General features: G+C 45.3%; 1 protein-coding gene across 1 annotated transcript; it reads left to right on the plus strand.

The window, feature by feature from the left end:
- The first annotated feature begins 40,167 nt into the window (after positions 1 to 40,167).
- sec63 (SEC63 homolog, protein translocation regulator) lies at positions 40,168 to 146,690 on the plus strand. The gene is made up of 21 exons (XM_055634979.1): positions 40,168 to 40,436; positions 70,628 to 70,727; positions 89,515 to 89,629; positions 94,825 to 94,937; positions 97,862 to 97,923; positions 100,766 to 100,824; positions 101,785 to 101,835; positions 101,978 to 102,086; positions 105,475 to 105,569; positions 107,976 to 108,108; positions 115,028 to 115,120; positions 115,268 to 115,413; positions 122,152 to 122,299; positions 125,605 to 125,687; positions 128,668 to 128,733; positions 129,720 to 129,914; positions 133,905 to 134,051; positions 137,592 to 137,693; positions 138,943 to 139,041; positions 141,817 to 141,921; positions 145,780 to 146,690. The coding sequence occupies exons 1-21, from the start codon at positions 40,313 to 40,315 to the stop codon at positions 145,915 to 145,917; spliced, it is 2,283 nt and encodes a 760-aa protein (XP_055490954.1). The 5' UTR covers positions 40,168 to 40,312; the 3' UTR covers positions 145,918 to 146,690.
- The last annotated feature ends 59,886 nt before the right edge of the window (positions 146,691 to 206,576 follow it).

A 206,576-nucleotide genomic window follows, 5' to 3' on the forward strand; every position in this document is an offset into this window, starting at 1 on the left:
ATAGATTGGGTGAATCAAATTGGCAGGGGTGCTGAGGAAGAGGATTTCTTGGAATGTATGCGGGATAGTTATCTAAATCAACATGTAGAGGAACCAACGAGAGAGCTGGCTATTTTAGACTGGGTATTGAGTAATGAGGAAGGGTTAGTTAGCAATCTTGTTGTACGTGCCCCCTTGGGCAAGAGTGACCATAATATGGTTGAGTTCTTCATTAGGATGGAGAGTGACATTGTTAATTCAGAAACAATGGTTCTGAACTTAAAGAAAGGTAACTTTGAGGGTATGAGATGTGAATTGGCCAAGATTGACTGGCAATTAATTCTAAAAGGGTTGACGGTGGATATGCAATGGAAGACATTTAAAGACTGCATGGATGAACTACAAAAATTGTTCATCCCAGTTTGGCAAAAGAATAAATCAGGGAAGGTAGTACATCCATGGATAACAAGGGAAATCAGGGATAGTATCAAATCGAAGGATGATGCGTACAAATTAGCCAGAAAAAGCAGCATACCGGAGGACTGGGAGAAATTCAAAGACCAGCAGAGGAGGACAAAGGGCTTAATTAGGAAAGGAAAAAACAGATTATGAAAGAAAACTGGCAGGGAACATAAAAACTGACTGCAAAAGTTTTTATAGATATGTGAAAAGAAAGAGATTAGTTAAAACAAATGTAGGTCCCTTGCAGTCAGAAACAGGGGAGTTGATCATGGGGAACAAGGATATGGCGGACCAATTGAATAACTACTTTGGTTCCGTCTTCACTAAGGAAGACATAAATAATTTGCTGGAAATAGCAGGGGACCGCGGGTCAAAGGAGTTGGAGGAATTGAGTGAAATCCAGGTTAGCCGGGAAGTGGTGTTGGGTAAATTGAATGGATTAAAGGCCGATAAATCCCCAGGGCCAGATAGGCTGCATCCCAGAGTACTTAAGGAAGTAGCTCCAGAAATAGTGGATGCATTAGTAATAATCTTTCAAAACTCTTTAGATTCTGGAGTAGTTCCTGAAGATTGGCGGGTAGCAAACGTAACCCCACTTTTTAAGAAGAGAGGGAGAGAGAAAATGGGGAATTACAGACCAGTTAGTCTAACATCGGTAGTGGGGAAACTGCTAGAGTCAGTTATTAAAGATGGGATAGCAGCACATTTGGAAAGTGGTGAAATCATTGGACAAAGTCAGCATGGATTTACGAAAGGTAAATCATGTCTGACGAATCTTATAGAATTTTTCGAGGATGTAACTAGTAGCGTGGATAGGGAGAGAACCAGTGGATGTGGTGTATCTGGACTTCCAGAAGGCTTTCGACAAGGTCCCACATAAAAAATTAGTATACAAACTTAAAGCACAAGGCATTGGGGGTTCAGTATTGATGTGGATAGAGAACTGGCTGGCAAACAGGAAGCAAAGAGTAGGAGTAAACGGGTCCTTTTCACAATGGCAGGCAGTGACTAGTGGGGTACCCCAAGGCTCAGTACTGGGACCCCAGCTATTTACAATATATATTAATGATCTGGATGAGGGAATTGAAGGCAATATCTCCAAGTTTGCGGATGACACTAAGCGGGGGGGCAGTGTTAGCTGTGAGGAGGATGCTAGGAGACTGCAGGGTGACTTGGATAGGCTGGGTGAGTGGGCAAATGTTTGGCAGATGCAGTATAATGTGGATAAATGTGAGGTTATCCATTTTGGTGGCAAAAACAGGAAAGCAGACTATTATCTAAATGGTGGCCGATTGGGAAAGGCGGAGATGCAGCGAGACCTGGGTGTCATGGTACACCAGTCATTGAAGGTAGGCATGCAGGTGCAGCAGGCAGTAAAGAAAGCGAATGGTATGTTAGCTTTCATTGCAAAAGGATTTGAGTATAGGAGCAGAGAGGTTCTACTGCAGTTGTACAGGGTCTTCGTGAGACCACACCTGGAATATTGCGTACAGTTTTGGACTCCAAATCTGAGGAAGGACATTATTGCCATAGAGGGAGTGCAGAGACGGTTCACCAGACTGATTCCTGGGATGTCAGGACAGTGTTATGAAGAAAGACTGGATAGACTTGGTTTATACTCTCTAGAATTTAGAAGATTGAGAGGAGATCTTATAGAAACTTACAAAATTCTTAAGGGGTTGGACAGGCTAGATGCAGGAAGATTGTTCCTGATGTTGGGGAAGTCCAGGACAAGGGGTCACAGCTTAAGGATAAAGGGGAAATCCTTTAAAACCGAGATGAGAAGAACTTTTTTCACGCAGAGAGTGGTGAATCTCTGGAACTCTCTGCCACAGAGGGTAGTTGAGGCCACTTCATTGGCTATATTTAAGAGGGAGTTAGATGTGGCCCTTGTGGCTAAGGGGATCAGGGGATATGGAGAGAAGGCAGGTACGGGATACTGAGTTGGATGATCAGCCATGATCATATTGAATGGCGGTGCAGGCTCGAAGGGCCGAATGGCCTACTCCTGCACCTAATTTCTATGTTTCTATGTTTCTATTGGTGCCAGGGACCGGTAGGGTGGGGTCTGACACCAGATGTTTATTTGGGACGCCCTTGGACTCCCATTCCTTTTTCCAAGCTGATTGGATGGTGAAATCAGCTGGTGGTGGGTTCCAAATTGGTCGTCTAGATGGAAGCGAGCAGTGGGTGGGTTGAAGATGTCCATGTGAATTGGCAGGTGAGGGGAGTTTTTGGTCTTTTGGAGCAGACTAACTACCCCTATTCAGTTAAACCCTATCCAGTGAAATCCTGACCAGCCTCAGATCAATACTGATCCCCAATCACCAGTTAGAGTGAACCAAATTATCAAACAATGTAAAGAAACGTATTTGGACTATTGGGATAAAGAAACCAAAAGCCAAAGCAGATTAGAATGTTACTGTTCCCTAAAAAGAGATTATAAATTGGCAAACTATCTCTCAACTGTTAGAGACATAAAGCAGAGACAGACCCTCACCAAATACAGGTTAAGTGACCACTGTTTGGCAGTTGAAAAAGGAAGACAGAAGAGATTCTGGCAACCAAGAGAAAACAGAATATGCGGCCACTGTTGACAGATGAGGTTGAAACAGGAGGTGCACTTCCTCCTAAAATGCAAAACATTTGACCAAACAAGGAAAGCATACTTTGACAAACTCAGTGTGGGAGAATCTAGAGCCAGAGCACATGGGTTTAAGGTTGTTAAGGGTTTGGACACGCTAGAGGCAGGAAACGTGGTCCCGATGTTGGGGGTCCAGAACCGGGGGCCACAGTTGAAGAATAAGGAGTAAGCCATTTGGAACAGAGACGAGGAAACACTTTTTCTCACAGAGAGTGGTGAATCTGTGGAATTCTCTGCCTCAGAGGGCGGTGGAGGCCGGTTCTCTGGATGCTTTCAAGAGAGAGCTAGATAGGGCTCTTAAAGATAGCGGAGTCAGGGGATATTGGGAGAAGGCAGGAACGGGGTACTGATTGTGGATGATCAGCCATGATCACATCGAATGGCGGTGCTGGCTCGAAGGGCCAAATGGCCTACTCCTGCACCCATTGTCTATTGAGGTGAGAAAGATTTAATAGGAACCTGAGGGTCAACTGTTTACACAAAGGGTGGTGGGTGTATGGAATGACAGCCAGGGGAGGTAGTTGAGGCAGGGACTATCGCAATGTTTAAGAAACATTTAGACAGGTATAGTGATAGGACGGGTTTAGAGGGATATTGGCCAAAGGCAGGTGGGATTAGTGTAGATGGGACATGTTGGCCGGTATGGGCAAGTTGGGCTGAAGGGCCCGTTTCCACGCCTTATGTCACTATTCACACCGTAAAGGCCCGATGACGCATCTCCATGCCAGCACGGACTGCAGGATTCACTCAGTGAAAAGAACTGCGTGCATTTTTGATTCAGCGCCTTTGGCAGCTCCTAGCAGATCACACGTCCTCCACTTCATCAGGCCTCGCCAGGCAACAGCAAGGCCTGGGTAACATTCACACCTGCGTTGTCAAACAGCAGGTAACGATCACACCATCCAAGCTGTGGCCACCTTGAGCATTTATAGCTGAGGAACCACACTGTGGAATGTAACATTAGTTGGGAACACTCTCCTCAGCCCAGCCCACTGCGCTTGTTTCTATTCCAAGACATGACATGTGGGTGTGAAGGGGGGGGGGGGGGGGGGGGTAATTGTTGCTCCTACGCTGTTAGTGTGTCAGATGCAGAATGTGAAGGCCAGCTGCAGTTTACCTGATCATTATCCTTGGCCCTTTTATAGAGTGGTACATCATGGAAACAGGCCCTTTGGCCCAACTTGCCCACACCAGCCAACATGTCCCATCTACACTAGTCCCGTATTTGTGTCATGTGTCTCTTAAACCTTTCTTATCCATGTACCTGTCCAAATGTAGTTGGAATACCTGCCTCAACTACCTCCTCTGGCAGCTTGGTCCACACACCCACCACCCTCTGTGCAAAAAGTTGCCCCCACAGTTTCAAAAGAAGGGGGAAGCCATTCGATGACGTTGAGCTTAGCGGTGGTAAGGCAATAGACAATAGGTAATAGACAATAGACAATAGGTGCAGGAGTAGGCCATTCGGCCCTTCGAGCCAGCACCGCCATTCAATGTGATCATGGCTGATCATCCCCAATCAGTACCCCGTTCCTGCCTTCTCCCCACATCCCCTGACTCCGCTAATTATAAGAGCCCTATCTAGCTCTCTCTTGAAAGTATCCAGAGAACCGGCCTCCACCGCCCACTGAGGCAGAGAATTCCACAGACTCACAACTCCCTGTGAGAAAAAGTGTTTCCTCATCTCCGCTCTAAATGGTTTACCCCTTATTCTTAAACTGTGGCCCCTGGTTCTGGTCTCCCCCAAGGCCTTCAGCGTTGAGCTGCAGCAGCCCCAAACCTCGACAGTTGGCGGCATTTAATGGTGTCGCCTGGTCCGTGGCTTAGAAACATAGAAAATAGGTGCAGGAGTAGGCCATTCGGCCCTTCGAGCCTGCACCGCCATTCAATATGATCATGGCTGATCATCCAACTCAGTATCCTGTACCTGCCTTCTCTCCATACCCCCTGATCCCTTTAGCCACAAGGGCCACATCTAACTCCCTCATAAATATAGCCAATGAACTGGGTGGCCTCAACTACCTTCTGTGGAAGAGGATGCCCCAGATTCACCACTCTCTGTGTGTGAAAAATGTTTTTCTCATCTCGGTCCTAAAAGATTTCCCCCTTATCCTTAAACTGTGACCCCTTGTTCTGGACTTCCCCAACATCGGGAACAATCTTCCTGCATCTAGCCTGTCCAACCCCTTAAGAATTTTATAAGTTTCTATAAGATCCCCCCTCAATCTTCTAAATTATAGCGAGTACAAGCTGAGTCTATCCAGTCTTTCTTCATATGAAAGTCCTGCCATGCCAGGAATCAGTCTGGTGAACCTTCACTGTACTCCCTCTATGGCAAGAATGTCATTTCTCAGATTAGGACCGCTTTTTGCCGTCTGCAGGCGCGGTTAAGACATTGGTTTCGCTTTGTGGGCTCATGAGCCTGTAAGCTACTCGTGGAGGAGGCCGCATAGAGGCTGTCTTTGTCTCCCCCAAACGAGGTCTGGTTGACACGTTGGCCTGGCTCGCCTCAACAGAGCCGCAGGTCCAAAAGACATACGGCAGAACAAGAATAAGGAGTAAGCCATTTAAAACGGAGGCGAGGAAACACTTTTTCACACAGAGAGTTGTGAGTCTGTGGAATTCTCTGCCTCAGAGGGCGGTGGAGGCAGGTTCTCTGGATGCTTTCAAGAGAGAGCTAGATAGGGCTCTTAAAGATAGTGGAGTCAGGGGATATGGGGAGAAGGCAGGAACGGGGTACTGATTGGGGATGATCAACCGTGATCACATTGAATGGCGGTGCTGGCTCGAAGGGCCGAATGGCCTACTCCTGCACCTATTGTCTATTGTCTATTGTTCCTATTACATAGTTTTCCCTCACACATCAAACCTATATCCTCTGGTTCTTCAGATTCAGATTCAATTTTAATTGTCATTGTCAGTGTACAGTACAGATTCCCCATCTCATGATTTTATACACCTCTATAAGATTACCTCAGCCTGCGGCACTCCAAGGAACAGAGTCCGAGCTTGCTCAACATCTTGCTATAGCTCAAACCCTCTAATCCCGTCAGCTGCAGTTTACCTGATCATGTTCCCTCAATTTTGCTTTGGAATATTCATCTCCGCGCATCTGCCATCCAAAAATTAAAAAAAACACTTTATATGGACAGGCAGCATCTCTGGATAGAAGGAATAGGTGACGTTTTGGTTTGAGATCCTCAGATAGGGTCTCAACCAGAAATATCACCCATTTTGTTGGTTCACATGCTTGGTCAATGGTGTTTTGTCATTAATGTTTTATTATTATTCATGTTTAGTGTTTTCTGAGTCATTCGTAACTGTCCCTGTATGTCATGTTGTTACTTGTGGGCGGAGCACCAAGGCAAATTCCTTGTATGTGAATACTTGGCCAATAAACTTACTTACTTACTTATGCCCCTGTCCCACTTAGGAAACCTGAACGGAAACCTCTGGAGACTTTGCGCCCCACCCAAGGTTTCCGTGCGGTTCCCGGAGGTTGCAGGTGGTTGCCGGAGGTTGCAGGTAGTGGAAGCAGGTAGGGAGACTGACAAACAGAGGTTTCCGTTCAGGTTTCCTAAGTGGAACAGGGGCATTACTTATTCCTTTCATCCAGAAGACTGAAGAAGAGTCTCGACCCGAAACGTCACCCATTCCTTCTATCAAGAGATGCTGCCTGTCCCGCTGAGTTACTCCAGCTTTTTGTGTCTATCTTCAGTGTAAACCAGCATCTGCAGTTCATAGAAACATAGAAAATAGGTGCAGGAGTAGGCCATTCGGCCCTTCGAGCCAGCCCCACCATTCAATATAGCAAAAGGATTTGAGTATAGGAGCAGGGAGGTTCTACTGCAGTTGTACAGGGTCTTGGTGAGACCACACCTGGAGTATTGCGTACAGTTTTGGTCTCCAAATCTGAGGAAGGACATTATTGCCATAGAGGGAGTGCAGAGAAGGTTCACCAGACTGATTCCTGGGATGTCAGGACTGTCTTATGAAGAAAGACTGGATAGACTTGGTTTATACTCTCTAGAATTTAGGAGATTGAGAGGGGATCTTATAGAAACTTACAAAATTCTTAAGGGGTTGGACAGGCTAGATGCAGGAAGATTGCTCCCGATGTTGGGGAAGTCCAGGACAAGGGGTCACAGCTTAAGGATAAGGGGGAAATCCTTTAAAACCGAGATGAGATGAGAAGAACTTTTTTCACACAGAGAGTGGTGAATCTCTGAAACTCTCTGCCGCAGAGGGTAGTCGAGGCCAGTTCATTGGCTATATTTAAGAGGGAGTTAGATGTGGCCCTTGTGGCTAAGGGGCTCAGGGGGTATGGAGAGAAGGCAGGTACGGGATACTGAGTTGGATGATCAGCCATGATCATATTGAATAGTGGTGCAGGCTCGAAGGGCCGAATGGCCTACTCCTGCACCTAATTTCTATGTTTCTATGTTAATATGATCATGGCTGATCATCCGGAACGAGTAAAACGTTCCTGCTTTTTCCCCGTATCCCTTGATTCCGTTCGCCCTCAGAGCTAAATCTAACTCTCTCTTGAAGTTCTTTCATTATTCCACCATTGGGAAATTTGAAGTAATACGAGTACACATTTGAAGTAATCAGAGCACGTCGAGATGGCTGCCTCGCCAGCAGCCTGTGTGTTATTTCGACTTGTTTTGTTATTTTTCGTGTGTCTAAACAGTTTTCCGTCACTTACCTTCGACGGAGATGTGATTTTTTTCCCCATGTCATAGCTCCATCCCCACCTGCGGCCTAACAACGTGGATTGGTGCGGCCTTTCCTGGAGGCGGGGAGTGGACTTAATGTCGGGGAGCCTGGGATCCTTTGCTGAGGATCGCTGTGGAAGAGCTCCGACCGCGGGGCCTGTGGACTTTAGTTCAAAGTTCAAAGTTCAAAGTTCAAAGTAAACTTTATTGTCAACTCAAATAAATTGGATTGAAATTGCGTTTCCCCATACTCCAAATGTGCAAATAATATTTATAACACAGACAGACAATATACTAATAAGATATACAATATACATTGTTTAAAATATTCACAGTGTGCCAGACTGTAGTAAAATGTTGAGGTATGTTATTAAAGTGCAATAATAAAGGTGCAATATAGAAAAGTGCAAATAGCATACTGCAGACATTGAGTTAAAGTTAAATGTTCATGGAATTTTCTTGAGTGTGTTGAGTAATCTGATGGCCTGAGGAAAAAAGCTGTTTTTGAATCTGGTGGTTTTGCTCCGCATGCTGCGGTAGCGCTTGCCAGATGGTAGGAGAGTGAACAGTTTGTGTGCTGGGTGGGTGGTGTCTTTGATGTTATTGGTTGCTCTCTTGCGACAGCGAGATGGGTATAAGTCCTGGATTGCAGGTTGGGGTGATCTGGTGATCTTCTCCACCATGAAGCACACGGACTCCGGTAAGTAGCGGCAGACTCGGGAGCTCCATGCCGCGGAGTGTTCAGTTCCGTCCCGACGCCGGAGTTTCCATCATCCCGACAAGAGGGCTCGAACAGCGGACCGTCAACAGCGGCCCCGTTCAAAGGCCCCGACCACGGGGAACAAAGAGGAAGATGAATGAACATTATTGCCTTCCATCACAGTGAGGAATGTGGATTCCACTGTGGTGGATGTTTATGTTAAATTTATTGTGTATTGCGTTCTTTTTACTTGTATGGCTGTATGGTAACTCAAATATCCCTGTACCATAATTGGTGCATGTGATAATAAATGTGATCTTATATAGAAACATAGAAAATAAGTGCAGGAGGAGGCCATTCGGCCCTTCAAGCCAGCATCGCCATTCATTGTGATCATGGCTGATCGTCCCCTTTCAATAACCCGTGCCTGCCTTCTCCCCCATATCCCTTGATTCCACCGGCCCCTAGTGCTCTATCTATCTAACTCTCTCTTAAATCCATCCAGTGATTTGGCCTCCGCTGCCCTCTGTGGCAGGGAATTCCATTAAGTCACAACTCTCTGGGTGAAAACGTTTTTTTCTCACCTCAGTCTTAAATGACCTCCCCTTTATTGTTAGATAAAGATACTTTGAAGTTGAACTACAAGACAAGGTGGTCACGGTGGCGCAGCGGTAGTGTTGCTGCCTTACAGCGAATGCAGCGCCGGAGACCCGGGTGTGATCCTGACTGCGGGTGCTGTCTGTACGGAGTTTGTACGTTCTCTCCGTGACATGCGTGGGTTTTCTCCAAGATCTTCGGTTTCCTCCCACATTCCAAAGTCGTACAATTATGTAGGTTAATTGGCTCGGTTAAATGTAAAAATTGTCCCTAGTGTGTGTAGGATGGTGTTAATGTGCGGGGATCGCTGGTCGGCGCGGACCCGGTGGGCCGAAAGAGCTTGTTTCCACGTTGTATCTCTAAACTAAGAGTACACCTTAACAACCATTGATAGAAGGCTCACATTTCATCAGAGTTGGGAGACATTTCTCACAGTTTTTACGTGGGATAAGATAAATTAAAATGAGTTTTGAAAATTATAATGGATGAAGCAACATCAGAACAGTGACAAATAATTTAAAACATTGATTTAGTTTAGTTGTGTTTAGAGGTACAGCATGGAACCAGGCCCTTTGCTCGATCTGCGTAGGAAGTCTGAAGAAGGGTCTCGACCAGAAACGTCACCCATTCCTTCACTCCGGAGATGCTGCCTGTCCCGCCCGCTGAGTTACTCCACCACTTTGTATCTACCTTTGATCGATCAGCTGTTCACACTAGTTCTATGTTTCCCCACTTTCATTTGCAGCGATTTACAGAGTCTAATTAACCTACAAACGCACAAATCTTTGGTGTGTGGGAGGAAACCGGAGCACCCGGAGGAAACCCCTGCGGACACAGGGGGAACATGCAAACTCCACACAGACAGCACCCGAGGTCAGAAACGAACCTGCGACTCAGGTGTTGTGTAGCTAGGATTTCCAACTGTCCCGTATTAGCAGGGACATCCCATAAAGTGGGATAAATTGGTTTGTCCCGTACGGGACCGCCCTTGTCCCGTATTTGACCGTTACTACTCGGGTCGAGGGGACTGTCGGGTTGGAGCGCCGCGTCCGGCCCCCGCCTCACCCGTCCCGACGTAGTGCAGCCCGTGGAGCGCAGCAGCAGCAGCGCCTCGCCCGTGGCCCCATCGGTCGGCAGCCCGGTGAGCTGTCCGACCTTCGGACCTTCGCTTACCGCCGACACCACCACCACCACCCCTCCTTCTCATGGCCGATCATCGGTTCATAAGTTGGATGGGGTGGCCCGGGCCAAAACTCCTCAGCTGGCCCCGCCGGCTGGGCCTTGTATGCAGTCCAGCACCCGGGGCCAACTCATCATTCACCCAGCCACGGCCGAGTCGGTCAACGAATTGCCGTCGGGGATTTGTCCCTTATTTTGACCCTTTGTCCCTTATTTGGGGGTTAGAAAGTTGGCAACCCTATGGCCAGTAGCAGTTCGAACACAATGCTGTTTCTTATGACTTTCAGTCGAATTTATTTTTCAAAAGTAATTTAAATTTTGATTTATCACATTTCAAAACTGTTAGAAATATCTCTCAGCTTTGACATCATGTGAGCTTCCCGTCGATGGTTGCCATGGTATTTTGAGGATGGGATGGTTGGCGTATGCTGGTTGGAGCCACAAGAGACTGCAGACGCTGGAATCTAGAGAAACTACCAATCTACTGGAGAATGTCAGCGGGTCAGGCAGTGACCCACGGCTATTGAGGGAGTGCAGCGTAGGTTTACAAGGTTAATTCCCGGGACGGCGGGACTGTCACATGCTGAGAGAATGGAGCGGCTCGGCTTGTACACTCTGGAGTTTAGAAGGATGAGAGGATATCTCATTGAAACATATAAGATTATTAAGGGTTTGGACACGATAAGAGGCAGGAAACATGTTCCCGATGTTGGGGGAGTCCAGGATCAGGGGCCACAGTTTAAGAATAAGGGGTAAGCCATTTAGAACAGAGACGAGGAAACACTTTTTCACACAGAGTTGTGAGTCTGTGGAATTCGGTGGTGGAGGCAGGTTCTCTGGATGCTTTCAAGAGAGAGCTTGATAGGGCTCTTAAAGATAGCGGAGTCAGGGGATATGTGGAGAAGGCAGGAATGGGGTACTGATTGGGGATGATCAACCAGGATCGCATTGAATGGCGGTGCTGGCTCGAAGGGCCAAATGGCCTACTCCTGCACCTATTGTCTATTGTCTATTGTTTATTGTCTATTGTCTTAATGGCCACATCACAAAACTATTTTTCATTGTTTTGTGATGTTTTTCTGTGAGGTACATCTTAATAATGGGTTGTGTCATTAAAATGTCATTATATACCTACATTAGGGCCATGTGTGCTGGCAATGCCAAAAACACACCTTCCAGCTAAAGACTACACAAAATATTATAGCAAACGTATACATTTCCAAAAGTCAGGAAAAGCCTCTGGGAATGACAACTGTTTGTTATGAAAAATGCACTCATTGATTTATTGTCGTTCAACAACCTGCTTTCTTCGAACCGACCAAAGTTTGTTATTTCTGCTTTTGGTTTTAGTTTAGAGATACAGTACGGAAACAGGCCATTCAGCCCACCCAGCCAGCGCCCCACCAACGATCCACGCACACAAACACGATCCACGACGCACACTGGCGAGAATTTTACATTGATACCAATCCAATGAACCTACACACCTGTACGTCTTTGGAGTGTGGGAGGAAATCGAAAGGCCTCAGCGAAAACCCACGCAGGTCACGGGGAGAACGTACAAACTCTGCACCGCCCGTGGTTGTGATCGAACCTGGGTTTCTGGCGCTGTAAGCGCTGTAAGGCACCAACGCTATCGCTGCCCAACTCTATACTTTAATCTTAAATAAGTACAAACATAGAAACATAGAAACATAGAAATTAGGTGCAGGAGTAGGCCATTCGGCCCTTCGAGCCTGCACCGCCATTCAATATGATCATGGCTGATCATCCAACTCAGTATCCCGTACCTGCCTTCTCTCCATACCCCCTGATCCCCTTAGCCACAAGGGCCACATCTAACTCCCTCTTAAATATAGCCAATGAACTGGCCTGAACTACCCTCTGTGGCAGAGAGTTCCAGAGATTCACCACTCTCTGTGTGAAAAAAGTTCTTCTCATCTCGGTTTTAAAGGATTTCCCCCTTATCCTTAAGCTGTGACCCCTTGTCCTGGACTTCCCCAACATCGGGAACAATCTTCCTGCATCTAGCCTGTCCAACCCCTTAAGAATTTTGTAAGTTTCTATAAGATCCCCTCTCAATCTTCTAAATTCTAGAGAGTATAAACCAAGTCTATCCAGTCTTTCTTCATAAGACAGTCCTGACTTCCCAGGAATCAGTCTGGTGAACCATCTCTGCACTCCCTCTATGGCAATAATGTCCTTCCTCAGGTTTGGAGACCAAAACTGTAAGCAATACTCCAGGTGTGGTCTCACCAAGACCCTGTGCAACTGCAGTAGAACCTCCCTGCTCCTACAAGGTGCATTTGAAATCATTAACGATGGAAAAGTATAGGGCAGCATTCTGAAGAAGGGTCTCGACCCGAAACGTCGCCCATCCCTTCCCTCCAGAAATGCTACCAGTCCCGCTGAGTTACTCCAGTATTTTGTGTCTAGTAATAGTTATTCCTGATGCAGAAGCCCCCTAAGTGCCATGCTTAACAATCACTGCTAAGGGAGAAGGCAGGAGAATGGGGCGGGATGGCGGGACTGTCACATGCTGAGAGAATGGAGCAGCTGGGCTTGTACACTCTGGAGTTTAGAAGGATGAGAGGGAATCTCATTGAAACATATAACATTGATAAGATTAAAGTATGCAAGACAATAGACAAGAGACAATAGGTGCAGGAGTAGGCCATTCGGCCCTTCGAGACAGCACCGCCATTCAATGTGATCTTGGCTGATCATCCCCAATCAGTACCCCGTTCCTGCCTTCTCCCCATATCCCCATGACTCTGCTATCTTTAAGAGCCCTATCTAGCTCCCTCTTGAAAGTATCCAGAGAACCTGCCTCCACCGCCCTCTGGGGCAGAGAATTCCATAGACTCAACACTCTCTGTGAGAAAAAGTTCCTCGTCTCCGTTCTAAATGGCTTACTCCTTATTCTTAAACTGTGGCCCCTGGTTCTGGACTCCCCCAACATCGGGAACATGTTTCCTGCCTCCAAACCCTTAACAATCATATGTTTCAATAAGATATCTTCTCATCCTTCTAAACTCCAGAGTATACAAGCCCAGCTGCTTCATTCTCTCGGCTTATGACAGTCCCACCATCCCGGGGCAGGGACTTAGATTCTTAGATCACTGGGATCTGTTTTGGGGTAAGGGGGAACTGTACAAAAGGGACGGATTGCATCTTAACAGGTGTGGGACCAGCATTCTGGCAGGCAGGTTTGCCACTGCTACACGGGTGGCTTTAAACTGAATAAGGGGGGTGGGGTGTTGAATGGGATAGTGGAGGATGGAGTTAAAGGGAAAGGGTTTCTTAAATGTGTGAGCGTAGAGACCGAGGGGTGTAAAATGAGGGTAGAAGCAATAGGTAGCAAGGTGAAAAGTAAAAGTGGCAGGCAGACAAAACCAGGGCAAAAATCAAAAAGGGCCACTTTTCAACATAATTGTATAAGGGATAAGAGTGTTGTAAAAACAAGCCTGAAGGCTTTGTGTCTCAATGCAAGGAGCATTCGTAATAAGGTGGATGAGTTGAATGTGCAGATAGCTATTAATGACTATGATATAGTTGGGATCACGGAGACATGGCTCCAGGGTGACCAAGGCTGGGAGCTGAACATCCAGGGATATTCAATATTCAGGAGGGATAGACAGAAAGGAAAAGGAGGTGGGGTAGCGTTACTGATTAGAGAGGGGATTAATGCAATGGAAAGGAAGGACATTAGTTTGGAGGATGTGGAATCGGTATGGGTAGAGCTGCGAAACACTAAGGGGCAGAAAACGCTGGTGGGTGTTGTGTACAGGCCACCTAACAGTAGTAGTGAAGTTGGAGATGGTATCAAACAGGAAATTAGAAATGCGTGCGACAAAGGCAAAACAGTTATAATGGGTGACTTCAATCTACATATAGATTGGGTGAATCAAATTGGCAGGGGTGCTGAGGAAGAGGATTTCTTGGAATGTATGCGGGATAGTTATCTAAATCAACATGTAGAGGAACCAACGAGAGAGCAGGCTATTTTAGACTGGGTATTGAGTAATGAGGAAGGGTTAGTTAGCAACTTGTTGTAAGTGCCCCCTTGGGCAAGAGTGACCATAATATGGTTGAGTTCTTCATTAGGATGGAGAGTGACATTGTTAATTCAGAAACAATGGTTCTGAACTTAAAGAAAGGTAACTTTGAGGGTATGAGACGTGAATTGGCCAAGATTGACTGGCAATTAATTCTAAAAGAGTTGACGGTGGATATGCAATGGAAGACATTTAAAGGCTGCAAGGATGAACTAGAAAAAATGTTCATACCAGTTTGGCAAAAGAATAAATCAGGGAAGGTAGTACATCCATGGATAACAAGGGAAATCAGAGATATTATCAAAGCGAAGGATGATGCGTACAAATTAGCCAGAAAAAGCAGCATACCGGAGGACTGGGAGAAATTCAAAGACCAGCAGAGGAGGACAAAGGGCTTAATTAGGAAAGGGAAAATAGATTATGAAAGAAAACTGGCAGGGAACATAAAAACTGACTGCAAAAGTTTTTATAGATATGTGAAAAGAAAGAGATTAGTTAAAACAAATGTAGGTCCCTTGCAGTCAGAAACAGGTGAGTTGATCATGGGGAACAAGGATATGGCGGACCAATTGAATAACTACTTTGGTTCCGTCTTCACTAAGGAAGACATAAATAATTTGCCGGAAATAGCAGGGGACCGCGGGTCAAAGGAGTTGGAGGAATTGAGTGAAATCCAGGTTAGCCGGGAAGTGGTGTTGGGTAAATTGAATGGATTAAAGGCCGATAAATCCCCAGGGCCAGATAGGCTGCATCCCAGAGTACTTAAGGAAGTAGCACCAGAAATAGTGGATGCATTAGTAATAATCTTTCAAAACTCTTTACATTCTGGAGTAGTTCCTGAAGATTGGCGGGTAGCAAACATAACCCCACTTTTTAAGAAAGGAGGGAGAGAGAAAATGGGGAATTACAGACCAGTTAGTCTAACATCGGTAGTGGGGAAACTGCTAGAGTCAGTTATTAAAGATGGGATAGCAGCACATTTGGAAAGTGGTGAAATCATTGGACAAAGTCAGCATGGATTTACGAAAGGTAAATCATGTCTGACGAATCTTATAGAATTTTTCGAGGATGTAACTAGTAGCGTGGATAGGGGAGAACCAGTGGATGTGGTGTATCTGGACTTCCAGAAGGCTTTCGACAAGGTCCCACATAAGAGATTAGTATACAAACTTAAAGCACACGGCATTGGGGGTTCAGTATTGATGTGGATAGAGAACTGGCTGGCAAACAGGAAGCAAAGAGTAGGAGTAAACGGGTCCTTTTCACAATGGCAGGCAGTGACTAGTGGGGTACCGCAAGGCTCAGTGCTGGGAGTGAAGAACAGCTATTTACAATATATATTAATGATCTGGATGAGGGAATTGAAGTCAATATCTCCAAGTTTGCGGATGACACTAAGCTGGGGGGCAGTGTTAGCTGTGAGGAGGATGCTAGGAGACTGCAAGGTGACTTGGATAGGCTGGGTGAGTGGGCAAATGTTTGGCAGATGCAGTATAATGTGGATAAATATGAGGTTATCCATTTTGGTGGCAAAAACAGGAAAGCAGACTATTATCTAAATGGTGACCGATTGGGAAAGGGGGAGATGCAGCGAGATCTGGGTGTCATGGTACACCAGTCATTGAAGGTAGGCATGCAGGTGCAGCAGGCAGTAAAGAAAGCGAATGGTATGTTAGCTTTCATTGCAAAAGGATTTGAGTATAGGAGCAGGGAGGTTCTACTGCAGTTGTACAGGGTCTTGGTGAGACCACACCTGGAGTATTGCATACAGTTTTGGTCTCCAAATCTGAGGAAGGACATTATTGCCATAGAGGGAGTGCAGAGGCGGTTCACCAGACTGATTCCTGGGATGTCAGGACTGTCTTATGAAGAAAGACTGGATAGACTTGGTTTATTTCTCTCTAGAATTTAGGAGATTGAGAGGGGATCTTATAGAAACTTACAAAATTCTTAAGGGGTTGGACAGGCTAGATGCAGGAAGATTGTTCCCGATGTTAGGGAAGTCCAGGACAAGGGGTCACAGCTTAAGGATAAGGGGGAAATCCTTTAAAACCGAGATGAGAGAAACTTTTTTTCACACAGAGAGTGGTGAATCTCTGGAACTCTCTGCCACAGAGGGTAGTTGAGGCCAGTTCATTGGCTATATTTAAGAGGGAGTTAGCTGTGGCCCTTGTGGCTAAGGGGATCAGGGGGTATGGAGAGAAGGCAGGTATGGGATACTGAGTTAGATGATCAGCCATGATCATATTGAATGGCAGTGCGGGCTCGAAGGGCCGAATGGCCTACTCCTGCACCTAATTTCTATGTTTCTATGTTTCTATGAATTAACCTTATAAACCTACGCTGCACTCCCTCAATAGCAAGAATGTCCTTCCTCAAATTAGGGGACCAAAACTGCACACAATACTCCAGGTGTGGTCTCACTAGGCCTCTGTACAACTGCAGAAGGACCGCTTTGCTGCTATACTCGACTCCTCTTGTTTTAAAGCCTAACATGCCATTTGCTTTCTTCACTGCATGCTGTACCTGCATGCTTACTTTCATAGACTGATGAACAAGGACCCCCAGATCCCGTTGTTCTTCACCTTTTCCCAACTTGACGCCATTTAGATAGTAATCTGCGTTCCTATTTTTGCTACCAAAGTGGATTACCTCACATTTCTCCACATTAAACGTCATCTGCCATACATCTGCCCACTCACCCAATCTGTCCAAGTCACCCTGCATTCTCATAGTATCCTCCTCACAGTTCACACTGCCCTTGCGGTTGAAGTTATCAGGATAGGCAAATACATCACCAAAGTAAGATTTGGGCATTTCATTAGAAATGTGCCCAACTGAAACCTTCAGGGCAGCTTGGCACCTGATCCCAGGCATAAGTGGGTTAACATATGATGAATGTTAAACAGTACTGGGCCTGTACTCACTGGAGTTTAGAAGGATGAGTGGGGACCTCATTGAAACATACAGAATAGTGAAAGGGTTGGATAGGGTGGATGTGAAGCGGATGTTTCTACCAGTGGGAGAGTCTAGGACCAGAGGTCACAGCCTTAGAATTAAAGGACATTCCTTTAGGAAGGAGATGAGGAGGAGTTTCTTTAGTCAGAGGGTGGTGATTCTGTGGAATTCTCTGCCACGGAAGGTTGTGGAGACCAAGTGAATGAATATTTTTAAGGCAGAGATAGATTGATTCTTGGTCAGTACAGGTGTCAGTGGTTATAGTAGCAATGTTACAAAATTTTGAGATTTAAAAAATCAAGTCTGCAATTTATCCCATCAGATAAAGCATAACAATAAGTTTAATTTGACACCTAATTCACTTTCATATCTCAAGTAATAAAAAAAAACGTTAAGGCCATTTTCATACTCGTAAATTAGCATCTTGTTCCCTATTGATTTTCTATGGACATAACAAAAAAGCTGTGATCGTGGACAGTCAAAGCCCATAACCTTCTTAAAAATTAAGAGAACTGAATGAAATTTTCAGTTATCATAGATTGAAGCATTCTGAAACAAATATAAAATAATCTTACTTGGATGACCTGAAATTAAAGCATATAATTAGTTAGTTACCCAATTGTAGCTAATTTCAAACTTCAATTACTAGATCTAAACATCTATCCATTTCTTAATAAATAATTAACATTTTTAAATAGCCCAAGTGTCCAAATAATATTCACAAATAATTCACAATAAAACACGATTTTAAAATCTCATTTACATCAATTTATGGGCCAAATGGAAGGAATTTAGTGTTCAATTGCTGTAAATTAAAGTCAATTTAAATCAGCTTTCTAGTGGGTTCCTGTGAACGCGCTGGTTTAGAACGTTCACATTGCGCTGGATTTGTGCCCTCAAATGCCCAGAAAAATACTGCGGGATATAAAGAGCCCAAAATGAACTGTTCGCTATAGAAAACTTTATATACAGGGTTATATACATGCCCCATTTAATGTAAAAATAAGGTACATACCTTTAATTGTTTGTTTTTATAAAACCCTGGGGCTGCGAGAGGTTGCGAGTTTAGAGAGTGATTTTTAAACTACTATAACTATTATACAAGGCCATAAAAACTAATAATACCTTTTGCGACGGGGTCTTTCAGCGATTTTCCGTTAATGATTTACTAGGCTGAACATTTTCGATTGCAACAGCCTAGTAAAATTCGCGTTTTAAACCCGCCCCCTCTATAAACAGCGCCAAAATCGCACACACGGGGTAGGGCAGTTGCTCAGCCACGATTCAGGTAGGTTTTGTAACATACCTAGTTATAGGGAGAAAGCAGGAGAATGGGGTTAGGAGGTCTGAAGAAGGGTCTCGACCCGAAACGTCGCCCATTCCTTCCCTCCAGAAATGCTGCCAGTCCCGCTGAGTTACTCCAGTATTTTGTGTCTAGTAATAGTTATTCCTGATGCAGAAGCCCCCTAAGTGCCATGCTTAGCAATCACTAGCAATGGCGGAGATAGACCGATTCTTGATTAGTACGGGTTGTCAGGGGTTATGGGGAGAACGCGGGAGAGTGGGGTGAGGAGGAAGAGATAGATCAGCCATGATTGAATGGTGGAGTAGACTTGATGGGCTGAATGGCCTAATTCTGCTCCTATCACTGATGACCATAAGACCATATTCCAAAATCCATGAACCCCTTCGCAGCTCAGGGCAAAGGGAATAACGTTTAGTGCAAGACAAAGTCCAATTAATGATACAAATACATGAATATAATGAAGCCATCCACAGTGCAAAGATAAGTGATAAAGGGTAGAACATTTAGTGTTAGATATAACATTGAACTTAGATCAAAGATAGTTCAAAGGGCTCTAATGAGGTAGATTGTGGGTCAGGACAGCACACTAAATGATTCTTCTTGCGTATGGAGTGCACAGCCTAAAGTTTTAGGTTGTTCGTGCACGTCGGGTCAATTGCATTAGTCGAAACAGGGTGGACCACGTGAAGGTTGCAATCTCCCAACCCACCATCCAACTGGTGAGAGGACGGTTCAGTTGCCTGATAACAGCTGGGAAGAAACTCCCTGAAGCTGGAGGTGTGTGTTTTCACACTTCTGTACCTCTTGCCTGATCGATGAGGGGAGAAGAGGGAGTGACGGGGTACTGGAGTGCAAGTGGAGCACATTGATATTTAATCACCTAGTGTAAAACAGTGAGAGCAATAAAGCCTTAGCAACTCAACATTCTCAAGGGGGAATCATAGAAACATAGAAAATAGGTGCAGTAGGCCCTTTGAGCCTGCACCGCCATTCAATATGATCATGGCTGATCATCCAACTCAGTATCCCGTACCTGCCTTCTCTCCACACCCCCTGATCCCTTTAGCCACAAGGGCCACATCTAACTCCCTCTTAAACACAGCCAATGAACTGTGGCCTCAACTATCTTCTGTGGCAGAGAATTCCAGAGATTCACCACTCTCTGTGTGAAAAATGTTTTTCTCATCTCGGTCCTAAAAGATTTCCCCCTTATCCTTAAACTGTGACCCCTTGTTCTGGACTTCCCCAACATCGGGAACAATCTTCCTGCATCTAGCCGGTCCAACCCCGTAAGAATTTTGTACGTTTCTATAAGATCCCCTCTCAATCTTCTAAATTCTAGCGCGAGTGAGCGAGTGAGGGAAGGTGAGCAGACGGAGGTCAATAGACAATAGGTGCAGGAGTAGGCCATTCGGCCCTTCAAGCCGGCACCGCCATTCAATGCGATCAAGTCGTCCTACACACTGGCACAAATGACCTAAGTATGAAAAACGACGAGGTCCGATCGGATAAAATAGGGAGTTCGGCAAAAGAATCAGGACTTTAAGGGTATTAATGTCCAGATTACTCCCGTTGTCACTTGCTAATGGGGGTAGGAATAGGAAGATGGGACTGATGAATGTGTGGTTCAGGAGTTGGTGCAGACTACCATTACACTCAGCAAAATCAATAACCCCACTCTCACCATCGACGGCACCACTGTCTCCCCATCTCCCCAGGCCCACAACCTTGGCGTGATCTTTGATTCCACCCTCCCCCTTGAGCCTCACATCCGCCATGTCATTAAAACCTCCTTCTTTCATCTCCGCAACATCGCCAAACTCAGACCCTCTCTCACACCTCCCGCTGCTGAAAGACTCATCCATGCCTTCATCTCCTCCCGACTGGACTACTGCAACTCACTTGTCCTTGGCATCAGCTCCACCTACATCAACCGACTCCAACTTGTCCAGAACGTAGCCGCCCGACTCATCACCCACACCAAATCCTGGCATCACATCACTCCAGTCCTCAAACAACTTCACTGGCTTCCCATCTCCCACCGGATCACCTACAAAATCCTGATCCTCCCCTACAAAGCCGCCCCACCCCTCTGGCCCCCCCCATATCTCACTGACCTCCTCTCCCCTTACCAACCCTCACGGTCCCTCAGATCCACATCAGCCGGTCTCCTCTCCATCCACAAGTCCAACCTCCACAGTTTTGGGGACAGAGCCTTCTCCAGGGCAGCTCCCAGGCTCTGGAACTCCCTCCCCCAACTGATCCGCAATTCCGTGTCCCTCACCATCTTCCAGTCCCGCCTCAAGACCCATCTCTTCACCTCTGCCTATCCTTAGCCCCACGTCCCCCTCCCTTTTCATCTGTGCATGAATTGCCTCATATTGTGTTTTGTATTGAATTCTGTCTTTACTTTGTGTACTAGTCATGTCTCTACTATTTATTTCATTCCCCTTACATGTTTTTCCTCTACTTGCTAAATTTTTGTAAGGTGTCCTTGAGACTCTTGAAAGGCGCCCGTAAATAAAATGTATTATTATTATTATTATTGGGACTTCTTGTTAAGGACTGTGAGAGCCACCCACAGATATAACCCCCAACTATTGCCTCTGGTGGATGTGTTTCCAGCCTACAGTTTAGTTTATTGTCACGTGTACCGAGGTACAGTGAAAAGCTTTTTGTTGTGTGCTATCCAGTCAAAGAGAAGACTATACAGGATTAAAATCAAACCGTCCACAGTTTACAGCTAAAGGACATAATATTTAATGCAAGATAAAGTCCGATAAAGTCCGACGTCTTCCCGCTGACTGGTTAGCACGCAACTAATAACTCTGTCCCATGGCACGAGTTCATTCTAAGAGCTCTCCCGAGTTTTAAAATAATCAAACTCGTGGTAAGCACGGAGAATGAACGTAGCGGGTACGTCGGAGCTCGGGGACGTCTCTTAGCGCTAACGGCAGGTTCTCGGGAAGACTCGCTAACGGCAGGTAAGCACGGGAAGACTCGTGAAGATTTTTCCAACATGATGAAAAAAATGTCCACAAGAGCCCCGAGTACCGACGTGCGGCCATTACCGTAAATCTCCGAGTTCAAATCAGGGCAAACTCGGGAGAGCTCTTGGAATGAACTCGTACCGTGGGACAGGGCTTTAAAGTTAATTGGTATTCCCCTTAGAAAGTGACCTCACTTTCCGCTTGCTTTGAAGATAGACACAAAATGCTGGAGTAACTCAGCGGGACACACAGACATGTGTTTGAAGAAGGGTCTCGACCTGAAACATCACCCATTCCTTCTCTCCAGCGATACTGCCTGACCCGCTGAGTTACTCCAGCATTTTGTGTCTGTGATCGATGTAAACCAGCATCTGCAGTTCCTTCCTACACACTTTCCATTTACCTTGTTCTGTTGTCATTGTCGCCACTCAATTCTATATCAAATTCTCAAAGTTACTCATGTAAACCAGCATCTGCAACTCCTTGTTCCTAAACCCCTGCACCCTGAGTCATTTTCCTCCTCTCTTCCCTGTCCCCCAAATAGACCTGCAATTATTTCTCCCCTTTCCCCTTCCCTTCCACTAATATTCCTTCCTCTGGCTTCACTACACACTTTTCCTGTCCTTATCTCCCACCTTTTGCAGTTGTCCTTCTGCAGTTGTACAGAGCCCTGGTGAGACCACACCTGGATTATTGTGTACAGTTTTGGTCCCCTAATTTGAGGAAGGATATTCTTGCTATTGAGGGAGTGCAGCGTAGGTTTACAAGGTTTATTCCCGGGATGGGGCGGGACTGTCATATGCTGAGAGAATGGAGCAGCTGGGCTTGTACACTCTGGAGATTAGAAGGATGAGAGGGAATCTCATTGAAACATATAAGATTGTTAAGGGTTTGGACATGCTAGAGGCAGGAAACATGTTCCCGATGTTGGGGGAGTCCAGAACCAGGGGCCACAGTTTAAGAATAAGGAGTAAGCCATTTAGAACGGAGACGAGGAAACACTTTTTCTCACAGAGAGTGATGATTATCAGCCATGATCACATTGAATGGCAGTGCTGGCTCAAAGGGCCGAATGGCCTACTCCTGCACCTATTGTCTATTGTCTATTTTGTCTTTTCATCTCTGGTCATTGTTCACCCAAACAACCTGCATCCACCTATCACTTGTTTGACTTTGCCCTGCCCCCACCTCTCTTCCAGCTTTCTCCCCCCCACCACAATCAGTCTAAAGAATGGTCTTGACCCGAAACATCCGCCGGTTCTCCAGAGATGCTGCCTGATCTCCCACTCTTGTTTTTTACGCCTCTGTCATTACAGAGATGCTCTGCTTTTGAAGTCTGAAGAAGGGTCTCGACCCGAAACGTCGCCTATTTCCTTCGCTCCATAGATGCTGCCTCACCCACTGAGTTTCTCCAGCATTTTTGTTTACCTTCTGCTTTTGAATATGTCAACAGACTCACAACTCTCTGTGAGAAAAAGCGTTTCCTCGTCTCCGTTCTAAATGGCTTACCCCTTATTCTTAAACTGTGGCCCCTGGTTCTGGACTCCCCCAACATCGGGAACATGTTTCAATAGACAATAGACAATAGGTGCAGAAGTAGGCCATTTGGCCCTTCGAGGCAGCACCGCCATTCAATGTGATCATGGCTGATCATCCCCAATCAGTACCCCGTTCCTGCCTTCTCCCCGTATCCTCTGATTCCGCTATCTTTAAGAGCCCTATCTAGCTCTCTCTTGAAAGTATCCAGAGAACCGACCTCCACCGCCCTCTGAGGCAGAGAATTCCACAGACTCACAACTCTCTGTGAGAAAAAGTGTTTCCTCATCTCCGTTCTAAATGGCTTACCCCTTATTCTTAAACGTGTGGCCCCTGGTTCTGGACTCCCCCAACATCGGGAACATGTTTCCTGCCTCTAGCGTGTCCAAACCCTTAACAATCTTATATATTTCAATAAGATCCCCTCTCATCCTAAACTCCAGAGTATACAAGCCCAGCCGCTCCATTCTCTCAGCATATGACAGTCCCGCCATCCCGGGAATTAACCTTGTAAACCTACACTGCACTCCCTCAATAGCAAGAATGTCCTTCCTCAAATTAGTCGTTCTTGGTGAGGGTCCATGGCCGTTTATTTTTTCTCTTTCTCCTTACTATATCCTTGCCGACATATGTCACAAATTCCTATACATCGATTGGGAGCGATTCGGCCAAACGGGAGCGATGTTTGAGAAAGTAGCCGTATTGAACAATTTCAAGTCACATCCCAAAAACTGCTTGGAACATTTCTTTCGGGAATGGTCTAAAATTGTTTCTGCCTTTTCTTGCCTGTTTCAGCTCATTCCTTGTTGCTCCCTGCGTAATTTCGTGTGTGCAATGGTGTTGCGGTGCATCCGAATGAAATAAGCATTAGGAATGAAGCAATAACATTGCAGACCCATAGCCCCACTGGCTCATTGCTCGAAGCACTGAAGCAGTGAATTATCTTCATTGTTCCCTTTGCTGTAATATAAAACACATCGCCTCTCAGGCTATTTTGGTTGTATTTACTGTCTTTCTTGTTTTTAGATTTCTATCTTTGTTTTCATTTCAAGCGAGGAATGAGGAAAGCGTGGAATTGGCGATGGATATTCTGCCTTTTGGATCAATTAATGAATCACACTTAATAATTCAGTTTAGCATGGACGGCAGCTAATCAATGTAATCTGAGGAATGTTCTGCATTTTACGATCTGAAAGGAAACTGATTGGGGCTTCAGAATATTTAAAGAATAGTATGCACATATTGTTTGTCCAAAGGCCAATTAACTTCGACAGATTGACACCTTCAATCCTTGTAAATTAACCACACAGCAAATAAGAATTAAACTGTAAAGGGCCTGTCCCACTTACGTGTCCTTGGCACGCAAATTACGCGACCACGTGGTCGCGTTGAGCAGCGGCGGTCCCGCCAAGGTCGGGCGCGATTCCATGCGTACGCACAGCCGTCTGGAGCGCGTGACGTCATTTGAAGATGGACACAAAGCTGGAGTAACTCAGCGGGACCGGCAGCATCTCTGGAGAGAAGGAATGGGTGACGTTTCGTGTTGAGACTCTTCTTCAGTCTGAAAAGAAGAGGTCTTGACCTGAAACGTCACCCACTGCTCCTCTCCAGAGATGCTGCCGGTCCCGCTGAGTTACTCCAGCATTTTGTGTCCACCTTCCATTTTCTTGGCCCCGTTCTGGGAGTAGAAGTGGGGGCGGATCCGGACCACAGTGGCCGTGAGCCCCAGGCCGAGCTCGGCGATGGTTTTCCTGCTTCTGCTGCTGTTGAAGGTGAGACGTTGCGTCGAGCCAGGGTCTTGAGCCTGTCCCACTTTGGCCGTCAGTTCCGCGACAGGCCGTTGGCGCGTGAAGATTTAGTTCACTACAAAAATTTCGGAGCGCCGTGCGATGTCGCGCACTACTCCATACCCCTCCGCGCTTCTCAGTGGGACCGGCCACGCGCGGCCATACGATGCCCGTGCGCCTCAACGCGACCACGAGGTCGCGTAATTTGCGTGCCAAGGACACGTAAGTGGGACAGGCCCTTAACTCTAACTAGAATCAGCCTGACGAAGGGGCCCCGACCTGAAATGTCACCCGTCCATTCCTTCCACAGATGCTGCCTGACCTGCTGAGTTTCTCCAGCACTTTGTGTTTTGCTTGCGATTCCAGCGTATGCAGTTCCTTATGTCTCCAAGAGTTGTTATATTATATTCAACTCCAATAGTTGAACTTTATTGTTCATACTTTAGAGATCAAACTGGAGAGAATTATGCTCAACATGTACAATGATCCACGTTGGAAGGAACTGCAGATGCTGGTTTACATTGAAGATAGACACAAAATGCTGGAGTAACTCAGCGGGTCAGGCAGCATCTGTGGAAGGAATGGACGGGTGACATTTCAGGTCGGGACCCTTCTTCAGACTGAGAGTCAGGGGAGAGGGAAACCCAGAGATAAGGAACGGTAAGGTGTGAAAATGAGACATCAAAGGGGACGAAGCTCGAAAAATGTAGAATAGATCACCGTTAGCTAGGGGAAGGTTAGCTAGTGTATCATTTTCTACATTACACAAAACTCTTAGCAAATGAAAGCTGGTCGCCCCAATACAGGACAGATATTAAGGCTTTGGAATGCGTGCAAAGGAGATTTGCCAGAATGCTGCCTGGATTTATTGAAACATATAGAATTATTAAGGGCTTGGACACGCTGGAGGCAGGAAACATGTTCCCGATGTTGGGGGAGTCCAGAACCAGAGGCCACAGTTTAAGAACAAGGGGTAGGCCATTTAGAACGGAGATGAGGAAAAAGTTTATCACCCAGAGAGTTGTGAATCTGTGGAATTCTCTGCCTCAGAAGACGCGGCTTGTACGCGCTAGAATTTAGAAGATTGAGGGGGGATCTTATAGAAACTTACAAAATTCTTAAGGGGTTGGACAGGCCAGATGCAGGAAGATTGTTCCCGATGTTGGGGAAGTCCAGAACAAGGGGTCACAGTTTAAGGAGGAAATGTTTTAGGACCGAGATGGAAAAAACATTTTTCATACAGAGTGGTGAATCTCTGGAATTATCTGCCACAGAAGGTAGTTGAGGCCAGTTCATTGGCTATATTTAAGAGGAAGTTAGATGTGGCCCTTGTGGCAAAAGAGATCAGGGGGCATGGAGAGAAGGCAGGTACAGGATACTGAGTTGGATGATCAGCCATGATCATATTGAATGGCGGTGCTGGCTCGAAGGGCCGAATGGCCTACTCCTGCACCTATTGTCTATTTTGTCTTTTCATCTCTGACCATTGTCCACCCAAACAACCTGCATCCACCTATCGCTTGCTTGACTTTGTCCTGCCTCCACCTCTTTTCCAGCTTCCCCCCCCCCCCCACCACAATCAGTCTAAAGAATGGTCTTGACCCGAAACATCCGCCGGTTCTCCAGAGATGCTGCCTGATCTCCCACTCTTGTTTTTTACGCCTCTGTCATTACAGAGATGTTCTGCTTATGAAATCTGAAGGGTCTTGACCCGAAACGTCGCCTATTTCCTTCGCTCCATAGATGCTGCCTCACCCGCTGAGTTTCTCCAGCATTTTTGTTTACCTTCTGCTTTTGAATATGTCAACAGACTCACCACTCTCTGTGAGAAAAAGCGTTTCCTCGTCTCCGTTCTAAATGGCTTACCCCTCATTCTTAAACTGTGGCCCCTGGTTCTGGACTCCCCCAACATCGGGAACATGTTTCAATAGACAATAGGTGCAGAAGTAGGCCATTTGGCCCTTTGAGCCAGCACCGCCATTCAATGTGATCATGGCTGATCATCCCCAATCAGTACCCCGTTCCTGCCTTCTCCCCATAGCCTCTGACTCCGCTATCTTTAAGAGCCCTATCTAGCTCTCCCTTGAAAGTATCCAGAGAACCGGCCTCCACCGCCCTCTGAGGCAGAGAATTCCACAGACTCACAACTCTCTGTGAGAAAAAGTGTTTCCTCATCTCCGTTCTAAATGGCTTACCCCTTATTCTTAAACGTGTGGCCCCTGGTTCTGGACTCCCCCAACATGTACAATGATCCACGTTGGAAGGAACTGCAGATGCTGGTTTACATTGAAGATAGACACAAATGCTGGAGTAACTCAGCGGGTCAGGCAGCATCTGTGGAAGGAATGGACGGGTGACATTTCAGGTTGGGACCCTTCTTCAGACTGAGAGTCAGGGGAGAGGGAAACCCAGAGATAAGGAACAGCAAGGTGTGAAAATGAGACATCAAAGGGGACGAAGCTCGAAAAATGTAGAATAGATCACCGTTAGCTAGGGAAAGGTTAGCTAGTGTATCATTTTCTACATTACACAAAACTCTTAGCAAATGAAAGCTGGTCACCCCAATACAGGACAGATATTAAGGCATTGGAATGCGTGCAAAGGAGATTTGCCAGAATGCTGCCTGGATTTATTGAAACATATAGAATTATTAAGGGCTTGGACACGCTGGAGGCAGGAAACATGTTCCCGATGTTGGGGGAGTCCAGAACCAGAGGCCACAGTTTAAGAATAAGGAGTAAGCCATTTAGAACGGAGACGAGGAAACACTTTTTCTCACAGAGAGTGATGATGATCAGCCATGATCACATTGAATGGCAGTGCTGGCTCGAAGGGCCAAATGGCCTACTCCTGCACCTATTGTCTATTGTCTATTCTGTCTTTTCATCTCTGACCATTGTCCACCCAAACAACCTGCATCCACCTATCGCTTGCTTGACTTTGTCCTGCCTCCACCTCTCTTCCAGCTTCCCCCCCCCCCCACCAGAATCAGTCTAAAGAATGGTCTTGACCCGAAACATCCGCCGGTTCTCCAGAGATGCTGCCTGATCTCCCACTCTTGTTTTTTACGCCTCTGTCATTACAGAGATGTTCTGCTTATGAAATCTGAAGGGTCTTGACCCGAAACGTCGCCTATTTCCTTCGCTCCATAGATGCTGCCTCACCCGCTGAGTTTCTCCAGCATTTTTGTTTACCTTCTGCTTTTGAATATGTCAACAGACTCACCACTCTCTGTGAGAAAAAGCGTTTCCTCGTCACCGTTCTAAATGGCTTACCCCTCATTCTTAAACTGTGGCCCCTGGTTCTGGACTCCCCCAACATCGGGAACATGTTTCAATAGACAATAGGTGCAGAAGTAGGCCATTTGGCCCTTTGAGCCAGCACCGCCATTCAATGTGATCATGGCTGATCATCCCCAATCAGTACCCCGTTCCTGCCTTCTCCCCATAGCCTCTGACTCCGCTATCTTTAAGAGCCCTATCTAGCTCTCCCTTGAAAGTATCCAGAGAACCGGCCTCCACCGCCCTCTGAGGCAGAGAATTCCACAGACTCACAACTCTCTGTGAGAAAAAGTGTTTCCTCATCTCCGTTCTAAATGGCTTACCCCTTATTCTTAAACGTGTGGCCCCTGGTTCTGGACTCCCCCAACATGTACAATGATCCACGTTGGAAGGAACTGCAGATGCTGGTTTACATTGAAGATAGACACAAATGCTGGAGTAACTCAGCGGGTCAGGCAGCATCTGTGGAAGGAATGGACGGGTGACATTTCAGGTTGGGACCCTTCTTCAGACTGAGAGTCAGGGGAGAGGGGCCATGATCATATTGAATGGCGGTGCAGGCTCGAAGGGCCGAATGGCCTACTCCTGCACCTATTTTCTATGTTTCTAAGACTAATTCACTGGATGCTTTCAAGAGAGCTAGATAGGGCTCTTAAAGATAGTGGAGTCAGGGGATATGGGGAGAAGGCAGGAACGGGGTACTGATTAGGGATGATCAGCCATGATCACATTGAATGGCGGTGCTGGCTCGAAGGGCCGAATGGCCAACTCCTGCACCTATTGTCTATTGTCTATAATAACATTTAATGCAAGATAAAGTCCGATCAAAGATATTCCGAGGGTCTCCAATGAGGGAGATAGTAGCCCAGAACTACTCTCTAGTTGTGGTAGGATGGTTTAGTTGCCTGATAACAGCTGGGAAGAAACGGTCCCTGAATCTGGCTTGTGTTTTGCCGCAGAGTAAATCTGGACATTAAAAATAAAAAAGGCCACAAACTGACGGTACGAAACAATTCTTATTTAAACCAGATAAATGAGCTGAGGGGACATTGTGACACGCTGTTTGAAGCCTAAACAGCAAAGATGTGCTATTTTGACCCAGGCCCATAATCAGGATGTCCAAGGTTATTAAACAAGGTTATTCCACCGGGTGGCGCCACCGTAGTGTTTGTGTGTTGTTTGTGTGTCCTTTCTACTGTTTTTACTATTTTAAGTTTGTTCTAAAAGTTAGTTTCACTGTTTCTTGGTTAGGTTATGTGGGGGGGAATAGGGGGGAAACTTTTTTTCAGTCACTTACGCCGACGGTTATGCGGTTTTCTCCGTGTTGCACTACGCCCACCCCCCCCCCACCCCCTTTTGCGGCCTAACCAAATGTGTAATCGTGCGGCCTTTCCTGGAGACCGGCCCGGAGCTTCCAGAGCGGGTGCAGCGCGGATTTACCATCACAATCAGTTTTATTCGTCACTTGCACATAAAGTGCAAGTGAAATGAATTTGCCAGCAACAGTACAATGAAAAACAACACACAAAAACACAATACAAAATGTAACATAATAGCAATGTTACAAAATTTTGAGATTTTAAAAAATCAAGACTGCAATTTATCCCATCAGATAAAGCATAACAATAAGTTTAATTTGACACCAAATTCACTTTCATATCTCAAGTATTAAAAAAGTTATGGCCATTTTCATACTTGGAAATTAGCATCTTGTTCCCTATTGATTTTCAATGGACATTACTAAAAAGCTGTGATCTTGGATAGTCAAAAGCCCATTTCTTAAGGAAAGATTAACATTTTTAAATAGTGTCCAAAGATTATTCACAAATAATTCACAATATAACATGATTTTTATATCTAATTTACATTAATTTATAGGCCAAATGGAAGGAATTTAGTGTTCAATTGCTGTAAATAAATGCCCATTTAAATCGGCTTTCTAGTGGGTTCATGTGAACGCGCTGGTTTAGAACGTTCACATCGCGTTGGATTTGTGCCCTCAAATGCCGAGAAAAATACTGCGGGATATAAAAAGCCCAAAATGAACTACTCGCTATAGAAAACTTGATATACAGGGTTATATATATGCCCCATTTAATGTAAAAATAAGGTACATACCTTTAATTGTTTGCTTTATAAAACCCAGGGGCTGCGAGAGGTTGCGGAATGAGAGAGTAATTTTAAAACTATTATAACTATATTATCGAGGCCTATAAAACTAATAATACCTTTTGCGACCGGGTCTTGCAGCGATTTTTCGTTAATGATTTACTAGGCTGAACATCTGCGATTAGAACAGCCTAGTAAAAATCGCGTTTTAAACCCGCCCCCTCCAAACAGCGCCAAAATCGCGGACATGGCTTTGGGCAGATTCCCAATGACGATTCAGGTAGGTTTTGTAACATACCTAAACATAAACATCCACCACAGCATTCATCACTGTGGTGGAAGACACAAAATTTGGCCAGTCCTCCTCCATTTTCCCCCGTGGTCGGGACCTCAACCCTCCGCAGCTGCGGGCGTCCAGATGAGTAGACACGGTAACAGTCCAGGTAAGTCCTGAATCGGTGCCTCCCTACCGGAGACCGCGGCTTCAGGTTGGTCTAGGCCACAGGCCGGCGGTCAAAGATCTAAAGTTCCCGCCGCGCCGTAGCCGAAGAAGAGCTCTGACCCCGGGGCCTGTGGACTTAATACCGTGAAGCCCACTGTCTCCGGTAAGAGGTGGCTGACTCGGGAGCTCCATGCTCCAACTCCAACAAGTGGTCAAATCCATATTAATGATCTGGAAGAGGGAATTGAATGCAACATCTCCAAGTTTGCGGATGACACAAAGCTGGGGGGCAGTGTTAGCTGTGAGGAGGCTGCAAGGTAACTTGGATAGGCTGGGTGAGTGGGAAAATGCATGGCAGATGCAGTATAATGTGGATAAATGTGAGGTTATCCACTTTGGTGGCAAAAACAGGAAAGTAGACTATTATCTGAATGGTGGCCGATTAGGAAAAGGGGAAATGTAACGAGACCTGGGTGTCATGGTACACCAGTCATCGAAAGTAGGCATGCGGGTGCAGCAGGCAGTAAAGAAAGCGAATGGTATGTTAGCATTCATAGCAAAAGGATTTGAGTATAGGAGCAGGGAGGTTCTACTGCAGTTGTACAGGGTCTTGGTGAGACCACACCTGAAGTATTGCGTACAGTTTTGGTCTCCTAATCTGAGGAAAGACATTTTTGCCTTAGAGGGAGTACAGAGAAGGTTCACCAGACTGATTCCTGGGATGCCAGGACTTTCATATGAAGAAAGACTGGATAGACTCTGCTTGTACTCGCTAGAATTTAGAAGATTGAGGGGGGATCTTATTGAAACTTACAAAATTCTTAAGGGGTTGGACAGGCTAGATGCAGGAAGATTGTTCCCGATGTTGGGGAAGTCCAGAACAAGGGGTCACAGTTTAAAGATAAGGGGGAAATCTTTTAGGACCGAGATGAGAAAACCTTTTTTCACACAGAGAGTGGTGAATTTGTGGAATTCTCTGCCTCAGAAGGTAGTTGAGGCTAGTTCATTGGCTATATTTAAGAGGGAGTTAGATGTGGCCCTTGTGGCTAAAGGGATCAGGGGGTATGGAGAGAAGGCAGGTACGGGTTACTGAGTTGGATGATCAGCATGATCATATTGAATGGCGGTGCAGGCTCGAAGGGCTGAATGGCCTACTCCTGCACCTAATTTCCATGTTTCTATGTCTACTCGTATTTCTTCATGACAGATGGATAACTAAGACTCAAAGATATTCTGAAGACAGAATTTTCTATTCATAGAAGCACCGTCAAGGGATGTATGTCAAGGATAGACACAACAAGCTGAAGTAACTCAGCAGGTCAGACAGCATCTCTGATGAAAAGAAAGAGGTGACATTTCGGGTCGAGACTGTTCTTCAGACCCTGTCAAGGATATGTTTCTCAGAACTGGACAATATAGCGATTGACAATATTGCTGAAAAATGTTAGCATGAAGACACAATAGAATGAAATTATTCCATAGCTGCCTGGTGGCAGCATTAATAAAAAATAATGAAGAGGAAATTAGCATTTACGAAGCAGCCGGGATTTAAATACAAGTTAAAATGGCCTGGAGCTACAGTAGAATCTAAAATAGTCCATGATCCTGTCTTACAAAGCTAGTTATGTGAGATTAGTTTCTGATGGTAGAACTTGATGTACTTATTATTCTATGCCAGCACATGCTAGCTGTAAAATGAAGGAAGTTAATTCTTTTTATTTGAAAATGCAATTTAGGCTCCCTTCCAGAAAACCGAGAAGCAGATTTGAATTCAGGCATGAAAGAGAAATAATGTCCAGCTGACTTTACAAGCGGGTTCTATTGTTGTACCCTGAGTTATATGATCTTTCCTGTGCTCAGTTCATTGCTGCAATCAGAAAGAAAACTCATAGAAACATAGAAAATAGGTGCAGCAGTAGGCCATTCGGCCCTTCGAGCCTGCACCGCCATTCAATATGATCATGGCTGATCATCCAACTCAGTATCCTGTACCTGCCTTCTCTACTACCTTCGTTGACTATAGCTCTGCATTCAATACGGTCATCCCCACCAAGCTCACCACCAAACTCCACCAGCTAGGCCTCAGCTCGCCGATATGCGATTGGATCCTGAACTTTCTGACGGAGCGACCGCAGGCAGTGAGACTGGGCCAGCACCTGTCCTCCACTATCACCCTGAGCACCGGCACACCACAGGTCTGTGTACTAAGCCCCATGCTCTACTCCTTCTTCACTCATGACTGTGTTCCTGCATTCGACACCAACACCATCGTGAAGTTTGCAGGTAACACAACAGTGATTGGGCTGATCACCAATGGTGATGAAACAAAATACAGAGCGGAGGTGCAGAACCTGGCGGACTGGTGCACACGTAACAACTTGTCACTAAACACCTCCAAGACCAAGGAGCTGATTATTGACTTCAGGAGGTCCCATAATGGAGAATACGCCCCAATCTCCATCTACGGGGACAGTGTGGAGAGAGTGTCCAGCTTTAAGTTTCTGGGCACTCACATTTCAGAGGACCTCACATGGTCCACCAACACCGCTGCGCTGGTCAAGAAGGCACAGCAACGACTGTTCTTCCTGAGGACATTAAAAAAGACTGGTCTGCCCCAACAGCTGCTGACAACGTTCTACCGCTGCACCACAGAGAGCATATTAACGTATGGCATCTCTGTGTGGTATCTCAGCTGCACGGAGGCGGAGAGGAGAGCTCTTCAGCGCGTCGTCCACAGAGCGCAGAGGATCATTGGGACACAGCTACCAGCCTTGGAGGGCATCTACCACACACGGTGCCTCAGGAAGGCCGTCAGCATCCATAAAGACTCCTCACACCCTTGTAATGGACTGTTCGAACTACTTCCCTCCGGCAGACGTTACAAGGCCTTCTATGCCCGAACCTCCAGACCCAGAAACAGCTTTATTCCCAGAGCTATAGCGACTCTGAACCGGCCCTGCTGAGTGCCCCCCCCCCCCCCTGGACTGTCTCCCTCGGATGGTCACGACACACAGCTTATTTATTTATTTTACTTTTCTTTTTCATCGGTTGGAGCTGCATACTAAATCTCGTTGCACTGATGTGCAATGACAATAAAATATATTATTATTATTATTGTTATTACCCCCTGATACCTTTAGCCACAAGGGCCATATCTAACTCCCTCTTAAATATAGCCAATGAACTGGCCTCAACTACCTTCTGTGACAGACAATTCCACAGATTCACCACTCTCTGTGTGAAAAATGTTTTTCTCATCTCGGTCCAAAACGATTTCCTCCCTATCCTTAAACTGTGACCCCTTGTTCTGGACTTCCCCAACATCGGGAACAATCTTCCTGCATCTAGCCTGTCCAACCCCTTAAGAATTTTGTAAGTTTCTATAAGATCCCACTCAATCTTCTAAATTCTAGCGAGTACAAGCTGAATCTATCCAGTCTTTCTTCATATGAAAGTCCTGACATCCCAGGAATCAGTCTGGTGAACCTTCTCTGCACTCCCTCAACGGCAAGAATGTCTTTCCTCAGATTAGGAGACCAAAACTGTACGCAATACTCCAGGTGTGGTCTCAACAAGGCCCTGTACAACTGCAGTAGAACCTCCCTGCTCCTATACTCAAATCCTTTTGCTATGAATGCTAACATACCATTTGCCTTCTTCACTGCCTGCTGCACCTGCATGCCTACTTTCAATGACTGGTGTACCATGACACTCAGGTCTCGTTGCATCTCCCCTTTTCCTAATCGGCCACCATTCAGATAATAATCATCGATGCCTCCACTTCCTTTGAAGATTTTGGAGATTTGGTATGTTGACGAATACCCTTTCAAATGTCTGGTAGAGACCACACTGATATGTAGAGACCATTATCACATTCTGCTTTGGTAACTTGAACGCCAAGAATGAAGGAGGCTGCAGAAAGTGGGAGACGCTGCCTCATCTATCATGGGTATTGAACTTCCTACCATCAAAGGGACCAACAGTATGCTCCACCACAAAAGGCAGCTAATATCACTCAAGACCCACACAACCCTGGTACACTCTCGCCTCGCTGTTACCATCAGGGAGAAGGTATGCAAAAATGCTGGAGAAACTCAGCGGGTGAGGCAGCATCTACTGAGCGAAGGAATAGGTGACGTTTCGAGTCTAGGCCCTTCTTCAGACTGATGTGGGGGTGGGACAGGAAGAGGCGGGCGGAGACAGTAGGCTGAGGGAGAGCTGGGAAAGGGAGGGGAAGGAGGGAGAAAGCAAGGACTACCTGAAATTGGAGAAGTCAAAGTTCATCCCGCTGGGGTGTAAACGTCCAGCATTTCTCCAGTATTTTAGTCTACCTTCGATTTTTCCAGCATCTGCAGTTCTTTCTTAAACAACCATCAGGAAGAAGGTATGCAAACCTGAGAACTTTGACATTGGGATTCAAGACCAGCATCTTTCCATCAACCAGCAGGCTCTTGAACAATACTGCCCAACCCTAACCACGCCCCACTTCAACAACAACATACTATGGACTTTGTATAGGTTGCACCTCCTACTTCAGTTTGCACTATTATGGTCTGGGTACCTAGTATTACTGATAATTTATTGTATTATTGATCATTGTAGATTTATTTGTTATTTCATTAATGGGCCTGTAAAACTAAAGTAAAAATGTCATTGTTCTCAGTTAACGTTCAGTTTAGTTTATTGTCACATGTACCGAGGTAGTCTTCTTCTTCTTGCCTATGGCGTGCACAGCCTAAAGTTGTCGGACAACTTGTTCTATTTGATCTTATTTGATTGTGCACGCCGGGTTGATTGCAGTCGTTGGAGCAGGGCGGACCACGTGTGGGTTGCAATCTCCCACCCCACCGAGGTGGTGACACGCTTTTGTTGCTTGTTATCCAATCAGCGGAAAGACAATGCATGATTCCAATCGAGCTGTCCACAGTGTACAGAAACATAAGGGATAGACACAAAATGCTGGGGTAACTCAGTGGGACAGGCAGCATCGCTGGAGAGAAGCAATGGGCGACATTTAGGGTTGAGGCCCTTCTTCAGACTGAAAGTCATGGGAAAGGTGAATGAGGGATATACACGATGATGTAGAGATATAGAAACATAGAAAACAGGTGCAGGAGTAGGCCATTCGGCCCTTCGAGCCTGCACCGCCATTCAATATGATCATGGCTGATCATCCAACTCAGTATCCCGTACCTGCCTTCTCTCCATACCCCTGATCCCTTTAGCCACAAGGGCTACATCTAACTCCCTCTTAAATATAGCCAATTAACTTGCCTCAACTACCTTCTGTGGCAGAAAGTTCCAGAGATTTACCCCTCTTTGTGTGAAAAATGTTTTTCTCATCTCGGTCCTAAAGGACCCTTATCCTTAAACTGTGACCCCTTGTCCTGGACTTCCCCAACATCTGGAACAATCTTCCTGCATCTAGCCTGTCCAACCCCTTAAGAATTTTGTAAGTTTCTATAAGATCCCCCCTCAATTAACTAAATTCTAGCGAGTACATATTCTTTCTTCATATGAAAGTCCTGACATCCTATATGTAGAATAGAATGCCTTTTATTGTCATTCAAACAGCTTGGTTTGAAGGAAGTTGCATTTTCTACAGTCTTAACAATTACAAAAAAAAACAGGACCCTCACTTAACACAGACATCTCCAACTCCAACACCTCCTCACTGTGATGGAAGGAAAAAGTCTTATCTCTTCCCTTGTTCTTCCCCCGCGGTCCAGCAGTCCAACTGCAACGTTGAGGCGAACTGGGGCTCCCGATGTTAAAGCCCCCAGCGTGCGATGGTAAGTCCCGCGGCTGTTTAAACCGCACTGGGACTTAAGTCTATCGTGTGTTGTGTTCATTTTTTATTCGTATGGCTGTATGGTGACCCCAAATTTCACTGTACCAATAGGTGCATGTGACAATAAATGTCTCTTGATTCTTGATTCTCTTGATTCTGGCTCGAAGGGCCGAATGGCCTACTCCTGCACCTATTGTCTATTGAATTGGCCTCCACTGCCTTCTGTGGCAGAGAATTCCACAGGTTCACAACTCTCTGCGTGAAGAAAGTTTGTTCTCATCTCAGTCCTAACTGGCCTACCCTTTATTCTTAAACTGTGACCCCCGGTTCTGAACTCCCCCAACATCGGGAACATTTTTCCTGCAGTTACAGTAAATGAAAATAAAGCAGGCATGCAGGATGTTTTCTCCATCCACCCCCATTTGAAGGCCACCATTTTCCACCGTTTCTACCCAGTGCTTGGTACTTACTTCCAGCAGCCACTGGTTGTCCTCCAGGATGCACTGAGCCGCAGCCTGATCCATGCTGGTCACCTGGGCAAATTCGGCATAGAGACTCTCACGGCAGCGGCGCAACGCTTCCGACGGCCCGGGACTCTTGCACTGAGGCTGCTCCATGGCCAGAGCTGCAGCAAGCGACTCGTCAGCCCGGCAAACACTCGCCAAGCAGCAAACACTCGCCAGCCACGGCTCCCCGTCCGCATCTGTCCCTGCCGCTGCTTCTGCTTCCATCCCTCCTTCAGCCCCGGCTCTCTAACACCTGCGGCCCATGCAATTGATATTGGTTTTATTCTTGTTGATCACAGAATTTCTCAAGTTCAAGTTCAAGTGAGTTCAAGTTCAAGTGAGTTTATTGTCATGTGTCCCTGATAGGACAATGACATTCTTGCTTTGATTCAGCACACAGAACATAGTAGGCCTTTACTACAAAACAGATCAGTGTGTCCATATGCCATTATATGCCATTATATACACACATGAATAAATAAACTGATAAAGTTCAAATAACAGATAATGGGTTATTAATGATCAGAGTTTTGTCTGAGCCAGGTTTAATAGCCTGATGGCTGTGGGTAAGTAGCTAAACCTGAACCTGGTCGTTGCAGTCTTCAGGCTCCTGTACCTTCTACCTGAAGGTAGCAGGGAGATGAGTGTGTGGCCAGGATGGTGTGGGTCTTTGATGATACTGCCAGCCTTTTTGAGGCAGCGACTGCGATAAATCTACTCGATGGAAGGAAGATCAGAGCCGATTATGGTCTGGGCAGTATTTACTACTTTTTGTAGTCTTTTCCTCTCCAGGGCGCTCAAATTGCCGAACCAAGCCACGATGCAACCAGTCTGCATGCTCTCTACTGTGCACCTGTAGAAGTTAGAGAGTGTCCACCTTGACAAACCGACTCTCCGTAATCTTCTCAGGAAGTAGAGGCGCTGATGAGATTTCTTGATAATTGCATTAGTGTTCTCGGACCAGGAAAGATCTTCAGAGATGTGCACGCCCAGGAATTTGAAGCTTTTGACCCTTTCAACCATCGACCCATTGATATAAACGGGACTGTGGGTCCGCATCCTACTCCTTCCAAATCCAGAGTGTGAGAAATTTGTGATTAGCGTGAGAGTGTGAGAATTTGGCGAAACGCGTGATTCTCACACTCAATGCGTGAGAGTTGGCAGCCCTGCCACGTGACCCCCCCTCCGGCTAGACCCACCCCACGTGACCACCTCCCTCCCCCTCCCCACGTGACCAACCGTCAGCACCAAGGGTGACCGACGTCCCTCCCCTCCTCCAACCGCGCTCTTCGGAAGCAACCACGTGATTCCCCCCCACCTTCTAATTAGGAGCAGACGAGGGCATTCGATCCAATTTGAGGTACCAGCTACCAATACAGATGTGTACAGCAATTCATTCTCCCCCCGCACAATTAAAGCATGGAATAGTCTTCACCCTATCATAGTTACCCAACCATATATAAGCATATAACAATTACAGCACGGAAACAGGCCATCTCGGCCCTTCTAGTCTGTGCCGAACACTTACTCTCACCTAGTCCCATCCACCTGCACTCAGAACATAATGCCCCTGTCCCACTTAGGAAACCTGAACGGAAACCTCTGGAGACTTTGCCCCACCCAAGGTTTCCGTGAAGTTCCCGGAGATTTTTGTCAGTTTCCCTACCTGCTTCCACTACCTGCAACCTCCGGGAACCGCATTGAAACCTTGGGTGGGGCGCAAAGTCTCCAGAGGTTTCCGTTCAGGTTTCCTAAGTGGGACAGGGGCATAACCCTCCATTCCTTTCCCGTCCATATACCTACCATATACCAATTTATTTCTAAATGATAAAATCGAACCTGCCTCCACCACTTCCACTGGAAGCTCATTCCACACCGCTACCACTCTCTGAGTAAAGAAGTTCCCCCTCATGTTACCCCTGAACTTCTGTCCCTTAATTCTCAAATCATGTCCTCTTGTTTGAATCTTCCCTACTCTCAATGGAAAAAGCTTATCCACGTCAACTCTGTCTATCCCTCTCATCATTTTAATTTTTTTTTTAATTTAACTTATTATAATTTAATTATTTTATAACCAGATGCAACTAAATTTAAGGTAGCTCTTTCTTCCCCAAAAACCCTTTTCTGGTTTAAGTCCTCCCTCCAGCACCTCCAGTTTAAATTCCAATTTGGAATATTTTGGAGGACCAAGAAACCAAGAACCAAGAACATCCCCAGCAAAGATCTTATAGCAGAGATATAATTGTGTGTGTTATATGATTATATACATAATCACATTAATGTATGTGTGTTTATAAACATTTTATTCTTTAACAAGAATGAACAGAATTATGAACTAACAGAATTATGAACCAACAGAAATCCCAGAGCATCATAAAGGACATTTCCCACCCCGGACACTCCCTGTTTGAACTGTTGCCGTCAGGCAGACGGTACAGATCTACAAGGACAAGGACGAACAGACTAAAAAACAGTTTTTACCCCACTGCTATAAAAGCACTAAATGTAGCCGCCAAGGAACGCAGGGGCGATACATACTAAGGGACTGTGGTACACTGTGAAATCGACAGAAGGATGGAGGGTTGGGTGTTTATGCGTGCTATTTTCGTGATATTTATTTAGTTGTTTATCTTTTAATATTTTACCTTGTATGTATCGTTAGCTTTTAGAAATGTTTGAATGGTGCACTGACTGGCTGACATTTTTAAATTTCGTTGTACATGGTTCATGTTACAATGACAATAAAGAAACTATTCTATAAATCTAACGCAATATCACTCACACAAACTGTTCCCCGGCAACGTTGATTACACTGCGAGTCGGGTCGGTCAGGTTACTAAAATGGCCGGGGCAAAATGCCCAGGATCCCCTCCGTAGTGTACTATACGTCAGCCCGTTGCATTTCGCAGGAGAGGCCTATCTTGCTCCGCTATAGGATCTTTGATCCCGAAGAGCCCGCCTTTGGACGGAGCGTGCTCGCTCCCGCGTAGTTTGACGTTGCCGGCGAGTGCGTGCGTGCGTGCGCGCGCGATCCCGACCCCCCCCCGACCCCGCGCGCGCTGCCGTGTGTGTGTGTGTGTGGGGGGGGGCGGTGCGCGTGCGCAGTGCCACGTCTGTGGTGCTGGGCCAGGCCGGGGATCGGAGGGAGAGAGAGAGAGAGAGGCCTGAAGCGGCGGCGGCGCCAGCAGCGTGGATGAGGAGATAGTCAGTCGCTCTCTCACACTCACACACACACACAGACACAAGGGAGGAAGCGAGACAAACCCGCAATGGCCGGCCAGCAGTTCCAGTACGACGACAGCGGCAACACCTCCTTTTATTTCCTCACGTCGTTCGTGGGACTTCTCGTCATCCCGGCCACTTTCTACCTCTGGCCCAAAGACCACAACGACGGTGAGTGAGTGAGTGAGTGAGTGAGTGAGTGCCCCGCCGACAGACTTGGCCGGGAAATGTCCCAAACAAGCAAGCGTATGTGGTCTCCAAACAAACTCGCCGGCGTGCGTGTGTGCGCCATCTCCCAGTTTCTACCCCCCCTTCCTCCTTCCCCCTCCCCCCCCTCCTTCCCCCTCCCCTCCCTGGTTCCTGTAACCCCCCCCCCTTCCCCGCTCCCCCCCCACCCCCCCCCTCCTCCCCCCCCTCTCCCCCCCCCTCTTCCCCCCCCTCTTCCCCCCCCCCCCCTCTCTTCCCCCCCTCCTCCCCCCCTCTTCCCCCCCGCCCTCTTCCCCCCCTCTTCCCCCTCTTCCTCCTCCCCCCTCCCTTCTCTTCCCCCCCCTCTTCTCCCCCCCCTTCTTCCCCCCTCTTCTCTTCCCCCCCTTCCCCTTTCCTTCCCCCCTCTTCCTTCCCCCTCTTCTCTCCCCCCCTCCTCTGCTCTTCTCTCCCCCCCCCTCTTCTCTTCCCCCCTCTTCTCTTCCCCCCTCTTCTCTTCCCCTCCTTCTCTTCCCCCTCTTCTCTTCCCCCCCCCTCTTCTCTTCCCCCCCTCTTCTTCTCCCCCCCCCTTTTCTTCTCTTCTCCCGCCCTTCCCCCCTCTTCTCTCCCCCCCCTTCTTCCCCCCCCCCCTCTCTTCTCTCCCCCCCCCTCTCTTCCCCCCCCATCTTCCCCCCCCCCCCCCTTCCCCTTCCCTCTTCCCCTTCCCCCTCTTCTCTTCCTTCCCCCTTCCCCCCATCTTCCCCTCTTCCCCCCCCCTCTTCCCCTTCCCCCCCATCTTCCCCTCCCCCCCCCATCTTCCCCTTCCCCCCCATCTTCCCCTTCTCCCCCTCTTCCTCTTCCTCCTTTCCTCCCCTCCCCCCCCCCTTTCCCCTCCCCCCCCCCTCCCCCCTTCCCCCCCCCCCCCCCCCCCCCCCCCTCCCCCCCCCCCCCCCCCCCCCCCCCTCCCCCCCCCCCCCCCCCCCCTTCCCCCCCCATTTCCTTTTCCCCCCCCCCCCCCCCCCCCTCTTCCCCCCCCCCCTCTCCCCGGCCAAGCCAATGCAAACATTATATATGTAAGAAGGACCTACAGGTGCTGGTTTACACAGAAGACACACAAAATGCTGAAGTAACTCAGCAGGCCAGACAGAAGTGTCTCGTTTCACCCTTCTCTCCAGAGATGCTGCCTATTCTGCTGAGTTACTCCAGCACTTTGTGTCTGTCTTCCATGCAAACGTGGACCAAGTTTGTGTTTATTGTTGTCACATGTACCGAGGTACAGTGGCAAGCTTTGTTTTCAATACCATCCAAACAGATCAGACAATACTAAACATACAATCAACTGATACAATCAAGTCAAACTCAAGTACAATAGAGCAAAGGGGAAGATACATAGTGTAGAACTGTCTCCCTCTCTCCCACATACAGACATCACACACAGACATATGATATATACACACACACACACCTTTCTCTCACACTCACACAATATATATATATATATGTGCAAAACATGCAGTGCTCCCAGAGCACAGCCTAATCGCAGGACCTACTCCACTTCCAATGACCAATGAAAGCAGGGCATATGGCTGTTAGGTGGTGGGATCAACACAGCGCCTGGCTCCTTACACAGGAACAACAGGACACTGATCCCACACAAAGTACTCTCCAAAAGTTATTGTGTGTGTGTGTGTGTGTGTATGATCTGCAGTCTTTCAAACTGTTTCCTTTTGGTCTTTTGGCAATTTTTTTATTTTCTAAAGAAAAACTAGTGTAGACTGGATTTAAGAGGAGACTTGCACTGATTTGTTGACAAACAGCTGTGAAATGACTTTCACTTTTTCTTGGGAGTATGGAGTAGTGGGTGTTTCCATTTTATTTTCTTCATGCCATCTTTTTTAGTGTGTAGATGTTTTGTTTTTGTTTAGGATTTTAAAAAATACTTTTGAGCCTCTTTCAGCAGAATTGGACTGGTATTCCTCATAACGTATCTCGGTATCTATCCAAATGAGAATTTCAGATACTGAAAATTTAAAAAATAATATTGTGCAACAAATAAATCAGCATTTGCAAAGCAAGAAGTCAAGTTAACTATTTTCCAGCTTGGTTGATGTTGTCCTTGAAACAGTAAAGACTTCTATCTTTACACCTGCCAATGGATCTTTAATGTTGCCATAAATCTCCTGTCATTTAATCTAATGGACTGTGATGACATTTAAAACTGCTTCTGGGTGCTGACAAGAAACTTGTACACCACAAACAGAAATTAAAAGTGGTATGAACATGGCTGCTCGTCCAAAAATCAGTACCCCAGTCCCTGCTTTCTTCTCATATCCCTTCATTCCGTTAGCCCTAAGAGCTAAATCTAACTCTCTTGAAAACATGCAGTGAATTGGCCCCCACTGCCGTCTGGCAGAGAATTCCACAGAGCTCGATGGGCCGAATGGCCTACTCTTGTACCTATTGTCTATTCACAACTTTTTGGATGAAAAGGGTTTTCCTCATCTCAGTCGTAAATGGCCTACCCCATAATTTTTAATTTTTTTCTTATATTTCTACAAAAGAAACACTACAGGTTTGTGGGGAGGGTGGTGTTTAGACAATAGACAATGGGTGCAGAAGTAGGCCATTCGGCCCTTTGAGCCAGCAACGCCATTCAATGTGATCATGGCTGATCATCCCCAATCAGTACCCCATTCCTGCCTTCTCCCCATATCCCCTGACTCCGCTATCTTTAAGAACCCTATCTAGCTCTCTCTTGAAAGTATCCAGAGAACCGGCCTCTGAGGCAGAGAATTCCACAGACTCGCCATGCTCTGTGAGAAAAAGTGTTTCCTCGTTTCCGTTCTAAATGGCTTACTCCTTATTCTTAAACTGTGGCCCCTGGTTCTAGATTCCCCCAACATCGGGAACATGTTTCCGGCATGTCCAAGCAATAGAAAAACTGCATTGTATTTGTATACATAAGAGTCGTGACGTGCAGAATGAACTTTGAAATAGTATCTTAATTCAATTTAATTAAACCTAGGGACTTGTGTTTACACTGAAGGGGTTGGTGCAGTCTTGTGCGAGTTTGAAGTTAGTGGATAAGTTTGCATGATATCTTGCTCTGTTGTGTTGTGGATGCAGAATGCAAATGTATTCTTAGCATCTTCATCTCCACATGACTGGAATGGTTTCTGTATGTAGAAACGTTTTTTAATTTGACGTTTTATGAATCTCATTCTGGTTCATTTTATTACGATCTCATGTCAGATATTTGTGCAGTTTTACTTGCATCTAGGTTAATTGTTTTTTTCTATTGTTTAATTACAGTATATTTCCACAAACAGTCATTTTTTTCAGCAATGTTACCTAATATTTTGTATTAGCGCTTGAACATTGGGGCAGGACTGAAGCCATAATATTTGAGGTATGGAACATTTAAAATTTTGAGGAACTCGAAAGATTCATTTCCCACCATGTGAAGAAATGTATCTCAGACCCAAGTAACTGACTACTTATTTTGAGACATTGAAACATATAAGATTGTTAAGGGCTTGGATACGCTAGAGGCAGGAAACATGTTCCCGATATTGGGGGGAGTCCAGAACCAGGGGCCACAGTTTAAGAATAAGGAGTAAGCCATTTAGAATGGAGACAAGGATTCTCACAGAGAGTGGTGAGTGTGGAATTCTCTGCCTCAGAGGGCGGTGGTGGCAGGTTCTCTGGATACTTTCAAGAGAGAGCTAGATAGTGCTCTTAGAAATAGCGGAATCAGGGGATATGGGGAGAAGGCAGGAACGGGGTACTGATTGGGGATGATCAGCCATGATCACATTGAATGGCGGTGCTGGCTTGAAGGGCCAAATGGCCTACTCCTGCACCTATTGTCTATTGAGACTGTGACCCCTGATTCTAGACACCCAGACTGTGAGAAAGAGCAATTCTTGGCAAACCTGCAAGAATTTTGTATGCAAAGAGATTGCCACTCATTCATCTAAATTCAAGAGTACAGCCTAAACTCACCTTGTATGACAAGCTCACCGTTCATAGAGTAAGTCTGGTAAATCTTCACTGCACACCCTCTACCTCTGAAAAACCAGATTTCTACCAAATGTTCCAGAAGTGGTTTCACCAGGGCACACCTACTGTAATTAGAGCAAAATGTCTTTCTGCTCATGTAACCAAAATGTGTTGCTGTAAAGGGCAACATATTGTGTGCCTTACTGCTTGCTGAAGCTGAATGTTAAGTTCCAATGATTTGTAAAAAAAAAGTCACTTTCACTCTTTCATAATTTAAATAATCACTATTCTGATTCTTTCCATCTCTTTGTGAACAGCTGGTGCCTCAGCACTTGTACATTTGACACCCTGCTAGTCACATTCTCTCAACCTGAAAAATACCTATTTATTCCCACAGTTTTCTATCTGCCTACCAATTCTCAATCTACACCAGTTGTACTGTACACTTTAATGTTTTTTTTTAATAACCTATGTGCATCATCTGAAAGGTCACATGAACCAATTTGCCTTCATCAAATTTAGTCTTAAATCCACTGTTCTGCCTTATCCGTTCCAAGTGTCTTGGTATCCTTTGGTTATAGATTACAGCAAATTCCCTCCTTAAGCTGCTCTGCATTCTTTCAGCTCACTCTGCCGTCCAGCTTCACGTTATTGGCAAATCTGAATATATTCCCTCGCATTATTGAAATAGATTGTGAACAGCTGGGGCTCTAACATTGATCTTTGTGGCCATGACCTCCAGAACTAAAGGAATCCTCTCTTTGCCTTCTAAATTAATGAAAACTGGTGATGATATACGTAGACTTTTAGTAAGTCTTCTGACAAGGTCTTGCTTGGCAGGCTGGTCCACATGGGATCAGAGTTGTATTGGCCAACTGGATCCAAAAATAGCTTGACTATAGGATGCTAATCGTGGTGGGTTGCCTTTGACTTGTTATCAGTGGTGGTGATTCCATTGTTTTTATTCATCTATATAAATGATTGAGTGTTGAAAGTGCAAGCCACAATTTTCAGCAAAAATAAAAACCACACTGTTGGAGGAAGTTTCACTGTCCTGATTAAATGTTATAGTTTGTATGCCTCGTTGTCACCTCACCCTCGGCTAACAATGAATCATTCCTAGATACATTGTCTGCTCTGTTCTTTTGTTTTCACACCTCACCTTTCCATTTGTCTAGTCTCCCTCTCCTCTGACTCGGTCTGAAGAAGGGTCTCAACCCAAAACGTCACCCTTTCTTTCTCTCCAGAGATACTGCCTGTCCTGCTGAGTTACTCCAGCATTTTGTGTCTATCTGCAGATGGGACGTCAGGCACCATCTACGGAGGGAATTGAAGGAAGCATTTGGAATATTGGTGCAGTTCTGGTATCCCCGTTAAAGAAAGGATGTGGAGGCTTTGGAGAGGGTGCAGAGGAGATTTATCAGAAAATGCTGCCTGGGTTTCAGCTAAAAGGAGAGATCAGATGAACGGATCGTTCACTCTGGAACGTTGGGGTTGAGGCAGATGATAGAAGTATATAAAATTATATAGGTAGCTTGTACACGCTAGAATTTAGAAGATTGAGGGGGGATCTTATAGAAACTTACAAAATTCTTAAGGGGTTGGACAGGCTAGATGCAGGAAGATTATTCCCGGTGTTGGAGAAGTCCAGAACTAGGGGGTCACAGTTTAAGGATAAGAGGGAAGTCTTTTAGGACCAAGATGAGAAAATCATTTTTTTACACAGAGAGTGGTGAATCTGTGGAATTCTAGTTGAGGCCAGTTCATTGGCTATATTTAAGATGGTGGAGTTAGATGTGGCTAAAGGGATCAGGGGGTATGGAGAGAAGGCAGGGATGGGATACTGAGTTGGATGATCAGCCATGATCATATCGAATGGCGGTGCAGGCTCGAAGGGCCGAATGGCCTACTCCTGCACCTATTTTCTATGTTTCTATAGGGTAGTCAGAATCTTTTTCCCTTGGGTGGAAATGTCCAAAGGTAGACACAAAATGCTGGAGAACAGGCAACATCTCTGGAGGGAACGAATGGGTGACGTTTTGGGTCGAGACCCTTCTTCAGACTGAGTCAGGGGAGAGGGAGACTAGACAAATGTCCAAAACAAGAGGGCAAAGCAATGGCGAGAAGGGGAAAGTTTAATAGAGATGTGCGGGGCATGTTTTTTTTTACACCGAGGTCATTGCCAGGGGTGGTGATGCAGGCAGGTATGATAGTGGTGATTAAAAAGCTCAGATAGGCACATTGGAAGTGCAAGGAATAGAGGGATGTGGATGTTGTTGGACTAACTTTAGTCGGACTTTACTGGATAGCAGGCAACAAAACTTTCCTGTGCCTCAATACACACGATAATAAACTATGTACATACAAATGAGATCATTTTAATTTGGCATGTCTGGTGTAAACATTGTGGTCGGAAGACTGAAGAAAGGTCCTGACCCAAATCGTCACCCATCCATGTTCTCTATAGATGTTTTATGCCCCTCTTTGTTACTCCAGAGCTTTGTGTCCTAAAAAGTCATTGTTTATTTCCCTCCCAGATGTTTTCCCGGTCTCGCAGAGTTCCTGCAGTGTTTTTTTTGCTCATGATTCCAGCATGTGTAGTCTCTTGTGTTTGTGTCTCCACAATTATTTATTTTGCGGAGGACAGAAGACATGCCGTCAGTTTTGTGAAATGGATAAAGGGCAGTAGGATAGAAATATGCCGATGGAATGGCAGGCATGCGGTAGATGACGTTTATTGTGGGAAAAAGTGAGGCAAGGAAGAGGAAATATAGGATGAGGATTCGGTTGTAAAATGGGTGTGGGAGCAGAGAGATTTGTGAATGCCAGTGCACAAGCAACGCCGGTTGAAAAAGTTAATAAGACAAACAGAATTCTAGGTTCTTAACAGGCATTGAATACTAAAGGGAAGGTAGACAAAAGTCTGAGGAAGGGTTTCGGCCCGAAACGTTGCCTATTTCCTTCGCTCCATAGATGCTGCCTCACCCGTTGAGTTTTTCCAGCAATTTTGTCTAACTTCAATTTTCTGCATCTGCAGTTCCTTCTTGAACATACAAAAGGGAAGTCATGCTGAACTTTTATAAAACATTGGTCTGGAATATTGTGTTCATTTATGGCCGCCTCGTAAGGATGTAGAAGCATTTGTAAAGGGTCCAGAACAGAATGGTTCTTATGAGAAGAGATTACAGTTACAGGGATAGTTTAGAGAGACTAGAACTGTTTTTCCTTGGAGAAATATCAAGGAAGATTTAATAAAATCACAGAAAACGAAAGGTCTGAAATCAGTGGATAGTGGGAACCTGTTGGTGGAGGAATGGGGAAATAGAGGTCACGGATATAAACTAAAACTAAGGAGAAATCGGAATGATGCTTGGAATGTAAACGCGTGGCCTGCAGATTCCATTGTGGCTTCAAGGAAATTTGATAAATAGATGGTGAGGAAATAATTTGCAAAGCTATGGGAGTGACCAGGAGCCACTATTACTAATGTAAAGTTATCTAATTCACAGTTCTGTTTTCATAAGTTCAGAAATTCTAGAAGCAGAATTAGACCCATCAAGACTACTCCACCATTCAATCATGGCAGATATATTTTTCTCTCTCAATCCATCCTCCAGTTTTTGCCCCCTTGCTAATCAATAATCTGTCAATCTCCACCTTTAAAAATATCCATTGAATTATCAATCCTTTCACCCTCTCTCCTTTGATGGTGGAATATATTTTCTTCCTTTCAACCTGTGGGAACTGTTCTAAATCTATCGTATTTTGGAGGGGAGTAATATTGCTTTTACTATTTCCTTAACTGCTACCATTATAAAAAAACCAAAAAAAAAAAAAACCTGGAATACAAGTCATCAGGACCTGAGAATTTATTGTACTTCATTCCCCTCGGAGGCCGGTTCTCTGGATGCTTTCAAGAGAGAGCTAGATAGGGTTTAAAAATAGAGGAGTCGGGGGATATGGGGAGAAGGCAGGAATGGGGTACTGATTGGGGATGATCAGCCATGATCACATTGAATGGCGGTGCTGGCTCGAAGGGCTGAATGGCCTACTCCTGCAACTATTGTCTATTAATTTCTTCAATACTAGTGTTTTCTTTTAACATGTTACTGTTGGTGAACCTCTCCTTTATTCTACACCTGTAGTCTTCTACAGGTTATGGGAGGTTTTCTGTGCGTCGTGACTCTTGCACATAGATCTAAACATCAGTACATCTGGTTCCTTATTGCAAGGAAATCAGTTGTGACTCCATGCTTGCCAATGCAATTGAACATTATCAATCCAATCTTCTTCTTGCGTATGGCGTGCACATCCTAAAGTTGCAGGACAACTTGTTCTATTTGATTATGCACGCCGGGTTGATTGCATTCGTTGAAACAGGGCAGACCACGTGAAGGTTGCAATCTCCCACCCCATCCATCCAATGACGACACCAGAGGATGTTCATGAACTCCGCAGGGTTTATGACTATCTGGTGGTTTATGATTCTTCAACTTGAGCTGACATTGTTAATTCAAGTTTTTTTAATTAGTTGTATTTCAAATTCCCTAGCTCCCAGGATAGGATATGAACTTCTTCCCCTGGGACTATGGTTTCCACTCCTTTAACCCAACCACCCTGCTTCATACCTTTTTCTTGTTTTACACCTTTGGCTATATTTTAAAAGTATTGTCACTAAAGTGCTTTGGGGAACGGGAGGAGGGGTAAGATGGAGTTGCTGGTGAGTTATGATGGAATTACAGATGCTGTGTGAGTGCAAGTACCCTTCAATATCAGGATGAAATTTTGTGTCACTTTGCGATTTCTTGCTGTTGTTAATTCACTTTGACTATTTTCATTGATTCAATTACCTAAAAGACTTGCATCTTTGCACTTGGCTGCCTTGTTATTAATGAGGTTTCTTTTAGAAATATAATTCATAAACTTATTTATTTAAATTGTACTCATTCACATTGCGGTACCTGCACCTATTATCTGTTGTCTATTGGTAGGCATGGTATTCCATCAGTTCTGTGTGTGATCAATGCATTAGTACACCAAGGTATTGGACCTTGTTTTTATGATGCTTAGCTATCCTAATCTTGAATCAATTGTAATATCGGGTGCAATATTGGGATAAGCATACGGTACAAAAGAAAATACTCAATTGATAAAATTACGATTGTAAGATTGTTACTTTGTAATCATACGATAATAAGACATAGGAGCAGAATTAGGCCATTTGGCTCACCCAGCCATGGGGTGGGCTCTGGTGCTCTGAGGCAGCAAATATACCATTGCGCCACTGTGCTGTCTGTGGCAATGAATTACGCAAATTCACTATCCTCTGGCCAAAGAAATTCCTCCTCAGCTCCATTCTAAAGGTACGTCCCTTTATTTTGAGGCTGTGCCTTCTTCTTGCGTATGGCGTGCACAGCCTGAAGTTGTAGGACAACTTGTTCTATTTGATCTTATTTGATTGTGCACGCCAAGTTGATTGCATTTGTTGAAACAGGGCAGACCACGTGAAGGTTGCAATCTCCCACCCCAGGCAGTGCCTTTTGGTCCTAGACTCTCCCACTAATGGAAACATCCTCTCCACACCCACTCTATCTAGTCCTTCACATTAAAAATAAAACATGGTCGTAGTTTATAGCTGTTGCATTTTTTTGTGAAGAATTCAATCAAATCTTCCATTCCTTCCTTACTTAAAGAGATAATTTATTTTGGGTGATAGTTCTATTCATCACCAACAACCTCTCTGAACCCTCTCTGACGTAGGAGTTAGAATGAAGTTTATTCTAAATGTGCTGCAGCGATCATCAAAAAATGTGTTTTCTAGCAAGGTGCAGGCTAACAATCGAATTAAATCTTTCCTATCAGCAGCCACAGCATAATAGTTCCCAGTTCTAAGAGGAGTGGCTGGAACTGGAGCAAAATGCATCTAGTGGAAACATTAGGTTCACTTGACATCCTTAGCTAATTTTAACAGTGGATTTAATTTCAGCTTGAGTGGTGGGGGGGGGTCAACATGTTAAATTGTGAGCTGATTCTACGGCTTGGCTTGTTTTCTCCAGAGTGTTGGAGGCTTCGAGCAGACCTGATAGAAGTGTACATGGGTATTATGAGAGGCAGCCAGAACCTTTTTCCTAGGGTTGAAAAGTCATAGACAAGAGGGCATAGTTTAAGGTGAGAGGGGGGATAGTTCAATGGAGATGTGCAGAGTGAGTTTTTTGTTTACACAGTGGGGGCTAGGGGTGGTGGAGGCGGTTACGATAGTAGCATTTAAGAAGGTTTTGGAGAGGCAGGGAATGGAAGGATATGGATCACATGCAGACAGAGATGATTAGTTTAACTTGCCATCATGGGAATTGTGGGCCGAATGGTCTGTTCCTATGCTCTACTGTTCTATGTACGTACTGTGAACATTCCGATCTGTTGTTGGCAACTGTTATCTATACTACACAGCTTACAACTGCTCTTTCTAAATTTAGTCTGTTTGTCCTAGACTAAATATTGTACACCTAAATTATTAATTAATAGCTATAGTATAACAATATTAGCAGGAGATATAATAACTGGTTGGTGCAGTGGTAGAGTTGTTGCCTTACAGCGCCAGAGACCTGGGTTCGATCATGACTGCAAGTGCTGTCTGTATGGAGTTTATATGTTCTCCCTGTGACCTCGTAGATTTTCTCTGGGTGCTCCACTTTCGTCCCACACATCCAAAGATGTACAGCTTTGTTGGTTAATTGGCTTCTGGAAATTGTACTTTTTCATACAGAGAGTTGTGAGTCTGTGGAATTCTCTGCCTCGGAGGGCAATGGAGGCCGGTTCTCTGGATACTTTCAAGAGAGAGCTAGATAGGGCTCTTAAAGATAGCGGAGTCAGGGGATATGGGGAGAAGGAAGGAACGGGGTACTGATTGGGGATGATCAGCCATGATCACATTTGTGGTGTATATTATATAAATGGTGTTACCTACCTCCAAGTTAAAGGGGGAGCAGTGTGATGTATGTGATATAATTAGCAAATGTTATGTCTTGTGCGAGGGAACGCATGCGCTGGGGGAGACTCAAGGTGGCGTCCTGGAATTAAGAAGCATGTTAGTTTACTCCCGTATCTGAGTGTTATTTTAAGTCAGTTCCAAGCACCCAAATACACAACAACATTGAGTGCTGGTTCGAAGGGCCGAATGGCCTACTCCTGCACCTATTGTCTATTGTCTCTAGTCTGTAGGATAGTGCTAGTGTGATCACTGGTCACCAGGGTCTTAGGCCAAAGAATCTGTTTCAATGCTGTATCTCTAAAGTCTAAATGAGATTTAATAATGTCATTGAGATTTTTAATATTTTAAAGTTCAGCATTGAACTTTAAAATATTAGAATTAAATTGTATAGTTTACTTTTTGATTTTTGAAGTTACTTGTATTTGCTAGTTATGTATATTTCCTCTCTATTAGCAAAAGAAGTTCCTTGCTTTTTCCTCCCCACGGTTTTCAGCTAATCATTTTCCTTCTGCACTGTGGTTCCACAGGTGCAGGGTTGCACTCATGGGTATTCTTCAAATGCGCAAGTCGGTAATGAAACTGAGAAACAATTTGAGTCATGGGGCTTTGGTGCTTTAACCTATGCTAAGTCAATATTCACACTTGCACTGTTCCAGCAGGTGGGCAGAGGTTTAAAAAAAAAAAGATGCAATTTTTCATCCCATTCCCATCCCACTTCATTGTGTAAAATAATTATTGAGTGAGCAAAAACAAGGATATTTTTGAGGGAAAATTTAGAATTGGAATTTCAAATTATAACTCTTTGACCTCACTAGGAATGTTGCCACATCATATTTCATTTACTTTATGAATGGGAAGTGACAGGGAATTAAAGCACCAATTCTATGCCGCCAGCCAGCTTCCAAAGAGATGGGATTCCGAAGAAATGATTAACAGATATTGTTAATTGGTATTTGGAGCAGTTTAAGTCTCAAATGCACAAAAGGTTTATTTTACTGTAATTTGAGTGATGATTATATCTCTGGCATTCATGGTGAGCAAAGGTGATTACTTTTGGCTGTTTTTGGTGGTGTGAGAAAAAAAAATGTTTCAATGAGAATCAGACAGAAGACCCAATCAATACAAATTGATCTGCAAGAATTTGTTTGGCCTGGTCTGTTTTTCCTGTTACAGGCTCATACTGGGCATGGTTGAGCAGCATCAGTGGATGTGATAAATGAAATTAGCACGTCTGGTCAATGACCTTTTAGTTTGCTTCTCTGTTTCTGTTTAAAGAAGCTAACGGATAATTCAGTAACTTTATAACTTTGTTCAATGAAGCACAAAGGTGGACTTGAGGAGGAAGAAGTAGAAACAAGGAACTGCAGACGATGGTTTATGAATCCAAAGTGCTGGAGCAACTCAGCGGGTCAGGCGGTATCTCTGGAGACAAGGAATGGGTGACATTCGGGTCGAGATGCTTCTTCAGAGAGATTGATTATATTTTGTGCGGGGACCATTCAGACTTGACTCCCTGTGGTTAAGATTGGGATTTTTATGTCTAACATTAAATATTATGAGGAACATATGGCTACTGATGTGATCACAGCACATTCAAAATATATGGTTTGCATAAGCACTATGCAGAGATGTTTGCATCAAGTGAAGTGAAAGGTAGCTAGGTTGCTGTTATTTCAGCACAGGACAAGGAACTACAGGCTGGTAAGCCTGACATCAGCGGTGTGTAAGTTTCGGGAGGCGATTTTGAGAGGATCCAAGTGCACTGGACTGAGTAGAGATAGTCAGCCTGGCTTTTTGCATCGGAATTTGTCTCATAAATCTGTTGGAGATTTTTTAAAGAGGTAATAACTAAGAGGATTGATGAGAGCAGGGGAATGAGTGGGCATAGTCTAGGCGCACTTTAATGGGGTCTTTAACAAGGCCCTGTATGGTCGTCTAGTCGAAGGCAGACACAACATGCTGGAGTCATATGTACCGGTACCAGCATCTGCAGTTCTTTCCTACACATGGTAGTCTAGTCTGGCAGGTTAGTTTGCATGCTATCCAGGGAGAGTCAGATGATTTTATACACATTTGGTTTGACGTAAGAACAGAGAATGGTGGTAGGTTTTTTGGACTATGGGGACTGTGACTAATGATGTGTAAAAGTGACTGGTTCTGGGCCCATTGTTGTTGGTCATTTATCATAAGCGAACTGGGAATGTACTAGGCATGGTTAGTAAATGTGTAGATAACACGAAAATAGCTGTTATTGCAGCCAATTAAGTAGTTTATAAGACCATAAGACATTGGAACAGAATTAGGCCATTCACCCCATCGGGTCTACTGTGCCATTCAATCATGGCTGATCTATGTTTCCTCTGAACTCCATTATCCTGCCTTCTCCCTATCTTTGACACCCTTGAGAAGAATCAAGAACCTATCAATCTTCGCTTTCTGCAATAATTGAAATGGAATCATGATCAGCTAGGTAAGTGGATCGAGCAGTGGCAAATGATGTTCAATTCAGTAAATACAAGGTGTTGTGTTTTGGAGAGTCAAACTAGAATAGGACTTTCACAGCTCTTAGTTCCTGCATGTGCATATCTTTGAATATTTGTTTAGAGATTGGCAGAGAGCATACTGACCAGGTGTATCATGACCTGGTTTGGTAACACCCTAGAATGAAGAAGACTGTGGAAGGTGTTTGAAATTACCCGGTCCATCAGGGGTACTGACCACCTAACCATCAAATGGATCTACAGAAACAGGCAGCTAATATCATCAAAGACACACACCAACCTGATCAAGCACTCATCCTGTTGGTATCATCGGGGGAGAAAAGGTACAGGAGGCTGACAATTGTGACCTCCAGGTTTATGAACAACTTTTCAACAACCATAACATCTTTGCACAACCCTACCTCAATCTACTATGGACTTTGTTTAGGTTGAACCACACACTTCAGATTCCACTATTATGGCCTGGGTATCAAGTCTTGCTGTTAATTTATTTCAATATTAATTAATTATACATTTATTTGTTCTGTTAATGTGCCTGTAAAGCCTCAGCAAATAATCATTTCTTTGTTCCGTTCCGGTACATATGACAACCAAACACTTGACTCTTGAACAGTGCAGCAAATAGGCCATGTGTTTGTTTTCTCTGCTATTAGGTAGGATGATGCATAAATTATTTTTACCTCTGTGCTATTCCTGTAACGTCGCATAAATCCCTCGATTTCTGAAATTTATCAATCAGCCTTGATGTAATCACAGTTCAGATTCTTGCATAGAGAATTCACTGCTCCCAGGGTGAAAACCATCTTTTCGTATCTCTGCCCTAAATGGTTGACCCCCTTATTTTGAAAAAAGTTATTCTTAAGGGGGTGGGTGGAAGGAATCTATTGCCGCCTATTTGCCCTCACACTATCGTGTCAATCATAAGGGAGTTGAATTAGGCCATTCGGCCCATCAAAACTACTCTGCCATTCAATCATGGCTGATCTATCTCTCCCTCCTAACCCCATTTTCCTGCCTTTTCCCATAACCTCTGACACCTGTATTGATCAAGAATCTATCTATCTCTGCCTTAAAAATATCTACTGTCTTGGCCTCCACAGCCTTCAGTGGCAAAGAATTCCACAGATTCACCACCCTCTCAATACATTTCTCCTCATCTCCTTTAATTCTGAGGCTATGACCTCTAGTCCTAAACTCTCCGACTAGTGGAAACATCCTCTTCCCATCCACTCAGTCCAAGCCTTTCACAATTCTGTATGTTTCAATGTTTCAATGAGGTTCCCCCCCCCCCCCCCCCCCTCATTCTTCTAAGCTCCAGCAAGTACAGTGTTGACAAACACTCATCATAGGTTAATCTGATCATTCCTGGGATAATTCTTGTAAACTTGCTCTGGATTCTCTCCAGAGCCAGCACATCCTTCCTCCGTATGGTGCCCAAAATTGCTCACAATATTCCAAAAGCGGACTTACCAGTGCCTTAAAGAGCCTCAACATAACATCCCTGTTTTTGTATACAGGCCCTCTTGAAATGTTTGTGTTAAATTTGCAATAATGGATTGCAAAAGAAATTGGGCCCTTTATAATTTTTACTATTTGTACAACTTTCTCTGGTATGATTTTGAAAGAATAGACTAATGTGATATCTAAGTTCACAGAAGTTGCTCTTCTGTTTCCTTGTTTCTGAGGGTTAGCGACATTTTGATTGTACACTTGTAACTTTGCTCAATAGCATCTTGTTAAAGATCATGAAAGCTGTGTATATGCCATCCATTACATTATCCATGCACCGTATCTGTTGCCTCAAAGAATAATGTATAGGAAGGAACTGCAGATGCTGGTTTGAACCGAAGATGGACACAGAATGCCAGAGTAACTCAGCAGTCAATAGTCAATAGTCAATTTAATTGTCATTTGGACCCCTTGAGGTCCAAACGAAATGCCGTTTCTGCAGCCATACATTACAAACAAATAGACCCCAGACACAACATAATTTACATTTTACATAAACATCCATCACATTGCTGTGATGGAAGGCCAAAAAAAAACTTATCTCTCCATTGCACTCTCCCCCCCACCCCCCCGATGTCAAAGTCAAAGCCCCCGGCTGGCGATGGCGATTGTCCCGCAGCCATTAAAGACACGCCGGGTGGTGCAAGATCGCACACCGGGTCTTGGTGTAAGAGCCCCCGGCGTGCGCTCGCAGAGTCCTGCGGCCATTCCAAGCCGCGCGGGGCGGTGATGTTAGGCCCCGCTCCAGGAGCTCTTCAACCCCGCAACTCAGGCGGGAGAAGTCGCCGTTGCAGGAGCCCTGAAAAGCGGTCTCCCTCCAGTGACCCGCGGGCTCCCGGTGCCGCCATCTGCAGACGCGCAGTTGCAGCCTCCGAATCAGCAGCAGCAGCAGCGCTCCACCACCGCTCCACCCGCTCCGGACTCGGCCAGCTCCACGACGGTGACGGTGAGGTGAGTCGGCACCAGAGTCCCCGGTGTCTTCCTGTTGGAGGCCGCACCTCATTGCAGCCCCAACGACAACGTAGACCCGACAAGAAAAGGTCGGATCTCCCGTGCAGGGAGAGATTTAAAAGTTGCCCCCTCCCTCCCCACCCCACCCCCCCCCCCCCCCCCACACACACACACCCCAACAAAAAATACATAGAAACATAGACAAAAAATAATAAAAACGCGGACGGGCTGCAGAGGCCGCTGCTGACCAGAGTCGCGCCGCCTACCGGGAGACAGGACAGGCAGCATCTCTGGATAGAAGGAATGGATTAAGTTTTGGGTGAGACCCTTCTTCAGACTGAGTTGGGAGAGAGGATACAAAGATAAGGAAGTGTAAGGTGTGAAAACGAGATAAAATGGATGGAGATCAAAGAAAATGTAGAATAGATCATTGTTTCTGTAAGCTAAAAATACCAAATATGGCCTATTACATTATCATTGCACTAGTATTAATAGATGCGATTGCGTGTCAATTTTAATGGCCACCCACGGATTAAGTAGCAGCTATTTTCTTTCAAGACAATGTTGTTTGATTAATAGTGTGAGGTTACAGGAAAACAGATTTTCTTCTCTTTTACTTTTTTTTCCAAGATAGCTTTTTCCTGCTTGTCAATTTCCAAAATAACGAAATCAAAATTTTCTAGGTTGAAATTGTGTCATAACCAATGAGGGTATGTAATACACATAACACTCTCTGTTCTCTAATTTGTCAAATGCATTATACTCTATTTGTGTGATGGAAGCATATACTACTACCTGTATACTTTGTTCGATGTGGATATCCAAACCAAACTGAAGGTTGGATGCCGATGCATCTAACTATCGCTTTGTCTCTGAACGGCATTGAGTTACACAGTAGTATGGCGATGGGATAGAGAAAGGGACTTGATGCACTTTATATTTACCATCTCAGCTTCACGGTGCCCTCCATAATGTTTGGGACAAAGACCCATGCCTCTGTACTCTACAATTTGAGATGTGATAGCGATTCATGGACATCACTTAATGCTGGGTGTCTTCTCCGGTGATGCTCTGCCAGGCCTGTATTGCAGCCATCTTGAGCTTATGGTGATTTCCATGAATCGCAGACTTTAAGCAGTCATTGCATGCAAAGGATATGCGACAAAATACTAAACATGACTACTTTCATTTACATGACATTGCTGTATCCCAAACATTATGGTGCCCTGAAATGGGGGGACTATGTATAAACACTGCGGTCATTTCTACATGGTGAAACCAAAATGTATAATAATAATGATAATTTATTACGGACTCGAGGTCCAGACAAGTGGCAACATTACATTAAACAAAAAAATGCATTGCATATTTAAAAAAAAATCATAAAGTACATATAAAATCTTAGTATATCACTTATAAAAGCATCATAAATTATATATTTTTTAAAACACAATACATGAGTTAAAAATCCAGATTAAAAGAATGATCAATGTCCTACAATGAGACAATGATACCAGTGTCTCCACAGCTGGGATTCGTAGCGTGTAGTGCTAACCCTTATATTTGACAAGGCCACAATAATTACATTTTTAGAGTCATTTATCCTGCAAATGAATGTATACATGTGATTTCTTAGAATAGCTTCTAAAGTACTGACTCCTGCAGCCACAAACATATTACTGGCACTACACCATCTAGGTTTCCTTAGCAGTGTTCTCATGGCATCGTTATATGCCACCTTTAGTCTCTGCACACTTGTCTTTCCATAGTTCGACATAGTTGCGCAGTGTAGAGTGGTGTGCAGTATGCTCTAAACAGTGACATCTTCACCACATCTGCACACGCACCAAATTTACGCAAGAGAATATTCGCCTGTACATACAGCATGCGTCGTTACCTATAAATATCCTCATCATCTGTCATTTGTTCTGTAATAAAATGCCCTAGATATTTTACCTTATTACAGACACTAAGATTATTGTCAGACAATTTAAAATCAGGAAATTTTAGACATTTATCCTCTTTGGTTCTACAGATCATAACAGCACTCTTACTAGCATCATATTTAATATCATGTTCCACACCATAAACAGAACATATAGGAAGGAGCTGCTGGAGACCAGCGCTAGATGGACTAAAGACTACAAGATCATCTGCATACATAATATGGTTCACTAAAATATTACCAATCACGCACCCAGTATTACAGGCTTTCAATTGTTTGGACAGATCATCAATATATAGATTAAAAAGGACTGGGGACAAAATTCCCCCTTGTCTAACACCATTGCTAACCCCAAATGGGGCTGAGACCCTATTGCCCCATTTTATTTGCATAGTCTGGTGGGCATACCAGTAGGCCAGAATTCTCACAATGTATTTAGGCACCCCTCTTTGACTCATTTTACCAAACAACTTTCTGTGACTAACATGGTCAAAGGCTTTGGAAGCATCAATAAAGCACATAAGGTTTAATAGTTTTTGCCTCTATATTTGTTTACAATCTCCTTTAGGGCATATATGCATAAGTCAGTGCCATGTTTAGCTTTAAAGCCAAACTGGTTATCTGTGAAGTTAACAAACTCATTTATTCTATCCAGCAGAACTCTTTCTAAAACGTTGGCAATATGCTGGCTAAAGCTATGGGCCTGTAATTATTTAGGCTGCCTACTTTACCAGCTTTGTCCTTAATGACCGGCACTAACAGAACAGACTACATTGAGTCTGGTAGCAAGCCATGAATCATAAAGCCAGTAAAACAAATAGCAAGGAGAGGAGCTATCCTCATACTCGCATACTTAAGATGTTCAGCAGAAATGTTCAGTTTAAAAATGGCCTTTATTAAAATCTGACAATGTGCACTTTAACCACATGTCATTTTTTTCTATTACAAATCTCAAATTGTGGAGTACAGAGGCAAATAAATAAATGATGGGTCTTTGTCCCAAACATTATGGAGGGCACTGCCTATTAGGAATGGCAACTTTGTTCATTTGCATGGGGTTGCCGACCTGTGTAAAAAGTTACATGCTTGAGTTGTTTTACTGTTCATGTTTTAAACTATCTGTTATGTTTAAACTATTTAAATACATTTTTCCATTGTTATTTGAATATATTTGATTCCTTTTTAATGCCTTTGGCAACAAAAAGCCTTCAAAATGTCATTGAGAGTGGGTCTGTAGAACACTCTGCCTGGCAATTCCTGCAGTAGGTAGGTTGTTCAACCTTGTGAGAGACTACTCAGTCTGTCCTGGGGTTCTGGTAAAAGTAAGTCTGGATGGATGACGTCTCTCGGTAGTGAGTCTCAGTTGTAGGCAAGGTCCGAGATGAACAAATTTGGTTATCTCTATGTCGAAGGTAACAGATTAAGAATGATGAGAATGACTTGGATTGGAATTGCTCCTACTTTAGCAACACGTTGTATTTGTTAAACTATTAAATAGAGGATTGATTTTGGTGATACCAGTACTATATTCAAGAACAAGTGGTTGGGAGATGTTTACACGATATGTATTGGGAATATGACAACATGTTTGAAGGGACTAACTGAGAAGTATTACATATAAGCAAAATAAGTAAAAAAGATGAGAAGGAAGGGATATTGATTGATTTTGTGTTTTAAAAAAAATAAATTTAAAATCAGGAGAAAATGCAGATTTAGTTCTGTGGGCAAGGTGAGCTTGCAGGAGCATATCTGGAGAATTATGTGTCTTTAGCTCTCTGGCATTGAGGAAAATGATATATACATATGTTATTAATCACAAAGCTATCCAGGGGCTTTTGTTTGTGCTTGAGGTGAGGCTGGTAAAGGATGGGAAAGCAGTGTAAGGAGATAATTAGTAATGGGAAAAGGAAGGCTTTGTATTCCAGGACAGTTGACAAGGCAGAACCTCAAGTGTGTTCATGAAGGAACTGCAGATGCTGGAAAATCGAAGGTGCACAAAAATGCTGGAGAAACTCAGCCGGTGCAGCAGCATCTATGGAGCGAAGGAAATAGGTGACGTTTCGGGCCAAAACCCTTCTTCTGAAGAAGGGTTTCGGCCCGAAACGTCACCTATTTCCTTCGCTCCATAGATGCTTCTGCACCCGCTGAGTTTCTCCAGCATTTTTGAGAACCTCAAGTGTGCTTGGTTTAGCTCTATTACATTGCATTATTTGATTAAATTAATCCTGCCATGATGTGTGAAAGAAAACTTCTAAAATGGTTAAAAGTTTTAAATGTGGGTTGAACACGGGACCCCAATGAATGCATCCGCTGAAACGCTTAAATCATCAGAATCTCTATTCTGCCACAGATTAGCCAAGAAAGATTGTTCTAACTTGGCAATGAATAGTAAATCTTCAAGTCAGTATCTTTGTGTTGATCAAAGGCAATAAAGAATGTGGTAAACACAAAATGCCGGAGTAACTCAGCGGGACCAGCACCTTCTCTGGAGAGAAGGAATGGGTGACGTTTTGGGCCGAGACCCGTAACGTCACACATTCCTCTCCAGAGATGCTGCCTGTCCTGCTGAGTTACTCCTGCATGTTGTGTCTATCTTTGGTGTAAACCGGCATCTCCTGTTCCTTCCTACACATTAATGTGGTAAAGGTTGACATGGCTATTCATGCCAGCCAAATACATGGGTTAAATGTCCTCTCACGATAGTCACCAAAACTGCCATTTGTTCTTTCTTTTTCTTGACCTGTGCTGAGATCATCCAGTAAGTTAGATTTAACTTCATTATTATTGTTACGTGGACTGAAGTACAGCAAAAAGCTTTGTTTTGCATGTTATCCAATCAAATCAAATAAACTGTATATAAATGCGATCAAGCCAAACGCAAGTACAATAGCAGGAATGAAGGGAAAGATACAAAGTGCAGAATATAGCTCTCAGCATTTTTTTGCTCCCGAGCTACTTGCTGCAAAGACTCATTATGTTGTCACTGGCTCCTTTAATCATTGTTCTGATGATGATAACATCTACACCAGTGCTATCTATGGAGGTGTATTTTTTCTTATCTGCAATTTCCATCTCTTACCCTTGACCTCTATCATCAACAGGGCTATTAACTGTGTCAGTTTCATTCCAACCTCTGCTCTTACCTGCATCCTATCACACAAAAACAGTGGATGAAACCTTTTAATAAGATGCCACCTTCAGGCACATCTTCCCCTTTCCATTTTTGCAGCCTGCAAATACTTTTAACTCTGCAACTCCATGGCTTATGACACCTATTGCACATTCCCATTAGGTTGGCAGGAGATGTTACACAAATCCTACCCTTTTTCCTTTCTTATTGTCCAGGGAACCAAGCATTGCTTCTAGCTTTTTGATTGAAAGATACAGCATCTCCAGTCCAGCGATTACCCATTGATCACCCGTTCACATTTGTTCCATGTTATCTCACTCTCTACACACTAAGGGGCAATTTGCAGAGGCCCATTTAACCAAGAAACCTGCACACCTCTGGGATATGGCAGGAATCCAGAGCACCCGGTGAAAACTCACGCAGATATATTTGAATGTGCAAACTCCACGCAAGCAACATCCAAGGTCAGTTTTGAACCTCGGTCCCGAGTGCTGTGAGGCAGCAGCTCTACCAGTGATTTGCTGGCATTTAACATTGCATTTGGTTTCTCAATGTGGTCTTTATAATGGAGAAACCACAATCACTGTTTTTAGGCGACTGTTTTATAACAAATCTCAGGAATGATCTTGAGCTTCTAGTTGGCTTTCACTTTAATTCTCCTTCCCATTTGATCCTATCTGGCTGCGGCCTTGTGTACTGTCCCAACATAGAAACATAGAAAATAGGTGCAGAAGTAGGTCATTCGGCTCTTCGAGCCTGCACCGCCACTCAAATGATCATGGCTGATCATCCAACTCAGCATCTTGTACCTGCCTTCTCTCCATACCCCCTGATCCCTTTAGCCACAAGGGCCACATCTAACTCTCTTAAATATAGCCAATGAACTGGGCTCAACTACTTTCTGTGGCAGAGAATTCCACAGAATCACCACTCTCTGTGTGAAAAAAGATTTTCTCATCTCGGTCCTAAAAGACTTCCCCTTTATCCTTGAACTGTGACCCCCTTGTTCTGGACTTCCCCAACATCGGGAACAATCTTCCTGCATCTAGCCTGTCCAAGTCCTTAAGAATTTTGTAAGTTTCTATAAGATCCCGTAAGATTCTATATAACATAGTCCTACATAGTTCATGGAACAGCATTCATCTTTTGTCTACGCATAATACAGCCCTCAAGACTTGCACAGAATTTAGTCATTTCAGTTAAGCAGCCATTCCAATTTCTATCACTATGGGTCCATGGTTATCACGTGTACCAAGATGCAGTGAAATTGCCAAGGTGCAGGTATTGGCACCATTTTCACAGTCCTAGCTGTAACTGGCTGTAAAAGTCCTCATTTTGCTTGGCCATCTTCAAACTTTGTGCCCTGGAGGTGCCTCCCGCAGCTGACCTCGAGGGCGTGGACGATATGGATTATTCTTTTTGTAAAATATTTGCTCCTTCCCCGACTCCCTTCACCCTCCTCTCCGATTCCCGGTCTTCGGGGGCAAGCGGGGGAGGGCTCTGATAAACTTCACCAGTTCTGGTGAGTTGTTGCCAACATATAATTTGGTTTTTTTCACTCTACTAATGCCACCTAATCTGCTGAACAGATTTAGCGTTCTGCTTTATTTCATGTTTCTAGCATTTGCAATGTTTTCTTTCAGTCAAATATTTTTAAATATTCACATTTACTTTTTAAACATGAACCTTCCCCTTATTCTTTTGCTTAATCTTAGAAGGCATAGCTTTAAGATGAGTGGGGGAAATATTAAATTACTCGAAAGTGGTTTCACAGGTAGATAGGATGGTCAAAAGGCTTTTGCATATTGACCTTCAGTCATGGTATTGAGTATTGAAGTTGAGAGATCATGTTGCATAAGACGTTGGTGAGGCCACATTTAGAGTATTGTGTTCAGCTCTGGGCACCTTGTAGGAAAGATTTTGTCAAGCTAGAGAAGATTTACAAGCACGTTGCCAGGACTCGAGAGCCTGAGCTATAGGGAGAGGTTGAGCAGGCTGGGACTCTATTCCTTGGAGCACAGGAGGATGAGGAGTGACCTTTTAGAGGTGTATAAAATCATGAGTGGAATAGATTGGGGAAAATGCACAGTGTCTTTTTCCCAGAGTGCGGGAATCGAGAACTGAAGGACATAGGTTCTAGGTGGGGGGGGGGGGGGGGGTTACCAGGGTATTTCAAGCTGTAACGTATAGATGAGAGTATGACATTGTAATCCTTCACGTGGTTCTAATGTCATTTATATGAATATTGTCTTCGGCTGTTATCGTGTAATAATGGGAAGCTTGCTTGTCATTTACTCCTTTTAAACATCGCAATGCCTCGGCAAGGCTGCCAGCATAATCAAGGACCAGTCCCGCCCCGGTCATTCCCTCTTCTCCCCTCTCCCCTTTAATGAGACTTTATCGAAAGTCAATGTTATACCTTCGTACTAAATGTTGTACCCTTTATCATTTAGCTTGAACTGTGGATGGTTTGATTGTATTCATATATCGTCTTTCCTTTGGATATCATGCAAACAAAAGCTTTTCACTGTATCTTGATACACGTAACAAATCTTGGTACAAGTGACAATATTAAACGAAACTAAGTGTGGTTTGTTCTCTGGTGAAACCTTTGTGTCTCTGAGCTCGTCTCTCTTCACATATCGTCTTTTAAAATTATCCAGGATTCAATGCAGAAGAGTGAGCAACTTTGTCAATTATTAACAATATTTTCTATTCTTCACGTGCTTGATCAGCAAACAGTTTTCCTTATTGACATTTATAACCTGACCTGTTGTTCATACAAAGCATTGCAAAGTGGTCGAAGAAAATGTGAAGTCTGACTGCACCCTTTTTTGTTGTTCTGTTGAAAATCTGCAAGCACCATATGTTTGGAGATGGAATCACGCTATCTGTGTGGATAAATGCACTATGTTTTGTAGTTTGGAAATTAAACTATTTTTGTGCAGATATGTTCAGTGTTTGAACTTTGGGCACTTAATTTTCTTTTAACATTTTTTAGCTCAGTTAGTTTAGTTAACTAAACTAATTGTGTGCACTTTGTTACCAGATTGCAGTTGAAGGCTGTAATGTAATAGAAACATAGAAATTAGGTGCAGGAGTAGGCCATTCGGCCCTTCGAGCCTGCACCGCCATTCAATATGGTCATGGCTGATCATCCAACTCAGTATCCCGTACCTGCCTTCTCTCCATACCCCCTGATCCCCTTAGCCACAAGGGCCACATCTAACTCCCTCTTAAATATAGCAAATATAGTAATGATTTGAGATACTCGTTTCCCACTAGCCCATAAGAAGGGTTTTGGCCCGAAACGTTGCCTATTTCCTTCGCTCGAACAACTCCAGGACTGTTTGGAGTCTGTAGACTGGGCAATGGGTGGAGGACTGCAACCCTACAAAAACCTTCTGAGTGTTTCCCAATCAGAAACCTTGGATGAACTTTGAGATCCGCACTCTTCTGAAGTCCAGACACAGGGCATTCACGTCCAATGATACAGTGGCCTACATGAAGTCCAGATACGACCTTGGTAAGGCCATCAAAAAGGCCAAAAGGGACTTCTCTCCAAACTGGAAGATGAGACAGATGTTCGGCAGCTGTGGCGGGGCCTGAATGCAATCACCTCCTACAAGGCGAAACTATGAGGCAGCTCGAATGTCGGCGAAACATCACATTCTCTGACGAGCTCAATGCGTTTTACGCACGCTTTGATAGGGAGAATACCGATGTGCCATCCCGATCCCCCATTCGCTGTGATGGCATTTCAGTCTCAGTCACAGAGGCCGACGTCAGGAAATCCTTCAGAGGGGTGAACCCCCGAAAAGCACCTGGTCCTGATGGTATACCCGGTCGTGTTCTAAAAACCTGTGCGGACCAACTGGCTGGAGGTTTTACGGACATTTTCAACCTCTCACTTCTGAAGTCTGAGGTCCCCACCTGCTTTAAAAGGGCATCAATTATACCGGTGCCCAAGAAGAGTAAGGTGACGTGCCTCAATGACTATTGACCAGTGGCACTAACGCCGGTGGTGATGAAGTACTTTGAGAGGTTGATCATGGAGCAAATCAACTCCTACCTCGACAAAAACCTGGACCCACTGCAGTTCGCTTACCGCCACAACAGATCAACGGTGGATGCGATCTCGCTGGCCCTCCACTCCGCACTGGACCACTTGGACAGCAAAAACTCATATGTCAGGCTGTTATTCATCGATTACAGCTCGGCATTTAACACAATCATCCCCTCCAAGCTGGTTACCAAACTCGCAGAACTGGGTCTCTGCGCATCCCAAGACCACGACAAGGTTGCAATCCAACGGGGAGGAATACAATAAGCACTGATAGAAAACCCAGAGTGCAGAGATACCAGATTAGCTTTCCAGTTACTATTTAGGAGTCAGTTTGCAGATAGGCTTCATAATTAAATGTAGTCATTTTTGTGAATTTCTCCAGGATATGCGAATCCTTTTAAAGCATAACAAAATTTAGTGTTCTTAGTTATACAATCTAGGTTATTTGTTGTCCAATGCTAATAGACAATTGACTTTGAAGATTAGTTTTTCAGTGAGCGATGCCACCTATAGAGCATTTTAGAGATATATCATAATGTTTGCGCAAAGGCTTCAGTCTTTCATTCTTTCTTTGGGAAATCATTCATTCTTTGGATATAACTGTTATTAGAAAGTCTAGAAAGTTTATCCTTAGAACCAAGAAACTGCAGATGCTAGTCCCAACCCGAAACGTGAACTATCTGTGTTTACCAGCGATGCTGCCTCACCCTGTGTGTTGCTCCAGCACTTTGTGTCTTGTCCTATTTATCCTTAGTTCCCATTGACAGGATGATTTGATGTTATCTTGTGGAACAGCTACAGTCCAAGTTATACAGTTTTAGGAAAGTTATACCATGAAAAAAAGCGAATGGTATGTTAGCTTTCATAGCAAAAGGATTTGAGTATAGGAGCAGGGAGGTTCTACTGCAGTTGTACAGGGTCTTGGTGAGACCACACCTGGAGTATTGCGTACAGTTTTGGTCTCCAAATCTGAGGAAGGACATTATTGCCATAGAGGGAATGCACAGAAGGTTCACCAGACTGATTCCTGGGATGTTCGGACTGTCTTATGAAGAAAGACTGGATAGACTTGGTTTATACTCTCTAGAATTTAGGAGATTGAGAGGGGATCTTATAGAAACTTACAAAATTCTTAAGGGGTTATCTTAAGGACAGGCTAGATGCAGGAAGTTTGCTCCCGATGTTGGGGAAGTCCAGGACAAGGGGTCACAGCTTAAGGATAAGGGGGAAATCCTTTAAAACCGAGATGAGAAGAACTTTTTTCACACAGAGAGTGGTGAATCTCTGGAACTCTCTGCCACAGAGGGTAGTCGAGGCCAGTTCATTGGCTATATTTAAGAGGGAGTTAGATGTGGCCCTTGTGGCTAAGGGGATCAGAGGGTATGGAGAGAAGGCAGGTACGGGATACTGAGTTGGATGATCAGCCATGGTCATATTGAATGGCGGTGCAGGCTCGAAGGGCCGAATGGCCTACTCCTGCACCTAATTTTCTATGTTCCTATGTTTCTAAACCATTTGTATTTCAGTCTGGAATCGGAAAGAATTGCAATAGTGATGTAGTGATTGGTCATAAATGGCAAAAGTCTATTTTGAGTGTTTAATTTAGAGATCCAGCATGGAAACAGACCCTTCAGCCCATCACGTCCACACTGATAATCGATCACCCATTCATATGTTCTATGTTATCTCACTTTTGCATCCACTCCCTGCACACGAGGGGCAATTTTACAGAAGCCAATCAGCCTACGAACCCACACATCATTGGGATGTGGGAAGAAAATGGAGCAACAGGAGGAGACCCATGTGGTCACAGGTAGAACGTGCAAACTCCACACAGACAGTACCCAAGGTCAGGATCGAACCCGGGTCTAAGGATGAGGGAGAATCTTATAGAAACATATAAAATTATAAAGGACTGGACAGGCTAGATGCAGGAAAAATGTTCCCAATGTTGGGCGAGTCCAGAACATTTTTAAATTCTATTTTATTCTTAATATGTTTTATTATTTATTTATTTTTATGATACTGACTGTAAAGGGAAATTCATTTTGTTGTCTCTAATTGAGACAATGACAATAATTTTGAATAGAGTACAATACAACAATACAACCAGGGGCCACAGTCTTAGAATAAAGAGGTGGCAATTTAAGACTGAGGTGAGAAAAAACTTCTTCACCCAGAGAGTTGTGAATTTATGGAATTCCCTGCCACAGAGGCCAGTGGAGGCCAAGTCACTGGATGGATTTAAGAGAGAGTTTATCTAATTCTAGGGGCTAGTGGTCAAGGGATATGGGGAGAAGGCAGACGGGTTATTGATAGGGGACGATCAGCCATGATCACAATGAATGGCAGTGCTGGCTCAAAGGGCCGAGTGGCCTCCTCCTGCACCTATTTTCTATGTTTCTATGGCTCTGTGAGACAGCAGATGTACCAATTGCGCCACAGTGCTGCCCCTGATTAAGTTGTGTTGGATTAATTTCCAGTTGCATGCTACACCAATTTTTAAAAATTAAATAACTGAAGAAAACTGAGTTGTTCTAACAGGGACAATTATTAGCGAAGGATTATTGGTGGTTTGAAATGGCTGACCTACAGACATCTTGCATGCTGATCAGTTTTCAAGTTGAATACAAATTAGGTAGGTACAAATTCCTGATTTGAGATAAAACTATTGACAAAGAGAATTAATCACCTGATGGTATACGGAAATGGTAGATTAATTTTCCTCAAGTCTTTATAAATATTTTATCAGAAAAGGTGCAAAGTTGAATGGATATACTTTCCCAAATTGGCCATAACACCTTTTATTTTTACCTGTTTATAACACTAAAGGAAAAACAGCCAAAATTAATTCACCTAGAAAACTTTAAATACTTGCTTTTTCTTTGGGAGATAAACCATTACCATTCCAACTTTCAACTATATAGGTTTTGCTATGGGAGTTTGCTTCGGAATTTCATGATGTTTCAAACTGCTAGTTTCACAAGGAACTGCGGATTCTGAAACCTTATGTAGAATACAAAGTGCTGGAGTACTCAGTGGGTCAGACAGCATCTAGGGAGTGAATGGATACACAACGTTTTGTGAGGAAACATTTCTAGGTGAACTTCAAAGTAGGCATATTTGATGAGACTTTGCAGTTCAAGTCAAGTCAAGTTTATTTGTCACATACACATACGAGATGTGCAGTGAAATGAAAGTGGCAATGCTTGCGGACATTTGTGCAAAAAGACAAACAAAAAAAGTTGTACATAAAATGTGTTATGAAAATATATATTAGGCACTTTGGTGCCATATGATTGTACTTCTAATAAAATAAAAAATTTTAAAAAAAATTAAAAAAAACTATAAACACAATCATAACACACATATACCTTTACATAATAAATAATGGAAGGAAAAACGTTCAGTAGAGTTAGTCCCTGGTTGAGCAATATAGAGACACCGGGAACAGCAAGGGTGCTCTCTCCCCCCTGATGCTACACATCTCATCTGCACACTCAGGTGTACATTTAAAAAAAAAAACTTCCACCATCCATAGGAAAGACAAAGAATTGTCTTTGGGGAAAAAAAACTGTGCCTCATCTCATTGCTCATTCCAGAAGACCGAGTATGTGGACCAGACTGGACTTTGAAAGTCTGAATGGACTATTTCAATACTCTTTGTCCTAATCTGAGATTGTGCTTGCGTATGGCAATACTTTACTACTGTATGCAAAAAATAATTTAGTTGTACGTCTACTCATGTGACAAAGAACCATTGAAACCATTGCTATTCAAAAACCATTCCCAGTCATTTCTATACTTTTGAACAATTGTCAATGTTGTAAGGATTTGCATAACCTGAGGCTATGAAAAAGAAAGTCATTCTCTTTATTATACACTGTGAATGGCTTGATTGTAATCATGTATAGTATTTCTGCTGATTGATTAGCACACAACAAAAGCTTTTCTTGGGTACTTGGGGACATGTACAGGATAGACAAAAGTGCTGGAGAAACTCAGCGGGTGCAGCAGCATCTATGGAGGGAAGGGAATGGGCAACGTTTCGGGATGAAACCCTTCTTCAGACATGTACCTGGTGAGACCGCATCTGGAATATTGTGTACAATTTTGGTCTACTAAATTGAGGAAGGACATTTTTGCTATTGAGGGAGCTATTGAGGGACTGCAGCGTAGGTTCACCAGGTTAATTTCCGGGATGGCGGGACTGATGTATGATGAAAGAATGGGTCGACTGGGCTTGTATTCACTGGAATTTAGGATAAGAAGGGATCTTATAGAAATATATAAAATTCTTAGTTTGGGCAGGGTAGATGCAGGAAAAATGTTTCCGATGTTGGGGGAAGTCCAGAACCAGGGGTCACAGTTTAAGAATAAGGGGTAGGTCATTTAGGACTGAGATGAGGAAAATCTTTTTCACCCAGAGAGTTGTGAATCTGTGGAATTCTCTACCACAGTGGAGGCCAATTCACTGGATGTTTTCAAGAGAGAGTTAGATTTAGCTCTTAGCTCTGGGAATCAAGGGATATGGGGAAAAAGCAGGAACAAGGTCCTGATACACAAGAATTAACAGCGTGGAAATTAACTTTAGAGTATTAATACCCAGGTTTCAAGGAGCTTCCTGACCTGTCACATCACCTATCCATGTTTCCAGAGATGCTGCCTGACCCACACAGGTCAAGGGAGAACATACAAACTCCATACTGACAAGCACCTGTAGCCAGGATTGAACCCTCGTCCTTGGCACTGTAAGCGCTATACAGCAGTAACTCTACCGCTGCCCATGTTTTTGCATGTGAAAGATGTAGAAACCTCCAGTCCAAGATGAGAAAATAGTGAACAATGTAGATGGACCCTATAACTTTCACTGAAAATCTGGTCAAGGTATTGAGTAAAATAGATATTTTTTCCATACTAAATAATATCCAAGAAAAAATGCTGCAGATTTCAAGCTGAATGACAAGCTAAATACTTTGAGAGTATTTGTCTATTGACAATACTATTTGAATAATTGGGAGCTGATGAGAGAACAATTGTTTCTTATGTGTATGGTTAACTGAATCTTTCAACTTACTTTTAAACAGAGGAACGCAGGATAAAAACGTTAGGAAAAGTACATAGAAGATGCTTATGGTACCAGTTACGTTCAGGAAAATCAAGTCACAATTCGATTTCCACATTAAAGTGAGTATTTCTTTTCAATTCTTAATGGGGTTGGAGGGGGGGGGGGCGAGGGGAAATGTAGCAATCTTCTCTATGAATTATTCAAACTTGAACTCTTGAAATTGTGTCTATTGACCCAAGGTTCATTGTGCAGCAAGCAAAGTTGTTTTCTCAGCAGCGATCAATTTACAAAATTGAATCCTCAACCTGCAGAAAAAGATCACCGTAAAATTGCCTACAAACCAATTGTATGGTCAAATCAATTTGAGCCACGTAATAGCAATGAGGTTACCTTGTTTGACGGGCGAATCACCTAATAATATAAGTAATACTAATCACTTCTACTCTGACTAGTATGAGTGCTGTCACTACATACAGCTAAAAGATAAAATTTAAATTGCGAGCATTTGATAAGCACAGTGAACCAACTTATGTTCCCGATGTTGGGGGAATCCAGAACCAGGGGCCACAGTTTAAGAATAAGGGGTAAGCCATTTAGAACGGAGATGAGGAAACATTTTTCTCACAGAGTGTTGTCAGTCTGTGGAATTCTCTGCCCAAGGGTGGAGGCCGGTTCGCTGGATACTTTCAAGAGAAAGCTAGATAGGGCTCTTAAAGATAGCGGAGTCGGGGGATATGGGGAGAAGGCAGGAATGGGGTACTAATTTGGGATGATCAGCCATGATCACATTGAATGGCGGTGCTGGCTCGAAGGGCTGAATGGCCTCCTCCTGCACCTATTGTCTATTACCTATTATATTACATTCTGCTGTTACTAATTGAAACAATGCCATGCATTAAAACCTGTAAAGTATATAATTGGAATAACTGGTGTTATGTCCCAATTACAGCAATACAGTTACAATGCAAGACAGTCAAAGCAAAATTCTTTCTTTATTAAATGAAATTTAATAAATGTATAGATGTCTGAAAGAAGAAAGGGAAAAGGAGAAAGGTCTGGGAAGTGGTGAAGGTAAATGTTCAAGGAAGCAACATTTGCAAGCCAATGATGAAAACCTCTCAGACTTGAGATTAATGTTGTAATTTTATTATGTCCCTCGAGCCATATGTCATTTGATTCTCACATTCACATAACAGAGAACATATGCTAGTCTTTTTAGATCATGATTCAGTCCAGGGCCTCTCCAGCTTACAAATATCTGAGTTGTGAACAGCGCAACATACTAATAGCAGCGGGTGGATTCGCTGGGGGAGGGAAACAAGTGTCATTGACTGTGAGAATAAACAATAGGTGCAGGAGTAGGCCATTCGGCCCTTCGAGCCAGCACCGCCATTCAATGTGATCATGGCTGATCATCCCCAATCAGTACCCCGTTCCTGCCATCTCCCCATATCCCCTGACTCCGTTATCATTAAGAGCTCTATCTAACTCTCTCTTGACAGCATCTGTAGTACTTTCTTTAACATTTTGTCTACTCCACTGCAAAATCTCCTCAAGGTACGTCTACTTTGAAGAAGTTCTCCTCTTTCCGAAGACAGTTTAGCAACCTCCTCTCTCACTGACCCCCCCCCCCCCCGCGATTCCTCCTTCCCTCCAACTCTACGACCTCACCCTAACCCAGACCCGGTAAAGGTCTGAAGAAAGGTCGTGACCCGAAACATCGCCCATTCCTTCTCTCCATAGATGCTGCCTCACCTGCTGAGTTTCTCCAGCATTTTTGTCTACTTACATTTACAAGCAAGTCATTTATACAAACCATAAGCAGTAGAGGTCCCAGCACAGATCCCTGCGGAACACAACTGTAGGGAGAGAAAATACAAGGATCTTTGTCAAGATTCCAACAATCTTTTCTTTTGCTTCTCTCAATAACCTGGGATATATTATTCATGGCCTACAGATTTAAGCACCTTAATGCTTTTCACGAAACCCAATACCACCACGTTGTTGATCTCTAACTGCCCTAAAGTATTAGGATAGCCCAACTTGATCTCACCATCTTCTCTCTTGGTGAATACAGATGCAATGTAAGGTGGAATGAATCTACACTGACTTGTAGATCCGCTCATTACCATTGGTTGAGGAGAACCCTGGTTATGACTTACCTTGAGGCAGATAATAATGCCTCTGTCCCACTTAGGAAACCTGAACGGAAACCTCTGGAGACTTTGCGCCCCACCCAAGGTTTCCATGCGGTTCCCGGTTGTTGCTGGTGGTTGTCGGAGGTTGCAGGTAGTGGAATCAGGTAGGGAGACTGACAAAAACCTCCGGGAACTGCACGGAAACCTTGGGTGGGGCGCAAAGTCCCCAGAGGTTTCCGTTGAGGTGTCCCAAGTGGGACGGGGCAGGATACGGATCACTCGTCAGATTTGTCTCCTTTATTGGAGATGATTAGGGCAGCTGTGACCTCTGGGAAGATTCTTCTCTTAATATGTGGGTAATGATGTTTAATGGAGTGTTACTAATCTATTGGACCAGTTGGAACCTGTGAAACCAATAATGCCTCCATTCAGAACCAAGATCACTCTGACCTCGGTATGCAAAAGACAGCGGGAGCAATCGGAAGCTAAGCTGCAAGTCGCCGTCAAGTCGACACAGTGGCGCAACTGGTAGTGCTGCTGTCTCACAGTGTCAGAGACCTGGGTTCGATCGCGACCTTGGGTGCTGTCTGTGTGGAGTTTGCACATTCTCACTGTGACCATGTGGGTTTCCTCCAGATGCTCTGGTTTCCTCCCACATCCCAAAGACGTGCAGGTTTGCAAGTAAAGTTGACCCTCTGTAAAATTGACCCTCGTGTGTGGGCAGTGGATGAGAAAGTGGGATAGCATAGAACTAATTGGTCAGTGTGGACTCGGTGGGCCAGAGGGCCTGTGTCCAGGCTGTATCTCTGACACCCTGTAACTCTAAACAAAAAATGAAACAAAACTTACATTCTGCACTCAACACCTGCAAACTATTTACTAATCAGACTCTGTCATATAACACCTCTGACACTAAAGATATATGGCAATTCTCTAAAAATCATGCACCTTTCTCCTTATCAGGAGGCCCACCTCTCAGCCAATGTAGATATGGATGCTAAAATTCACCATTACCTTCAGGAATTTGAGGAGGATCGATGAAGGGTGATCTTATAAAGGTGTATAAAATCATGGGAGGAATAGATCAGGTAGATGCACCAGAGTAGGTGAATTGAGGACTAGAGGACATAGGTTTACGGTGAAGGAGAAATCTGAGGGGTAACTTTTCACTCAAAGGATGGTGGGTGTGTGGAACGAGCTGCCAGAGGAAGTGGCCTTGACATCCACCAAGCTTATTACCAAACTTGCAGGACTTGGTGCCAGCACTCATCTCTGTAACTGGATCTTCGACTTCCTGACCAACAGACCCCAGTCAGTGAGGATCGGGGACAAATCATCCTCTACGATAATCCTCAACACTGGTGCTCCACAAGGGTGTGTTCTCAACCCCCTTCTTTACTCCATGTACACCCACCACTGTGCAGCTGTGTACAAATCTAATTCAATCGAAAAAATTCGCTAACGCCACCACCATTGTGGGACATATCAAATAATGTTGAGACAGAACGCAGGAAGAAGATTGAAAACCTTGTGTCCTGGTGTAGAGACATCAACCTCTCTCGCAATGTTAGCAAAACAAAGATAGTGATCAACTTCAGGAAGTAAAGTGGTACACATATCTCAGTTTGCATTGACGGTGTCTCGATGCATGTGACAATAAACTAAACCAAGACTATCACAATGTTTAAGAAACAGTTAGAAAGATACACAGGTAGAACATGTTTGGAGGGATATGGGCCAAACATGGGCAGGTGGGACTAGTGTAGCTGAGACATGTTGGCAAGTTGGGCGGAAGAGTCTGTTTCCACGCTGTATGACTCTGACTCTAACAAGAATATTTCTGAATTTAAATTCACTCTGTGTGATTTTAAAATTTGAACTGAGTTACTAGTCCAGCAAAGTAACTGTAACATTCTCTACAAACCTACTTTACTGTGAAAAATGTGTTAAAATATACTTCTAGATGCGCTGGGACCATTCTCAGTGATGTGACCTGGAGTCATCGGGTGTTTCGGGTCTCACAACATCAGACGCCCTCGCCCAGGCGACCCAGTCGGGGTTGATCAAGCCCCGACGAGTCCCAGCAGCAACCGCCCACGGATCAACCGTTTTCACACAGAGAGTGGTGAATCTCTGGAACTCTCTGCCACAGAGGGTGGTTGAGTCCAGTTCATTGGCTATATTTAAGAGGTAGTTAGATGTGGCCCTTGTGGCTAAGGGGATCAGGGGGTAATGGAGAGAAGGCAGGTACGGGATACTGAGTTGGTTGATCAGCCATGATCATATTGAATGGCGGTGCAGGCTCGAAGGGCCGAATGGCCTACTCCTGCACCTAATTTCTATGTTTCTATTTGAATAACTGCTCTGCAGGGGTTGGGAGACTCTAGTGCGTGGAGGGACTGGGCTCTGTGGGGTGAGTCCTGGCCGGGTTCCTCCTGCGTCCCACCAGGATCAAGGCTTGTGCACTGCACCTCTTTCTCCTTCTCCGAGCATTTCATTCTCGCCTGATGGATTTTTAGGCAATTCAATGGTAGATAAAAATGCTGGAGAAACTCAGTGGGCGAGGCAGCATCTATGGAGCGAAGGAATGGGTGACCCGAAACGTCACCTATTCCTTCGCTCCATAGATGCTGCCTCACCTGCTGAGTTTCTCCAGCATTTTTTATCTACCTTTGATTTTTCCAGCATCTGCAGTTTCTTCTTAAACATTACTCAATTCAATGATACCTTACTGTCACATGTACCCAAACACAGAGAAATTCTTTGTTTTTGCATACAAGACACAGAGTTGCCACGGTTCTGGCACAGACAATGTTGCAAAAGTGGTCCCTCTTTGTTCTCCGTGCTCCCCCACCCCCCCCCCTGCCGGGTCCCTCTTCTGGGCAAGAGAGTAAGGGAGTTAGACTATTTGTGCGCCTACTCCTAAATATATTATCTTGGATATTTCTCTTCATTCTGAAAGATACTTGCGTAGGTTTTTGCATAAACAAGAATAACATGCGTTTCAAAAATGTGAAGTTGATAGCCACATTTTTAAAATTGCTTTATATCTAGTGTGGTCCTGATAAAAATGAAGTTAATCTTGCGTAGTTTGCTTTGAAGTAGTTACATGAAGCATGGCACCTTGAGTGATGTTTCAAATAAATATTTCAGAAATTAATTAGCTAAGAAAATGTAATATCAAATATAATATTAGACTTTGAGCAGGTACTTAAATGATCTGTCATTGTCATTGGGGCTTTATAGTTCAGTTTGCTTTTGAATTGAAGATGTAATTTGCATGAAAGATGAACTGAATCATCACTCTACAAAAGATGGTCACATAAAAGATTCAAAGGTTCTTCGCTGACTTCTCTTGCACAGACATTCATTTGGTCTTCCCTCCCCACTTTCGGCAGCTCAGCACCATTCTTTGGCACTGTTCCAATTTCTATGCATTTTCTTGCTTCAGCTGTCATCTCCCTACTTTTTAACTTTTTATATAGTTTAGAGATACAGCGCGGAAACAGGGCCTTCGGCTCACCGTGTCCGCACTGCCCAGCGATCCCTGCACATTAACACTATCTTATACTAGGAACAATTTTTCACATATATACCACGCATTTTTACATATACCATTTTACATTAACCTACAGGTAGACCAAAATGCTGGAGAAACTCAGCGGGTGCAGCAGCATCAATGGAGCGAAGGAGATAGGCAACGTTTCGGCACGAAACGTTGCCTATCTCCTTCGCTCCATAGATGCTGCTGCACCTGCTGAGTTTCTCCAGCATTTTTGTGTACCTTCGATTTTCCAGCATCTGCAGTTCCTTCTTAAATACATTTACCTACAGACCTGGACGTCTTTGGCTTGTAGGAGCAAACCAAAGTTCTTGGAGAAAACCCACGCGTTCATGGGGAGAAGGTACAAACTCCATATAGACAAGCCAGGATTGAACCTGGGTTTCTGATGCTGCAAGGCAGCAACTCTACCATGCTGCCCCATAACAGTGTTTTCCTGCATCTAGCCTGTCCAATCCTTTAAGAATTTTATATGTTTCTATAAGATATCCTCTCATCCTTCTAAATTCCAGTGAATACAAGCCCAGTCGACCCATTCTTTCATCATGTGTCAGTCCCACCATCCCGAAAACTAACCTGGTGAACCTACGCTGCACTTCCTTCCTTATGTACTTCCTCAAATTAGGAGATCAAAACTGCACACAATAGTCCAGGTGTGGTCGCACCAGGGCACTGTACAACTGCAGTAGGGCCTCCTTGCTCCTACACTCAAATCCACTCGCTATGAAGGCCAACATGTCGTTAGCTTCCTGCAGAGCCTGTTGTACCGCATGTTTACTTTCAGTGACTGAGGTACAAGCACACCCAGGTCTTGGTGCGTCATCTCTCTTTGTAACTGGAACCCGGATTTCCTCATCAGCAGACCTCGATCACTGGATCACTAACATCATCCCCGCACTGACCGTCAACACAGGGGCATCTCAAGGTTGTGTGTGCACTTAGTCCTCTGCTCTACCTTCTTTACACTATTGACAGTGTGGCTGAGCAAAGCTCCAAAGCCATCAAGAAATTCGCTGACGAGGCCATTGTTATGAGCCAAATTGCAGGTGGTGATGAGTCAATGTATGGGAGAGACAGAACGCATGGTTGAGTGGGTGCTGCAACAACAACCAGCAAACCAAGGAACTAATCATTGACTTCAGCAAGGGGAATTTGGGAGCCAAGGTGACAGAAGGCAGTGGAGGCCAATTCACTGGATGTTTTCAAGAGTTAGATTTAACTCTTAGGGCTAGAGGAATCGAGGGATATCGGGAAAATGCAGGAACAGGGTACTGATTTTGGATGATCGGCCATGATCATATTGAATGGTGGTGCTGAATGGCCAACTCCTGCACCTATTTTCTATGTTTCTATGACTTATAAGACATTTTATTTTTAGTCGGAGGGTGGTGAATCTCTGGAATTCATTGACACAAAAGACTGTGGCGGGCGTCAATGGATATATTTAAGGCTGCGATTGATAGATTCTTGATTGGTACAGGTGTCAGAGGTTATGGGGAGAAGGCAGGAGAATGGGGTCAGGAGGGAGAGAGATCAACCATGATTGAGGGACGGAGCAGATGTGATAGGCCAAATTACCTAATTCTGCTCCTATCACTTATGACCTATGACATGCGACAATAGGGGCTGGGAGTGCTGAAACAGCATTCCCAAAAAGTTCATTTGAAAATCGAATCAGTAGTAAGGAAGGCAAATACACTACTAGGATTTATTTTGAGAGGACTAGAATATAAAAAAAAGATGTAATACTGTGGATTTATAAGGCACTGGTCAGACTGCATTTGGAGTATTGTGAGCGGTTTTGGACCCACATCTGAGGAAGGATGTGCTGATATTGGAGAGGGTCCAGAGGAGGTTTGCGAGAATGATCCCAGGAAAGATTGGGTTAACATATGGTGAGCTTTTGACGGCACTGGGCCTGTGCACGCTGGAGTTTAGAAGGATGAGGGAGGACCTCATTAAAACACCGAACAGTGAAAGGCCCGGGTAAGATTCTTCCACTGGTGGGAGCGTCTAGGACCAGAGGTCATAGTCTCAGAATAAAAGGACTTTGTTTTGAAAGATGAGGAGGAATTTCTATAGTTAGAGGGTGGTGAATCTGTGGAATTTATTGCCACAGAAGGCAGTGGATGCCAAGCCGACGGATATTTTTAAGGTGGCGATGAACCTATTCTTGATTAGTACGGGTGTCTGGGGTCATGGGGAGAAGGCAGGAGAGTGGGGTTGAGCGGGATAGATATATCAGCCAAGATTAAATGGCGGAATAGACTTGATGGGCCGAATGGCCTAATTCTGGTCCGATAACATGAAACAAAACCCTACACCATGTAGTTACAAGCATCAGTAGCCTCGTGCCGCAGGGATTGGGAGGCGCATTTCTATTTTGCCAGTTTATGAAACTAAATTTAATATGCGGAATAACACAACAATGATAATATTATTATTATTATTATGAAATGTTGTAAAAATCAGATATTCACGAGTGCCCTGCGAATATAGTCTGCCATCGTTATCTGGCTGTCTAGTGTTACTGTACGTAGATGCATTTTAATGTCCTGAGCTAGCCTGCCACACCAATAATCACTAGCAGATGGACATTTCTGCCATAGCCTGAGGTATCGAAACATTTTAAGCATGAGGTTTTGTGGCATTATCAACATTGTCTTTTATATTTGTTATCGACTGCCTTTGTTCCACTAGGGACTTTGGCAGTGTATTAGGATTTTTATTTATTGAATAATTGAATTTGATAGAGTATAACCTGTTAGAACATCATGTTACATCATTGTGCAAAATGTATGTTAGGCCACACATGGAGTAGGCGAGTTCATGTTCTCCCTGGAGCAGACAAAGCCGAGAGGTGATGTAGAGGAATGTGAAATTATGAGAGGCATGTTTTGGGTAGATAGCTTGTTTCCCATGGCAGGGATGTCTAAAACTAGTGTGCGTATGTTTTTGAGGGGCAGGTGGTTTAAAGGGATCTGTGGTGTAAATTTTTTCACGCAAAGGCCTGTCAAGAAGTATCAGGAGTCTCGAGAGTCGAGTGCTTACTTGTCATATGTACCGAAAACAGAACAAAGAGATTCTTACTTGCAGCAGCATAACAGGCCTGTAAACAAACAGACTCCCGATGGCAGGAGTAAAATTAGACCAGGGCTCTCATTTTTTCCCCTGTTGCCAGTCGGGCAACCTAGGCAGCTTTTTAGGTTGCCAAATGACAGTTTAGGTGGTCATTTAAGACAGCTTGCATGCAGCGTGCGATAATGTGCTTGGATGAAGTGCGTAGTTACCAGTCACAATTATGCTCAATGAAGCATTCACGTATTATTTCTGCTTCAAGTAAAGTCACAACCTAAACATATTCACCAATCAAGACATGATATATACCACCATGACATGCAGCTAAATTATAATGCAGTCTCAACTCTTTTTACACATTGCAATGAATGCAATTTCTATTATTTCTTTCCACTTCCAAACAAAAATGTGGTTGGATTATTTAGCGTATGGTCAATCTGCATCAATAAATCCTGGACCTTGATAACATATATGCTTAACCATGCACACTACAGATTGATGCAAGCATGTTTTCTGTGAAGGACCGAAAATTATCATGACATGGTATTTGCTATTGGTACAGAAACGCTTTCGCTTTCCGCATAATTTATCAACAACTAAATATAGAGGTTGCAAGGACTAAAGGCATTTTATGATAATAACTGTTAAAACCGACTATACCCATCTGACAGGTTAAACGTTACACTAACTGACAAGAGATGGCCAAAGGACATAACTGCAGCAAATTTTCTTTTGGTAAAGGTGTCAAGACGCACATTACCAGACATTCAGATTAGATGTATGTGTTGTGAACAGCAATGAAGATACCCAGTTTGTACGCACCAGATTTAATAAAAAAATATTGATAAATACCGTTTCCGTCATTCCCACTTCAGAATTAATGTTAAAATTTCAAATGACATATCTCCTGACCAAATTTGTGATGTATATGACCGACTAGAAGTAAATCCTGGATAAATCCAACGTATATTTGTGAATGCTGCTCATTAAATAACTACAGTACTGATAATTCATATTAAGAACATTGATTTGGCGTTAAAATTAATTCTGTCATAACGTGTCAAAGGGAGCAGTGACAATCGAACACTGCGGTTTGAATGTTTCACGTGTGCAAAATTTAATTATCCATCTTTATGATTTAAAACAAATAATTGAGAATTAAAACACATTTGATTGCATCCCGTCATCAAACATAGTCAATGTTCGCTCTGAAGACATTTCCAGTACAATAGGGTCGGGGGGGCGGGGTGTGTGAATCAGTGCGGGATGGATAGATGGCAGGGGAATTTGTGCGTGTGATTGGAGTAAGTAAAATCAGGGGGAGCGCGGGGGATGTCAGTGGGGGGGGATGGAATAGGGAGATCAGTATGGATGGACGGGGGGGATTTGTGCGTGTTGATTGGAGTAAGTAAAATTGTTAGGGGAGAGCGCGGGGGATGTCAGTGGGGTTGAATAGGGAGATCAGTACGGGATTGACGGGGGGGGGGGGGATCAGTACAGGATGGATGGGGGGGTCAGTACAGGATGAATGGGGGTAGACATGAATGCTGGAGAAACTCAGCAGTTGAGGCAGCATCTATGGAGCGAAAGAAAGAGGCAACGTTTTGGGTCGAGACCCTTCTTCAGACTGACTTCCCCCCCCCCCTCCATTCTTCTTGAATGATCACTACAGGATGGATGGGGGATCAGTGCAGGATGGATGGAGGGGATCAGTGCAGGATGAATGGGAGGGACAGTTCAGGATTAATAGGGGGATCAGTACAGGATGAATGGGGGATCACTACAGGATGGATGGGCGGGGGGATCACTGCAGGATGGAGGGGGGATCACTACAGGATGGATGGGGGATCAGTGCAGGATGAATGGGGGGGGGGGGGGGGCATTGCAGGATGGATGGGAAGGAGGGTCAGTACAGGATGAATTGGGGGACCAGTGTAGGATGGATGGAGAGTGGCAGGAGAATCGCACCGCTGCCTTGGCCGTCCCTATCCACCGCCATAGGGGGAGGCAGTTGCCATCGCCTCCCCTCCTCCGCCAGCCAACAGGAAGGTGCGGGGCCGAGCGAAGGTGCTTCAAATGGTGGAAGGGCCCCCCCCCTTCCTTCCTCCCCCCAATCTCTCGGCATACGGGAGGGTTTGTTTTGAAAGCGGTTATCGCCGTTGGCGGAGTGGCAAGCAGCGGCAGGGTGCAGGAGGAGGAGGTGGAGTCGCTGCCACTGTGCGGGGCCCGAGGGTCTTTCGCTCCGACTCTCCGTCACCCCGCACCTAGTATCTTTGCCCTGCACTACAGCCGTCGTCGCCGCCGACACGAAACGTCACGTTCCTTTTCTCTAGAGATGCTGCCTGACCCGCTGAGTTACTAGTTTTTTGTGTCCATCTTTGGTATAAACCAGTATCTGCAGTGCCAAGCCGGGCAAAATGACTCGGCGTTTAGGTTGCCCGGCGGCATTTTGGGTGCCATTGGCATCCGGGCAACCGCTAATTTCGAGACCCGGTTGTTGAAGCAGGCTATACTTTTGAGGCAGTGCCTCATATACAGTAGATCCCTTCAATGGAGGGGGAGGTCTGTGCCTGTGACGGACTGGGCAATGTCCACTATATTTTGTAATCTTCGTTCCTGTGTGTTTGAGTTGTTGAACCAGGCCGTGACACAGCCAATCAATACACTCTCTTCCGTCTGTCTGAAGAAGGGTTTCGGCCCGAAACGTTGCCTATTTCCTTCGCTCCATAGATGCTGCTGCACCCGCTGAGTTTCTCCAGCTTTTCTGTGTAACCTTCGATTCTCCAGCATCTGCAGTTCCCTCTTAAATACACTCTCTTCCATTCACCTGTTGCCTTCTGAAAAGAGCTGCCAGAGAAGGTTGCGGAGGCAGGAACAGTAAAAGGTCCTGTCCACCTACGCAATTCATTATTTTTTTATTTCAGCGTTTGCCGGCACCCGTCATAGTCGCAGCAGGTTGCCGAAAATTTTGAAAATTTTGAAAATCCAGTGGCGACCAGAAAAAGGTACGACTCTTTGGGCGACTACTCACGACCAATCAGGCACCACCCCGCGACAAGTACCTTTTTCTGGCCACCGCTGGATTTTCACCATTTTGAACATTTTTAGCGACCTGCTGCGACTATGACGTGTGCCGGCAAGTTGCCAAACAAATCGCGCAAGTGGGACAGGCCCTTTACAACACACAGTTACCTGGAATGAGTAGAGATACAGAATTAATGCAGGGTTGTGATTAGAATTGACAGTTATGAAGGTTGGCATAGATGCGGTGGCAAAGAGTTCGTTTCTATGAGGTACAACTGTGATTATGACTGTATAGGATTATGTAATTGGCAAGATCAACACCAATAGCAGTGGGTGCCAACTTTTTGAAAATTGCATGACAAATAGGTCAGAGCAAAGCTTATTAGCACTTCCACACTTTGTACTATTTCAAACAGTGTGTCAGATAATCAGCCATCCCGTTGATGAAGAGTCCATGGTTAACAACCCATTCAGAGTGTGATAACAAACTGAGAATAGATTGCTGGCAAGTATTTTCAGCCAAATATGTTCATAAATTCATAAATCATAGGAGCAGAATTAGGCCTTTTAGCCCATCAAGTCTACTCCACCATTCAATCATGCCTGATCCATCTTTTCTTCTAAACCCCATTCTCCTGCCTTTGCCCATAATCCTTGACACTCTTATTAATCAAATATTTGCCAAAGTAGACACAAAATGCTGGTGTAACCCAGCGGGACAGGCAGCCTCTCTGGAGAGAAGGAATGGGTGACGATTTGGGTCGAGACCCTTCTTCAGACTTCAGTCTGAATACCTGGTGACTTGGTGAATTCCACAGATTCACCACCCTCTGGATAAACAAGTGAAAGATGATCTTAATCTGTGGTGGCATATGCGCATAGTAAAATTTGATTTATTCTCTGTACTTTAGCTGGTGAGTGCCCTGAATGCAGAAAATCCAATGGGCTCTGACAAAATCAAGCTGTAATATAAAAAATGTATATTCACATTGATTGCGTATTAAAGAACTGCAGATGTTCAAGAAGGAACTGCAGATGCTAGAAAATAGAAGGTAGACAAAAATGCTGGAGAAACTCAGCGGGTGCGGCAGCATCTATGGAGCGAACGAAATAGGCAACGATGGAAATAGAACTGCAGACGCTGGTTTAAATCGAAGGTAGACACAAAATGCTGGAGTAATTCAACGGGTGAGGCAGCATCTCTGGAGAGAAGGAATGGGCGACGTTTCGGGTCGAGACCCTTCTTCAGTTCTGATTTATTATTGTCATGTGTACTCGGGCACATTGAAAAGCTTTGTTTTGCGTGCTATCTAAAAAGATCAGATATCTATATTACTAAAAGTCTGTTCTTGACCGGTTTTGGCCATCTGTGCTGCGATTTCCGAGAGAACGCTGCCATCTACGGCCGTCATTTTTGACCACCTCGCTCAGAGCCCCCCTCCGCCACGTGTGTGCCGAGGATTTTTCCTGTCGATTAAAAATGACAGAGATATTAATGTTTTTACAAAATTCCCCATTCTCTCTGCTGCCCCCGCTGGCGGCAGGGGGGAGGGACTATAAAACTAGGAAGTGGTGTGCCACACAGTCTCTTCAAGATGGAGGAAGGCAGAGGGTCTCGTTTCTCTGAGCTGTGAATAACACTGAATACATGTCTACTCAAATGTAAGTGCCCTTAGTGGTTCTAAAATGCTTGCAGAATGTGTATTGGTTCTAAAGCTTGCAAAAAAAGTGTCTTTGTTCTAAAGCTTGCAAAAAAGTCTCTATTGGTTCTAAAGCTTGCAAAAAATGTCTATTGGTTCTAAAGCTTGCAAAAAAAAATGTCTATTCGTTCTAAAGCTTGCAGAAAAATGTCTATTGGTTCTAAAGCTTGCAAAAAATGTCTATTGGTTCTAAAGCTTGCAAAAAAATGTCTATTGGTTCTAAAGCTTGCAGAAAAATGTCTATTGGTTCTAAAGCTTGCAAAAAAAAAGTGTCTCTATTGGTTCTAAAGCTTGCAAAAAGTGTCTCTATTTGGTTCTAAAGCTTGCAAAAAATGTCTATTGGTTCTAAAGCTTGCAAAAAATATGTCTATTGGTTCTAAAGCTTGCAAAAATATGTCTATTGGTTCTAAAGCTTGCAAAAATATGTCTATTGGTTCTAAAGCTTGCAAAAAAATGTCTATTGGTTCTAAAGCTTGCAAAAAAATGTCTATTGGTTCTAAAGCTTGCAAAAAAATGTCTATTGGTTCTAAAGCTTGCAAAAAAAGTGTCTATTGGTTCTAAAGCTTGCAAAAAGTGTCTCTATTGGTTCTAAAGCTTGCAAAAAATGTCTATTGGTTCTAAAGCTTGCAAAAAAATGTCTATTGGTTCTAAAGCTTGCAAAAAAATGTCTATTGGTTCTAAAGCTTGCAAAAAGTGTCTCTATTGGTTCTAAAGCTTGCAAAAAAATGTCTCTATTGGTTCTAAAGCTTGCAAAAAATGTCTATTGGTTCTAAAGCTTGCAAAAAGTGTCTCTATTGGTTCTAAAGCTATTGCAAAAAAAATGTCCATTGGTTCTAAAATGCTTGCAAAAAAATGTCTATTGGTTCTAAAGCTTGCAAAAAAATGACTTGGTTCTAAAATGGTTCATACTAGCGCTCCAGAAAAGTTGAAAGGCACTACTTACTGCAAATGGTAGCTTGGGTGTGGCTTGAAGTTGAAATACACCACTAACTGCAAATGGTAGCATGAAGTCGAAAGGCACTGCAAATGGTGGCTTGGGAGCTTTGGTTTGAAGTTGAAAGGCACTACTTTCTGCAAATGGTGGCTTGGATGCAATGGCTTGAAGTTGAAAGGCAGTACTGCAAATGATGGTGTGGGTGCATTAACTTAAAGTTGAAAGGCACTACTTACTGCAAATGCTGGCTTGGGTGCTTTGGCTTGAAGTTAAAAGGCACTACTGTAAATGCACTTCCTGTTTGCACTGTATATTGATTTTAGATAAAACGCTACCACTTACGGCTGTGATTTTTGACCATCTTACTCGGCCCCCCCTCCGCTGAGCAGCTGCAGAGAATTCTTCCCATCAATGAAAAATAAAAGTGTTATTGGTTTAAAAAAAAATGTTGAGAATCTCTCTCCTGTCAATCACTCCATGAAAGCCACACCTTTTCCGGTGGGGGGGGAGGGGTTATAAAATCCGGAAATGTGGGTGTGGCTCAGTCTCTGTAAGATGGAGGAGGGAGAGGTCACGACTTGCTGTCTTTAGTGGCTTTGCACCCTACTTCAAATGGTAAGAAACTGCACTTGAAATTGGTGGCCTGCTAGAAGTGGTAAGAAACTGCACTTGAATTTGGTGACCTTATACCCTGCTTGAAATAGACTTTCAAGGATTAGCCGTGAGTCAACTGCCAGCCCACCAGCCGTGAGTGAGTGAGTTGCCAGCACAACAGGCTTGATTGACTGAGACTCCAGCCCAATAATCCATTTGGCGCACAATTTGCATACTAGCCCTCTGGAAACCAGTCCCTTCTGCCCACAACACCCATATTAGCGCTCCAGAAAGCCCCCCCCCCCCCCCCAACTGGCCACCGATATTAGAATTGGTGGAGAGGTGGAATATTGCGTTGGTTGACCAGCCCTCCTGTGTGATGCTGGGACCCAACGGGTCCCACTTAGTCTAGTACCATAATACAATCAAGTCAACTCAAATACAATAGGTAGAGCAAAGGGGAAGATATGGAGTACAGAATATAGTTCTCAGTATTGTAGCGCATCAGTTCCATAGGCTAAGACTAATGTCCATAATTGTGTGGAGGTGAATTGACCCTAGCTCGTGGGTGGACAGTTGAGAAACTTGATAACAGAGGAGAACAAGCTGTTTCTGAGTCTCGTTGTGTGTGCTTTCAAGCTCTGTACCTTCTGTTGGATGGGAGCAGCAAGAGGAATGAATGACCAGGGTGGGGTGTCTTTGATTATGTATTATGTTGGCATGAGGTATAGATGGAGTCAATGTTGGGGAGTCTAGTCTGTGTGATGGACTGCGTTACAACTACAACTTTGCAATTTTTTGTGGTCCTGTTCCAAATCCAAGCTGAGATGTTCTGTGATGTAGACAGTATGCTTTCTATGATGCATCTGGGCGTTTTTAAGAGTCAATGGACACATGCAAATTTTTCTCAGTCTCCTGGCACTCAGAGGTGTTGGTGTGCCGTCTTTACTGTCGCATCAGTGTGGTTGGTCCACGGCAGATCATTGGTAATATTCATGCTAAGGAACCTAAAGCTCTCAACCACATTGAGATGGTTGGTCAAGAGTGTTGTATTGTTATTTGTCCCGAAACAGAACAATTAAATTCTTTCTTGCAGCAGCATAACAGATATATTTCTAGGTTAGTTTATTGTGACATGTACCAATTAAGGTACAGTGAAATTTGAATTACCATAGAGCCATACTTTAAAAAAAGCAACAAGACACACAACTACATAAAAGTTAACATGATGGCAATGATGGTCCGATTCTACACGGCCATTGTAGAGTCTGTTCTCACCTTCTCCATCATGGTCTGGTTTGGCTCAGCCACCAAGCACAACACCTGGAGGCTGCAGCGAATTGTCCGATCAGCAGAGAAGGTTATTGGCTGCAACCTTCCCTCCATTGATGAACTGTACACTGCAAGGGCCAGGAAGCGAGCGGGCAAGATCATCTCTGACCCCTCTCACCCTAGCCACAAACTCTTTGAATCACTTCCCTCTGGAAGGCGACTCCGGACTGTCAAAGCTGCCGCAGCCAGACATAAAAACAGTTTTTATCCACGAATAGTTGCTCTACTCAACAGCCAAAAATCTGTAGCCTCCCTTTGATCTGGTATTTTGTTGGTTCACATGCTTGATCAGTGGTGTTTTATCATTAATGTTTTATTATTATTAATGTGTAGTGTTTTCAGAGTCATTCGTAACTCTCCTTGTATGTCATGTTGTTTCTTGTGGGCGGAGCACCAAGGCAAATTCCTTGTATGTGAATACTTGGCCAATAAACTTACTTACTTGTAAACATCCACCACAGCAGATTCCCCTTGTTCCTCACTGTTATGAAGGGCAATAGAGTCCAATTTCCTTCCTCTTTTTTTTCTCCCGTGGTCGGGGCTGTCGAACCATTCGCAGTCGGGGTGATCGAAGCTCCCGCGTCGGGGTGATCGTAGACATTGTACTCGATAAAACCCATTATACACAAAAAAAAAGTTCAGTATATATATTAAGAAACAAGATCAATAGACAATAATAGAGCAAAGTTTAAAAAAAAATCCTTGAATCTATATAGTTTGGAGCCAATTTGTAGTGTTTAATAACCTGATGGTTGGATGGAAGAAGCTACTCCTGAATGTGGAAGTTAGTTTTCAGGCTCTGATCTCACCTTCGCGATGGCAGGAGTGAAATGAGAAGTGTGGCCAGTGACTGTTCGGCGATGATTCCACAGAATTCAAAATTCCTCTACTGATAATTTGTGGATGTTCGCACATCAATTAAGATAACGCAGTCACAATCTGGAAATTGGCAGGTAAAACTTGTCACGTATGCTGGACAATGTCCAGCCACAGGTCCAATTACCTATCTGTGATTCTCACCATCATAAGCATCTTCGCATATGGAGGAATAATGCAATTGTCTCCAGTGTCCATGAAAAAGCTACTTATCTTAACTACTAAACCAGGTTCGCTTCTTAATAAACAGACACCACACAAACTGTTTGGTAGACCAGTTCAAAACTTTACTTAACATCGGCCGATGGAAGGGAGGGAGACTCCAGTCAAGTGACCAACACAGACACTTGACTGTCCTCAGTCACCTTCCCTGAACAACAGAATTACATTGCTTTAAATAGGTTTTTTGTCCCCTTATCACATTCCACAGACATTAGTCATGGTCAGAAGTACTGGAAAAGGTTTCCACAGAATGCATCACATCAAACCCTTTTTTTTACATGGTACAAGATATACTAAAAACATTGTCCATTTGTTTTATCTCCAAATAGACCACCCTTGCTCTGTTCGCTGCTTCCTCTGTCATTTGGTCCCTCATAAACATAGGTCATTTGTTTACAAAGATGTGACTGTTTATTTCCCTCTTCCTTTATTGCCTCCTCCCCCATAAACATTGGTTATTTGGTTTATGGCATCTCACTTTCAAAGATATCTCTCTAGATCCTTCACTTGGGAGACAATGTTATCTCTCACACACCCCGCAACCTGAGGAAAGCCTAATTTGACACTAAATATAAGCTGTAAGCTAGCCCAGAAACCAATTTAATATCTTCTTATATTTTTAACTAAAACTCGGCTTCATCACCCAACCAATGAATAAATGTAGTCTCTTAGAGCAGGACAGAAGCTGAATATTCTGCAGAGCTGTTCGCCTCGTGACCCTACAAGGCCTTTCCTCCATATACAAGTCTTGCTTACCATTCACTGGGAGGATACAACCAACACAATAAGAAAGGTTTCAAAGGTATTTTATTGTCACGTGTACTAATTAAGGTACAGTGAAACTCATTTTTCCCCCCTTTTCCCCCTCTCCAAAGAATCTGAACATATTCAGTTTGGTTCCCCTCCCATTACCTGTCACACTTCAATAGTAACCAAGAACTATTGTGTCGTGTGTAGCATCATATTCAGTTTCCTCTTCAAGTCCAACAATATTTTGACTTGAAGTGGACATAAATTGGAGTTTTCTTTTCATTGAAGGTTGGCACAAAATGCTGCATTAACTCAGCGGGTGAGGTAGCATCTCTGGAGAGTAGGAATGGGTGACGTTTTGGGATGAGACCATTCTTCAGACTGGTGTCAAGGGAGGGGGCGGGACAGAGATAGAATGTAGGCAGACACAGTAAGACTGGTTGGAGAACTGGGAAGGGGATTGGGATGGAGAGAAAGCGAGGGCTATCTGAAGCTGTCTAACGCCATTTTTGGGTCGTCATCGGTGCTGGGATGGCGGTGGTTCAAGTTTAAAGCCCTTATCTTCTGGCAAAAACAGATAAACAGTGAATGCATTCAATGTCATCTGTGACCTGAGAACCAAAAAATGTTTCTTTAAAATGGCCTTTTTAAACCAATTTCAACAGGAATCCTAACTATTTATTTTCTTTTTAACAGAAAAGTAGGACTGATTTGTGGATGGATACTACTCTGCTGCCTTCTATACAAAGTCTCAATAATAGAGAACAGAGAAAAAGAATACAACCCTTATGAAGTGCTTGGGGTAGACCCTGTAAGTAGCAATGACTACCGTGTTTTCAGTCCGACATGTAATAATTTTAATGTACTGAGGGCTTTACTTGGACCCACTGTTTTTTTTCAATTCCAGTTTTCCTCTATTCTGTGGTGTCGTTTCGAAATACAGCATTGAAACGAGCCCTTCGGCCCGACGAGTGCACGCCGAGCATCGATCACCTGCTCGCACTAGTTATGTGTTATCCCACCGCATCCACTCCCCGCACATCCGTGGCAATTTTTTTTTTTTTTTTTTTTTACAAGATCAATTAACTTATAAACCCGCACGTATTTGCCATCTGGTAGGAAACCGGAGGACCAGGAGGAAAACCACACTGACACCGGGAGATTGGGCAAATTCCACACTGACAGCACCCAAAGATCAGGATCGAACTGGGGTTTCCTGTGCCGTGCGACAGCTAGCTGCTCCTTTAGTCTTTTGATTAAGGGTTGATAAGAGCAGCTCGTACGGAACAGCATCGAGCCCTTCGACCCACAATGTTTATAGAATAGAATATAGAATAGTTTCTTTATTGTCATTGTAACATGAACCATGTACAACAAAATTTAAAAATGTCAGCCAGTCGGTGCACCATTCAAACATTTCTAAAAGCTAACGATACATACAAGGTAAAATATTAAAAAAGATAAACAACTAAAATAAATATCATGAAAATAGCACCCAACCCTCCATCCTTCTGTCGATTTCACAGTGTACCACAGTCCCTAAGTCTGTATCGCCCCTGCGTTCCTTGGCAGCTACATTTAGTGCCTTTATAGCAGTGGGGTAAAAACTGTTCTTAAGTCTGTTTGTCCTTGTCCTTGTAAATCTGTACCGTCTGCCTGACGGCAACAGTTCAAACAGGGAGAGTCCGGGATGGGAAATGTCCTTTATAATACTCTGGGATTTTTTGATGCAGCGTTATACCGAACTAAACAGATTCCATCAGCCTGCACATGATCTGTATCCCACTTCCTTGCACTTCCATGTGCCGATGTAAAAGCCCTTTAACCATATAACAATTACAGCACGGAAACTGGCCATCTCGGCCCTTCTAGTCCGTGCCGAACACTTACTCTCATCTAGTCCCATCTACCTGCACTCAGACCATAACCCTCCATTCCTTTCCCGTCCATATACCTATCCAATTTATTTCTAAATGATAAAATCGAACCTGCCTCCACCACTTCCACTGAATCAAGTCCACCCTTAACCTTCTGAGCTCCAAAGAATAAAGACCTATCTTGTTCAACCTTAAACACCTCTATCGTATCTAGCTCCACCATCACCCCTGGTAGCGCATTCCAGGCTGCCACCATTCTCTGTGTAACTTTTCTCCTCTCACCGAATTGCTAAGCCCTCCAGTGTTGGACATTTCCAGCCTTTTATGTTCAAACTGATTCAGTTTCAGTTTTAGTGTATTGTCATGTGTACCCAGGTACAGTGAAAAGCTTTTGCTGCGTGTCAACCAGTCAGCGGAAAGACAGTACATGATTAAACTGTCTCGCTAACATTAATTGTGTCTAAGTAAATTGCTGTCTGGTTTAACTTCTGTGGGGAAACGCTTGGCTGAGCGTCACCACCCACCACCACTGTACTGTACCAAAGCTTCATTCTTGATGTGGGGAAGACTGATAGAAACTGCAGCCCAGCTTTTGTGTAGTACATTGCAGTAGGACTATATGTGAATGGTGAAGGGAATTCCTTATCTACACACTGAGTGTATCCAGATCAGGCTCCTTATCCTGGGAAGCCACGCTAATAATCTTCGTACAATTGGAAAAAAATCCCAATATTTCTGTTTAATAAAAATGATTTTCACACCCAGAGGTAATAGTATCATTGTACCGGGAAAACACAGTTGTGCAGCGGTAGAGTTGCTATCTCACAGTGCCAGAGACCCGGGTTCGATCCTGACTACAGGTGCTGTCCGTACAGAGTTTGTACGTTCTCCCTGTGACGTGTGTGGGTTTTCTCCAGTTTCCTCCCACACTCCAGACGCATACAGGTTTGTGGACTAATTGACTTGGTAAAATTGCAAGTGTGTATAGGCTAGTGCTAGTATGCCGGAATCGCTGGTCAGTGCAGACTCGATGGGCAGAAAGGCCTGTTTCTGCGCTGTGTCTCTAAACTAAGGTATATGCTCACCTTTTGATAATGGTACTAACCTAAAGTTATTTTTTAAGCACATTTAATTTTTGTTCATTAGCAAAAGTGAACGCAAGGTTTTGTTTTACGGACTTGAGATTTGGGCAGGCTTTGAGGTTAGAAATTATACAAAGATGTGCTGAAGTAGATGAGACCTCTCATGGTCTCAATGTCTGGTGAATACAGTCCCAGTCTTCTAAATCTTGTATGTGGTGAACCAGTGCAATGAATCAGCCATGCATTACCTCGATGGCAAGTATATCCTTCCTTTGGTAATGAGACCAAAGCTGTTGAAATTTGAATCAGTCTGATGGGCTCCAACCTGAAAATGTCACCTGTACATTCACTCCACAGATGCTGCCTGACCCACTGAGTTCCTCCAGTACTTAAAGTTACTTATGCCCCTGTCCCACTTAGAAACCCGAACGGAAACCTCTGGAGACTTTGCGCCACACCCAATGTTTCCATGCTATTCCCGGAGGTTGCAGGTGGTTGCCGGAGGTTGCAGGTAGTGGAAGCAGGTAGGGAAACTGACAAAAACCTCCGGGAGCCGCACGGAAACCTTGGGTGGGGCGCAAGAGGTTTCCGTTCCAGAGGTTTCCGTTCCGGTTTCCTAAGGGGGACAGGGGCATTAAATAAATGACTGTATTTCTCTGCGGCACGGTGGCACAACGGTAGAGCTGCTGCCACACAACGCCAGAATCCCGGTTCGATTATGACTACGGGTGATGGAGTTTGTACGTTCTCCCGTGACTTGCGTGGGTTTTCCACGGGAGCTCCGGTTTCCTCCCACACTTCAAAGACGTACAGGTTTGTAGGTTAATTGGCTTGGTAAAATTGTAAATTGTCCCTAGTGGGTGTAGGATAGTGTTAAATTTGCAGGGGATCACTGGTCGGCCGGTCTCGCTGTATCTCTAAACTAAACTAAACTGCTTGAGAGAGATTACAAAATAGAACAGTAAGTACACATGCAACATTGTTGGTTAACTTATGATGACCAGGCAGGACACAAAGTTCTGATCTTCATTAGGTGGTGGTGTGTAATTTTGAAAGTTTGTGACCAGTTTGCATAGCTTTAACTTTTAGCTTTTCAACAAAAGGATGGACTTTACACATATTTGGCCACAGTGACAGCACCTAAGTACATTAACAGTAGTACATTGTAGACATAGTATTAGTTTTAAAATACATGAAACTGGAAACAAGATTACCATAATTTTTATCTCTCGATCAAATTGGGTGAATTTGCTTTCGTTAACTTATCAAACGCAAAATATCTCTCCTCCTGGCATAGATAGGATAGGCAGTCAGAATCCTTTAACCAAGGTGGAAATGCCAAGGACTAGGGGTCGTGGATTTAAAGTGAGAGAAGCAAAGTTTAATGGAGATGTGTGGAGCAAGTTTTTTTACACCAGGTGTTGGGTGCCTGAAATGCACTGCCAGGAGTGGTGGTAGAGGCAGATACGAAAGTGGCATTTAAAATGCTTTTAGATAGGCACATGGATACGCGGGGCTTGGAGAGATATAATAATAATAATAATAATAATAATAAATGTTATTTATTGGGCGCCTTTCAGACATCTCAAGGACACCTTACATAGATTAACAGGAATATAAGCATATAATCAGAATAAAATAAATAATAAAGACATCACAGAAACACAAATTAAAAACAGAATTCAGTCCAAAAACAAAAAATCAAAAACACAATGTGAAGAGAGAGCAGCGGCAGCTAAAGCACGCCAGCGTCCACTCTCCCTTCACGGCAGCCATCTTGGACAAAGACTAACAGGATTACCATACAGACAAAAAAATCATCGCCCCACAATGGTTATCACTATGGGGGAAGGCACAATGTCCAGTCCTCAACCCCAAGTTCACCCCAAAGTCAGGCCTATTGAGGCCACCGCAATTGCCTCTACGGAGGCCCGATGTTCCTGGCCGTTCTCACCGGGTGGTGTTGCCCCGGCGTCGGGAGAGTCCTCTCAGCGGCTGGGCCACCTGGAACGGCCGCTTTCTAGCTGGAGACCGCGGCTTCCGAAGCCGACAAGGCCGCGCCGGTTTGGAGCTCCCAGGCTCCCGATGTTGAAATCGGCGCCGCCCGCTCCGCTCCGCAGACCCGCAGCCCGGAGGTGTTGAACACGGCGGTCACAGCTCACCGGAGCTCCAGCGCGTCGATCCAGCGCGGCGACCCAGGCAAGGCATCGCCCGCTCCGCTCCACGATAGCGCTCCAGCGCTGTGCCGCCGCCGAGGTGCTGGGCGGTCCCCGCCAGGAAACGGCGCTCCAAGCCCGCTGGTAGGCCACGAGGACGGGTCGACGGGCAGCCCGGAGAAAAAGCTGCCTCACCGACCAGGTAGGGACCTAGAAGTAAAATTGACCCCTACCCCCCACATTTAAAAAGTCCATATCTCCAAACATCACTAAACAGGACTCACTAAAAACTAAAAACAAAAAGGGAATTAAAACGGACGGCTGCTGGCTAGCAGCCGTTCCCCAAGATGGCTCCTCCCAGATATGGACGGGCAAATTCTTGATTAGGTAGACAAAAGTGCTGGAGAAACTCAGCGGGTGCAGCAGCATCTATGGAGCGAAGGAAACTGTTTAGTTGACTGTTTCTTGATTAGTACAGGTATCAGGAGTCCTGGGGAGAAGGCAGGAGAATGGGGTTAAGAGGGAAAGATAGAGCAGCCATGATTGAATGGGTGAGTAGACATAATGGGCCGAATGGCCTAATTCTGCTGCTAGAACGTATGAAGTTAATGAACTTCTGGATCATGTGCAGGCAGAGAAAATTAGCTTGGCATCGTGTGTGGCACAATTTTGTGGCCATGGGGCCTGTCCCTGTGCTGAACTGTCATATGTTTTATTACAGTTTTCATCTCTTGATCAAATTGGGTGAGTTTCCTAGCATTAAATCTGAAACTTTTTTCTCTTGTATTATGTATCCAAAAATATCCGATGGTTCATTATATTTGGGTTTTGTAAGGGATAGAGTATTTGGTATTTCAACAAATAAGTATTGGCCCCTTTTCTTCCTCTCAGGGAGCCTCTGTGGCAGAAATTAAAAAACAGTACCGTCAGTTGTCGCTCAAACATCACCCAGACAAAGGAGGCGATGAAGTCCTGTTTATGAGGATCGCAAAAGCCTACGCTGCGTAAGTAGTGACATCTATGGTTTTAAAAAGGCAGGAATGAGGGCATTAGCCCTGGTGTATGTTGCTTTAATTTTGTGCTTGTGATGCCAGGGATGCCTGATATCCTGAAGATGGTGAGCCCTTCCCTTGTGTCACCTAGAGATTTGGTTTAGTGTAGTTAGTTTAATTTATTGTCATGTGTACCGAGGTACAGTGAAAGGCTTTTGTTGCGTGCTAACCAGTCAGCGGAAAGACAATGCACGATTACAATCACTCCATTCACAGTGTATTCACAGACTAACGTTTAGTGCCACACACTCATCTCTCCGTTGCCATCTGGAAGAAGGTACAGGAACTTGAAATCTGCAACATCCAGGTTCAGGAACAGCTTCTTCCGCACAGCCATCAGGCTATTAAACACAACATCAAACAAGCTCTGAACAATAACAGTCTATTATTACCATTGTACTTTATATGTTTATTTATTGTGTATATATATATATATATATATAGTCTATGATATATAGACATACTGAACTTTTATCTCCTGTTCTGTATTATGTTTACATATTCTGTTGTTCTGCAGCAAGCATAAATTTCATTGTCCTATCTGGGACACATGACAATAAAACTCTTGACTAGTTAAAATAAAGGGCCTGTCCCACTGTACGAGTTCTCCCGAGTTCTCCCGAGTTTCCCCTGATTCGAACTCGGAGAATTACGGTAATAGCCGTTCGTTGGTAATCGGGGCTCTCGTTAACATTTTTCACAGTGCTGAAAAAACTTCACGAGTTACCACGTTTCCCGAGTACCTGTCGTTAGCGTTACAAGCCGCTACGAGACATCCACGAGCCCCGACGTCGCCGCTACGTACATTCTACGTTTTTTTAAACTCGGGAGAGCTCTTGAATTACCTCGTACAGTGGGACAGGCCCTTTAGGAATGTTGCTGTAGGTGTTGAGATTTAAAAGTGTGGAGTGATTGTAATGTGTGAATGCAGACCCACTTCTGTGACTCGCACACAAATAGTCGCCTGGGTTGGGCGCCATCTTGACACAGTTGCAGTCAGCCATCTTAAACCATGTAGGGCAGAATTGCACCATTATTTGGTCACTATTGATGAATTATAGCATTATTTAATTCTGTTACCCTGGAATTTGAGTTGGCTCTCTCTTGTTAAATCGGTGTGAAAAGCCTTACACTTCCATTCAGAATTGCTGACTTATTTAAATTCTGAATAATAGTGGCAGTGCCATATTGAACAGTTAAGCAATCTTAACTGTTGATTTTGCTGTTCAATTATTTGTTTTAGTGCTGGCTGACCTTTATGTAGCTGATTCCCGTGACATTAATACGTTCAACTCTTGTGGAAACAATATTCTAAAATAACTAGAGAATAAAAGCCATAAAATAAATCAGTAAAATTCCCCGGGACTCTCTTCCCTGGAGCGCAAGTGAATGAGGGGTGATCTTATAGAGGTGTGTAAAATCTTGAGAGGAATAGATCGCATAGTCTCTTGCCCAGAGTGGGGGGAATCAAGAACCAGAGGGTAGAGGTTTAAGGTGAAGGGTGAAAGATTTTATAGGTATTTGAGGGGTAACGTTTCGTGCAGGGTGGTGGGTGTATGGGATGAGTTGCCAGAGGAAGTAGTTGAGGCAGGAAATATCACCTTGTTTAATGAAGCAATTAGACAGGTACATGGCCAGTGTGTAGGAAAGAGTTGCGGATGCTGGTTTGCACTGAAGATGGTCACAAAATGCTGGAGTAACAGCGGGATAGGCAGCATCTGTGGAGAGAAGGAATGGGTGATGTTTCTTCTGATTGAGAATCAGGGGAGAGGGTGCTAGAGGTATGGAATGGTAAGGTGTGAAAACTAAAGATCAAAGCAGACAGTGATAAGGAAATGTAGAATGGTTCATTGTTAGTTGAGGGGAAGGTGACATTGGACAAGGAGCATACATTCAGCAAAATTAATCAGAAGGGCAGTGAAACTCGTCGTAGATCGAGGGCGAAGGAGGGACAGAGAGAGAGGGAAAGCAGGGGTTACTCGAAGTTGGAGAAATCAATGTTCATATCGCAGGGTTGTAAGCTGCCCAGGCAAAATATGAGGTGCGGTTCCTCCAATTTGCGTTGGGCCTCACTCTGAGTCCACGTTGCACATAATTTAAAGTGCTTTGACTGAGTGTATTTTTTCACTAGTGAACCCAAGTTGTTGAAATATTAACAGTAATTGGAATAAAGTGACTAGGATATTGAAGCATCTGCTATGGTAACATAGAAAATAGGTGCAGGAGGAGGCCATTCGGCCCTTCGAGCCAGCCCCGCCATTCCTTGTGATCATGGCTGATCGTCCCCAATCAGTAACCCGTGCCTGCCTTCTCCCCATACCCCTTGACTCCACTAGCCCCTAGAACTCTATCTAACTCTCTCTTAAATCCACAGTGATTTGGCCTCCACTGCCCTCTGTGGCAGGGAATTCCACAAATTCACAACTCTGGGTGAAAAAGTTTTTTCTCACCTCAGTCTTAAATGGCCTCCCCTTTATTCTAAGACTGGGGCCCTTGGTTCTGGACTCGCCCAACATTTTTCCTGCATCTAGCTTGTCCAGTCCTTTTATAATTTTATATGTTTCTATAAGATAAACTTCAATTGGAACCTTAATATTTGTAGCTGTATATTTTTAATAAATATATTGCAGTCACTATCATTTTAAAAGAATGGACATTTTAAATTGATTTCCTATACTATTAATGTGCTTGTTGGTCTGTACACAATTTATTAGCTTTGCAGTGATAATAATGTTACCCGTTCATTGGGTCAACGATTCAAACCTTTCGTTAATCTCAACCATGTAAATTGTCGCCAAATCTCATGAATAGTTTGCTTTTTTCCTTTGTAGTGTTAATGATGCCAGTTTTTAATATTGCAGCTAATTCTCTTTCAGTTTAACAGATGAAGAGTCCCGTAAGAATTGGGAAGAATATGGTAATCCAGATGGTCCACAAGGTATTTTGCCGCCATTTGTTTTCATCTTATAGAGTCATACAGAGTAGAAACAGCCCCTTTGGCCCAACCTGCCTACGCCGACCAACATGCCCCATCTACACTAGTCCCACTTGCTTGTTTTTTGGCCCATATACCACTAAACATAGAAACATAGAAATTAGGTGCAGGAGTAGGTCATTCGGCCCTTCGAGCCTGCACCGCCATTCAATATGATCATGGCTGATCATCCAACTCAGTATCCCGTACCTGCCTTCTCTCCATACCCCCTGATTCCCTTAGCCACAAGGGCCACATCTAACTCCCTCTTAAATATAGCCAATGAACTGGCCTCAACTACCCTCTGTGGCAGAGAGTTCCAGAGATTCACCACTCTTTGTGTGAAAAAAGTTCTTCTCATCTCGGTTTTAAAGGATTTCCCCCTTATCCTTAAGCTGTGACCCCTTGTCCTGGACTTCCCTAACATCGGGAACAATCTTCCTGCATCTAGCCTGTCCAACCCCTTAAGAATTTTGTAAGTTTCTATAAGATCCCCTCTCAATCTCCTAAATTCTAGCGAGTATAAACCAAGTCTATCCAGTCTTTCTTCATAAGACAGTCCTGACATCCCAGGAAACAGTCTGGTGAACCTTCTCTGCACTCCCTCTATGGCAATAATGTCCTTCCTCAGATTTGGAGACCAAAACTGTATGCAATACTCCAGGTGTGGTCTCACCAAGACCCTGTACAACTGCAGTAGAACCTCCCTGCTCCTATACTCAAACTTACGCTATCCTGTCTAAATGTTCCTTAAACGTTGCGATAATATTTGCCTCAACTACCCAGCTTGTTCCATGCACCCACTACCCTTTCCTGACCAAGAGCTGTGAATGTCTCAACAGCTGGCTAGATAGTTTTGTGTAGAGATACAGCGTGGAAACTGGTCCTTCGGCCCATTACGACCATGATGTCCCATCGACTAGCCAATTTGCCTATGTGCAGCCCATATCCCTCTAAACCTTTGCTACCCATGTATTAATCTGTGTCTTTTAAATGCTATTATAGTACCTGCCTCAGCTACCTCCTCTGGCAACTTGTTCCATATGCCTACAATGCTCAGATTGAAACCGTTGTCCTCCCCCCCTCATATTCAAAGATTGAATCTTTTCCCTCTCATCTTAAACCTTTGTCCTCTGGTTCTTGATTTTCCTACTCTGGGTAAAATGGGACTAGGGAGAAATGCTGCTTCTCTGACATCTAACAGGAGGTTATGCAAGAACATTTAGATTCTGGGCTATCTCTCAACGTAATGCACTCTTGCTTTTTGTACCTAGCAATGGCTCACACTAGTTGTCTGTTCAGGGTATAGCCATGAGCCCTACATTTTGACAAATTTGCAGATGACACAAATCTGGGTAGCAGTGTGAACTGTGAGGGGGATGCTATGAGAATGCAGGGTGACTTGGACAGGTTGGGGGAATGGGCAGATGCATGGCAGATGAAGTTTAATGCGGATAAATGTGAGGTTATCCACTTTGGTAGCAAAAACAGGAAGGCAGATTACTATCTAAATGGCGTCTAAATTGGCCTTTATAACAAGAGGAATCAAATATAGGAGCAAAGAGGGCCTTCTACAGTTGTACAGAGCCCTAGTGAGACCACACCTGGAGTATTGTGTGCAGTTTTTGTCCCCTAATTTAAGGAAGGCCATTCTTGCTATTGAGGGAGTGCAGTTTACAAGGTTAATTCCTGGGATGGTGGGACTGGAGAGAATGGAGCAGCTGGGCTTGTACACTCTGGAGTTTAGAAGGATGAGAGGGAATCTCATTGAAACATATAAGATTGTCAAGGGTTTGGACACGCTAGAGGCAGGAAACATGTTCCCGATGTTGGGGGAGTCCAGAACCAGGGGCCACAGTTTAAGAAGGTACACAAAATTGCTGGAGAAACTCAGCGGGCGCAGCAGCATCTATGGAGCGAAGGAAATAGGCGACGTTTCTGGCCGAAACCCTTCTTCAGACCGCGACAGTTTAAGAATAAGGAGTAAGCCATTTAGAACGGAGATGAGGAAACACTTTTTCTCACAGAGAGTGGTGAGTCTGTGGAATTCTCTGCCTCAGAGGGCAGTGGAGGCAGGTTCTCTGGATACTTTCAAGAGAGAGCTAGATCGGGCTCTTAAAAAAATAGCGGAGTCAGGGGATATGGGGAGAATGCAGGAACGGGGTACTGATTATGGATGATCAGCCATGATCACATTGACTGGCAGTGCTGGCTCAAAGGGCTGAATGGCCTACTCCAGCACCTATTGCCTATTGACACAGAGCAACTACACCCTTTCCTTCAAATCTCGTGGACAGGTTCCCTAAAATGTCTCTGCACCTGTTTGTGCAGCAGTGTGATCACTATTTGCTTCATTGCCTCTGGAGCGTCCACTTCGCTGGGCTGGAATCTGGAAGTATCCTGAGCTAATTCTGCCGCCACCATCATCTATTGCGACAAGTGGTGGCTCCCACTGATTGTTGCCGGAAGCTGGCGGACAATGGCAGCGAGATCAACATTTGTAACAAGATAGACGCGAAAAGAAGAAGAAGATTGCCTCTGGAGTATCAGTGGAGATGATAATCAGGTTTCCAGTGCAGAGGATAGGCATTTGCACTGTATTCCTGAGTTGTCATTAATGCATCTACACACATTTATTTGGTGATTCTGTTGGCAGTCTTTACAAATGCATTTGTAGTCTCTACAAATGCATCCTAAATACGAAATGAGGTATCCAATGTACTATTATGCAGAATGCCCTGATCTCCCGTATTTCATCAGATTGCTTTGTATGGCTAACCTAATGGCAGTGACTCCTTTGTTTCAGCTACAACGTTTGGTATCGCCCTTCCTTCGTGGATCGTAGATCAGAAGAACTCAATGTTGGTATGTTCCAATATGACTTTGCGAAGTGCGTTGACTTGAACGAATAATAAATCTTTGCAGCATTTTGATCCAACTAGATTGCACCAGTAGACGTATTGGGCTAATTTATGGTGGTCCAAGATTGCATCAATAGATTTATTTCCTCCTCCTCTTTCTGTGTTCCAAAGGGATTACTCTTTGTATACTACCAAGTCCACTCTTCAGTCCCCACCTACCACTACAGTGTTCTGGTTTCCTCCCACACTCCAACAACGTACAAGTGTGTAGGTTTAAGAAGGAACTGCAGATGCTGGAATATCGAAGGTACACAAAAATGCTGGAGAAACTCAGCGGGTGCAGCAGCATCTGTGGAGCGAAGGAAATGGGCAACGTTTCGGGCCGAAACCCTTCTCCATGGCCAGAGCGAGCAACACCGGAAATTGGAGGAACAGCACCTCATATTCCGCTTGGGGAGTCTGCATCCTGCGGGCATGAACATTGAATTCTCCCAATTTTGTTAGCCCTTGCTGTCTCCTCCCATCCCTCAGCCCTCGGGCTCCTCCTCCTTTTTCCTTTCTTCTCCTCGCCACCCCCTATCAGTCTGAAGAAGGGTTTCGGCCCGAAACGTTGCCTATTTCCTTCGCTCCATAAATGCTGCTGCACCCGCTGAGTTTCTCCAGCATTTTTGTCTACCTTCAAGTGTGTAGGTTGATTGGCTTCGGTAAAATTGTAAATTGTCCCCAGTGTGTGTAGGATAGTGTTAGTGTGTGGGGATCGCTGGTCGGCGCGGACTCGATGGGCCGATGGTCCTGTATCTGTAAACTAAACTTTCTAGTTAAGGACAAGTAGGCATTTATTTTATAGCTCTAAATATATTTATTAATATAATTTGTGAAGATTATCAGAGACTTCATATTTTTAGGGCCATTAGGAAATGTAACAAGAAAAGCATGATAATTTTGCCTTTATTAAATGTTGTAGGTTTTGGCTGTGTATGGATTTGCATTCATGGTGATTCTTCCTGTGGTTGTGGTAAGTCTGGTTTCATTTTGAAAGTCATTCTGCTTTAATATGTTTCAATAATTTGTTTGTTATGAATACTGAGGCCAGACCATACCTCAGTGGATCAGTGTATTGCATTAAACTGGCACTTACTTTTACTTCCTGGATGTAGGGAACATGGTGGTATCGCTCGGTTCGATATAGTGGTGACCAGATACTTATTCACACAACACAGCTGTACATGCACTTTCTGAACAGGACTCCCAATATGAACATGAAACGTAAGTAACTAAGTTTGATACTTTCAACGAGTTTGTTTTCTTGCATTGCTAGTTCCTCTTTGAGACATTGCAATACTGAGGAATACACAAATAATTGCAGAGCCCAGAACTCTTGAGGATTTGTCAAATAGTTTTTATTTGAGTCGTACAGCACGGAAACAGACCCTTTGGCCCAACTCTTCCAAGCCGACCAAGATGACAAGCAGGTCCCATTTTGCTGCATTTCAAGAGTATCAAGAGTATATTTAATTGTCATTTGGACCCCTGGAGGTCCAAATGAAATGCCGTTTCTGCAGCCATACATTACACACAAATAGACCCCAGACACAACATAATTACATTTTACATAAACATCCATCACATAGCTGTGATGGAAGGCCAAATAAACTTATCTCTCCACTGCACTCTCTCCCCCCCGATGTCAGAGTCAAAGTCAAAGCCCCCGGCTGGCGATGGCGATTGTCCCGCGGCCATTAAAGCCACGCCGGGTGGTGCGAGGTCGCACACCGGGTCTTGATGTTGGAGCCCCCGGTGTGCGCTCGCAAAGTCCCGCATTCCAAGCCGCGCGGGGCGGTGATGTTAGGCCCCGCTCCAGGAGCTCTTCGACCCCGCAACACGGGCGGGAGAAGTCGCCGTTGCAGGAGCCCCGAAAAGCGGTCTCCCTCCAGGGACCCGCGGCTCCCGGTGCCGCCATCCGCAGACCCGCAGCAGCAGCCTTTGGATGTTTGGAGCTTAGTTTCATGCGCAGAAGCTTAGTTTTTAGTTTAGTTTTGGACCAGCATGGGGAATGTTTACCCTTTGACCATTTGGCCCATATCCCTCAAGTCCTTCCCGATCCATGCGGCAGAATTTTATATCGTTCAAGAGACTACTCCCTCTAGCCGCTAAATGGACTACTGTGGCGTCAGCTGATACACAGACCATTTATGGTCGAACCCTCGTCAGTAGCTACGAAGGCTGGCACGTGACGTCACGGCCTAGGGGGAGTGTCCTGCTACATAAGCTTATCTCCCCTTAAGATCTGGAGAGTCAATAGGAAGCTGAGCTCGAGACAACACCCTCGCTCAGCTACAGCAGCAATGACAATTACGTTAGCGGACCAAACTTACGTGTAACGCCTGAATAAAAATTACTGTTTGAACCTGCCCGACGTCTGGCCTTTTCCTGACCACGTTTGGTGCCACTACACTACATGGTTAAGGGGAATGTCTTTGTACGCATGCGAGCTCACTGTCAGAGACCTTCAGAGCTTCTTCACAGACAAATCTTCCAAAACACAGTCTTTATTGTTGATGAAAAACAATAAGGTATATCCAAACTTCTTCCGAGTCGTTACCATAATCTTCATCGAACTCCAGCTTATCGCTTTAAACGTTAGAAAACTCCTCGTGTCTCCGTTACACTTCGCATGATCAAAGGGTAAACATTCTCCATGCTGATCCAAAACTAAGCTAAAAATTAAGCTTCTGCGCATGAAACTTAGCTCCAAACACATACAAAAATATTGTTATAAGGAATAAGGAAGATTGTTCCCGATGTTAGGGAAGTCCAGGACAAGGGGTCACAGCTTAAGGATAAAGGGGAAATCCTTTAAAACCGAGATGAGAAGAACTTTTTTCACGCAGAGAGTGGTGAATCTCTGGAACTCTCTGCCACAGAGGGTAGTTGAGGCCAGTTCATTGGCTATATTTAAGAGGGAGTTAGATGTGGCCCTTGTGGCTAAGGGGATCAGGGGGTATGGAGAGAAGGCAGGTACGGGATACTGAGTTGGATGATCAGCCATGATCATATTGAATGGCGGTGCAGGCTCGAAGGGCCGAATGGCCTACTCCTGCACCTAATTTCTATGTTTCTATGTCATAAATCCCACCCACAATATAATGGGCTGTCTAAAATTTAAAGACACATGCCATAGTTAATGACACACAAAACAAGCCAAATGGCCACTGCACCTGTCATTGTCTTTTAAATGATGTGATTGTATTTGCCTCCTCGTTCTATATACCCACCACCCTTTGAATTAAAATGGTGCCCCTCAAGTTCCTCTTAAGTCTTGCCCATCTTACCTTTAGCCTATGTCCTCTGGTTCTTGATTCCCCTACTCTGGGTAAAGGATCTCTGCATTCATTCTATCTATTCCCTCGTGGTTTAATTCGCCTCTGTAAGAACACCCATCAGCCTCCTGCACTACAAGGAAACAAGTCCTAGCCTGTCCAACCATTTCCTGTAGCATAGGCTGTCAAGTCCTTGCAACATTTTGGGATTTGCCACAAATTCTTTCCTCCCTCCTTTATAATTCTCAAAGGCTCTTTTTTTTTTTTTTTTCCATCCTCTTAAATCTTGCATGTGCTTTCTTTTTCATTTTGTTCTGTAATTTTAGGAGGTCAAATGCCCACAGGTGTGAAATGTTCATTCCGTTGAGTTCAGATTTATGTTTCACTTCACTTAACACCATATTCTTGTCACTTATTAAGTGTCACTTAAATATTACTGAAGTACGTCACAAAAGGACACTGCTGGAGTAATGCAGCAGATCATAGAAGCATAGAATAGAAAATAGGTGCAGGAGGAGGCCATTTGGCCCTTCGAGCCAGCACCGCCATTCATTGTGATCATGGCTGATCGTCCCCCATCAATAACCCGTGCCTGCCCTCTCCCCATATCCCTTGACTCCACTAGCCCCTAGAACTCAGATAGAGTCAGATAACTCTCTCTTAAATCCATCCAGTGATTTGGCCTCCACTGCCCTCTGTGGCAGGGAATTCCATAAATTCACAACTCTCTGGGTGAAAACGTTTTTTTCTCACCTCAGTCTTAAATGACCTCCCCTTTATTCGACCCTTGGTTCTGGGCTCGGCCAACATTGGGAACATATTTCCTGCATCTAGCTTGTCCAGTCCTTTTATAATTTTATATGTTTCTATAAGATTTTCCCCTCATCCTTTTAAACTCCAGTTAATGCAAGATCAGGCAGCATCTGTGGAGAACATGGATAGGTGACGTTTCACATAGTGCCGGAGTAACTCAGCGGGTCAGGCAGCATCTGTGGAGAACATGGATAGATGACATGTCACAGAGTGCTGGAGTAACTCAGCGGGAACATGGATGGATAGGTGATGTTTCGGCTGGTCTGAAAAGGTCATAATCTGAAGAAGGATCTTGACCCGAAACGTCACCCATCCAGTCAGATAAAGGCTATTGACCCGAAACATCACCCATCCAGTCTGAAGAATGGTCTCGACCCAGAATGTCACCTATCCATTTTCTCCAGAGATGCTGCCTGATCTGCTGAGTTACTCCAGCACTTTGTTGCCCTTTTGTGTGTTAACCCGCATCTGCAGTTCTTTGTTTGTGCTGAAGAACGTCTCCTTTCCCCCATTGCTTCTAGGGCTGATAATGGTGCTAACGGCTGCCTTTGAGTTTGATCCACGCAGTAACAAGGAAGCAGTCATGCGACCTATGGACAATGTTGAAATCCCACTGGTAGGAACATTGTACACGCATGTACTTCTGCTTGTAATTCTCTGTTTCATTTCTACATTGGTGAGTTGAGATTTTGATAGTAGATTGAGCGGTGGGTGTGACACCAGAACCAAGTGGTAAATGGAAAGTTAGGTCACTATCTCAGAGGAAGGAAGGAACCCACGGGAATTGTAGCGGAGGTTTTCATACCACCCAGATCCTGGCAAAGCTTTAGTGCAATAACCTTGCGGAAAAACACTCTCTTGATGAAGTGACAAGGAACTGCAGATGCTGATTTAAAAAAAAAAAGACACAAAGTGCTTGAGTAACTCAGTGTTTTAAGAATGAACTGCAAATGCTGGAAAATCAAAGGTAGACAAAAAATGCTGGAGAAACTCAGCGGGTACGGCAGCATCTATGGATTGAAGGAAATAGGCGACGTTTCGGGTCGAAACCCTTCTTCTGAAGAAGGCTCTGGACTCGAAACGTCGCCTATTTCCTTGGCTCCATGGATGCTGCCTCACCCGCTGAGTTCCCCCCAGCATTTTTGTCTACCTTCGAGTAACTCAGTGGGTCAGGCAGCATCTTTGGAGAACATGGTTAGGTGAATTTTCAGGATGGGGCCCTTTTTCAGTCTCTCTGACATTTCCCTATGTGATATTTCTCTGGTCATTTGTGTCTATTGTCCCGCTGGAAGGGAGCGTTTTACTGTTCTACTTGGCCTATGGGAATTGGAACAAGAATTCATAGGAAGATCATCAATTTTATTGGTTTGTGGCAGCTCCACATGGATTAAAAAGACAGTGCTGGAATAACTCAGCAGGTCAGGCAGCATCTCTGGAGTACACGGGATGGCCAATGTTTCAGGTTGGGATCCTTCGGACCTCTCAAGATATGCCTGACCTGCTGAGTTATCCCAACTTGCCCATCCTGACCATGATGTCCTGTGTATATTTGTCCCATCTGCCTGTGTTTGACCCAAATCGCTCCAAACCAGTTCTGTGGTTGTGTGCGTCTCCATATGGATTAAGTTCTGGTCAAGTCCTGGTATTGAAAGGTAACTGTGGAAGAAATTAATTTAGAGGGAAATTAAAGGGAAAAGTAAAAGCGGAGACTACGCAGGTTTGCCTCAAGAGACTTTGTTACATGATATCAGGGAGAGATGGCGGCAGTTAACAGCTCACCAGTTCTCCAACTTCCCAGCAGAATTAGTCGACAGTTATACTGTGCAGTAAAACATTTTTTAAATTTTTTGTTAGATACAACTACGAAAATATACTTTCTACGACATGGGTACCAATTATTTCATTAGTCATAACATACTTTTGGTTTATGCCAATCTTATTCAACAACAGGTGATTAATACAAGTCAAACATACAAGAGCATCTCACCTTGTAGGCAGACCGCATCACCATCCCCTCTCCGAGCCAATCATACACCCCCCATTTACTGCAACGTATCTGCGCTACTAGCAGTAGGGGACTGTAGCCGTGGTCGACTGTAACACACTGCAGAGAGAAACAAGCTTCCTTATCTCCGTCTACTATTTCATGTTTACATTTACCATCCACCCTTCAACACATTCCCAGACAAGAGGTAATAATACGTCTAATCTTACTTTGCCGATTCCCACGAGCCTCTTCTGCACCTGGTCCACGAGAGATGCCACTTGTCACATCCAAAGACCCTTTCGTTACCTTGTTCAATTCCAATCAAAATTAAGTAAGAAAGGATATTCATATTTTCTTCCACATATACATATACATAATAGTGCCTATTTTTCTTGGACATGTATGCACGCGCGCACATACACACACACACACACACACACACACACACACACACACACACACACACACACACACACACACACACACACACACACACACACACACACACACACACACACACACACGTCTATAGTATTTCACTGAATGTGAACATTATTTGAGATTTTAAAATGAAAAACTTTGAGGATTGAAATGATATGCATATGTGTGTGTGTGTATATATATATGTATATATATATATATATATTATATATATTTATATATATATATATATATTTTTATATATATATATATATATATATATATATATATATGTATATATGTGTGTATATATATATATATATATATATATATATATATGTGTGTGTATGTGTATATATATATATATACACACACACACATACACATATGCATATCATTTCAATGCATATCATTTCAATACTCAAAATTTTTTCATGTAAGTTATATAATGTATAAGTTATATATATACATATAACTTATGTATGTTTATATTATATATATATATATATATATATATATATATATATATATATATAGTGTAATAGTACCTTTTTCCTTGCTAATTTTTTTCATTATTCCGTTATACTATCTGATATTTCTTTCTTTAAATTGCAGCTTATTCGAGAACTTGGTAATGTTAATGAGAAGAAGAAAGAACTTCCATTTTGTTTGCCATACAGTGTGAAGTCCAGAGTTCTGCTCCTTGCGCATCTTTCCCGGCTAGAGATCAGTCAAAATCTGGAAGAAGGTGAGAATAAGCACAAAAGAACTGAAAAGGTTGGGGTGGGAATGGGGAGTGAATTGCTTTTACGTTTCTAATAGAAATGAAAACATTTGACAATCCATCTTTCCTAAACCTTCAATTCACAAAACAATGGCTCTCTTTTTGCAGTCTTTTGTAGTGTGAAGTGACTGCTTTGTACAAGTGGCTCCTGGTTGAACGATCTTCAGTTCTGTGACATCTCTCAGCAATGGCCTTGCTGAAAGATGCTCGCAAAATTATGGCATTGATTTTTCCTATCTCCACCGTTCTGCTATTAACTGAAGGATCTGTGGTTTCTCCCCACAGAGGTGCAACTATTTATTTTGCGACGTTTCTGGAACGGAAGTAAAGGACAACTAATCTTTAACTTAAAAAAAAAAAACATGAACTAGAATTGAAGCATAAATATAGTCAACATACTATATGTTAGAAAAATTCCCGGATTTTCAAGGTGTTTCAGGGATTAGACTCCACTCCTTCTTCTTTTCGTGTCTTTGAAGCTGGTTGGTTATATGACAGTTTCCCATTCCTTTACACAGTCCTTTGCGTTTTTATTGAACACTGCAAGATCCTTTGGGCTGCATTGGTTGGGTAGTAGGGGGCAGACAAGGCAGTGCTGCATTGTATGGTCCTCTTCTCCACATTCACAGGTGGTTTGGCCAGTTTCATAGCCCCATCTGGCCATGGCAGCTTTTGATCGCCCTGTTCCTGTTCTCAGGCGGTTGAGCGTCTTCCACTGGACCCATGGTGCTTCTGAGCCCGGAGGGAGGGCTTCAGAAGGAGGGATACCCATGTCAGTAGGAGGGGGGGTCGTCCTCAAGCCTTTTTGTCCATAGTTGGAGTCTGGTTTCTTCCCGTGATGCTATTAGGGGCTGGACATGGCTGAGAAAGCTTCTCCTGGACTTCAGCCGTTGGGCCGGGGGTACACGTCCGTAGAGGAGGTGGCGTTCATCACTAGTGGCCTTGGTCATCCCTACTCGGCTGGCGAGTAGACTCCACTTATTTTGTTTTAAAGCCAGAAAGGTTGGTAAACTGTAACTACAGCTTGTTAAGTACTTTAAGACCAGTTTGCAAAGGCATAACGGTCGTAGAATATAGCATACCCACTAAAAGTCGGTTATCCAGTTCAACACTTTGCAATGATGTATCCCTCTTGGGATCACAACATCACTAGCCACCAATCAGCCGATCGGGTAACCACCCTGGCTGAGGTCATGTGTTGCCAGTCCTGAGTTGTCCTGGTCTTGCCTCTATTCCTTCCCCCACCCACCTCCCACTCCCCCAGTATCACTGAAGGAGGGTCTCAACATCATCTGACAACTCGAAACATCACCTATTCATTGTCTCCAAAAATACAGCATGACCTGCATTTTAGGCATTTTATGGTCTATCTTTGGTATAAACTAGCATCTGCAGTTCCTTTTTTTAGGCTCTGGGGAAGACATTCATTTAGAGGGAAATGAAAGGAAAAGTAAAAGCAGAGACTACGCAGGTTTGCTTCAAGAGACTTTGTTACATGATATCAGGGAGAGATGGCGGCAGTTAACGGCTTACCAGTTCTCCGACTCCCCAGCAGAATTAGCCGACAGTTATACTGTGCAGTAAACAACTTTTTTTTTTTTGTTCGATATAATTATCCTGTTATTACTATCTACTGTATGGGTACCAATTATTTAATTAGTCATAACATACTCTTTGTTTACGTCAATCTTATTCAACAACAGATGGTTAATGCAAGTCAAACATAATACAAGGGCATCTTGACACTATTCTATCTCATCTTTCATGCAGAATGCGCCACTGCCCCGTCTGCGAGCCAATCCGAGCTACTAGCGGTAGAGGGCGCGGGTGGTCTATCCAGACATTGCTGTTGTGTTTTTGATCACAATAGCTACCGACGTTCTGGAGTTAACTATTGTGATCCAGCATTCAGTAACTTTCCACTGAGGGACGACAGATGGCACAATGGGCTAAGTGTTCGGCTGGCGACCGGAAGGTAGCCGGTTCGAATCCCGCTTGGAGTGCATACTGTCGTTGTGTCCTTGGGGCAAGACACTTCACCCACCTTTGCCTGTGTGTAATGTAATGTAATTATGTGAAGCACTTTGGGGTCAATGCAAGTTGACTGAAAATGTGCTATATAAATAAGATTATTATTATTATTATTGTTCGGCACGGACTAGAAGGGTCGAGATGGCCTGTTTCCGTGCTGTAATTGTTATATGGTTAAACAGGCTTATCTCTTCCTTATCTCTGTCACATTCCCAGACAAGAGAAAAACAGGTACAATCTCAATTCTAGAAAGGATAATGCGTCTGAAACTTATTTTGCCAAATTCCCATGATCTTCTTCTGCACCTGGTTAACGAGGGTTGCCAATTGCCGCATCCGCACACCCTTTCGTTACCTTTTTTAATATTCCGATCAAAATTAAGTAAATTAAGATTTTATTTTTTACTTCTGCAGGCTCACAATAGGCTCTTTGGCTTGCGATGTTCTTGTCAAATATGATGTCAAGTTAAAATATCACTTAAAATAACATGAAAGTAGATAAAAATGCTGGAGAAACTCAGCGGGTGAGGCAGCATCTATGGAACGAGGGAATAGGCGACGTTTCGGGTCGAGACCCTTCTTCAGACTTTTCAGTCTCAACCCGAAACGTCACCAATTTCCTTCGCTCCATAGATGCTGCCTCAGCCGCTGAGTTTCTCCAGCATTTTTGTGTACCTTCGATTTTTCCAGTATCTGCAGTTCTTTCTTAAACGTAAAATAACACTTTCGCCTTTTAACACTCTAGAAGTTCACAATTCACAGATAAGTTAGTCATAGTCATAGAGCACAGGACAGGCCCTTCGTTCCAACTCGTCCATGTCAACCATGATGCCTCATCTATGCTAATCCCAAGTGGTTATATTTGGCCTATGTCCTTCAAACCTTTCCTATAATCAGATTTAGATTCAGATTCAGATTCAATTTTAATCTACAGAGTACAGAGACAACAAAATGCATTTAGCATCTCCCTGGAAGAGCGACATAGCAAATGATTTGAATAAATAATAACAAGTGTCCGGGGGGGTGGTGATTGGCAGTCACCGAGGTACGTTGTTGAGTAGAGTGACACCCGCCCGGGAAGAAGCTGTTCCTGGACCTGCTGGTTCGGCAACGGAGAGACCTGTAGCGCCTCCCGAATGGTAGGAGGGTAAACACTCCATGGTTGGGGTGAGAGCAGTTGGTAAGAATGCTCTCGATGGTGCAGCGGTAGAAGTTCACCAGGATCTGAGGAGACAGATGGACCTTCTTCAGTCTCCTCAGGAAGAAGAGACGCTGGTGAGCCTTCTTGATCAGAGTTGAGGTATTGTGGGTCCAAGAGAGGTCATCGGAGATGTTGACTCCCAGGAATCTGAAGCTAGAAACACGTTCCACCTCCGTCCCGTTAATGTGGATGGGGGTGTGCGTGCCGCCTCTGGACTTCCTGAAGTCTACAATGAGCTCCTTGGTCTTCTTGGAGTTAAGGGCCAGGTTGTTGTCAGCGCACCATGCTGCTAAGTGCTGGACCACCTCCCTGTAGGCCAACTCATCGTTGTTGCTGATGAGGCCAATCACCGTTGTATCATCTGTATACTTGATGATGGTGTTAGTACCATGTACAGGTGTGCAGTCATAGGTGAAGAGGGAGTAGAGGAGGGGGCTCAGCACACAGCCCTGAGGAACGCCGGTGTTCAGCGTGAGGGTTGAAGAGGTGTGCTTGTCTAACCTCACAGACTGGAGTCTGTTGGTTAGAAAGTCCAATATCCAGTTGCAGAGGGAGGGGTCGATGCCCAGGTTACCGAGTTTGGTGATCAGTTTTGATGGTATAATGGTGTTGAATGCTGAGCTGTAATCGATGAACAGCTCAGATCGTACCTGTCCAAGTGTGTTTTAAATGTTATCGCACCCACCTCCTCTGGCAGCTCATTCAATATACCCATCAACCTCTCTATGGAAAAGGTTGCCCATTAGGTTCCTATTAAAACTTTCCCCCTCGCTTTAAATCTATGTCCCCTGGTTCTTGATTCCCCTGCCCAGGGTAAAAGACTGTGCTTTCACCATCTATTCCCCTCATGATTTTGTACACCTCTCTGTGAGGTTGGCCCTCAGCTTCGCACTACAAGGAATAAAGTTCTGGCGGGCGCAACCTCTCCCTCTACCCCAGGCCCTCGTCCTGGCAACATCCTCGTAAATCTTCTCTGCACCCTTTCCAACATTAACAACATCTTTCCTTTACAAGGGTGACCAAAACTGAACACAATACTCGAAATGTGGCCTCTCCAACATCTGTAACACAAGATCCCAACTCCTACACTTAATACCTGACTGATCAAGGCTAATGTAACTTACAAAACTTACAAAATTCTTAAGGGGTTGGACAGGCTAGATGCAGGAAGATTGTTCCCGATGTTGGGGAAGTCCAGAACAAGGGGTCACAGTTTAAGGATAAGGGGGAAATCATTTAGGACTGAGATGAGAAAAACATTTTTTACACAGAGAGTGGTGAATCTGTGGAATTCTCTGCCACAGAATATAGTTGAGGCCACAGTTCATTGGCTATATTTAAGAGGGAGTTAGATGTGGCTAAAGGGATCAGGGGGTATGGAGAGAAGGCAGGTACAGGATACTGAGTTGGATGATCAGCCATGATCATATTGAATGGCAGTGCAGGCTCGAAGGGCCGAATGGCCTACTCCTACAGCTACTTTCTATGTTTCTATGAACAACCTATTCACTTATGACGCCAATTTCGGGAAATGATGTATCTGCACTCCCAGTTTGGTCTGCTCTACAACGCTCCCCAGGGACCATCCATGTATGTCCATAAGTCATAGAAGCAGAATTAGGCCATTCGGCCCATTGAGTCTACTCTGCCATTCAATCATAGCCAATCTATCTTTCCCCATCCATCCCATTCTCCTGTCTTCTTCCCATAACTTTTGCACCCTGACTAATCAATAATCTGGCAATCACTGCTTTTAAAATACCTAATGACGTGGCCTCCACAGCTGTCTGTGGTAATGAATTTGACACATTCATCACCCTCTGACTAAAGAAATTCCATCTCATCCACTATCTAAAGGTATGTCCTTTTATTCTGAGGCTGGGCCCTCTGGTCCCAGACACTCCCATGAGTAGAAACATCCTCTTCACATCCATTCTATCCAGGCCTTTCTTTCAATATTTGGTATTTTTCAATGAGGTCCCCCCCCCTCATCCTACTGAACTCCAGTGAGTACAGGCCCAAACCTGTTAGCTGCTCATCATATGTTAACCCAATCATCCCTGGGATCATTCTTGTAAACGTCCTCTGGCCCCTCTACAGTGCCAGCACATCCTTCCTCAGGTATGCTCACAATATTCCAAATGCGGTGCCTTATAAAGCCTCAGCATGACATCCCTGCTTTTATATTCTAGTCCTCTCAAAATGAATGTTAGCAGTGCATTTGCCTTCCTTACTAACGATTCAACTTGCAAATTAACATTTTGGGGATCCTGCACCAGCGCTCCCAAGTCCCTCTCACCTCCGATTTCTTTACCCACACCCCATTTTGAAACTAGTCTATGCCTTTCTTCTAAGGCATACTACCAAGGTGTATGACCACGTACTCTACTCCGCTATATTCCATCTGCCAATTGAAGATGAATTGATCAGCAGAAATTGCCTTAGTTGCACTTATTTTGCACTCTCGAGTAATCTTTAGAAAAATTACCAGCAATTATTTGAGAGCTATGCACTCAGTCTTTGTTACCTATTGATTTGCTATCCCCGGATCTAGATAATGGTGTGGCGGGGGAGACGATAGACAAGTTACTGTGAGGAGGAGAGAGAGGAGTTTGTGAATCAGGCGGGGCAGGACGGCGCTGGTGGGGCAGGAAGGGGCGTCGCCATCCCGGCCTTGGCATTGACTGACAGGAGAAGAGACCAATCTGCGTGGGGCTGACTGCGCACGCGCGGTTTTTAAGATTTTTTAAATCTTGATAACTTTTACAATATACGACCAATTGGAACGAAACTTGTTGCACTCGCAGCACAGGAGAACGGCGAGTAACCTGGTGAAAAATCGTAGCGCCATCGTATACCGTTTTCTGCGCAAGTAGAAAATCCCCGCAAACGGGAAGAGCTCAAGATCAGAGTTTTACCTATGTATAGGTAGATAGATAGATAGATGTCCCAGACTGAACGATGAAATTCTGATTTGCAGCAACACAACAGAATATGCCAACGTAATGCTCCCTAAGTAATATAATAAACAAGAAAAAGTTCAGTTTGTATATATTCGAGATATACTGGTACTGATTGTGGATGATCAGCCATGATCACATTGAATGGCGGTGCTGGCTCAAAGGGCCAAATGGCCTACTCCTGCACCTATTGTCTATTGTACATATATGTGTGTGTGTGTGTGTATATATATATGTATGTGTATTTGTATGTATTTATATATGTATGTATATGTGTATATAAGTATAAATATGTATATGTGTGTGTGTTGTGTGTTTGTATATTCCGCTGTGCCACAGTGCCGGAGAAATGGGATTAATATAGATACATACTTAATGACCAGCATGGTCATGGTGGACCGAAGGGCCTAATTCCATGATGTTCATTTTAGGATTGTCCTTGGAGGGCAAATGAAATATGATTCAATGGGTGGGAGTTGAATTTATAAACCATTGAATAAATAGTTCTAAAATAGGTGGTTTCTGCATTAAAATGTTTCATATGTTTGAATAAAGTATTTGTTGAAATGTAGAGGGAGTGTGCATTTTCTTTTGCTGTACGTATGATAAATTGCTTTTGAGAGTGTCACTAATTACTTGAAGATTGAGAATTTCCCCCAGCACTAAATGGGCTGTTTGTTTCTTTCCAAAAGATTATTGGTTTGTAATTCGAAAATGTCCTACCCTGCTCCAAGAAATGATTAATGTTGGATGCCAGCTGACGATGATGGCCAACACCCGGGGTGGTGAGTGACCTTACTGTGCTAATGAATGAGAAATGCAATTCCTCCAACTTTGTTTGGCAATGCAGAATGTTGACAGATGGTAGTAACAGTGAATGATTCGAATGCGAGGTATTAATCTTCATTCATTTAAACTTGTTTCCCTGTCAGGGATCCACGCTCCACGCCTGGAGTCCATCGAGAACTGTATGAAGCTGTCACAGATGTTGGTGCAGAGCCTGTGGGAATCTAAATCCGCTCTTCTTCAGCTGCCCCTTTTTGAAGAGGATAACCTGAAATACTGTCTGTCCAAAAAGGTAATAAGATACGGAGGTCCAAATATTTACATCAAGTCTGCGCCGATCAGCGATCACCCCGTATGCTAACACTACCCGATACAAATCAAAATGGAATTGCCAGTTATAACGTATAAATGTATGATCCACATATTCTTCTGCCGCAGTGGCGCAGCAGTAGAGAGAGATGCTGTCTCACAGCGCCAGAGACCCAGGTTCGATCCTGACCTAGGGTGCTTTCTGTACGGAGTTTGTGGGGATGCTCTGGTTTCAATAGTCAATAGTCAATTTAATTGTCATTTGGACCCCTTGCAGCCATACATTACAAACAAATAGACCCCAGACACAACATAATTTACATTTTACATAAACATCCATCACATCGCTGTGATGGAAGGCCAAAAAAAACTTATCTCTCCACTGCACTCTCCCTCCCCCCCCCCCCCCCCCCCCCCCCCCCCCCCCCCCCCCCCCCCCCCCCCCCCCCCCCCCCCCCCGATGACAGAGTCAAAGTCAAAGCCCCCCGGCTGGCGATGGCGATTGTCCCGCGGCCATTAAAGCCACGCCGGGTGGTGCGAGGTCACACACCGGGTCTTGGTGTTAGAGCCCCCGGCGTGCGCTCGCAGAGTCCCGCGGCCATTCCAAGCCGCGCGGGGCAGTGATGTTAGGCCCCGCTCCAGGAGCTCTTCGACCCCGCAACTCGGGCGGTAGAAGTCGCCGTTGCAGGAGCCCTGAAAAGCGGTCTCCCTCCAGGGAACCGCGGACTCCCGATGCCGCCGTCCGCAGACCCGCAGTTGCAGCCTCCGAATCAGCAGCAGCAGCAGCAGCGCTCCTCCACCTCTCCACCCGCTCTGGGCTCGGCCAGCTCCGCGACGGTGAAGTGAGTAGTCGGCACCAGAGTCCCCGGCTTCTTCTGTTGGAGGCCGCTCCTCATTGCAGCCCCAACGACAACTGAGACCCGACAAGAAAAGGTTGGGTCTCCAGTGCAGGGAGAGATTTAAAAGTTACCCCCCTCCCTCCCCACCCCACCCCCACCCCCCACCCCCCCCCACACACACACCCCAACAAAAAAAACAACAAAAACTACATATAAACATAGACAAAAAATAATACAAACGTGGACAGGCTGCAGAGGCCGCTGCTGACGAGAGTCGCGCCGCCTACCGGAATTCACCCACGCTCCAAAGATGTACAAGTTTGTAGGGTAATTGGCTTTGGTAAAAATTGTAAATTGTCCCCAGGGTGTAAGATAGTGCTAGTGTACAGGGTGATTGCTGGTCGGGGCCGGTGCCGAAAGGCCTGTTTCTATGCTGTATCTCTAACGTCTAAAGCTAGGCTTCTCAGTAGAGAAGATAATGGATAGAAACATAGAAATTAGGTGCAGGAGTAGGCCATTTGGCCCTTCGAGCCTGCACCGCAATTCAATATGATCATGGCTGATCATCCAACTCAGTATCCCGTACCTGCCTTCTCTCCATACCCTCTGATCCCCTTAGCCACAAGGGCCACATCTAACTCCCTCTTAAATATAGCCAATGAACTGGCCTCGACTACTCTCAGCGGCAGAGAGTTCCAGTGATTCACCACACTCTGTGTGAAAAAAGTTCTTCTCATCTCGATTTTAAAGGATTTCCCCCTTATCCTTAAGCTGTGACCCCTTGTCCTGGACTTCCCCAACATCGGGAGCAATCTTCCTGCATCTAGCCTGTCCAACCCCTTAAGAATTTTGTAAGTTTCTATAAGATCCCCTCTCAATCTCCTAAATTCTAGAGAGTATAAACCAAGTCTATCCAGTCTAGGATGCTAGGAATCTTTCAATAATGTTGAGTAAATTGGATATTTCAGTAGAGAAATAGTCTTCATGTGCCTTTATGCCTTTTTTTTTTTAAGTTCAGAGGAGACTTGGTCAACCGTGAGGAATTTGTTTTGTCAAAACTTTTCTTCATCCTTGGGATTTTAAAAAAACACCATATTTGCACTTATGTATGTGTGTTGCTGTAAGTGTTCTTTGCATTGCTACACGGGATAATTTTCTTTCAATATAAATATCAATTGATATAGCTTGTTAGATTTATATTTAGTGCATTAGTGTGATGAAGCTGCTTGCAAAGTGGTTGTTATACAAATTTTTAAACGTTTAAATATTTAAGTACTCCACAAAATACTGAAATATACGTGTTGAGCAAATTAATTTTTTTGAACTTTATGCCGTGGGGATTTGTTCCTTTTGATTAAAAATTGTTTCAAAGCGTCTGAGAGAACAGGTCAGATTTTAATCATTTTAATGTTGCATAAAAATGTCTAAAAAAAAATGCAAAGGGAGTTTGTTGTATAGTACCTTAATTGGGATCTAGCTTAAAACATAACCTCGCAGTGTAAAACGTGAAAGAATGTTAATTGTGTTGGATCATATCATAAAATATCCATTCTGACTACTTTGCATTCCTTCAACATTAGGCTATTATCTTGCATGTAAAGATTTGGAAGAACGGATACTGCTGTAAAATGGAAGCAATCTATGTTGCTAATGGGTGGACAGTCTTTCATTCTTCAGTGATGGAATTGTGATTGACAGTTCTGTCACTTTTATCACTGGTTAATTGCCCTTGCGAAGATTGCAGTGAACTAACATAGTTATTGCTTTGAATGTAGTTCCTGCATTTTAATTGGGTTTCACTTCAAGATTCTGCAGGCTAGAAGTACGTGTGACTAAGGAAAGAGTAGGTCTCCTTAAAAATCAACAAGGCTGCCTTTGTGTAGAACCACAAGAGGTGGGGGAGATATTAAATGAACGTAATGAAATGACACTAAAGTAGGTGGTATGATAGACATTGAATGTGTAGGAAGGAACTGCAGATGCTGGTTTAAACCGAAGATAGACACAAAAAGCTGGAGTAACTCTGCGGGACAGGTAGAATCGCTGGAGGGAAGGAATGGGTAACGTTTCAGGTCGAGATCCTTCTTCGGACCAGTCTCGACCCGAAAAGTCACCCATTCCTTCCCTCCGGAGATGCTGCCTGTCCCGCAGAGTTGCTCCAGCTTTTTCAAGATAGATTCTTGATTAGTACAGGTGTCGGGGGTTATGGGGAAAATGCAGGAGAATGGGGTTTAGAGGGAGAGATAGATCCGTCATGATTGAATGGCGGAGTAGCCTAATTCCGCTGCTATCACTTTTGACCTCGTGACCCTCTAAACCTATCCAATCCATATATATATCTAAATGCTTCTTAAATGTTGCGACGTGTTCAGTTTTAGTCACCCTGCTGTAAGAAGGATGTCATTAAACCAGAAAGAATACATAGAAGATAATAAGGATGCTGCCAGAACTTGAGGGCCTCAACTATAGAGAGAGAGAGATTGGGTAAGCTAGGGCTTTATGCCTTAGAGCGCAGGAGGCCAAGCGGTGATCTTATGGAGATGTATAAAATCATGAAGGGTATTGCATATACTGTCTTTCACCTAGGGCATGGGGAATCAAGATCCATGGAACATGGGGTTAAAGTGAGAGGGTAAAGATTTAATAGGAACCCGACGGGTTACATTTCACCCAGTGGGTGGTGGGTATATGGAATGACTTGCCAGAGCAGGTCGTTGTGGCAAGTGCAATGTTTAAAGACAATTTGACAGGTACGTGGATAGGAAAGGTTTAGGGGGATATGGACTAAAAGGGCTTAAGTGCATTCCATGTATTATAACTCTATGAATATTTCTCATTCATTTTTACCGAGATGAATGCGGCAGATAAGGAGTTGAGGCGTCGGAGACAGGATATCCTTGGATCAGAAGCGTAGGCGCCATATATGGCTGCCGCGCCGACAGTCTGTCTCGTCTTTTTCTTCTTGTGTTACTGTGTTACGTATGTTTTTAGTGTATCTTTAGTTTTTGTATTATGTGAGGGGGGGAGGGGTGTGGGGGAAACATTTTTATCTCTTTCCTCGACGGAGATGAGACTCTTTCATCGTATCTCCGTCTGCACTGCGGCTTTAACATCGTGGAGCTGGCGGTCCTTTCGTTAGGGATCGACTGCGGAAGCTCCAACCGCCCCGATCACGGGAGCTTTGATCTCCCAGACCGCGAGCGAAAAGGAGGGAACAAGGTATAAGTTACTTGGCTTCCATCACAGTGGGGAATGTGAGGCCGTCGAAAAACAAGATGGACGTGCTGCCTGCGCTGGTGAGGACTCGGAGGCAGTGCTATGAGTTCAGTGATTGCGGGGACATGGCTCCATGAGGACATCCCCGAGTCTGATGCGAGTGTGGACGGCTTTCTGACTGTTTGGGTGGACAAGGACTGCAGAGTGAGTGACAGCGGTCGGTACAACTATGGTCACATCACAGTGAAGGAGTGTGTGTGTGTGCGGCCCGGACATTGAACTGATGGCTGTGGCTCTCCGCTTAAGGGCCTGTCCCACTTGGCCATCATTTACTCCTCTTTTACGCATCATATGTAAAATAGGTCGACGCGACGTCACGTGCAAATCGAAGCGTTGTGACGCACGGGTAGCGTGTGGGTAGCGCGGGACGGGCGGATGGAGAGGCGTGGAGTAGTGTGGAGTTGCGAGCGGAATGCGCAGCGCTGCAAGATTTCGTGATGTACGAAATCCTCGCGCGCCACCTGAGTGACGTAACGCGTGCACACGCTGACGCATTGGGTACGCACACTGACACATTGGCATCGCACGCTGCGTCCCGACGTCTCACACGTGGTGACACATGGGTACATCGCCGCGCGCCACAGGGTATTCTAATGACGTCACGCGCTCCAGATGGCATGATGACGCGTGTTTTGCAAGCGACGTCCGTCGACGTATTTTACATATGACGCATAAATGAGGCGCAAATTACGGCCAAGTGGGACAGGCCCTTTATGCTATTTGCCCTGGTGCAGTGGCCATATAAGTCTATGTTTAATTTAATGGGACTTGTATCTCTTGTTGCTTTTTTGTATGAGTGTTGGCAAATCAAATTCCTTGTATGTTTACCTACTTGGCTAATAATTGAATTACAATACAAAAATTACCAAAGAGGAGGTACTGGCTGTTTCAAACCATTACAGTTTACAAATCTCCAAGGCCAGTACAAGTGTACACTTGGAATTTGTGGGAAGCTATGGAGGAAATTTCAAAGGCCCTTGCAGCGATATTTGCATCATCTTTAGCCACAGATCAGGTTCGGGAAGTCTGGAGGGAGCTTCCAAGATGGCGCCCAACCCAAGCGACTATTTGTATGCTCACCACAGAAGCTGATCTACAATCACACATTACAATCGCTCACCTCTTCGGATCGTTTTCCTTGTCGTGGTGAAGAGGCTTGCGTGTCCCCAATGATTCCGAGAGCGATGCCGACGGAAGCACCAGCTTTTGGTAGGGCCACCCATGGCGATAAGGTCGAGGGTGAGGGTCCAGACTAACAACGATCCAACCCACAAGACCTCAACGGCAGACCAGGCGGACAAAGTTATCTTGAACACAACGGCTGTGAAGGCGGGTGAAGGCTGCAACAGATCTATCAGCTCCCATCGTCTTGGTTCACTTGCCATTGGAATTAGTTGAAATTGGAATTGGAATCAGTGCCCCCCCCCTCCCCCCCCCCTATGAACTGTCTCCCTCGGATGGTCACGTCGCACATCAACCCGGCACAGACACATTTGCACTTTATACTGTTTTACTGTTCTTTTAAAAATCTTGTTTCTCTGGGTGTCTAAATTTTTAGTTAATTAAGTTATTACATCGGATGTAAGCTGCGTACCAAATCTCGTTGTACCTCTGTGCAATGATAATAAAAGATGTTATTTTATTATTATTATTATTATTGATTGATTTGTGAAGGAGTGCAACATCAAGTACACATTAAACACACACACACGCACGGGCGTCTGTGAGCAGAACAACAGAACGTAGACCATCATCCTCGACCTAGAGGGATAGCCATGACAATCGCTCCAAACTCTTAAATCACTATTCCTACAGGAACAGGTACACTGCAACTGGTTCGATTGTAATCACGTATTGTCTTTCCATTGACAGGATCGCACGCAACTAAAACTTTTCATTGTACCTCGGTACACATGACAATAAACTAAACTGAACTGAACTGGTCAATTTTGTACCGTTATGTAAGAAGGGCAGGAAGGACAAGCCAGGGAACTGGTTGTTTGTAACCAGACACTATACTGGTTAGCCTGACATCAGTGGAGGGCAAGGTGGAGGAGATTCTTAGTGGTGGGATCAACCAGCATTTGGAAATCCCCAATGGACTAATGAGGGATAGTCACCATGGGTTTGTGAATAGGAAGTTGTAGCACAACGTAAAAGCAACATAGTATTAAGGCAAAGATAAGACACAGTGCTGGAGTAACAAAGCATCTCTGGAGAAAAAGCAGCATCTCTGGAGAAAAAGGATGAGTTATTACCTTGCCCAGTCACCAATGGACCATTACGGGCTCCACCTTCCCTTTATCATCCGTAGTTTTTGCATATCTTTCGTTCTATATCACTGTCTATATCTCTCATTTCCTTTTCTTCCATAGATGCTGCCTGCCCTGCTAAGTTACTCCAGCACTTTGTGTCTATCTTTGCTATAAGCCAGCATCGGCCGGTTCTTTGTTTCTCCAATATAAAGGCATATTACTCAGTGGGAACAACGTGTTGTTGATGCATTGGTTTAACTGGCAACTCATTAACTCATTAATGAACACTGCTGTTGCAAATCTATAATTTGTTAACCACTGGAGTTCTGTTTTCCTTATTTCCGCTAACAGTACAAAGTGCGAACAATTCAAGACTTGGTGAGCATGAAGGACGTTGATCGTCGTAATATGTTGCGTTTCCTGAGTGAGGACAAATATGATGAGATCATCGCAGTACTCGGGAGCTTCCCGCATGTCAGCATGGAGATTAAACTGCAAGGTATGAACCAATATGTCTAGAATTGTACGTGTGTGTATTTTTCACACTGCTGGGGGAATCGTAATTTGTCATGTTTTAAAAATATCCAGTCTTATACAATATTGATTCTGGCATTGTGTTAAAATAAAACATTCTCCTCCACTGAGGAGCGGCTGGGCTTGTGCACTCTGGAGTTTAGAAGGATGAGAGGAGATCTTATTGAAATATACAAGATTGTTAAGGGTTTGGACACACTAGAGGCAGGAAACATGTTCCCGATGTTGGGAGTCCAGAACCAGGGGCCACAGTTTCAGAATAAGGGGTAAGCCATTTACAATGGAGACGAGTAAACACTTTTTCTCACAGAGAGTGGTGAGTGTGTGGAATTCTCTGCCTCAGAGGGCAGTGGAGTCAGGTTCGCTGGATACTTTAAAGAGAGAGTTAGATAGAGCTCTTAAAGATAGCGGTGTCAGTGGATATGGGGAGAAGGCAGGAACGGGTACTGATTGCGGATGATCAGGCATGATCACATTGAATGGCGTTGCTGGCTCGAAGGGCCGAATGGCCTAATCTTGCACTTATTGTCTATTGTCTGATCAGCAAATCTTCTATATTCCAACTGCAGACAAATAATTTTAGCGTGACTTCAGGCTGCTGTCTGGGAGAGAGGATTGATTAATGCTAAGTTTACAGTTTGCAGTGGGGTGAGATGGGCAGGTGCATTCACAAGTTTTAGGACTGAAAATTACTGTATTAATTTGGACATTGTCACATACATATACCCCCACCCAGACGTGTAGTGCTTGAATGAAGGCTACTTGAATTTGGGAACATGCCAGCAGCACCAGTGGATCACAGCTTGTAACCAGTTTTTTGGTTCAGTTCAGAATTACAGCGCGGAATCACGCCCTTCGGCCCACCGAGTCTGTGCCGACCAGCTGTGTGGTCCATATTCTTTTTAAATTCAAGGGAGCTTTCTGGGTGTTAGAAGTGGAGTGAGGTTGCTCAACTCTATTTATACGTGGATTTTCTATGCTCAACTGGAACAGACTGTCGGCCTTTGATGTTGGAAGAAATGCTCTTCTGAAGTTGGATATAGAAGTATGGTTGGTCCGTGCAGGATCTTTACACATTTGATCCGTAGAATGTTTTATTCTGACACGACGCCAGAACCCATGCATTTTCTCAGCACAAATATCAGCAAATGCCCACGATGGACCGCAGCGAGCGGGTGTGGAATTTCTCGAGCCGGCGGATGTGTTTCCTGTACAAGCTCCATGTTTCATCAGCAAGCTGGAGAGTACTGCAGCTTTGTAGACTTCCAGCCGAGTTGACAATGGTGGTTTAACAGTTGTTCTCAGAGTTGACCAAGTGCTTGACTGGCCTTGCTGATTCTGGGCGATACTTCCTTGTCCAGTGAGCCATGGGAAGATGTCACGCTGTCCATGTACTTGAAAGCGTCAACTCTTTTCAGCTGAGTGTTGTTCATGTGTGCACTTGGTGGTGCTGGTGTTGAAGAGCCTGGGGCTGGCTGGTGGAGCACATTGGTCTTACTAAAACTAAACAGCTGTGCCGCTTGTGTCAAGTCGGGGGGAGTTCCCCCCCCCCCCCCCGGCCATGGGTACCATGTAATCCCGTACTACCTGCTCCATGGTCGGATAGTCGGCGACTAAACCGTCTCCCCCACCTCGTTTGCCAGTTGAGGAGGGGGCTGTGGACCCCCAGCAGGACCAAAAACAAGACCTGTCAATAGACAATAGGTGCAGGAGTAGGCCATTCGGCCCTTCAAGCCAGCACTGCCATTCAATGTAATCATGGCTGATCATCCCCAATCAATACCCCGTTCCTGCCATATCCCCTGACTCCGCTATTTTTAAGCCCTATCTAGCTTAAGATACAGCAAGGAAAGCATCCAGAGAACCTGCCTCCACCGCCCTCTGAGGCAGAGAATTCCACAGACTCACCACTCTAGTGAGAAAAAGTGTTTCCTCATCTCCGTTCTAAATGGCTTACTCCTTATTCTTAAACTGTGGCCCCTGGCGAGCCAACGGCCATCCACACTTCAGTAGAAGTTGCGATCAGTGTCGTACATAGATAGCATTGTAAGGAATGATGATAAATCACACACACCACAATCCTATACATCCAGCGGCGGAAGTCCGCAGGAACTGGAGGACAGAGACCTGTGGTGCGTCCATCACCGTTCCCGTTGGAAACCAGCGCCACTGCGTCGCTAATGTTTTCAACGATGATGCTTCTGCAAATCTGGACATGTTAAATTGGATGCCAGATTCCTTGTCTTGGTGCCATTTTCAAACTCCAGTCCACATTCTAGTTCTTGTGAGCCCGACCCAGGAAAGCCCCGGGCTGCTGCGGGCATAACGTCCCTCTCCTCGCCCGTCCACCTTTGTGTCCCGGGGGCGTTCCCCGCAGCTGACCTTGAGGGCACGGTAGGCCAGACCCTGGTCCTCTCTCCTACTGGCCTTGCACCCGCCCATCCCATCCGTCATCATCTCTGGCTCCATCCTCCCAGTTTTCAGCTATTATTGGATGTTACCAATGCTCAAATAACTCCAAAATGCAAGCTAATCACAATTAATCTATTTTACATAGGTTCTATTTTGAAAACATAACAGCAAATTGCAGTTCCCCCACTAGTCTTAAAAGAATAGAAAAGGACATAAGTGCTGGAGTAACTCAGCAGGTCAGGCAGCATCTCTGGTATATATAGATAGTTGACATTTTGGATCAAGACCCTTCTTCTTTGAAAGAACAGCTGGTGATATGACTGAGCATAATGGGAATCCTTATTCTATATATTTATAAACCCATTAATGTGCACCGTCTCATTTTGAAGTAATCTCTAGCTTAAATGGCATTTTGAAGCGTTATCCTTCAATTAAGTGCTTCAACTCGCCACCGGAGTTCTGGGCTTGATCATAACTTCGGGTGACTCCCAAAAATGTGTGTGTGTGTAGGTTAATTGGCTTCCGAGAAATTGTCTCTGGTTTGTAATGAGTGGATGTGAAAGTGGGATAACAGAACTAGCATGAACGGGTGATCGATGGTCAGCATAGACTAGATGGGACCAAGAGCCTGTTTCCTTGCTGTATCTTTCAATTTCAATTTATAATCTTGCAAATATAACATTTAATCAGTGAGATCTCATGACTTTTAACTCTCCCCAAAACCTGCCAATTTACCAAATCCAAACCCGTTGCTTTGTGTTTATCAGTGAATTATCTTGCACTGAGAACTTCTGAGATGGTGTTTCAGGAATTAAAGTAAAAAAACCTCTTAAAACATTTTGTGTTGTTATCCCTCAGTTTTGGATGATGAGGACAGTAGCAACATCACTGCAGGATCCATTGTCACTGTCACTGTGACACTTCGGAGAGGGACTATGACTGTAAGTATCTGTATTTGAGAAATTCTGTATCGCAATTACTCTTTCGCAAGTTACATCATTTAAAGGTTGTTCAGAAATGGCTTTCTTGCCCTCTTTAAAAAAAAAAAAAAGGCTATTTTCACCAATCAATAATACTGGACCTTTTAAAATAGTTTTTACTTCATAATTAGATTCCAGGCTCCAGAGACACAGTGCGGAAACGGGCCCTTCAGTTCACCGAGCCCGTACCGACCAGCGATCACCCCGTGCACCATCACCAACCTAAACATGGGGGACAATTTAAAATGTTACCAAAGCCAATCAGGCTACAAACCTGTACGGCCTTGGAGTGTGGGAGCTCCCTGAGAAAATGCACGGGGTCATAATGAGAACGTACAAACTCCATACAGACAGCACCCGTAGTCAGGATCGAACCTGGGTCCCTGGCGCTGTAAGGCAGCAGCTAAACCGCTGCAGCAATGTGTCGCCCTGCTCCATTCTGCCGCCTTAGTATTGTGTACTAAATTCTTAACCAAGATCAGTTTCAATTAAGATGCAATTTTTTTTTGAAGCAATACATTTTAAAAAATAAATCCTCAATATCTTCAGAAAATTTGATTGAAAAAAAACATATATATTTACTTTTTACAGAACATGTTCTCCTGACATTCAAGATCAGGTAGAAATGAGACTTTTTGATATTTTTATATTATTTATCCCAGATGAGTTCATTACATAGCTATAATTTAATCTTTTTTAGATCAGAGATACAGTGTGGAAACAGGCCCACCAAGTCCACACCAACCAATGATCACCCTTACACTAGTTCTATTCTTCCCACTAGGGACAATTTTACAGAAGCCAATTAAACCTATAAATACGCACATCTTTGGAAGGTGTGAGGAAGCCAGAGCGCCTGGAGAAAACCCGCGTGGTCACAGGGAGAACGTACAAACACACAGCACCCGTAGTCGGGCTCGGACCCGGGTCTCAGGCTGTTTTCGTCTGAGAAAAATGACTTGACGTTATTTGACAAGTGACTTTTGCCTTGGTGTAATATGCTTCAATCAAAGGCAGCAAAGCAAAATAATTGGTCTGTGATTACTAGTAGGGCATTGCAGGTTGCAACTTAACTGTCTTGTTGCACCAGAATTAGCTCACTATTGGTGAAATATTCTTAAACATATGGAAGGTGGTATATCAATATAAAGTGTTGGAGTAACAAAGCGGGTCAGTCAGCATCTCAAAAGAACATGGATAGAAAGTTGGGAAAAGGGGAAGTACAACGGGATCTGGGGGGTCCTTGTTCATCAGTCAATTAAAGTAAGCATGCAGGTACAGCAGGCAGTGAAGAAAGCAAATGGCATGTTGCCCTTCATAACAAGAGGAGTTGAGTATAGGAGCAAAGAGGTCCTTCTGCATTTGTACAGGGCCCTAGTGAGACCACACCTGGAGTACACCTGTGTGCAGTTTTGGTCCCCAGATTTGAGGAAGGACATTCTCGCTATTGAGGGAGTGCAGCGTAGGTTCACATGGTTAATTCCTGGGTTGGCGGGGCTGTCATATGCTGAGAGAATGGAGCGGCTGGGCTTGTACACGCTGGAATTTAGAAGGATGAGAGAGGATCTTATTGAAGCATATAACATTATTAAGGGTTTGGACACGCTAGAGGGAGGAAACATGTTCCCGATGTTGGGGGAGTCCAGAATCAGGGGCCACAGGGGTAAGCCATTTAGAACGGAGATGAGGAAACACTTTTTCACACAGAGAGTTGTGAGTCTGTGGAATTCTCTGCCTCAGAGGCCGGTGGAGGCCGGTTCTCCGGATACTTTCAAGAGGGAGCTAGATAGGGGTCTTAAGATAGCGGAGTCGAGGGATATGGGGAGAAGGCAGGAACGGGGTACTGATTGTGGATAATCAGCCATGATCACATTGAATGGTGGAGATGGCTCAAAGGGCCGAATGGCCTACTCCTGCACCAATTGTCTATAACATTTTAGGTCGGGACTCTTCTGCAGTTGTAATTTCTCTGCCGTCAGATATTTCACCTTAACTCATTCTACCTAATGAATAATCTCTATTTTATTGCCCAAAGGGAGAGAGTGCCATTAAAAGGTCAAATTAAATCTAAAGACAGTTTCTTCCCAGCTGTTATCATGCAACTAGACGTACCATCTCACTCCTTGGAGACCCTTTAATCGGTCTTTACTGGACTTTATCTTGCACTAAACATTATTCCCTTTGTACTGTATCTGTACACCATGGGCAGCTTGTGATGACTAACCAGTCCGCTGACTGGTCAGCCTGCAACAAAAATCTTCTCGCTGTACCTTGCACAATAAAACTAAAACTAATTTGTGTGAACTTATTTAGAAAACATTGCCTTCGAGTTAGTTGAGCTTCAGTTTCTGTATAACCTAGTTCAAGTTCATATTTAATTTCACATGCATAGAATCATAGAAACATAGAAAATAGGTGCAGGAGGCCATTCGCCCCTTCGGCCCTTCGAGCCAGCACCGCCATTCATTGTGATCATGGCTGATCGTCCCCTATCAATAACCCGTGCCTGCCTTCTCCCCATATCCCTTGACTCCACTAGCCCCTAGAGCTCTATCTAACTCTCTCTTAAATCCATTCAGTGACTTGGCCTCCACTGCCCTCTGTGGCAGGGGATTCCACAAATTCACAACTCTATGGGTGAAAAAGATTTTTTTCCACCTCAGTCTTAAATGACCTCCCTTTTATTCTAAGACTGTCTGGCCCCTGGTTCTGGACTCGCCCAACGTTAGGAACATGCACTAATTGGTACAGTGACATTTGAGTTACCATACAGCCATACGAATAAAAAGAACACTTTCCCCAAAGAGTTTAAAATAAACATCCACCACAGTGGAATCAACGTTTCACACTGTGCTGGGAGGCATTAAATATTTAATTTTTATAAATAAATGCAAGAAGCATGAATTTCTTAGAAATTAATCAATATTTTATGTATTTCCAGACCATCTTTGAAAAGGAACAAGAACATGGCGCTTGTATAAATGACGACCAGGACACCGATGACATAGTAAGTTGTTCTTCTTGTCGAGTCCACACACAAGATTAGAAGTTGTTCAGCCAGAGCTGAGCCACACTTCCCGGCATCTGCATACAATGGTGTCGGTCTTGTGTTTCGCGTGCGTGATGGTGGAAAGAAAACAGGGCCGCCCGCGACTTGAACGCTCATAGTAAGTTTAAAATGGTAAAACAAATTTTAACAATGATGGCTTGTGATGAAATCTGCAATAACTATAATTGTTGGAAAAACTCAGCGGGTGCGGCAGCATCTATGGAGCGAAGGAAATGGGCAACGTTTTGGGCCGAAACCCTTCTTCAGACTATAATCGTTATGTCTGAACAATATTTCCTTGGGTTTTACCCGAGCTATTCTTCGAGGATACTTATGGTTTTGAAATAGAAAGTTAAGACCTAGAAACATAGAATTTGCTTAAGAAGGAACTGCAGATGTCTGAAGAAGGGTTTCAGCCCGAAAAGTTGCCTATTTCCTTCGCTCCATAGATGCTGCTGCACCCGCTGAGTTATGTCCCAGATAGGACAATGATTATTACTTTCTGCAGCACAACAGAATATGTAAACATAGTACATAACAGGGGAAAAAAAGTTCAGTGTGTGTGTGTATATATATATACACATTCACACATAATGAATTTACGCTTAAGAGGTTTTTAGATGAGCACATGGATCTGCAGGGAATGGATGTATATGAATCACGTGCAGGCAGAGGAGATTAGTTTATCTTGTCCATCACGGACCCTGTGGACAGACAGACCTATGCTGTCCTGTTCTTCGTTCCATAAACGTAAACTAATGAATTCATATAACTGGCCATTCATGTTTGTGTTTTGACATGATGGCAGGAAATATAAATATTCCATTTTTATGCGTATTTGATTTTAAGCAGCGCACTGCGGTTGCACTCGGAATTAACCTCTGTGCATTTAATATACAGAGGCTTGGATTGATTTATTGCCATTTTGCATTTCTCTCTAACAGCAAGGAGCTGGTGGTGTGAAGAGCAAAAAGAAAGCCTGGCAAAAGAATAAAGGAGCAAAGAAACCAGCTAAGTCCAAGAAAAAGAAACCGATCAAAAAGAAGGTAGTCGCTCAGCCCACGCCACAGCCGCCAACGGAACAACAGAAGCAGAAACAGAAACACAGCCAAGCTAACGGCTCGGTTGTAGCAGGCAGTGTAAGTCACCCGCTCTTCCATCAATATCTTTTAAGTCGCCTGACCAGCTTGATCATTTTCAGAGATTTCAAACTGAATGAGTTTAAGTAAAATAATAACTACTCGTGATGGTAACATTGCGATATAGCCATGTGTTGTAACCGGAAGTTCATAAGTATAGGAGCAGAATTCGTTTCCAGAACTTGTTTCGCCTCTTGGACTTCAAACTCAATTGGTAAACAAAAGTCACGCACTGAGTACTCCATGAGGTCATAAGTTACAGGAGAAGAATCAGGCCATTCGGCCCGTCAAGTCTACTCCACCATTCAATCATGGCTGATCTATCTCTCCCTCCTAACCCCGTTCTCCTGCCTTCTCCCCATAACCCCAGACACCCGTACTAATCAAGAATCTATTTATCTATCTATCTCTACCTTAAAAAAATACCCATTGACTTGGCCGCCACAGCCTTCTGTGGCAATTATTTCCACAGATTCACCACCCTCTGCCTAAAGAAATTGCATGTGTGTAAATGTAATGTAATTATGTGAAGCACTTTGGGGTCAAGTTGACTAAAAATGTGCTATATAAATAAGATTATTATTATTATTATTATTAAATTCCTCCTCATCACCTTCCTAAAGGAACGTCCTTTAAATCTGAGGCTATGACCTCTGGTCCTAGACTCCCACCAGTGGAAACATCCCGATCCGCGTCCACTGTATATAGGCCTTTCACTATTCGCCATATATTATGTTTGGAAATGTACGTGGTTGGTTGTAGTCTCGAACTTTGTCTCACAAGTTCACAAGATGGGCCGTTTGGCCCATCGAGTCTACTCCACCATTCAATCATGGCTGTTATTTGCCTCCTAATCCCATTGCCCTGCCTTCTCCCCGTAACCCTTGACACCGACCGGTTCTAATCAAGAATTTGTCTATCTCTCTCCAGCTTCTGTCGATGATCCGGGGCCTCTGGCTTTGGACTTCAAGCTATGATTTTAAGCTGAGACCTGATTCTGTAATAACAGTCAACCCTCGCACTGATCCCTTTGGCACCCTGCTGGTCACAGGCTCCCATGCCAAAGTAACCCCTTTAGTCCTTTCCACATCCATCCCCCACCAGCAAGGTCTCAAGTCCCTTTGATTCTTTTGAGCAGAGACCCAAACAGTTTTGTGTTTAGGAAGGAACTGCAGATGCTGGTTTACACTGAAGTTGGACATAAAATGCTGGAGGAACTCAGTGGGTCAGACGGCATCAATGGAAAAAAAGGAATAGGTGACATTTTGGGTTGAGACCCTTCTTCAGATGGAAGAAGAGTCAGCCCAAAATGTTACCCCTTCCTTTTCCCCAGGGCTGTTACCTGACCCGCTGAGTTGCTCCACCATTCTGTCTCTATTTCTCCAATCAATTTCCCTCCGCTGTCTGGCAGTACTTGTCTCCCTCTCAGCAACTTGCCATTCGACTCCTCTCACTTTCCCCAAGTTAAAGGTGTAGCCAAGGGCACTCACGTTGCCTTTTATCGGTTACGTCGAACACTACTTTGTTCAAACATACACTGGCACCATTCTCGAACTCTTTATCCGCTACAATGATGACCACATAGGAGCTGCCTCCTGCACCCATGCAGTGGGCAGTCTGCACCCTAACGGCATGAACATTGACTTTTCCAATTTACAGTAGCCCCTGCTGTCTCCTCCCCTTCTCAGCTCTCCCTCGGCCTTCTGGCTCCTCCTCTTCCTTTCTCCTTTCTTCACCCCCACCCTACGTCAGTCTGAAGAAGGGTTTCGGCCCGAAACGTTGCCTATTTCCTTCGCTCCATAGATAGAAACATAGAAACATAGAAATTAGGTGCAGGAGTAGGCCATTCGGCCCTTCAAGCCTGCACCGCCATTCAATATGATCATGGCTGATCATCCAACTCAGTATCCCGAACCTGCCTTCTCTCCATACCCCCTGATCCCCTTAGCCACAAGGGCCACATCTAACTCCCTCTTAAATATAGCCAATGAACTGGCCTCAACTACCCTCTGTGGCAGAGAGTTCCAGAGATTCACCACTCTCTGCGTGAAAAAATATGCTGCTGCACCCGCTGAGTTTCTCCAGCACTTTTGTCTACCTTCAATTTTCCAGCATCTGCAGTTCCTTCATCAACACCCATGCAGATTTCATTAACTTCACCACTGACTTCCAACCTGCTCTGTTGGATGGTCTACTTCTGTTCCTGTGTCCTTAAACAAGTTAAATTAGGAACGTTCAGGGAACTACAAATGCTGGATTCTTGAGCAAAACACAAAGTGCTGGAGGAACTCAGCAGGTCAGGCGGCATCTGTGGAGGGAATGGGCAGGCTCTGGTTTGCTTTGACTGTTCAAGAAGCGATTTGAGCCTTTAGCAGAAGGCCCTCTAGATGGCAGCATTGCAGTACTTCTACCTGAACCTTTTGGCACTCCCTTGGGATCAGTCTGACAAAATTATAAAGAGCTGCTGGAAAGGGGAAGGGAAAAACACTACTCCCTTCTTGCAACATCTCCTTGTAGACAATTTAATCTTCTTCCACCATTGCCTTTGCCCCAAGATCGACACAAAAAGCTGGAGAAACTCAGCGGGTGAGGCAGCATCTATGGAGAGAAGGGAAAGGCACTGTTTCGGGTCGAGACCCTTCTTCAGACTGCTTCTGAAACTTGTATGACGACTAGTAGGTAGAGAAGGAGAGAGAGAGAGAGAGAGAGCAAGGGGCTGTAAGGGTTACTTGCCCAGGTGACTCAATTTGCTTTTATCTAGATTGCAGATGAGGAATATTTTTCAAACTCAGTTAATGGTTCCGGGGGAGAAGGCAGGAGAATGGAGTTGAGAGGGAAAGATAGGGCAGCCATGATTGAATGGCGGCAGAGACTCGAACGGCTGAATGGCCTAATTCTGCTCTTATCACTTAAGAACCTATCCCAAAGACATGGGGGGGGAGGGGGGGGGGGGGGGGTTAATTGGCCTCTAACTCCCTAGTGTTTAGGGAATGGATGTGAAAGAGAAATAAGATAGAACTAGTGTGAACAGGTAACCGATGGTCGGTGTGGGCTAAAGGGCCCGTTTCTATGCTCCATCTTGAAACTAGACCAAACCAAAAAGAACAATATTGAATGATTATTTTCTTCGCTCCATAGATGCTGCCTCACCCGCTGAGTTTCTCCAGCATTTTTGTCTACCTTCGATTTTCCAGCATCTCCAGTTCCTTCTTCAAAGCGTTATATTTTTTATATATATTAACATTATAGTGTATTGACGTGCACGCAGATGTACGGTGCGGTTAAACCTGACAATATTTTGTTGAATTGAAGCATGCTAGGTCCCGATGTTGTGGAAGTCCAGAACAAGGGGTCACAGTTTAAGGACAAGGGGGAAGTCTTTTAGGACCGAGATGAGAATTTTTTTTTCCACAGAGAGTGGTGAATCTGTGGAATTCTCTGCCACAGAAGATAGTTGAGGCCAGTTCATTGGCTATATTTAAGAGGGAGTTAGATGTGGCCCTTGTGGCTAAAGGGATCAGGGGGTATGGAGAGAAGGCAGGTACAGGATACTGAGTTGGATGATCAGCCATGATCATATTGAATGGCGGTGCAGGCTCGTAGGGGCGAATGGCCTACTCCACCTATTTTCTATGTTTCTACCAAGTAAATACGTTCTTTTTTTTAAATTGTAAGGAATAACTCTTCGCAGCTTTTTCCTTTGGGTTTAAGAAAGAACTGCAGAAGCTGGAAAAATCGAAGGTAGACAAAAATGCTGGAGAAACTCAGCGGGTGAGGCAGCATCTATGGAGCGAAGGAATAGGTGACGTTTCGGGTCGAGACCCTTCAGATTTCTCCAGCATTTGTGTCCACCTTTCCTTTGGGGTTTGTCAACCGGATTTTGAAGTCTCTCCGTTCTATAATAAAGTAATAATCTAATCTAATCTAATCTATAATTGCCTGCTCAGTTTATGGAAAATTAAGAATTTATTTTGCCCTGTGTCATTCCAGGATCCATCAAACAGAGACGAGGATGAAGATGATTTATCAGATAAAGGGAGTGACTCTGAAGAAGAAACAACTAACAAAGATTCCCAGAGTGAGAAGGAAGATGACAGTGATAAAGAAACGGAACATGAAGAGAAGGATGATGAAGCTGTGAGTCTATTTTTATTCTCTATTGTGAGTCTATTGTCATGGATATGCAAGGAGTGAAGTGATATGTGATAGTTTTGGTCTCCACATCTGAGGAAGGACATTCTTGCCATTAAAAAATGCATTTCATATTAAAAAAAATATCAAAGTGCATATAAAATCTTAGTATGTCACTTATAAAAGCATCATAGATTATATCTTTTTTTAAAAACACAATACATGAGTTAAAAATCCAGTTTAAAAGAATGATCAATGTCCTACAACGAGACAACGATACCAGTGTCTCCACATCTGGGATTCGTAGCGTGTTGTGCTAACCCATAATAAATATATATACACACATCAGTACAAAAAGCTGTTATAGTTCATAGTTTGTTTGAAGTTGTGTTTAATAGCCTGATGGCTGTGAGGAAGAAGCTGTTCCTGAACCTGGATGTTGCAGATTTCAGGCTCCTGTACCTTCCACCTGATGGCAGTGGAGAGATGAGTGTGTGGCCAGGATGGTGTGGGTCCTTTCTGAGGCAGCAACTGCGATAGATCCCCTCGAGGGTAGGGAGATCAGAACCGATGATGGACTGGGCAGTGGTTATGAGATTTTGCAGCCTTTTCCGCTCCTGGACGCTCATGTTGCCGTACCAAGCCACGATCTCTGGTCCTATTTTATATATCCATAAGTTCTCCCATCAAATGGGCTCCAGGAAAAGTAAAGTCCCATCCAGTCCCAGTAACGTCCTGGTGAATCTTTAAGGTCATTCTTATAGCTGGCAACCAGAACTGCACAGAACATTCAAAGTGTTGGTGTGGGGAGAGGTTCAGCAAGCTAGGCCTTTATTCCTTGGAGCACAGGAGAGGATGAGGGGTGATCTCATAGAGATGTACAAAATCATGAGAGGAATAGTTACATTCAGTCAAAATATTTTGGTAGTGGGTAAAATATCAATCTTTTTTTCCCAGAGCAGGGGAATCGAGAACCAGGGGACGTAGGTTTAAGGTGAAAGATTTAATGGAAACCCAAGGGGTTTTACACAAAGGGTGGTGGGTGTATGGAACATGCTGCCAGAGGTGGTGGTTGAGGCAGGGACTATCGCAACATTGGAGAAACATTTAGACAGGTTCATCGACAGGTTTGGAGTGATAAGGGCTGGAAGCATGCAGGGAGAACTGGTGTAGATGGGGCATGTTGATTACCGTGGGGAAGTTGGGCTATAGGGCCTGTTTCCACACTCTATGACCAATGACTTGTACTGTAGCAATATGATGTGCCAACTGTACTCGATGTCCTCAACGATGACGCATGCCAAATGCCGCCTTCCCCTATGTACTTCTGTCACCAGTATCGGGAATTATAGTGGTACCGCTAGGTCTCTCCATTCTACCGCACACTTGATGGCCCTACCATTTACTGTGCAAGTCCTATCCTGGTTTATCTTACCAAAATGCCACACCTCACACATTCTTGCGCCCACGTACATAGTTCGTCAAACCTCCAATCTGAATGACAACCCTCCATAGTCACCCTTTGACTCCTTCCACCAAGCCAGTTCGCTTCCTTACCTTTAGACTTTGTAGATACAGTGTGGAAACAGGCCCTTTGGCACACTGAGTCCGTGCTGACTAGTGATCACCCCGTACACTAACACTGTCCAACACACCAGGGTCAATTTTTACAACTTACCGCAGCCAATTAACAGACAAACCTGTACATCTCTGGGCTGTGAGAGGAAATCAGAGCACCCGGAGAAAACCTAAACAATTTTCCAGCATCTGCAGTTCCTTCTTAAACATTCTGACCACCTAAACCTCTCATATTTTTATATACTCCCATCAGGTCTCCCTTTAATCTCCAATGTTCCTGAGAAAATAATCTAACCCCTCCTTGTAGCTCATACCCGTAGGTTTTCGCCGGGTGCTCTGATATTTTATTTACAGGGAAAACATACAAGCTCCATATAGACAGCACCCGTAGTCAAGATTGAACCTGGGTGTCCGGCGCTCTAGGGATGCAACTCTATCGCTGTTCAACTGTGCTGCGCTGATCCCTTGTCATCTAACCTTCCAGGCCAGCCTATCATGCAGGATCTTGTTATAGGCCTTGCTGAAGTCAACATAGACGATCTCTACAACCATGTCCTCGTTAATCCTCTTCATCAATTCTTTAACCTGTTCACTGCCACCCCCTGAATATACTCACGTCATGACCAATAGTGAAAAAAAACATGGCAGTGAACAGGTTAACAAACTTTAAATCAAATTTGTGGGACACAAATTTCTAATTGCAAGGCATTCCTAATCCTTGCCTTTCCAAATACAGATTTATCCCGCCTCAACAGCCCTACAGAGACTCTTTATGGTCTCTTGCCTGGAGTAGGGGAATCGAGAACCAGAGGACATAGGTTTAACGTGAGGGGGGAATAATTTATTAGGAGCTTGAGGGGTAACTTTTTTACACAGAGGGTGATGGGTGTATGGAACGGACTGCTGGAGGAGGTAGTTCAGGCAGGTACTATCATAACGTTTAAGAGACATTTGGACTGGTGCATGGATACGACAGGTTTAGAAGGATATGGGCCAAATGCAGGCAGGTGGGACGAGTGTAGATGGGGCATGTTGGTCAGCGAGGGCAAGTTGGGCCAAAGGGCCTGTTTCCATGCTGCATGACTCCTAAACTCAGTGCCTCAATGTCAGTTGGCAGCCAAGGTCACTCTGACAGGAACACGCTGGCTTTGAACCCTCCGTTTCACTTTGAGAAGCCTCTCATGCAGTGAAGAAAGCGAATGGTATGTTAGCATTCATAGCAAAAGGATTTGAGTATAGGAGCAGGGAGGTTCTACTGCAGTTGTACACGGTCTTGGTGAGTCCACACCTGGAGTATTGCGTACAGTTTTGGTCTCCTAATCTGAGGAAAGACATTCTTGCCATAGAGGGAGTACAGAGAAGGTTCACCAGACTGATTCCTGGGATGTCAGGACTTTCATATGAAGAAAGACTGGATAGATTCGGCTTGTACTTGCTAGAATTTAGAAGATTGAGGGGGGATCTTATAGAAACTTACAAAATTCTTAAGGGGTTGGACAGGCTAGATGCAGGAAGATTATTTCCGATGTTGGGGAAGTCCAGAACAAGGGTGTCACAGTTTAAGGATAAGGGGGAAATCTTTTAGGACCGAGATGAGGAAAACATTTTTCACACAGAGAGTGGTGAATCTCTGGAATTCTCTGCCACAGAAGGTAGTTGAGGCCAGTTCATTGGCTATATTTAAGAGGGAGTTAGATGTGGCCCTTGTGGCTAAAGGGATCAGGGGGTATGGAGAGAAGGCAGGTCCAGGATACTGAGTTGGATGATCAGCCATGATCACATTGAATGGCGGTGCAGGTTCGAAGGTCCCAATGGCCTACTCCTGCACCTATTGTCTATGTTTCTATGTAATATTATTGTTCCGGCTCGTATCTGATGCATATGACAAAGATTCTCGATCTTGAAGCTGTGCTGTTTTGTATCGTACCTGCATGACATGCCAAAATGATATTGTCTCTTTTCAAACAGGAATGGGAAGCACTCCAGCAAAGTATCCAAAGAAGAGAGAGAGCCCTGCTTGAAACCAAATCAAAGGTCACCCACCCAGTACACACATTATATTTCCCAGAGGTTAGTGCAAAGACACGTAGATGAACCGAATCCTAAACAGTATCATTGCTGCAAGTCTGAAATAAAAATAGTCCTGAGGGAAGAGTAAGCTCTTGCCCTCAACAGTATTGATGTACACGAAGTGATCTTGGCGTCCAAGTCCATCGCTCCTTGAAAGTGCCAAGGTAGATAAAGCAGTACAGATGATGTGCAGTATTGTTTCCTTCGTCAGTTGAGCATTGAGTATAATCGGCAGGAAGTTGTGTTGCAGCTGCATAATACTGTGGTTCGGCAGACCGTGGAGGATTCCATCACGCCAATACAGGAAGGATGTGGTGGCTTTGAGAGGGCACAAAAAAGGTTTACCAGAAGGCTGCCTTGACTAGAGGGTATGAGCTACAAGGAGGGCTTGGATTATTTTCTCAGGGACATTGGAGATTAAAGGGAGACCTGATGGGAGTATATAAAAATATGAGAGGCTGAGGTGGTCAGAATGTTCACGAAGGAACTGGAAAATCGACGGTAGACAAAAATGCTGGAGAAACTCAGCAGGTGAGGCAGCATCTATGGAGCGAAGCAATAGACAACGTTTTGGGTCGAAACCAAAGTGAAGATAAATGATGGTAGAGAGAAGTGACAGCTGAAGGGACAACAACAGCTAAAGTGACAACGTTTCAGGTCGAAACCCTCACATCTGACGAGGGTCTCGACCTGAAACGTTGCCTATTTCCTTCGCTCCATAGATGCTACCTCGCTGAGCTTCTCCAGCATTTTTGTCCACCTTAGGTGGTCAGAACCTTTTTTCTCAGGGTGGAAATGTCAAAGACTAGAGGGAGTAACATTATTGTAAAGGGAGAAAAGTTTAAAGGAGACTTGGGGGCAAGATTTCAACATAGAGGGTGGTGGGTATCTGGGCATCATTGCCGGGGGTGTTATGATTGGAAGATACGATTGTGACATTTGGGATAGGTACGTGGATATGCGGGGAATGGAGGGATATGGATCACATGCAGGCAGAGGAGTTTAGTTCAACTTGGCATCAAGAACAGTACGGACCTGGTGGGTCGAAGGATCTGTACCTGTGCTGTACAGTTCTATGTTGCTAACCACCAGAGTAATATTAGTGAACCTCCCTGTAAGGATATTGGACCCGTTCCAGTTCAAGTGCAAACTTTAACTAGTTCTCCAGACATTGTCAACTTATGAAAAGTTATGCTGTGGTTCCAGCCCCCCGAGGATTTCTCATGGTAAAAACTTTCCTCTTTCACAGGAGAAACAAGAATGGTGGTGGCTCTATATCGCAGACAGAAAAGAACACTCTTTGATATCCATGCCATATCATGTATGCACTCTCAAAGACGAAGAGGAGGTAAAGATTTCAGTTCCTCTTGAAACATTGAACTCGTTGTCTATAAAGTGAAGCTATGTAGCTGTGAATTGATTCCATAAAGTACAAGTGGGGCCGCACGGTGACGCCGCGTTAGAATTGCTGCCTTACGGAGCTGGAGACCCAGTTTTGATTCCGAGTACAGATGCTGACTATGTGGAGTTTGTATGTTCAACATGTGACCGCATGGGTTTTCTTCGGGTGCTCCAATTACGTCCCACACTCCAAAGACGTGCAGGTTTGTAGGGTAAATTGGCTTCTATAACTTGACCCTAGTGTGTAGGAAAGAATTTAAGAAGGAACTGCAGATGCTGGAAAATCGAAGGTACACAAAAATGCTGGAGAAACTCAGCGGGTGCAGCAGCATCTATGGAGCGATGGAGATAGGCGACGTTTCGGGACGAAACGTCGCCTATCTCCTTCGCTCCATAGATGCTGCTGCACCTGCTGAGTTTCTCCAGCATTTTTGTGTGCCTGTGTAGGAACAAACTAGTGTTCCTGTGATTGTTGGTCGGTGTGGACTCGTAGGCCGAAGGGCCTGTCTCCAAGCTGTATCTCTAAACTAAACTATGAACATCAGTTATTTAGTGGGATGTTTTCCCTGGACGTTCTGATGTTAACTCTTCAGCTAACTTGCAGCTTGACATTGGCAGTATAGAAGTGACTGATTGCAGCTTTGACTTCAAAGCAATATTGTTTAATCTAACCATGGTGAGATGGAAATGCAGAACATAGCCCGTATGCTCACTAGGGTTCGAAATCTCATTTTAAGTAGTATGAATGTAAAAACTGAGTTTGCATGTAAATTTTATATCTTCAATGTTAATCACTAACCATCTGTTTGCTGCAAAATATTTATTTCGAACAGCTTTTTGTTGCATTGGTTTATCTTCCGGAGTAGATTTATTGATAAACAGAGATGAGCAGATTTTTTTCGACTAGTGTAGAACATTTGGCTAAATTACATTAAATATTGCTATTTTAATACTGTGGATCCAGGCGTATCTTAATTAGTCGTACTTTGACATTTCACGAAAATTTACACGAAATTTCGTTCCGACTGTAAAATCTGAATGACATAGAACATAGAAACATAGAAAATAGGTGCAGGAGGAGGCCATTCGGCCCTTCGAACCAACGCCGCCATTCATTGTGATCATGGCTGATCATCCCCTATCAATAACCCATGCCTGCCTTCTCCCCATATCCCCCGACTCCACTAGCCCCTAGAGCTCTATCTAACTCTCTCTTAAACTATATTTAAGAGGGAGTTAGATGTGGCCCTTCTGGCTAAGGGGATCAGGGGGTATGGAGAGAAGGCAGGTACGGGATACTGAGTTGGATGATCAGCCATGATCATATTGAATGGCAGTGCAGGCTCGAAGGGCCGAATGACCTACTCCTGCACCTAATTTCTATGTTTTTAAACCCATCCAGTGACTTGGCCTCCACTGCCCTCTGTGGCAGGGAATTCCACAAATTCACAACTCTCTGGGAGAAAACGTTTTTTCTCACCTCAGTCTTGACAATAAAGGATACTTGACTTTGAGTCATAAGCCATAGGAGCAGCATTTGGCCATTCGGCCCATCAAGCCTATTCTGCCACGCAATCATGGTTGATCTAACTTTCACTCTCAACCACATTCTCCTGCCTTCTCCCCATAACTCCTGACACCCGTACTGATCAAGATTCCATCTACCTCTGCCTTTAAAATATCCATTGACTTGGCCTGCATAGAGTTCCTGGGCAATATATTTCTACAGATTCACCACCCCCTGACTAAATAAATTCCTCCTCATCTCCCTCCCAAATGTGCTTCCTTTTATTCTGAGGCTATGACCTCTGATCCTAGGCTCTCCCACTAGTAGAGTCAAAAGATTTAAGTTGCATTCCTGAAGATCAAACTTTTCCAGGTTGATGTAAGATTATGTGTGTATTCCGCACAATCTTATATGCCATGTTGCTGTGCAGCCGTGTGCAAGAGCTCCCAACTTGTCTCTCAGGTGGCTGTAAGAGATGAAGGGTCCCAGGGCTTCAGTTTAAAGAGCAGGGAAGATGCATCTGCTCTCTTGGTTAATAAATGCCAAATAATTATTGCAGCATTGTTGAGCAGAGGAATAGCTGTCTGTCATTTATCTTGGTGTTTGCATGGGGTTGCTATGCATTAAATACCACAAGACTACATTAGACATAGATATGGAAAATAGATGCAGGAGGAGGCCATTCGGCCCTTTGAGCCAGCACCGCCATTCATTGTGATCATGACTGATCGTCCCCTATCAATAACCCGTGCCTACCTTCTCCCCATATCCCTTGACTCCACTAGCCCCAAGAGCTCTATCTAACTCTCTTAAATCCATCCAGTGACTTGACCTCCACTGCAATCTGTGGCAGGGAATTCCATAAATTCACAACTCTCTGGGTGAAAAGGATTTTTTTCCACCTCAGTCTTAAATGACGTCCCCTTTATTCTAAGACTGTGGCCCCTGGTTCTGGACTCGCCCAACATTGGGAACATTTTTCCTGCATCTAGCTTGTCACGTTATAACAGTATAACAGTTATCACACTTTAAGTTACTTTGTGCAGTGTTAACTATTTTGGGGCAACCAAAGTTAGTGAAGAAGAATACAAGTTTGTTTTAGAACCAGATTGGATATAAAATAATTTCAGCTTTTATGGAATAAGAATAGCATTTTTTTAAATTGTTTTTATTGTGTTCATTACATTTTTAACATTTTATTTCCTTGCAATGCAGATTGAATTGAAATTCTCCGCACCATATAAACCCGGAAATTATCAATACTCTGTAATTCTAAGGTGCGATTCTTACATGGGTTTAGATCTAATCAGGCCATTAAAGGTAACTCATTTTAATATTACTTATAGAATCCTACAATCGTAGACATTTGTCTTCCTACACTCACTGTGTATTTTCTTTGCTCTACATTTATAATCGGTAACTTTGGTATTGTTTTTTTTTTATTGTCACATGTACAGTGAAAAGCTTTTGTTTAACGCATGCTATCTAATTAAATCAGATAAAAAGTGCAGGTTAGTTTTCAGCAATTGTAATGTTGAAGTTACAGAGAAAATGTCTGATGCCACAATGTGGTAGGTTGGAAGATTGGGGCTACACCCTGTGCAAAGTACATGATCCATAGTCGTTATATATCATAACAAGTACTTTAATTTGTATACATACAGAGACCATCGAGATGAGTACTGTAGGCTCCGAATTGTAAGTTAAATCTAAAAACACAACATGGCTGCCCGCACGCACAGGTTGGCGTTGGTGTGAGAAACCTGAGATGGATTATGGATGAGCTGAGGCTCTCACCAGGGTCTCTTCTATACCCCGTAACTCTGCATTCACTCCCCATCTCCCACTCGTAACAAGTCCCCCTTGTCCACACCTTCCACCCTACCAGCCGTCACACAACAAATAATCCTCCGACATTTTTTTCCACCTCCAACGGGACCCCACCACTGGCCACATCTTCCCATCTCCTCCCCTGACTGCTTTCTGCAGAGACCGCTCCCTCCATAACTCCCTGGTCAATTCATGCCTTCCCACCCAAACCACCCCCTCTCCTGGCACTTTCTCTTGCAACCGCAGGAAATACTACACTTGTCACTTTACCTCCCACCTTGACTCCATTCAAGGACCAAAGCAGTCTTTCCAGGTGCGGCAGAGGTTCACCTGCACCTCCTCCAACATCATCTATTGTATTCGCTGCTCTAGATGTCAGCTGCTCTGCATCGGTGAGACCAAGCGTAGGCTTTGGCGATCGTTTCGCCCAACACCTCCGCTCGGTTCGCATTAACCAACCTGATCTCCCAGTGGCCCAGCACTTTAACTCCCCCTCCCACTCCGAATCCGACCTTTCTGTCCTGGGCCTCCTCAAAGGCCAGAGTGAGGACCAACGTAAATTGGAGGAGAAGCACCTCATATTTCGCTTGGGTAGTTTACACCCCAGCGGTATGAACATTGACTTCTCCAATTTCAGATAGTCCCTGCTTTTTCCTCCCCTTCTCAGCTCTCCCTCAGCCCGCTGTCTCCGCCTCTTCCTTTCTTCATCCCCCCCACCCTCGCATCAGTCTGAAGAAGGGTCTCGATCCGAAACGTCACCTATTCTTTCGCTCCATAGATGCTGGCTCACCCGTTGAGTTTCTCCAGCATTTTTGTCTACCTTGGAGGATACGGATCAAATCAGCAATACTGTTTGATCTACACACCTTACCTTATGGAGAACCATTACAGAAGAAGCTGTGTAGGAAGGAACTGCAAATGCTGGTTTACACCGAAGATAGTCACAACATGCTGGAGTAACCCAGCGGATCAGGCAGCATCTCTGGAGAAAATAAATAGGTGATGTTTCGGATTGAGACCCTTTTTCAGACGGGTTTAACCCGAAACATCACCTATTCCTTTTCTCCAGAGATGGTGCCTGATACACCAAGTTACTCCAGCATTTTGTGTCACTCTACAGAAGAAGCTGTTCCTGAGTCTGGACTCTTTCAAGCTTTTGTACCTTCAGCCCTCAAGCCAAGTCAATTTTATTTCTATAGCACATTTAAAAACGACTCTCGTTGACCAAAGTGCTTTACATCAGTGCAGGGACTAACGTGCTACATACAGTAGTACATAGATCTAACAATACATACATAAATACATACATACAGCGCTCCCTCAGAGGACCTCAAGAAACGCTTGTGAGTAGAAATAAGTTTTAAGTCTAGACTTAAAGGGAGTCGACGGAGGGGGAAGTTCTGATGAGAAGAGGGATGTTGTTCCACAGTCTAGGTGCTGCAACCGCAAAAGCGCGGTCGCCCCTGAGCTTATACCTGGACCGCGGGATAGTCAGTAACCCTAAGTCGGCCGACCTGAGGCACCTGGAGGTAGAACGGTGGGTTAGCAGATTTTGGATGTAGGTGGGGGTAAGCCCGTTAAGGGCTTTGTATACATTAAGGAGGAGCTTGAAATTGATTCTGAACCGCACTGGGAGGCAGTGGAGAGAGGCCAGAATCGGGGTGATGTGGTCCCTTTTTCGGGTGCCCGTCAGAAGTCTCGCTGCAGCGTTTTGGTCCAATTGCAGGTGGGTCTGAGAGGATTGGCTGATGCCAGTGTAGAGGGAGTTGCAGTAATCAAGGCGGGAGGAGGTGAATGCGTGGATGATTTTTTTCAAGGTCGTTGAATTGGAGGAATGGTTTGATTTTAGCTATTGTGCGAATCTGGAAGAAGCTAGCTTTTACCACAGCATTGACTTGTTTGTCAAACTTCAATGCGGAGCCGGGAGAGGAGGGAATGACCGGGGAGAAGAGAAGAGATCTGTCATCATTCAGACATTTCCGTGGTTTCCTGTGCCTGTGCTGCATAGTAAAATGAATTAAGCAGCCTCATGATGAGATGGACTAGTTTGCTACCCCAACTTTATCAATTCCCAATCTGGCAGTATGGGAAGGTTGAGATTCCTTCTGAGAGACTCACCATGGGAATACTTCCCTACTGTAATGCAGCACTTTTAAACATCATCCTTTGAAATAACATGTGCTCCAACCAGGTACTAATTCATGTACCCATCCTAAAATTCTATCAATTAGAGCTGGAACCGTTTTTTGAAATATGTAGAAGGCCTCAGAGGGCAGTGGAGGCTGGTGCTCTGGATACTTTCAAGAGAGAGCTAGATAGGGCTCTTAAAGATAGTGGAGTCAGGGGATATGGGGAGAAGTCAGGAACGGGGTAGATTGGGGATGATCAGCCATGATCACATTGAATGGCGGTGCTGGCTCAAAGGGCCGAATGGTACTATTCCTGCACCTATTGTCTATTGAATGGAATTCAGTAAACCTTAATATTGAATTTAAAAAAGTACAAATTGGGAGGGGGTTTGCAGGTTCCTATTAAATCTTGCCTCTTTCACCTTAAACCTATGCTCTCGAGTTCTTGATTGGGTAAAAGACTCTGGGCTTTCACCCTATTTCCCTCACAAATGTAAACATCCTTGATCAGGCAGCGAGCTGAAAATCAGGATGCACTGGCTCAACATTAACTGAGTACGTTGGGCCCCATTTCTGAGGAGGGATGTGCTGGCTCTGGAGGGGGTCCAGAGGAGGTTTACAAAAATGATCCCAGGAATGAGTTGGTTAACATATGATGAGCGTTTGACGGCACTGGGCCTGTACTCGCTGGAGTTTAGAAGGATGAGGGGGGGGGGGGGGGGGGGAACAGTACTACCAGTGTACTATGTTTACATATTCTGTTGTGCTGCAGCAAGTGAGAATTTCGTTGTTCTATCTGGGACACATGACAATAATGCTTACTTGAAAAGTGAAAGGTCTGGATAGAGTGGATGTGGAGAGGATGTTTCCATGAGTAACCAGAGGTCACAGCCTCAGAATTACAGGACGTTCCTTTAGGAAGAGAATGAGGAGGAATTTCTTTAGTCACAGGGTGGTGAATCTGTGGAATTCATTGTCACAGAAGGCTGTGGAGGCCACGTCAGTGGATATTTTTATGGCAGAGATGAATAGATTCTTGATTTGTACGTGTGTCAGGGGTTATGGGGAGAAGGCGGGAGAATGGGGTTAGGAGGGAGAGATAGATCAGCCGTGATTGAATAGCGGAGCGGACTTGACGGGCCGAATGGCCCGATTCTTCTCCTATCACTTATGAACTCATGAAGTACTAAGCGCATGACCTTTTTGTTTACCCATTCAGTTTGAAGTCCAAGAGGCGAAACAAGTTCCAGAAACTCATCCACAGTGGGATATTCCAGAGACGGAAGAGGAGGAGGAAGACCAGGAAGACAGTGAAGGGATCGAGGATAGCGAAGAAGAGGAAGAGGAGAACGATTAAGCCAACTAGTCTACGTTCTCAACAACAGCCACACACAACGTTGTGCACAGTTCCAACAACTGCGATTCTGATTAATGTAACCATGTACAAGATATAACAAAAAAAAGGGGGAAGAGAAAAGAAATATGGTACCCAGTCCATGTCAATAATTTGAGCAATAGGCCGTGCAGTTTTTGAAAGTGTTCGCGACACGTACTCTAAAGCACAGGGGTTGCGTTGTTTGACACAGCGCCACGATACCTTTTCTGAGGGTGCCCTTAATGCCGTTTAAACCATGTGTGGGAAGTGGGGGAATTATTGCTTTCATAATCATTTTGATTTTTTTTTTCCCCATTTTTTTTTTTTCCCTCCAAAAAAAAAAAAAAAAAAAAAGATGGAATAGATTTTTCACTACAAAAAAACAAAAACGAATGCTGCACCCGAGAGCCGAGATGTATCCTCTACTAAACTCTGGAACTGCTTTGGGACCATGTTTGAAGTTTTTATTCATTGTTCAACCCGTAGTCAGGATAAACTGATGGACAAATCGACTTTACTGCAAGTGTTAACAGGTCTGAAGAGTTTGAGCGTTAGTTAGTATGGGTTAGCAAAATCTTTAATCAATAATACACAAACTACTATTCAATTGACCAGTCAGATTGGAAAACAAAAATTGTTGTATACATTTCTGTTACTTTTGTTTACATGATATTATAAATGGGAAATATATCCGTCTATATTCTTTGTATTTAAAATAGTTGCAAATAAAATGGCAAAATGTTTTTAAAATGTAATATGTTATTTTGTAGTTTTTGTCCGGCAGCAAGCAATCTGGAATGAATTAGAGGTCCAGGGAAAACTGACGTCAAGGAATTTATCTTCCTTCAATCCGGGACATTGCGTGCAAACGCTGCTTGTCCAAGGCCAACCATTTTTCAAAAAGGGGTTTATTACAAATTTGTTTCATTCTGGGCATTTGATCTAGGTACTGGTATCCTGAAACTGGTGACTCGAGTGGACAGGCTGGTGAAGAAGATATTTGGTGCGCTTGTGGGCGGTGACACAGTGGCACGGCGGTGGAGTTGCTGCCTCACTGCGCCAGAGACCCGTGTTCGGTCCCGAATACGGTTGCTGTCTGTACGGAGTTTGTACATTCGCCCCTTGCAGGGCTCGGTACTGGGGCCGCTACTCTTCACGTTGTATATGAATGATTTGGACGAGGGGATTGAGGTCTTTGTGGCCAAGTTTGTGGGTGATATGAAAATAGGTGGAGTGGGGCAGGGTGATGTAGAGAAAGCAGGGACTCTGCAGAAGGACGTGGATAGGTTGGGAGAGTGGGCAGAGACGTGGTAGATGGGATATGGTGCAGCAAAATGTGGAGTCATGCATTTTGGTAGTAGATTATTTACTAAATTGGGAGATAATACAGAAATCGGAGTTAACAAGGGACGTGATGCAGGATTCCTAAAAAACTTCACCTGCATGTCGAATCGGTAGTAAAGAAAGCAAATGCAATTTCAAGAGGGCTTGTATACAAAAACAGGGATGTTTTGCTGAGGCTCCATAAGGCACTGGTCAGGCCGCATTTGGAATACTGTGAGCAGTTTAGGGCCCCATATCTGAGGAAGGATGTGCTGGCTCTGGAGAGGGTCCAGAGGAGGTTTACAAGAATGATCCCATGAATGAGTAGGTTCACATATGATGAGCGTTTGATGACACGGGGCCTATATTTGCTGGAGTTTAGAAGAATGACGGGGGACCTCATTGAGAATAGTGAAAGGCTTGGATAGAGTGGATGTGGGGAGGACGTATCCACTAGTGGGAGAGTCCAGGGCATATCCTCAGAGTTAAAGGAAGGAGATGAGGAGAAATTTATTTCGTCAGAGGGTGGTGGATCTGTGGAATTCTTTGCCACAGAAGGCTGTGGAGGCAAAGTCAGTGGATATAATTAAGCCAGAGATAGATAGATTCTCGACTAGTACGGGTGCCTGAGGTTATGGGCAGAGGGCAGGAGAATGGGTTTCGGAGGGAGAGATAGATCAGCCATGATTGAATGGCAGAATAGACTTGATGGGCCGAATGTCCTAATTCTGCTCCTATCCCTGATGTTCTTATGATCCTTATGGCCACATAGGTTTTTTCTGGGTGCTCCGGTTTCCTCCCACATTTATAAGATGTGCAGGTTTGTAGGTTAATAGGCTTCGGTAAAACATTCTAAATTGTCCCTTGTGTGTAGAATAATGCTAGTCTACGGGGTGAATGCAGGTCGGTGGGCCGAAGGGCCTGTTTCTGTACTTTATGTCTAAAGTTTAAAGCTGGAGGATTACATGTGTTTGATTGTATGATGCACAGTAAAATGGATCGGGAAAGGAAAGGTAAAACAGAACAGGTGAGTACTGAGATTAGGGAAAGTAAGTGTTAAATGGATGTTCGCGGGACAACAGGGATAGAAGAAAAAGGTCAACCTGATTCACAGCACAGGAACAGGCCCTTCGCGATGTTGGTAATCTTAAATCGTATCTTAATTAGTCGTACTTTGACATTTCACGAAATTTACACGAAATTTCGTTCAGACTGTAAAGTCTGAATGACATAGAACATAGAAACATAGAAAATAGGTAATAGGTGCAGGAGGAGGCCATTCGGCCCTTCGAGCCAGCACCACCATTCATTGTGATCATGGCTGATCGTCCCCTATCAATAACCCGTGCCTGCCTTCTCCCCATATCCCTTGACTCCACTAGCACTTAGCGGTCTATCGAACTTTCTCTTAAATCCATCCTGTGACTTGGCCTCCACTGCCCTCTGTGGCAGGGAATTCCATTAATTCACAACACTGGGTGAAAAAGTTTTTTATCACCTCAGTCTTAAATGACGTCCCCTTTATTCTAAGACTGTGGCCCCTGGTTCTGGACTCGCCCAACATTGGGAACATTTCTCCTGCATCTAGCTTGTCCAGTCCTTTTATAATTTTATATGTTTCTATAAGATTCCCCCCTGATCCTTCTAAACTATTAAGAGAGTGGTGGACACAGATACTGACCTCCCCACCATCAAAGGGATCTGTAGTAGACACTGCCTCAAAAAGATTCCCAAGTATCATCAAAGAATCTCTCACCTCCCCAGCCACAGTTCTCTCCTGCTATTGGGAAGAATGTACATGACTGTACAACACTGTGCCATGGGCGGCGCAGTGGTAGAGTTGCTGACTCTCAGTGCCAGAGGCACAGGTTCGATCTTGACCACCAGAGAACATTTTGACCAGCTGCATCTCTGTCTGGTTTGGGGACTGCAAAGCCTCCGACTGGACGTCCGTGCAGGGAGTGGTGAGGACGACTGAAAAAAATCATCGGGACCTCTTCCTTCAATCTGGGACATTGCGTGCAAACGTTGCTTGTCCAAGGCCAACAGTATTATAAAAGACCCCACACATCTTCATCACGGTCTGTTCACTCTGCTACCCTCGGGCAAAAGGTATCGCAGTGTAACATAGAAATTAGGTGCAGGAGTAGGCCATTCGGCCCTTTGAGCCTGCACCGCCATTCAATATGATCATGGCTGATCATCCAACTCAGTATCCCGTATCTGCCTTCTCTCCATACCCCCTGATCCCCTTAGCCACAAGGGCCACATTTAACTCCCTCTTAAATATAGCCAATGAACTGGCCTCGACTACCCTCTGCGGCAGAGAGTTCCAGAGATTCACCACTCTCTGTGTGAAAAAAGTTCTTCTCATCTCGGTTTTAAAGGATTTCCCCCTTATCCTTAAGCTGTGACCCCCTTGTCCTGGACTTCCCCAACATCGGGAGCAATCTTCCTGCATCTAGCCTGTCCAACCCCTTAAGAATATTGTAAGTTTCTATAAGATCCCCTCTCAATCTCCTAAATTCTAGAGAGTATAAACCAAGTCTATCCAGTCTTTCTTCATAAGACAGTCCTGACATCCCAGGAATCAGTCCTTCTCTGCACTCCCTCTGTGGCAATAATGTCCTTCCTCAGATTTGGAGACCAAAACTGTACGCAATACTCCAGGTGTGGTCTCACCAAGACCTGTACAACTGCAGTAGAACCTCCCTGCTCCTATACTTAAATCCTTTTGCTATGAAAGATAACATACCATTCGCTTTCTTCACTGCCTGCTGCACCTGCAAGCCTACTTTCAATGACTGGTGTACCATGACACCCAGGTCTCGCTGCATCTCCCCTTTTCCTAGTCGGCCATCATTTAGATAATAGTCTGCTTTCCTGTTTTTGCCACCAAAATGGATAACCTCACATTTATCCACATTATACTGCATCTGCCAAACATTTGCCCACTCACCCAGCCTATCCAAGTCACCTTGCAGTCTCCTAGCATCCTCCTCACAGCTAACACTGCCCCCCAGCTTAGTGTCATCCGCAAACTTGGAGATGTTGCCTTCAATTCCCTCATCCAAATCATTAATATATATTGTAAATAGCTGGGGTCCCAGCACTGAGTCTTGCGGTACCCCACTAGTCACTGCCTGCCATTGTGAAAAGGACCCGTTTACTCCTACTCTTTGCTTCCTGTTTGCCAGCCAGTTCTCTATCCACATCAATACTGAACCCCCAATGCCGTGTACTTTAAGTTTGTATACTAATCTCTTATGTGGGACCTTGTCGAATGCCTTCTGGAAGTCCAGATACACCACATCCACTGGTTCTCCCCTATCCACGCTACTAGTTACATCCTCGAAAAATTCTATAAGATTCGTCAGACATGATTTACCTTTCGTAAATCCATGCTGACTTTGTCCAATGATTTCACCACTTTCCAAATGTGCTGCTATCCCATCTTTAATAACTGACTCTAGCAGTTTCCCCACTACCGATGTTAGACTAACTGGTCTGTAATTCCCCTTTTTCTCTCTCTCCCTCCCTTCTTAAAAAGTGGGGTTACGTTTGCTACCCGTCAATCCTCAGGAACTACTCCAGAATCTAAAGAGTTTTGAAAGATTATTACTAATGCATCCACTATTTCTGGAGCTACTTCCTTAAGTACTCTGGGATGCAGCCTATCTGGCCCTGGGGATTTATCGGCCTTTAATCCATTCAATTTACCCAACACCACTTCCCGGCTAACCTAGATTTCACTCAATTCCTCCAACTCCTTTGACCCGCGGTCCCCTGCTATTTCCGGCAAATTATTTATGTCTTCCTTAGTGAAGACGGAACCAAAGTAGTTATTCAATTGGTCCGCCATATCCTTGTTCCCCATGATTAACCTGTTTCTGACTGCAAGGGACCTACATTTGTTTTAACTCATCTCTTTCTTTTCACATATCTATAAAACCTTTTGCAGTCAGTTTTTATGTTCCCTGCCAGTTTTCTTTCATAATCTAATTTTCCTTTCCTAATTAAGCCCTTTGTCCTCCTCTGCTTTTCTCTGAATTTCTCCCAGTCCTCCGGTATGCTGCTTTTTCTGGCTAATTTGTACGCATCATCCTTCGCTTTGATACTTTCCCTGATTTCCCTTGTTATCCACGGATGTACTACCTTCCCTGATTTATTCTTTTGCCAAACTGGGATGAACAATTTTTGTAGTTCATCCATGCAGTCTTTAAATGCCTTCCATTACATATCCACCGTCAACCCTTTTAGAATTAATTGCCAGTCAATCTTGGCCAATTCACGTCTCATACCCTCAAAGTTACCTTTCTTTAAGTTCAGAACCATTGTTTCTGAATTAACAATGTCACTCTCCATCCTAATGAAGAACTCAACCATATTATGGTCACTCTTGCCAAAGGGGGCACGTACAACAAGATTGCTAACTAACCCTTCCTCATTACTCAATACCCAGTCTAAAATAGCCTGCTCTCTCGTTGGTTCCTCTACATGTTGATTTAGATAACTATTCCGCATACATTCCAAGAAATCCTCTTCCTCAGCACCCCTGCCAATTTGATTCACCCAATCTATATGTAGATTGAAGTCACCCATTATAACTGTTTTGCCTTTGTCGCAAGCATTTCTAATTTCCTGTTTGATACCATCTCCAACTTCACTACTACTGTTAGGTGGCCTGTACACAACACCCACCAGCGTTTTCTGCCCCTTAGTGTTTCGCAGCTCTACCCATACCGATTCCACATCCTCCAAACTAATGTCCTTCCTTTCCATTGCATTAATCTCCTCTCTAATCAGCAACGCTACACCACCTCCTTTTCCTTTCTCTCTATCCCTCCTGAATATTGAATATCCCTGGATGTTCAGCTCCCAGCCTTGGTCACCCTGGAGCCATGTCTCTGTGATCCCAACTATATCATAGTCATTAATAGCTATCTGCACATTCAACTCATCCACCTTATTATGAATGCTCCTAGCATTGAGACACAAAGCCTTCAGGCTTGTTTTTACAACACCCTTACCCCTTATACAATTATGTTGAAAAGTGGCCCTTTTTGATTTTTGCCCTGGTTTTGTCTGCCTGCCACTTTTACTTTTCACCTTGCTACCTATTGCTTCTACCCTCATTTTACACCCCTCGGTCTCTACGCTCACACATTTAAGAAACCCTTTCCCTTTAACTCCATCCTCCACTATCCCATTCGAAACCCCACCCCCCTTATTCAGTTTAAAGCCACCCGTGTAGCAGTGGCAAACCTGCCTGTCAGAATGCTGGTCCCACACCTGTTAAGATGCAATCCGTCCCTTTTGTACAGTTCCCCCTTACCCCAAAACAGATCCCAGTGATCTAAGAATCTAAATCCCTGCCCCGTGCACCAGTTCCTCAGCCACACGTTCAGGTCCCGTATCTCCCTGTTCCTGCTCTCGCCAGCACGGGGAACTGGAAGCAAACCGGAGATAACAACCCTGGAGGTCCTGCTTTTCAACATTTTTCCGAGCTCTCTATAGTCACGCTGCAGAATATTCATCCCCTTTTTTCCGACATCGTTTGTGCCGACATGCGCTACCACTTCCGGATGTTCACCTTCGCCCTTGAGGATTTTCTGCACTCTGTCCGTGACATCCTGGATCCTGGCACCGGGAAGGCAGCACACCATCCTCGCATCCCGTCTGTTGCCGCAGAAACCCCTGTCCATACCTCTCACGATGGAGTCTCCCACACAATGGCCTTGCCTGCCTTAGGCCTTTTTGGTTTTGGCTCAACAGCCCTATTCGCATCGCAAGCCAGTCCGCTGCTCACGTCTTCTGTCCCAACAGCTTCTAAGCGGATGAACCTGTTTACAAGAGGTACATCACCCGGAGACGTTGGCATTCCATGCTTCCCTCCCTTTCTCACTGTCTCCCACCTTCTCTCTTCCAGTACCTTAGGTGTAACAATCGTACTGTAGGACTTGTCGAGGAACGACTCCGTTTCTCGTACGAACCGGAGGTCATCCACTTGCTTCTCCAGTTCCCCAACACGGCCCTTCAGGAGCTCTACCCGGATGCACTTGTCACATTTGTAGCAGCCAGAGGCACCAGCGGTGTCCTTGACCTCCCACATACTGCAAGCATCGCACTGAATCAGCTTGCCTGACCTCCTTCTTTCGTCTCTACCTCTCAAGCGTATTGCGTGGTCTCCTCTCCTCAGCCTCCTCGCCGAAGACTCTCGAGCCAAAGACTCACACTTTTCTCTCGGGGCATTTCCCTCACTGCCACTCCCCAAGAGCAGTCTTGCTTAAATTGACTGATAAATTGCCTGATTTAAACCCCCTTTTCACGGTGCGACTTGACGCAAGAGGTAACCAGAGTTTGACATCGTGGGAACCGCGTGCGGTAACAATACGGCATTCGTGGACCACCGTGGCGCTAACGGCATGTAATCGTGTACCTTGGGTACTCGGGAGAAAATTCAAACATGTTTGAATTTGTCCAAGAGTGTCTTGTGCACTTGTGGTTGAGCATTGCAACATTTTATGAACGAAGTGTCCCGTGCGATATCGGTAGTAACTCTTGCGGTCACCGTGGGAACTCCTGCCAACGGTGAACCCGGAAGTTGGATAGAGTGAATCCAGCCAGTTTGCTATTTACATACAAATCTAATAAAACTAGCTAAGCATTTCATTAATGTCAGTGTGTCTCTTTTTGTCTGAAAGATGGGGGTGTCTTCATTTACTGGCGGTGGGTGTCTGTCACTGAAACAGGCAGGTAAGATTTCGCATCCACCTTGTGTGTGCGTCTCTCTCTCTCTCTCCCTCCCTCTCACACAGGCGTGAATGGATGAACTCCGCGGGCCAGACAGCATTTACGGAGAGAGAGGGAGGGAGAGAGAGAGAGAGAGAGAGAGAGCGAGGCAGTCCTGGTCAGTCCTTTGAAGATAGACACCAGTTGCTTGGAGCAACTCAGCGGGACATGCAGCATCTCTGGAGAGAAGGAACGTAAATGCTGCCTGGCCCGCGGAGTTCCTCCATTTATGCCTGTGTGAGAGTGAGGGAGGGAGAGTGTGAAGAAGGCTCTCGACCCGAAACGCCACCCGTTCCTTCTCTCCAGAGATGCTGCCTGTCCCGCTGAGTTGCTCCAAGCAACTGGTGTCTATCTTCAAAGGACTGACCAGGACTGCCTCTCTCTCTCTCTCTCCCCTCCCTCTCACACACAGGCATGACTGGAGGAACTCCGCGGGCCAGACAGCATCTACGGAGAGAAATGGACAGCGACCCATTCTGCAGGCTGCCTTCTGTCTCTCTCCCCCCCCCCCCCCCCCCTCACCCCAACTCCCACCCACACACGCGAATGCTGGAGAAACTCAGCGGGTGCAGCAGCATCTATGGAACGAAGGAAATAGACAACGTTTCGGCCCCGCTGCACCCGCTGAGTTTCTCCAGCATTCGCGTGTGTGGGTGGGAGTTGGGGTGAGGGGGGGGGGGGGGGGGGGGGAGAGAGACATAAGGCAGCCTGAAGAATGGGTCGCTGTCCATTTCTCTCCGTAGATGCTGCCTGGCCCGCGGAGTTCATCCATTCATGCCTGTGTGAGAGGGAGGGAGAGAGAGAGAGAGAGAGTGAGGCAGTCCTGGTCAGTCCTTTGAAGATAGACACCAGTTGCTTGGAGCAACTCAGCGGGACAGGCAGCATCTCTGGAGAGAAGGAACGGGTGGCGTTTCGGGCTGAAAGTTTCTTCAGACTGAAAGTTTCACCTCTCAGTAGATCATAAAATAACACAATAATCACGGTCAATGTGAGATACAGTCTTTATTCATATTTGACAAAATAAAAAGACGACTTCTTGCACATATTGAGAGAAGGTGCATCACACCAAACAACATTTGTCTAAAAAAACAGATTATTCTTCAGCTCATTAAAGAGCTCGGGTGAAAAAAACGAATAGAGTGTGTGACAACAAACTAACATCATTTGTGCCACGTGATTAACTACACTACAGTCCACGATGTTGATTCGGGAAAGATCGGGAGACGGACAAGTCACTCGCACAAATGACAGAATTGCCGAGTACCGTGGGAACTCTTTACTCTACCCCCGTTATATCATGTGATATCGTGCTAGACCACGACCACTCCACTCTGGCTACATCTTGCGTCAAGTCGCCCCGTGAAAACTAGCCATATTACCAATTTACAAAGCAAATTCCTCAGTTTTCAACTGTTTTCCCACACTGACTCACTTCTCTCCTCCCACTTGGGCTAGAGCCAATCAGTCGTATCTCTTGCTAATCTGTTGCTGCTGTTCCTCCCAAATCTACAGCAGTTCTGAATAAGGAGCAGAATGGCCATGTTTTGCAAGAGGTTCTTCCCCTGAGCCATCAGACTCTTGAATTCCATATAATGTGCCACCACTATTATCTATTTTATCTTTTATCCATTTTATCTTGTTATCTTTTATCCTTCTGTTTTATGTTGCACGGGGAGCCAGATGCAACAACATTTTGTTCAGATTTGCATTTGTTGGCGTATTTTTGAATTACAATAATGTCTTTAATTGACTGATTGAACCTGGCCACTCACTCTCTGAGGAAGGGTTTTGGCCCGAAACGTCGCCTATTTCCTTCGCTCCATAGATGCTGCTGCACCCGCTGAGTTTCTCCAGCAACTTTGTCTACCCTCCACTCTCATTTCACTCCTGCCATCGGGAAGAAGGTACAGAAGCCAAGGCTTAACTAATCTCTTTCATTCGCATTATCTAAATGGTGGCCGATTGGGAAAGGGGGAGATGCAGCGAGACCTGGGTGTCATGGTACACCAGTCATTGAAAGTAGGCATGCAGGTGCAGCAGGCAGTAAAGAAAACGAATGGTATGTTAGCTTTCATTGCAAAAGGATTTGAGTATAGGAGCAGGGAGGTTCTACTGCAGTTGTACAGGGTCTTGGTGAGACCACACCTGGAGTATTGCGTACAGTTTTGGTCTCCTAATCTGAGGAAGGACATTATTGCCATAGAGGGAGTGCAGAGACGGTTCACCAGACTGATTCCTGGGATGTCAGGACTGTCTTATGAAGAAAGACTGGATAGACTTGGTTTATACTCTCTAGAATTTAGGAGATTGAGAGGGGATCTTATAGAAACTTACAAAATTCTTAAGGGGTTGGACAGGCTAGATGCAGGAAGATTGTTCCCGATGTTAGGGAAGTCCAGGACAAGGGGTCACAGCTTAAGGAAAAGGGGGAAATCCTTTAAAACCGAGATGAGAAGAACTTTTTTTCACACAGAGAGTGGTGAATCTCTGGAACTCTCTGCCACAGAGAGTAGTTGAGGCCAGTTCATTGGCTATATTTAAGAGGGAGTTAGATGTGGCCCTTGTTGCTAAGGGGATCAGGGGGTATGGAGAGAAGGCAGGTACAGGATACTGAGTTGGATGATCAGCCATGATCATATTGAATGGCGGTGCAGGCTCGAAGGGCCGAATGGCCGACTCCTGCACCTAATTTCTATGTTTCTAAAAACAATAACCATCAGGGTATTGAACGCTGCACAACCCTAACCTCAGTAACTCTGAATTTCTGTGGACTGCCTTTGGTGCTTGTAATAGTTATTAGTTTATTGTATTTAAAAAAAAAATCATGTTCTGCATATTGCACTTGGAGCCTGTTATACTGCTGCAAGTAAGAATTTCATTGAAGATAGACACAAAAATGCTGGAATAACAGCGGGAAAGGCAGCATCTGTGGAGAGAAGGAATGGGTGACGTTTCGGGTCGAGACCCATCTTCAGACTGAGAGTCAGGGGAGAGGGAGTCTAGGGATACGGACGGGTAAGGTGTGAAAACGACACATCAAAGGGGACGATGATAAGGAAATGTAGAATGTTTAAGAAGGAACTGCAGATGCTGGAAAAATCGAAGGGAGATAAAAAATGCTGGAGAAACTCAGCAGGTGAGGCAGCATCTATGGAGCGAAGGAATAGGTGACGTTTCGGGTCGAGACCCTTCGAAGCTCCATAGATGCTGCCTCACCCGCTGAGTTTCTCCAGCATTTTTATCTACTTAGGAAGTGTAGAATGGTTCATTGTTGGCTGAGGAGAAGGTGACAACGAGGCACACAAACTGGGAAATCGATCAGGATTGTGAATAGTCAAAGAACTAGGGTGGGGGAGGGAAAGCAAGGGTTACTTGAAGTTGGAGAAATCAACTGCGTTGCTCTGTTGGCGGTTCACATGTCAAACACTATTGATTCTTGTTGCAACAATGGGTGAGTGTAACTTTGGACCACATGGCAGAAAATATTTGTGTGTACAGGGGATGGTAATTGAGGGGAAAGCATTTAGTAATAAATAGTGGCATATTAGTACTGAACATGAGATTATATGTCTGAAGGGTCGCCATTGTCAATGCCTAACTACTAGATATGAGTTAAATCATTTAGAAATGTTATCAGCCGGATGAAAATTAACTCAATTGTATGTGATATAACCATATAACCATATAACAATTACAGCACGGAAGCAGGCCATCTCGGCCCTACAAGTCCGTGCCGAACAAATTTTTTTTTCCCCTTAGTCCCACCTGCCTGCACTCATACCATAACCCTCCATTCCCTTCTCATCCATATGCCTATCCAATTTATTTTTAAATGATACCAATGAACCTGCCTTCACCACTTCCACTGGAAGCTCATTCCACACCGCTACCACTCTCTGAGTAAAGAAGTTCCCCCTCATATTACCCCTAAACTTCTGTTCCTTAATTCTGAAGTCATGTCCTCTTGTTTGAATCTTCCCTATTCTCAAAGGGAAAAATTGATGTTGAATCAATTACGAACATGAGACCATGATGTATATTTCAGCAACCAGGCCCTGGATATGCGTGCTTAGATAGTAGAGGTTTGTAGATGTTCCAAGGTCTAATCTGATGTAGGGACATACAGCATGGAAATGGGCCTTTCAGCCCAATTTACCCACACCAACCAACATATCCCATCCACACTAGTCCAACCTACCTGCATTTGGCCCATATCCCTCTAAATCTGTCCTATCCATGTGACATTACAACAGTCCCTGTCTTAACTACCTTCTCTGGCAGCTCGTTCCACACACCTACCACTCTTTGTGTGAAAAAGGTACCCCTCAGGTTCCTATTATCTCTCACCATCTTTCCCCTCTCGCCATGAATCTACGCTCTCGACTTCTTGATTCCCCAACCCTGAGTAAAATTCTGCTGGGTGGTCGACCCTGACTACGGGTGCTGTCTGTACGGAGTTTGCACGTTCTCCCCGTGACCTGCGCGGATTTTCTCCGAGATCTTCCGTTTCCTCCCACACTCCAAAGGTCAAGTCAAGTTTATTTGTCACATACGCATACGAGATCTGCAGTGAAATTAAAAGTGGCAATGCTCGCGGACTTTGTACAAAAAGACTACAAAGCAGAATGGAACATAGAAACATAGACAATAGGTGCAGGAGGAGGCCATTCGAGCCAGCACCGTCATACATTGTGATCATGGCTGATCGTCCCCTATTAATAGCCCGTGCCTGCCTTCTCCCCATATCCCTTGACTCCACTAGCCCCTAGAGCTCTATCTACCTCTCTCTTAAATCCAGAATCACATATCCACATATTACATATTTGTGGGAGGAAAAAAAAGCAATTTTAAAAAGACCACACAACAGTTAATGGTACAGGTTTGGAGTGTGGGAGGTAAATGTAAAAAATTGTCCCTAGTGGGTATAGGATAGTGTTAATGTGCGGGGATTGTTGGTCGCTGCCGACCCGGTGGGCCGAAGGGCCTGTTTCCGTGCTGTATCTCTAAACTAAACTGCATTCAAACTCTGTACACACAGCAGCCGTAGTTGGGATTGAACCCGCGACTCTGGCGTTGTAAGGCAGCAACTCTACAGCTGTGCCATTGTGCCGCCTCCTAAACCCAAGGAGGACTAATCAATCCCGCCATCTTTCACCCAGCCGGCAAATGCCAATCACCGACACCTTTCTCCCTTTGCCTAGCTCTCTTGGCGTTAATTTCTACAAATCCACTGACTCCGCACCCTGCCTCTTTCAAGGAAGGACGCCATTCCCTTTCTCGCAGTTTCTCTGCTTTAACCCCATCTGCTCTGAAGGCGAGGTTTTCCAGTCTTCAGGAAATGTAGTTTTCCCCTGGTGTTGTCATAGTCCACACCTGTGTCTCCCACAGTTCTGCTCCTAAAAGCTCCCCAGAGACCTGGGAGTTCATCAGGGTGGCATGGTGGTGCAACAGTGGAGTTGCTGCCTTACAGCGCCAAAGACCCGGGTTTGATCCTGATTAAGGGTGCTGCCTGTACAGGAGGCACAGGTGGTTTTAAACTAAATAAGGGGGGGGGGGGGTCAAATGGGATAGTCAAGGACAGAGTTAAAGGGAAAGGGAGTAAAGGGATAGTTAATGACCCCAGAATTAACAGGAAAGAAAGCTCACAAAGGGATAGGAGAGTATGGCCAAGTGTAATAGGTATTGATGTGAATGGTGATATGCGTAATAAAAGTATTGTATATGAATGCACAAAGTATAAGTAGTAAAGTAGATGAGCTTGATGCTCAGAGGTTGGTAGATATGACATTGTGGGGATTACCGAGACGTGGCTGCAGGAGGATCAGGCCTGGGAACTTAATATTCAGGGTTATACATCCTATAGAAAGGACAGGCAGGTGGGCAGAGGAGGAAGGGTAGCTCTGCTGGTGAGGGATGGAATTCAGTCCCTTGCAAGGGAAGACATAGAGACTGACGAGGTAGAGCCACTGTGGATTGAGTTGAGGAATTGCAAAGGCAAGAAGACACTAATTGGTGTTATCTACAGACCCCCAAATAGTAGCCCGGATGTAGGGTGTAAGTTGCAGCAGGAGTTAAAACTGGCATGTAACAAAGGGTAATGTCACTGTAGTGATGGGGGATTTCAATATGCAGGTAGACTGGGAAAATCAGGTTGGTTCAGGACCCTAAGATAGAGAAGATAGACCTCACTATCTCCATCACAGGTGATAGACTTCTGACCGACATCCACTATAAACCCACTGACTCACATGGCTATCTGGACTACACTTCTTCCCACCCTGCTTCCTGTAAGGACTCCATCCCCTACTCCCAATTCCTCCGTCTACGCCGCATCTGCTCCCAGGATGAGGTGTTCCACACCAGGGCATCGGAAATGTCCTCATTCTTCAGGGAACGGGGGTTCCCCTCCCCTACTATAGATGAGGCTCGCACCAGGGTCTCTTCAATACCCCGCAACACTGCTCTCTCTCCCCCCATTCCCCCCCCCCCCCCCCCCCCCCCCCCCACTCGGAACAAGGGCAGTCCCCCTAGTCCTCACCTTCTGTCTGGGTTCTTATCTGTTGCAATCTTGAGATTACAGCTGCTCGTTGTCACTGTGTTTAGCAGGCATGTCTCTCAAAGGTTGAGAAATGACAAGTAGACCCCATCAATGCTCCCTACAGCGACATTGACATTGATGGTGTCTATTTGTTAGATATATGGGAAGTTTTACAAAACAACAAGAAATGTTAACTCAGGGGAAAATTAAAGATGGAAGATTACAGAGAATTGATCACTGATGATGTATTTTAGCTCCACGAGTAACCATTGTCTCATAAAGATATAAAAATGCTATAGGTACTATGAATTGTTGAAACAGTTTGGGTTTTCTCAGACTGTTTCACAATGCGCATTGAGAAAGCCTCCAATAAGCCGGCATGTTCGATAGACTCACCACTGATCTACAAGCTGTTGTATTTTGTTTCTGTGGCTAACTCAAATCAGATAAAGGGTACGGGTATGACACGCAATAGAACAAAATTCCCTCCAACTCCATATTTTATGTTTGGCCATCAGAGCACAAGGAAAATATTCAAGCCCACTGGCTCCTATAAAGATAAGGACGCAAACAGATCTCCGTTGTTTGGGTAATCCAACGATACTTGGACGCCAGGCCCTGAACAGAAGCATCTGAAGTGGAATCTCGTACGTATAATAATAAACCGTTTTGTTAACTACGTGTAGTACTCCAAGATAAACCTTGACATTTGGAAACTGGGACACGAGTTAAAACTGGTGATGAACAGATGTTATCCTTATATTAGCACAGTCATAGAAAGAGTCATGAGTGCTAGCTTTGTGCCTTTGGATAGACGTGTTGGCATCTGTTCATCTGTGAGAGATGCATAGAAAATATATGCAGAAGCAAGCCATGTGGCCCTTCGAGCCATTCAATGTGATCATGGCTGATCATCCACAATCGGTACCCTGTTCCTGCCTTCTTCCTATAATCCCTTGATTTCGCTAGCCCTAAGAGCTCCATCAAACTCTCTTTTGAACTCTGAAACTCTGATCTCTGAACCTACGCTGCACTCCCTTAATAGCAACGAATGCATTTCGTTGTCTCTGTACTGTACACTGACAATGACAATTAAAGTTGAATCTGAATCTGAATGCACCCAGTGAATCGGCCTGCACCACCTTCTGAGGCAGAGAATTCCACAAATTCACAACTCTCTGGGTGAAAAAGTTTTTCCTCATTTCAGTTCTAAATGGCCTACCCCTTTTTCTTAAACTGTGACCCCCCCCCCCCCACCAGTTCTGAACTCCCTCAACATCGGGAACATGTTTCCTGCATCTAGACTGTCCAATCCCTTAATAATTTTATATGTTTCTATAAGAATCCCTCTCATCCTTCTAAATTGAAGTGAATACAAGCCCAGTCGACCCACTCATTCATTGTCTGTCAGTCCCTCCATCCCCGGAATTAACCTGGTGAACCTATGCTGCACTCCCCTAATAGCAAGAATGTCCTTCCTCAAATTAGGAAACCAAAACTGCACTGCAAGATGACTGTGCAGTTTTGAAGTTCTGTTTGGAGAGGGAAAGTTTCGTATGTTCACCAGGTTAATTCCCGGATGGCGGGACTGACATATAATGAAAGAATGGGTCGACTGGGCTTATATTCACTGGAATTTAGAATGAGAGGGGATACATAGAAAATAGGTGCAGGAGTAGGCCATTTGGCCCTTCGAGCCTGCACAGCCATTCAATATGATCATGGCTGATCGTCCAACTCAGTATCCTGTACCTGCCTTCTCTCCATACCCCCTGATCTCTTTAGCCACAAGGGCCACATCTAACTCCCTCTTAAATATAGCCAATGAACTGGCCTCGACTACCTTCTGTGGCAGAGAATTCCACAGATTCACCACTCTCTGTGTAAAAAATGAATTTTTTATCTCGGTCCTAAAAGACTTCCCCCTTATCCTTAAACTGTGACCCCTTGTTCTAGACTTCCCCAACATCGGGAATAATCTTCCTGCATCTAACCTGTCCAACCCCTTAAGAATTTTGTAAGTTTCTATAAAATCCCCCCTCAATCTAGCGAGTACAAGCCGAGTCTATCCAGACTTTTTTCATATGAAAGTCCCGCCATCCCAGGAATCAGTCTGGTGAACCTTCTCTGTACTCCCTCTATAGCAAGAATGTCTTTCCTCAGATTAGGAGACCAAAACTGTACGCAATACTCCAGGTGTGGTCTCACCAAGACCCTGTACAACTGCAGTAGGTCCTCCCTGCTCTGATACTCAAATCCTTTTGCTATGAATGCCAACGTACCATTCGCTTTCTTCACTGCCTGCTGCACCTGCATGCCTACTTTCAATGACTGGTGTACCATGACACCCAGGTCTCGTTGCATCTCCCCTTTTCCTAATCGGCCACCATCTTATAGAAGCATAAAATTCTTAAGGAATTGGACAGGCTAGATGCAGGTAAAAATGTTCCCCATGTTGCGGGAGTCCAGAACCAGGGGTCACAGTTTGAGAATGAGTTGGCCATTTAGGACTGAGATGAGGAAAAACTTCTTCACCCAGAGAGTTGTGAATCTGGAATTCTCTTCCACAGGAGGCAGTGGAGGCCAATTGACTGGATGTTTTCAAGAGAGAGTTAAGGGCCTGTCCCACTTGGGCCGTCATTTATGCGACAGGCGGGTGGTGATGATCGCGAGACGGTTGCACGCATCATCGTGCGTCAGCGCCGCTGTCTGGAGCGCGTGGCGTCATTTGAAGATAGAAACAAAATGCAGGAGTAACTCAGCGGGACCGGCAGCCTCTCTGGAGAGAAGGAATGGATGACGTTTCAGGTCGAGACTCTTCTTCAGACTGTCATATGAGGAAAGATTGAAAAGACTAGGCTTGTATTTACTGGAGTTTAGAAGGATGAGGGGGAATCTTATAGAAACACATAAAATTATAAAAGGACTGGACAAGCTAGATGCAGGAAAAATGTTCCCAATGTTGGGCGAGTCCAGAACCAGGGGCCACACAGTCTTAGAATAAAGGGGAGGCCGTTTAAGACTGAGGTGAGAAAAACCTTTTTCACCCGGAGAGTTGTGAATTTGTGGAATTTCCTGCCACAGAGGGCAGTGGAGGCCAAGTCACTGGATGGATTTAAGAGAGAGTTAGATAGAGCTCTAGGGGCTAGTGGAGTCAAGGGATATGAGGAGAAGGCAGGCACGGGTTATTGATTGGGGACGATCAGCCATGATCACAATGAATGGCGGTGCTGGCTCGAAGGCCCGAATGGCCTCCTCCGGCACCTATTGTCTATGTTTCTATGGCCTCTGTATAAATTGCCCCTAGTGTGTAGGCAGGGGATGAAGATAGTAGGATAACATAGAACTACTGTGAACGGGTGACCAGCCGCTGGTGTGCGTGGACTTGGTGGGCCAAAAGGCCTGTTTCTATGCTGTAACTCTAAACTAATCAGTGACAGTCAGGAAGTTTTTCCTTCTTGACAAGAAAAAAACATCACAAAATGTTCCCAATGTGGGGCGAGTCCAGAACCAGGGGCCACAGTCTTAGAATAAAGGGGAGGTCATTTAAGACTGAGGTGAGAAAAAACCTTTTCACCCAGAGAGTTGTGAATTTGTGGAATTCCCTGCCACAGAGGGCAGTGGAGGCCAAGTCACTGGATGGATTTAAGAGAGAGTTAGATAGAGCTCTAGGGGCTAGTGGAGTCAAGGGATATGGGGAGAAGGCAGGCACGGGTTATTGATTGGGGACGATCAGCCATGATCACATTGAATGGCGGTGCTGGCTCGAAGGCCCGAATAGCCTCCTCCTGCACCTATTGTCTATGTTTCTATGCAAACTCAATAAATTGCAAGTTCACACTTCCCATTTCCCACATGGTAAATTATTCAGCTTAAATAAAAACAGAAAATACTGTAAACACTAAGCGGGTCAGGCAGTATCTGCGGAAGGAGAAACGGTTGACATTTCTGATTCAAGGCCTTTTGTTAGGGGAAAAGAGCAAACATTAACATCATCAGCATTCAATCATGGCCGATCTATTTTCCCTATCTCAGCCCCCTCGTGTTGCTGAAGGGTATGTTATGGTTTGCGTAAATATCTCCAGCTTTTCGGGGTTTTGTATGGCTAGTGGACATCGATCGATATATCAATGGATCTTTTTAAAGCAGAGAAAGATAGATTCTTGAGTAGTGCGGGTGTCAGAGGTCATGGGGAGAAGGCAGGAGAATGGGGTTAGGAGGGAGAGATAGATCAGCCATCATTAAATGTCGGAGTAGACTTGATGGGCCGAATGGCCTAATTCTGCTCCTATCACCATGAACTTATGTGGCTGTCCAATGTTCCTTTACCTAAAACAACCAATGCTGAAGAAAGGTCCCGACCCAAAACGTTGTCTGTCCATTCCCTCCCCAGATGCCGCCTGACCCATTAAGTTCCTCCAGCACTTGGTCTCATGCTCTCTTCTCTTCCTGCACCTCGAGTTTAGTTTAGATATACAGCGTAGAAACAGGCCCATCGACCCACCGAGTCCACATTGTCCAGCGATCACCCATACAATAGTTCTATTCAAGTCAAGTCAAGTTTATTTGTCACATACACATACGAGATGTGCAGTGAAATGAAAGTGGCAATGCTCGCGGACTTTTGTGCAAAAGACAAACAACAAACAACCAAACATATTATAAACACAATCATAACACACAAATTATTTTACATAATAAATAATGGAAGGAAAAACATTCAGTATAGTCCCTGGTGAGATAGGCGTTTACAGTCCGAATTGCCTCTGGGAAGAAACTCCTTCTCAACCTCTCCGTTCTCACCGCATGGCAACGGAGGCGTTTGCCTGACCGTAGCAGCTGGAACAGTCCGTTGCAGGGGTGGAAGGGGTCTCCCATGATTTTATTTGCTCTGGAGTTGCACCTCCTGTTGTATAGTTCCTGCAGGGTGGTGAGTGAAGTTCCCATAGTGCGTTCGGCCGAACGCACTACTCTCTGCAGAGCCTTCTTGTCCTTAGCTCTTGTCCTTGGAAGTATTCCACTTCTTCTTGCGAATGAAACATAAACCAAAGGAATAGTTAGATCTCAAGCCGGGTGTTGAGCAGAAGGTTGAGAGGGGACCTTATTGAAACATATAAGATTGTTAAGGGTTTGGACACGCTAGAGGCAGGAAACACGTTCCCGATGTTGGGGGAGTCCAGAACCAGGGGCCACAGTTTAAGAATAAGGAGTAAGCTATTTAGAACGTGGACGAGGAAACACTTTTTCTCACAGAGAGTGGTGAGTCTGTGGAATTCTCTGCCTCAGAGGGCGGTGGAGGCCGGTTCTCTGGATAATTTCAAGAGAGAGCTTGATAGGGCTCTTAAAAATAGTGGAGTCAGGGGATATGGGGAGAAGGCAGGAACAGGGTACTGATTGGGGATGATCAGCCATGATCACATTGAATGGCGGTGCTGGCTCGAAGGGCCGAATGGCCTACTCCTGCACCTATTGTCTATTGATTAGGTACACTTTATAGAAGCCAATCAGCCTACATAACCGCAGGGCTTTGGAGTGTGGGAGTAAACCGGAGCACCCGGAGGAAACCCAGCCAGTCACAGGGAGAACGTGCAAACTCTGCACAGACAGCACCCGTAGTCAGGATCGAACCTGGGTCTCTGGCGCAGTAAGGCAGCAACTCTCTCCTAAGGACTGCGCTGTGAAACATTGTCCTTTGTACTTTCAATGTCAAATCTGAATTAAAAAAAAAACCTTCCTTAATTTAAAAGTAGTCATGATAAAGTTGATGTATTATCTTAATCTGCAAATTCTGACACATAATTAGACGCTGAGTTCTGAGCATCTGCCTAATATTTCATTCTCTGGGCTTTTGAGTAAAGGATGATTATTTTTTTGCTGCCTTTTTCAATTAAACCTCGGCTGCCGATGGCATAATTTTTCCAGTCTAATGCTCGTCGCTACAACTTCACAAAGAAGGAACAAAGCTGTGCATTTTAAATACCACAGGATTAATGAATTAGTATTGCCAACCAAATCACACTCCATCCATGTGCTGCTGTAGTTACTAGTGAAAATGAAGACTACATCTTATGAATAATTGAGTTTAGTTCATTGTCACGCGGACTGAGGTACAGTGAAAAGCTTTTGTGCTAACGAGCATAGTGTGTTCTCTGTGAGAACACTTTTTCTCACAGAGAGTGGTGAGTCTGTGGAATTCTCTGCCTCAGAGGCTGGTTCTCTGGATACTTTCAAGACAATAGACAATAGGTGCAGGAGTAGGCCATTCGAGCCAGCACCGCCATTCAATATGATCATGCCTGATCATCCCCAATCAGTACCCCGTTCCTGCCTTCTCCCCATATCCCATTACTCCACTATTTTTAAGAGCCCTATCTAGCTCTCTCTTGAAAGTATCCAGAGAACCGGCCTCCACCGTCCTCTGAGGCAGAGAATTCCACAGACTCACCACTCTCTGTGAGAAAAAGTGTTTCCTCGTCTCCGTTCTAAATGGCTTACTCCTTAGTGTTAAACTGTGGCCCCTGGTTCTGGACTCGTCCAACATCGGGAACATGTTTCCTGCCTCTAACGTGTCCAAGCCCTCAACAATCTTATATGTTTCAATGAGATACCCTCTCATCCTTCTAATCTCCAGAGTGTACAAGCCAATAGACAATAGCGGCAGGAGTAGGCCATTCGGCCCTTCGAGCCAGCACCGCCATTCAATGTGATCATGGCTGATCATCCCCAATCAGTACCCCGTTCCTGCCTTCTCCCGACATCCCATTACTCCACTATTTTTAAGAGCGCTATCTAGCTCTCTTGAAAGCATCCAGAGAACCTGCCTCCACTGCCCTCTGAGGCAGAGAATTCCACAGACTCCACAGACTCACCACTCTCTGTGAGGAAAAAGCCCAGCCGCTCCATTCTCTCAGCATATGACAGTCCCGTCATTCCAGGAATTAACCTTGTAAACCTACGCTGCACTCCCTCAATAACAAGAATGCCCTTCCTCTTAAAATGGGAACAACACTGCATACAATACTTCAAAGTGTGGTCTCACTAGGGCTCTGTACAACTGCAGAAGGAGAGCTAGATAGGTCCTCTAAAGATAGCGGAGACAGGGTATATGGGGAGAAGGCAGAAACGGGGTACTGATTGGGGATGATCAGCCATGATCACATTGAATGGCGGTGCTGGCTCGAAGGGCCGAATGGCCTCCTCCTGCACCTATTATCTAAGATTCAAGATTCAAGATAGATTTAATTGTCACGTGTGCCTGATGGCACAGTGAAATGAAATTCCCGTACAGCCATACAATAAAAATCAACAGGACACAACACACTATAGGGTTTGAAATAAAACATCCCCACACAGCTGAATCAAAGTTTCCCACTGTGTGGGAAGGCACCAAAGTCAGTCTCTTCCTCCACTGTTCCCCGTGGTCAGGGCCTCCCCGTGCCCTCCGCAGTTGCCGCTACGGGCGGCCCGATGTTCAGGACCGCACGCCGGGGTGATACAAGTCCGATGTCGGGGCTGCAGGACGTCCTCAGCGGCGTGGACACCAGAGTCGGCCCCCTCCTACCGGAGTCGGCGGCTTCCAAAGACTGCAGGCCGCGCCGGGTAGAGACTGCCGCTGTAGACCCTCTGCAAGGCGCCCCAGGACTCCACGATGTTGTTCAGCGCCGCCCGCGTTGGAAGCTCTCCGCACCAGAACTCCACGATGTTGGAGCAACGGCCCAACGCTTCGGAGCTCCAAACGGTGACCCGGGTAGGTATCGCCCGCTCCGTGGTGATTCCAGCGCTGCGCCGCCGCTGTAGCAGCCCTGGTCCGGTTCCCGGTCCCCGGCAGGAAAGGCTGCTCCGATCCAGCTGGTAGGCCGCGAGGTGGGGGGCGAGGACGCGACTCGGAGAAATAGTCGCGTCCCCGCCAGGAAGAGACTGGGAAACGGTTTCCCCCTTACCCTGCCCCCCCTCCCCCACATAGAAAAGTTCAAGTTTCCCCCTAAAACAGACCTTGGACTAACTGAAAATTAAAAAAAAGATAGAAATAACAGACAGGCTGTAGGTAGAGGCTGCTGCCAGTGCAGCGCCCCTAGAGAAGTTTATTGTCTAAGATAGTCCAAGAGTCTCCATTGAGTTAGATAGTAGTTCAGCACTGCTCTCTAGTTGCTGGTAGGATGGTTCAGTTGCCTGATAACAGCTGGGAAGAAACTGTCCCTGAATCTGGAGGTGTGCGTTTTCACACTTCTGTACCTTTGTTCCGATGGGAGAGGGGGGAAGAGGGAGTGCGACTGGTCCTTGATGATGCTGCTGGCCTTGCCGAGGCAGCGTGAGGTGTAGATGGAGTCAGTGTAAGGGAGTTTGTTTTGTGTGACGGTCTGGGCTGCGTCGACAATTTGCTGCAATTTCTTGCGGTCTTGGACGGAGCTGTTCCCAAACCGTGCTGTGGTGCATCCGGATAAAATGCTTTCTAAAGGTGCATCTGTAGAAGTTGGTGAGAGTTGTAGAGGACATGCCGAACTTCCTAAGCCTCCTAAGGAAGTAGAAGAATAGAATTCAGAGGTTTAAATCCAGTCAAGTCAACTTTATTTGTCTCATACACATACAAGATGTGCAGTGAAATGAAAGTGACAATGCCTGCAGATTGTGCAAAAACTACAGAACAACAGAACAGAACCTGTATTTACATGTTAGAAAAATAAAAAGACACAACACAACAGTAATGTATGATGTGTTATATGGACCTGTGTCTGAAATAAAGCTTTATTATAGTAATCAAGAAGGAACTGCAAATGCTGGAAGATCGAAGGTACACAAAATTGCTGGAGAAACTCAGCGGGTGCAGCAGCATCTATGGAGTGAAGGAAATAGGCGACGTTTCGGGCCGAAACCCTTCTTCAGACGGAAGAAGGGTTTCGGCCCGCAACGTCGCCTATTTCCTTTGCTCCGTAGATGCTGCTGCACCCTCTGAGTTTCTCCAGCAATTTTGTGTACCTTTATTATAGTGTTAGTCCCTGGTGAGATCGGAGTTTACAGTCCTGATGGCCTGTGGGAAGAAACACCATCTCATCCTCTCTATTTTCACAGCATGACAATGGAGGCGTTTGCCTGACCGTAGCAGCTGGAACAGTCCATTGCTGGGGTGGAAGGGGTCCCCCATAATGTTGCTGGCTCTGGAGGTGCACCTCCTGGTGTATAGTTCCTGCAGGGGGGCGAGTGTAGTTCCCATGGTGCGTTCGGCCGAACGCACTACGCTCTGCAGAGCTTTCCTGTCCTGGGCAGAGCAATTCCCAAACCAGATAGAGATGTTTCCGGTCAGGATGCTTTCTACAGCATCAGAGTAGAGGGATTGAAGGATCCTCAGAGAGACTGAATTTTCTCAGCTGCCTGAGGTGGTAAAGGCACTGCCTTGCCTTAGTCACCAGTGTGGCAGTGTGTGTTGTCCCGTCAGATCCTCTGTGATGTCGACTCCCAGGTATTTGAGGCAGCTCGCCCTATCCACAGTAGTCCCATTTTGTATTGTATTGTATTGTATTCAAATTTATTGTCATTGTCTCAATTTGAGACAACGAAATGAATTTCCCTTACAGGCAGTATCATAAAAAAAAAAAATCATAAAAAAAAATAATAATAATAAATAAATAATAAAACATATTAAAAATAAAATTGAAATTTATCTCCAGTGGCGTGTATGTCCTCGGATGATGTGCTCTCCTAAAGTCCACAATCAGCTCCTTAGTTTTTATGACATTCAAGAGGAGGCTGTTGTCCTGACACCAGAGTGCTAGATCAGCCACCTCCTCCCGGTAGGCCTTCTCATCGTTGTCTGAGATCAGGCCCACCACCACAGTGTCATCAGCAAATTTGATGATGGAGTTGAAGCTGAACCTGGCCACACAGTCATGTGTGTACAGGGAGTACAATAGGGGGCTGAGGACGCAACCCTGGGGCGATCCTGTGCTCAGGATGAGGGACTTCGATGTATTCCCTCCCATCTTGACTACCTGGGGCCTGGCGGTGAGAAAGTCCAGGACCCAGGCACACAGGGAGGTGTTGAACCCCAATTCCAACAGCTTCTCGGCCAGTCTGGTGGGGACTATCGTGTTGAAGGCTGAACTGGTCAATGAACAGCATCCTCACGTAGCCCCCCTTCTGCCTGTCGAGGTGTGAGAGAGTGTTGTGCAGAACCTGGGAGACCGCATCGTCCGTGGATCTGTTCGGACGGTATGCGAACTGTAACGGGTCCATGGTGTGAGGGAGGAAGGCGCAGATGTAGTTCTTGATCAGCCTCTCAAAGCATTTCATGACTATGGAGGTGAGGGCCACTGGTCGGTAGTCATTCAAGCAAGCTGGGGAGGCATTATTTGGCACTGGTACAATGGTGGATCTCTTGAAGCAGGCAGGGACCACGGACTTGGACAGGGAGAGGTTGAATATTGTGGTGAGCACAGGAGCTAGCTGAGTAGCACAAGAGTTTAGTACTCGGCCAGATATAATATGGAGTGCTTGTCATCTTAGGATTGACGTAATTGAAACAGTCACTGTGCTGGAGTAACTCAGCGGGTCAATAGACAATCGGTGCAGGAGTAGGCCATTCGGCCTTTCGAGCCAGCACCGCCATTCAATGTGATCATGGCTGATCATCCCCAGTCAGTACCCCGTTCCTGCCCTCTCCCCATATCTCCTGGTTCCGGTCAGGCATCATCTCTGGAGAATATGGATAGGGACCCTTCAGACTGATGGAAAAGATGATCAGGTTATTCATGGATTGAGAGATAGTGTTTTATTGTCATTCATCCCTAAACAATCGCACTCGCACTCTCACTCTCGCACTCACACTCACTAACTCACTCGCACACACTCACACTCACACTCGCACACTCACACTTTCACACTCGCACACTCACACTTTCACACTCACACTCACACTCACACTCTCACACTCTCACACTCGCACTCACACTCTCACACTCGCACTCACACTCTCACTCTCACACTCGCACTCCACTCGCACTCACACTCACACACACTCTCACACACACACTCACACACACCGCACACAATCACAGATCACATGCCACACGTCCCAAGTCTACCGAGTTTGGAGCTTAATTGAAGGTTGTAGTGTTTAATATTTGGTCATTTGATGCCATTTTCAATGTCCAGTCCACAGTCTAGTTTGTATGGAGCGTTGCCTGATGCAAGTGAGCCCCAGGCTGCTGCAGGCCCTCCATCTGTCCCACTCCTCGCCCGCCCACCTTTGTGCCTGGCGGGGGGGGGGGGTTCACTTTTCTACCGGCCCTTGCTCCTGGCTCCCTCCTCTTGGTTCTCGGTCTTTGGGGGAGGAGCAGAGACCGGGCTCGGGGGGTCGAAGGGCCTGTTGGCTTGCAATATTGCTAAAGTTTTTAAAAAAATCTTAAAGAGCCTGTCCCACTTTGCGATATTTTCGGTGACTGCGAACGTCAGCCGCTGGCGCCCTTGGTCGCCCTAAAAACCGTCAAGTTGTACCACACTCCACGCCACCGTCACGCCAAGCCACGACACTACACAAGAAGGTTACACCAAAGTACATTGGAAATGAACGTATCTACAATAAATCTAAGGATCAATAACTTTTTAAGAAGTAAATAGTTTATTTAGCGTCAGCATCGCCGGGCGCCACCCGCAGGACAGCGACCGTCAGCGAGTGACAAGGCAACAGGATACGACGAGACCCAGATGTCGCCTGATGATGTTGAACATTCCAAAATCCAGGGGGCGGCAGGGAGACACCGCGCGTCGCTACACGCACCACCCCGCGTCACGCCCCGACCACACGCGCTGTCGCCGAAAACGTCGCCCAAGTGGGACAGGCCCTATTGTTGCAACTTACCAATGTAACACTAATACATTACTAATGCATGAAGCGGGTGCACCATTTAATCAGGAGTTTAGAACATTTTTACGAGGTTGTAATGTGGCAGAACATTTAATTAATCATTGGGGCATTTATAATGTGACATATCATGACATCCAGGAATGCTGCATCAGTTTTACTGCACTGTGTGATCATATAGAATGACTGCACTGGGACCATACAGAATAGTCAGGAACGCATCCTTTTCTGCAGAGACTCCAGTTTATTGTATCTATCTTTGGTGTAAACTAGCATCTCCAGTTCCTTCCTACGCATCTTAGCATTGATTGCTGGCCAGGGAGGCTGGGTGGTGCAACTGGTAGAGCTGCTGCCTCACAGCTCTGGAGGACTAAAGATGTGCCGGTTTGGGGGATAATTGGCTGGGTAAAATTGTAAATTGTCCCTAGTGTGTGTGTGTGTGTGTGTGGATCGCTGGTCGGCGCAGACCCGGTGAGCTGAATGGCCTGTTTCCGCACTGTATCTCAAAACTAAAACCCAAACTAAACCAATGTTCGCTCCTGACCTCGGGTGCTGTCTGCGTGGAGTTAGCACGTTCTCCTGAGTTTTGTCCGGGTACTCCGGTTCCCTCCCGCTTCCTCAGGACGTGCGGGTTTGTAGTTTCATTGGCCTCTGTAATTTGCCCCCTGGTGTATACGGGACTGGACACGTTAAGGGCCTGTGCCACGTACGCGATTTTATTCGGCGACTGCCGGCACCCGTCATAGTCGCAGCAGCTCGCTGAGAATTGTCAACGTTCAAAATCCAGCGGCGACCACGAAAAGGTACGAATCTTTGTGTCCTCGAATCCTCACGACCGTACAGGCGACATGTCGCGGGGTGACACATGTTTGGTCGTGAGTAGTCGCCCAAAGAGTCGTACCTTTTTCTGCTCGCCGCTGGAATTTCAACGTTGAATTTTTTTGCCGACCTGCAGCGACTATGACGGGTGCCGGCAATCGCCAAAAAAAATCGCGTAAGTGGGACAGGCACTTAAGTGGACTAACGTAGAACTAGTGGGCATGGGCGATCGATGGTCGGCATGAATTCAGAGGGCCGAAGGGCCTGTCCCTATGCTGTATCTTTCAATCAATATAACCTCAGTGCCACCTGGCTTAAAGTACTGTGTGTCATTTTAGACTATCCTAAACAGCATATTTAAGAATTTGGTAATGAAAATTTACCTGAGGATTCATCCGGTGCAGAACTGTCAAAGGGGAGGCCATTTAAGACTGAGGTGAGGAAAAACATTTTCACCCAGAGTTGTGAATTTGTGGAATTCCCTGCCACAGAGGGCAGTGGAGGGCAAATCACTGGATTGATTTAAGAGAGAGTTAGATAGAGCTCTAGGGGCTATTGGAGTCAAGGGATGTGGGGAGAAGGCAGGCACGGGTTATTGATAGGGGACGATCAGCCATGATCACAATGAATGGCGGTGTTGGCTCGACGGGCCGAATGGCCTCCTCCTGCACCTATTTTCTATGTTTCTAAGTCACATGAGGAGAGATTAAACAGTCTACGACTTAGTATTGTGGTTCCTGATTTATTGAATTACGCTAAACATACAAACATAAAAATTAGGTGCAGGAGTAGGCCATTCGGCCCTTCGAGCCTGCACTGCCATTCAATATGATCATGGCTGATCATCCAACTCAGTATCCCATACCTGCCTTCGCTCCATACCCTCTGATCCCCTTAGCCACAAGGGCCACATCTAACTCCCTCTTAAATATAGCCAATGAACTGGCCTCGACTACCCTCTGTGGCAGAGAGTTCCAGAGATTCACCACTCTGTGTGAAAAAAGTTCTTCTCATCTCGGTTTTAAAGGATTTCCCCCTTATCCTTAAGCTGTGACCCCCTTGTCCTTGACTTCCCCAACATCGGGAGCAATCTTCCTGCATCTAGCCTGTCCAACCCCTTAAGAATTTTGTAAGTTTCTATAAGATCCCCTCTCAATCTCCTAAATTCTAGAGAGTATAAACCAAGTCTATCCAGTCTTTCTTCATAAGACAGTCCTGACATCCCAGGAATCACCAGTCTGGTGAACCTTCTCTGCACTCCCTCTATGGCAATAATGTCCTTCCTCAGATTTGGAGACCAAAACTGTACGCAATACTCCAGGTGTGGTCTCACCAAGACCCTGTACAACTGCAGTAGAACCTCCCTGCTCCTATACTCAAAACCTAAAGTTGGAGGTTTTGATAGTGAAGATCGCTGTCAAAAATTGACGCAGAATCTAGATAGGTTAGCAAGTGGGATGACGAATGGTTGATGGAATTTAATACAGAGAAACATGAGGTGTTGCATTTTGGAAAGTCTAACACGGGCAGGACCTACACAATGAATAGGAGGGCACTGGAGACTGTTGTAGAACAGAGGGATCTAGGAGTGCATAGTTCCTTGAAGGTGATGTCCAGGCAGAGAGGTGGGTGTGTGGAACGAGCTGCTGGAGGAGGTAGTTAAGGCAGGTACCGTCACAAAGTTTAAGAAATATTTGGGCAGGTACATGGATAGGACAGGTTTAGAGGGATATGGGGCAAACGCAGGCAGGTGGGACTAGTGTAGCTGAGATTTGTTGGTTGATATGGGTATGTTGGGCTAATGGGCCTGTTTCCACACTGTATCACTCTATAACTATGAATGACTTTGATTATTATATGTATCTGTGTGTAATGGCCTGTTAAGGTGTAAGAATGTCATTGTTCATGTTGGGGCATATCTATGCCAGTTGATTCTGCCCTTCATTTCTCTCTCCATCCCCTTCTGCTCCCCAGTTGGCTGTCATTTATGCGACAGGTCGGTAGTGACTGACAGGCGACGGTCGGGCACATCATCATGCGCCCGCACGGCCGTCTGGAGCACGGGACGTCATTTGAAGATATTTAATCTTATTTATATTCAGTCTGAAGAAGAGTCTCCACGCGAAACGTCACCCATTGCTTCTCTCCAGCGATGCTGCCGGTCCCGCTGAGTTACTCCTGCATTTTGTGTCTATCGCCGATCGTCTTGGCCCCGCTCTGGGAGTAGAAGTGGGGGCGGATCCGGACCGCAACGGCCGTGAGCCCCAGGCCGAGCTCGGCGATGGTTTTCCTGCTTCTGCTGCTGTTGGAGGTGAGACGTTGCATCGCGCCAGGGTCTTGGGCCTGTCCCACTTTGGCCGTCAGTTACGCGACAGGCCGTTGGCGCGCGAAGATTTCGTGCAGGACGAAGTCCACACTCGTCCACGCCACTCCACTCCTCCACACCACTCCATGCGCCCGTCCCGCGCTACCAACACGCTAGCCACACGCTAGCAGGTCACGTAAATGGCGTGCCAATGACAGCCAAGTGGGACAGGCCCTTTACTGTCACTGACTGCATTCTATCCCTGCCCCGCCCCCTCCCCTGACCAGTCTGAAAAAGGGTCTCGAAGGGTCACCCGTTCCTTTTCTCCAGAGATGCTGCCTCACCCGCTGAGTTACTCCAGCATTTTGTGTCCGCAATTGATTCTCTTGCCTCTGTTATGTAGAGTTGTTAGCAATGAGGCTTGATAACACTGAGACATCTGATAGTTAGAGGACTAGACAAATTAGATGTAGTGAGGATCTTTCCTCTGGCTATGATACGTGGTGGTCAAGTTGCATCAGGTTAATTGTCTGGTGAGGTACAGGTCCATTGAGAAACATGCTTGCAGCAACATCACAGACACCCAGACAACACACATAAACATAGGTTGTACATAAAGTACACAGAAAATCTACAAGATAGTAGTGTGTCGTCGGGGATGATCCGGGGTTCGGCAGTGACCACACCGACACTCGCAGTGGGGTGAAGTCACATGATATGGTTTAATTACAGTGGTCACACAGTCCAGGACCACATGGGGGCGATGTCCCTCTCTGTCAGAGTGTATGTGTGGTAGCGTTGGCGATCTCGGGCTTGTGCGGTGGAGGCCGGTTCTCTGGATGCTTTCAAGGGAGAGCTAGATAGGGCTCTTAAAGATAGCGGAGTCAGGGGATATGCGGAGAAGGTAGGAACGGGGTACTGATTGGGGATGATCAGCCATGATCACATTGAATGGCGGTGCTGGCTCGAAGGGCCGAATGGCCTACTCCTGCACCTATTGTCTATTGCCTATAGGAGGCACTGGCGGGCTCAGGTTTAACCTGGTAGCTCGGCTTTCAGATTGAATTGGGACGGTGCTGGCGGCCTCTGGGTTATGCTGGCAGCTCAGTCTTTGCCTCTGTGTGTGGGGGCAGTCCCTTGTTGTGTGTGGGCAGGAAGAGGCACTGTGGCATCTCAGACTTGCCCTGGCCACTCAGCCTTACCTTCAGTAGAGGTGCTGGCTGTCTAGGGCTTCTTCCCGGAAGATCAGTCCTGACCACATGGTGGCGCTGATGGTCTCTGCTCTGCCCCGGTGGCTCAGCCTTCATCATCCTTAGACCAACAGCCCACTTTGTGTCCTTTCCTTGCCCTCTTCCTCCCTTCTTCTGTCTCCCACTTTTCTTCAGTCTTTCTGTACTGTTCCCGGTTGCTAAACCCTTTAATTCCCCTTCCCAATCCCACACTGACCTCTCTGTCCTGGGTCTCCTCCAGTGTCAGAGTGAGGCCAAATGCAAATTGGAGGAACAGCTCCTCATATTTCGCTTGGACAGCTTACAGCCCAGTGGTATGAGTATTGGTTTCTCTAACATCAAGTAGACCCGGCAGTCCCTCACTCTCTATCCCTCCCCCACCCAAGTCACACCAGCTTCTCGTTTTCACCCAACGAACAGCTAACACTGGCCTGTTTCCTTGGTCATCGTTAGTTTTTTTGCATATCTTTTATTGTTCGATCTTTCTCTCTCTATATCTCTCGTTTCCCTTATCCCTGACTGAAGTAGGGTCCAGACCGAAAACATCACCCATTCCTTCTCTCCATTCCTGCCGATTTACTCCAGTTTTTTGTGTCTATATTCTGTTCTGCTTCTTCTCTCATCCTGCCCCAGTTTTCCCCTCTGGCTCATGCCTGGGAGTTGGCTGATGTGATTCAAGTGACCAACCAATGTCAACTAATCTGAACCCAGACATTACCATTGATGCTGGGAATTGGCTTTTATTCCTTGTGGAATAGCATGGAAACTAGGAGGTCTACGCCAACATCTTATCTGAATGGGAGAGGGGAGAAGAATGAGTGGCCAAGGTGCGACTGGTCCTTGATTATGCTGCTGGCCTTGCCGAGGCAGCGTGAGGTGTAGATGGAGTCAATGGAAGGGAGGTTGGTTTGTGCGATGGTCTGGGCTGCGTCCACAATTCCCTGCAATTTCTTGTGGTCGTGGATGGAGCTGTTCCCAAACCGTGCTGTGATGCATCCTGATAAAATGCTTTCGACAGCGCATCTGTAGAAGTTGGTGAGAGTTGTTGGGGAGGGTGGGTTTCCTCTACATTGTCGTGGTGGATCACAGAGACTTTGACAGCGTTGGTGATCTTTGACGTAAAGGAATCCTATAAGAAGAGAAAGTTATATCTGGAAAGTTATTAATTTTGTGGGCAACTAATTAATTTGTAAATATTGGATCATCTTATAATCCTTCACGTGAATTATTGAATGGAGCTGGCTCATTACTATCTATGACTCTATTAAAGTGCTAATCAGTTCTGGTGAAGTTGAAACTTACAAGCATGTCTCCATTTGCGAAGTCGGCAAGGTTTTCTCAGCCAGCGAAATTTAAGCCCTAGATTTATGTTTTCAGTATAGAAATTAGAGTTTAACATCTTTGGGGCAGATCATGTTCACATGGTTAATCGCTAGAGGACGAGGATGTGCTATCTGTATATATGATCAAATATTGTACTTGAAGCGCACTTAAAATATACATTAGCAAAGTGACAGAGTGAGGGGACGGAATAAATTGGTGATTGAATGGGTGAAGATGAAAAGAAAACATAATTATCTACATTGACACCTGACGCTGCCACTGGGATGCAACAAACATGCTCAAGGATCTTTTTCGCATCGGTCATTCCCTCTTCTCCCCACTTTCGTTGGCAGCAATTACAAGAGCTTGAAAGCACGCACCACCAGACTCAGGAACAGCTTCTTCTCCTCTGTTGTCAAACTTGTCAACAGTTCACCCAAAAGCTAGGGTGTATTTCCGATCTTCCAACCTACCTCATTGCAGATACTGCGCTTTTTTCCTCTGGGACTCTTATGCTACAATGCTGTAACACTGTATTTTGCTCTCTAGCATTGTTGTCCTTGTGAATAGCTTGATTGCATAGTATGGTCTAATTTAATTAGATGGCACGTAAACAAAGGTTTTTCACTGTATCTCAGCACGTGTGACACTATTAAACAAGTACCAACAGGGCGGCATGGTGGCGCAGCGGTAGAGTTACTGCCTCACAGCTCCAGAGACCCGGGTTACAGGCAGTCGAAGGCCATCTCCTTCGATGACCGGCCATTTTGTTTGGCTCATTGGAGTTTTCAGCAAAGATCCTGTAGGATCTTTGGTTTTCAGGACCTAGAAGATCTGCCGGAAGGTAAAATGGCCGCTAACTTTATTAAACTTCTTAAAACTGTCTCCACTCCTTCTCCCCCCCTCCCCTTTTCCTACCTTCTCTCCCCTTCTCTCTCCCCTTCTTCTCTCCACCCTTCTCTCCACCCTTCTCTCCCCCCTTCTCTCTCCCCTTCTCCCCTCCTTCTCTCTCCCCTTCTCTCTCCTCTTCTCTCTCACCTCCCTCCCTTCTCGCTCTCTCCCCCACTCCTCCTTCTCTCCCCCCTTCTCTCTCTCCTCTTCTCTCCCCCCTTCTCTCTCCCCTTCTCTCTCCCCTTCGCCTCTTCTTCTCTCTCTCTCTCCCTCTCCTCTTCTCTCCCCTTCTCTCTCCCCTTCTCCCCCCCTTCTCTTTCCCCTTCTCTCTCTTCTTCTCTCTCCTTCTCTCTCTCCTTCTATCTCCCCTTCTCCCCCCCTTCTCTCTCCCCTTCTCTCTCCTCTCAATCCCCCTTTCTCTCTCTCCTCTCTCTCCCCCCTTCTCTCCCCCCCTTCTCTCTCCCCTTCTCTCTCCCCCCCTTCTCGCTCCCCTTCTCTCCCCCCCTTCTCCCTCCCCTTCTCCCTCCCCTTCTCCCTCCCCTTCTCCCCCCTTCTCTCTCCCCTTCTCTCCCCTTCTCTCTCCTCTTCTCCCCCCCCCCTTCTCTCTCCCCTTCTCTCCCCTTCTACCCCCTTCTACCCCCTTCCCCCCCCTTCTCTCCCCTTCTCTCTCCCCTTCTCCCCCCTTCTCTCTCCCCTTCTCTGTCCTTCTCATGTAACATGTAAATCCCTGCAAATTGAACCCCAACTGTGTTATTTCAGCAGTTTGAACAAATTTGGAGTTCAGTTATAGTTTAGAGTTCCAGCGCGGAAACAGGCCCTTCGACACACAGTCCGCGCTGATCAGTAATCCACATACACTAGTGCTATCCTTCACACTAGGGACAATTTACCATTTAGAGAAGGTCAAATAACTTACAAACCTGTACGTCTCTGGAGCGTGGGCGGAAACCGGAGCATCCAGAGAAAACCCACGCAGGTCACAGGGAAAACGTACAAACTCCGTACAGACAGCACCCGGTCAGGATCAAACCCGGGTCTCTGGCGCTGTGAGGCAGCGTCTCTACCGCTGTACACCTTGTTTTGGTCACCCTGCTATAACAATGATTGTAAAGAGTGCTGGAAGGAGCGTGGGTTGCCACCACGAAAAGGTGACAATCCACGGAGAAGTAATGACTATAACTCCACAAACTTTTGTTCCTAGCTCTAGCTCTTGTCTTCCACCTGCAATGGGTGATTGGCTTTAGTGGAAGACACCTCATTCAATTTAAAACCTTATCCCCCATTTCTTTATTCCCCATTTCTGAGGTAATTGGGGGAGGGCACCTTTAAATATAATTAGGGGAGGGCACCTTTAAATATAATTAGGGGAGGGCACCTTTAAATATAATTAGGGGAGGGCACCTTTAAATATAATTAGGGGAGGGCACCTGTAAATATAATTAGGGGAGGGCACCTTTAAATATAATTAGGGGAGGGCACCTTTAAATATAATTAGGGGAGGGCACCTGTAAATATAATTAGGGGAGGGCACCTTTAAATATAATTAGGGGAGGGCACCTGTAAATGTAATTAGGGAAGGGCACCTGTAAATGGGGAATTAGGGCTGGAATGGGAAAACGGGTGGTGGCGCAGCAGTAGAGTTGCTGCCTTACAGCATAGTCCGATCCCGACTATGGGTGCTGTCCATACGGAGTTTGTACGTTCTCCCCGTGACCTGTGAGGGTTTCCACACACACTCCAAAGACGTACAGGTTTGTAGGTAAATGTAAACATTGTCCCTAGTGTGTGTAGGATAGTGTTAATGCGTGGGGGTCGCTGGTCGGCTCGGACCCAGTGGGCTGAAGGGCCTGTTTCCCCGCTGTATCTATAATAATAAATAAAAAAATAATACCAAATAATACATTAGGGGAGGGCACCAGTAAATGAATTAGGGGTGGGCACACTTAAATTGTTAATTAAATTAAATTAAATTGCATCTTATAGACAGATACAACATAAAAACATGTTCTTGGCCCACCGTGTATAAGCTGACCATCAACCCACGCTTACTAATATAATAATATATATCTAACTCAATTTAAAGGAGAGGATAAAGTTGGATTAGGTTTATGTAAGTGAGTGATAGAATAGATGGCATTATTGCAAGGATTGTCGTCTATTCCCCCAGATTCCACCTCTCACTTACATAATAAGGGCTACTAAACCCAAATGGCTTTGAAATGTGGGAGAAAACTGGAGCACCCGGAGGAAACCCACCCGGTCACAGAGGGAACATCTACAGACAGCACCTGAGACCAGCATCGAACCCTGGTCCCTGGTGCTGTGAGTTAACGGTTCTACCAACTGGACACAAAGGTGCTGGAGTAACTCCGCGGGTCAGACAGCATCTCTGGAGAACACGGATATGGGTGACGTTTCGGGTCGGCACCATTCTTCAGCCTGCTGAGTTGCTCCAGCACTTTGTGTCCTCTCTACTGTGCACCTGTAGAAGTTAGAGAGAGTCCTCCTTGACAAACCAACTCTCCGTAATCTTCCTATGGAGAATGCATTGCTAGCATTTCTTTACAGAGGACAAGAATACAAAAACAGGGATTTAATGCTGAGGCTCTATAAGGCGCTGGTCAGGCCGTATTTGGAATATTATGAGCCATTTTGGGCCCTATATCTGAGGAAGGAGGTGCTGGCTCTGGCGAGGGTGCAGAGGAGGTTTACTAGAGTGATCTCATTAATGTTAACATATGATAAGTATTTGACAGCACTGGGCCTGTAGTCACTGGAGTTTGGAAGGATGAGGGACCTCATTGAAACATACCGAATAGTAAGAGACCTGGATAGAGTGGATTCAGAGAGGATGTTTCTACTAGTTAGAGAGTCTAGAACTCAGAATTAAAGGACGCTTCTTTAGGAAGGAGATGAGGAGGAATTTCTTTAGTCAGAGGGTGGTGAATCTGTGGAATTCTTTGCCATAGAAGGCTGTGGAGGCCAAGTCAATGGATATTTTTAAGGCAGAGATGGATAGATTCTTGATTAGTATGGGTGTTGGTTTAGTTTAGAGATGCAGCATGAAAACAGGCCCTTCGGCCCAGCGTGTCCGTGCTGACCAGCGATCCCCGCACACTAACACTATCCTACACCCACTAGGGACAATTTTTACATTTACCAAGCCAATTGGCCTACAAACCTGTACGTCTTTGGAATGTAGGAGGAAACAGAAGATCTCGGAGAAAAACCAGTCACGGGGAGAACGTACAAACTCCGTACAGACAGCACCTGGAGTCTGGATTGAACCCGGGTCTCCGGCGCTGCATTCGCTGTAAGGCAGCAACTCTACCGCTGCGCCACCGTGACCGCCGTGATTCAGGGGTTACACAATAAACAATAGGTGCAGGAGTAGGCCATTCGGCCCTTCGAGCCAGCACCGCCATTCAATGTGATCATGGCTGATCATCCACAATCAGTACCCCGTTCCTGCCTTCTCACCATATCCCCTGACTCCGCTAATTTTAAGAGCCCTATCTAGCTCTTGAAAGTATCCAGAGAACCGGCCTCCACCGCCCTCTGAGGCAGAGAATTCCACAGACTCACCACTCTCTGTGAGAAAAAGTGTTTCCTCGTCTCTGTTCTAAATGGCTTACCCCTTATTCTTAAACTGTGTGGCCCTTGGTTCTGGACTCCCCCAACATCGGGAACACGTTTCCTGCCTCTAGCGTGTCCAAGCCCTTAAAAATCTTATATGTTTCAATGAGATACCCTCTCATCCTTCTAAACTCCAGAGTGTACAAGCCCAAGGTTATGGGAGAATGGGGTTAGGAGGGAGAGATAGATCAGCCATGATTGATAGGCAGAGTAGATGGGCTGAATGGCCTAATTCTGCTCCTATCGCTTATGACCTCCCCCTACCCACACTCGGGACAAAAGCCAATTGACCTACAAACCTGTACGTCTTTGGAGCGTGGGAGGAAACTGGAGCGCCCGGGGAAAACCCACGCGGTCACAGGGAGAACGTGCAAACTCCACACAGGCAGCACCTGTGGTCAGGATCAAACACTGGTCTCTGGCGCTGTGAGGCAGCAACTCTACCGCTGAGACACCGTGTTGACATTCAGGCTGAGATTTTGTGTAGTGAAATATCCGGCCTCCTGCAAACAAATACCATCATAACTTCCTCTCCACTCCGGGCACAGTTTCACGACCTCCTCTCTATTCCAGCACCTGCAGTTAGAAACATAGAACATAGAAATTAGGTGCAGGAGTAGGCCATTCGGCCCTTCGAGCCTGCACCGCCATTCAATATGATCATGGCTGATCATCCAACTCAGTATCCCGTACCTGCCTTCTCTCCATACCCCCTGATCCCTTTAGCCACAAGAGCCACATCTAACTCCCTCTTAAATATAGCCAATGAACTGGCCTCGACTACCCTCTGCGGCAGAGAGTTCCAGAGATTCACCACTCTGTGTGAAAAAAGTTCTTCTCATCTCGGTTTTAAAGGATTTCCCCCTTATCCTTAAGCTGTGACCCCTTGTCCTGGACTTCCCCAACATTGGGAACAATCTTCCTGCAACTAGCCTGTCCAACCCCTTAAGAATTTTGTAAGTTTCTATAAGATCCCCTCTCAATCTCCTAAATTCTAGAGAGTATAAACCAAGTCTATCCAGTCTTTCTTCATAAGACAGTCCTGACATCCCAGGAATCAGTCTGGTGAACCTTCTCTGAACTCCCTCTATGGCAATAATGTCCTTCCTCAGATTTGGAGACCAAAACTGTACGCAATACTCCAGGTGTGGTCTCACCAAGTCCCTGTACAACTGCAGTAGAACCTCCCTGCTCCTATACTCAAATCCTTTTGCTATGAAAGCTAACATACCATTCGCTTTCTTCACTGCCTGCTGCACCTGCATGCCTACCTTCAATGACTGGTGTACCATGACACCCAGGTCTCGCTGCATCTCCCCTTTTCAGCGAGACCTGGGTGTCATGGTACACCAGTCATTCACCAGTTCCTTCTTAAACACTTTGTCTAATCCACTGCGAAATCTCTTCAAGGTATGCCACCCCCCACCCCACATCAGTCTGAAGAAGGGTTTCGGCCCGAAACGTTGCCTATTTCCTTCGCTCCATAGATGCTGCTGCACCCGCTGAGTTTCTCCAGCATTTTTGTGTACCTTCGATATTCCAGCATCTGCAGTTCCTTCTTAAATACCATCATAACATGATTGATATGAACAGGCACCATCACTTTGTGTGAAAAAAGCGTAATTGCCAGATTACGATCAGATCTCCTCAATGAAATCTCCTCACGATTTTCCAACTGTGCTCGCTTGTTGGGTGATGCTCCCTCCCTTGTTAACATGCCTCTGCTGTCAACAGAAATGGTAACTTCACACTAAAGGCTCTCCATTATCTGTGCGATGTTGTAATTAGGCACAATGTCGGTGATAGTACATTATTGAACATTTGAGTCGCCATTCTTAATTTGATCATTTAAAATATTTACATCTAATTACGGGAAGGCTTTGGAGCGGGTGGCAGAGATGGTAGACCAGAATGATGCCTGGGTTACAGAATGTTAGCTACAGGGGGAGGTTGGACAGACTTATAGCCCTGTCCCACTGTACGAGTTCATTCCAAGAGCTCTCCGAGTTTAAAAATAAATCAAACTCTGGCCAGCAGCGGCCTCTGCAGTCTGTCCACGTTTTTATTATTTTCTGTCTGTGTTTTAATGTAGTTTTTGTTATTTTTTGTTGGGTGTGTGTGTGGGGGGGTGGGGGTGGGGTGGGAGGGGGGGGGAAAACTTTTTAAATCTCTCCCTGCACTGGAGACCCGACCTTCTCTCGTCGGGTTTCCCTTGTCGTTGAGGCCGCAACGAGGAGCGGCCTCCAACAGGGGGAAGCCGGGGACTCAGGTGCTACTCACCGTCGCCGTCGCGGGGCTGGCCGAGTCCGGAGCGGTGGAGGAGCGTTGCCGCTGCTGCTGCTGCTGCTGAGTCGGAGGCTGCTGCTGCGGGTCTACGGACAGCGGCGCCGGGAGCCCGCGGCTCCCTGGAGAGAGACCGCTTTTCGGGGCTTCTGCAACGGCGAATTCTCCCGCCCGAGTTGCGGGGTCGAAGAGCTCCTGGACCGGGGCCTAACATCACCGCCCCGCGGCTGGAATGGCCGCGGACTCTGCGAGCGCACACCGGGGGCTCCAACACCAAGACCCGGTGTGCGACCTCGCACCACCCGGCGTGGCTTCAATGGCCGCGGGACAATCGCCATCGCCAGCCGGGGGCTTTGACTTTGACTCTGACATCGGGGGGGGGAGAGTGCAGTGGAGAGATACGTTTTTTTGGCCTTCCATCACAGCTATGTGATGGATGTTTATGTAAAATGTAATTATGTTGTGTCTGGGTCTATTTGTGTGTAATGTATGGCTGCAGAAACGGCATTTCGTTTGGACCTCTAGGGGTCCAAATGACAATTAAATTGACTCTTGACTCTTGACTCTTGTAAGCACGGAGAATGTACGTAGCGGGTACGTCGGAGCTCGGGGACGTCTCTTAGCGGCTCGTAACGCTAACGGCAGGTACTCGGGAAACGCGGTAAGCTCGGGAAGACTCACGAAGATTTTTCAACATGTTGAAAAAAATGTCCACGAGAGCCTTGAGTACCCATTACCATAAATCTCCGAGTTCGAATCAGGGGAAATTCGGGAGAATGAACTTGGAATGAACTCGTACAGTGGGACAGGGCTATTAGGTTGCTTTTTTTCTGCAACGTTGAAGGGAGATGTTTAAAATGATGAGACATCTCCATCATCGCTGGTCATCATTATCCCTCAAGGGCAGTCACGGTGGCCCAGCGGTAGAGTTGCTGCCTTACAGCAAAAATTCAGCGCCAGAGACCCCGGTCCGATCCCGACCACGGGCGCTGTCTGTACCGAGTTTGTACGTTCTCCCCTGTGTTCTGCGCGGGTTTTCTCCGAGATCTTCCGTTTCCTCCCACGCTCCAAAGACGTGCAGGTTTGCAGGTTAATTGGCTTGGTATAAGCGTAAAAAATATTGTCCAGTGCTGAGACCTGCTCTGCCCAGAGTTTGTCAGCGTACCACATCCAGATCCAGTTCCACGACAGACGGAGGTTGTTTTTTCTGGAACGCTGGAGATTGAGTGGAGACGCTTAAAATTATATAGAATTATGAGAGGCTTAGATTGGCTGGACATTCAGACAGATTTCAAGAGAGAGTTGGATATTAGCTCTCAGGGCTAACGGAATCTGGGGATATGGGGAGAAGGCAGGAACAGGGTACTGATTGGGGATGATCAGCCATGATCACATTGAATGGCGGTGCTGGTTCAAAGGGCCGAATGGCCTACTCCTGCACCTTTTTTTTTCTATGTTTCTAACCTTTTTCACCTGGGTGGACAACAATATAAACAATGGGACAACAATATAAACTACTCTACCTGCATGCAATCCATCTCATAAGACTTTGGAGCAGAATTAGGCTGCTCAGCCCATTGGATCTGCACTGCTATCCCTCCATTCCCTGAATATCCATGCATGTGCCTATTGAAACTCCTCTTAAATACCATTATCGTATTTGCCTCCACTGTGTGTTTCAGGATGTAGGCCCAATGCAGGCAAGTGGGGCTACCTCAGGTGGGGCATCTTGGCTGGCAGGGACAAGTTGGGGTGAACGGTCTGTTTCCATTCTGTATGATGCTAAGACTATGACTAAACCACCTCCCTGGTTTAGTCATAGCACATCAGCGCCTCTACTTCCTGAGAAGATTACGGCGAGTTGGTTTGTCAAGGAGGACTCTCTCTAACTTCTACAGGTGCACAGTCGAGAGCATGCTGACCGGTTGCATCGTGGCTTGGTTCGGCAACTTGAGCGCCCTGGAGAGGAAAAGACTACAAAAAGTAGTAAACACTGCCCAGTCCATCATCGGCTCTGACCTTCCTTCCATCGAGGGGATCTATCGCAGTCGCTGCCTCAAAAAGGCTGGCAGTATCATCAAAGACCCACACCATCCTGGCCACACACTCATCTCCCTGCTACCTTCAGGTAGAAGGTACAGGAGCCTGAAGACTGCAACGTCCAGGTTCAGGAATAGCTACTTCCCCACAGCCATCAGGCTATTAAACTTGGCTCGGACAAAACTCTGAACATTAATAACCCATTATCTGTTTATTTGCATTTTATCAGTTCATTTATTCATGTGTGTATATATTTATATAATTGTATTGTATTTTAATGACCACACAGCCAGGCTGGTGGAATTTGTTATCCGTACAGCCCGGTACAGGTTCCAACATTTCATCAAACATTAAACATATAGCATAGATATACATACAAACAGATGCATTACATAATACATAAGGGCCATGCTTATTCTTATTCCTCACCGTACAGAGTTTAAAATGTTAATTGCAGTGGGAATGAAACTGTTTTTAAAGTGGTTTGTTTTTGAGGCAATTGTCCTGTAGCGCCTCCCAGAGGGCAGTAGCTGAAAGGCATAGTGTGGAGGGTGAGTAGGATCAGAGATGATCTTGCGGGCTCTGTGTAATGTCCGTTTGTGGTAAAGTGATTCAAGGGATGGTAGGGGTAAGCCAATCATTTTAGATGGTAATGGTATATGTTTTGTACTAAATGCCTACTATGTTCTATTGTGCTGAATCAAAGCAAGAATGTCATTGTCCTATCAGGGACACATGACAATAAACTCTCTTGAATCTTGGTTCCAACTCATTCTGTCTTTCCAACCCCAAAGTCAATGTTATTTGTCTCATAAGTTCATAAGTGATAGGAGCAGGATTCCCCCCATCACCCCTGACACCCGCACTAATCAAGAATCTACCTCATCCATAACAATATTAATTGCCTTGGCCTTCACAGCCCTCTGTGGCAATGAATTCCACAGATTCACCACCCTCCATCAGATACCTGAATGGGTCGAGAACCGTGGGACATTGGTTGAAGGTCGTGCCGTGGGAACCAACCCATGGAACACGTGACCCGGGGCGGCCGATCTAGGCGATGCTGGAGACGTTGATGGAAGACGCACGTGTAGAGACAAAGGAGGAGCTCGCCGGCTGCACGGAGGACAGAGACGTGTGGTGCGTCCGTCACCGTGCCTGTCGGAAACCAGCGCCACTGCCTCGCTAATGTTTTCAACGATGACGAGCATTAAGGTGAAGGGAGGATAGATTAAAACCCCTGTCCCATGGTACCAGTTCATTCCAAGAGTTCTCCCGAGTTTTCCCTGACTTGAACTCGGAGATTTACTGTAATGGCCACTCGTCGGTACTCGGGGCTCTCGTGGACATTTTTCATCATGTTGAAAAATCTTCACGAGTCTTCCCGTGCTTACCTGCCGTTAGCGAGTCTTCCCGAGTACCTGCCGTTAGCGTTACGAGCCGCTAAGAGACGTCCCCGAGCTCCGACGTACCCGCTACGTTCATTCTCCGTGCTTACCACGAGTTTGATTTTTTTTTAAACTCGGGAGAGCTCTTGGAATGAACTCGTACCGTGGGACTGGGCTATTAATAGGAATCTGATGGGTAACTTTTCTTACACAAAGAATGGTGGGTGGATGAAACAAGCTGCCTGAGGAGGTAGTTGAGGCAGGTACGATCGCAACTTTTAGCAATTTAAGCAGATATGTGGATAAGTTTAGAGGCATATGGGCTAAATGCAGGCAGGTGGGACTAGTGTAGATGGGACATATTGGTCTGCATAGACAAGTTGGGCCGAAGAGCCGATATCCACACTGTGTGACTCTATATGACTCTACTGGTCTTGGCATGGCTTTCCATAACAATATTGGGGTGGCACGGTGGTACAGCGGTAGACTGGCTGCCTTTCGGCACCACAGACTCAGGTTCGATCCTAACTACGGGTGCTGTCTGTACGGAGTTTGTACGTTCTTCCCGCGACCGTGTGGCTTTTCTCCGGGTGCTCCGGTTTCCTCCCACACTCCAAAGACGTGCAGGTTTGTAGGTTAATTGCCCTCTGTAAATCTGATTATTTCCTCTAGAACGCTGGACATTAAGGAGAAACTGTATAATTATATGAATTGGTTTAATTGGATAGCACACACACAAACAAAAGCTTTTCACTGCATCTCAGTACAGGTGACGACAATAACAAACCTAATCCTAAACCCTCAACTCAACATCATGTTCGGCACAGACGGGTGGGTGGGGTAAAACTCTTTACAGTATGCAGATTACAGACTATACAGAGTTCTCATCCCCACACAAAGGGGCAGTGATCTAATTACATATATATATACTCCAATAACCAACGATTCAGCAATACCTTATCTACAGATCATAGTACAGCCTCTTGCTTCTTAAGATTGACTTCTTAAGATTGACAGGTTCTTCTGACAGAGGAAGGGGTAGCCATATATGGTTATAGGAGAAGGTTATAGTTCTGCAAAACAACATTTTGTTTTTTTCTATTTATGACGCACATTATAATCTTATAGTCTGAATTCTCTCTCAATGATTACATTATAGAGGAGACGTTCGTGAAGCTGTGCTTGTTATCTCGCTTATGTTATTGGTATACAACAGCCCCCTATTGTACCCCCTGTACACATATGACTGTGTGGCTAGGTTCAGCTCCAATTCAATAATTAAGTTTGCTGATGACACTGTGGTGGTGGGCCTGATCTCAGACAATGATGAGAAGGCCTACCGGGAGGAGGTGGCTGATCTAGCACTCTGGTGTCAGGATAACAGCCTCCTCTTGAACATCAAAAAAACGAAGGAGCTGATCGTGGACTTTAGGAGGGCACATCATCCGAGGACGTACACTCCATTGAGGATAACTGGGGATCCTGTGGATAGGGTGAACTGTTTTAAATATCTGGGAGTCCACCTCTCTGAGGATATGACATGGGCATCACACACCGCAGCACTCGTGAGTAAGGCAAGGCAGCGCCTTTACCACCTCAGGCAATTGAGGAAATTCAGAGTGTCTCCGAAGATCCTCCAGTGCTTCTACGCAGCGGCGGTGGAACTTCACTCAGCCCCCTGCAGGAACTATACAACAGGAGGTGCAACTCCAGAGCAAATAAAATCATGGGAGACCCCTTCCACCCCTGCAACGGACTGTTCCAGCTGCTACGGTCAGGCAAACGCCTCCGTTGCCATGCGGTGAGAACGGAGAGGTTGAGAAGGAGTTTCTTCCCAGAGGCAATTCGGATTGTAAACGCCTATCTCACCAGGGACTAACTCTACTGAACGTTTTTCCTTCCATTATTTATTATGTAAAATAATATGTGTGTTATGATTGTGTTCATAATTTGTTTGGTTGTTTTGTTGTTTGTCTTTTGCACAAAAGTCCGCGAGCATTGCCACTTTCATTTCACCGCACATCTCGTATGTGTATGTGACAAATAAACTTGACTTGACTTGACTTGACTTGAAAGGGAACACCAACAGTTTGCTAGCTTTGTTACTGAAAGCAAAGGTTAGTGCGTTTCGCTGGCTTTGAAATTTAATAGGAGAAGGTGAAAGCCTGTCTTAGTTTCAGCGGAACCCATTTTGTAAGTTTAAATCATTATTAACTTCCACACACTCTGGAGACACCCATGGTCAGACACGACCGAGGGGGGAACTAAGAAGAAGAAGGAAGAACAACAAAATCATGAGAGGAATAGACCGGGTCGATCGGTCTTGCCCAGAGTAGGAGAATCGAGAACCAGAGGACGTAGCTTAAAGGTGAGGGAGAGGAAAAATTGACAGGAGATGCGCAGAGCAAATAATTTACACAGAGAGCTAATGTAATCTGCACCACATCAGTGTGTATGTGTACAATATAAACCTCACTGATGGTGAAACTAGCACCAGTGTACTGGTGCAGGAACTAGGTGTTTGATAACCCCACTAACATGTTGCCATCTTCAGTGAAACACTCGGGAATGTGTAATTCCTGAGAGTGGTTTAAAAATTAATAATACTAAATGCAAAACTATTGACCATTGACTCTTCAAATGGCCCTTTTTCCCCCCCAGGAGCATCAATAATTCATAATAATTTGAGGATGATTACCCTGTCTGTCGACCTTGTGGGTCACCCCGCTGTGTATTGTACCAAGGGATGATCAGACTGAGGCCTGTCGGTTGTAGACCGCAGGCTAGGCTGGGACTTATGTGCAGGAAGGATCCACAGATGCCGGTTTATACCGAAGACACGCACAAGGTGCTGACTGGATGAAGGAGTCTGAAGAAGGGTCCCGACCCGAAACATCACCCGTCCTATTTCTCCAGAGATACTGCCTGACATTTGCTAATGAGGGAGTGCAGCGTAGGTTTACAAGGTTAATTCCTGGGATGGCGGGACTGTCATATGGAGGAGGAGCCATTTTGGGGAACGGCTGCTAACCAGCAGCGGTCCGTTTAATTCACTTTTTTTTGCAGTTTTAGTGAGTCCTGTGCCGTGTCTGTGGGAGAAATAGACTTTTAAATGTGGGGGGAAGGGGGCAACTATGTTTCTAGGTCCCTACCTGGTCGGTGAGGCAGCTTTTTCTCCGGGCTGCCCCATCGACCCGTCCTCGTGGCCTACCAGCGGGCGTGGAGTGCCGTTTCCTGGCACCTCGGCTTCGTTGGCGGCACAGCGCTGGAGCGCTATCGTGGAGCGGAGCGGGCGATGCCTTGCCTGGGTCGCCGCGCTGGATCGACGCGCTGGAGCTCCGGTGAGCCGTGACCGCCGTGTTCAACACCTCCGGACTGCGGGTCTGCGGACCGGAGCGGGCAGCGCCGACTTCAACATCGGGAGCCTGGGAGCTCCAACCCGGCGCGGCCTTGTCGGCTTCGGAAGCCGCAGTCTCCGGTAAGGAAGCGGCCGTTCCAGGTGGCCCAGCCGCTGAGAGGGCTCTCCCGACGCCGGGGCAACACCAGCCGGCCAGAACGGCCAGGAACATCGGGCCTCCGTAGAGGCAATAGCGGTGGCCTCAATAGGCCTGACTTTAGAAACATAGAAACATAGAAATTAGGTGCAGGAGTAGGCCATTCGGCCCTTCGAGCCTGCACCGCCATTCAATATGATCATGGCTGATCATCCAACTCAGTATCCCGTACCTGCCTTCTCTCCATACCCTCTGATCCCCTTAGCCACAAGGGCCACATCTAACCCTCTTAAATATAGCCAATGAACTGGCCTTGACTACCCTCTGTGGCAGAGAGTTCCAGAGATTCACCATTCTCTGTGTGAAAAAAGTTCTTCTCATCTCGGTTTTAAAGGATTCCCCCCTTATCCTTAAGCTGTGACCCCTTGTCCTGGACTTCCCCAACATCGGGAGCAATCTTCCTGCTTCTAGCCTGTCCAACCCCTTAAGAATTTTGTAAGTTTCTATAAGATCCCCTCTCAATCTCCTAAATTCTAGAGATTATAAACCAAGTCTATCCAGTCTTTCTTCATAAGACAGTCCTGACATCCCAGGAATCAGTCTGGTGAACCTTCTCTGCACTCCCTCTATGGCAATAATGTCCTTCCTCAGATTTGGAGACCAAAACTATACGCAATACTCCAGGTGTGGTCTCACCAAGACCCTGTACAACTGCAGTAGAACCTCCCTGCTCCTATACTCAAATCCTTTTGCTATGAAAGCTAACATACCATTCGCTTTCTTCACTGCCTGCTGCACCTGCATGCCTACTTTCAATGACTGGTGTACCATGACACCCAGGTCTCGCTGCATCTCTCCTTTTCCTAGTCGGCCACCATTTAGATAATAGTCTGCGTTCCTGTTTTTGCCACCAAAATGGATAACCTCACATTTATCCACATTATACTGCATCTGCCAAACATTTGCCCACTCACCCAGCCTATCCAAGTCACCTTGCAGTCTCCTAGCATCCTCCTCACAACTAACACTGCCCCCCAGCTTTGGGAGAACTGGGGATGGGGACTGGACATTGTGTCTTCCCCCACAGTGGTAACCATTGTGGGGGGATGATTTTTTTGTGTGTAAGTTAATATGTTAGTCTGTGTCCAAGATGGCTGTCTCTGCACATTGTGTTTTTGATTTTTTTGTCTTTGGAGTGATTTCTGTCTTTAATTTGTGTATTGGTGATGTCCTTATTAATTATTTTACTCCGACTATATGTTTTTTATCTCTTGTTAATTTCTGTAAGGTGTCCTTGAAACTTTGAAAGGCGGCCCCAAATAAAATGTATTATTATTATTATTATATGCTGAGAGAATGGAGCGGCTGGGCTTGTACACTCTGGAGTTTAGAAGGATGAGAGGGCATCTCATTGAAACATATCAGATTGTTAAGGGCTTGGACACGCTAGAGGCAGGAAACATGTTCCCGATGTTGGGGGAGTCCAGAACCAGAACTACAGTTTACAAATAAGGAGTAAGCCATTTAGAACGGAGACGAGGAAAAACGTTTTCACACAGAGAGTGGTGAGTGTGGAATTCTCTGCCTCAGAGGGCAGTGGAGGCAGAGAGAGCTAGATAGGGCTCTTAAAAATAGCAGTCAGGGGATATGGGAGAAGGCAGGAATGGGGTACTGATTGGGGATGATCAGCCATGATCATATTGAATGGCGTTGCTGGCTTGATGGGCCAAATGGCCTACTCCTGCACCTATTGTCTATTGACACGTTGAGTTACTCCAGGACGTTGAATCCTTCTAGGCTAAGACTTATTCCTTTGCACAGGAAGTTGAGGGATGATCTTATAGAGGTGTGAGGGGAATAGATAGGGTGAGTCTTTTACCCAGAGTGGGGGGAACCAAGAACCAGAGGATATAGGTTTAAGGTGAAAAGGGAAAGATTTAATAGAATATAGACAATAGGTGCAGGAGTAGGCCATTTGGCCCTTCGAGCCAGCACCGCCATTCAATGTGATCATGGCTGATCATCCCCAATCAGTACCCTGTTCCTGCCTTCTCCCCATATCCCCTGACTCCGCTATCTTCAAGAACCCTATCGAGCTCTTATAGAAACTTACAAAATTCTTAAGGGGTTGGACAGGCTAGATGCAGGAAGATTGTTCCCGATGTTGCGGAAGTCCAGAACAAGGGGACACAGTTTAAGGATAAGGGGGAAATCTTTTAGGATCGAGATGAGAAAAACATTTTTCACACAGAGAGTGGTGAATCTGTGGAATTCTCTGCCACAGAAGGTAGTTGAGGCCAGTTCATTGGCTATATTTATGATGGAGTTAGATGTGGCCCTTGTGGCTAAAGGGATCAGGGGGTATGGAGAGAAGGCAGGTGCGGGATACTGAGTTTGATGATCAGCCATGATCATATTGAATGGCGGTGCAGGCTCGAAGGGCCGAATGGCCTACTCCTGCACCTATTTTCTATGTTTCTATGTTTCTAGCTCTCTCTTGACAGCATCCAGAGAACCGACCTCCACCGCCCTCTGAGACAGAGAACTCCACAGACTCACATCTCTCTGTGAGTAAAAGTGTTTCCTCGCCTCCGTTCTAAATGGCTTACCCCTTATTCTTAAACTGTGGCCCCTGGTTCTGGACTCCCCTCAACATCGGGAACATGTTTCCTGCCTCTAGCGTGTCCAAACCCTTACTAATCTTATATGTTTCAATGAGAAACCCTCTCATCCTTCTAAACTCCAGAGTGTACAAGCCCAGCTGCTCCATTCTCTCAGCATATGACAGTCCCGCCATCCCGGGAATAGGTGCAGCAGTAGGCCATTCGGCCCTTCGAGCCAGCACCGCCATTCAATGTGATCATGGCTGATCATCCCCAATCAGTAGGAACCTGAGGGTCAAAACATGGTATATAGACCGGGTGGCCGGATGGCACAGCGGTAGAGTTGCTGCTTTAGAGCACCGGAGACCTGGGTTCGATCCCAACTGCGGGTGCTGTCTGTTTCCGCGCTGTATCTCTAAACTCTGAACAAGCTGCCAGAGGAGGTAGATGTGCCAGATACTATAACAACCTTTAAATGATGCTTAGACAGGTTCATGGATAGGACAGGTTTAGAGGGTTATGGGCCAAACACGGCAGGTGAGACTAGCAAGACTGCATTCAAGAACTTGTATGGGTGTCAGGGGTTATGAGGAGAAGGCAGGAGAATGGGCTAGGAGGGAAAGATAGATCAGCCATGATTGAATAACAAAATAGATTTGATGGGCCGAATAGCCTCATTCTGCTCCTATCACATGAACTTTCGCCTGAGTCTTTCCATATTTTGGATCCCTCGGTCTCGTTTCAACTCTTCACGTGTGGTGGCACGGTGGCGCAGCGGTAGAGTTGCTGCCTTACAGCGCCAGAGACCCCGGTTCAATCCTGGACACAGAGTTTATAGTTTCTCCCTGTGACCTGCGTGGGTTTTCTCCGGGTGCGCCGGTTTCCTCCCACACTCCAAAGACGTGCAGGTTTGTAGGTTAATTGGCTTTGGTAAATTGTAAATTGTCCCTAGTGTGTAGGATAGTGCTAGCATGGCGGTGATAGCTAGTGTGTACAGACTCGGTGGGCTGAAGGGCCTGTTTCCAGTTTAGTGCATTGTCACGTGTATTGAGGTACAGTGAAACGTTTTAGTTGCGTGCTAACCAGTCAGCAGAAAGGCATGATTACAATCGAACCATTTACAGTGTATAGATACATGATAAGGGAATAACGTTTAGTGCAAGGTAAAGCCAGTATCTCTATACGGAACAAAACTAAACATAGAAACATAGAAAATAGGTGCAGGAGTAGGCCATTCGGCCCTTCGAGCCTGCACCGCCATTCAATATGATCATGGCTGATCATCCAACTCAGTATCCCATCCCTGCCTTCTCTCCATACCCCCTGATCCCTTTAGCCACAAGGGCCACATCTAACTCCCTCTTAAATATAGCCAATAAACTGTGGCCTCAACTACCTTCTGTGGCAGAGAATTCCACAGATTCACCACGCTCTGTGTGAAAAATGATTTTCTCATCTCGGTCCTAAAAGACTTCCCCCTTATCCTTAAACTGTGACCCCTTGTTCTGGACTTCCCCAACATCGGGAATAATCTTCCTGCATCTAGCCTGTCCAACCCTATAGAATGTTGTCAATTTCAATAAGCTCCCCCCTCAATCTTCTAAATTCTAGTGAGTACAAGCCGAGTCTATCCAGTCTTTCTTCATATGAAAGTCCTTAAACAATGTTGGGGAAGTCCAGAACAAGGAGTCACAGTTTAATGATAAGGGGGAAATCTTTTAGGACTGAGATGAGAAAAACATTTTTCACACAGGGAGTGGTGAATCTCTGGAATTCTCTCCCGCAGAAGGTAGTTGAGGCCAGTTCATTGGCTATATTTAAGAGGGAGTTAGATGTGTCCCTTGTGGCTAAAGGGATCAGCGGGTATGGAGAGAAGGCAGGTACAGGATACTGAGTTGGATGATCAGCCATGATCATATTGAATGGCGGTGCAGGCTCGAAGGGCCGAATGGCCTACTCCTGCACCTATTTTCCATGTTTCTATGTTTCTTTGTTTCCGCGCTGTATCTCTGAACTAAACTAAACTAAACTAACAAGGAATGGGTGGTTACACAAAAAAGCTGGAGAAACTCAGCGGGTGCAGCAGCATCTATGGAGCGAAGGAAATAGGCAACGTTTCGGGCCGAAACCCTTCTTCAGACTGATAGAGAAGAGAATGCTGCCTGGACTTGAAGTCCTGCGTTATACGGAAAGGTTGGGCAGGCTAGGACTTGGTAGGGAGAGTTGGAGTTGGAGTTGGAGGCGTGATCATTTGGAGGTGTATAAAACCACGAGTGCATCAGGTTAGACACACTGTGTGATGAAGGGCCAGTTCCTGCCCTGTATCGTTTCACGTTCTAGATTCTAAAATGCCTTTGGTGTCAACAGGAAACCGATCTTCTGTTTCAAGTCTGTACAATTACGTTATTAGTCATCTGTTTTTAACAGTTTTAGCGATCTTTCCATAATACAAAAAGACGTTGTTCCCCCATTAAGACACGAACAGTTTAAAGTGCTTCTTTATGAAGAAATTACTTTAGTCTTTAGTCATTAGGGATACAGCGAGGACGCAGGCCCTTCGGCCCATCGAGACCGCGCCAACCAGCGATTACCCCGTACACCAGCAACTAAGTTACAGAGATAGGTTGAACAAGTTAGATCTTTATTCTCTGGAGCACAGAAGGTTAAGGGAGCACTTGATAGAGGTCTTTAAAATGATGAGAGGGATAGACTGAGTTGACGTGGATAAGCTTTTCCCACTGAGAGTAGGGAAGATTCAAACAAGAGGACATGACTTGAGAATTAAGGGACAAAAGTTTAGGGGTAACATGAGGGGGAACGTCTTTACTCAGAGAGTGGTAGCTGTGTGGAATGAGTTTCCAGTGGAAGTGGTGGAGGCAGGTTCGATTTTCTCATTTAAAAATAAATTGGATAGGTATATGGACGGGAAAGGAATTGTCTGAGTGCAGGTAGATGGGACTAGGTGAGAGTAAGTGTTCGGCACGGACTAGAAGGGCCGAGGTGGCCAGTTTCCATGCTGTAATTGTTATATGGTTATTATATGGTTATATTTTACGGATTAGGGACAATTAAAAAATTTTTTTACTGAAGCCAATTAAGCTACAAACCTGTACGTCTTTGGAGTGTGGGAGGAAACCGGAGCACCCGGAGAAAACCCACGCAGGTCACAGGGAGAATGTAAAACTCCGTACAGACAGCACCCGTAGTCGGGATGGATCCCGTGTCTCAGGCGCCGTGAGGCAGGAACTCTACCGCTGCGCCACATATTGTAACCTCTCTGTCCGTTTGAATAAATCTTGCTACTGAGTAATGACACTGCGATTATAGATCAATGAATTGCTAAACTCAAATGTTGAAAAAGAAAGGAGAGCGGAGTCACAGGGAGATGTGGTGGTAAAAAAGGCTATCGGCACATTGGCCATCAGTCAGAGTATTGCGTGCAGAAGTTGGGAGATCATGTAATAATAGGGTTGCCGACTTTCTCGCTGCCAAATAAGGGACAAAAGGTGAAAATACGGGACAAATTCCCCACCGACTGGGCCGTGGCTGGGTGAATGATGAGTTGGCCCCGGGTGCTGGACTGTAACACAAAGCCCAGCCGGCTGAGGAGTTTTGGGCCACGCAACGTCGCGGGCAAAGTCCGGCGCCCCGTCCAACTCCTGAACCGATGATCGGCCATGAGAAGGAGGGGGGTGGTGGTGTCGGTGGTAAGCGAAGGTCCGAAGGTCGGACAGCTGGCCGGGATGCCGACCGACGGGGCCACGGGCGAATCCCTGCTGTTGCTGCTGCGCTCCACGGGCTGCACTACGTAGGGACGGGTGAGGCGGGGGCCGGACACGGCGCTCCGACCCGACACAACCCTCGACCCGAGTAGTAGCGGTCAAATACGGGACAAGGGCGGTCCCGTACAGGACAAACCAATTTAGCCCAAAACGGGATGTCCCGGCTAATACAGGACAGTTGGCAACACTATGTTACAGTTATAGGGTGATTTCACAAAAGGTCACTGGAGCGTAGATCCGCACCCACGTGACCGAAAATCTCAAGTGGAGTACATGCTAGACATCCGGTACATGTTAGTGAATGGGAAAACACGCACTTTCCCACCCGTTAAAAACATAGAAAACGGCCAGTTTTTGAGCTGCAATTTACTGTGCCAGTCGGGGTGACCGTGAGGCACAGCTACCTAAATGTACAGTCAAAAAAAAGATAGAAACTAAGGTAAATTAAAGAGGGAGCTGAAGGTGCCAATCCAGTGGAAGTGAACAGTGGACGTTTGCCGTGGAGATTTAAAGGTCCAAAATATCGGGAATTATCGCGTTTGCTCGCTGAATTTCATCAAAAGTACGGCATTATTGACTTACTTTTGATGCAATTCAGCGAGCAAACGCTGTTCACTTCCGCTGGATTGGCACCTTCAGCTCCCTCTTGAATTTACCATAGTTTCTATCTTTTTTTTTACTGTAAATCTAGGTAGTTGTGCCTCACGGTCACCCCGACTGGCACAATAAATTGCAGATCAAAACCTGGCCGTTTTCTATGTTTTTAACGGGTGGGAAAGTGCGTGTTTTCCCATCCACCAACATGTACCGGATGTATAGCATGTCCTCCACTTGAGATTTTCGGTCACGTGGGTGCGGATCTACGCTCCAGTGACCTTTCGTGAAATCACCCTATACACTCTAAGACATTAATAAGGCCGCATCTGCAACTGTGCATCAGTACATGCAACAATAAACTAAACTGAACCTGTATTGTGTTGAATTTTGGTCACCGTGTTATAGGAAAGATGTTGTCAAGTTGGAAAGGGTACAGAGATGATTTACAATGATGCTGCCAGGACATGCAGGTTTGTATCTAACATTTAAGAATAAGGAGTAAGCCATTTAGAACGGAGACGAGGAAACGCTTTTTCACACAGAGAGTTGTGAGTCTGTGGAATTCTCTGCCTCAGAGGGCGGTGGAGGCAGGTTCTCTGGATGCTTTCAAGAGAGAGCTAGATGGGGCTCTTAAAAATAGCGGAGTCTCAAGCACTTCCGAAACTTCTGGTGTAAGATAAGTCTTGAGATTCACCGCCCTCTGTAAAAATAACTTTTTTGCACGCCTCTAGTTTGATCAGCTCTTCACCTCGTAGCATCTCACAAAGGCACCCAGTATCATCAAAGATAAAAACCACCCTGACCACGCTCGCACTTTTCACTTCCAACGTCGTGAAGAAAGTACAGGAGTCTGAAAACCGTGACCACCAGGTTGAAGAATTGCTTCATCCCAACAACCATCAGGCTCTTGAACACAAGACCAGAGAGATAGTCTTGAGTTTTGGTCTCCAAATCTGAGGAAGGACATTATTGCCATAGAGGGAGTGCAGAGACGGTTCACCAGACTGATTCCTGGGATGTCAGGACTGTCTTATGAAGAAAGACTGGATAGACTTGGTTTATACTCTCTAGAATTTAGAAGATTGAGAGGGGATCTTATAGAAACTTACAAAATTCTTAAGGGGTTGGACAGGCTAGATGCAGGAAGATTGTTCCCGATTTTAGGGAAGTCCAGGACAAGGGGTCACAGCTTAAGGATAAAGGGGAAATCCTTTAAAACCGAGATGAGAAGAACGTTTTTCACACAGAGAGTGGTGAATCTCTGGAACTCTCTGCCACAGAGGGTAGTTGAGGCCAGTTCATTGGCTATATTTAAGAGGGAGTTAGATGTGGCCCTTGTGGCTAAGGGGATCAGGGGGTATGGAGAGAAGGCAGGTACGGGATACTGAGTTGGATGATCAGCCATGATCATATTGAATGGCGGTGCAGGCTCGAAGGGCCGAATGGCCTACTCCTGCACCTAATTTCTATGTTTCTATGTCTATGTTTCTATGTCTCTGGCCCAGCACCATCTGCAATGGTCCTACCTGGCCCCCGTTAGGCCCATATCTCACTAAACCATCCCTATCCATGTACCTGTCCGAGTATCTTTCAAAAGTTGTTACTGTACATTCCTCAACTACCTCTTCTAGAAGGGTTTCGGTCCGAAACGTTGCCTATTTCCTTCGCTCCATAAATGCTGCAGCACCCGCTGAGTTTCTCCAGCATTTTTGTCTACCTACCTCTTCTAGGAGCTCATTCCACACACCCACCACCCTACATGACATTTTCCTCAATAGACAATAGGTCCAGGAGTAGGCCATTCGGCCCCTCGAGCCAGCACCGCCATTCAATGTGATCATGGCTGATCATCCCCAATCAGTACCCCTTTCCTGCCTTTTCCCCATATCCCCTGACTCCGCTATCATTAAGAGTCCTATCCAGCTCTCTCTTGAGAACCAGAGAACTGGCCTCCACCGCCTTCGGAGGCAGAGAATTCCACAGACTCGCCACTCTCTGTGAGAAAAAGTGTTTCCTCGTCTCCGTTCTAAATGGCAATTATGAACTCTGGACTAACTTTGGTTGTACTAAGGCCTTTACTGGCTTTACCTTGCACTAAACATTATTCCCTTTATCATGTATCTGTACACTGTGGATGGCTCGATTGTATTTAAGTATTATCTTTCTGCTGACTGGATAGCACACTAAAAGCTTTTCACCGTACCTCATTAATGTGACAAAAAATTAAACTAAGCTAAACTAAACTTTCACACAAGCACTAAGTTTATTGTTCACTTAAATCTTTGTTTATTATATGTATCTATGAGTACTGTTTATAGGCCGGTTAAGCTGCTGCAAGTACGAATCTCATTGTTTTGTTGTCAGTATATGTGACAATTAAACTTACCGAATGGTGAAAGACCTGGATAGAGAGGATGTTGCCACTAGTGGGAGAGTCTAGGACCAGTGGTCATAGCCTCAGAATTAAAGGACATTCCTTTGGAGATGTGGAGGAATTTCTCTCGTCAGAGGGTGGTGAATCTGTGGAATTCATTGCCACAGACTGCTGGAGAGGCCAAGCCAATGAATATTGGCCACTAGGAATGCCAGGGAGATGGCAGCCCTGCTACAGGCAGGTGTTTCTTCGTTTTTTCATTTCTTCATCGTTTTCTGTTCGTTTTTTCATCTTTTTGTTATTTTTAGCGTTAAAAGTGTTTTTAGTGTTAAAAGTTTTGTTTTAATGTACTTCGATTTGTTTTATGTGGAGGGAGAGGGGGGAGGAGATCGAGGGAAACTTTTTTTCAGGTTCTTACCTTCCCGGAGATGTGATCATTTTTCGGATCACATTCTCAGGGCTCTGCGGACTTCCATCGCTGGAGCTGGGAGCCGCCTCGGACTGTCGTGAGCCCCACCGCGGGGCGCGGACTTAACATCGGAGCGGATCCCTTGCCTGGGAGCGCTCCCACCTCGGCCTGCCAACTTACAATCAAGGGCTCGCAGTCTCGGGAGAGGCTGAGTCGGGAGCTGCAACGCCACAGAAGGTTCGACCAGCCCCGACATGAGGTTCGATCGCCCGGCGCGGGGGAGCTGACATCCCCCCTGATGCAGGAGCTGATCGCCTCGACACGGAGGGCCAGAACGCCGCCGGCTACGGGAGTCAAGATCATCCCGTTAACGGGGGCTCGAGGCCCCCGACCGAGGAAGAACAAAAGGAAGGACTTGAACTTTATTTCGCCTTCCATCACAGTGAGGAATGTGCAGGAGTCACTGTGGTGGATGTTGATGTTGATGTTAAAATGTGTGTTTTTGAGTGATCTGTTATTTTAATTGTATGATTTTTTTTTTTTTGTTCTTATTTATATAGTACATTTTTAGTCAACTTGCATTGACCCCAAAGTGCTTCACATAAGTACATTACAATTACACACAGGCAAAGGTGGGTGAAGTGTCTTGCCCCAAGGACACAACGACAGTATGCACTCCAAGCGGGATTCGAACCGGCTACCTTCAGGTCGCCAGCCGAACACTTAGCCCATTGCGCCATCTGTCGTCCCACTTTGACCTGGCCAATGAAATTTCTCGTATGTTGCAAAACACACTTGGCGAATAAAGTGTGATTCTGATTCTAATTCTGATATTTTAAAGGAAGAGATAGATAGATAGATTTGTGATTAGTGTGGGTGTCAGGGGTTGTGGGGAGAAGGCAGGAGAATGGTGTTGATAGATCAGCCACGATTGAATGGCGCAGTAGATTTCATGGGCCGAATGGCCAGATTCTGCTGCTGTCACTTGGGGTAGGCAACTTCTGTCCACCGTTAGTGCGCAGCAACAAACTACACTACAGCCTCGTGAATTTTCTCTTTAATACCAATTAATGTGCCAGCGTAACGTTCCTTAATTAGAGAACAAGGAAGCTTAGAGAAGGCAGAGCAAGATTTTATGCTTGACTTCTTGGATGTCAGAACAGCTAAAACTCAGAAGGCTGTGACGGCTGGTTACGGAAGAGCTGTCGAGAAATGATGGTTTACTGAACAAACCCACGGGGAAGAAAGATTTCATTTAGGGGAAATAATGTGAGCGCAGAATCGAATAGGACAGAGAATGTTATTATTTACGATGATTTTCGCGCATTAACTTAAGTTTCAGCTCAGTAAATATGAAAGAAATCAGGAAGATGTCCTTAATTTAGTTATAATTTAGAGATACAGCGCGGAAACAGGCCCTTCGGCCCACCGAGTCCGTGCCGACCAGCGATCACCCTGTACATTAGCACTATCCTACACACTAGGGACAATTTACAATCTTTGCCAAATCCAATTAACCTACTATTACGCACGTTTTTAATTTCATTTTTTTTTAAATTATTAATCAAAAATATTTATTCAACTATTAAAAATAATAGTAAAGAAAGCTTTTGGTATGCTAGCCTTTATAAATCAGAGCATTGAGTATAGAAGCTGGGATGTAATGTTAAAATTGTACAAGGCATTGGTGAGACCAAATCTGGAGTATGGTGTACAATTTTGGTCGCCCAATTATAGGAAGGATGTCAACAAAATAGAGAGTACAGAGGAGATTTACTAGAATGTTGCCTGGGTTTCAACAACTAAGTTACAGAGATAGGTTGAATAAGTTAGGTCTTTATTCTCTGGAGCGCAGAAGGTTAAGGGGGGACTTGATAGAGGTCTTTAAAATGATGAGAGGGATAGACAGAGTTGATGTGGACAAGCTTTTCCCTTTGAGAATAGGGAAGATTCAAACAAGAGGACATGACTTCAGAATTAAGGGACAGAAGTTTAGGGGTAATATGAGGGGGAACTTCTTTACTCAGAGAGTGGTAGCGGTGTGGAATGAGCTTCCAGTGGAAGTGGTGGAGGCAGGTTCGTTGGTATCATTTAACAATAAATTGGATAGGCATATGGATGAGAAGGGAATGGAGGGTTATGGTATGAGTGCAGGCAGGTGGGACTAAGGGGAAAAAAATTTTGTTCGGCACGGACTTGTAGGGCCGAGATGGCCTGTTTCCGTGCTGTAATTGTTATATGGTTATATGGTTATAATATTTACAGTACAATAAAACCAACCAGAACCCACCACCATAGTACAAGACAAACAAATACACTAATTAAACGACTATACAACTATGTTACACTCCTTGTCAAGGATGCATTCAACCCCCCCGCGGTGCCCAGCGATCCCGGAAATCCCACAGGGCGCCCGTGGACAGCGCGTAGTCCCTCTCTAACGCCACCCGGGCACGGACGTAACCCCGGAAAAGGGGCGGGCAGCCGGCTCGGGCAGAGCCCTCCACCACCTGACACCAGTCATTGAAAGTAGGCATGCAGGTGCAGCAGGCAGTGAGGAAAGCAAATGGTATGTTAGCATTCATAGCAAAAGGATTTGAGTATAAGAGCAGGGAGGTTCTACTGCAGTTGTACAGGGTCTTGGTGAGACCACACCTGGAGTATTGCGTACAGTTTTCGTCTCCTAATCTGAGGAAAGACATTCTTGCCATTGAGGGAGTGCAGAGAAGGTTCACCAGACTGATTCCTGGGATGGCAGGACTTTCATATGAAGAAAGACTGGATAGACTCGGCTTGTACACGTTGAAATTCAGAAGACTGAGGGGGGATCTTATAGAAACTTACAAAATTCTTAAGGGGTTGGACAGGCTAGATGCAAAAAGATTATTTTCGATGTTGGGGAAGTCCAGAACTAGGGATCACAGTTTAAGGATAAGGGGGAAGACTTTTAGGACCGAGATGAGGAAATCATTTTTTACACAGAGAGTGGTGAATCTCTGTAATTCTCTGCCACAGAAGGTAGTTGAGGCCACAGTTCATTGGCTATATTTAAGAGGGAGTTAGATGTGGCCCTTGTGGCTAAAGGGATCAGGGGGTATGGAGAGAAGGCAGGTCCGGGATACTGAGTCGGATGATCAACCATGATCATATCGAATGGCGGTGCTGGCTCGAAGGGCCGAATGGCCTACTCCTGCACCTATTTTCTATGTCTCTAAAACCTGCACATCTTTGGAGTGTGGGAGGGAACCTGAGCAGCCAGAGAAAACCCACACAGGTCACAGGGAGAAAGTACAAAGTCCGTACAGACAGCACCCGTAGTCAGGTTCGAACCCGGGTCTCTGATGCTGTAAAGGGCCTGTCACACTTTGCGATCTTTTTCGGCTGCTGCCGGCGTCATTGTCTGATGTACCAGGTGGCCGAAAAACCGTCAAGTTGCACTCCTTGTTCTTCTTGCGTGTGGCGTGCACAGCCTAAAGTAGTTGGACAACTTGTTCTATTTGATCTTCCGTTTGTGCACGTCGAGTGGATTGCATTAGTCGAAACAGGACGGACCACGTGAAGGTTGCAATCTTCCACCCGGTCAAGTTGCACGGCAGGCTAGGACACAGTTGACGTCACGCTGCGACAATTTACGTCATCCGGCGTCACAATTGTTCGGGACCTGGGATGATCACGGCAGTGACAGCATACGACAACCTACGGCCACACGGACGTCTAACAATGACAACCGAGGTCAACATACGTTCACCCGCGACACGATAACGCAAGCTACGACACTGTCTGCGGCATCTGAAGATAACAGAAGGCAAGTAATTTGTTTAAGAAGGAACTGCAGATGCTGGAAAATTGAAGGTAGACAAAAGTGCTGGAGAAACTCAGCGGGTGCAGCAGCATCTACGGAGCGAAGGAAATAGGCAACATTTCGGGCCGAAACCCTTCTTCAGACTGATGTAGGGTGGGGAGAAGAAAGGAAAAAGGAAGAGGAGGAGCCCGAGGGCTGAGGGAGAGCTGAGAAGGGGAGGAGACAGCAAGGGCTACCGGAAATTGGAGAATTCAATGTTTATGCCACTAGGGTGCAGACTGCCCAAGCGGAATATGAGGTGCTGCTCCTCCAATTTCCGGTGGTGCTCACTCTGGCCATGGAGGAGGCCCAGGACAGAGAGGTTGGATTTGGAATGGGAGGGGGAGTTGAAGTGCTGAGCCACCGGGAGATCAGGTTGGTTAATGCGGACCGAGCGGAGGTGTTCGGCGAAACGATCGCCAAGCCTAAGCTTGGTCTCACCGATGTAGAGCAGCTGACATCTAGAGCAGCGGATGCAATAGATGAGGTTGGAGGGGATGCAGGTGAACCTCTGCCGCACCTGGAACGACTGCCTGGGACCTTGAATGGAGTCGAGGGGGGAGGTGAACTAGTAACGCCATTTTGATCCGTATCTCGGCGCAGGCGCTGTCGCCGGTTGCCGTAGGATGACGCAGGTTGTCGCCGAGGTCATGACCTTGCGACATCGTACATGACCTGTCGACAAGCTACGACAGGAGACGACAGGCAACGTTAAGCCCACTGTCACCGCAAGGCATTGAACATTTCAAAATCCAGCGGAGACGAGACAAAAGTGACGACACTTGCGGAGACAGCTCACGACAACACAGGCGTCAGTCCGCGTCACGCCGTGTCACGCCGCACGAAGAAAGTCTCTAAGTGGGACAGGGGCTTAAGGCAGCAACTCTACCGCTGCACCATCGTGCCGCTCTATATTATATTCTATATTAATATATTATTATATTATATTAATATTAACATGTCTTAATAAGATATATAGTCTCATTTCATTATCAAACTCGCACACCCATCTATGCCTCTTCAGAACTGCTTCTTACATTTGGCTTCAATAATTTATTTATTAAGGGCTAATTTATTGTACATGTAAAAATGTCATATATAATTTTTCACATTTAGTAAG

The sequence above is a fragment of the Leucoraja erinacea genome, chromosome 5 (assembly GCF_028641065.1).
Source record: "Leucoraja erinacea ecotype New England chromosome 5, Leri_hhj_1, whole genome shotgun sequence".
In the NCBI taxonomy this organism is placed as follows: domain Eukaryota; kingdom Metazoa; phylum Chordata; class Chondrichthyes; order Rajiformes; family Rajidae; genus Leucoraja; species Leucoraja erinaceus.

Coding starts and splice junctions, on each gene's coding strand:
- sec63 (XM_055634979.1), top strand. CDS start 40,313: ATGGCCGGCCAGCAGTTCCAGTACGACGACAGCGGCAACACCTCCTTT. Junction 101,836..101,977: donor TGATTCTTCCTGTGGTTGTG/GTAAGTCTGGTT, acceptor TCCTGGATGTAG/GGAACATGGTGGTATCGCTC. Junction 139,042..141,816: donor CTCTCAAAGACGAAGAGGAG/GTAAAGATTTCA, acceptor CTTGCAATGCAG/ATTGAATTGAAATTCTCCGC.